Source organism: Lithobates pipiens, unplaced genomic scaffold (genome assembly GCF_037356315.1).
Source record: "Lithobates pipiens isolate NorthernLeopardFrog02 unplaced genomic scaffold, aLitPip1_a1.2 Scaffold_25, whole genome shotgun sequence".
Classification (NCBI taxonomy): domain Eukaryota; kingdom Metazoa; phylum Chordata; class Amphibia; order Anura; family Ranidae; genus Lithobates; species Lithobates pipiens.
In genome coordinates, this window is record NW_027507787.1 from 57,103,529 (window position 1) to 57,391,886 (window position 288,358).

The 288,358-nt window shown below is 41.5% G+C and overlaps 2 protein-coding genes and 1 pseudogene across 2 annotated transcripts; 1 reads left to right on the forward strand and 2 right to left on the reverse strand.

The window, feature by feature from the left end:
* The first annotated feature begins 1,241 nt into the window (after nucleotides 1–1,241).
* PITX3 (paired like homeodomain 3) lies at nucleotides 1,242–160,382 on the forward strand. Its single transcript, XM_077454499.1, has 4 exons — nucleotides 1,242–1,446; nucleotides 124,212–124,340; nucleotides 156,676–156,881; nucleotides 159,007–160,382. Exons 2-4 carry the CDS (start codon nucleotides 124,232–124,234, stop codon nucleotides 159,568–159,570), a joined length of 879 nt encoding a protein of 292 aa, XP_077310625.1. The 5' UTR covers nucleotides 1,242–1,446; nucleotides 124,212–124,231; the 3' UTR covers nucleotides 159,571–160,382.
* On the reverse strand, nucleotides 92,155–92,965 carry LOC143929878 (CD63 antigen pseudogene; annotated as a pseudogene).
* Nucleotides 160,383–227,945: 67,563 nt separating the features above from the next.
* ELOVL3 (ELOVL fatty acid elongase 3) lies at nucleotides 227,946–262,412 on the reverse strand. The gene is made up of 5 exons (XM_077454500.1): nucleotides 262,363–262,412; nucleotides 259,598–259,735; nucleotides 244,963–245,094; nucleotides 237,162–237,313; nucleotides 227,946–231,932 (listed from the first exon to the last, which is right to left on the reverse strand). The coding sequence occupies exons 1-5, from the start codon at nucleotides 262,386–262,388 to the stop codon at nucleotides 231,511–231,513; spliced, it is 870 nt and encodes a 289-aa protein (XP_077310626.1). The 5' UTR covers nucleotides 262,389–262,412; the 3' UTR covers nucleotides 227,946–231,510.
* Nucleotides 262,413–288,358: the final 25,946 nt, after the last annotated feature.

Below are 288,358 nucleotides of genomic sequence, written 5' to 3' on the forward strand. Positions count from 1 at the left end.
TCTTTTTGTGATGTGATCTCTCTATGATAAACGTTTTGGACTGCAATTGAAGATCTATGGTGTGCTGGCGAACAAGTTTATTGATTGGTGATATGTCCAGTGTCCAGCTGGTAATCACTACAGAACCTGCTACAGATGAGCCTTTTATCCAGGAATGTGTGCGATGGGAATATAGACATGGCTGTAACAGCAGTCACATGATCAGAGGCTCTGGACTGTAAACTATGATCGGAAGCTGTGACAGCTTAAGGCCCGTACACAGGCTTTGATTTTCGGACGTCAATTGTGTTACGACTAATGATCTTCCACAAATCTTACTGTTAGTACGGTGCATTCGACAGCTGATTTCACTTTTTCGTTGGTGATTCTTCACAAAAAATAAAAATGTTATATCTTTATGTTTGAAGCCTGAAATGTGGCAAAAGGTTGAAAAGTTCAAGGGGGCCGAATACTTTCGCAAGGCACTGTATGACATTAAAGTTCACCTGGCAAGCCCCCTCATATACAGGTCAAGGAGGAGGGGGTGTTTTGTAGTCCCACACGCTTCCTGTTCTAGGGTGACAACGTGTATCCCTCATACAGAGATATATACATGCATATATAGATATGAAGTTAGGGTTGTCATCCTAGTACAGGAAGTGTGTTTTTGGCAGGATCGCCAGGGTAAAACAAGAAGGTTCAAATAAGAAAATGAATGCAGCCATCTCATCTGAGGACAGCTAAATTGCACTTTTCTTCTTGCTCTTAGATATTCTCTAATAATTCATATACTGTAAGCCTGCCAAAGAAATGCCCCAAAATCCCATATCCCTGATCCATATCCTCCTGTGTACAAATTTCCACCTATAATCGGAGTGCAGTAAATCAGTGCAGGCTTCTCCAGCTTGCTAGGGATCATTTGACCAGAGATGAGTGTCAGGATCACTGATCTGGGTGAATATATTATTAGATGTAATTGGTGGATCCTTATTCTGCACCCATAGCCATAGCTGGTAGACTGGGAGTGACTTGGCTCAGTCTTTTCATTTACATCGCTTCTTCCTCCAAGCCATGTGCCTGCAGTTGACTGTACAGTGGGGGCGTGGCCGCCGAGAGCAACCCTGTCAAGAGCTGCTCGTCGGGATTGGCCCTTACCTGGGTGGGCGTGGCAGCAGCTGGACAGGCTGTGCAGCGCTCTGGGGCTGAGCATCTGGAAAGGGGCTGGCTGAGTGCGCGCCGTTCATTGGCTGTGGATGGGGGCGCCCGCTGCCTACAATAAAGTGAATGGGAAGCGGTCCGCCTGGAATCTCCTCCACTCTCTGTGCATGTCATAAAGCACACTAACCAGGATCACAGGAGGACTAAACTATTACAGCAGCAGATACACACAGCCTATCTATTCTCACCCAGCACAGGACACACTCTTCTCCAGGCAGGATTAGTCCAGGGAACCTCTGAACCCCAACGGTAAGTGCACCTTTCTGTATGGGGGGGATTATACTAGTGCCTACAATCCGGAGCATCACATACATGGAGCGATCTATACTCCTGCAGAGACAGTACCGTGTGACGATGAGAAGACTGAAGGGAAAAAGTTTGCGTTTTCAGTGATTGTCAATGATCCTTCTACCATAAGCGCATGGAAGTCAGCCAATATCTCATCTGATCGAGGGGATTGCTTATGGTGGACAGACACTTCCATAAATGATCGATTTCTTTTCTGATCTCTCCCCATAGGAATAATCGATAAGAATTTCTGATTGATCTCTCACCATAGGAATAATCAATAAGAATTTATTTTCTGATCGATCTTTCCCCATGGGAATAATCAATAGGAATTTCTTTCCTGATCGATCTTTCCCCATGGGAATAATCAAAAGGAATTAATTTTCTGATCGATATTTCCCCATAATCTATAGTCCACAACCTATTCATTGATCCCTAGTCACTTATAGTGGTCATACACGCTTCAATAAATGATTTATTTATTTTCTGGTTGATCTCTCTCCATAGGAATAATTGATAGGAATTTATTTTCTGATCTATCTTTCCCCATAGTAATAATCGATCTACAGTCGACAACCTATTTCGATGATCCCTAGTCACTTATGGCGGCCATACATGCTTCCATAAATGATTGATTTCTTTTTTTGATTGATCTCTCCCCATAGGAATAATCGATAGGAATGTATTTTCTGATTGATCTCGTCCCATCGAAATAATCAATCTATAGTCGACAACCTATTTGATGATCCCTGGCCACCTATGGTGGCCATACAGGCTTCAAGAAATGATTGATTTCTTTTCTGCTTGATCTCTCTGGTTTAATTTCTGGTTTAAATCACACCATAGGAATAATCAATAGGAATTTCTGATTGATCTCTCCCCATAGGAGTAATCGATAGGAATTTCTGGTTGCTCTCTCACCATAGGAATGTATTTTCTGATTGATCTCTCCCCGTAGGAATAATCTATAGTCGACAACCTATTCGATGATCCCTAGTCACTTATGGTGGCCATGAACACTTTCAGAAATTAATTTATTTTCTGATAATCTCTTCCCATAGGAATAATCGATCTATATTCAACAATCTATTTGATGATCCCTAGTCACCTATAGTGGCCATGTACACTTCTATAAATGATCGATTTCTTATATGATCGATCTCTCTCTCTCTATATGGATAATCAATAGGCATTCCTTTTCTGATCAATCTCTTCCCATAGGATTAATTGATAGGAATTTATTTTCTGATCAATCTCTCCCTTAGAGGAATAATCATTAGGAATTTATTTCTTGATATTTTTCTCCCCTCAGGAATAATCGACCTGTAGTGGGCAGCTCTAATAACTTATGGGGGCCATAAATGCTTAATAAATTACCTTGTTTTTTTTCTGATCAATCTCCCCGATAAGAATAATCGATCTTTAGTCCACAACCTAATCAATGATTCCTAGTCACTCATGGTGGCCATATACGTTTTCATAAGTGATCGGGTTATTTTCTGATCATTCTCTTCTGATAGGAATAATCAATCTATAGTAGACAAGCAATTCAATTGATATGGAAGTGGATTTCGATCAATCGCTGGGAGATATTATAATGAGTGATTGATTATATCTCTAATTTCACTGCAACCTTATAATCTGATGACTCGAAATACCTTCAGATTCTGTTCAAATATCGTCTAAATCAAAGGGAAGTTATGTCTATTCCATGGTTTGCCGATTCAATACTTTTGATGTAATCACACATGGATTGGATAATAAAAATCGAAGCACCTATGGCTACCATTAGGATCACCATGCACATTACAGTCTGATTGTACAATCGCCTTGGATCTGTTTTATACAAGGACCTGCCTGATTGGATACAGATTGATTGGATAGTTTAGGTAGGTCCCCATAGCGTTAGTAGATCTAAAGTTGATTGTACTGTAATGATATGGTCAGATTGTAACATATATTGTGAGCCTAAAGCTGACTACACACTTTACAATTTATATACAATTTTTTTGTACAACTTTCCTTGAGAAATAATAACCAAAGGCTTTCCACTTGTATGCAATCAGGCAGGCCCTTGCACTATGTAGTTGAAAGTAGAAGATAGGAAAGTGAACAACAAAAATTGTATGTGTTTCCAGCTTTAGGCTGACCATACACTATACAATCTGATTGTCCTTTAGATCTAAATTTAACAAGACAGTGTAAGGGCATGTCTTATTTAATACAAAATCCGGTGGATTGTTTAGGTTTGTCCTTAAATGACATCGTTTTGGTAGATCCAAATGAGATTGTACAATCAGATTGTAATGAGTGGGGATGAGGAGACGAGGAAGAGTTCTGTCTGTGGCTGAGATCAGCAGCTAACATAGAAACACTGTGTAGACAGCTGCTGGAGAAATGATATTTATACAAAGATCGGACTCCTGTTTATAGTAGAAGTGAGCAATTCTTGGACGCCGCAGAAAACTATTTATCTGGGGGTCATATCCTCTGCTACGAACACAAACATCAGCAATCTGGGTGACACCGATCTGTGCAATCCGAACTCTTCCTGTGCGCAGTGACACGCAGAGCCCATACACTTCATCCGACAAATACATTGTCATAAAAATTCCGTACAGAAATAAATAAGTCTCCTCTCTCTCCAGGACAAGCAGTGTCGCCGGCATGGCTACGCTTAGTACATTAGGCCGGGCTTTATGGACTGGTGTAGCACTTCCAGCACATTTTATAGTCATCCCAATTGCAGATTTGTTTACAATCCTTTAGTATAACAGCTGCAGTATTGAAAGATCTCCCAGCGGAGCAGCTGCTGCAGCCTGACATGCCAGGAGAAAGCCAGGAGCAGAGCCATAAACTTCCTATACATGTGTGCATGTGCAGAGAGATGTATATACAGACACATTCTTCTAGGGGACACTATACATCACATACAGGTCTCTACAAAATACAAATTCAATCTGATTAGAATATCAGATAAAACAGTAGAGACATTGGATGGCATTGCTTTAATTGCCAGCAATATAAGCAATGCATATATATATATATGTATGTATATGTATATATATATATATATATATATATATATATATATATATATATATATAATTATTAGGATTATTATTATTATCATTCTATATATAATATAATAATTATCATGCTATATATAATATAATAATTATCATACTATATATAATATAATAATTATCATACCATATATAATATAATAATTATCATACTATATATAATATTTGCCAGCATTGGTGTCCGTTTAGTATATTTTGATATTTTGTATCTCTTGAGTTCTCTGCTGTTCTCGGAGATATTTGTTCTCCCCCATGTGGCAGCTTAATATATCATGTAGATCACTTCTCCCATTGAGAATAGATGTGATCTACAAACGCTCTGAGAATCCTGAACGGCTTCTTTTTCTGTAATCTCACGATAGCTCATGAGATTTCAGTATCAGAACCCCAAAGTTAAATACGAAGCATTCCACATACACTGCACATATTAATAAAATATTAAAGATATAATCTCCCTAACCAATAAAGAGACACCCCATAACTGTAAAACATTACAATGATTAATACATAAGCATAACACATGTGCACATTTATGTGAATGGTGTAATCTGAAATGATTGTACTTTATTTATCATGCAGACATGTACCATTCATATAAAAACAATAAATATATATATATTAAATAGTTCTAAATAATTTTAAAAAGCATAACAATAAAAATATTGTTAAATTATAAATTAAATTAAATATTAAATATTAAAAATTAAATATTAAATAAATTAAATAAATTAAATAAATTAAAAATATAAATTAAAAATAAAAATACAGTCACTGCCCTATGCGAACTGCTGGGAGTGTCAGTGAAACGTTAATGACACTCCCAGATCAGTTCGCATATTGCAGTGCGATCTGCAAACTCGGACAGGAATCAGATCGCATGGTGTGAACACCCATGCGATCCGATTCTGCTGCGGACCAAAAAAAGGGTCCTGTGCGAGTTTGGGGCGGGTGCGATGCAAATTCAGCCATACTATTTAGGCCGGGTTCACACTGCTGCGGGGGGAGATCCGGATGTGATTCGCACCGCACTGCAGTGCAAATCACATCCGATCTCCGTAGCGATGCGAGTTCAGCCATACAGATAGTATGGCTGAATTCGCATCGCTCCCGCAGCAAACTCGCACGGGACCCTTTTTTTGGTCCGCAACAGAATCGGATCGCATGGGTGTTCACACCATGCGATCCGATTCCTGTGCGAGTCTGCAGATCGCACTGCGATATGCGGACGGAACTGGGGGTGTCATTAACATATCATTGACACTCCCAGCCGTCCGCATAGGGCAGTGTGAACTGCCGGCGGGAGGTGTGTGATGCGGTAAAACGCCGCGGATTCGCGGCATTCCCGCATCGCTATAGTGTGAACCTGGCCTAAGGCTGAACTCGCATCGCACAGAGATCGGATGTGATTTGCACTACAGTGCGGTGTGAATCACATCCGGTTCTCGTAACCGCAGCAGTGTGAACCCAGCCTTAGGCCGGGTTCACACCGCTGCGATGCGGGAACGCCGCGAATCCGCGGCGTTTTCCCGCATCGCATTACTCCCACTGCCCTATGCGAACGGCTGGGAGTGTCAATGATATGTTAATGACACCCCCAGTTCCATCCGCATATCGCAGTGCGATCTGCCGACTCGCACAGGAATCGGATCGCATGGTGTGAACCCCCATACGATCCGATTCTGTTGCGGACCAAAAAAAGGGTCCCGTGCGAGTTTGCTGCGGGAGCGATGCGAATTCCGCCATACTATCTGTATGGCTGCACTCGCATCGCTACGGAGATCGGATGTGATTTGCGGTGCGAATCACATCCGGATCTCCCCCCGCAGCAGTGTGAACCCAGCCTTATAAACAAATGTGAAGGACTCGGAGGATATATATATATATATATATATATATATATATATATATATATATATACACACATACAGATATATATATATATATATATATATATATATATACATACACATACGGACACAACAGATATAAATATATACACACACAGATATAAAAAATTGTATAGATATATATATATATATATATATATATATATATATATATATATATATATATGTGTGTGTAATTGGTAATTGTATAGTTAATGTAAATCTAACCTGCTCTTGATGGATGTTCCACTGCAGTAGAGAAATTTTTTACTTTCAGTATTGACCATGCAGGCAGATGGACGAAGGAAGAATCTATTCTCTCTCAGAGATCTCCTGATATCTCCACCTCTGGGCTGGAGAAGCCAGAAAGGAGAACTTGAAAGAGAATCACAGAGATAAAGTGGCATCTCTGTATACTAAACATGCCGTTTCTATTGCAGTCAATGCAGCCGTTCTGTGGACTGAGATGAGAAGAGAAAAATAGTTCTCCATCTTCTGATCTCAGTATATTAAACCTGCAATGCTCTGAGATGAGCAGAGATCATCCTGATCTCAGCTTATCTCAGTTTACTAAACGGACACCATTGATAGGTGTGTGATAGACTCAGAATTGTAATGTCACCAGACATTGAATTTATTATTAATACTGATAAACAAGTGTAGAACCCTAAGAATAAATATATGTAAATATACAAGACATTTAATAGATGTATAGAAGGAGCAGAACTGTAAGAATAAATGTATGAAAATATACATCACATTTGATATCAGAAATGATAGATGTAGAGGGGACAGAACTCCAGGAATAAATGGATGAACATTTATATTAACATTAGCAGCAATAATACATGTACAGAAGGGGCGAAACTGTAAGAATAAATACAGTATGTGTAAATATTCATTGCATTTATTATTAGCTTTCATTGACATACTGTATATTAGGTGTATACGTGTAAGAATACATGTTTATTACATTTAATATTACAGAAGGGTCAAAACTAAGAATACATATATGAAAATATACATTACATTTTATATCATCATTAATAGAGGTACAGAAGAGACAGAACTGTGAACATTAATCTATGTAAATGTCTTTTACATCAATATCAGCATTAAAATATGTATAGTAGGTGTACAATTGTAAGAATAAATATTAGTGCATGAAAAACGTAATAAAAATATTTTTTCAAAAAAAGAATAAATATTAGTAACTGTGTATTACATTTAATAACAGCATTGATAGAGGCATAATAGGTGCAGAACTGCAAGAACAAATATACATAATCATGTTTTACATTATATCGGCATCAGCAGATATATAAGTGCAGACCTGTAAAATGACATATATGTAACTATGTATTATGTTTAATATAAGCATCAAGAAATACATAATAGGGGCAGAACTCAAATTAAATACGTTACATATATCTACTATAAAAATGCCAGCGTGCCAGCTGTTTATTAAGTGTATTAGTAGGTGTACCACAGCTGCAGAACTGTAACTATATACATACATATTTATATATACAAAAATAAATAAATAAATAAAATAATAATTATTATAAAAATAATAATAATAATAATAATAATAAATATATATATATATATATATATATATATATATATATATATATATATATATATTAATGCAGAACTGCAGAAATGCATGCATATAAATATACATATTGCATTTATTACCAGAATTCCTAATGGGTGTATAAATGTAGAACTCTAAAACTACATTACATGTGTTTCTCAAAAAAATAAATAAATACACACATATATATATATATATATATATATATGTAGTGTCAGATGTTTTTCCTACCATTGATTTGCCAATTACATGTCTCAGGAATATGTATGGATGGTATGGAGAGTAATGATGCCACTAAACTTATTTGTATATTTGCTGATCTGCAGATGAATTGTATGGGCGATGTGACTGGTGTGTGGGCAGCTTTGGCTGGATGCTGTCAGATTGATAGACAGATGGGTGAAATCTATCAGAAGAGGAGAGATCTGACTTTCCCTGGTTGGATTGCAGCTGTGTGAGTGTGGGCTCCCATGAGACTGAAGTTTGCTATATTTCAGGAGTTTAGTAAATGCCTGTCCAATTGGGCACACCTGTCACCCCAGCAGTCCCCCAGCTACAATTTATGAATGTTACAGGAAGGAAATGATGGCTAAAATCTGTTCTTGAATTTTTCTTGATTTAACAGGAAGCAGATCTTGTGGTGGTCGGGGTGAGATTACCACCCACGGATAGCAGAGTCCCCAGTGGGGTACACAGTGCTGTACTGGCCCTCAGCGATCAGTCATTCTGGCAGTCCACAGAGCAGAGCTGTCACCTCACTGGGGGGCTAACATTGACCCTTTCCTTACCCTGACAGCCTGGGTCTAAGGGGGTCCTCATTAGCTGGGCCAGAAAGGAAAGTGTTAAACCCTCTATATACTTCTACTACAGGTCAGCCACAGGAGCTATAAATCTGCTCTGTTATTACACTTGTGATAGGTTTCCGCTTGTGTTATCATTTATGGGATCCCTTGTGTATATATGCAGTCTGTTGCCTGAAACATTTTCCATAAGGAACTATAAAATATTTTTTAAATATATATAAATATATACTTTATATATTTTGAAATAAATGTGTATTTATTATTAGTATTATTTTACATTCACGATTTTCCAGGAAATCAAACAAAAAAATATATTATTATACTATTATACAGGATTTATATAGCGCCAACCGTTTACGTAGCGCTTTACAACTTGAGGGTATCACATTTTTAATGCAGTCTATACCTAGATTAAAGAAAATGTATTTGCCATCAAAAAATGTGTTTATAAATCAATTAATTTTATTTTATAATGAGATGGCCGTTTATTTCACAAACTGCAACATGTTTCCTCGATTTGTTTTTCTTCTTCTTCTTCTTACAAAGTAATCTCATATGACAGCAGGGAAATCTATGGTCATAAAATAAATGTAATCATAAAAACAGATGAAGCTTGGGGAGTTTTTGTAGATTTTCACAATTAAAATGTATCCCGGGCAACAGATAGGAATATTCACATTATTCTATAGATGCTTTTATATGATCTAGGATTAATATAACAATCTATAATGAGCTGTTATATTTGGATGATTTAATCCTGAGTGTGATCTGATGGTAGATTTGTGATCTGATAGTAAATTGGCGATACATTTGTGATCAGATTTTGGAATTGTATTTATTTTCGGTAGAAATGTTTTTACTATTTCTCATAGATCGGGTGTTATAGGCATTCTGCTCTTATTAGGGAATACACTTTAATAATCATAGTGACATTTCATAATAATCATGCATTCTGCAGAATAAACCGTTTATTGTCCATTGCACGTCATTAACTGTCATTTCTTAGTCGGCTATTCTCTGTTATTTAGGACATGTGAAAGACTTGCAGAGCTCACTCAGTTTAAGCCGTGATCTACTTAAGAAATGATAGATGCCTGGTGTATATCCATCTATCTAGTTGGGAGATGAGAGATGAGGGTGTGGATCCCAATTAATAATCTGATCCTCAGAGATAATGACAATCGGAGCACTGCTATGGGGCAGTGAAAAGAAACAATGACACTCACTTGGCCTTATGTACTTTTGAAAGATCAAGAGGCTTGGAAAATTATAATTTTTATTTTTAATGATATTTATGCATGGATGTATCATGTACATGTGTTTTTGGCTTTATGCTAAGATATGTGTACGATTGTTTAATATATATAGATATATCTATATACAGGCATACCCAACTTTTAAGTACACAATGGTGTTTATTTACTAAAGCTGGAAAGTGAAAAATCAGGCTCACTTTTGCTTAGAAACCAATGAGCTTCCAGGTTTTATTACCAAAGCTTAATTGAACAAGCTGGGGTTAGAAGATCATTGGTTTCTATGCAGAAGTGACCTGATTTTGCACTTTCCAGCTTTAGTAAATAAACCCCATTGTGTACTGAAAAGTGGGGTATGCCTGTATCTATATAGATCTATATATCTATCTATATCTATCTATCTATGTATCTATGTATCTATCTATCTATCTATATATATCTATCTATCTATATATATATATATATATATATATATATATATATATATATATATATATATATATATATATATATATATATATATATATCACTCTCTCTCTCTATATATAGATCTATTCATAAATATGTGTGTATATATAGATAGATAGATAGATAGATAGATCTAGATATATAGATATCTAGAGCTATAGATCTAGATATCTATATATATTCATAGCTAGCATATGAAATAATCCTAGTATATTGAACAAATTTTTATACAATAATAATCATTTTTATAGAGCTACAAAATACATGTTGTGCACACCTCTGCAAAGGATCAGGCCGCCTTGTAAATGTCCAGTGATGGTAAAAATGCAGTTTCTATGAGCTGACATCCCAAGTTATATGTGCTGCATACTTTGGCCCTTTATCTAAGAGCAGATCTCAGCAGCAGGCACAATAGAAAGTTTTCTGCTGGGAACAAAAGCTGCGATGTGATCTGGGTTCAGCTCTGGTCATCAAGAGAACTGACAGCTGCAGGTGCTGGGCACTCTCACACAGGATCCAGGGGCCCCATGGGCTGGTGGAAGGGCTGCCTGAGACACAGCTTCATCTACTCACTGCTGCAGGCACCATGGAAAGCATTTATCACACATACAACTGTTTGCTACAGATCATTCCCCAACAGTTATGTGCTTTATAGTTATAGTTATGACATCCAGCTTCTTATTCATTTCAGCAATGAATGTTAAACATTGAAGAACTGGTAACTACAGTATATAATAATAATAATAATAATAATAATAAGTACATAGTTACAAAGTTAATCATAGCTGAAAAAAGACACAAGTCCATCCAGTTCAACCAACAGAAGAAAAAAACAAAACCAAAATAACATACACACAAATAGAAAACCTCCATATACACAATACTATATCCACAGTTGATCCAGAGGACGTCAGAAAACCCAAATGATCCAATTTGCTCCAGCTAGTTAGAAAATTCCCTCCTGATACCCAAGAAGCAATCGGATATTACCGGGTCACATTTACCTATAAATATTAGTATCCAGTTATAGTATGTTCATAATAATAAGAACAATAATATTATATATATACATTTACTAATGATTATTATTATTAATATATAGTTATTTATTTTATATATATATATATATATATATATATATATCTTAAACAGTATTATCTATGTGTATATGTATGATGCGTTTATACCAGTGATGAGTTCCATTAAGCATATAGGGCTTGATTTGCTAAGGCTGCATTCACACCTGAGCGTTTCAAAGTTGTGCAGTTTTATATCGGTTTTACAGCAATTTTGCTGTGGTTTTTATCGCAATGTTGCCACATGTTTGCCGCGATTTTGTTCAGGTCATTGTAAAAGGCAGAAAAACGCCTGTAATCTGCCCCAAAGAAGCTCATGTTCTTTTTTGAGCTTAGGGAGTTTTTCAGGCATTTTGCTTCAGGTGACAAAACGCTCAGATGTGAACATGTGCCACTGAAATGAATAGGATTTTGCTTGTTGGGCATTTTTCAGGCATGTTTTCTGGCATTTTACAAGCGTTTTATGAGCTTAAATCTCCACAGGTGTGAATGCAGCCTAAAACTGGAGAGTGCAAAGTCTGGCGCCGCTCTGCATAGAAACCAATCGGCTTCCAGTTTTTTTTTTTTTTTTAAAGCTTAGCTGAACAAGCTGAAGTTAGAAGCTGATTGGCTACTATGCACAGTAGCACCAGATTTTTAACTCTCTAGTTTTAGTAAATCAACCCCTACAATCATTTCCCACTCCATCCATACACCCCATGTATACCAATTGGACGGCTGTACCCAAGGACTTGAAAATCTTCACTTTAAAAAATTGTTTGAATATTCTCATCAATTATCCAAACAGCATCTGCACATGACTGAATATTCAAAGGGACAGTAGATAGGGAAAAATTACAGAATGATTGAATAAAACCCCTCGACTTGTTTAGTAAATCAGCCTCATATGTACATATTGTAAAGTTAAGTTTACATAGGCATTAAAAGAAAAACTTTTGAGACACCTATAGCATTTTTGATGTGTTTTGGATGCATGTAGGGGGTAAAGACTCGCCTGAGCACCTGTTTATACCGCATGCATTGGGCTGTGCTGGGCAGCCTTGGTTGTGCAGTCCTAATACACAGAGAAGACAATTTGCGTTATGTCCTATTAGTTCAGTTTACAACACTGCAGAAAAAAAGTAGAACACACTGTATTTTTTTTCAGCACAGCATATTGTGACCCAGTTCACTGCTTTGCACGCAGTTCATGTCTACTCACCTGTGTGAATGTGTCCATTGAAAACAATGCATCTGTGTTTGGCTCTGTAAATAAAATATGGTTGTAAAGGTGTTTTTTTTTCTAGCCGTGAGAATGAGGCCTTGTATTGTACATCCAATGGCGGTTGTTTACATCGGTGTGAACAAGGCCTAATTTTGATCGTACATCTAATAGCGCTTCTTTACATCGGTGTGAACAAGGCCTAATTTTAATTGTACATCCAATGCCGGTTGTTTACACCAACTGAGGTAAATAAAGATGAATAAAATGTAACTTTGAGGGATATTTACTAAAGGAAAATTCACTTTGCGCTGCAAGTGCACTTGAAAGTAAAGTCTCTGTAGATCCGAGGGGGACATGCAAGAAAAAAAAAAAAACAGCATTTTAGCTTGTGCATGATTGGATGATAAAACCAGCAGAGTTTCCCCTCATTTCAGATCTACCCCTTAGATTTAGAGCGACTGCACTTCCAAGTGCGCTTGCAGCCCAAAGTGGATTTACCTTTCGTAAATAACCCCCTTTGCAACAATTTAGTAAAGATGAAAAAAAGAGAAAAGTACAGTGTAGTGTGACATTTACGACACATCAGCACTGCTCCTTCCACAGTGTTCACCGGCGGCTCTGGTTTGCCTTGCAATGCCTTTGAAAAAGTTTTTTTTTTGGAAGAAAAGCCATTTAAACCAGAGGCTGCTCTAAGCACTGAGCAAATGTTTGACTTTCAAGCGTCTAGAGTGCGTTTGTGGCGTGCTGCGATTGATGTGAATTGAGGCATTTGGCAAGCTTTGCAAGTTTCCATGGCATGCCAAACGCTTCAAGCCAGATCAAAAACAATACAAAAAAGCAATTTATGCGTGTAGTAGAGCCTTCATGTCTATGTTACAAAGTGTGCACTGACTTTGAAAAACATTTATAAAACTTTGAGCCCTTATTAATATGATCATAAAATGTTATTGATCATTAGGGAAGGAACAAAAGTTCCTGCGTAAATGATCAGTAAATAGATCTGTTTTTTATTGCATAAAAAATTGTGCTGTTATTGGTATATACGTGTATACTCTTGTCTTCACACAGATTTTTGGATTCTGTTTTACGGATCTGAAGGTCGTACATGTTTACTCACCTATGTGAATATCTCAATTGAAAACAATATATCTGTGTTTAGTGAATAAAAAATGGTTGTAAGTGCATTTTTTCCCACCCGTGAGAATGGGGCCTTGTAATGTACATCCAATGCCGGTTCTTTACACCGGTGTGAACAAGGCCTAGTTTTAATGCAGAGCAAATGAAGCAGCAATATAGGATGCAACGCACAATAAATATGGAGATTTATGAATACAGGAAAACATTACACAGACACACAGTGGAATTACGTTAATCACACAGAGCTGAGCAGGGTGTGAAAGGAGAGAGGATTTGATAGCTGATCCCAAAAGATATTAACAGGATCTTGTTACAGAAAGTGGTAGTAAGGTTATGTATTTAGAAACAGATACAGCTGCATATTTTAAAAGAGGCACCAGAACACAGATCTCATTTAGTGTGTTTGTACAGTTGCATCGCACATTCATTAGTCCATTATTTGCTTCACCAGTTTATATACTCATTTAAGTGAGCTTATCATCAGAATGCAATGCTGGCTCTGTCTTTATCGGCCTCTCTCTATCAAGCTGTATACCCATCTTCTAAGATGGGAAAGGGGGGGCATATTTTAGTAGTACGGAGGCAAAGGACGCACCCTTATCATATCCCCAGTTGCACAGAACCATAAAAATATTTACTCAAAAAATGAGCACTTTCTTCCCCACTATTTATTTTTCTTTATACAGGCGTTTATTAAAAAAAAAAAAAAAAAAAAAAAAAATAGGGGTTGGATGAAAATATTAGGATTACCGTACACATTAGAATATTAATGTACAATCTTTTTTTAGGTATACCAACAAATTTGTAATGCAAAGGCCTGCATCTAAAGATCTAAAGATGATTGTGCAGAGATTGTAAGATACAATTATAAATGTATGGTGGCCCTTAGTGTGTTTTGGAGTTTTAGTAGTTAACATTTTTGTTTAATATATGTCTATACATTCCAACTAAAAGACATATAACTCAGGAATATGGATGGACATAGGGATTTGAGATTTGAAGAACAGTACCTTAAAATATCAGGGACATTTGTAAGCTATGTATATATACTGTATAAGTATATATATATATATATATCTATGTCTGTATCTATCTATCTATCTATCTATCTATCTATCTATCTATCTATCTATCTATCTATCTATCTATCTATCTATCTATCTATCTATATATATATATATATATATATATATATATATATATATATAAACAAAGTACAGTTAAATTAAAATAAAACAAAATCAAGCACATATCACAGGTAAATACAGGGGTTGATTTACTATTACTGGAGAGTGCAAAATCTGGTGCAGCTTTGCATGGTAGCTAATCAGCTTCTAACTTCAGTTTGTTTAATTAAGCTTTGACAAAAAAAATAATAATAAAATACTGGAAGCTGATTGGTTTCTATGCAGAGCTGCATCTGATTTTTCACTCCGTGGTTTTAATATATCAACCCCACTGTATGATTGGCGGCCAAAAAACTGTTATCGAACCAAACAGGAGAATGATGAAAAAAATTATGCGGAAACGTGGACCTGAATAAACTAAATTTTTGATTGCTATGTTTGCTGTCAACCTGCCTATTTAGAGATTCTTTTTCTGCATGTTTTATATGTACGTACGTATGTGCCCAGGCCATCACCCTTGTTGGAGCCTGTGGTGGCCTCCTCTCCACAATTTTTATCTATATCTTGCGTTTACACCCTTTTAGTGCACCACTACCGACCAGCGAACCGATTCAAAGGCAGCGCTGTATCAAAATTATGTAATGTTTATTTATGTGTGCAATCTATAATCACTGTCTGTGTCCGTGCCATCTAGTGTTACTTCCAGCAGCCCAGACCGTTTTCTCCGCACCCTGTAAATGGAGCTGTATATTAGTGGGGAATATTGTATAACATATATATATAAGTTGTCAGCACAAGTCAATCTGCATGAGCTGATGGAAGTTTCTGTCACCCCTCTGAAAATGGAGAGGTTCATCTCATCACGTGACCTCCTAATAGAGGGAAGGTTATGTGACCTGTCTGTGCATGAACATGTACATTGATTGAGCTGCCTGGAAATGGGGAGGTGACTCGATGGCTGTTTTCTGTTACCAGGATACACAGACATTTACATCAGGCCGTAGGCATCCTATAATCAGTCTGCATGCAAGATCAGGCTTCATTAGGCCATCAAGGGGTTTCCTTTCCGTCTAGGAGTACAAATCCCAGCTTATACTTTATATACCTCCAGCACAGCCGAAGAGGCAGTATATTAGAATTATATACACTCTATGTGGGTGGAGGCCTGTAATAACATGAAATATCTATACATGTTGACATGACATCATTAATACACATCATGCTTAATGTATTGTGTATCTACTTGTCTCTTGCTAACTGTTTTTGCTTTTTTTTGGGGGGAAAAAAAGTGGGGAAATATTAGACTCTCATTCAGGTTTTAAAGGCCAACTTCAGGAATCCGAAAAAAATCTACTTTTGCAGTGCAGCTCCCCCCTCCCTCCCTCCCCAACCACCTTCTCTACTGCAAGAGTTAAATGCTTGCTGTGTTTTAGGGGTGCTGGAAAAAAAGAAACACTTACCTTTTTCCGCACAACCACTCCCCCAATAGATTCCTCGCTAAGCCGCTCACAGCTGTGGATGCATGCTTATCCCCTCCATGTACAGTGCAGGGTTGCTAGCCCTGCATTGTACATGATGATGCAGAGAGCCTGCCCACAGCCTTTTTGGGGGTAGAAGGAAGCAGTGAGACCGGTCAGAATGGGGGATAGGATAAGTAATAATGCCTGTTTCTGTACCCTCTACCATACCTCCCAACTTTGTGAGATGGGAATGAGGGACACCTATCAGCAAACGTATGCAGGTATAGGACACACCCCTTGCCACGCCCCCTTAAAGGAGAATTGTACAGAAAAACAAGATTGTTTAAACCCACAAGTGCTTTTTTACCATTACTATTCCTTTATATTGGCTTTTGGAATTTACAAATGCAAATTTAGAAATCATATGAAAGGTTTAGTGCTGGAAAACACTTTTTGATGGATAAAAAGTGCATTTTATATACAATTTTATAGATCAGACCAAAATGAGGGAAAAATTAGGAAGAATGAGGGACAGAGGGACATTACTCCAAAACAGGGAGAGTCCCTCGAAATCAGGGACAGTTGGGAGCTATGCCCTCTACCCTAAGGGTCTCCAAACTTTTTTAACAAATGGCCAGATTACTGTCCTTTGGACTTTAGGGGGGCTGGATTGTGGCCAGTGAAAGTAATATCCTGACATCAGTGGGAGTAAACAATGCCTCGGCCTTGGTGGTTGGTGGGTGTAAAAATGTTACACAGAGCCTGTGGTCAGTAGGAGGAGGAATAGTGCCCCATCATTGGTATCAGTGGGAGGAATAGTGCCCCAAGGGCCAGATAAGGCCTCTTGCACACGATACTCCTGTTTGAGCATCTACTTTTTCGCATTTTTGCGCATATGCTTTTGTGCAAACCTATTCTCGCATTTTTGTTATGCATAATATATAAATGGACATTTGTACACATTTGTGCACAATCGGGGGTGTCTGTGCGCATGAGGTGTAAATTACTGTTCAAAAATTCTGATCTTTCTATTTTTTTTTTTACTGAATGCATGGCTCTTGTTTACACGTCTGTATGCATAGGCACATTACAAATAATGGTCTGTATTTTAGCTGAGTAAAAAAAGCTGTACAGAGCTTTTTCAAGCTGTAGTGTGCAAGAGGCCTAAAGGCAAGCATCTGACCCACTGGGGGCGGTTTGGAGACTGTTGCAATATTTTATTTATTTTTTCTCTCCATCAATGCAATCTGTGTAGTTGAATAAAGAAAAAGGTTTTGATGAAAAGTTTAGTTTCAATAGATGCTACAAAGTTCAGTTATCCAACAGCTTCCTACGTCAGGGACTCTGTTGGTGACACTTGATTTTCTAGGTTGGAACAGGTGACTTAAACTTTAGAACTCGCTGCTACTCTTCATGATAGCGATTGGATCAGCATGACAGCCAGAAGGAGAGGTCAGAAATGGCAGGCTCCATATTTTCTCATCACAGGCTTCATTACAGTTTAAATCCAGGAAAACAGCTGAATACACAGATCAAATACACACGAGGGTTGATTTACTAAAACTGAAGAGTGCAAACTCTGGTGCAGCTCTGCATGATAGCCAATTAGCTTCTAACTTCAGCTTGTTCATTTAACCTCCCTGGCGGTATTCCCGAGTCTGGCTCGGGGTGGAATTTCAGTACCACTAGCGGTAACTCCGAGCCAGACTCGGGTTCGCATTGCAGGATACAGGGAGAGTTACTTACCTTGTCCCCTGGATCCTGCGATGTCTCCCCGCTGTGTGTGAGAGCCGTCCTCCGCTTGATTCACACAGTGTCCGAGTGCCGCTGAGCTCTGTTCCCTGCGACGTTACGACGCACAGGAGCGGAGATCAGTGCCAAATTCAAAAAAGTAAAAACACAAAACTCATACAGTATACTGTAATCTTACAGATTACAGTACTGTATAAAAATCCCCTTTGTCCCTAGTGCCCTGCATGCACTTTTATATTATAAAACATTTTTTCTGCTTGGAATTTGGAGATTGTCCATAGCAACCAATAAGTGTCCCTTTACATCAAAAGTGATTTTAGACAAGTTAGAAAACAGCAATAATAAATTAGAATCACTTGCAGAATTGAGCGATAGCGATTTGTGGGGAAATTCGTCATCAAACACTAAATCTAATGACAGCGACAATTCTGCAACTGAGCAAATTTCTGTGTTTTTGGATTTGATTACATTCTTGAATAATTTTTATTATTATTTGTTATAATTATTTTCGTTATTTATTATATTATAAATTTTATCATACCCGGGATGTCTACTAGACTCTGGTTTGAACAGATTTAAATGAGTTATTCCTAAGAATTGCAGGCCTACAATATAAAACACCAAATTTCCATGCAAAATAATTGTACCGCTTTCAGCACCTAAAATCAGAAATAATCATAACGCCAGGGAGGTTAAGCTTTGACAAAAAAAATAAAAAATAAAAAAAAACAGAAGCTGGTTGGTTTCTATGCAGAGCGCACCAGATTTTGCACTCTTCAGTTTTAGTAAATCGACTTAAGAGAGCTGTTTTGGCTGCCAAAGTATTTGTATTTACACACCTCTGCCACACAGCACAACCCTGTCTTTTCTCTGCTTCAGCAGTTGGTCTTGTCCTTCCCTCAGCCTGTGACTGGACAGTGAAAGAAGAAGCAGCACAATGATTTGCTCATCCCTTTGTCACTCTGCTTTTTTTATTCCTATTAATATGCTGTTTGTTAGACACTGCACCACCACTGACTAGCTTCATGTGCTGCTTTTCCCTCTCCTGGTTTGATCACTGCTGTGCCGAGGTTGCAAAAGGCTGTAATTATTTTGAATTCTGGCACTTACACTTCTTGCATTTAAAAATACATTTAATGGTGTAGAGATGCATAAATTTGTGTCTTTTATATCTACACAGAGTTCAGCTTTAATCCAAGAGAAACTGGCACCGACAAAAGTATGAAAATGAGAGTAGTTTAATAATTAAGTAACAGATTGTGTATTTCTTAAAGCTGGGATTAATGTTAAAATGTACTTATATACTGTATATACTGTATATAAAATGCAGTCTACGTGCATGTTAGAGTTGTCTGCAATGATTGCCCACATACCTAATAACACATCAAAAAGGCAACAAAACCCTCTAACGGGACTTTATAAGGCAATGACTCCAAAAATAGTGTATGCAAACAATGAAATATAAAAAATATAGTTTAATACAAAGCTAAAAAACATCAATACAGAAAGATTTTTTTATCAAAATTGCATATTCGGTTTTTTAGATTTTGTATTAAACTATAATTATTATATTTCATTGTTTGCATACACTATTTTTGGAGTCATTGCCCTATAAAGTCCCGTTAGAGGGTTTTGTTGCCTTTTTGATGTTCAAGCCAAGAGCAGTGTCACAACTACTGACTACTTTCCCAAAATTGCTTACAATTTTCTTGTTCCAGATTGCTTCCCAGGATTGTTCTTCCAATGTTTCACATATGGGAAGAGATTAGGGGGTCTATCCTTCTAACAGAAAATTATCATAGAAATGATACCCCCAGCTGAGGGACCAGGATAGCAAATATGTTCAAATGTCATCAGGGTTTGTAAGTAGGAGAAATGCTTAATAGTACAAGCATACCCCACTTTTAAGTACACAATGGGGTTTATTTACTAAAGCTAGAAAGTGCAAAATCAGGCTCACTTCTTCATAGAAACCAATGATCTGCTAACCCCAGCTTGTTCAATTAATCTTTGGTAACAAAACCTGGAAGCTCATTGGTTTCTATGCAGAAGGGAGCCTGATTTCGCACTTTATAGCTTTAGTAAATAAACCCCATTGTGTACGTAAAAGTGGGGTATACCTGTATAGCTAACAAAGTTTCTAATTTGTAAGTATTGGAATATTAAAAGGGCCTTAGCCCTTGTACACACGGTCGGAGATTCCGACAACCAAATCCGTCGGATTTTGTCCGATGGATTTTGTCCGAAACTGTTGCATACACACGGTCAGACAAAGTTGTCGGAAAATCCGACATAATGACGTTATTTCGTTACGACGGGACTACGTTCACGCTAGTAGCCAATAGCTTTGGTGTAGGAATTTGATCTGAGCATGCGTGGCACTTTGTCCGATCGGAATTCTCTACACATGATCGGAGTATGTCTGATCAGAGCATTTTGTCGGAAAATTTTACCAACAAGTTGGAAAACTTGGTCCGTCGGATACTCAGACGGAAACAGTCCAATGTAGACCACACACAGTCGGAATATCCGACAAAACGGTCCGATCGGACACATTCCGTCGGAATCTCTGACCGTGTGTACAAGGGCTTAGAGAGGAGGCTTCGGAGGAGATGTCATATGGATTGAAGGGGCCTACATGAGCGAGGAGTAAGGGAAGTATTACTCTTTATTCTTGCACCCCTAAGCTTAAAGTAGAACTTCACTCTCTCACTCAACATTGATTATTTTTAACCCTTATGCTGCTAGCATTAGTAAATAGATAGGAAAGTATAACATATTTACTTGCTTTGAACTTTTTTTTTCTTTTTTTTACAATTCCTCAGTTACTTCCTGGTTTCTGGCCTAGGCAAATTAGGTTATACATCCCAGGAGTCTTCAGGAGGAGAGGAGGGGTTTTCTAAGCTAGGCACACTCTCCTGCATGCATGCTTGAGCTAAGGGCAGATGGATTTCAGGAAGTAAATGCTATGAATAATTTGTCCTTACCCAAGATGACTATGGCCAGAAATGCTAGGTGGTGTTTTTCAAAGTGATTTCTCAACAAAAAAAATGCATGGAAACATGGATGGAAGGAGGAGTTTGATTTGAATATTAAAAATGAATGAAATAGCGTTTTTGGTTTGCAGTGCTCAGACGCGATTTGGATCCGTTTTAACAAGCCGTTAACCCTTACAGTGTAAGGATGCCCCACTGCAAGGGTAGATTTTGTCTAACTCTTGGAATTGGGTTTGAAAATTCACTCTGTTGCTACAACAAATAAATAACCCTGTACAAGAGGAGATTTAAAGTGGTTGTAAACCTCAGACATGAAATATGAACAAAGCATATCCCTCTATACTGATGTATTAAAGGCAAATAGAAGGTGCACTTTGCAAAGTGCATGTGCACTCTGCAAGTTCAGTTGCTTCAGAGCTTAATAAATGAGGTAAATCTTCACTTTACAAAGAATACCCAATCATGCAAGGAAAACTAAAAAAAATGCATTTTTACTTGCACATGATTGGATGATGGAACACAGAAGAGCTTCTGCTCATTTACTAATCTCTGGAGCAACTGCAAAGTGCCCTGTCTATTTACCTTTAGTAAATCCACTCCTAAATGTAATTTCTGTCTGCTCCCCCATTCCTCTGCTATCTGCATGAGTCACTTTTGACAAGTTTTCCTAACACCAAGAGAAAAAAGGTGACAGGGGATGGACCTCTAGCCCCAAACCTGTCATTTACAGCTTCAGCTCTGTTCCTGAGTGCTATGTGAAGGGGATTGGGTTGTCTTCCCTCCAATCAGCTGTCAGAGCTCTCCTCACTGAGCTCAGCAGTGTGTAATTTCAGCTCTCTGACACCTGTTTTCTGACAGCTCAGATAAACTTGATAAATTCTAGACTTTGAAGGGACATAGAGAAGAAAAGACTGCAGATAAAGAGGTGCAACTTATGCACTTATCTCTGTATATCACCTGAGGCCAGTCACTTCACTGGTTATATGTAAGGGTTTACAACCATTTTAAAGCTCATTTATAGCTTTGTATTTTTTACTTGCTATATAGTCAGGTTGCATAACAAGTAAAGAATTTGTCATAATTTTTTGTACTATTTTTAGTATTTGTATATGCTTAGAACTTTAAAGGCTGGCCTGTACTGACAGCAGAATGAAGAGCCCGACTAACGCTCTCACACAGATTATAGCAGTTTGGTTCTCCATCCGTCCAACATTCTTCCTGCACAATACTTAAAGTGTTACAAAACCCACAACAGTAAAATAAGTCTGTATATGTAGTAAAGCATTCTTGTTATACTCACTGTTGAATCTAAGGGGTTAATCCTCTGCATTGTATAAAAAAGCTGTTTGATCCTGTCTCCTCTGATTCTCCCCTTCTTTCAGAGTACCGAAACCACCGACTAGTACAGGGGCTTGGGGACAAGCTGCACATGCTCAGTTTGGTGTGTATTGCAAGAGAGTTGTTTTTGTTTTTTTTTGGGAGCAGCACTGTCCAGGCAGAGGGTCAGGGGTCCTGCAGCCTGATAGAACAATCATGGGAGAATGAAAAATCCTCCTACAACTTTAACCAGACAAGACTGCTAAAGAGAAAAGGTATTTAGCAGTTTACAGGCATACCCCACTTTTAAGTACACAATGGGGTTTATTTACTAAAGATGGAAAGTGCAAAATCAGACTCACTTCTGCATAGAAACCAATGAGCTTCTAACCCCAGCTTGTTCAATTAAGCTTTGATAATAAAACCTGTAAGCTCATTGGTTTCTATGCAGAAGTGAGGCGGATTTTGCACTTTCCAGCCTTAGTAAATAAACCCCATTGTGTACCGTATATGCCGGTGTATAAGACGACCGGGCATATAAGACGACCCCCTAATCTTACTGTTAATATTACATTTTTTCTTGTACTTACCGTATAAGACGACCCCCTTCCAAGGCTTCCGACGCTTGATATTCCGTCCTTCTTGCTGGAGCAGGAGCTGGCGCCATATCCTTCTTCCTGCTTTTGCTGGAACCAATCACAGCGAGCGATGTATTCTATTAATGAATACAAAGCCTGCTTGGATTGGCAGAGGCTGTATCATCATCAGCCCGCGCCTCTCTGACTCTCAAAGCCAATCCGAGCAGGCTACAGAGTAGCCTGCTCGGATTGGCAGAGGTTGTTGCTCCAATCCGAGCAGGCTCTGTATTCATTTGAATACATCGCTCGCTGGGATTGGCTCAGCGGTATATACTGTATGTAGCCGAAGCTACATACAGTATTACCGAACCCTCAGCAGGCATCGGAGGGGCTGATCCGGCGTATAAGACGACCCCCGATTTTCGGCCAGTTTTTTTAAGTGTAAAAGGTCGTCTTATACGCCGGCAAATACAGTACTTAAAAGTGGGGTATGCCTGTGTATTTACTAAAACTATTGAATTTCCATGTTCTGTAGGAGACCAGATATAGCGAATTCAGGGTGCTGGGTTTAGTGACACTTTAATTCAGCAACACTGATCCTGGACCATGAGTGTTATTTGTTGGAGCACTTTGCAGGGGGAGTGTTGGAGCAATGGAGAACCAAACGACTATGTGTGAGAGTATCAGTCCCCCACTGCAATGTGCTGCTGGTAGGTAGCCTTTACAGTTATAGGTAAATGCATACTGTAAAAATAAAAATAATGGCTGACTGCATAACAAGTAATAAGTGTGAGACGGTCTCACTGTATCTACCTCCAATCTTATTGCTCTTGCACAGCCATTGTAAATAGTGAATAAACTTTGCGCCTCGTAATCTATATATGGTGCTCTAAATAGAAAAGCTGCTACCCCCATTAAAGTGACAATGTGCTTTGATCAAGTGAATTATAAACAAAAGGGAGCGCTCCTTGAAAATATATTACTAATTAAAAAATATATAATATTTTGCATGGGTTTCCTCCGAGTACTCCGGTTTCCTCCCACACTCCAAAGACATGCTGGTAGGTTACTTGGCTTTGGTCTAAATTGGCCCTAATAAATATATCTATATGAGTTAGGGACCTTAGATTGTCAGCTCTTTAAGGGTAGGGACTGATGAATGTACAATGTATATGTAAAGTGCTGTGTAAATTGACAGAGCTATATAAGTACCTTAAATAATAATAATAATAATAACATGCCAACCAAAGGATTTTCAGCATCTGACACACTTTTGAAAGCATTACATGTCTGATTACCTCCTAAGAGCTATGGTTCGCCCACATACTGTAGAAATTAGGAATCACAGTGTGGGCCTGGCATCTGACACTCCCAGAAGTGTTATTTTTTTTGAGTTTGAGAGCAGGATCTAAAATTTTTCCGACAGCAAAATCCGATCGTTTAAATTCCGATTGTGTGTAGACAATTCTGACGGACGAAGTGCCACGCATGCTCAGAATAAATTACGAGACAAAAGCTATTGGCTACTGGCCTCTTTATAGTCCTGTCCTACGTGGTTTACGTCACTGCGTTCTGAACCATTGATTTTCCGACAACTTTGTGTGACCGCGTGTATGCAAGACAAGTTCGGGCCAAAATCCGTCTGAAAAAATCAGACGGGTTTTGTCGTCGGAATGTCCGACCTTGTGTACAGAGCATAAAAGTGTAGCTTCAATCTTTCAGTCAACATTGAATATTTGTAATCCTTAGCCCCTGTACACACGGTCGGAGATTTCGACAACCAAATCCGTCGAAATTTCTCCGTCGGATTTTGTCCGTCGGATCTTGTCCGAAACTGTTGCATACACACGGTCTGACTAAATTGTCGAAAAATCCAATCTTTCAGAACGTGATGACGTAATTTCGTTACGATGGAACTAGATTCAGGCTAGTAGCCAATAGCTTTGATGTAGGAATTTGATCTGAGCATGCGTGGCACTTGGTCCGATCAAAATTCTCTACACATGATCGGATTACGTCCGACCGGCCCAGTTGGTCGGGAAATATTTCCAACATGTTGGAAAATTGGGTCCGATGGAGATTCGGACGGAATCAGTCCGATGCATACCACACACAGTCGGATTATCTGACGACACGGTCCGATAAGGCGCATTCCGACGGATTCTCCGACCGTGTGTACGCGCCATTACACTGCTAATAGATTGGATAGTATATTATTTTTACTTTTTTAAAACTTTTATGCTTCTTCAGTTACTTCCTGGTTTCCAGGCCTAGGCAAATGATATCATACATCCCAGGAGTTTTAAGGAGGGGAGGAGGGGTTTTCTCAGCTAAGCACACCCTCCTGTCTGCATGCCTCAGCTAAGGGCAGATGGATCCCTGGAAGTACAGTGGAACCTTGGTTAACGAGTAACGCGGTTAATGAGTGCTTTGAAAGACGAGCAACTTTTTTTTTTTAAATTCTGTCTCGGTTTGCGAGTGTTGTCTCACAAAACTAGCAGAATTCAAGCTAATGGGGTGTGCAGTACTGCATTTGGCCAGAGGTGCGGGGACGCCAGTGACACTCGGAAAGGTTTAGAGCCCTTTGGAAATACTCAAAGCACTCGGAAATACTCAGAAACACTCTTAAAGAGGAGCTGCACCTTTAAAAAAAATATTAAAAGCCAGCAGCTACAAATATTGCAGCTGCTGACTTTTAATAAATTGACACTTACCTGTCCCAGGGTCCAGCAATGTCGGTGGCAATTACTCGTCTCTCTGCTGCCCCCACCGCCATCCTCTGTCAGGGAATCGGGAAGTGAAGCATTGCGGCTTCACTGCCCGGTTCCCTACCGCGCATGCGAGAGTTGCGCTGCGCGTCTCCACTGGTCTCCCCGCTGTGTGTTTCCCAGAAACAACAGGGGGGGGCATCTGCGGCTAGCTGCGGCTAGCTTGTCCCGGAAGTGGATGCTGATACCTGGATTATCCAGGTATCTGCACCCCCCTCCCCCCTGAAAGGTGCCATTGTGGCACCGGAGGGGGGGAGGGATCAGATGAGCGGAACTTCCACTTCAGGGTGGAGGTCCGCTTTAAATACTCCGTTCCTGAGTGTTTCTGAGGCTTTCCAAGTTCAGCCGAGTGGTTTTCGAGTATTTTCGAGGCTCTCCGGCACCCCCCCACCTCTGAACACATGCGGTATTGCATGCAATAGAAGTCAATGCGGAACAAATTATCTTAGTTTCCATTGACTTCTATGGGAAACCTTGATATGCAAGTGCTTTGGATTACAAGCATTCTCCTGGAACGGATTATGCTCGTAATCCAAGGTTCCACTGTAAATAGTACACGAATCATCAAAATAAAGCAGAGAGTTATGAATGGATGGGTAGTTTGCTAAAATGTTTGGGCATCTAGGAAGAGTGACATAAAATATGACATTTGTAAGAGAATTCACATAATGTAGTTATGAAAATCCTGGTTTCCAGGCTGTATCTTTAAAGTTTTATTGTTCATAGATGGAACAAATATGCAGATCAGGAGTTACTCTGACTTTACTTGCTTAATCCTTGTTCCATGTTAGCGACTCAAGAAGTATCAATACAAGTAGCTAGCATGTTCAGAAGGAGGTCAGCAAGGGTTTGCTTAGATATCTCATACTCATTGTGGGTTGGTAGTATTTTTGTACCCACTCATGTGCTGTCGCCTTGGCACGTTTTGTATGTTTTGGCAGCTGGTCTCATATCGCATTGCAAGTTGCCCAAAAATGAACCATCTACAATCAACCCCATTCCTGTTATGCATCTGTTGACAGCAATTATAGGTCATAGGGTAGTTATTACTGAACAAGCAGAGGAACAGTCACTATAACTAATCTGGTTATTGCTTCTACCGCTTGCCTAGGAGCAGGACTAGCCTATTTCTAGACATATTAAATGACACAATTACGAGATCTGCCTCCGCAGACAGCCCTACTGTCATACACAATTGTGTGACCTGTTTGCACAGGTAGCGCATTTGCTTATATTAGGTAGACAAACAGGTCAGCAACAAGGATGTAAAAATGCAAATACCTAAAAAGTGAGTAACTAAAGATATTTACAAATGTTTGTCAAGGATGATTCCTTATTTGTGGGCTGAGAAAGCACTTGCCCTGTATGTCTCAATATTTCTAGTACATAAAATAATCCTGAAATACAAGAACTAATGAGGTCATGTGTAATAAAGGTGGAATGTCGAGAAAGAATGTTAATTCAACATTGTATCGGTATACAGCAAGTAGTCTCTTGTGAATCTAAAGCTTCCAAGAGGATATGAAGAACGCAACACAACTATCCAAACCCAAGCTAAGATAAACAAATCTGTATTTTGTCTAAAAAATAATATTTTTGTCTTAAAGCAGTACTGAACCAAAGAACAAACATTTATTATATTCTTGGATGTGGTGGCTGCATTCGTTTTATTTTTTTTGTGCTTTTTTTCCCCTTTATTTTCACTCTCGCTATTTATCCTGGTGGTCGTTATAACCTAGAGTGAATCTCAAATTTTGAGTTGTCACCAGAAGAGGAATAAAGAGTACCTTTTCCAATAGGGACACTAGTTATGTTGATCCTGGTAACAACAAGGGATTTCTCTCGCTTTGGAAGGATATACTCTCACTTTATGTTGTGGAAATGGGACATAATTTAACAGGCAGTATCCCAATGGTGCACAGATGGCAAAACAAATGATGGGGGTTATAACCCCCCTGTACTCTATCAATAATAGAGCAAGGGAGGGTTTTGGCTTTAGTTCTATTTTAATGCAGCAAAAAGTGGAAGAAGACTAATTTGTTTTTTTTTTCTGAAAAAAAACAACATAAACTGGCACATAATTGTGAAGTGGAAGGAAAATGATAAATGGTTTTCAAATTGTTTTACAAATAAATATGTGAAAAGTGTAGCGTGCATTTGTATTCAACCCTTTTTACTCCGATGCCCCTAACTAAAATCTAGTGAAACCAATTGCCTTCAGAAGTCACCTAATTAGTAAATAGAGTCCATCTGTGTGTAATTTAATCTCAGTATCAATACAGCTGTTCTGTGAAGCCCTTAAAGGTCTCTTAGAGAACCTTAGTGAACAAACAGCATCATGAAGGCCAAGGAACACTGCAGACAGGTCAGGGATAAAGTTGTGGAGACGATTAAAGCAGGGTTAGGTTATAAATAAATATCCCAAGCTTTGAACATTTCATGGAGCACTGTTCAATCCACCATCTGAAAATAAACGCATTATGGCACAACTGCAAACCTACCAGGACATGGCCATCCATCTAAACTGACAGGCCCGGCAAGGAGATCATTAATCAGAGAAGAAGTGGCCCATGGTAACTCTGGAGGAGCTGCAGAGATCCACAGCTCAGGTGGGAGAATTTGTCCACAGGACAACTATTAGTCACGCACTCCACAAATCTGGCCTTTATGGAAGAGTGGCAATAAGAAAGCCATTGTTGAAAGCAAGCCATAAGAAGTCCTGTTTGCAGTTTGTGAGAAACCATGTGGGGGACTCAGTAAACATGTGGAAGAAGGTGCTCTGGTCAGATGAGACCAAAATTGAACTTTTTGGCCTAAAAGCAAAACGCTATGTGTGGGGGAAAACTAACACTGCACATCACCCTGAACACACCATGCCCACCGTGAAACATAGTGGTGGCAATATCATGTTGTGGGGATGCTTTTCTTCAGCAAGGACAGGGAAGCTGGTCAGAGTTGATGGAAAGATGGATGGAGCCAAATACAGGGCAATCTTAGAAGAAAACATGTTAGAGTCTGAAAAAGACTTGAGATGGAGGTTCATCTTCCAGCCGGACAAGAACCCTAAACATACAGCAAGAGCTACAATGGAATGGTTTAGATCAAAGCATATTCATGTCTTAGAATGGCCCAGTCAAAGTCCAGACCTAAATCCAATTTAGAATCTATGGCAAGATTTGAAAATTGCTGTTTACAGATGCTCTCCATCCAATTTTACAGAGTTTGACCTATTTTGCAAAGAATGGGCAAAAATGTCACCCTTTAGATATGCAAAGCTGGTAGCGACATACTCAAAAAGACTAACAGCTGTAATTTCAGTGTAAGGTGGTTCTACAAAGTATTGACTCAGGGGGGTTGAATACAAATGCACGCCACACTTTTCACATATTTATTTATAAACAATTTTGAAAACCATTTATCATTTTTCTTCCACTTCACAATTATGTGCCACTTTATGTTGGTCTATCACATAAAATCCCAATAAAATACATTTATATTTTTGGTTGTAACATGACAAAGTGTGGGAAATTTTAAGGGGTGTGAATACTTTTTCAAGGCACTGTATTTGGATCGAAATTTGTCTGGTTCAGCAGGGACCGGTCAAAATTTGATCCATGTATGAGAACAAAGTAGACGTTCCTAGCCTTTTTCTTGGACCTTTGATTGTATTTGATCTAATTTTATTATACTTCAAGTTTTTCTTATTATGCCTTTAGTTTATGTTGAAACACCCTATGAAACATCTACCCACTGACTTAACTTTATCATCCTGAATTGAAGAAGTGTCAGTTTAAAGCCATAAAAAATGTTTTATCTGGTGAAGTAAAGAAAGTTCATGTTTCATTACAGCAGACAACGTCTGATAATTCTAAGGCCGCGTACACACGGGCGGACTGTATGGCCTACTTAGCCCATCATACAATCCGACGGACAGTCCGTCATACTTTCGAATGAACGGACTTGACCACACACGGATGCACAAACAGTCCGTAGAAAGCTTGCGCGATGATGTGTACAGCACGTACGACGGGACTAGAAATAGGAAGTCCAATACACAGCAATGCACCCTTCCGCCGTGTAAATCCTTTCTGAGCATGCGCCATTCTTAGTCCGTCGAACTAGCCTACTCACGAGCGGATTGTCCGCTGAAACCAAAGTATGACGGACAGAATTTCGAAAAATCCGAAATACTTAGTACGCCAGACTGCACGCTGCAAAAGTCTGCTGAAGCCCACACACGAGCGGACTGTCCGCTGAAATGTGTTTCGACGGACTAAGTAGGCCATACAGTCCGCCCGTGTGTACGCGGCCTTAGACAAACCACTTTATGTGCCTCTGCCGATTGAACCACCAATTTTTTTTTTGCCATACTCTTCTTACTTATTCATTATACCCACCTGAGAACCCCATAGAGGACCCAGGATGGTATGGGCTGAGGCATAGAGAGCAATCACTCAGAACCTAAGTGGAGACAGGTTTTCTCCTAATTGCACTTAGAAGGTTGCATGTTTCCCACCTGTATGGGTGACAACAGCGTCAACAGACATAAGTCTACTTTTAACATTCCTCTTCCCACTGTGGAACTTCTCTCCTTAGTTCTTACTTCCCTTTGTATTCAGTTTATCCTGTTTTTGGATTAATCTACTACACTATAAGGGTTCTTCTGCCTCCCTAGTTTCTTTTTTTGGTGGGCACCCGGAGCTAAATCCAGGACGCCTGGCCAGCCCTTTAGGATCCTGTGGGCCATGTTTGACCTTATTGTTAGAATGCAGTTTTGGTAGTCCTCCTAGGCTGGAAAAACCATGATCAATGATGGTTCAACATGCTGTTGCTACACCCTGAAAGACCTTGCTTTAAGGAGAAAAAAAATCAACGTGATCCCACGTCTGGCTTGGGGTTACCGCTCGTGGTACTGAAATTCCACCCCAAGCCAGACTCGGGATTACCGCCAGGGAGGTTAAGGCTCAGTTCACACTACTGGGACTTGGAATCTGAGGTTATAAAACAGATCCAATAAAAAAAATATAAAAATATAATTTCTTCATACATTTAGGCCAAAATTTATTCTGCTACATGGCATTAGTAACAAAAAAAATCCCAATAAGTGTATACAAATTGGTTTGCATGAAAGTTATAGCATCTACAAACTATGGTATATATATAGATCTGGCTTTTTTTAGAAGGGTGAAGAAACAACCAGATTGCTGATCTTTGTACAGAGCTCTCTGTGTATCTAAACACAGGACATTGTGCTATGATTGGCTTCAGCTGATCAGCAGGTCTCAGCCATAAATCATTGGCCAAGATCTGTTGACAAAATCCCACTGTAGCCAGTGACAGTGTGGATTAGCAGGGGGCATGCAGAACAGGCTGGATGATGTGTACTTGTACGTGATTCAGCCTGCCCGTGCTGCCCGTGCTGCCCGCCCGCAGTAAATATACTGTGGGCGGGCGGTAAGCAGTTAAATAACAAAACATTTCTACATTGTTTCTGTTCAGTTTTGCTTCACATGTAAAGAGAAACTTTAAGGGCTGGCTTCACACTGCTGCGATGCCAGACATTGCATGCGATTTCCGCAGCATTGCTGTGCTGATCACATGCAATGTCTGTGTGAAGCAAAATCAGCCGTACAGTGAATTTGCACTGCATTCGCACCAAACTCGTGCAGGACCCTTTTTTTTATCCGCATCAGAATCCGACCGATTCCTGTCCGTTTTTACAATCCGCACTGCAATCTGTGAACCAATCTGGGGGTGTCATTGACTTTGTATTGACATTCCCAATGGTTCGCATTGAGCAGTGAGAACCGCCGGCGATTTAGGTGCGATGCGGAAACCCACACTGATTTCGCAGGATTTACACATCGCACCAGTGTGAACTGAGCCTTAGAAGCAATAATCATGAGTTTACGTACTTTTATTTTGTTTATAAGCTTTTGAATTGTTTTTTTTATGATTATAAAGTCTTTACTTTATAAATAATTTAACTAGCCCCCCTTTACACTGCTGTCAAACAGGGTTTTCTAAAGAAAGAACACAGCAGTACATTTTCAACTTCAGACTCTCTCTCTCTAGTTAAAACCTAGGCCGTCAATAGACAGTTTGAATTTCGGCTAGTTCAGCAGTGACTGCCTGAGATTTGAACCATGTATGGGCAGGCTGATTGTATCCAATTCGATCAATCAATCGACTTGGGAACAACCAGCATGTCGGATTTTTACATGAGAATATTGCCAGTGGGTGGCTATAGCTGCTAGCAACAATCACTGTGTTCTCCCGGCAGAGACGGCCCCCCACGCCCCCCCCCACCAAAAGCCTGGAGAACACAATAGCTCCTTGGGAGGGATTCAGAGTCATTGTTGATGGGGGAATCGAGAAATTTTCCTCCCTGCAACCCATGGTTACCGGAAACAATCATATTATCTATGGCTTATCTTAGGGTGCATCAAATAAAAGAAGGGAGACACAAGTATCAGTCACTCCACTGTGTGCTTTTAGCTTTGTGTGTATTTTTTTACTTAAACTACTGATTTCTCCATGTGTAAATATGAACTATTCATGTGCAGTTTTTCGAAACATCCCAAGCCCCATACACACTATCAGATTTTCTGCTGATTTTTTCCTTTGGATTTACCAAAACCATAGAATATGAGGTCAAACCTTAGGAGTTTCAATGTGTATGCATGGTTTTGGTTTTGGTAAATCTGAAGGAACAAATCAGCAGAAAATCTGCGTATGGGGCTTCAATTGCATCAGTTCAAACATATTAAATATAAAAAATACAAAAATCTTGAAAACTATATCAATCTTGGGAGAAATGTTTGTGAATCTTGTGTGAAAACATTTATATATAGACAGTATGAGTTTCTGTTTAAATGTATTTAAAGCCAAAACGTTGTTTTTGTTTTTAATAGGGGTTTAGAACCCCTGTCATGCTTTTTTCCAGAATGCATCCCCATTGGGGATAGTTGTTGTTTTCATTTGCCTTGGTGACCATTGTTGCCTGGACTGAAAGCTTGGGATTGTCAACGGGGAAGAAATAAATGTGAATTCTTCTAACAGAGACATTTGTTTCAGTGACAGCTGTCTAGAGGGGGTTTTCCTTACTTTCAACAGATTTCCTTTCACTTTCTGTTATGTTTACAGGACAGGAAGTGAAGGGAAATTTACACAAATGCTCTAGAGCAGATGATAGGCAGAAATGACTTTCACTTAAACTAGTTCAGCCTTTGCACCTGTGCACATCGTTTGGACCAGAGAAGTTGAAACCACTGTCAGGTTTTCAATCTGAATCCTTCTAATGCCGCGTACACACAAGCAGAATTTCCATCGGAAAAATCTTAGATGGTTTTTCCGACTGAATTCCACTCAAGCTTGGCTTGCATACACACAGTCACATAAAGTTCGCCGATCTTCCGACCGTCAAGAACACGGTTACATACAACACTACGACAAGCCAAGAAAATTAAGTTCAATGCTTCCGAACATGCGTAGAATTGTTTCCAAGCATATGTAGCAATTTTGAGTGTCGGAATTTGTACAGATGATCGGAATTCCAATGGGAACTTTTTCCAACCGAAAAATTGAGAACATGCTCTCAATCTTTTGCTGGCTGGAATTCCAGCATTTTTGGACCAAAAGCTCTCATTGGTCTTTTGCTGGCCATTCGTGTACGCGGCATTAGGGAGATTTTCTTTCTCTAATTGCCCTTATCACCAGTTTCATAGTGAGTAAAAATAAGGGTAAATCCAAAATTGTGAGTTGTCACCTGTACAGTAACGGTGGAGAAATCTTCCATTGGGGACAACTGTTCCCTTGACAGCTGTTTAGGAGGGGATTTGTTTAGATATTTTTAATTCTTTATTTAAAGTTTTTAACAGAATATAAAATATGATATGATAATACAGACAAAGCAAAACAGTAAAACGGCAGGTGGAAAACCCTGTTCAATAATGGAACCAGTAGAAAAAACAGAACAAAAACAATGTTACTCCAAAATTATGACTGTAGAGCTCCGGGAAACTTATATTGACTTATATACTTATATATCCAGCTTATATTTACCTACTACAAAAGTGTTCCCAATCCCCAAAAAAGCAGGGTCACCCCCTCCCCCATTATGGTTCGCCTTACACTTACATACTGAGCTATAATTCTGGGTCACCGAAATGCAGAAAAAAAATAAAATAAAATAAAAGGGGTCGGGGGAGAAGGAGTGGGGAATGTGCAATCAGAGACCCAACATCAGTGGCAGTACAAAACAGCCCTCAAGGGCAGAAGCCCCCAGGGGCGTGGGAGGTGATTTCCCACCATGTACACTTCAAGACCATAGACTGACCAGTTTAAGGTGGCAAATAGCTGAAGGAAAAGGTCTAATCTGCCCAGTAGAGCCAGGTTTTGTGAAACTTCTATTCTCTATGATTTGCAGAGGCAAGGATAGCTTGCCTCTTCAATTCTCTTTAATTTGCAGAGGCAAGAAAATCTTTGACACGCTGTACCAGGGGGAGGGGATTTCTCCAACAGCTCTTCCTGCTGATTGGACAGTCTTCCCCACATGGAATGCAAAGGGGGGGGGGGGGGTGGCAAGTGTAATTATTGGTTTGTAATATTAATACTGTACCTAAAAGGTGGGTCTAAGGTGTTTTGGGTGAACATGTTCTCAAATAAATTAGAAAAGTGTTACTGAAGTATACGCATGTAGTATAAGGGTACCTTGACTGGTAAACCCCCACAGAAGTGTCAGTAAAGTACAGGACTTTAGAAAGGAGTATAATTTTGACTGCTGTAATTTTGACAATCCACAGGATATGCAGTGACTGCCACTGAGCCATCAAAGAGGTGAATTTAGTTATCATCAATACAACAAGTCATAGATACCTGCAAGGTTAATACTTAAATATAATATGGAATCAGTAGACGATGAGAAAGTGAAGGAGGTTTGTAAAGAGGTGAGGTCTAGCAAAGTGGGAATCAAATTAAGGGCCATTTCCTAAACTCAAGATAGTGGCAAACTTGCCAGGATTTTCAATAGGAGGTGATAACTTGAGGGGGTGTGATGAAAAGAAGGACATTATCGGCGAACAAGCTGAGCTTATGGTGATATCCCGCAACATCAATGTTTTTGATGCCTTGGGAAAAGCATGTTTATTGGGCTAGAGGCTCAATGGATAAGGCAAAAAAAGGGGGAGGGCGGGGACAGCCCTGTCTAATGCTGCATGCTATTTGAAATAAACTGGACGTATATAAAGGAAAGAAATCCAAGAGAGAAAATGGGAACCAAACCCCACTGTCACAGTGGCTCGTTTTCATGGTTTTATATGTGGTCAAATGACTACAAAGATCTGCTCTGTGTAAATATATGACTTATGCAAGGGAACTTTTTTCCCTGCCAACAACTATTATGGCAGTGGACTGAGACAGGTGCCACCACTGCTCTCTGTGATTCAGTTCTGTGGTTGAACCTCTACATTACACAAAGGAGACTGAACTTTACAGCCACATGAAAACATGAAAAATAGGTATTTTCTTTGCAATCTCTTCAAAATATATGAAGGGTAATAGGGAATGCCAAGAAGGCAGCATTTAAAAGGTAGGGTATTGGATAGCCTAAATGTCTACTTTAACAGCCTGTTGAGATAAGGAAAGACATTTCTCACTGATAGGATTGACTTACTTTGTGAGAGAGAGTAGTAAATCAGAAACATTGTGTAGAACTACAAATCTGAATGCTGAGTTTAAAGAAGAATTACAGGTATGGATATTTTGATATATTTACACGACCAATATAACTATACATATTCCATACTTGTGGAATCCCTCTAAAAGCTGGAAATCCCTGTAGTGCACACTGCTACTGCAATGATCTCCTCTATCTGCTGGGTTTCATGCAGAGCAACTGTCCTGGTGCATTCTGAACATAGGAGGTGGCATCACTACCCTACCACGCCACCTTGTCTAATCAGAGAACGCTTTGCATTCACTGAGAGGATGCAAGTGATCCCTGAATGGTGCCCATGTGAGCGGCTGACCTTCTGTGTTCGTAATGCAGCAGGGTAGCCATATGGCATAGGACCAGGATGCTAGTGGAGATCACTGTAGTAGCGGTGTCTTCTACAGTGATTTCCAGCTTTTATTGGGATCCCACAGGTATTGTATATGTATAGTTGCATTGGCCTAAGCTGGACCAATGTAACTTTGTAAAGAGCACTCCTGTACTCTGGATAAATAGATAGATAGATAGATAGATAGAATCAAAGAGTAACAATTTTAATACTCTAAAGTGGTAGTCTAACAAGCAATTGAAGTCAGACAGTAAACACTGCCTTTATCCCAGCACCTACTTCGTCCACTTATACTTTAAAATTGTCCCTGGCTCCCAGAGGGATCTTGTGCAGCTAGACAGTCTGCACACAGGGTATGTCCATCCCTGGATGAGATCATGTATATGAAGTATATCAGCTTTACGTGTAAAAAAAAATTGTAATAGCAATACATTCACAGTAATGTAAAAGAAATAACCATTCAAGAGAAACAGAGACATCTTAAATAACGATTTCATGCAAAAACAAATCAATTGCAGATCTATGCAACATTTAAGTTGATGAATTGCATTTTTTGAATGGCTTCTAACTAAATGTATGCAAAATAAGTGGAAAACAAATGGACAAGTCAAGTAGTATGTGGCCTACAATGATATGACAGTAGTGGTGTTGATGTTTCCCATAATGTTACCTATTAAGGTGTTATGTGGACAGCTGCTTAAAGCCTCTTCATCTGTCAGTCAAATGTTCTGTTGTATCTGCAGGAACACTGTTGAGATGCTGCTGTTCTGTCTTTTGTGCTATTTTCAAAGAGTGCAAATGAAGTCTAAGAAAGGACGTCATCCTCTGTAATCTGCATGCACAGGATTCACTTCATTTTAATGTTTATTTGCATGGCATGGGCAGTCTGTTTAAGAGCTACTTTGATGCCATTGTTTAAATGTATGAAATTTTCATCCGTTTTTGCCAAGATATCTAACTATGCATTTCACTCATCTGTTTTCATTGATTTACTGCGAGCAGTGTCTATTCTAAGTAGTGATGAGAGAATCAGTTTGCCGGAGCCAGGATCAGGCTGATTTGCAGCAGTCAGTTGTATGTACTATACACACAGTAAATTGTTGGTTGTTTACAGTTTATTTATTAAAAGATTAGAGCACTGTGACTTTGCAATCTGAATTTGTACTTAATTTAATAGATGAGGTGAAGTTTAGTGAAAATTGACTTTGCACAGCACACCCAATCATGTTAAAGGAATGCTCACACATGATTGGTTCATTGAAGTAACCTCACTCCCTAAGAGGCTATATAAAAGAGAGTGGATCTCACCTTGTGCTGTTGTGGCCAACCCAATAAAGCAAGTGGTCCACAGTGTGTATCTGGCAAAGCAAAATAGAGTTTTCTCTGCTTAATATGGTGGAGAGCCGGTCATGTGATTTTGACAGGTTACAATACTGGGTCCTCCTATTGCAGTGATCGTGAACCTTGGCACCCCAGATGTTTTGGAACTACATTTCCCATGATGCTCATGCACTCTACAGTGTAGTTGAGCATCATGGGAAATGTAGTTCCCAAACATCTGGGGTGCCAAGGTTTGCCATCACTGTCCTATTGGCTTTTTAAAAAAAAATATTTTGAACACTCATTAATTGTTAATATGCTCTGTCAGCTCCAGAGCCCTGAAACCAGCAAGCGTAGAACACTTTGTAAAGTACATTGCAATGCTTTATGAATGCATGGAGCTGTCGTACTGCTGCATTTTGAACTGGCCTGTAAGTTACAGTAAGTGAAACTTTAAAGTGATCATGCTCTGCTGCTTTAGTAAATTAACCGCATTGCTTGGCAAACCTTATCCCTCATTGAACTGGTAAAGGAATCCTTTGGATTCCTTACCAGTTTATTTCTGTGTTGGAGAACTGTTGGAGAGATCTGAAAATGTGCAAAGGATTTATTTAACTGGCGTCCTGCTGAATCTGAAGCTTTCATCTATTTTAAAGGGCAAGGATTCCTAATGCATTGGTATTGAAGTGAATTGGTCAATGGAGTCCTTTGCATCCCACACTCTAGCAAATTTATGGGTACATGGCTTCATCATGAAAAAAATGACCATATTGGACTATGTGAAGAATGAAACAGAAAAGTGATATATAGGTTATTTGGAAAGGGATCACAGGAACCTCATTAACTGTTCAGTTTAATGATGGTGGATTGGAGGATAATTTGACATGCCAAATGGATTGCTGGGCTGGATTGGCAGTGAAGCAAATACTTAGAGAACTGCTTACTGCTGGTGCTGACATATTGGGGGGTAACAGAATTCCCTAGCATTGAAGTGTATGTAAAGCCCAAACTTTTTGTTTTACTTTTGATTGCTGTCTTTGTTCCCGCTAGGTATATTCACCCCTCTAAGTGTCCTGGTGACTATTGTCTCCAACACAGAAAGTAATAAATATCCAGAATTGTACAGTTGACCCCAGAATAATAGGTGAGGATAAATCTTTCAATGGATACATGTGTTCCAATGAAAACTGTCTAGACAAATTACTTTCACTATATAAAGGTTTCCTTGCAGTTCTTGTTGTGGCTCAGGGACAGAAAGTGCAGGGAAATCTTACAGTGAGACACAAGTAGCAAAAAGTAACCTGGCATAGGTTTCCCCCATTCCCTACTCTTCAAAACTGGAAAAAAAGTTTGGGATATTTACACAGTTTAACATTACTAGATGAAGTCAAAATGGCCAGTACAGTGGCTAAGTGATTAGCAGTTCTGCCTAGCAGCACTAGGTTTCCTGGTTTGAATCCCAACCATGGCTCTACCTGCAAGGAGATGGCATGTTCTCCCTGTGCCTGTGTGGGTTTGCTGTGGGTACTCCACATGCTGCTATGTTAATTGGATGCTGTCTAAATTGGCCCTAGTATGTGTATGAATGTGATTTATGGACCTTAGATTCTAAGCTCCTTTAGGGCAGGAACTGATCTGAACATACTGTAAATGTAAAGCCCTGTGTAAATATATTTTAAAATATATAATTATATTAAAATATAATTACTTGTAATAATTAAATAAATGTTCTAAACAGTTCTGGGTTGCAATTTAGAATTTTAGTGCTTATTAAGAGTTGGAGCTCCTAAGTTTGTACAACCCATTCTTAGGGAATAATGAAGGAAACACTAAACCTGGAACCCCATGCCAGTGGCTCAGAGGATGGTGAAAGAGACAGATTAAGAGGGTACACAGAGGTTTGTGACAGTGAGTCCTGTCACTTAGTGCTATGGAGTGTTGTCAGCAGGAACAGGTTTTGCCAAGCTCTTTTAAGTTGAGAAAGTCTGCTTCCGTGGAAAGGAGTAACCAAGATATGGTCATGATATTTTATAGCTACCTGTGCCAAGATGTATTGCTGGATATGTGCCCATGGCGAAATGCTCCTGTTAGGAAGTGCTTCCAATGTGAGTATTGACATTGTCTCATTACTCTTGAATAGAGTTAGTGGTAGTCTGGCAGTGAACTCTTCCTTTTCCAAATCTTTGGTGATCAACGGCACTAAACATCCCCTACTCAAGTAATTTATGGTCAGGTGAAGTGAATCCCTGCAAATCACCGCTGTTCAGTGGTAGTAAAACACCCCTCCAATCATTGATGGTTAGTGGCAGTGAATCATTGGCAGTCAGTGGCAATTCGCTAAGCTCAGTGGGCACTTAACTGGCAGATTTCTGTGTCATAGGCTGCTACCTCAGTCTGTTTCCTTCTGATATGAAGACCACTGGAACTATGCAGATACTGTCAGGCTAGAGATCGCTCCATCCGACAGCACTGTTATAGTTCTCCCTGACCTCCCTGAGGTTTTGTTTAACCACTTTGCCTCTCACACCTGTTCACCCCATATGGACCAGAGCAATTTTCACATATCTGTTATGGCCCTGTTTTTTCTGCAATTACTTTTTCATTATTTAAGATAACAATGTAATACCTCAATTACATTTCCTAAACCTCTATGGGATTTTGAAGGCAACTAAACCAAATAACAATCATCATAATTCATTTAAATCTACATCTTTATTGTTCAAAAATGTCTTAAAAGGTTACAACAACCATTGTTTGTAAAATCACAAAACAACCATAAACAGCCATAAAATTACTTATCGGTTGACATCGCAAAGATGCATGCTGAGTGGTGCTCCCCAACACCATTAGTCTTGCATACAGTAGCTATAGTCTTCCCATATGAAGCTTGCTCAATGGAGTCAGATATCCAAAGAGTTTCAAATTTTAAGATCAATCTCTTCTTCAGCGATATCTAGGATATCACCCTCAAAAGTAAGAGACTGCTTTTAAGAGTTTTTTTGAACATTAAAGATGTAAATGTTCATGAATTATGATGAGCGTTATTTGGGTTGGTTGCCTTCAAAATCCCATAGAGGTTTAACAAAATATAATATTTACAAATAGATGGTGGCAACCTTTTCCCATAGAGAGAATATGCAATGCAAGGTAATACTTAAATTGCTTTTTAAGGACAAACAAGGCTTTCTCTTCAAGATTATTTTGCAACAAGCCTTAGACAAAAAAATGCAACAAAACTAAACAAAATACACGTTTTCTTTTTTATGAGCAGTGTTATTTTAAAAATAAATAGTGTTACTGCACATAAAATGTGTGCATTGTATTCTGTAATTTGTCCTCTTTAAAATGACTCTAAAATTATGATTCTGGTACAAAGCATTGCACAGTTGTTTACAAATGTTGCCATTTTCAAAATGAGAAATGTTTAAATTTATGTTAAATGTGTAAATTATCAACAAACAAAAGCAAACAAAAGTTTAAATATTAATAGTTATTAAAATAGAAAAAATAAAAATAAATCTGCATGAAAATATTAGTTGAAGGAAAAGGGACACTAGGGTTAATTAGGGCTGATTAGAGTAAACTAGGGGTTAATAAGGGGTTAAACAGAAGAACATTTTACTTGTCAGTTTACCTTTACTGACATTATCTGCAGATCAAAGTTCATACTTAGATCTGCAGATGAATGACCAGAATGATACAAAAGTAACAATATATTACATTGTATCTTTTTATAATCACATCCAGAGCAGTTTTTTTTTTATAAACACTAATTCAGACTGCTTATTTGACAGCTACAGCCGCACCACCTTCTCTGCGTATATAGTAATGCCAGCTTTGATTCATCAAAGCTGACAATTACTATAACTAGGAGGGGGGTCCCAGAAGCAGGGCAGAGAGACTGAACATGTTACACATGTCCTGTATACAATGATGAAGCTTTTTTGGGTATGAGGTCTACAACTAGTTAAATCCTAGGAGAGTTCTGCAGGATCCGGGACAGTTGGGGGTGGGGGCACTCTGCCTATTTTTTTTCTCATAACAGTGTAACCTTAGACACTTGTTGGCCATCAAATTAGGGGCACTGTAGGTAGTGCGTGCACTGGCATTGTGTTTTGCTTCTGCCATGGGTTTATGAACCATTTTTGGAATGCACTGATTGAATTTTGTCAATGCATTTCTTTTATTCCTATTTACATACAAATGTTGAATGAACTGTGATCTCATGGTGAACACATGGCAAAAGAATCTTAAACGCAAGCTACTTTTCCCTGAAAGAATGCACCATTTGAATTGTTTCTGATTGTCTGATGCTAATGTACAATTAACTCACCTAGATGGTCTTACTGATGGGGCGCTATTTCACTGTGATAATAGGTCTCTGCACTTTGGTTACAGTTATAAAGGGCCCTTTTCGCTTGGGCTTTACAATCATTTCTGACAGGAAGTTCTATGCATCTCTGTGGACAGGCATATAGAAACATACTTGTGTCTGTTTATACCTGCCCACCTCTGAGTCTGTCCAGATTTGAAAAATAAAACTGAAAAGGACTATGTCCTTTGCCATTTTTCTGGGCCTCAACATAAAAGATTAGAGGTAATCCGATGTAAACAGGCATCATAGTCCGTTTACATCTGGCCTCACATAGAGCTAGCACAGGTCCACCTGTGTCTGCCGGACACAAACTGAATTGGCACGGATGTAAAAAAACATCCATCTTGTTCAGCTCAGATTCAGCAGGGAATCTGCTCATGGAATTGTGTCCTAGACCTTATCTTAAACAATGTCTAAAGCTGGTTACACTCGTACTGAAAATTGGCTGGTTCAGCAGGAATCCACAAACTTTCAGTACATGTGTACCATTATCAGTTTAACAGAAGCTGGTCCAATCACTGGCTTTTGTAGGATTGTTCAACTAGAAAACCAGCATTCGATCAGCACTCACAGCCAATGGCTGCAAGCAATGACCAGTGTATTCTGGCGGTAGGGGGGGGGGGGGTTGTGTCCCTTTGTCAGAATACAATAGAACAGCAGGGGAGAGTCGGCATTACACATTGTTGGGCTAATTCAGGGATCTATCAGTTTTTTTTCATTCAACTCGCTGGTGTGTGTGTTCCCAGCTTAACACTGCAGCACACTTCTATCTACTGATAACATTTCCTGAACTATAATATTAACATTTGTGATTCACTTGGGTAAGTTGTATTTTTCTGTTGTATTTGCTGACAGTTGTGGTGGCAGTTGTGTACACAGATAAAGCGAACAGCTATGACCTCAGTTCATAGGCCAGTCTAAAGTAGTGAGTGTTGAAAGTCTGTTTAAAGGCTGCGTTGGAGGTTATATGAGTGTCTTGTGTCACAAGGGAGGACATTTCACAGCAAGGGCGCAACACAGAAAAGATTCTGGATTCTTGAGTGAGATGAGCTGATCAAAGGGGCCAAGATAAGTAGTTCCTCTGAAGAACAAAGATTCCATATGGAGTAGTATTAAAAATAAAAGGAGAGAGAAAAAAAAAACATTTTATATATTGCAGCTTATTGGTCCTTAAATGAAGAACCTGCATTCATTTTTTTCTGATTTTTTTTCTTTAGTTTTACCTGGTAATCCTACAAATAACACACTTCCTGTCCTATGGTGACTACATTCACTCACCGTATGTATGAAGGGAACTGTGGTTGTCACTCAAGCTGCACATAGCCATCTCTGTTACATGGGGGTGAGGGATTGGTAGTTTACAGAAGAAAGATAACATTGTTTCTTGCTTCCAATTCAGCTCACAGGAATTAATGTGGACACTGGATTTCTGGCAAGATCAAAAGGTATCTTCTGCATTTTCTGAAAATGTTCTCATCCTGAAAAATTCAAATAAAAGCAGCCACCACACCTAAATACCGATAAGCCACAATCTATTATATTTTTTCTTGGACCTGCTGGTTGTTTGTAACAAATGCTGTGTAATCACTTCAAAATTGTAAGTGTGATTTTATAATTATATTAAAATCCTGGTGAAATACTACGCTATGTGGATTTTCCTTTGTACTTTAACTTCTTCTATGGAGTCTTGGCTTAGGAGATCATGGAACCTTTGCATGCGAGATCATGGTATATACGGCTGCTATGCAGCAAGGTGTCTGATGGTCTCCTTGTGGGATCAGCTGGTAAGGAGCTCATTTAATCACTTGTGGTCCTTTTAGGAGCACTTTTTATTCGGTGGTGCACGTTGTCATCATTTCTTCACGGGAAAAGAAAGAGGAAATATTGATGTTTAGAAAATCTGAGCACCTTTTTTTTTTATTTATTTTTTTCCACAGTGTTTGCAATGTTTAATTAACTTTTATTGTGTCTCTTATGTGATTTATTAACTTATATGTAGCACAAAGATAGCACACTTTTAATTATTGTTTGGTTGGAGGGTATTATATTTTTTGTTCTGGAAATTCTATATCCCTTAAGATTCGAGCTAATACCACATTGGACTAGATCTAGATCACTAAATTGGATTCTGTATAGAAAATTCAGGTATGATATTGCTAGGAAAAGCAGGGAGGCACAAATAGGAAGAAAGATGTAAGCGACTACTTGTAGCTTTTATGACAGACTGTAGTGAGACTAATGTGTTAAGATGAAGGCTAATGATTAGTGTTCTACAACAATGTAGCTTTGAATTGCTGGAGCGTGAGCAAATATGTTAGTTGTCTCTTGTGTGAGAAACAGACTTGAAAGTGTATGTAAACCCTAACAATTAAAGGAGTTCTATGGTCACAGCATTCACTTTTATTTTATAACATCAGCATTGTAATAGCAATACAAACAATAGTTATTTTTGATTATCCAACGTAAGATTACTTAAACAATCTCTTTTCATGCTGTGAGTTCTGCTTGTCAGTTGGGCACCACTTTCCACAACTTCCTGGATTCCCTACAAGCTTTGCTGCACCTCCTCAATTGTTTACAATTTCTAAGGACTACATATCCCATGGAACCTTGTTGCCTGCAAGCTGTAATTTCTGTATTGACTCCGCCTCCACCTCCTTTCAACACCTCTGTAGTTCAGGAGGCAAGCTCTGGAAAATATGTGACATGACAGTGCTTACTCATAGGGCATAGTGAATATGTATCACAGAATTCAGGGACATATATATATATATATATATATATATATATATATGTGTGTGGGATTCTTCACAAAGTAAGTTTACAAACTTCAATGTCATTCATGTTAATGGGAGTATGATAGAAATAACAGAAAAACTATTTGAAATTAAATATGTTTACAATTTGACTGCAGATATGCTTTAAAATGGTAGTAAACCACCTAAAAAATAGACAGATTTACATTCAAACGGAGCCCTCCAGCACAGCGCAGTGCTGGTACAGCTTCCCCAGTGCTTCCATCTTCACCCAGTCTTCCTTCTGGGTTTGTAGGCTCTGGCTGTTTGAATGGCTAGGTCCACGATGATGTCACTCCTTCACATGTGCATGGGTGCCACAGCTGTGGCACAGCACTTTCTATTGCACGGCACATTATATACCCTGAATGCAGAGCGTTGCTGGTATTAAAGTCTGTATTTAAGCTTGTACCTACAGGTAAGCTTACAATACAGCTTACCTATATGTACAATGAATATCTTCTGCACCGTTTACATTGGCAATAGTTTGTTTCTTGGGCTGGGCAAGGGAAGGAGAGCATTTCCATAGAAGGAGAGGACTAGTTCAGGCATAGAAATGTGCTCAAAATGTGCATATAGCACATTTACAGGCATTCTTATTGAAGTCTATGGAGCTGAAAAGGCTTGAGTATGCTTGACTATGCATTTTAACGAGCCTAGTTAGCTGTTTTTGGATTCATAGACTTCAGTGGGAATGTCTATAACCGTGTGATAAGCATAGAGCAACTTAGCATACAAGTTGAACAGGGACAATTAGAAAGAATGGGATCCTGCATAGTCAGGCATAGTTAGATGTAGTGATCGGGCAGAAAATTGAGTAAATGGAGTCATAAGGGTTGATTTACTTAAGGCAAATAGACTGTGCAGTTTGCACAGTGCAGTTGCACTCTGCAAGAGCAGTTGCTCCAGAGCTTAGTAAATGAGCTAAAGATTTACTTTGCAAAGAATACGTGCAAGGAAATAAAAGAAACAGCCTTTTTCCTTGTACATGGTTGGATGAAGGAGCTTTGGAGCAACTGCTCTTGCAGAGTGCAACTGTACTTTTCAAAATGCACAGTCTATTTGCTTTTAATGTTTGCTTTTTCCAAACCAAAAAAATTCACTGTTAGAAATTAATTTGTTTGAGAAAAAATTTCCATCCTCCTTTAAATTTTCTTATCACTGCAGTTAAAAATGAATTTTGATTCAACCTCACTTTCGAATTAGAAAATTGAACGATCATTCTTAAAAACAAAAAGAATTCTACTATTGTATGGCCAGCTTAGGTTTAAAACAGTGCCGAGTACATCCAGAAAGATATGGCTGCAAGGAATTCATTGATGCCAGACATGTACCAGGAGGCCAGGACCTTCTTCACTGCAGGTAGTTAAGTTCTGCTGTTATATTTCCCACATAAGAAGAACAATGAACAAGTCAGCCAACAGTGTTCTAATACTATGAGCAGCAACCGAGGTAATAAACATATGTGTATGTAAAGCACTCTGGAAGCACTCTGTCAGGCAAAGTATTTCACACACATTAGGATAGAAGATTCATGTAAGAGAACAGCCCAGTCACAGCATAAGTTGAACTGCAGATGGCTCAGCTTGTTTTTTTGAGCCTCTTATGATTTTGTTAGTGGGCGGTATGTCAAATTGCGCATTGATGCGGTTTTTAGTCCCTAATAACAAGTCGTCATATGAACAGCTCCATTCTCAACTGGTAAAACAGTGTAACACAGAGCTGGAAAGCAGCACAGAGGGAGAACAACATATTACTACTGGACACAGATCACAACCAAAACACTGACCAAATAAAACATTTACCGGTACCAGGAGAACCTCTTTAATAACCGACACTGAATGGGATGATCCACAGTTCATCTGCAAGGTCGAACAAAGGACGCACTACTTTGTGAAGGAAGCTTTCCAGTGTAATGTAGATCATAAAGTGACTCTGTTAAAATAAAGTAATCAAACCGATTTCCTCTAAAGAGATTAAATTCTTACGTCTTCTTCTTGTAGCCATGCCATTGATGAAGATGAATAGTCAAGTGAAGCTCCTTGAGATGCTGATTCCTCTGTGACTGTGACTGTGGAGCTCCTGTGCCCCTTGTTGTCCCTTGTTGTCCATGTCAGCATGAAAGCGGTACTTTAAAGTCAACATATACAGTACAGACCAAAAGTTTGGACACACCTTCTCATTCAAAGAGTTTTCTTTATTTTCATGACTATGAAAATTGTAGATTCACACTGAAGGCATGAAAACTATGAATTAACACATGTGCAATTATAACAAAAAAGTGTGAAACAACAGAAAATATGTCTTATATTCTAGGGTCTTCAAAGTAGCCACCTTTTGCTTTGATTACTGCTCTGCACACTCTTGGCATTTTGTTGATGAGCTTCAAGAGGTAGTCACCTGAAATGGTTTTCACTTCACAGGTGTGCCCTGTCAGGTTTAATAAGTGGGATTTCAAGCCTTAGACCCCTTTCACACCAGGGCGTTTTGCAGGCGCTATAGCGTTAGAAATAGCGCCTGCAAAACGCCCTAAAGAAGCTGCACCATTGTGTGTAGTGTGAAAGCCCAGAGCGTTGCGCTGGCAGGACGTCAGAAAAAATTCCTGCCAGCAGCTTCTTTGGAGCGGTGAAGGAGTGGTGTGTTTACCGCTCCTCCACCGCTGCTGCCCATTGAAATCAATGGGGCAGCGCTGTAATGGCGCCGGCAAAACGCCGCTATTGCGGCGTATTGCCAGCGGTTTTAACCCTTTCGCGGCCGCTAGCGGGGGTAAAAGCGCCCCGCTAGCGGCCGAAATGCGCCGCAAATCCGCAAATCCGCAAATAGCGGCGTTTTACTGCCGACGCAAGGTGCGGTGTGGTGTGAAAGGGGTCTTATAAATGGGGTTGGGACCATCAGTTGTGTTGTGCAGGATGTGGATACAGTACACAGCTGATCCTGAGTCCTACTGAATAGACTGTTAGAATTTGTATTATGGCAAGAAAAAAGCAGCTAAGTAAAGAAAAATGAGTGGCCATCATTACTTTAAGAAATGAAGGTCAATCAGTCCGAACAATTGGGAAAACATTGAAAGTGTCCCCAAGTGCAGTGGCAAAAACCATCAAGCGCTACAAAGAAACTGGCTCACATGAGGACCGCCCCAGCAAAGGAAGACCAAAGCCCCGTACACACGAGAGGACTTATGTCCGACAGACTTCCGAAGGAGTTCCGTCTGAGTTCTGCCGGAGTTCCGACAGAGTTCTGACGGACTTTTTGGCTGAGCGGACTTGGCCACACACAATCACACTAAACTCCGACGGATTCGAACGTGATGACATACGACTGGATTCGAATAAGGAAGTTCATAGCCAGTAGCCAATAGCTGCCCTAGCATCGGTTTTAGTCCGTCAGAATAGCATACACACGAGCGAATTTTTCGAAGGGACCGGGTCCGGCGGAGTTCCTTCGGAAAAATTTGAAGCATGTTCCATATTCTAAAGTCCTTCGGACTTTGGCGAGTCAAAAGTTCGTTGCAGCCCACACACGATCGAATAGTCTGACGGAATCAGTCCGTCGGACTTTGGATGTTGAAAAGTCCGCTCGTGTGTACGGGGCTCAAGAGTCACCTCTGCTGCGGACGATAAGTTCATCCGAGTCACCAGCCTCAGAAATCGCAGGTTAACAGCAGCTCAGATTAGAGAACAGGTCAATGCCACACCAGGGGCGGATCCAGGGGGGGCAACGGGGCAATTGCACCCCCCGAGACAATAATGAGCGGGTGAGCCGGCAGGTGACTGAACAGGCCAGCGGGTGAGCGAGCGTATGGGCAATCATGCCGGCAGGCTGGCGTGTGACTGAGCAAGCAGGCAGGTGTTGTCAGGAAGCCGCTGCTCATCTGAATATGTGACTGAAGGGACGTTGCATCGCGGCCATCTTGGTACTCCCGCACTCGTCGACAGTAACATCTTTATACACCCACCGGAGTATTGCTTTTCCCAGGTATTTTTAAAAGTAAACTCAACTTATATTTCACTAGATAAACTGAGTTTACTGTTAAAAATAACTGTGAAAAGCTTGCTGACTTCTAACTCTAGGCTTACTGCAGACAAGTGGGGGTGTACCCAGATGGCCACAATGCAACATTGTGACAATCTGCATATTGTGGCAGGGGAAGTTGGCAAGTGACAAATCACATCTGGTGGCAGGGGATGTGGCAAGTGACATGGCAAGTGACAATCTGCATTTGGTGGTAGCCAATGGTGGCAAGTGACCAGGGGCGGATCCAGAGTCTAGTCTCGGGAGGGGCACTGCCAGAAAATAAGTTTGTTTTTTTGCGGGCAATTTATGAGGGAAATGGCTGGTGTTGGCGCTTCAATCATCATGGCACCATAGTTGTTATGGTGTCAGGATGATTGAAGAGCATTATTTATATTATTACACTGCAATATAAAATGAAATGGTTCAACTCACCTTAATGCAGAATCAGTGGGAGCCTTGAGCGTGTCACTTGCCATGTCATCTGCCACACGTTGAGGATTGTCCACCTGCCACGTCACGTGTCACACGTTGCGGATTGTCACTTGCCACATGTTGCAAATTGTCTTTTGCCACGTCACCTGCCACGTGTTGTGGATTGTCCACTTGCCACGTCACCTGCCAAACATTGCGGATTGTCCCTTGCCACGTCACCTGCCACACGTTGCGGATTGTCCACCTGCCACGTCACCTGCCACACGTTGCGGATTGTCCACCTGCCACGTCACCTGCTACATGTTGCGGATTGTCCACCTGCCACATGTTGTGAATTGTCACTTGCCACGTCACCTGCCACGCGTTGCGGATTGTCCCTTGCCACGTCACCTGCCACACGTTGCGGATTGTCCACCTGCCACGTCATCTGCCACATGTTGTGAATTGTCACTTGCCACGTCACCTGACACACTTTGCAGATTGTCACTTGCCACAAGTTGGGGGCGGAGAAGGAAGAATACTGGCGCTCAGCCACTTACAGTGGACGCTGGACATTTTAACAGTCTGTCTAAACTGTAAACTGCAGCAACAACTGTTCCCCTATTTGAGGCTTCAGCTCCTGTCATATCGGCTCTGAGACTTGAGTCCGACGTGACTCACTGACGTCACTCGTCTGAGACTCAAGTCTCAGTGTAACTGCGAGTGCGACTGTTCTCTCCCTGGCCGCTGTTACAGTGAGTCGCGTCGGCTCAGAGTGAGACTGGAGTCCGACGTGACTCACTGACGTCACTCGTTGCTAGACGCCAGGCGGCCTAGGCGTTAGCAACGAGTGCAGGGAAGAGGCTCCACCCACCTGTTCCTCCTGCTCCTGGTATTAGTCGAGTCTCTCTCTCTGCACCGCTGATCGTCTGATGTGAGAGAGACTCGGCAGAGGCAGCGACAGAGAATGGGAGACATGTAATATCAGTGCAGACAGTGCTACTATCCCGGGGGGGGGCAATTGTCCCGTTGCCCCCCCCCCCCTGGATCTGCCCCTGCAAGTGACATGCTGCATCTGGTGGCAGGCGATGGTAGAAAGTGACACACTTCATCTAGTGGCAGGAGACATGGCAAGTGACACGCTGCATCTGGTGGCAGGCAACGTAGCAAGTGACACGCTGCATCTGGTGGCAGGCAACGTAGCATGTGACACGCTGCATCTGGTGGCAAGCAACGTAGCAAGTGACACGCTGCATCTGGTGGCAGGCAACGTAGCAAGTATCACGCTGCATCTGGTGGCAGGTGACTTGGCAAGAGACACGCTGCATCTGGTGGCAGGCGACGTAGCAAGTGAAACACTGCATCTGGTGGCAGGCAATGTAGCAAGTGACACGCTGCATCTGGTGGCAGGCGATGTGAAAAGTTACACGCTCAGGGCTCCCACTGATTCTACATTATGGTGAGCTAAACTATTTAATTTTATATTACAATGTAATAATAGAAATAATGCGCTTAAATCATCCTGACACTATATTAATCATAGCGGTGTGATGATTGAAGAGCTAACACCAGCCATTGCCCCAACAAATTGCCGCAAAATTTTCTGGCAGTGCCCCGCCCGAGACTAGGCTCTGGATCCGCCCCTGTGCCACACAGAGTTCTAGCAGCAGACACATCTCTAGAACAACTGTTAAGAGGAGACTGTGTGAATCAGGCCTTCATGGTAAAATAGCTGCTAGGCAACCACTGCTGAGGACAGACAACAAGCAGAAGAGACTTGTTTGGGCTAAAGAACACAAGGAATGGACATTAGACCAGTGGAAATCTGTGCTTTGGTCTGATAAGTCCAAGTTTGAGATCTTTGGTTCCAACCACCGTGTCTTTGTGCGACGCAGAAGAGGTGAACGGATGGACTCTACATGCCTAGTTCCCACCGTAAAGCATGGAGGAGGAGGTGTGATGGTGTGGGGGTGCTTTGCTGGTCACACTGTTGGGTATTTATTCAAAATTGAAGGCATACTGAACCAGCATGGCTACCACAGCATCTTGCAGTGGCAGGCTATTCCATCCGGTTTGCGTTTAGTTGGACCATCATTTATTTTTCAACAGGAAAATGACCCCAAACACACCTCCAGGCTGCGTAAGGGCTATTTGACCAAGAAGGAGAGTGATGGGGTGCTGCGCCAGATGACCTGGCCTCCACAGTCACTGGACCTGAACCCAATCGAGATGGTTTGGGGTGAGCTGGACCGCAGAGTGAAGGCAAAAGGGCCAACAAGTGCCAAGCATCTCTGGGAACTCCTTCAAGACTGTTGGAAAGCCATTTCAGGTGACTACCTCTTGAAGCTCATCAACAGAATGCCAAGAGTGTGCGGAGCAGTAATCAAAGCAAAATGTGGCTACTTTGAAGAACCTAACATATAAGACATATTTTCAGTTGTTTAACACTTTTTTGTTCAGTATATAATTCCACATGTGTTAATTCATAGTTTTGATGCCTTCAGTGTGAATCTACAATTTTCATAGTCATGAAAATAAAGAAAACTCTTTGAATGAGAAAGTGTGTCCAAACTTTTGGTCTGTACTGTATACCCAATGTGCGGTGCTAAAAAATATATACAATATACTAAAACTCTAAAAATAACAATATGTAATAAATAAACAGATAAGATATTATGTAAAATATCCCCAATTATAGTGCAAGTGCTCAGTAATAGATGAAAAAAGTGCAAGTGCTCAGTGTGTATATACACAGTCCTCAATATTGACAAGCAAGAAAAGTCCATAAACATATCAAAGAAAAAAAGTGAAACAAATAGTGGCTTCATGCAATGTGCACTCTCCCCCTTCAGGTGTGCCCTCACCTTAAGGGCTTTAAAAACAAGCCTGTAGTAAATGGTAACAGCTTAGATGGTCATCATCCACATAATGGCTGGTTAATGGTAAGCACAGATCCCATATTCACTCCACCTCTGGGTAAGAACACTGATCAATAAAGCCACAACTTCCAACTGGTATTCTCAAAGATCACCTTGCTCTGCTGCTGCTGCATGTTCTCCAAGCAGGGCACTTTAAAGTGGACCTCTCAGTAAGTCTACCTGAATAAATTCTTAACGTGTTATAGTATATTTACTTAAAGTGTTTCTAAACCCACAAAAGTAAAATCAGTCTGTATATGCAGTAAAGCATGCCTGTTACTGTATACTCACTGTGGAACCTAAATGGTTAATCCTCTGCATTATGTTAAAAGACTGTTTGATCCTGTCTGCTCTGATCCTACCCCTTTTCCACAATCCCCAATCAATCTCCTGATAAGACAGAGCCATTGGAGTCACTCTGCACATACTCAGTTTGGTGTTTATTACTAGAGTTTTTTTCTCTTGGGAGGGTGTATGTGATTGGCACAGGGCCAATCGACACTATCCAGAGAGAGCGTTGGGGTCCTCTAGCCTTATAAGATGGTCAGAGTGGAATGAAAACTCCTTCTACAAGCTTTAACCAGACATTGATAGAAGTCACAAGACTGCTATATACTGCTGATGAAAACGTTATTTAGCAGTTTATATTTACTAAACAATTGTATTTCCATGTTCTGTGTACTGTGGGAGACCAGGAATAGTGAATTTAACATGTATAGTATAATTTAAAAGAACCTGTACTTTTCATCAATAAAAAGCCATCCCTGAGCTCCAAGCAAATGTGCTGAAAAATGCAGTCCACTAGAATGATGTTATCAGTCTGCTGAAAGCAGAACACCTTTCCTTAATCTCTCACCCAGTAATCCACTGGCTTTTGGCATCTTTTCAACTAGGTTACTGGCTCTGAAGGCACCAGGCCCAGTTCTCTGGCTTACTGCTGATTGACTTGAGTGGCTACAGTACGGGATAAAGTAGGGGCCACGAAGTAGTGTAGAGGCCGTGATTGCTGCTGAAGTGAGCATTCTGCTCTCTCCTCCCTCCAATGACTATGAGTGGAAGAGAACCCGCTGAGAACAGACCTCCTTCTCAGTATAGGCACTCACGAGGGAAGATAAATGGGGACTGCCTTTTTCCTGTTTCCACTTGTCATGTGGCATATCATATGACCAGATATGGGAACAAGGAGAAGTTGCTTTCATTCCTGAGCAGGTTCTGGGCTGAGAAGGTCCAAAATGTAATTACATTAGGGTAAACAGAGCAACTCTCCAGAGCTTCCTTCACCCCCTTAAGGTTCCCTTAATGTTTTAACATGGTAGCTCCCTGAGTAAACTTTGTGTTGCATTGTAAATTAAAGCAGGCCTAAACTCAAGAAAGGTAAATATGTCCCCCCCCCCCCCCCCCATCCTTTCTTGCAATAGACTCCCTACTCCCTCCCAAACCCAGTAGCATACTGGTTCTCTGGTTCTTCTCTGTCTAGTTGCTTCTGGGGATAGATCATCTGTGGGCTAGAAGCCTAGATTGGGTGACCAGGCGGAGGTAGGCAATAATTCCCTTTAGTGCACACAAGACCTGGAGAGAAAAGTAATGGGGGGAGACATTTTTGATGGTGATAGGAAACCTAGACTGTAATAACCCTACAGAGGTTCTGATCCTTTTTCATCTTACCGAAAAAAAAAATTGGTTGTCTGTGCCTACAGTGGGAATAGCAGGCAACCCTTTCACATCTGTCCAAAACTAAAAAGAAAGTTTTGCTGTTAACAAGGCTTTAACCCTGATGCTGCCAAATGTATGATACTTTTTCTAATATGCATTTAACCAGACACTGATAGAAATCACAAGACTGCTATATACTGCTGATGAGAAAAGATATTTAGCAGTTTAAATTTGCTAAAATAATTGCATTTCCATGTTCTGTGTGAGACCAGATATAGTGAATGCAGGGTCCTGGGTTTAGTAACACTTTAAACAGTAGTTGCATATAAATAAGACCCTGTGCTACCTCCAATACTACATTCTACCTGTTTTTTTTACTAATACTTATGAGGGGAAAGGGGTGGGGCTTGTACAAAAGAGTGTCACCTTACCGGTTTGCCTAAGTAGCATGATACCCCTTAACTGGACCCGTTTAGTATCAGAATGAAAGGGTAGTAATGTTTAGTACGCTGTAGTAGTATGGCATTACCTTTTATTTAATCCACCCATGCTAAACTGCAAAAATCCATACAGTATTGGCTACCCTTAAATTGTGCTAACCATTCTGTATCCTATCCAAAACTAAAATTATAACTTTAAATGAGTTAGATTGAAGTATATTCCTAATACCTTCTTTGTATCCCTTTGTGGGCTTTTGTTCAGTGGGATAGTAATATATGACATATGCGCCTTACCCACAGAATGCATTACTGCAAAGAGAGACTGCTCTTTTACGAGGAAGGGATTATCCTTGTCCCAGACTAAAGGGAGAGGCTGCAATACTCAGCATTTTCGGCTCAGCACAATAGCAACGCCTGTCACTCCACAAATTGAAATGAATTGTTTATTTGACATTTATGGGCGTGTTTTTTGGTGAAAACTCAATTCTACCAAACAGGTGGTAGGTGAGTTCTTCTCAGTCTTTGTTCCATCCTATGCTAACCCTTTCAGTCCTGGAAGAATGTTTAGACTGCTGTATCCCTTGTTCTACATGTGTCACACATTTTGTTGTAACCATTCAGTAACTTTTGTAAAGGTGTGAGATGACTCAAGGGCCTGAAGTGGGCTGTGTCTACCCAAAATATAGCAAACTATAGCAAAGGGGGAACAATTGTTTTCAACACCAGTTAGGTTAGGTTTCATCTGTCAAATTCATCTGAAAATTTTACAATTTTTTATTTTGGTTTTAGTTGTTGTAAATAAGCCCAAATGTATTATTTTGTGTAGATGCTTACTAGACAAGACTTGGACAAGCATGTTACTTTGAAGTAAATCTGTGCTTACAGGCTTGCTTTGTATGCCCCCTCCCCACTCACCTTTCCTTCACACCCCCCCGGCCACTCTGTTAAAGGCTCGTGATCAGAAAATCGTACAAAAAATAAAAATTTTCAAAATGACCGTATGATAATCTGATCGTTAGTAGACAGCTGTCATCCAAAATTTTCTCGAAGGGACAAATACAAAAATCTTTCTTGAACAATACCAGATCATACGATTTTCATTTAATCGGTACAGTTTTTGTCCAAAAATACAATACAAATACAATACAATACATCACTTCTGAATTTTTATTCTGTCCTACGAGAATTTTTGTCTTTTAGTAACCGATTTGTAAATAAATACGGACGATCATTCATGCGATAATCTCATTGTGTGTACTAGGCTTTAGCCACTAGGAATTAAGAAATTACTTGATACTTTGGGATATGGAGGGCCATGTAGTCAACACCCCATGTTCTCATGTAACAGTCTTGATGATTTGATTATGGCTGACACATGTGGTGGGGATAGTCCTCAGCCCTGAGTCGAGCAACTCAGAACTTCCTTTCCTTGGCTGAATTAAGAAGCAGAAGATCAAAGGAAAGGTGGGTATGTGAGACTGGGGAGGGGGCATTAAAGTGAACCTGTATGTCCCTGAATAAGCAAAACACAGGTTTGCTTTTTTAAAAAGAATACTCATATGAAGTAAATTACTTGATCTAGAATAATAAAGATGGATACTGGACACACTGGAAAATTTGTGTCCTTGTGGTTTGGGGGTAAGTATTAAAGCACCTTTGGAAAATTTTGTTTGCGCCAGGTAGGTTGAGCTGCATTGATCTGCTTTGAACAACACAGGTGCAGTGCAAGGGCACACTGAAAAAAAATGTTCTCTATATGCCCTGTTAACACCATACATGTGTGTTTGTGTGTGCTGCTAGAAATGCAGTTGGTCTGCTTTTTTATGCAGCGCAATGTACAGTGCATCAACACAATTCAACAAAAAATTGGGCACTGCATAACTCGCACAGACCTGAATTGCACGTAGGCTGGTGTGAATTGGCTCTTAGAGTATAGCAAAAAAAAAATGCTAACTAAGTAGACTGTATAAGCACAAGTGGGAGCAGGGAAGTATTTCCCATGATGGGAATTAGTGTCCATAGTGCCAATGCTTAGGGCACTGGGATAAGGAAGCGGGCAGCACAAGCCTCAAAATGTACAAGTTGGGACACCTAATACCCAATTTTATCTCTGGACTTGCATGATGAATTCAGCTAAAGAACTGTTGGGAAAGGGAATGCAGGGGATGTTGGGAGGAGTTTGAATGCAAAAATTGAAATAATCTCCCTTGTTTGGTAATTTGCATAGTTAAAAAGTAGTTCTGCATAGAAATCAGACCCTATGATACCTCCAATAATGCAATCTACCAGATTAATATATATTTGTATTCTAATAATTATGTGACCCCTTAACTGGACTTGTAAAATATCACAGTGAAAAGGGCAGTGATGTTTAGTAACCTATAGCACAACAACATTTCCATTTATTTAACCCACGCATGCTGAGCTGCAAAAAATTAATAAGTTGTTCTAACGATTTTCTATTCAAAACTAAAATGATAACTTTAACTACATGGCCATGTACACAATGGATGGGACTAGTTTTTTCTACTCTATTTAAAAATATGTAATTACTGTTTTCTGATTCATCAGAATGTGAGGAGCCTCCAGATCGAGTGCTTTCTAAATTACTGAAAAGTACATATGGCGCAACATAAATATGGATGGTCTAAGAAAAATAGCTTTTTATCTTAGTTGAACTAGGATCTTTTGTTTATCTTTTCCTGTAAATTAGGACCTTCATGTAGAATTATTCCTATTAATAGAGTATTAATGGAAAAGGTAGGTCATTCCCTGGCTCAATGTTTTCTATACTCTTATCAGGTGATCAGTCAGTGTTATCTTTAAAACATGGCCTGCTCTTGGGTCTTAAGGACAGTTTTAAAAAGTCATTGAGTTAATGCAGAGCTAGGCAGTAACCCCAGGTCACCACTGAGATAATGATCTAAACCTGGTGTTTCCAAGATGTTCTCCTTACCAACCTTGCTGTAATGGAATAACAAGATGATTATCTCATCCCTTGACATCTAGAATAATATTTGCAATATCACATAGGGAGCTGCATTGTATAGGTTATAAAGATGTGTGCCATTTAGCTTTGCACATTAGATACAGCTCATCCCCCAGAGGGGAAAAAGAAGTCTCTTTAGTTCTCTTTCCAGGAAAAATGTAATTCTTGGTCCAAGATGGTTTAATCTTTTCTGTCATTGTATGATTTTTTTTAGGTAATGATCATATTCAGTAAAATTAATAAACTTTAAGTGTTTTGCTAATCCAATTTTGTAATACAACTACAAGATACATACATGGTCCTTAGGAAGCTATAATTTGAATGTTTCTGTACCTAAGCTATATCTAAACCCAATTTATAAAATGTCATATAAACTTTAACATCTAATGTCAAAAGTCATTTTTAAGTAATATTTTTTTTAAAATCTTCAGCTTTATGTTTAAAATACAGTTCCACATAATGATCTAAAACAAAAGTTGTACAAGCTAGGATTTAAAGTGGCTTTCCACCCAAAAGTGGAACTTTCACTCATTTGTCTCCTGTCCCCCTCCGGTGCCACAATTGGCACCTTTCGGGGGAGTGTGGGGACAGTATACCTGTCATAGACAGGTATCCTGCTTTCACTTACGGAGTCTGGGCAATGGCCCGTGGAATCACCGCGGGGCTCTCTTCTCCTTTCCCTGTCACTGGGCCAGTAGGAGAGAGGAGCGCGGTCAAGTGCATGTGCAGTAGGGTTCCTGACGGGAAGCCATAAGGCTACACTGCTGGGTACCCTTACCCTTGTGGTACTCCACTAGTGGGGTACCACAAGGCTCTGTACAAGGTCCTGTTCTATTTAATCTATATGCAAGTGATATAACTAAAGGTTTGTTGGACAAAATATGTATTTTTGCTGATGACAGGTGTGTAATAGGGTTGATATCCCAGGAGGTGTCTGTAACGAGGAACATGATTTGACATTGCTGGAAGATTGGTCAAAGCAGTGGAGACTGCAGTTCAATATTTCTAAATGTAAAATAATGCACCTAGGGAAAAAGAATCCCCCGAGAGAGTACACCATTGGGGTACAGTGTTAGCCAGCACTACAGAAAAAAAAATTGGGGTGCTTATTTCAGATGATTGCAAAATGAGCAAACAGTGTGACCATGCAGTGGGAAAAGTAATTAAAATACTAGGATGCATCACTACAGGGATCACCAGCAGGAGGAAGGAGGTCCTGATTCCCCTATATAGATCTTTAGTGAGACCTCATTTAGAAGACTGTGTCCAGTTCTGGAGACCTCACTTACAAAAAGATGTTGATAAGATAGAACGAGTTCAGAGACAGGTAACAAAAATGGTGAAAGGTCTGGGAGATAAAACATATTGAGAGTGACTTCAGGAACCTAATATGTACAGTCTGGAGGAAAGAAGGGAAAGGGGAGACATGATTGAAACCTTTAAATACATCAAGGGGATGAATAAGGTTCAGGAAGACAGTCTTTTCAATATAAAACCCAAATCAAGAACACGGGGAAATTACCTCAAACTAACCAGAGGAAAGTTCAAAACTAATCTTAGAAAGCATTATTTTACTGAAAGGGTGGTTGATGAGTGGAATAAACTACCAACAGAGGTAGTGAGACAGTCAACAGTAAATGGCTTCATACATGCTTGGGATAAACATAAATCTATAGTCAGACAACGAGGTTAATGAAAAAAGAAAATGGGCAGACTCGATGGACTACTCAGTCTTTTCTGCCATTACTTTTTTTTGTTTCTATTTTTCTAAATAATACATGTTGATCCTGCCATGACGTTCCTTGTTCAAGCACTTCCTGGTATTGGTTGCCAACTCTCTGTCCCTGTCTCCCGGTTGTGCTTTTGCATTGTCACCTTGTCACATGGGCTGCGGATGGAGACTGCAGCAGGACATTTCATCAAACATTATACAAGGTCCATTGTTTCCAAAACCAGCTTGAGAAATGGCATGCAGCCATCAATGGAGTGCATGTATGCATGCAGGCAAGAAGGGGATGCAATTCAGGGGATCAGCAGCACTAGGAAGCAATAAAGATTAAAACACATTATTTATGTTAAAAAAAGGTACGTTTTTATGATATGCAGTCCTTTAGCAAACTAAAAGTCACTTATTTAGGGTTTACATCTACTTTAATTATTTAAATTATATTTTATTATTATATTAGATAGTTCCTCTAATGATGGCCTTTCTTACAACTAGCTGTCTAATGTGTTTATCATATCTGTGTCATCAGTAATACTTAATTCTTGAAGAAATAATAATAATATATAATATTGCTATAATATATATTATATATATATATATATATATATATATATATATATATATATATATATATATATATATATATATATATTAATAATAATATTCTTGAAGAAAAAAAAAAAATAATAATAATAATTCTTGAAGAAAAAGGACAGCAGAAAGCATCTGAAATATTTTGGGTCAGTTTGATTACCTCAGGCGATCGCTATTGTGTCCTCAAAATAAGACCAGTGTTGGGGTGTCTGCATTCTCTTTTGTATTACATTGATACTGTATGTCCACTGGAGGCATTTTAGGCATAGATGTGTAATAATCACAGAAAAGTGTCCAACCACATCTAATGACTATGGCTAATGTTCGATAGGGAAAGCATATATTGCTTATCTTATTTAGAGAGAGAACAGGACTTGGAGACAAGTGGCTTCACTCTTTTTTTTTCTCAAAAGATTTTATTCAGTTTTTCATAATACAATGAGTAGGTGACAGTGGATATACATTCATGTTTAACCAAACGGTAGCACATGTGATAAGTCAAGTGGCTTCACTCTTAATGTTTAGGTTGTTTTACATTATGTGGCAATTATCAAATTGTATTTTGTAAAGAGGCCTATTGTGTAACATATTTTCTAATCAAGTAGTTAAATAAAATGAATTTGTATAGGTAGAATGTGGGTGAAGTTAAAGTAACAGCACATCTAGCTTACCCTGCGGTAGTCTTTATCCCATGGCTTCCACTTTCTCAAAACCGCAGATCTTCGAAGCAGGAGAGAACTGTAGTGTGTGTATACACTTAGGAGCGTATTTATAAAGCAGTAAATCTGATATTCACCAACATGTCAGATTGACTACGTGCAGCTGAATTTTCCTGGTGCATATGTTTTAAAGGGATAGTTCCAGTTAAAATACTTTTCTCAAAAACCTCCCTATGCATTACATTAGTAATACATTAACCACTTACAGACCGCACCATTTTACTGGTCAAAGACCAGACCACTTTTTGCGATTCGGCACTGCGTCGCTTTAACTGACAATTACGCGGTCATGCGACATGGCTCCCAAACAAAATTGACGTCCTTTTTTTCCCCACAAATAGAGCACTCTCTTGCAGCTCAGCAATCTGTGAGAGCAGACTGTGCATGCGTGGGCAGGGAATAAGGCTGAGAGTGCTTGTTCATGAGTTTCCAGGACCATACATCCAATGCCAGGCGCATCCCACCATCTGGAGGATGGAGAGGGGAGGTCAGTTATATGAGCATCTGGAAAAGTAAACATCAGCACAGCATGGTAATGTATTAAGGACAGTGATGGGTTGATTTACAACTGTGTATGGTAGCCAATCTATATAAAAGAAGAATGACCACGCTAATTAATATAACTATCTTGAATGGTATGTGTTCATGGAATATGTGTTCAAAAACAAAATACAAAAGATAACTCCAAATAAAAAATATGAATAATGTATAGGAAACTATACCTATCCTTACCAGTGGAGAAGGGCAATTAAAAAAAGTCCACATAAATTCATATAGTGCAAAAATTACCTGTGTATGAAACAATGTATATATGATTCCCAAAAATTATTACAGTGCAAATAATAAAACAATTAAGTGTATAGTTCAAGTATAGTGAATGCTGAGTCCATTTCCCAATTGTGAAAAGAAGGGCCAGGGAAGCAGGAGAGAAAAAGCTGAAAGATGGAGACTACAGGTTGATTCCACCACCACCGGGAGGACAAGGAATAAGCCTCTCCTTGGAGAATGCACCAAAAGAAGATGTGGTGCACCTCCTATCAGAAGCGAGGTCGTTATCACTTGCAGATACTACACTCTGCGGGATCTCTGATCAGTCCAAGATGCCCGAACTTCCAGACTCCTAGCATCCTTCTCCCTCCATACGTCTTTTTACTGTCCAGTATGTATAGGAGACTCTCCCTCTAGTGAGTGCCAATACACTCTCCCGGGTGGAATGGGCCGTATAAAAATAAAAAGGAACTCCAATAGTGCGTTATCCTTAAACACTAAAGGTTTATTAAAAAAGTTCAAGGTACAAATACAAAAACATAAAAAGATTTTTCCGGCAATCAAAATCTAAAGTGAATGCCCGTGCTTCCGAGGGTAACGTAAGACGTGGTGACGTCAATGCATAGCTCAGCCCTGACATGTTTTGTCACACGTTCTCAAAGGGCAATGGTAGCCAATCAGCTTCTAACTTCAGCTTGTCCAATTAAGCTTTTGCAAAAAAACTGGAAGCTGATTGGTTTCTATGCCCAGCTGCACCAAATTTTGCACACTCCATCTTTAGTAAATCAACCCCTATAATGCATAGGGAGGTTTTTGGCAAAAGTAAGTAAAGGTGAATTAACCATTTAAATGAAAGTGATAGAATCATCACCAGTGAAAGTACCATTTACTGCCTTCAAAATATCCACATTACTGTTGAAACTTCATTTTAAACTTGAGTGGCATGCTGTATGCTTGTGTTTGAAATACTATTGGTCACTACTGTTACTAATTGACAAGTATTGTCTAAAGCCTTGGTCTTAAGCAAGCAGCATAGGAGCTTTTCCATAATTTCTAGCAGATCTTTTGCTTTTTGCTTTTCTAGGATATGAATATATTTAGTATTGCACATGAGGCCTAGAGGCCTAAATAAATTAAAGTTTTGCTACTTGTTTTTCAATTATATATCCTCAGGGATACCCTATGTGGTGTACCTCTTTTATTGTATAAATATAGACATGATTAATTTCTATGTAGCGGATGACATTTGGGATTGTAAATTTAGTTTTTGGCCTCAGAACTGTAAAGGTTCTGAGGGTTAATTGTGTAGGTAGGCCTTAACACCAGTCTGGCCAGGCTATGTTTGCAAGTTTTGCCTGGTCATGTGGACGGTGAGGTGCCCATGACAGGCTAGAAACAAGTCTGGATGGATGTTTAGGTATCGGCCTTCTCGGAGCCAATCAGTGGGAGTGCCGGGGCCCGCTGAGGAGTCTGGGAAGGGGTACTTAAAGGGGTGTGGGTCACATGTTCGGGGTTCTGGAGTTGTTCGAGAGACCCGTGTGGTCTGGTCTGGTTCCAGGATCGGGGTAGCCCTGTGAGGGTTTTCGATACCCCGCAACATGTTCCTGTCAGTGGCCCCTGATATACCTGCCTGGTCTGGGGTAGGAATCCGTCTGTTCCCGAGTCTTGGAACCTGCTGGTCCGAGGTGCAGTAACTGAGGGAGGATTCAAAGTGTCCGGGTGTGCTCTTGGCTTGGAGGGACACCGAAGCTTGTGGAAGTGACCGGGGGAGGACTCTTAGGAGGAGGGCCGACAAGTGGCATCCTGAGAAGTGCCTGGTTACTGAGTTGAGAAGGACATTGACGAATTCACACTTTTCTGGTACCATAAAGGAGACGGAAATGTTCCAGGTACAGAGGAAAAAGGTTCCTGTTTACCCTTAGTTGATTGTTCAAGTTTGAGTCAACGTGCTGACTGCCATGATCTCTGGCTAGAGATCTGTTCAGCCTTGAATAGTGATGGACGAACTTCCGACGGGACGTTTCGCGAAAGCGAAATGCGAACGGACCCAAACGTTCGCGAAACCGAACGTTCGCCGCGGGCCCCATTGACTTCAATGGGAGGCGAACTTTGCAAACCTTCATGTCGAATTTGCGGCCACGTGGTAATTATTAGGGGGTAAAACGTAGTCCCACCATCTGGACAATGACATAATACATGTATGAGGTGAATTTGGGATCGATAACTACAAGCATTTTTATTTTATTTGGGAAATTGTTCTAACAATTCAGGACTATGGAGCTAATGAAGGCAATGGAGGAGAGGGAAGGTCAGGGACCAGGGTAGGCAAAGAAGAGGGTGCAGGAGATGATCACCAGCAGCGTGACATACCGGAATGACACATGCACCGTGATAGAGGCATCTGACAGCAGCACCGTAATACAGAGCACTGACAGCAGCACCGTGACATACAGCGCTGACAGCAGCACCGTGACATACAGCGCTGACAGCAGCACCGTGACATACAGCGCTGACAGCAGCACCGTGACATACAGCGCTGACAGCAGCACCGTGACATACAGCGCTGACAGCAGCACCGTGACATACAGCGCTGACAGCAGCACCGTGACATACAGCGCTGACAGCAGCACCGTGACATACAGCGCTGACAGCAGCACCGTGACATACAGCACTGACAGCAGCACCGTAAGCAGCCCCAGGAGGAAGTCAGCACAGCACAGGGATGGTGTGATCCCCTCATAATAAGAACCCCCAGGAGGAAGTCAGCACAGCACAGGGATAGTGTGATCCCTTCATAATAAGAACCCCCAGGAGGAAGTCAGCACAGCACAGGGATATCATAAGCAGCCCCAGTAGAAATATGACACCGCTCAACCTCTTCAAAGAGGAGGGTAGGGGCATATAGTACGGTGTGCTTTTTTGGGTCAAGGAAGTGAGCCAAATGAATTAAGAAGGTCTGTGTGCTTGATTAAAAAAATAGTTTATAGACATATACATGGTCTACTGGTCACATGTGTTGAATTCCTCCGAGATCCATGCCTCATTCATTTTTAGAAATGTGAGGTAGTTAACACTGTGGTGAGCTAGGCGAGTACGCTTATCGGTCACAATCCCCCCTGCTGCGCTGAACGTCCTTTCGGACAGGACACTGGATGAGGGGCAAGCCAACAGTTCGATTGCAAATTGGGCAAGCTCTGGCCAGAGGTCAAGCCTGCCCACCCAGTAGTCTAGGGGTTCATCACTCCTCAGAGCGTCCACATCGGCCGTTAACCCAATGTAGTCGGACACCTGACGGTCTAGGCGTTCCCTGATGCTGGATCCGGATGACACCTGTCGATGGGTCGGCTGAAAGAATGACCTCATATCCGAAGTCACCAACACATCTTCAAACCGGCCTCTTCTTGCAGGCGCTGTTGGATTGGTACCCGCAAATCCTTCTCTGGGAGTGGGAATTGCTCCTCTGCCAGCGCACGCAAAAGCAGAATGCAGCATTTCTCGAAGCAAGGCCTGGAAGTGCTGCATTCTGACAGCCCTCTGCGACGGCGGTAACATTTCCGCCATTTTGTGTTTGTACCGGGGGTCTAAGTACGTTGCCACCCAGTACTGGTCCTTGACCCTCATGCTTTTTATACGGGGGTCCCTATTAAAACACTGGAGCATGAAGGCCCCCATTTGCACTAAAGTGGAAGCGGTGTGGTGGCCTGGCTCCTGCTCATCATCCAGGATAATGTCGTCCTCTTCATTCTCCTCTCCCCATCCTCGCACAACAGGGATCCCAGAAAGGTTTAAAGCATGCTCTTCTTGCTCCTGCTCATCCGCCCCGGCACCATCCTCCTCTGACTCCTCATCAGACTCCTGTTGTTGACTTGTCTCAGATAGAGTAGCCCCCCCTGGGAATTCATCCAGCATTGCGACTTCCTCATCTTCCCGCTCCTGCTCCTCCACAGCCTGATCAATGACACGACGCAATGCACGCTCCAGAAAGAAGGCATAAGGTACCATGTCACTGATGGCGCCATGGCTGCGACTGACCAGTTTGGTGATCTCCTCAAATGGCCGCAGAAGTCTGCATGTGTCGCGCATGAGCAGCCACTGGCGCGGTGAAAAAAAACCCAGCTCCCCAGAACCGTTTCTTTCGCAGAGTTCATACAGGTAGACGTTAACTGCACGTTTCTGCTGGAGCAGCCTATCAAGCATATAGAAGGTTGAGTTCCATCGCGTCGGGCAATCGCAAATAAGACGTCTGACCGGCAGATGGTGTCGCCGCTGAATGTCAGCAAGGCGAGCCATGGCCGTGTAAGATCTTCTGAAATGGGCCGAGATTTTCCTTGCCTGCCGCAAGATGTCCTGGACCCCAGGGTATTTGACAAGGAATCGCTGCACGACCAAGTTTAAGACGTGTGCCATGCACGGCACGTGCGTGATTTTGCCCTGTTTCAATGCGCTAAGCAGATTGGCACCGTTGTCACACACCACTTTACCAACTGTCAAATTGAGCGGTGTTAGCCACTCATCTGCCTGTGAACGCAAAGCTGAAAGGAGTGCCGGGCCAGTGTGGCTCTTTGCTTCCAGGCACAACAGACGCAGCACGGCATGGCAACGTCTCACCTGGCATGTGGAATAGGTTCTGGGGAGCTTGGGCGGTGCAGTGGAAGAGACGCTAGCAGCGGAAAAGGAGGAGGCAGCTGAGGAGGAGAGGGAGGAGGATGGAGTAGGAGGAGGAGAAGAAGAGTCAGGCCTGCATGCAATCCGTGGCGGTAAAACCAAATCTACACGGGTGCCACGGGTTACATGCTTGACGGCCGTCAGAAGGTTCACCCAGTGGGCAGTAAAACTGATATACCTTCCCTGCCCGTGTTTGCTAGACCACGTGTCTGTGGTCAGATGTATCTTGGCACCGACACTGTGTGCCAGAGATACATTCACTTGCCGCTGAACATGGCCATATAGCTCTGGGATGCCCTTCTCTGAGAAATACTTCCTTCCTGGGACCTTCCATTGTGGTGTTCCAATGGCCACAAATTTGCGAAAGGCCTCCGAGTCCACCAGTTTATATGGCAGTAGTTGGCGGGCTATGAGTTCTGACAAGCCAGCCGCCAACCGTTGGGCAAGAGGGTTATCCGGCATCATCATTTTTTTACGCTCAAACATTAGGCCCACGGAAGCCTGCCTTTTTGCAGAAAAATGTGAGCTTGGCGTGATGGAAGGTGGAGTGGAGGACAATTGTGAGGAGAGAGGAGAAGGAGAAGTAGAAGACGAGGCTGGACGGTGAGAGCCTGCAGTGTGGCTTTGTGTGTTCCGTTGCTCCCACTGGGCTCGGTGATGGCTGCTCATGTGCCTTCTTAAGGCGGTCGTCCCTAGGTGAGTATTGGGCTTACCGCGACTAACGCGTTGACTGCAAAGATTGCAGATGGCAACGCTATTGTCAGCAGCGGACACGTTAAAAAAAGCCCACACTGCGGAGCCATGTGCCGGTGTCCTGGGAGCGCCAGATGTGACCGTACATGGTCGATGACTCGCTCCTGATACATTTGCAGTCTGCTTTGTCCCTGCTGTGCAATGTAAGTCATTGCTGCTTCTCCTCCCTATCTGCTGGTCCATATCTCCCTCTGAACTCCCCTCCTCTTCCTCTCTTGTGGGCACCCACGTGACATCACTAGACACGTCATCATCAACGTCACCTTCCCCACCGCTATAAGTAGAGATCTCGGAGTAGGCAGCAACACCGGGGACCAACCTCCTCCTTGGGCTGATCTGGGTACTGGCGTCAGACTGCTGAGTAGCGCTTGTTGCTACCTCCTCTTCCTGATCCAATACCAAGAGTGGCTGCGCATCAGAAATGTCCTCTTGATATGGATCGGAAAATAATTCCAGTGACTCAAGCGGAAGGTATGTGGTGGTGGTGGTGGTGGTCGTGTTGTTGGTGGTAGTGTCTTTGGGGGTGCACATAGCAGAGAGTGAAGAAGAGGGTGCAGATCGAGAGGATGAGGAGGGTGCAGAAGAGTAAGGCTGAGCGAGCCACTCAACCAAGTCTGGTGCATCCTTTAAAGTAATTGAACGCACCTTCTGCAACTTCCCACTTTGGCTCAAGCCTGTTGCTCCTGCCCTACCCCTACCACCCCTGCGGAAGGGCCTGCCTCTTCCTCTGCCTGTCATTTTTTAAATGACCCTGTGACAAAACTCTTAGTCCCTATACCGATGAAGGACTGCTGCAGTATAGGGCAGCGGTCAGCAGTGGTGCACGTCAACCCTATCTATTGTGGACCGATAGCGGTCCTTACAGAACAGCAGACTGTACCGCACTCAAGCCTATGTACCGTAGCACCCTATACCAAGTTACCAGTCCTTATAAGAACTTTTGTGGACCAAGCAGGTTGTGTATTAGTGTTTAGCAGACTGTACGTCAGTCCCTATACCGCTGAAGGACTGCTGCAGTATAGGGCAGCGGTCAGCAGTGGTGCACGTCAACCCTATCTATTGTGGACCGATAGCGGTCCTTACAGAACAGCAGACTGTACCGCACTCAAGCCTATGTACCGTAGCACCCTATACCAAGTTACCAGTCCTTATAAGAACTTTTGTGGAACAAGCAGGTTGTGTGTTAGTGATTAGCAGACTGTACGTCAGTCCCTATACCGCTGAAGGACTGCTGCAGTATAGGTGAGCGGTCAGCAGTGGTGCACGTCAACCCTATCTATTGTGGACCTATAGCGGTCCTTACAGAACAGCAGACTGTACCGCACTCAAGCCTATGTACCGTAGCACCCTATACCAAGTTACCAGTCCTTATAAGAACTTTTGTGGACCAAGCAGGTTGTGTATTAGTGTTTAGCAGACTGTACGTCAGTCCCTATACCGCTGAAGGACTGCTGCAGTATAGGGCAGCGGTCAGCAGTGGTGCACGTCAACCCTATCTATTGTGGACCGATAGCGGTCCTTACAGAACAGCAGACTGTACCGCACTCAAGCCTATGTACCGTAGCACCCTATACCAAGTTACCAGTCCTTATAAGAACTTTTGTGGAACAAGCAGGTTGTGTGTTAGTGATTAGCAGACTGTACGTCAGTCCCTATACCGCTGAAGGACTGCTGCAGTATAGGTGAGCGGTCAGCAGTGGTGCACGTCAACCCTATCTATTGTGGACCTATAGCGGTCCTTACAGAACAGCAGACTGTACCGCACTCAAGCCTATGTACCGTAGCACCCTATACCAAGTTACCAGTCCTTATAAGAACTTTTGTGGACCAAGCAGGTTGTGTATTAGTGTTTAGCAGACTGTACGTCAGTCCCTATACCGCTGAAGGACTGCTGCAGTATAGGGCAGCGGTCAGCAGTGGTGCACGTCAACCCTATCTATTGTGGACCGATAGCGGTCCTTACAGAACAGCAGACTGTACCGCACTCAAGCCTATGTACCGTAGCACCCTATACCAAGTTACCAGTCCTTATAAGAACTTTTGTGGAACAAGCAGGTTGTGTGTTAGTGATTAGCAGACTGTACGTCAGTCCCTATACCGCTGAAGGACTGCTGCAGTATAGGTGAGCGGTCAGCAGTGGTGCACGTCAACCCTATCTATTGTGGACCTATAGCGGTCCTTACAGAACAGCAGACTGTACCGCACTCAAGCCTATGTACCGTAGCACCCTATACCAAGTTACCAGTCCTTATAAGAACTTTTGTGGACCAAGCAGGTTGTGTATTAGTGTTTAGCAGACTGTACGTCAGTCCCTATACCGCTGAAGGACTGCTGCAGTATAGGGCAGCGGTCAGCAGTGGTGCACGTCAACCCTATCTATTGTGGACCGATAGCGGTCCTTACAGAACAGCAGACTGTACCGCACTCAAGCCTATGTACCGTAGCACCCTATACCAAGTTACCAGTCCTTATAAGAACTTTTGTGGAACAAGCAGGTTGTGTGTTAGTGATTAGCAGACTGTACGTCAGTCCCTATACCGCTGAAGGACTGCTGCAGTATAGGTGAGCGGTCAGCAGTGGTGCACGTCAACCCTATCTATTGTGGACCTATAGCGGTCCTTACAGAACAGCAGACTGTACCGCACTCAAGCCTATGTACCGTAGCACCCTATACCAAGTTACCAGTCCTTATAAGAACTTTTGTGGACCAAGCAGGTTGTGTATTAGTGTTTAGCAGACTGTACGTCAGTCCCTATACCGCTGAAGGACTGCTGCAGTATAGGGCAGCGGTCAGCAGTGGTGCACGTCAACCCTATCTATTGTGGACCGATAGCGGTCCTTACAGAACAGCAGACTGTACCGCACTCAAGCCTATGTACCGTAGCACCCTATACCAAGTTACCAGTCCTTATAAGAACTTTTGTGGAACAAGCAGGTTGTGTGTTAGTGATTAGCAGACTGTACGTCAGTCCCTATACCGCTGAAGGACTGCTGCAGTATAGGTGAGCGGTCAGCAGTGGTGCACGTCAACCCTATCTATTGTGGACCTATAGCGGTCCTTACAGAACAGCAGACTGTACCGCACTCAAGCCTATGTACCGTAGCACCCTATACCAAGTTACCAGTCCTTATAAGAACTTTTGTGGAACAAGCAGGTTGTGTATTAGTGTTTAGCAGACTGTACGTCAGTCCCTATACCGCTGAAGGACTGCTGCAGTATAGGGCAGCGGTCAGCAGTGGTGCACGTCAACCCTATCTATTGTGGACCGATAGCGGTCCTTACAGAACAGCAGACTGTACCGCACTCAAGCCTATGTACCGTAGCACCCTATACCAAGTTACCAGTCCTTATAAGAACTTTTGTGGAACAAGCAGGTTGTGTGTTAGTGATTAGCAGACTGTACGTCAGTCCCTATACCGCTGAAGGACTGCTGCAGTATAGGTGAGCGGTCAGCAGTGGTGCACGTCAACCCTATCTATTGTGGACCTATAGCGGTCCTTACAGAACAGCAGACTGTACCGCACTCAAGCCTATGTACCGTAGCACCCTATACCAAGTTACCAGTCCTTATAAGAACTTTTGTGGAACAAGCAGGTTGTGTATTAGTGTTTAGCAGACTGTACGTCAGTCCCTATACCGCTGAAGGACTGCTGCAGTATAGGGCAGCGGTCAGCAGTGGTGCACGTCAACCCTATCTATTGTGGACCGATAGCGGTCCTTACAGAACAGCAGACTGTACCGCACTCAAGCCTATGTACCGTAGCACCCTATACCAAGTTACCAGTCCTTATAAGAACTTTTGTGGAACAAGCAGGTTGTGTGTTAGTGATTAGCAGACTGTACGTCAGTCCCTATACCGCTGAAGGACTGCTGCAGTATAGGTGAGCGGTCAGCAGTGGTGCACGTCAACCCTATCTATTGTGGACCTATAGCGGTCCTTACAGAACAGCAGACTGTACCGCACTCAAGCCTATGTACCGTAGCACCCTATACCAAGTTACCAGTCCTTATAAGAACTTTTGTGGACCAAGCAGGTTGTGTATTAGTGTTTAGCAGACTGTACGTCAGTCCCTATACCGCTGAAGGACTGCTGCAGTATAGGTCAGCGGTCAGCAGTGGTGCACGTCAACCCTATCTATTGTGGACCTATAGCGGTCCTTACAGAACAGCAGACTGTACCGCACTCAAGCCTATGTACCGTAGCACCCTATACCAAGTTACCAGTCCTTATAAGAACTTTTGTGGACCAAGCAGGTTGTGTATTAGTGTTTAGCAGACTGTACGTCAGTCCCTATACCGCTGAAGGACTGCTGCAGTATAGGGCAGCGGTCAGCAGTGGTGCACGTCAACCCTATCTATTGTGGACCGATAGCGGTCCTTACAGAACAGCAGACTGTACCGCACTCAAGCCTATGTACCGTAGCACCCTATACCAAGTTACCAGTCCTTATAAGAACTTTTGTGGAACAAGCAGGTTGTGTGTTAGTGATTAGCAGACTGTACGTCAGTCCCTATACCGCTGAAGGACTGCTGCAGTATAGGGCAGCGGTCAGCAGTGGTGCACGTCAACCCTATCTATTGTGGACCGATAGCGGTCCTTACAGAACAGCAGACTGTACCGCACTCAAGCCTATGTACCGTAGCACCCTATACCAAGTTACCAGTCCTTATAAGAACTTTTGTGGAACAAGTGAGTTGTGAATGTTTAGCAGACTGCAGCAGAAGGGCAGCAGTCAAGTATAATATCCTTTCTATATTTGGAAGAAAGAATATTATACATGTACAAGCCTATTACTGTACCACTGATACCAGTCCTGAAAAGAACCTTTGTGGAACTAATAATAACAGCAAGTCTTTAAAATTACCCTCACTGCCTGACAACACTGCTTCCTTCCTGTCCCTATACAAATTGGCAAAAAAAGAGAACGATTAGTGGTTACTGGAACAGCTCTTTTGTGGACCTTGATAGTAACAGCTAATGATGATGATGATGATGATGATGATGAAAGACTAATCTGGCTGTCCCTGTAGCATACACCGTCCTTTCCCTTTCTCTAAACTAACAAAAGACACTCAGGCTGCTGCAAGAATCAGCAGCACAGCAAACCTATCAACACCTAACACCTATACCAGTCCTGAAAAGAACTTTTGTGTACCAAATAGCTAGTGGTTTATCTCTCCCTACTCCACACAGGAACCTGTCCCTATCGTAACAGAAGAAAGAATGTAAAATGGCCACCGGATCGGGTGTATTTATAGGTTAGGGGGAATGTCCAAGTGTCCATGTGCTGTCATGTCTCAATTGGCTGTCCTGTATCACATGATAAACGTGTCACCAAAGGTTAAAGTTCTTGTATACATTAAACACGTAAGTCCGCCGCGGCGAACGACGGAAAAAGGCGTTCGAACGTGCGGACCGCGAATGTCGGAAATTCGCCGCGAAACGACCGCCGGGCGAAACGTTCGTCCATCACTAGCCTTGAAGTGCCCAGCTGCAAGTGGCTACTCTCTGAGTGAAAATAGAGACTTTGCTAGACCTGCAGTTCAAGGTGCCTAAGTTCTTCACGTGTGCCCTCTGTTCCCTAAGAGACTGTGTTAATAGAAAGTTGTACTGCAAAATAAAACCTTTTTGAAAGGACTTCATCTGTGTCAGAGTACAAGTCGTTGGGTATCAACCCTGGGAACCCCTAGGCGTGGAAGAGCAGGCCAAGAGAAGGTAACCGGTAAGCCCATTAAGTCAAGGCCGCCCTGCAATGGGCTATGGCCGCTACATCTAATATAACATTTGGCAGTTTGTCTATTTATCATTTTTTTTTACATAATATTCACACAGCCTTCACCCAAGATTTACATATTTTTCTAATTTAATTTGATTACTAAAACTACAATAAAAGGGAAACTATACTGGTTTTAGGCCAATGTTAATTTTTTTTTTTTTAAGCTTATACTGTATGATTTCATATGATAACCATATGATTTTGTTTTATATATATTTTAAAATGTGTGCGCATATATATATATATATATATATATATATATATATATATATATATGGATCATAGATAGATTGATAGATATCGATCTATATATATATATAGCTATATATATATATATATATATATATATATATATATATATATATATATATATATATATATATATAGCTATATATATATATATATATATATATATATATATAGCTATATATCTATATATATCGATATATATCTATATAGCTATAATTACAAAATTGTCAGAAAAAAAAATATATATTTACAGTAAATAATATGAAGCAGGCAATAGATGCACTCAGCAGGGCTTACAACAGGAGAAATTTTTCAATGTAGTTTAAAAAATGTTGACCCACTGCCTGCTTCATATTTTACATATTCTTTATATGGATTGCACCCGTCCAGTATCTCTAAAAGCATGTGTGGTGGCTCATGTCTACACTATATATATATATATACTGTATATATATATAAACATTTAATACATGTAAAAGGTTCCCAGAGAGAGAATTATGGATCAGCTGAAGAGACCGCACAGCAGAAGCTTTTTCTTTGCAGGCTCTGGTTGTCTGATTGAAACTTTGAACTGAGTTTTTCCATAAGAGATGACTCACTGCTAGGAGTCGTCACTTGTGCGTAAATGTCAGTCTGAGCTTTCAACATATGTAAGCTTTTTTTTTTTTTTAACAGGCTGTGAAAAGAAAGATGCAAACACATAAAAAAGAAATTGAGAGCTCTACCTGCTGGCAAAAAAATAGAAAATTTTAATATGAAATATTTCATAATTACAGACTATACACATTTTGATTTTTTTTTATTCCCGATTAGGGCCGCCGATAAAGGGGTACCATTAGTGTTTACTGTGCTTCAGTTTGTAAATTAACAGGAGCCTCTGTACAGAGCACTTCCTGTTCATGAAACTTTACTACAGCTGAGGCTGTAGAGAAAGAGGGAATGAGGAATGTATGTACTCAGTCCCTTTTTCTGTCTCAAAATTGAAACATCAGGGGCCTGTTTAGTTTGTGCTGTTTGAGGACAGAGCGGCTATACAAACACATATACAGGTCTTAATTTGACAGGTGTGCTGGTGTGGGTGAGCGGCCCTGAATGCATACTGTATGTGTTCAGGACCGAACACCTGTAGCCACACACCTGTCAAATTAGGACCTGCAGCTATGTTAATACAACTGCTGCGCCCCCATAGCATAACATAGGTTGTCTACACACAGCCTGAGCCTCCTAAGATCCCTTTCACACTGCCAGTGTTTTTTAGGCGAATCAGCGCTAAAAATAGGGCCTGAAAAAAACGGCTCCTTTCAGCCCGGGGGCTTTCACACTGGAGCATTGCGCTGGCAGGGCATCACAAAAAATCCTGCCAGCAGCTTCTTTGGAGAAGTGAACTCACCGCTTCTCCACCGCTGCTCCCCACTGAAATCAATGGGGCAACACTGCAATACTGCCAGCAAAATTCCGCTCATTTTCAGCCGCTAGCGGGGGATATAACTGCCCGCTAGCGGCCGAATAGCGCTGCTAAAACAACAGTAAAGCACAGCTTTACTGCCGACGCCCTAGGTGGCTCGGTGTGAAAGCCGTCAAAAAAAAAACCAATACAGTGCCCATGTGAATGAACTTCAAAACCTTATTCATCTTATTCACAAACAAAGCTTTTTTTTTTTATATATATATATATATATATATATATATATATATATATATATATATATATATATTTTACCTCAATACAGCTTTATCTTTTAGATTTAGCAGGAATTTTGTGAATGAATGAATCAATGTATAATTTGTATAGCGCTACAATGCGAACTGAATCGCCTCAAGGCAATGTATTCGTGCTTTGTTGTCAAGCTTCTTAGAAGAGGTAGGTCTTGAGTTTTTTCCTGAAGGCCTGATGGTTTTCTTCCATGTGGATGTAGGTCAGTAGAGCGTTCCAAGTTGTGCTTTTGTCCGCTAATAATGATTTTAGTGAATTTTTTATGAAAATATAGTTTTAATATTTTTGGGGTAGGGCCGTGTCAGGAAGGCTGTATGGCGCCCCATGATTTCTAACAGCAGTCCTGTTAATGACCATATTAACCACTAGCCGACCACCCACTGTGAATTATACTGGTTGGCTCTCCTGAGCAAATCGCCGTATCTGTACGTCGGTCCTTTAAATAGCCCCAGCTGCATGACGTAGGAGCTGATGCACATGCCCGGCACCTGTGATCGTTACTGAGAGAGAAAGAATGGGGGATCTGTCAATGTAAACAGACAGATCCCCCATTCTGTCAGGGAGAGGAGAGAGATCTGTAGTTTCTAGTGATTAGAAATAGCGATGTCTCCCCAATCCCAGTCACTACACTGCCCCCAGAGTTAGAAACACCTCCCTAGGACACACTTAACCTCTTGAGCGCCCCCCAGTGTTAATCCCTTCCCTGCCAGTGACATTTATACAGTAATTAGTAGACATGTGCATTTACCAAATGATAACGAACGTGCAGAATCCAAAAATCGAAAGATCTGACATAAACAAATGCTTTATTTTCATTTTCGTTGCAACAGTTCAATATAGATAGGAGATTCGACATGACGCTGATAATAGCAATCTGTGTCCATCGAACCTGTGGTCGAATGTGCCTAACCTAACTCTATTAGTTCAAGATTATTCTACATAGAGAGAAAAGATTCAACATAGAGAGAAAATATTTGACATAGAGAGAAAAGATTTGACATTATAGAGACAATAGCAAAAAAGGTCGAATGTGTCTGACTTAACTCTATTAGCCCAAGATTATTCGACACAGGAAAGATTTGACACGAAGATTCGACAAAGCAGTCAGCGAGAGTGGATATTTATGATCAAATGCTCCACCCATAGGCTATAGAAGACTTCTAATGTTGGTTGACTAGTAATAATAATTAATAAATATAATTATTAAAAATGTCATACAACATTAGAATTCTACTATAGCTTGTAGACGGAACATTCGACCGGAAATGTACGATTGCAGCGTCGTACAGTTTAGCTGCTCCGTCAAATCTTCTTAGAACATTCAACAGACACCATAAGCCTTCTGACAGATTCAACCTTAAAAATTAATTTCGGAAGTAACTAAATAAGTGTATTTTTCAGATGAAAACGAAATTCCAAAACAAAATATTTCAGTGTGCACATGTCTAGTAATCAGTGACTATTTTTAGCTCTGATCGCTGTATAAATGTCAATGGTCCCAAAAAAAGTCTTAAAAGTGCCTGATCTGTCCGCCGCAATGTCACAGTCCCACTAAAAATGGCAGATCACTGCCATTACTAGTAAAAAAAAAAAAAATAATAATAAAAATGCCATAAATCTATCCCCTATTTTGTAGACGCAATAACTTTTGTGCAAACCAATCAATATACGCCTATTGCTTTTTCATTAAAAATATGAGTATTAAGTAAATATTAAATAATAATAATTAAATAGAAATAAGAATACATATGGGCCTAAACTGATGAATAAATTATTTTTTTTAAATATTATTTTGGGGTATTTATTATAGCAATAAGGAAAATATAGGTTTTTTTTTTCAAAATTGTCGCTCTTTTTTTTGTTTATAGCACAAAAAATAAAAACCACAGAGGTGATCAAATATCACCAAAAGAAAGCTGTATTTGTGGAATAAAAAGGATGTCAATTTTGTTTGGGTACAACGTCGCACGACCGTGCAATTGTCAGTTAAAACTATGCAGTGCTGTATCGCAAAAAATGGCCTGGTCATTAAGGGGAGAAATTCTTCTGGGGCTGAAGTGTTTAAAGAAACACATGTATAAATAAATATCTTTATCCCAGCTACCCTTTAGTGCCAAGCTGCATGTGTTAAGGCGGCCATACATGGATCGAAATTCAGCTGGTTCAGCAGGGACCAGCTGAATTTCGATCCATGTATGGGCACTGCAGTTGTACAGAAGTTCATCTACCAATTGATTTATGTATTACTTATCCATGTCAGATATTTAGCTATACTGGTTGAACAAACAAAAAAAGGAATCCTCTATGAGATGCATTACTGCATACATTTTTCTCATCAAAATGTTAATTTTACAAACTTAAATATTGTTTGGGTGTGGCATCAACATTGAAATAAAGGTATTTAAAGAGGAGCTCCAGGCTCTGTCACTAAAAATTAAAAGTCACCAGCTACTAATACTGTACTTTAATAATACTACTTTAATATTAGGATACTTACCTATCCACAAATCCAGTGGTGTCTTCACCCAAGCCTATTTTTCAATCAGCTCTTGGGTGCTGCTTTTCGCAATTTCGAGAAAGGGAAACGGGAGTGAAGCCTTGCGGCTTCACAGCCAGTTCCCTACTGTGCATGCATGAAGCGCGCTGCACTTTGTGTATGGCCCCCTCCCCCCTGAAAGGTGCCAAAGGTGGCTGTGGAGGGGAGAGGAGGAGGCGAAAAAGGGAACTTCTGCTTTTGGGGGAAGCTCTGGTTTACCCACTGAAAGACTTTATTTTTCATGAATTAACATTAAATCTCACAAAGCATTATTTTATTTCCTCCAAAAAGGGCTCCCATTTTTGTTGTACTTAATAGACGTTTCATAGAACATCACAAAATACTGCAAAAAAAAAAATCATGCTCATGCAGTGATTTCTCTTGTTCTGTACGACAAAAACATTTTGGCTTATTCAGATCCCCCTGAGGAAGACACGTGATTAGCCCTGTGTCCTCACATGTAGGGGAGGGGCCAGGACGGTGGAGGAGCTCGGATACATGCTTGTTTGCTGACACATACAAGTTTGGAAGTCGTTTGGAGAGGAATCCCATGCTTATTAATTTTATAGTTTGGTGCGCTAGAAACACCTAAAATGTATGAGTACTAGACATGTGCATTCGTTTTCGTCCGAATGCATTTTCGTCCGAATTTCAGCTATTTTCGTTTTCGTTTTGACAAACGATAACGAAAGCACAAATTCCAAAAAACGAAAGATCCGACATAAATAAATGCTTTATTTTCGTTTTCATTGTTACAATAGTTCGATATAGAATAGGAGATTCGACATGACTCTGACAACAATCTGTGTCTATAGAACCTGTGGTCGAATGTGCTTAACCTTACCTCTATTAGTCCAAGATTATATAGAGAAAATATTCGACAGAGAAAAAAGATTTGACAGAGAGAAAAGATTCTGCAAGTTACTGTCCTAAAAAGTGTTTGGGGACCGGGGTCCTGCCCCAGGGGACATGTATCAATGCAAAAAAAAGTTTTAAAAACGGCTGTTTTTTCGGGAGCAGTGATTTTAATAATGATTAAAGTGAAACAATAAAAGTGTAATATTCCTTTAAATTTCGTAGGGGGGGTTGTCTATAGTATGCCTGTGAAGGGGCGCATGTTTCCCGTGCTTAGAATTGTCCCTGCACAAAGTGTCATTTATGCAGGAAAAAAAGTCCTTTAAAATCACTCGCAGCTATTATGAATTGTCGGCTCCGTAATACAGAGAACACTCATTGAAAGTCATTGATAAAAAAAAAAATAAATAAATAAAAAAAAAAGCGTGGGGGTCCCCCAAATTCAATTACCAGGCCCTTCAGGTCTGGTATGGATATTAAGGGGAACCCTGCCTCAAATGTAAGAAAAAATTTGACGTGGGGTTCCCCCTAAATATCCATAACCAGACCCTTCAGGTCTGGTATGGATATTAAGGGGAACCCCACATCAAATTTAAAAAAAAATTGACGTGGGGTTCCCCCTAAAAATCCATACCAGACCCTTTATCCGAGCACGCAACCTGGCAGGCCGCAGGAAAAGAGGGGGGGACGAGAGAGCGGCCCCCCCTCCCTCCTGAACCGTACCAGGCCACATGCCCTCAACATTGGGAGGATGCTTTGGGGGTCTGTGACCCCTCAAAGCACCTTGTCCCCATGTTGATGAGGACAAGGGCCTCATCCCCACAACCCTGGCCGGTGGTTGTGGAGGTCTGCGGGCGGGGGGCTTATCAGAATCTGGAAGCCCCCTTTAACAAGGGGACCCCCAGATCCCGCCCCCCCCTGTTTGAAATGGTAAGGGGGTACAAAAGTACCCCTACCATTTCACAAAGAAAGTGTAAAAAATGGTTAAATAAAACAAACACACTTTTGAAAAATTCCTTTATTAAAAATAAAAAAATAAAAAAAAGATTCCAGCGGCGGTAATCCACTCTTGTTATCCAGCGACGGACGATCATCTCTCCAGCGATGTCTCATGTCATCCAGCGCAGCGAATACATCCTTCTTCTGTCTCCTCCACGGAGACACTGCAGGCATTCCGGCGGCTGACGTTTCTTATATACGGAGGGCGGGGCCACCCGTCACCTGACCCCGCCCACCTCTGACGCAAGGGGAAACCCGGGGTTCCCTGTGACGTAGGGGTGACCCGCACCCCTCTGATGTAACACAGGCAGGTTTCCGTTACATCAGAGGGGGGCAGGGTCACCCATACGTCACGGGGAACCCCCGGGTTTCCCCTTGCGTCAGAGGAGGGCGGGGTCAGGTGACGGATGGCCCCGCCCTCCGTATATAAGAAACGTCAGCCACCGGAATGCCTGCAGTGTCTCCGTGGAGGAGACAGAAGAAGGATGGAGGATCGCTGCGCTGGATGAGATGAGACATCGCTGGAGAGATGATCGTCCGTCGCTGGATAGCAAGAGTGGATTACCGCCGCTGGAATCTTTTTTTTATTTTTTTATTTTTAATAAAGGAATTTTTCAAAAGTGTGTTTATTTTATTTAACCATTTTTTACACTTTCTTTGTGAAATGGTAGGGGTACTTTTGTACCCCCTTACCATTTCAAACAGGGGGGGGCGGGATCTGGGGGTCCCCTTGTTAAAGGGGGCTTCCAGATTCTGATAAGCCCCCCGCCCGCAGACCTCCACAACCACCGGCCAGGGTTGTGGGGATGAGGCCCTTGTCCTCATCAACATGGGGACAAGGTGCTTTGAGGGGTCACGGACCCCCAAAGCATCCTCCCAATGTTGAGGGCATGTGGCCTGGTACGGTTCAGGAGGGAGGGGGGGCCGCTCTCTCGTCCCCCCCTCTTTTCCTGCGGCCTGCCAGGTTGCGTGCTCGGATAAAGGGTCTGGTATGGATTTTTAGGGGGAACCCCACGTCAATTTTTTTTAAAATTTGACGCGGGGTTCCCCTTAATATCCATACCAGACCTGAAGGGCCTGGTAATTGAATTTGGGGGACCCCCACGCTTTTTTTTAAATTAATTTATTTATTTTTTTATCAATGACTTTCAATGAGTGTTCTCTGTATTACGGAGCCGACAATTCATAATAGCTGCGAGTGATTTTAAAGGACTTTTTTTCCTGCATAAATGACACTTTGTGCTGGGACAGTTCTAAGCACGGGAAACATGCACCCCTTCACAGGCACACTATAGACAACCCCCCCCCCCCTACGAAATTTAAAGGAATATTACACTTTTATTGTTTCACTTTAATCATTATTAAAATCACTGCTCCCGAAAAAACGGCTGTTTTTAAAACTTTTTTTTGCATTGATACATGTCCCCTGGGGCAGGACCCGGGTCCCCAAACACTTTTTAGGACAGTAACTTGCAAATTAGCCTTTAAAATTAGCACTTTAGATTTTGAGCGTTGGAGTCCCATAGACTTTAATAGGGTTCTAAAGTATGCTATATAGTTAGCTCCGTCGAATCTTCTTTATACATTCGACAGACACCATAAGCCTTCCAAGACAGATTCGACCGTAATTCATGTGGATTTTCAGACGAATGCAATTTTTGAACGAAAAACGAAATAAATAAAAACGAATTTCGGGAGTAACTAAATAAATTAAGTTTTCGGACGAAAACGAAATTCCGAAACGAAATATTTTACTCTGCACATGTCTAATGAGTACCCTGATGTTATGTTTTCTAAATACATTTTTAAACTAGCGATAATGCACTATCCAGCCTCTTTCTTGTTCTAAAATTAAGGACAACTTCTCTGGATTTTCCTGTGGGATCCTGCTGAGACAGTTTCACTGCTTATGTGGACCAAACTTAAATGTGCGGTCACACTGTTGGAGGTGAGCACATCCACATGGGGGGGGGGGGCTCTCTGTGTGAAGTCACCCTCTTCTGATCAGGATTACCATCATTAGAGTCACTTTTTAATTCAAATTACTTTTTATTAATTTTTTCAAAACATACATCCCATTACAACAATCAAACATACATTTCCATTCCCAGCAACTACAACATCACAACAAGAGAGAAAATTTTTTTTTACTTATATTCCCTTTCCCTTTCCTCCCCCTCCCCTCCATTTCTCCCGCCCCTCTTTAAGTCCTCCATTCAAACTCCTTGAGGTCCGAAATTCCTCCCATTTTTTCCATAGCCTTGATAATTGATTTTTTTATATCCTTCCTCTCTTATCTGTTTTTCAATATAGTATATTTTGTTAATTTCACACACCCAATCCATCATCATTGGACTGTTTTCTTCTCTCCATTTAAGTGCTATCACTACCTTTGCTGCCGTAGTCATATGGTGTAATAGCTCTAACTCCACTTGTTTTATTGAATTTGGTGTAAGAGAGAATAAAACAATGCTTATATCCATATTTATTTCGGTTCCTACCACTTTCTGATATATTTCCATTATCCTATTCCAAAACACTCTTACCTTATCACAACTATACCATATATGTTCTAAAGTCCCTCTTTCTACCTTACATCTCCAACATTTTTCAGTATTCTCTTTATTTATCATATTCATTATCACTGGACTCCTATACCATCTTAATACTATCTTATAATTATTTTCTTGATATTTAATTGCTGTTGACAGTTTATGTATTTGTCCAAATATTTTTTCCCATTCTTTCTCCGTTAGTGTGTTCCCCATTTCTTCCTCCCACTTTTTTATTCCCTTTATTTCCTTAATGTCTCCTGAGGGAAGTCATAAATTATATATTTTAGATAATTTCTTTGACGCTTTATTTTTATCTATAACTATTTGTTTGAATTTAGTTATTTGTCTATTTATTTCTACCTCCATTGGTTCTATAAATGTCCTAAGCTGAAGATATTGTATCCATTTATTTTAAAATTCCTGCCCCAGATTTTGAAAACTTGGCAGTTTTCCATCCTCTAAAATCTATATTACCCGTTCATGCTCCCATTTATTCCATTTCCAAACTTTGTATCTTTCAATGTAGCACATTCTGGATTGGAAAACAATGGGGTCATAGGTCCTATCATAGTGGACAGTTTTCCTTTTTTTAATATATCATCCCATACTTTTAATGTGGCCTTTACAAAAATTGGTAATTCATTTTCCTTTGGTCTTATATTAGGTTTTATCCATGGTAGAAATTTTATTTTTATCCCTACGATATCTTTATCTAGGCTAACCCATTGTTTATTGTCCTCATTATGCTGCCAGTCTATTATTCTAATCAGTGATGCTGCTTGTAAATGATTAGTAAAGACCGGTAATGCTAATCCTCCATTTTTTTTTATCTAATTAATGTTTCTCTACTTACTCTCGGGATTTTATGAGACCAAATAAAGCTTCCCACCACTTTTCTCAATTCCCTCTTGAGTTTTTTTGGAGGTATTATTGGTATAGTTTGAAAAATATACAACAATATTGGCAATATTTCCATCTTTACTATGTTTATTTTTCCTAACCATGAATAAGTTGTTTTATCATGTTTTTGCAATATCTTCTTTATCCTGTGAACTGTTGTGTTATAATTCAATTCTTGTAATTTCTTTAGATCTTTTGGGATACATATTCCCAAATATTTAACCTAATCTTGTTTCCACTTAAATGGAAAATCCTTTTGTAATAATTTTTGTGTTCTTTCTTCAAGCGTGATATTCATCAGCTCGGATTTGTCATAATTTACCTTAAAATTCCTCAATTACCCAAATCTATCAAATTCTTTCATTAAATTCGGAATTGTTATTATTGGATTTGTTATATATAATAGTAAGTCAACTGCATACGCAGCCATTTTATATTCCTTGTCCTTAATCTTTATCCCTTTGATATCCTCATTTTCTCTTATGGCTTTCATGAGATGTTCCATCACTATTATATATAACAATGGGGATAAAGGACATCCCTGTCAGGTTCCATTTGATATTTTTATATACTCTGATAGTATTCCATTTGATCTAACTTTAGCTGTTGAATTAGTATATAGAGCTACATTTTTGGTCCCATTCCTATCTGCTTTAATGCTTCTTCCAAGAACCGCCATCCCACCCTATTAAATGCCTTCTCAGCATCTATGGTTAGAAGGCATGCTGGGATGACATTTCTCTGAGCATATTCCATCAACGTACAGGTTTTAATAATATTGTCCCTTGTTTCTCTCCCTTTTGTAAATCCTGTCTGCTCCAAATGTATGTATTTTGGTATAATAGATGTTAATCTTTTAGATATGATCTTTGAGTATATTCTTATATCTATATTTGTCAGAGATATAGGTATATAGTTCTTACATAGTGTATAATCCTTCTCGGGTTTTGGTATTAATATAATATGAGCTTCTGTACTTTGTGGTACGAATATTTGTGTTTTGGATATAGAGTTATATGTCTTTTTTAGAATGGGTATTATTAAGTTTTGAAATACTTTATAAAATCTAGCAGTGTATCCATCTGGACCTGGGCTTTTCCCTAAAGCCAACTCTGTAATAGTTTGTTGAATCTCTTCCAATGATATTTCTTCCTCCAACTCTTCTACTATTTCTTTAGGGAAATTAGATAGGGCTGTTTCTCTTACATATTTACGTATCTTTTCTATCTTTCCATTTTTTTTCTTATACTCTTGTTGTTCTTCTATGTTATATCATTTAGAATAATACGTATGAAAGGTTTTAGATATTTCTACTGGATCATAAGTCTTCTTCCCCATTTGGTTTCAAGATTTTTGCTATTGAACTCAAGGGTTGTTGTTCTTTTAGTGATCTAGCCAGTATTTTCCCAGAATTTTTTCCATATTGATACCAATGTGTTCTATTTTTATCTCTGATCCGAAGGGACTCTTCGTCAAGCACCGATTGTAATTCCATTTGCTTATCTTTTAGTTTTATTCGATCCACTGAGTCCAAATTCTGCTTATGTATCCTTTCCAATTTTTCAATCTCTGACAATAGTTGAGATTTTCTTTGCTCCTTTTCTTTTTTTAATATTGATCCGTGCTTGACAAATATTCCCCTCAGTACACACTTTAGCGTTTCCCATTGAGTTGGGGGTGCAGTCTCATCTTTCTTATGAGTTATTAAAAACTCTTTTATTGTTTGCTGAATATCTATTTCGCATCGTTTATCTTTGATTAAGTTATCATTCAATCTCCATACTCCATTTGTTTTTTTATACTCTATTATTCTAAGTTCTAAAAATATCGGAGCATGATCTGACCACAAAAGTCCCCCTATCTCTGTTTTGGCTTCTGCCATCTTTCCCTTTATATTCTTGTAATATTTGATACGGTAGGTCCCTGTGGAACGCAATCGATACTCCTTTTGATTTAGAATATGAAAAAGTATTGTGTATCCAGTAACTATAATTCCTATTATTTATTTTTGGTATGTGATCTGAACGAAAATGAGTTTCTTGAAATAACACAATATCTATCTTTTGTTTATGGAGATAATTTAATATTTGATTTCTTTTAGAGGGGGAATCAAGGCCTCTTACGTTGAAGGAACAAAATTTTACCCCTCCCATATCTAAATAGAGGGATAAATAAACCACGAAAATATTCAAATTCCAAAGGGGAAGATCCGGGAGATTAGAGCAGAACGGGGAGCAAAGGAGGAAGGGAAGAGAGAAAAGAAAAGAAAAGAAAACAAATCAACACCCACAAAACTCCCCACCCAACCCCCCCTAACCCCCAATCCCTCAATCTATCACACCCTTTAAACCCAACCCTTACCCCCTCTCTCTGTTACTTTCACACTCAACACACACTACTCTTTCCTTTCCACACCACTTAACCTCTATCTAATGACTTCAATAAGTCTACCTTACTAAAAAGTAAGATCCCTATTGAGGGGGATCTGAAGCTGCTGATGCAGATCTACTACCTCTTGGCTTTCTCCTGCTACTTTATCGATTTAATTTTTTTTCTTTTCTTTCTCTTCCTTCCCTTAAACTTCCCTTCCTTCTACCTTCCCTTTTCCTATTACTTTTATACTAATACCGGATTTCCTCATTCTTCAACCATAGAGGAAAAAAAAAAAAGGAAGAAGGGGGGTGGGGGGGGGGGCTTTGGGGGGTGTTGAGGAAGAGAGAGGGGAGAAAAAGAGAGAGAAAAAAAAACCACACCCAAACCCATCTATATTAATGCTATAGTGACAAAAAAAAGGAGACATGCCTTTATATCCTCCATTTAAATAGTTAAGTGTTTTACTTATTTATAAAATTAGTGTAACTAGTGAAATACCATTAAATTTACCCTCAATTTGCTTATATATTGCCTGCCATGCCATCCCACCTATCAGTCACATATGTGAATTTCATCCTTAATATCTCTCCATGTCAAGTGATTATCATTCCACATATTTTACGTAAAGTTTTACAATTTTTTCCCCCTCCCCCTCTTCCCCCCTCTCTGTGACCACCACATCATATATTTTAAGATTATATGAAGGGATTGGGGGGGGGGGGGGGGGTCACTTTTTGTACAGTAATATGTATAATATCCAAATTTGCACTTTTGTCTCTGTGGATTGATGTAAATTGAGAGAAAAAAATCTCTCTATATTTTTTTTTTAGGACACTTGCTATTAAGGAATAATACTATTGTTTTTCACTGTGAGCTTGCTAGTTACACAAAAAAATATTTTTTTATGTTCATAGTTACATTTTTTTAGCAATATTAATTTTCATTGTTTATGGCACTATGCATTGTAAGGTTCAGTATCACACAGCGCTGCATTTTTTGTTTTTTTGTATATATGTTTTCACAGATTATGGGATTGTGATCAATGCTTAGCAGCTCTGCACTTTGTTTCACAGGAATTGTTATACCACACCTGACGCTGGGTTGTATATTTTTCAACATTATTATGTTATCGTGCGGTATGGTGCACTGTGTTAAGGCAGCCCATTCAAAGATAATGTACAGTTGTTTTTCATTTTTTTTATAATCTTTAAAACAAAGTAGCTAAATAGTCAATAATATTATCAATATATAATTTTTTAACCCTGTAAAATATGTAATAATATATATGCATGGAGCAGCCATTCGATATGCAATAGACATGTGCGCCATCAATAAATTTGTTTTGTTTCATTACGTTCCATTTCGTATTAGCCGTTAATTCGGATTTTGTTATTTGTGTCCGAAATTGAATTTGGATTCGTACGAAATTAGAATTGTTGTTAGGTTCGTTAACTTTTTGTAACAATTGCGAACGTTCGTTATGATAAATTTAAAAAACAAAAAATACCTTTCTCAATATGGCAGTCATTGACTCATTATGCTCATTATGAGGGGCTCCCACCATCCCTGTGCTGTGCTAACATTCTCCTGGGTCTGTACCCCTGCTGTTCTCATTATGAGGGGCTTCCACCATCCATGTGCTGACTTCCTCCTGGGTCTGCACCCCTGCTGTGCTCATTATGCGGGGGTCCCACCATCCCTGTGCTGACTTCCTGGGTTTTTAACTTCATTATAACAAATAATCTTAATTATTATGACAATAATAAAACGATATTAACGAACATTCTTATTTTGTCCGATTCTGAACCTTCCATCGACTACCAGTACCAGTCTCCCACTCCTATATTTAAAAAGGACATTTTTTCAACCCTCACTCAGCAGCAGAAGAAAATCTCTGATTGGTCAACAAAACACCAGTCACATTTCCATTGTAATGGAATTTGGATCCAAAATTCATCAATTAAATTTCGTATTTCGTATACAATTCGGAAGCATAGAAATTTGTATTTTGGATGCTTCCAAATGTACGAATTTTCGATTCATACAAAACTAACCGCACATGTCTAATATGCAAGACTTTGCATCATGTTTAGCAGTTCTACGCAGTGGTTGTACACTATTGCCCCTTCTTACGAGCCTTTTGAAAACAATGCACACCTTGGCTGATACCTTATCTAGAGATAAGAGAGAGATAACAGAGAGGGACAGTTATTGGAATGATCTGATTGAAGCTCCCTCTGTTGGCTAATCTACTAATTTCTATTTTTAATACAATAAAAAAATATATATATATATATATATACTTTAAGCTAAACAATGCAATATTTACTTCCAAAATGCACTCACTGTATATACAACGCACTTTTCCTTTAAAATAAATGACAGAACGGAAAATCCCCATGTCTGACTTAAGCCTTTAGAATTGTGTCTTTTGGGATCCATCTGCTGAAAAAGAAATACGATAATCAGTTTAATTGTGGCGTTATTTAATAAACTTCCTAGAACTGGCACTGCAAATAATTGCTAATTTGTATGCTCATGAGACAATTAAACATCTCATAACAAAGTGAAAAGGGCTATTATTTAAATAAGTAAATAAAAAAGAAACAGGTAACATAGTAGATAGGAAATATTCTATTACTATAACAGACACTCTACATTTTTTTTTTCTGTTAAGTGTTTTAACGGTATACACACACTAAACTTAAGTCTGAAATCCAATGTACATGCCTTTATCTCCCCATTATGTACGTTTTTAGCACTCTTGCCTCTGTTCTAATATACGACCTTATGCCCTAACTATGCTTTGTACTTCAAACAGGGAACATTATAAATATGCTGGAGTGATGTACATGATGCCAGGTTCCTGCTAAAGGATTTGCAGTGACAGCGGAGTAGATGGAAGGTGCCAATAGCAGCGAATGTCCCTTTACCCCCCTTGCCTCATCTTTCTGAATATTAATGTCTCTTGGCAGATCAGATAATTATGTGACTAGGAGTTGAATGAAGATGGTTATTAGCTTCTACCTCTCTTGTCTGTCTAAGATGTCAAAGTAGAATAGAATCAGGATTTTTGCTGTGGCTAACTTTCTATGATAAAATTAACCTGTCTATTATTATAGCGGGCTATGTAAAAAAAAAAAAAATTTAGTATTGTCTTAGCAGTTAAGTATGTTATAGCATATTTTTTATAATTATCTTTAACAATGTAAGGAATTGTTTACATCAAAACACATGTATTAGTGGATGTTGATGTGATGGGTGTTGGAAATCACTGCAAAAATGACAGATCAATGCACCAAAATCTAGCATTCGGACATTTTTTTTCCAATGCATGACAATGCACTATGCTGGTACAAACAAAACCTTGTTGGAAGCAATGTATTGCATTTGCCTGCATTGAAAAAATGTAGCAAAAGGCATGACAACAGATCCAGAATCAAACAAACCATAACATACTTAGTAGCGCACTTGTGTGTGTTCTTTTTTAGAATGCTACAATCAGAGCAGATAATTAAATATTAGTTTAAGCTAAAACGTGTCAAATCTCCTTTGTGTAAGGACTCATTCACACCACAGGCACAGAACTGCGTTGGCCAACATAGTCCCAACACAACGTTTTATATTGCAGTGGTTCTCAACCTCAGTAGTGCTCAAGTACCCCCAACAGGCCATGTTTGGGGAACTTCCTTTAGATAAAATAGCTCTTATCAATACCATGTCATTGATATTGATTTAGAGCAGTTGTGCAAGGTAAAGGTAAACCTGAAAACATGGCCCATTGGGGGTACTTGAGGACTGAGGTTGAGAACCACTGTTCTATTGTATAAGATCACACCAATACATTGAAAAGAAATTAACCAGACAGCATTTTATAGCAACACAATGGGATAGATTTACTAAAGCTGGTCCACACAGAATCTGGTGCAGCTGTGCATGGTGGCCAATTAGCTTCTATTTCAGCTTGTTCAATGAAGCTTTGGCAATAAAACCTGGAAGCTGATTGGTTACTATGTAGAGTTGCACCAGATTTTACGCTTCCCAGTTTTAGTAAATAACCTCCATTGTTTGTTAGGTTAAAAAGTAACTAATGTGTTTTAAAGTGTCATTAAACCCACATCATTAAATATTATCAATAAATGCTGTATTACACTCAGTCACTATATGTATCCTGCAGAAAAATCTGGTTGATCCTGCAGTTCTCTGTCTCCCCTTCTTGTCCATGTCCCCACTGCAGATGGGGTTTTTTGCAGAGCAGTGTTGGCAGCTAGTGCATATGCTCAGTTTTCTCTTTCAATATTTGTATTCATTTTGTAAAGATAAAGTTTAACAGATATAAGACAGGTCAGTAATTTACCATAGCAAGAGATTAATAAAAACAGAATTCAAAACAATTTAAAAGAACACAGCAGGATATATAATTAAGCTAATAAAGGAAGAAAAATTAAATCTTAAAGCTTCCGTGGAAGCCCACGTCCCAAGACTAAGAACAGCATACTATGTAGCCGTACAAAGGCTTGCATATAGCAGAGACCAACCTGGATAATTATCAGATAACAAAAACATCAAGTCAGTGCAAAAGGAAAGAAGGAAAAAAAGAAAGAAGAGAAAGAACAAAAGAAAGAAGAGATCTGGAGAAAGCGCTCCCACTCTATAGCTTTTTTAAAGAGACTTCAGGTTGCAAATGGCACGTGCATGTAAGAGACCCACGGCTCCCAGGTTTTCTCAAATTTCTTGACCTTATCATTCAAAACACTAGCAAAATTCTCATGGAACATGATCCAAGTAACTTTTTTCTTTGCCTGGGCCAGGGAGACGGAGGTCAGCTTCCAGGAATTAGCCACTGTCATCTTAGTTCCAAGAAGGATGAAAAATATCAAGCAATGAAGGTGACTATGTAGAAGAAAGATAGTGGCGCACACTGGAACAAGCAGTTTGCTTGAGGGGAATCTTTATTTTCACATGCCAGGCAGATGAAGGTGACTAGTGGCCCCTCACCTGGAACATTAAGGAAAGCAATGTGAGGGGTTTGGGGTATCGACACCTCGTGACCCTGCGTATCAAAGTGAAGACACCATTCCAAAAACTATGGATTTATGGACATTCCCACCAAATACAATACATGGATCCCTGTAGCTTACACCCTCGGAAGCAAAGCAGAGAGATAGAAGGGTACATTTTAGTTAAACGTGTCAAGAACAAGTACCAACAAGTGAGCACTTTCAGACTAGCCTCACATGCTCAGTTTTCAGTGTATTTCTACCCTGAGCATTTCCTCCCTATCACATCAGAGCAGCCCATGTGACTATAGGGTCACACATATAGGCCTATACACAATGTTAAATGACAGCCCACTCCCTCCCTCCTCCTTCATGCCCACTAACCAGCTAAACACAATGGCATAGTATATAACATCTTGATTGATGGTGGCTTCTGCAGGTGACTGGCAAACATCTGCCCACACCATGTTAATGCCAAAATAAAACATTTTTTTTCAAAGATACAGTATCTCACAAAAATGAGTACATCCCCCACATCTTTGTAAATATTTTATTATATCTTTTCATGTGACAACACTGAAGAAATTACACTTTGCTACAATGTAAAATAGTGAGTGTACAGCTTGTATAACGATATAAATTTGGGCCCAAAGTGTCAATATTTTGTGTGTCCACCATTATTTTCCAGCACTGCCTTAACCATCTTGGGCATGGAGTTAACCAGAGCTTCACAGGTTGACACTGGAGTCCTCTTCCACTCCTCCATGAAGACACCATGGAGCTGGTGGATGTTAGAGACCTTGCGCTCCTCCACCTTCCGTTTCCCACAGATGCTCAATAGGTTTAGGTCTGGAGACATGCTTGGCTAGTCAATCGCATTTACCCTCAGCTTATTTAGCAAGGCAGTGGTCATCTTGGAGGTGTGTTTGGGGTCGTTATCATGTTGGAATACTGCCCTGCAGCCCACTCTCCAAAGGGAGAAGATCATGCTCTACTTCAGTATGTCACAGTACATGTTGGCATTCGTGGTTCCCTCAATGAACTGTAGCTCCCCAGTGCTGCAGCCCTCGTGCAGCCCCAGACAATGACACTCCCACCACCATGCTTAACTGTAGGCAAGACACACTTGTCTTTGTACTCCTTATCTGGTTGCCGCCCCAGACTTACATAGTCCAGCATAGGATCAAAAAACAATCCGCTCAAGGGAAAGCAGAAGCCAGTCGGATGCCGCTAGGTGACTCACGCTCTAGCGTGAAATGCATAGAGGCTAGGTCTGACACTTACAACAATAGGAGCATGCTGCGAGTCATCTAGTGGCATCTGACTGGCTTCTGCTTTCCCTTGAGCGGATTGTTTTTTGACCCTATACTTATGTAAGTGCTAACTTTAAGCAATAAATTTTAAGCGCTATCACACTATATCCTGCTTTCTGTGGCTCTTTGTGGTGGAGTCATTTCACAGACATAGTTGACGCAAGTTGATTATATGCAGTGGAGAATATATAAAGTGAAGATACCTACGTTTATATCTGCATATTGGATTGGGATACAGCTTCCTCTACACATGATTCCTCTACACATGATTGTTTGATTGGAATTAGATACTGGAAGGAGATATACCATTGAAACAATTATTTCTCTCTATATATTACATGTTTTCTGGTCACTTTGTGGCCGAGGCCATCTGGTAAACGCATTTCATTATCACTTTGGGTAAAGCAGTTTTAGGAGCAAGATTTTTGAAGCACTTTTGCACTTTATTATTCACGGTGTTGGAGTATATATAAGAAGACTTGAATATTCATGTTTATTATGGACATTTTTGGACATTTTTGATGGTTATATAATTGTGCACTTTATCAATTAAGTTTACACTGTTTATTTGTTAATTAGTCATTTGCCCCTTTGCGCCCTTTTTATAAATTTTCTCCTACATAAAAAAAAAGAGACATAAAATATGTACAAAGCCATTACGCCATTACATTACATCTCTCTTTTATTGTTTATACATGCTACAGGAAGTGTATGTTTTCCCAGGAAATTATTTTAAGACCCTGGCAACCATATGATCTATTGTCCTACTTTTGGATATACTGTTATATGAATAGTATTTTAGCATGGCAACTATATTATCTATTTTCTACTTTTGAATATGCATTATATGAATATGTTTTAGCAGGATCAATGTGCAATGTAATTGTTTAAAGTCAAGAGAAGAATATTCTTTTGACAAATAGGCTATAATTTGTTATCTAACATTATTTTGATTATTAGTTAATTCTTTTGTAAACATAGAATTCAGCAGCTCCTAAACTCTGCTAAAAGCCTTTTGTGTACATGGACACATTAGGGTTAATTTACTTTTTTTCTTTTTTGCCCATTATATCACTTTATTCTTGGCATTTACATTTTGTGCTTTGTAGAAAATGGAAATTGTAATGGAAAAAAAGGGACTATAGGGTACTTGCCAACTTTGAATAAAATATATATAATTTTCCCTAGGCATTGCTTATGGCACATAGGCTACAAATACATTTTATACAGATTTTCTGGACCAGAAACCCACATTTTTTGTAGTGCAGGCTGGTACAGAATATAAAGGCACTGAAGGAATGTAGCAATCTGCTTCCAAAGTTTCCTAAAGCCAAGCTCAAGTTTTATTTTATAAATTATTTTCAAATACCACCTTAAAGTTTTAAAACAAGAAGTTCATATGACGAGTGTTTGCCCTTTAAGCATACCAGCAAAAATATTAACTCTTGTAAAACATTTAGACTAAAGTACAGCAACAAAATAATATAAAAAAAAAAAAGCAGAGTAAAGCAACAGCTGCAATAATTCAATGACAAATACATATAAAAACAACTTTTTTTGTAACCAAATTCACACAGAAGTGACATGCTGTGCCATTTCAGATCATAGCATGGCTTGTGCAAATGTGTTCACAATAGGGGAGGAGAGCAAACACTAGTTTGTCTTTACATGGCAATATGGGGAAGTGACATCACAGTATAATCTTGTGCACGGCGCCAGGTCACATCACTTCATATCCACTGCGAATTTCCTTCGTCAAGCAGCAAGCAAAGAATATACCCAAGATCTCAAACAAAGCAATCCCCAGGGCGACTCCAGCAATGATGCCTACATACTTTTTGATCTAATTATCGATACCCTGAATACATCCAGTTGTATTAATGTTGGTTGAATTCTTGCCACAGCCAGTTACAATGACTTTACAGCATGTGTCGGGAACTGTGCCGCTGCCTTTAAAAGGAGGCTAGTTATTCCAGTCACTGGAGCTATTGGCACCACAACAACCAAAAGTTTCCTGAATGCCATCTATTCCATCCCTGGCTTCTTTTGAAGTGTTGTATTTGCTAACACTTTCATTTAAGGAAACTCTGAAGACATCTTGAACCTTATTGCGGAAAACATATCCAGCAATTGCAGAAGCTATTTCAACCAGGAAGATTATACCCAGCAAAACAGCAAACGTGGTCACCATGCAGTAGTTGTCCTTTGCAGCTCCACCGCATTCAAAGAATGAAATGAAGACGATGATGACCCCAACCACAATAAAAACGATAGGTGGTCCTGATGCTGAAGCACTGATCATGGTCAGCTTTGTGTTAAGGTAAATCTGCACATAGATGCCCATTCCTATGAGAGCGATCCCACAGATCCAGAATATCAAGTTGAAGAAAAAGAGAAGATACTTGACACACTTCATTCCTCCCTCCACCGCCATCCTGACGCTCTGTCACCCCGGCTGCTCCTACAACAAGCTCTCTTAGTAAACTGTTGCTCCTCAGCACCTGGGGGTTAATTTACTAAAGACAAATAGACTGCACACTCTGCAAAGTGCAGTTGCATTCTGCTAAGGGCAGTTGCTCCAAATCTTAGTAAATGGGGTAAAGATACACATTGCATTTTTGCTTGTAGATGATTGGATCATGGAAGTCAGCAGAGCTTCTCCTCATTTACTAAGCTCTGGAGCAACTGCACTTCCAGAGTGCAATTGCACTTTGCAAAGTGCACAATCTATTTGTCTTTAGTAAATCAAGCCCATTGGCTTTTATGGAGTTGAGTTTATGAAAATGGCACAAGCTCCTAAACTCATGTTTTGGAGCTGCTAGTGTACATGAAGCCTTAAATAACTTCTGATTAAATGTTAATGAGTTCCAAATGTGTATTTCATGTCTATAATTAGATATGATAAATTGGTTACACATGTTGCATGTTATTTTACATGTTTTGAAGATTATTTACTAAAGCAGTATTTTTACTCAAGTGTGCAGTTCAAAATGGCAGCTAAGGTCAAGAGGAATTTTTTAGTACCAACGTTTACTTCCAGTATTTAAATTGAACACAGACTAGCATTATGGGAATTCTTATCTCAGTGTTACTAAAATATGAAAAGGGGTTTAGCAACCTCCACTGCTTATTTGAAGAATAAATCTTATAGTGATTTATCTTATAGTGCGGTGCGATTCCTGTCTGAATAACATGCCATTACCCCCACTGCTCCTGTGTGAACCCAGGCTTGTCATATTGACTTAAACCTGGTTTCACACAGAAGCAGTGTGGGAAACTGCAGGCAGTTCGGACAGGAATCCCACCGCATTCCTGTTCATATTGCATGCGATTCCTTGCAGTGCAATTTAAGTCCATTCATTTTATATCGGCAAAGGTATCGGTACTTGGTATTGCCGAGTACTTGACCAATAGTAATGGTACTCATGCTTGCCGATAAAAAAACACTATAAAACTTTCCAATAAAAACATCACACTATTCAAATACAACAAAAAAAATTGAATAGTTACTTGGTTTTAAGACTTCCATTAAAAAGCTATATCTTCCAAGTTTCCTCTTCTTCTCTTGAATACAAGCTTTGACAACTACAAACATTCTGTCTGTGTGAGCTGCTACAGTCTTTGGTGCAGCACATAAAAAAGTTTGATGTAATGAGAAAGTCAAAGAAATATGGTAGTGAACTAACTTAGCTTAACCACTTGCCTACCAGACCAGTTCTGACATTTCTCTCCTACATGTGAAAATCATAATTTTTTTGCTAGAAAATTATACAGAACCCCCAAACATTATATGGTTTCTTTTAGCAGAGACCCTAGAGAATAAAACGGCAGTCGTTGCAAATTTTTTATCTCGCATGGTATTTGCGCAAAATGCTTTAAAAAAAACAAAAAATAGTTTCATGCATTAAAAAAAAAAGTTAGCCAAATTTTTTTGCATAATGTGAAAGATGATGTTACACCGAGTAAATAGATGCCTAACATGTCAAGCTTAAAAATTGTACACACTGGTGGAATGGTGCCAAACTACGGTACTTAAAAATTCCCATAGGCAAATTATTGCGCTTACTCTAACATTTGTGACGGTACCTCCCATGTGTGGTTTGAACACTGTTTACAAATGTGGGCGTGACTTGCGTATGTGGTCGCTTCTGCAAGCAAGCATGCAGGGACCAGGGGCATTTTACATTTTTTTTATTGTTAATTTTACTTTTATTTTTCTAGTTTGATGCTTTCTTTTTAATAATTTTTTTAAACATCCCTTGTAATAGGAATAGGGCATGACAGGTCCTCTTTACAGTGAGATCTGGGGTCAGCAAGTCCCCAGATCTCACCTCTAGGCTGGGAAGCCTGAAATAAAAAAAATTAAAAAAGATCCTGGATTCCCACCCGAGGCGGCGGCATTGTTTCAGATGCAGAGCCGGGCGTGACGTCATAACATCTACATCAGCACTGGTTGGTTCCTTCTCTGATTCGCCAATCACAGCGGCGAGCTGGGAGAAGCATCGGAGGTGGCAGGAGGGGGGGGGGGAGTCCCTTCCCGCAGACTGTAAGAGCCGCTATGATTGGTCTTATGGTAAAGGGAATTGCTGGCTGTAAAAGACGATATCTGAATGATTCCTGTAGCTGCAGGCATCATTCAGATATCACCACTCAAAGTCCATGACGTCATATGATGGGCAGAGAAGCGGTAAAACGTTTCATTGAATGGTTTCATAGGCCATGACTGTGAGTTTAAAGTGGTTGTAAAGGTAATTACAGAGAACAGAGAACATTTTTGAGAGATGCTAGCATGCATTATAAAAACACTTGCTTAAGTCTAAAAAAAAGTGCCTGTAGCTCTAGATTATTCTGTTGATGTGCAGGTCACATGCCTCTTCACAAATCTGCAATTTACAGACCTGGGCAGACGTCATTGCAGGAAGTGATGTAATGCTGCTGGGCATCAGGGTTTCCAAGGTGATGAAACGCAATCATACCCAGCGGCATTGTGTCACTTCCCCCTTTCCCCAGAAAAGCCCAGTGACGTCGCTGGCAGTCAATGGAGAAGGGATAGCCAGGGGGCGTGGCTTTAACCAGACCAAGGAAGATACAAGCATGCTGTGCAAGCATAGAGCGTGCATGTATCTAATTGCGTGATGACAGAGGATGTAAACTGACAACGCTAGCATGGATCGGCTTCCATGCTAGCGTGGTCAGTTTGTTAACAGGGTGACAGGAACCGGCAGGATAAACCAGGTAATCAGGAATCACTGCTAGCACAATTAATATAATGTCATTATTAAACAAATAGCAATAAGGAGACAGATTCAGGATTTTATTTTATTTTAATTGTTACAAACACTTTAATGTTTCCTGTAATAGTCAGTAAATGGAAAGCCTGACATGATCAGGGTTATAAAGTAGACAGCCATGTAAAAAGGTAAGTACACTCCATTGAAATAGTTGACTTTTTAAATACATTTCAACAGGCAAATATTAGATGTTGTTTCAAAATTATCGTTTGCAGAGTATGATAAACCAAATTTGGTATGTTATCCCACACATTACAATTTGATTGGACAGGGGTCAAATAAATTCAGATAATATGAGAAGCTAGCTGCTGGGTGTTACAAAAGATAAAATATAATTAAAGAGAAACTATGACTGGAGAAAGAGGGATATTTTTTGTCAGTTATTGATTTCCAAGATGTATTTTTACACCTTATATTAATATGGAATGCTATCAAGTTCTGAGCATGCATGCTGTACAAGAAAAAAGATGAATGGAGCTCAAATTACAGTTCGCTGTACACTGTGAAGTTAACCTGCACTTCTTTGGGTCCAATGATGCTTTGTAATCCTTCAATTACATCTTCTGTTGTACATGCAAATTGTTGTTAGCAGTGAAAAAAATGGACTCATACCGATCTACCTGAATATATAATGCTATTGCATAAGCTGTATGGTCAGACTTTATTTTGACAAGCAATCTCTGTATTTTATACTGTACATAAGCCTGGTCAATCAATATATATCTACAAATTTATAATTGCTTTTCAGGGTGTTTCATTTTCCTTTCATTGGCCAAAGCACATCATTAGATCATATACAGTATAATACAGCTAAAGGTGATTATTCATATTTAGACAGTAGATCACTGTTAGGAAACAGATGCTTAGGTAGGGGCAACAGCAGAGGAAACCTACCATTGGGGTTGTTTCTTTACTGAATTTGAGATTCCAGTTTCTTGTTAAGCATGGAAAGCTCTTCAGGGGAAATGTATATTATTTTTTTATATTTTCTTTATTTATCACAGGTATTTATATAGTGTCAACAATTCATGCAGCATTTTAAATATACAGTATATTGCACGTGTCACTCAAGGACCTTACAATCTAATTCCCCATACTAGTAAAATGACATAAGAGCCAGGTCAGTTGATAGATCTTCTTACCAATTTACATAACGTCTTTACCTGGCCAATCTCTGCCTTTTAATAAGTACTCCTAATTTAAAAACTGGTTACAAAAAAGGATTTTTTTTTTTATAATAACTCCATTGGGTAGCCGCAGTTGTGCCGGAATAAAATGTTCTCTATAATGTTAATTAAGATCTTTAATAATGAGGATGTACGCTTGTCTCATTGTTTGGTTAACTTGAAAGGTGAAATATCATAGAATTCAGGTTTCTAGGGATAAGAAATGTAGCAAGATGTGAATGAAATAGCAGGCAGATCTAAAGATTATCACTGCGACTGTGAAAATGTCTACCCCCTTTTTTCTGCATGTACAACCCCTGTGCCCTTTTGAAAGTCCTGTCCTAGTTCACTAATACAGGAGGCTTACGCAGGGCAATATTAGACTTTTTAAAATATAAGGCTGACACGATTCATCTATACTTAGAACACATAAAGCGTACTGTTTAATTGTTAAATTGTTTAGGCATCATTTTATTTTCAATTAGTAAATGATAGCTCTACAATGGTCCTAAAGGAATATTTTATCTCAGATGCTGTTGTAAGTGTTTAAACATCTTACAAATTTACTAAAGGAAATAAATCTAAATTCCTTTTAAAATCTGGACCACAGCTCACTTGTGAAGCATAGGAAATTGTGCTTGACAGATGCAATCATATGCAAATAGCTGTAGAAGAGGTGAAATTATCATCTGCAAACATTGGGCCAAAATTCCATCTGCCACCTCCTGAGGAAGGGCTCTTAATAAATTCTAAGACAGCAAAGTGACACACATCTTAATCAAGACTTAATCCCAGGAATTAATTCTATGTGAGTTTATGCATAATTCCGGTGGCGATGCTTAAAAAAACCATGGCAGTTTCAGCGGCAGATGGACTCTCCGGACTTCATGCAAAGGCATTAAACAGAGACAGAGAGTGGGAAGACCCCTGAAATGTCAGTCCTTGTACACAAATGCTGGGCACTGCACAACCCACAGCGTCTATGGCTGACTTCAAAGGTTGGACTTCCAATTATTACGACATGGGAACTGCATACAAATCAATGCAAATACATCTGCTATTAGACTGTCTCTTGAAAAAAAGTCAGTTCTATAAAAAAATAAAGACAGAAAAAAAAGGAAATGCAATCTGGATTTATACAGTGTCTGTAAAACACTTTTATGATGGGCTGGAGTACAACTTTGCGATGTGAAAAGATCATTTTGTAAGAAATCTGTTAATGACCTAGAACCATTTTTTATCGCTTTCCACAAGATGACATCACTTTAAATATACATCGACCAATAAGAAATTTCTGAACATTAAAGAAAACTTATGACGAAAATATCGACACTGCCTGAACTATTTCTCAAAATGCTAGTTCCTTGGCTGTCTCTCACCTTCTAAGTCACTGACCATAGGGACACATGCAGCAGTTTAGATCTCTCGATTTTTTTACTTCTTCTGGATCAGTGGCTCAAAGTGTTGAAGACAAAAGGCATGATGCCCAACAACAGTGATGACCTTGCTGAAACGAATATTGTTACTGGATTAAAAAGCCTCCTTTGCATGTAATTTTTCAATTTATCATCAGAACAGGTGTGTTTTTCCATACTTAGTATGAGAAACACAGGGTTCTTAAAGTATATCTAAACTCAAGAACAGAAAATACAATGCAGTGCAGCTCCTCAGTCCTTAGATATTGGGGCTGCATTAGCTTTCTTTTTTTTAGGCTAAGTACTTTTTCTTTAAGTACAGAGACATTTCTGTTGATCCTGATAAAAGAACTTCTACAACCTCTTCCCTATGTAATGGAGATGTGGACAGGGGAAGGTATTTGTAATCTAAATCAAAGATCAGGCTAGGGTGACAATGCTACTCCTTCTTAGAAAAAGTATGGTGAGTAAGCGTTGTCACCCTAGAGAAGGAAGTGTGTTATTGGCCGAATCACCATGGAAAAAAAAGGGGAAAAAGGTTTAAAAGAGAATAGTAAACTGCAATATATTACATTTTTGTTTTTGGGTTTATATATGCTTTTTGGGTATATATATGCTTTAACCACTTCCTGGACCTATGCACACCGATGTACATCCCTACTTTGGGGACGGATATCGTTGTTATGGCAGCAGCTAGCTGCCATAACCCCGGTATCCCCGTGTTCGGCCGGCAGTCCTGTAAAAGATAAAAGTGGTCTCTGCGGCGGACTCAAAGCGAGATCACTTTTTTTTTTTTAAAGAAAATTTTTATTGAAGTTTATTGCAATACAGGGGAAAAACTGTAAGTACAAACAAACAGATCTCTTCCGAGTTTGTTCAGATAACAAATATTGGTAATACAACGTAGCAAAATGTAGAAAATAAGAGGATAAAAAACAGAATCATCACCAACTCAAACGATTTTGCAATACTTTTCACACGCAAATGTGATTTGCACTGTTCGGACCCAGTGTAAGTCGAATGTCTAGGAAGCTAGACTCTATTCCCAGAGCTGTGTCCAGAGAGGTTAATAGGCTTAGTTCGCATACCATTATAAGTCTAAAGTAGAGTCAAGGAGTCTACGATCAAACACACTCTCAGACACACCTAAGATATCCCCTAGACTCTGTGCATATTGAAAAATGGGGATTGCGGTATCTGTGTCAATCAGAAAGCTAATGGTCTTGTTCAGCCAAGGTTAGTGTGAGCCTAGTCCTTAATTGCTAAGTAGTTCTTCGTGGAGTTTGGGGTCTTATGGAAGGTAATGGCTGGTAAGGATTATGAATGCGTATAATGAAGAAGTCATATGCTCAGAAGAGAGGGATCTGGAGTGGGGGTGTGGAGAAGGGGAAGGTAAGGGAGGGTAGCTAGGGGACCTAGTAAGAGTGAGAGAGAATTAGCACAAGTAGGAGAAATGGAGGTAAAGCAGAAGAGTTTTGTGGGTTTGCCCCCCGGAGTTGTTTCAAGTAGCCATTTGGTTTGTGAAGGGGGAGTTTTAAGCCTAACTATCACAGGAAGGGCAGAACGTCTTTTATGTCTATTAAGCTAGCAGGATTCAGGGGCGACCATTCAAAAGATTAGAATAAGTAGGGGTGGTTTTGAAGTGGATCCAGCAGGCCCATTTCGAACTAAATTTTGAAGGCGTGTCACGAGCAGTGTGTATCAGCTCTTCCATTTTTGCCGAATGATTGATCTTGCTGAACCATTCTGTAAAGCGAGATCACTTTTATCTATGGCGGGAGAGGGACCCCCCTTCCACTGCAATCCAGTGCCCTCCGCCGCTTACCGGAGCCGTCGGCAGCGGCGGAGGCAATTGTGTCTGTCCCCTGGGCTGACATGGAGATGAGTGAGGGGAAGATGGCCCCACCCATCTCCATGACACTGCAGGGCGGAAGTGACATCAAAACGTCACTTCTGCCCATAGTTCTTAAAGGGGCATTTTATTTTTTTACGTTTTTTAAAAGACAACATTTTCTTATTTTTTTTTTTGCGTTTTAGTGTAAATATGAGATATGACCCCAGATTTTGACCCCCGATCTTATATTTAAGAGGTCCTGTCATGCATTTTTCTATTACAAGGGATGTTTACATTCCTTGTAATAGGAATAAAGTGATTTTTTTTTTTAAAACAAAGTAAAAATAAAAAGTAAAAGGTAAAATAAATAAGAAAACAAAAATAAAAATGTTAAGCCCTGTCCCGCCGAGCTTGCGTGCAGAAGCGAACGCATACAAGAGTAGCGCCTGCATATAAAAACGGTGTTCAAACCACACATGTGAGGTATCACCGCAATCTGTAGAACGAGAGCAATAATTCTAGCCCTAGAGCTCCTCTGTAACACAAAGCATGCAACCGGTAGAATTTTTTACTTTTCGTCTATGGAGATTTTTAAGGGTAAAAGTTTGTCGCCATTCCACAAGCGTGCGCAATTTTGAAGCGCGACATGTGGGGTATCAATTTACTCAGCATAACAATATAAAAAAATTGGGCTAACTTTACTGTTGTCTTATTTTTTTATTTAAAAAAGTGTATTTTTAAAAGAAAAAGTGTGCTTGTAAGACTGCTGCGCAAATACTATGTGACAGAAAGTATTGCAACGACCGCTATTTTATTCTCTAGGATGTTAGAAAAAAAATTATAATATTTGGGAGTTCTAAGTAATTTTCTAGCAAAAAAAAATGTTTTTAACCACCACATCTAATAAAGAGGCACGGTCTTAAAGTGGTTAAGGACCCTTCACTGTTACATATGAAGTAAAGTTAAAGTGGAACCAAAGTCCACACATACTCCCCTTTCCTCCAGCTATTCCTGGCGCCAACAACTTCTCCTGGTCTTTTTCTGGATTCAGCATCTCCAGGCTTTTGATTGGCCAGCCTGGGATTTTGTAACTCTCACGCATGCACACAGAATTGTAAGCACCTAGGCTTGCTTAGAATATACACAGAGCTGTACAGTGTATTACAAAAGTTTAAAAACAAGAAGGTAAAAATCCTCTATTGCAAAAAAAGATAGTACCGTATTTTTCGGACTATAAGGCGCACCGGATTATAAGGCGCACTAGCAACGACCGGCTGATAAAATGGATATTTCCATATATAAGGCGCATCGGACTATAAGGAGCACGGTCGATTTTGTGAGAAAATTTAGGCTTTTACGTGCGCCTTATAGTCCGAAGGTTTACGTCAAGAGACCGGGTGGCTTTTTCCACGAATCTCCATCCCTATTGATCTGTGACTCCATGCGCGCCCATCTGACAGATACTGTTAAAGCCCAAGTGAGTGCTTGCCATCATTCCGGGTGCATTAACCAAAGAACTCCAGCGATGTCAACAGGTCATATATAAGGCGCACCGGATTATAAGGCGCACGGTCGTTTTTGTGAGAAAATTTAGGCTTTTACGTGCGCCTTATAGTCCGAAAAATACGGTATGTCTCTTTTGCAATAAAAAAAAACCTACCTGTTTACAATTTATTTATTTTTTCTGGACAAAATTTCAAGTTGCCTCCCCCTCCACCCCATTTACTGTCCCTACTTATTTTGGAGCATTCCCTACCACCTTTATTTAAAAAAAAAAAAAAACTATTGTATAGACACATTTTTGGCAGGAATCTTTGGTCTGGCCACATAATGTCATGGGTTCTCTCCATCCTCTCCTTCTTTTAATGTTGGTCAAGTTCCAAATGCTGCAAAGAGCAGGGCAACATAATGATAAACTGATTTTTCTGCAGCAGTGTCTTGTGAGCCCTAGGTGCCTTTATTGTGAACCCCCAGTGGGTAGGGGTTCCTGGTACACGAAATTAGCCTTCCTGGTACATAAAATTAGTTGAATGGTGCTGGCCACTGAATCACAAAGTGGTAAGTCTGTGGGACAAAGAGCCAAAGCAAGGGTGGCTTTTATTTGGGAAAAGTCATGAGCAATTGATTTGTTAGATTGAGTTATTATTGCAGTGTTTTCCTCAACCTCAATTTCATGTGACTTTCCAATTTTTACAAGCTTAATATGTCATAGCTGTATTTTGATATTACATTTAGAGATGTGTAGACTAGCCTCTAGATGCAGATTTAGGATTAAGGGTTAGGGTTAAAATCAATTGCCCCCCCCCCCCCTTCACTCTGTTGTGGCTGGGAGCTAAAGAAAATACCAAGTACTCGAGGTTAAGCAGGAGAATGGTACTCGCTCCGTGTGATAGCACATACTGTATATTAAGCTATAACACATATGACTGGTAGTTTACACAGGACTTTCTGCACCAAATTGAACCTGTTGCTTTTCCGTGCATGGGCTTGTGTAGATGAGCAAATGAGCAACTGCAGAATGTATTCCCCTTCTACTGTTCCAAGGTTCCTAGGTTTAACCCATGCATTTCCATGGTCTTTTATGGGGAGTAAAGCAGGTGGAGGGCAGCAACACTCAGGGCAAGTACAAGCACTGGAGGCTATCTGCGGAGCATCTGATTTTATTTTTCACAGGTACTTACCGTATTTATTGGCATATAACACGCACCTTCATTTTAGGAGGGAAGTTTCAGGAAAAAAACTCAAATTTTAAATAAAGAACTTTGAAGCAAAATAAGGGTCAGTGCCCATCAATGCAGCCTCCCTATTGCCCATCTGCAGCCTGATCAATGCCATCTGCAGCCTTACAATTGCCCATCAATGCAGCTTAATCAATGACCATCTGCAGCCTGATCAATACCTATATGCATCCTCACCATTGCCATGAATGCAGCCTAATCAATCCCCATCTGCAGCCTCACCTCGGATTACTGCTGCCTCAAAGGGGACGAGCGCCGTCAGATTACATACAGCGAGAATCTCCTGTTTACTCAGCGGCCTCTTTAATACAAAGTCCCGCCTCCTGGACCGGCTTCTAGATAGACAGAACACTGGTCCAATGCCGGCCCAGGAGACGGGACTTCCTATTACAGAGGCTGCTGAGTAAACAGGAGATTCTCGCTGCATGTAATCTGAGGGCGCTTGTCCCTCACCCCCTCACCGTTCCCTCCTAGGCAGTCCAAATTGCAGTATCAGTGTATAACACGCACACAATATTTGCACCCGATTTTCAGGGTGAAAAAGTGTGTGTTATACGCCAATAAATACAGTATATAGCACAGTCAACTTATGCAGAGCTTTACGCACACATATATATGCATCAGTCCCTGCCCTCAAGCAGCTTACAAGGTCCATAACTCACATTAATATATACACATACTAGGGCCAACTTAGACAGGAGCCGATTAACCTACCAGCATGTCTTTGGAGTCTGGGAGGAAACCCGGAGGAAACCCACGTAGGCACAGGGAGAACATGTAAACTCCAGGCAGGTAGTGAGTCAAACCAGCGACCCTAGTGCTATTAGGCGGAAATGCTTACCACTTAGCTGCTGTGCTCTTATTTTCACAACGGGACCCAAATGATGCTTGTTTTTGACTTGATTTCTAAGTAGCACAATATGATAAAATCCATATGATTTTCTTTCATCTGTTCTGTTCCTAGTTATCCATATGTAAACTAAAACCAAGCTATTCACATCTGTTGAATGATGATGGTAATGATGATTTCGCTATTCAGAAGACATAATGGGCAATCATTTGGGGAGTCACAAAAACATTACAAAACTCATACTTTGTGCCATAATGCATTGCTAGTTGTATTGCCTTGATCTGTAATAAAGTAAAGCAATTTCTAATCTCTGTGCCTCGTAAGGCCTTGGAAAAAAAACATGCAATTTAAAAAAATAAATAAAAAACAATGAATATTCTTTACAAATTTAAAATTTCCTTCTAATAAAATACATTTTCATCAGCACCAAAATCAAGATATTATATAAAAAATTCTCAGTGTTTGTAGAAGGCGTTTCTTTAGGTATTTTATCCTGGCCCTTCACAATCGGTCCTGGCTTCCCATGTAGATTAGCTTTGTTGTGGCGAAGGTGGAAAAGTCAGAGCTTGACAAGAAGGATGGGTAAGTAATGAGATCCCAGTGCTTCTGAGAGGTGTTAACTGCCCTTGGATAAAGACATAGCCACATCTTCAGATCTCCATTACGTATTTTGCTCATAATGTTGCTATTTCAGTCTGAATGTCACCTATAAAAGAAGAGGTCTCGCTCTCCCGGGGAGCTCTAAATAGAAGCCTTGCTAGATAATCTTTGATTTATAGGCTAACGAGACCCAGGGTTTAGAGTGAGTCTGCAAACTGCCAGGGGGGTTTCCAAGCCAAGAAACCACGCACTGGTTTGGCAGTACATTGGGGAATTTGTGTGTCCATTTGCTGGGTGGGGACTGGGACTTAACCCCTTAACCACGCTGTGTATGTAGACACCAGACAGTTCCTGTCCCTAATAGCAACGACGTGAGCAACAAACCAGCATTACTCAACTTTATTATATTGTGTCCCCTTCTTTGACAATAATTATAGGCCATATATACTTTAGTATGTGTCAGTTTACAGCAGGGATCCTATAAAGTATTTATACTCAAGAACCTATGATTTCTAGATGTGTTTTAAATCCACGCCTCATGCTATTCTATGATACAGTAAGCTAATACAATAGGTTCTGTAAAAAAAATGGCATACTGTTATAATGTGTATAATCTGACAAGCAGGAATATCGTACCTTGAACCTGTTAGGGAGTAAATTACAGGAACACATTTACAAGTGGTTGAAATCCCGTGCTAGTTTAAAAAAAAAGAAGAAAATTTAAATTAAAAGTAAAATTTAAATGGTGGCCGAGTTTGCAATATTTCTGTTGTCCATATTATGCCTATATTGCAGATGTGTGTGGCTCATACAGTGAATGCACAGAATTACAAATTTCTGAGCAGGTAGTAGATGTGAATACAGAAGAATGGCTTTATTACATCTTCAGCATCAAATAAACACAGATAGCATTTTCACAGAAAAAAAAATAGACCTTGCATTTAGCTCCACAAAATAATAGCTTGTACTTACATGCCTGCCATCATGCAGTCTCTCTCTGAAGATCAACATAGTCTACTTTACCCAAGGTTTGGGAGAAAGTGTGAGAACAGCTAAAAAGCAGCTATCACTTTAGCATAAGTAGGTTATTTTTCAGGAAATATATTAACTTGGTGAGCTGCACCAAGATTTTCAGTAGGCGTATACACACCATATCCGCCACCATATATCTAATGAATGGGATGCAACACTCTCCGTGTGAAAAAAAATTATTTACTATATATTCCAACAGGCACAAAAGAATTCCAACTTCGATCAGTGCTCACCAGTCAGCGATAGAGTGATCAAAGGAACCGTAACTGATTTAATAAATCATTTTCAGTTTTACTCTACCGGCCGTGTGTACTTATGTACATGCCTTTGAGACAAGCATATACTACTGGCGGGATCAACCAGCTATTGTATCGTTTGGAACATACAGAAAGTTGATTTTGCATAGGAAAATTGTTTCATCTCTTTGATTGGATATATACAGTATATATACAGTCTTTTATAGGTGACATTCAGAGTGAAATAGCAACATTATGAGCAAAATACATAATGGAGATCTGAAGATGTGGCTATGTTTTTATATCTTGAATATAAAAATGTGAAGTTCTGAGCTACTAGCCAGGTCTTAAGAGTTACTTGTCACCAGTTGCCCCACCCAACCCCTACCTTGCTCCGGCCCTAATTCCACCCCTTAACACGTCATTGTAAATGATCTCATGAAATTACACTGTTAACGCTTGCACACTGCAGCTTGAAAAAGCTCAGTACAGCTTTTTTTTTTTTTTTACTGAGCTAAAATACAGCCCATTAATGTGCCTATGCACTCAGGTGCGTAAACGAGCACCGTGCATTCTTCAGTAAAAAAAAAAAAAAAGAAGAATCTGCTTTTTTTCGTCAGTAATTTACGCCTAATGCACACAAATATGCACGAATGTGCACAGGCGTGCACAGATGCCCATTTATATATTGTGCAGAATGAGAACGTGAGAATACGTTTTTGCAAATGCATATATATGCAAAAATTTGTGTAAATACACGCAAATACATACAAAAAAAGTCTGAAAAAGTAGATGCTCAAACAGGAGTATCATGTGCAAAAGGTCAGATGTTTTATGCAGAATTAAGTTATAAAAATAAATATTAACATCAACTTTAACAATATGAACATGGAGCATATTTCATTGATCTGACTGTGATAAATAAAATAAGGATAAAATATGATTGGCTACTATAAGCACTGTACACATCATTACTGCCTTGTTAAGTAAATATTTTAATGCTATATTAAATATAGCAATTAAAAAATCAAAAGCAATTAACTACACTTTCTGTGTAGTGACTGTCAATCACAGCCAGTACATCAATAAGGAGAGAGCAGAGGGCAGGGCATATCCATGGCTCTTTGTGTCTTATGGACGCATAGAGCAGAGCTTGGGAGTGAGCAAGCACCAGTGCCCCCAGAGCAAGTGGCTAGCTATTGGGGGCACTGGCTGAAGAGGAGGAGCCAGGAGCGCTTGCCAGAGGACTGAAAAGAGGAGGATCTGGCTGCTCTGAGCAAAACCACTGCACAGAGCAGGTAAGTATGGCATGTTTGTTATTTATTTAATTTTATAAATGAAACCTTTAATGTCACTTTAAATGGGTGAATTCTTCCTCTCTAACTTTCTTTTTACTACAAGTACTTTTGGATGGCTCTGCACACTGATTGAATGATATTGCAGTCAATCACAGGACATAAGGGCTGAGAGTAAAGGTGCTATTTGTTTTCTCAGGGAGAGGAACGAAAAGGTGTGGTAGACACGGGTGTTGGTGGTGATGGGGTGATATGATGAAGAGCTGTGCTCTCCGCACCCTGCATTCAAACAGCTTGGGCATCTCCTAATTGTCTTTACATGAACTTCCCGAGCCTGCAGGACTCTCTCCTCTCCTCCCCCTCCTTCTCTTTTACCTCTATCCCCCCTCCTTTAATTTCTTCTTTTCTCTTTACACATTTCTGTGAAAATTGAGATTGGGCATAGGATTGCCCTCAGTGTTGCCTTTCAGCCCTTTGTCTGCAGACCTAGGGCATTTTTGTGGACCTGCGGTCAATGCCACTAGGTCATAATTTCTGCATTTACCCCACTGAGATATTAAACCGTGAATAATCCTAGTCATCTTCTTATTTTTAGTTACTCATATCGACCCCCTGGCGGGGATATCCAGTAGAGCTGCACATGTCATATTTCTAGTTGCTTACCAGTGCACCTGAACCATAGGCTCCCTTAGTAAGCTCTCCAGACCTAGACTAAATATGTAGACCTAAGCCTTATACCCCTAGGTCGCTCAGGGGATGTCTTGTATTTCTAAAATACCTAATTGATCACATCCTTGCCTATGTAATTATGATATGTTTAATATGATGTACCCCTGCGTGAATGATTGACTGTTTTGTTATTGAGCTTTTTTTACAAATAAAATTATTGTACCACAAGAAGGGACCTCATCAACATTCTGCTATAGGGGTGTGATTTGAATAATTACAATAGCAACCATTCAGGTGTTAATATAAATTTTTTAACCCACACTGGAAAAATTACAGCCACTTTTCTTAAGTTGTCAATTGTTCCTTACATAGGATATCCCCATTATAGCACACACATGAATAGGTCAGTTCTGCTACCAACTGTCCACTGTCTACACTCATAGCAATGTTATGTTACACCTTATGACACAATACATCTATCAATGTGTGTTAACCAATTAACCCGATCATTTTACAAATGCATATACTCATATGAAAACACATCAATCATACAAGTATTAATGGCACAAATAAAGGTAATTAGCACAGAGCAGTTGATACATTTTAAAATTGATGGAAATTAGAGACTGTTGGAAGAAAGTTCATTGGGAAATGATCTAAGAACCAAGTCATAGATCAAATTCCACACCACGCAGGTTTTTAGTTAAGTATGACCACTTCAAATATTTGTGGCTTATTCCATAGCTCAGTCACAAGGTTCACATATACTAATGTCCTGTGGATGCATTGTAGGTTCCTTGAAGATATATTTTGTGTGTGTGCACAGTCAGAAAATATTTAGATCACTTTAAATGGGTTTGACCAGCCCTGGTGTTAAATGATAAACACTTGAAAGAAGCAGGGTGTTCCTGACCCATCACACATGACTTGTAGCTAAAAAAAAACTGGTGCTATCCTATTAGGCCCAAAATATTTGCTAAACAGTTTTCAAGCATCTCCCTTTGGACCATTATTACTTCAGTTAACAAATACAGTGACTAAATCATCTGAATAGTTATTATTATACTATTAATATAGTATTTACATGATTTTCCAAACTCTGGTATCTCTCAAGTTTGGTTCTGGACCTGCATAGTTGCAGCAGTGAGTTATTTGGTAACATTGTAGAAGAGTTTTATTACTCAATACAGGGCACTTTCGCCCCCTTCCTTCCCAGCCCAATTTTCAGCTTTCATCGCTCTCGCACTTTCAGGCTGGGTTCACACTGCTGCGGGGGGAGATCCGGATGTGATTCGCACCGAAAATCACATCCGATCTCCGTAGCGATGCGAGTACAGCCATACAGATAGTATGGCTGAATTTGCATCGGTCCCGCAGCAAACTCGCATGGGACCCTTTTTTTGGTCCGCAACAGAATCGGATCGCATGGGGGTTCACACCATGCGATCCGATTCCTGTGCGAGTCGGCAGATCGCACTGCGATATGCGGACGGATCTGGGGGTGTCATTAACATATCATTGACACTCCCAGCCGTCCGCATAGGGCAGTGTGAACTGTCGGCGGGAGGCATGCGGTGCGGGAAAACGCCGCGGATTCGCGGCGTTCCCGCTTTGCAGCGGTGTGAACCCGGCCTCAATGACAATTGCGCGGTCATGCTACACTGTACCCAAATGAAATTTTTATCATTTTGTTCGCACAAATAGAACTTTATTTTGGTGGTATTTATTCACGACTCCGTTTTTTATTTTTTGCGATATAAGCGCAAAAAAAGCGGAAATTTGGAAAAAAAACAATATTTTCTTTTTTCTATTTTAAAAGAAATCCAATAAAATCAAATTTTGTCATAAATTTAAGCCAAAATGTATTCTGCTATATGTTTTTGGTAAAAAAAATTCCGTTAAGTGTATAATAATTGGTTTGTGTGATCACGGACATATGTACGCAAATGATCATGTACAGATGTGTGCAGGTGATCACGTACATATGTGTGCAGATAATCATTGGAGCATGTGATTTTAGTGGGGGACATGTGTTTTTTTTATTTGGGGACATGTCTTTTTATTATTTGGGGACATGTGTGTTTTGGGGACATGTGTGGTGACATGTGTATTGTGGTGACATGTGTGTTTACACTGTGTGGTGAATTGTGTTTACACTAGACTGGGGATCAGTGAGTAAAAAGCTGTAAAAACAGCTCATACTCACTGATCACCAGCCGGCTACAGCGATCTGCTCTCCTCTCCTCAGCGATGACTTCTGTGTGAGGAGAGGAGGAGCCGATTGCCTAGCAACTGGCTGTTTGTTTACATCACATGACGGCCGTGATTGGACACGGCCGTCATGTGATCAGGAGGGCCGATCACAGAGCCCTCATGCCGATCCGAGATGCGCCGTGTCCGGGTGACACGAGCACATCGGGATCGCGCCGCTGCGCGGGCACGCGCGATCCCCCTCCTTCTGAAGGACGTTCCTGAATGTCCTACCAGAAGTAGACGGCTCCCACCCGGCCGTATATGTGCATTGGCCGGGTGGGAAGTGGTTAACATGTAAAGTTACCATCATATGCAATGGCTGACCACGTATTAGCCATTAGTGTATGTAAAGTCAAAACTTTTACTTAAAGTGGTATTAAACCTTAATTTTTTTTCTTAACCACTTGCTGACCAGCCGCCATCGTTATATGGCGGCAGGTCGGTTCTCCGGCGAAAGGGCTCTTTCCCATGCCGGCAGCATGTTGCAGGAGTGATTCCTGTGATGCCTGACAGTCTCTGTCATATCCCTGGTAGCCCATTCCCCCTACATTTAGAGCACACCTAGGGAACATGGTTAACCCCTTGATCGCCCCCTAGTGTTAACCTCTTCCCTGACAGTGACATTTATACAGTAATCTTTGGCTATTTAAGCTCTGATCGCTGTATACATGTCAATGGTCCTACAAAAGTGTCAAAAGTGTCCGATCTGTCCACTGCAATATCGCAGTCCCACTAAAAATCACAGATCCTTGACATTACTAGTAAAAAAATGCAAAAATCTATCCCCTATTTTGTAGATGCTATAACTTTTGTGCAAACCAATCAATATACGCCTATTGCAATTTTTTTACCAAAAATATGTAGAAGAATACATATCGGGCTAAACTGAGTTAGACATTTTTTTTTTTACTTTTTTTGGAATGTGTATGATAGCAAAATGTAAAAAAAAAAATAGGATTTTTATAACAGCTTACCTGTAAAATCATTTTCTTGGAAGTACATCACTGTACACAGAACACCACAGTAATAACTGTAAAGCTTATACGCCACCTTCAGGTAATGGACACTGGCATAATTACAGACAGGAAGTCCCTCTCCCTATATAATCCCTTCCACACAGGGAGTACCTCAGTTTTTGTAGCAAAGCAATATATACATATCCCAAAAAAGAGGGACACCTCTGTGTCCCGTGATGTACTTCCAAGAAAAAGATTTTACATGTAAGCTGTTATAAAAATCCTATTTTCTTTTTTGTACATCACGGGACACAGAGGACCACAGTAATAACTGTATGGGATGTCCCAAAGCAATGCCATCTGAGGGGAGGGACACACAAAATAACAATGCAGACCGCTGTCAGATGTGAGGACCTATACTGCTGCCTGCAGAAAATTGTGCCCTAAGGCGGCATCCTCTTCTCTTGTTGACTTACATCCACCTGGTAGAATTTTGTGAATGTATGTACTAATGACCATGTTACAGCCTTGCAAACCTGAGCCATGGAGGCTTGGTGATGGACTGCCCAAGAAGCACTAACTGCCCTGGTAGAGTGTGCCCTAGGATGAAAAGGCGGACTTTTCCCATTTAAATCATAGACCTGAATAATGACCTGACGGATGCACCTCGAAATAGTTGATTTTGACGCTGCTTGCCCCTTTCTGGGACCTTCTGGTAGCACAAACAAAGCGTTAGTTTTCCGTATCTGAGCTGTTGGTTCCAGATAGAATTTAACTGCTCTTACTATGTCAAGGGAGTGTAGTAAATTTTCCTCTGCAGAACGTGGTTCTGGAAAAAATTAAGGTAGAGAAATATCCTGGTTCACATGAAAACTGGATACTACCTTAGGTAAAAAGGATGGGCGAGGACATAAGACCACCTTATCTTTATGAAAGATGAAGTAGTGCTCTTTACAAGAGATGACTGCTAACTCAGAAATTCCCCTTAGGGGGGTTATTGCCACTAAAAATACTAATTTCTTTGTCACAAGGACCAATGGAGTATCACACATTGGTTCAAAAGGAGGTTCCTGAAGGACCGACAAGGCCAGGTTCAAATCCCATGGACACAGAGGTGATCTGACCGGAGGATTTATATGCGATACTCCCTGAATAAAGGCCTGAACTAAAGCATGAGAAGCAAGAGGTTTTTCGAAAAAAACTGGCAAAGCCGAGACTTGACTCTTGATAGTACTTGTGGCTAGTTTCATCTCTACTCCTGATTGCAGGAATAATAGAATTCTACTTATGACTTACTTGCGAGGGTGCCAACCTTTACTCTTGCACCAGGAGATGTAGGCCTTCCAGACCCTATAGTAGATAGCTGTAGGGCCTGGTTTTCTTGCAATAATCAGGGTAGTTATTACTGGACTTGAAAGCCCACGACGTTCTAGCACCTTTGGCACTGTAAAGAGGTTTGAATAAAACCCCAACCCCTGTTCTCTTAAGGGAGTCTCTATGATCACCCCCTGAGATAGCAGCCGGTCTAATGCCTGAAATAAGGACTTTCTTTTTATTGGGTCCTTGGGAATGCTCAATCTTACAAAGTGAGACTGTGGAAACTCCCAAAACTCTAGTTTGTACCCCAGAGACACTATGGAGATGACCCATTTGTCCTGGATTTCCTCCCGCCAGACTCCTGATAACTGTCGGAGCCTTCCCTCCACTCGATCGAGCGGGGGTGCCTCTTCATAAGGAGGCCTTGGGACTCTACTTTGTAGACTTCTGTCCCCAGGGCTTTTTCTGGCCCTGCGTTTAGTTCTGAGGCCTTCCTCTTGGAACTGTCTGGAGGCCGTTACTCCTGACGATGGAGATCCAGAACATTTGAAAGAGAAACGCTTACTCTTCCTTTTTACTGGAAGAAGGGTACTTTTTCCCCCTTTTAATGGGGTCCCCTTTTAATGTAGGGTCCCAGGGAGCTACTTTAGCAGAGATCTTAACCGTGACCAACACCTTAGACACTGGCGAAAAAACTGAGGTACTGCTTGTGTGGGAGGGGTTATATAGGGAGGGGAACTTCCTGTCTGTAATTATTCCAGTGTCCATCACCTGAAGGTGGCGTATAACCCATACAGTTGTTACTGTGGTGCTCTGTGTCCCATGATTTTTTTTTTTAATTGTCAGTTTTTGTTTGTTTATAGTGCAAAAAATAAAAACCACAGAGGTGATCAAATACCACCACAAAAAGTTCTATTTGTGGGAAAAAAAGGACGTAAATTTTGTTTGGGTACAGCATTGCATGACCACGCATTTGTCAGTGAAAGCAACACAGTGCTATATCACAAAAAATGGCCTGGTCATTAAGGGGGCAAATCCTTCACAAATACTGTGACATGTTTGTTAAAATAACAAACATGTTATACTTACCTGCTCTATGCAATGCTTTTGTACAGACCAGCCTTAATCTTCTTCTTCTGTGGTCCCCTTCCGGCACTCCAGGCCCCTTCTTTTTGGTGGGTGCCCCCACGGAAAGCCACTTGCATGCATGCTCCCGGGCCCCACTGCTGCGTCCATTGTCACAGACAGCAGGACTCATTCCCGCCTCCTGCACTCATGTCACAGTATTGACAGTAGCGGGAGCCAATGGCTATCAATCTGCCCAATGAGGAGCGAAACAGCAGCAGGATCAGGCTCAGGTAAAAAAAAGGTGTGGGAAGTGGATGTAAACCTGATTCAGGAAATTTGATCAGGACACATATATCTGCAGTGTTTTCTTATCTCTCTCCAAAGCCCTAAGTCCCCTGTCTTTCTGCTGTCCTGTTCTTCTGTTATCAGCATGATAACTTCTGACAAGTTCTCCGACAACTGAGATTTATCCAGCCTGAAATTTGTGTTGGGGCGGGTTGGTGTATTCACAGCACAGCTCTGCAAATTACTTTGTTCCTCTGCCTACGTGGAAGGGGGTGTGTGCCTTTCCTCCAATCAGCTGTCTTGGCTGTATGCCCAGACTTCACTACCACTGCTGAACAGAAAGAGAAAATCTCTAACATGATGTGCACTTTCTAAAAAATCTAGCAAGCTGAAGACAGCAGATATACATGTAAAACTTAGATTTGTTTAATCTCTGTGTTTCATCTGAGGCTGTACACTTCACTGGGTATAGGAGAGGGTTTACATGCACTTTAAGGCTTTGGAACCACTTTAACCAGTTGCCGACCGCCGCACGCCGATGTACGTCGGTACAATGGCACGGGCAGGCATAAGGACATACATGTACGTCCCTTGCCTCCCGCGGGTCGGGGGCCCGATCGGGCCCCCGCCCGGTGCCTGCGGCGGTCGGTATTCGTTCGGGAGCGATCCCGGACGAGGGGACGGCCATTCATTCATGGCCACCCCCTCGCGATCGCTCCCGACGAATAGAAATCCCCGGTGACATCACTTCCTCTCCTGTAATGTAAACACAGGAGAGGAAGTGATGTATTCTCTCCTCCGTGTCGGTATTTTTCGTTCCGACACGGAGGAGAGCGGATCAGTAAGTTGCACCAACACTCTACACACACAGTAGAACATGCCAGGCACACTCACACCCCCCCTTTACCCCCCGATCACCCCCCCAATTACCCCTGCCCCCCAGTCACAGTGACACCAATGTAATTTTTTTTTTTTTTTTTTTTTTTTTTTTGCATTGGTGTCATTTGTGACTGTAATAACTGTTAGGGCAGTTAGAGTTAGCCCCCTTTAGTTCTAATGTACCCCCCTAACCCCCCCAATAAAGGTTTAACCCCGTGATCACCCCCCGTCGCCAGTGTCACTAAGGCTGGGTTCACATTGCAGCGGTTTATGAGAACGAATGTGATTCGCACCGCACTGCAGTGCAAATCACATCCGATCTCTGTGCGATTCGAGTTCAGCCATTCGCCGCACCCGCCGCACCCGCCACACCCGCCGCACCCGCCGCAAATTCGCACGGGACCCTTTTTTTGGCCTGCAGCAGAATCGGATCGCATGGGTGTTCACACCATGCGATCCGAGTTTGCAGATCGCACTGCGATATGCGAACTGATCTGGGGGTGTCAGTAACATTTCACTGACACTCCCAGCAGTTCGCATAGGGCAGTGTGAACTGCCGCCGGGAGGCATGCGATGCGGGAACCCGCCGCGGATTCGCGGCGTTTCCGCATCGCTCCAGTGTGAACCCAGCCTAATAAGCGATCATTTTTCTGATCGCCGTATTAGTGTCACAGGTGACGCTAGTTAGGCAGGTAGGTATTTAGGTTCGCCGCAGCTTTTTATAGCGCCAGGGACCCCCATATACTACCGCATAAAGCCCCCTGATTGCCCCCTAGTTAACCCTTTCACCAGTGATCACCATATAACTGTTACAGGTGACGCTGGTTGGTTAGTTATTTTTTTATAGTTTCAGGGCACCCGCCATTTATTTCCTAATAAAGGTTTAACCCCCTGATCACCCGGCGGGTGTCATTTGTGACTAATAACTGTTAGGGCAGTTAGGGTTAGCCCCCTTTAGTTCTAAGGTACCCCCCTAACCCCCCCAATAAAGGTTTAACCCCGTGATCACCCCCCGTCGCCAGTGTCACTAAGGCTGGGTTCACATTGCAGCGGTTTATGAGAACGAATGTGATTCGCACCGCACTGCAGTGCAAATCACATCCGATCTCTGTGCGATTCGAGTTCAGCCATTCGCCGCACCCGCCGCACCCGCCACACCCGCCGCACCCGCCGCAAATTCGCACGGGACCCTTTTTTTGGCCCGCAGCAGAATCGGATCGCATGGGTGTTCACACCATGCGATCCGAGTTTGCAGATCGCACTGCGATATGCGAACTGATCTGGGGGTGTCAGTAACATTTCACTGACACTCCCAGCAGTTCGCATAGGGCAGTGTGAACTGCCGCCGGGAGGCATGCGATGCGGGAACCCGCCGCGCATTCGTGGCGTTCCCGCATCGCTCCAGTGTGAACCCAGCCTAATAAGCGATCGTTTTTCTGATCGCTGTATTAGTGTCACAGGTGACGCTAGTTAGGCAGGTAGGTATTTAGGTTCGCTGCAGCTTTTTATAGCGCCAGGGACCCCCATATACTACCGCATAAAGCCCCCTAATTGCCCCCTAGTTAACCCTTTCACCAGTGATCACCATATAACTGTTACAGGTGACGCTGGTTGGTTAGTTATTTTTTTATAGTTTCAGGGCACCCGCCATTTATTACCTAGTCTCACTAGTGTACCCCTAAATTTAGGGGTGTCTACTTTCCAAAATGGGGTCATTTGGGGGGGGTTTGTGCCATCTTGGCATTTTATGGCCTTCAAAACTGTAACGCCCTTAGAAAGCCTGAAGGCGGTGCTTGGTTTTCGGGGCCCCGTACGCGGCTAGGCTCCCAAAAAGTCCCACATATGTGGTATCCCCGTACTCAGGAGAAGCAGCAGAATTTATTTTGGGGTGTCATTTCACATATGCCCATGGCATGCGTGAGCAATATATCATTTAGTGACAACTTTGTGAAAAAAAAAAAAAAAAAAAAAAAAAAAAAAAAGTTTGTAATTTTCCCGCAACTTGTGGCAAAATATAAAATATTCCATGGACTCAACATGCCTCTCAGCAAATAGCTTGGGGTGTCTACTTTCTAAAATGGGGTCATTTGTGGGGGTTTTGTGCCATCTTGGCATTTTATGGCCTTCAAAACTGTAATAGGTAGTGAGAAGTGAACTCAAAAATTTACGCCCTTAGAAAGCCTGAAGGCGGTGCTTAGTTTTCGGGGCCCCGTACGCGGCTAGGCTCCCAAAAAGTCCCACATATGTGGTATCCCCGTACTCAGGAGAAGCAGCAGAATTTATTTTGGGGTGTCATTTCACATATGCCCATGGCATGCATGAGCAATATATCATTTAGTGACAACTTTGTTAAAAAAAAAAAAAAAAAAAAAAAAGTTTGTAATTTTCCCGCAACTTGTGGCAAAATATAAAATATTCCATGAACTCAACATGCCTCTCAGCAAATAGCTTGGGGTGTCTACTTTCTAAAATGGGGTCATTTGTGGGGGTTTTGTGCCATCTTGGCATTTTATGGCCTTCAAAACTGTAATAGGTAGTGAGAAGTGAACTCAAAAATTTACGCCCTTAGAAAGCCTGAAGGCGGTGCTTGGTTTTCGGGGCCCCGTACGCAGCTAGGCTCCCAAAAAGTCCCACATATGTGGTATCCCCGTACTCAGGAGAAGCAGCAGAATTTATTTTGGGGTGTCATTTCACATACGCCCATAGCATGTGTGAGCAATATATCATTTAGTGACAACTTTGTGTAAAAAAAAAAAAAAATTTTTTTTTTGTCATTATTTAATCGCTTGAGGCAAAAAAATAAAATATTCAATGGGCTCAACATGCCTCTTATCAATTTCCTTAGGGGGTCTACTTTCCAAAATGGGGTAATTTGGGGGGGTTTTGTACTGCCCTGCCATTTTAGCACCTCAAGAAATGAGATAGGCAGTCGTAAACTAAAAGCTGCGTAAATTCCAGAAAACGTACCTTAGTTTGTAGATGTGACAACTTTTGCGCAAACCAATAAATATACAATTATTGACTTTTTTTTTACCAAAGACATGTGGCTGAATACATTTTGGCCTAAATGTATGACTAAAATTGAGTTTATTGGATTTTTCCAATAACAAAAAGTAGAAAATATCATTTTTTTTCAAAATTTGCGGTCTTTTTACGTTTATATCGCAAAAAATAAAAATCGCAGAGGCAATCAAATACCATCAAAAGAAAGCTCTATTTGTGGGAAGAAAAGGACGCAAATTTTGTTTGGGTACAACATTGCATGACCGCGCAATTACCAGTTAAAGCAGCGCAGTGCCAAAGTGTAAAAAGACCTCTGGTCATTTACCAGCAAAATGGTCCGGTCTGAAAGTGGTTAAGTTTTAGATAAATTAGTGCAGGGTTAGAATCCCTGTCAGGTTTTCATTGCTGTCAGTTTGCTCGCCACAGAGATTCACCCTCTATTTTTGTCCTGGGGACTACTGTCACTAGGGCTGAAAGTGAGAGAAAATCCCAAATTTTCAGTTGTCACCAGAGCAGGAAAAGAGACAAACTGTTGTTTCTTTAATGACTGTCTAAAAGGGTGTTTGCGTTACTTTGGAGAGATGCCATTTTATTTCCTGTTGTGTCTACAGCAGAGAGCATAAAAAGGAAATCCCCCAATGGGATACAGATGGCAAAAAAAAACTAAAAACTGACAGGGGTTTTAACCATTAATCTAAAATAGAAAAAGTTTTTGGCTTGAAATATGCTTTAAAGTGAAAGTATGGGCAAATATTATATTGATCGTATTAGCACAACCATTTAGAGTCGCCTATGAAACATAGCTTGGTAATCCTTTCAGTAGATATTTTTTTCCAAGTTGACAACACAGTTCATTTTGTAGATAAACAATTTAAATGGAGTATAGCCAGAGCTTTTTTTTTTAAAACTGGTTTAGAAAAAATAAAATTCTATTCAAGTATGTATTCTTATATCAAAAGTACTTTCCATTGCTCTCCGCCTCCAAATCTCCAAATTATTTTTATTTATTTGCTGCTATTTATTTGCTGTTGTGATTCTACTTTCTGTTAAAGAGAAAGTAAACCCTGATGGGTTTTACTTCCTCTTTGTTTCCCGGCAATGTAAAGCATAATGGGCTACTATGCATCGCATAGTAGCCCATTATGTGTCACTTACCTGACATAGGAGCCAGCGGTGTCACCGCTTTCCCCTCTTCCACGAAGCGTCCATCTTCCTTCCGGGTATCATGATGATGTCACTTCCGCTAATGCATGCGGGAACCGTTGCTAACAGCATGATCGGCGTTAGCAACGGCATGCTCAGTGCGCATGTGCGCCGCTGTTGACGGCGCGCTCAGTGCGCATGCGCGCCGCTGTCTACGGTGCATGCGCCGTAGACAGCGGTGCCTGTCTTTTGCAAATATCTCCTAAACTGTGTAGGTTTAAGAGATTATTCTTGCACCTACAGGTAAGCCTTAATGTAAGCTTACATGTAGGTCAACGTGATCTGTAAGGGTTTACAACCACTTTAAAGGTTGGCTACATTCATTCCCCATGGTCCCCCTACATAGTAGAATAGCCACCCTCTCTTGCTCTTACTAAAGGCCTAGGACCTATGGGCTGTGGACTATGAGATTTGTAGTGCATATGACTGCCATTAACATGCACCACTTGCAAACATACAAAAGTTAGGGTTAATGGAGAGGTTCAGGAATTTACAGAGAACATTACAAGAAGGCACAAAAACAGTAAGAAATTATTTCATGAAAAATTTGATTATTGTGCAGCTTTGGCCGAAGTTAAATAATGTCCTTGCCATAGGTGTAGACCCTTTATGTACCTCATGAAGCCTGAATGGCAACCTTCCAGGACGCTGTTAAGGATGTTGATAATAGAAACCTACTGCTACCATTCCCCTGCACCATCACAGGAGTGAGTTCTCTGATTCAAACCCCCTCACATGGGCTTTTTTTCCCAATGCAGTAGGTCAGGGTTTGAGAACTCCCATGTTATGGTGCATCATATGCTTTTTATTTTGTCCATAGTTGCCCCCCTCCCTGCCTCTTGGTACACGTCACATGTCCCATGAGGCTGCTGGGCATTCACACAATGCAGCATGGTTCACTCATGCACAGTAAAACCCGGCTTCCTACACTGAACATTCCAGTGTCGGGGACCCAAAGACCAGCGAAGAACCAGCCCAGGTGTGGACAGAGCTGGATCCTTGGACAGGTAAGTGTCCTTTTATTAAAAGTCAGATGCTACAGGATTTGTTTAGCTTTATGGAAGGTTAGCTTTAAGAAGTCATCCCCTGCTTCTCTCGAAGAATTGGCACTTCTGAGGAGCGGTGGGCAGCGACTATCTGATTTTGACAGCTACCTGCTCCCACCCACTTCCGCTCTGACTGCCTAGGCGATCAGAAGTGGAAGTTCTCCTCCCTCCCTACCCCTCCTCGCTGCAGTCTTCTGGAACAAGTGACAGGTCTCAGAAGACTGCGGGACCACTCACAATGCTCAGTGCAAACCAGCAAGCATATGAAATCACTCATAGTAACTCAAACGGAAGAAGCCTAATTAAAGGAAAAAAATGATGGGCAAAATAATTAAATAATCTTTAGAATTGTTCAATCCATTATCCAAAATACGTGTTTGCAATGACATTTGGCCTTCTATCTAACCTTGCTTTTAGAACAGAATACAACTGTTCCCAGCATCCTTTTTATAAATAGGTTAACTATAACTTTATAACTATAACTTGCTGAGTTTTTTTTCTTATCTTTTGTATGTTTACCCAGTCCTTTCTTGGACACACGTCGTACATTAATGAAAGTATACAGAAATAATAGAGACCCAATCTGACACATGACCAGATTCTATGACAAAGACTGTCACTGTCAAGGTCTATCCTTTGAAACAACTATTCCAGTTTTCCGAGGCATGAGACCAGCAAAAAAAAACTGCTTATGGATTGTGTAGCACAATCCCCAAAGAAGCCCCTTGGTAATTTGGGTCCTCTGCTAGTTGACTGGAAGTCAACCCATGTAATCATAAAAAGTATGGATACCTTTAGCTTGACTATGAATTAGTATTAGGAAATAGATACAAGGCAATTTAGTGGTAAATTAACTCAATGTGTTGGAAGAGAAAACGATGGTAGGCACATAAATGAGCATACAGTAGGTAGATACAGACACAGTCTGCTAGGCAACGTGATCGCTATGCTAAAGTAACTTAGAACTTCGTTCTGTACCACCAGACTGGGATTAACTCATGACTAAACAATGGCTCCCAACCCTTTAAGGGGTTTTAAATGCTGGGAGGCAGAGGCGGGCATTCCCATCATGTTACCATTCTGATTGGCTGTCACAGTGGTCACATGATCAGAAAGCTCCTGATTGCAAGTAGGCATCAGGAGCTTATAAGTACCCACCGGTAACTGTGCTGGAAGTATGCAGGGTGCACGCTGTTGGCACAGAAATGTTTATATTCTCCTAGATTGTAAGCTCTAATGAGCAAGGCCCTCTGATTCCTCCTGTATTGAATTGTATTATAACTGTACGGTCTGCCCTCATGTTGTAAAGCGCTGCGCAAACTGTTGGCGCTATATAAATCCTGTATAATAATATTTGGGATGCATTTATGCATTAAAGCCCCCTGCCAAAAGCCTCATATATATGCGTATGGCCGGCGGGAAGAGGTTAAATGTGTTCTCAAATAAAGAAAAAATATTGTTCTTTTAAATCTGATCGGGGCATTGGCATACAGATCGATAGCTGATCAAGTAGGCATTGTTCCTTGTTTACTAAGTATCAATTATTATTTATGCAAAATAGTAGTAATCTATTTCCAGTGAAATGTAACAGGTGAAAGAAACAGTGAAAGATATCTTTATTACTGACCTGAGAATTCTGGCTCACTTGTAGCTATGTGGACAGAGACTAGTAGTACATGCTAAAAATTCCAAGTGCATTTGGGAAATATCCTTATATGGAATTTGCATTAAATGTCCAACCTTCTAGATCAGAGATATGCAATTAACGGACCTCCAGCTGTTACAGAACTACAAATTCCATGAGGCATAGCAAGACTCTGACAGCCACAAGCATGACACACAGAAGCAGAGGCATGATGGGACTTGTAGTTTTGCAACAGCTGGAGGTCCGCTAATTGCATATCCCTGTTCTAGATGATCATACTTCCAGTAACATTGGGGGGTCCCTGGCCCTTTGCCTTTCTGCTGTTTACATGTCTTGAAAGTCCATCGAGAACATAAATTATGACACAGCCCACTATTATATCGGAAAAGGCGTCATTACAGGTGAATCCCATGGTTTCCAAAAAATTCAAAAACTATACCAGATGTAGATGCTTTCATGTCAATACACATAAGGGACTAAATCCTATTTGCAGCTATGTTATTAAAAGACACAGAGGGTTATTCACTAAAGGCAAATCCACTTTGCACTACAAGTGCAAACTACAAAAGCAAAGTGCACTTGAAATTGCACTGAAAGTGCACTTGGAAGTAAAGTCGCTGTAGATCCGAGGGGAACATGCAAGGATAATAAAAAACAGCATTTTAGCTTGCACATGATTGGATGATAAAATCAGCAGAGCTTCCCCTCGTTTCAGATCTACCCCTCAGATTTACAGCGACTGCACTTCAAAGTGCACTTTCAGTGCAATTTCAAGTGTACTTTGCACTTGTAGTTTGCACTTGTAATGCAAAGTGGATTTTCCTTTCGTAAATAACCCCCAGAGTGACCCAATTTACTAAAGGAATTGAGAATGTTAACTATGCAAGGCAATTTTCACTAAGCTTAGTGAATGTCAACTGTGCTGACTTCATTCTTCCAATCATGTGCAGCTAAATAGCCTGTTTTTAACCACTTGACCTCCAGAAGGTTTACCCCCCTTCATGACCAGACCATTTTTTGCCATACGCAGTCATGTAACGCTGTACCCAAGCAAAGTTTATGTCCCTTTTTTACCACCACTAGAGCTTTCTTTTGGTGGCATTTGATCACCTCTGCGTTTTTTTTTACCTTACAAAAAAGTCAGACAATTTTGAAAAAAAATATATATGTTTACTTTCTGCTATAAAACATATCAATAACATTTTTAAAAAAATTTCAAATTTCTTCATAAATTTTGGTTAATATATATTCTGCTACATAGTTTTGGTAAAACAAATCCCAATAAGCATATATTGATTGGTTTGTGCAGAAGTTATAAAGTCTACAAACTATGGTATTTTTAAATGTATTTATTTATTTATTTTTACTAGTAATGTCGGCGATCAGCGACTTATAGCGGGTTTGCGATATTGCAGCGGACATTCTGACACTAAGGGTCTTTACTAAAGCTAGAGAGGGCAACATTTGTCACCATCTGCAGAGAAACCAATCAGCTTCTAGGTTTTATTGCTAAAGCTTAATTAAACAAGCTGAGGTTAGAAGCTGATTGGTTTCTCTGCTGAATTGTGACTAAATTTGCCCTCTCTAGCTTTAGTAAATAAACCCCTAACTGACACTTTGTGGGAACTAGAGATACTAATACAGTGATCAGTGCTAAAAATGTGAACTGTCACTGTACTAATGACACTGGCTGGGAAGCTGTTAAACATCAGGGGTGATAAAAGGGTTAACAGTGTGCCTAGCCTGTGTTTATGTGTACTGTGTGAGGTGTGTTTACTAGGGGAAGAGATAAAATGTATTCCCTGCTGTGCAGGGACACGAGTTCCATCCCTTCCAGCAATCTGCCTTGTTTATATAGACAGATCACAGTTCTGTCTTTCTCCCTGACAATCAGCTTCCACTGTGTATAATAATAACGAAAGCAAGCCTCCGCTGGCACGCATGCGCTCCCCCTACCCAGAGGTGTCGGATCACGTATAAATAAGTGATCCGGTGCATAGCTGCTGCCCTATAGTAGTATAACTACTATAGGTTGGTCCGGAAGGGGTTACAATTTTCCTTGCACATAATTGGGTATTCGTTACAAAGTGAACTTTCACCGCATTCACTAAGCTAAGTGAAAACCCCCTTTGCAATGTGCGCATGTTCTATTCTTTTAGTAAAGTGGCAAGTTTAGTAAATTCTTCTGACAGGACATGGATATACGTAAATAATTGTGATATTGGCATCACCAGACAGCTGTGGTCCTCTAATAACAGTTTCCTGGTTATGTGATCACTGATCACTATGACAGCTAGTCCAGGCAATTAAAATGAAAAAGCTCTTACAATGGGGGTGTGGGGTTAATTTCCTAAAGGCAAAAAATGCATCCTTTGAAAGTGAAGCTGTATTTTGCAAGCGAAGTTGCGCTTTGAAATAGTATTTTTCCCAGAGTTTTGCTGACTTTTATCATCCAATCATGTGCAAACAAAAATGCTTTTTTTTTAGATTTCCCTGTACGTGATAGGGTATTCTTTGCAAAGTGAAATCCCACCTCATTCACCTCACCTAAGCTCTGGGGGAAATTACCTTTGCGAAGTGCAAATCCCTATTGCAGTGATGGCGAACCTTGGCACCTCAGATGTTTTGGAACTACATTTCCCATGATGCTCATGCTCTCTGCAGTGTAGTGGAGCATCATGGGAAATGTAGTTCCAAAACATCTGGGGTGCCAAGGTTCGCCATCACTGCCCTATTGCATAGAAACCGAAAATGATGACATTAATAAATGAGACCACCGCTTGTTTCTGTTTTTGGCCCCATTTTAATATATAAATAAAAAGAAATGAAGTCTGTTTATGATTGTACTGTTAGTACTAAAGTCCTGGTAAAAGAAATGTCCAGATACTAGCACTGAATAATTAGGAGGAGTAGGTAATCTCATTTATTCTCCACTTATACTATTGTTCTGTTTCCTTTCAGTTGTCACTTTGTACCGCCTGATGGATTTCAACCTTCTAACAGACTCGGAGGCTCGCAGTCCTGCCCTCTCTCTGTCTGACTCTGGAACACCTCAACATGATCACAGCTGCAAGGGGCAGGATCACAGCGGTAAGTGAAGACAAAGAACAGGGAGGCATTAAAGACATTCTGGTAATGCTATAAATGTGTGACTTGATACAATATTTGCCCTTACATTTTAAAGCCCTTGCCCATAACCACAGAGACCTGTCCATGGCATTGGGTAGAGCTGGCATCCTTACAGCTAGAGGAACAGAGAGAGTGCTATATTTCTATATGGATTAAGTTTTGCCTATATATCTATCTATCTATATCTATCTATCTGTCTATCTGTCTATCTGTCTATCTATCTATCTATCTATCTATCTATCTATCTATCTATCTATCTATCTATCTATCTATCTATCTATCTATCTACTGTATCTATGTATCTATCTCTCTATCTATCTAAGTAAAAAAATATATTATTTTTTTCACGATTGTCGGCCTTTCTTTGTTTATAGCGCAACAAAGAAAAAACACTGGGGTGATTAAATACCACCAAAAGAAATCTCTATTTGAGGGAAAATAAGGACATCAATTTTATTTGGGTACAGCGTCACACGACAACGCAATCGTCAGTTAACTGCAGTGCTGTATTGCAAAAAATGGCCTGGTCAGGAAGTGGGTAAAACCTTCCGGGGCTGAAGTGGTTAAACAGAAGCCTGTGGTGAGACCAGCTTCTGTAGAAAAAGAAAGCTGTACACACAGGCTGAAAGTCGCGCGGTTCCTGCTGAACTGACTGATTTCAGCTGATTCTTGGCCCGTGTGTGCAAGGCTTAATCATTCAAAGAGAGCATGCTGAGTTCCCAGTACTGCTAGAAAACTGACCATGCTCTGCTCTCCTACCTAGTGTGGTCAGTTTTTAATAGGAAACCAGAGGGACTGGCAGGAACAACTGGGATTTCACATAAAGGAAGCAATACAAAGAGAACAGAATACTTTGGCATATAAGTGCAGGGTACAGCAGGGACATATCAGGAATATAAAATGTTGGGTTTACCTATTCTTTAAACACATAAAAACATAATGACTGCATGCCTTTAAATCAAATATTGCCATTCTTTGATTGTTGAAGTTGTATTTTGCTGTTCACAAAAAAAAGACAGTTGAATTCTACAAAGTAATGGACAGAATGTATAAAAACACTGAAACAAACATGCAGCACACATCAATTCATATAATGGAACAGACTGAAGCCTCATTCTCTTCAGAACTACTATGGCATTAAATGTTTGGAATATGACATGGTTTTAAAGTCTTACTGTAGAAAAAGATTTAGGTAAAACTGACTTTAAGTGCTTCTACAACATCAGCATGGACAACATAAACTGACAGTACATAGAAATAATATTACAACATTGCCACCTAGTGGACAGAGGACTGCATGTATGGATTTAGAGACTCTTGGTGATTCTATGGGACCATGCCTAACACACTAGAGCAGTGTTCATCAACCCTGTCCTCAGGGCCCACTAACAGGCCAGGTTTTAAGTATCTCCTTGGGGAGATGCAGACTAGAATACTGCAATCACTGAGCAGCAAATGATATCACCTGTGATGTATTTCAGTTATCTTGCAAACCTGGCCTGTTAGTGGGCCCTGAGGACAGGGTTGATGAACACTGCTCTAGTGTGTTAGGCATGGTCCCATAGAATTGCCAAGGACAGGGTTGATGACCACTGCACTAGAGGATTTCACGTGTGTATCTATCTGTACAGTTGTATCTGACTTTCAGCGATTTTATGGGCAGCTCATTACTGATACACTAGAGCAGTGGTTCTCAACTCTGTCCTCGAGTACCCCCAACAAGCCATGTTTGCAGATTTCCCTTTATTTTGCACAGGTGCTTTAAATCAGAGTCAATGGCTTTGTATTTTGGACAGCTATTTTATCTAAGAGAAATTCCCAAAACATGGCCTGTTGGGGATACTTAAAGCGGTTGTATAGTCATATTTTAAACTTTGACCTACAATTAAGCCTATAATAAGGCTTACCTGTAGGTAAAAAGAATATCTCCTAAGCCTGTATGGTTTAGGAGATATTCCCCTCGCAATGAGCTCCGGGGATTCTCTTCTGAAAGTCCAGAAGACGCCAGACCCTGCTGGGAATAAAACTCCCGCGCGCACGTGCGGGAGTGACGACATCTCGGCTCCGGACACTCACAGTGTTCCGAGCCGCGATACCTGAACGACACGCCAAGAGAATATGTCAGCTCCCTCGGCGTGGACCGAATGAGATGCCATTCTTAGATAAGTATTTCATAAAGAAATACTAGTTCATGCATATTGCATATGTATACTAGCTCATTATGCCTTTTCCCTTACAGGTGTAGAAAAAAAAAGTCAGCGGGTTTACTCCCGCTTTAAGGACAGGGTTGGGTTGAGAACCACGGCACTAGAGGACCTTGTGTATGTACAGTACTGTGCGGAAGCTTTAGGCAGGTGTGAAAAAAATGCTGTAAATTAAGAATGCCTTCAGAAATAGAAATGTTAATAGTTTATTTTACCAATTAACAAAATGGAAAGTAAATGAACAAAGGGAAATCTAAATCAAATCAATATTTGATGTGACTACCCTTTGCCTTCAAAACAGTATTAATTCTTCTAGGTACACTTGCACACAGTTCTTGAAGGAACTCGGCAGGTAGGTTGTTCTAAACATCTTGGAGAGCTAACCACAAATCTTCTGTGGATGTAGATTGCCTCAGATCCTTCTGTCTCCTCATGTAATCTCAGACAGAATCAATTATGTTGAGATCAGGGCTCTCTGGGGGTCAAACCATCACTTCCAGGAGTCCTTCGTGTTCTATATGCTGAAGATAGATCTTAATGACATTGGCTGTATGTTTGTCCTCATTGTCCTGCTTCAGAATACATGTTGGGTCAATCATGTGCCTCCCTGATGGTATGGCATGATGGCTAAGTATCTGCCTGTATTTCTGCATGTATCTCAGCACTGGCGACACAATAGATCCTGACCAAATCTCCAACTCTATGTGCAGAAATGCATCCCCAAACATGCTGTTGCCTGCAGACACTCAATATTCACATACAACAAATAAAAATGTGCAACCAAAAAACAAAAAAATAAAGTACGCACATTTGTCGCACCTCCAAACTGTGATAGTACTTTATTTTCAAAATATTTTTCTGGGGTTTAGTGCAGATATTCTGCTATATCGACACTCATTATTGTACCACTCTCCAGCCCTTCGCTAACAAACTGCCTCCTGCTACAGACATATATTTCCCATTTTGACTCAGTCCTGAGCACCTGCTGCCATTTTTTCTGCAACCTAGTTCCTGTGCTTATATATATATATATGTATATAGTGCATATATATATGTATATAGTGCATATATATATATGTATGCATATATATATGTATATATCCGTACAGTCATATCTGATTTGTGTCTGACTCCCAGTGACTTAAAATGATATACATATCTATATATACACAGTATATATATATATATATATATATATATATATATATATATATATATATATATATATATATATATATATATATATATATATATATATATATATATATATATATATATATAGATAGATAGATAGAGATATATATATATATATATATATATATACAGACACACACTATATTACCAAATGTATTGGGACGTCTGCCTTTACACGCATATGAACTTTAATGCCATCCCAGTCTTAGTCTGTAGGGTTCAATATTGAGTTGGCCCACCCTTTGCATCTTAACCTCAATCTGATAGAATACCTTTGGGATTAATTCGAGTGGAGACTGTGAGTCAGGCCTTCTTGTCCACATCAGTGCCTGACCTCACAAATGTGCTTCTGGAATAATGGTCAAACATTCACATAGACACACTCCTAAACCTTGTGGACAGCCTTCCCAGAAGAGTTGAAGCTGCTATAGCTGCAAAGGGTGGGCCAACTCAATACTGAACCCTATGGACTAAGACTCGGATTCTATTAAAGTTCATGTGCGTATAAAGGCAGGCGTTTTTTTTTTTAAAGTATCGGTCATTTATCCCAAGCATGTTTGAATCCACTTACAGCTGACTGACTCACTACCTCTGCTGTAAGTCTATTGCAAGCATCAACTACTCTCTCAGTAAATTAATACTTTGTAAGATTAGTTTTGAACTTTTCTCCTGCTATTTTGAGGTCATAGACAGCAGTATAAAATTTAGAGAAGTTGCAATGCTTTCCCTCATCGTTCATAACTAAAAAAGTAATAGCTAGAGTTATACATTCATAGCTACCTTTATTTATTTGTCCTATGAGCATATGTGACCTGCATTGGTACCCCTTTTATCTTTCCTGTATCCTACAGAGTGACCAGAAAACTAAAAACCACTGATTTAACCTTCGGTGTCAAGGAAATTAGCATTTTTTAATTAACTGCCTCTATTTTGATGACCTCAGAAACCTGAAGCCTGAGACATATTATAGGCAAATCCACTGCAAGTAAGACAAGTGACCTGGGACCTTACTAAACACAACCTCTGACCTAGTCCTTTCATAACAATTCCTAATATCTTCTAGTATGGACCTCCATTGTGTCTGCGTGTTTTACTACATGGTACAGGTTTTCTTCAATTATGGCTTGTATACTTTATTTATTGCTGTTTGTAAAGTATATATTACTAAACAGGAAGTGAATAATAAATTAGATTTGTACAAAATAATAATGTATTAATTAGGAGATATGTTGGTAGTATTATTGGGCTTACAAAGGGACATAAGGGCAGTAACAAAAATGTACAATCGATATGGTGTGATCAAATCAGCTATAAAAGCCAGTTTTGATTTATGAAAACATTTTACACTTACAAATTGCATTCTCTGTTTTTTGAAAATTTTTTATCTTTCTTTTGCAGAAAACAAATGCCAACTCTAGTGCTCTAGTACATGCAGAATATGTCAATCTATAGGGCTCATGCACTCTGGATGTTTGGCTATCTCTCCTAGATGTCTTTCCTCCTGGCAGCATCATTTTGGCAAAAAAACACTTGACGCTCGTAAACAAGTGTAACAAGTTTAGGCGCATCAAGCGCTTGGGCTTCATTTGGGAATTCATTTCATTTGGATTCATTTAATTGGCCAGAATAATAATTTATTCTGGCCATTGAAATTAATCGACGCTCAAGCGCTAGACTCACCCAGCATTAACGCATATTAAGATGCATTTACACGCATCAAGCACTTTTTCTACCAAAGTGATGCAGCTCCTGGAAGTGCTGGCAATTTTTTATTTCTGCCTCTAAATGCCCCTGACTCTAAACATCGACAGTGCCTTGAAATAGTATTTATACCCCTTGAAATTTTCCACATTTTGACATATTACAACCAAAAACGGAAATGTATTTTATTGGGACCAACACAAAGTGGCACATAATTGTGAAGTGGAAGGAAAATGATAAGTGGTTTTCAATAAAAAAAAAAAAATATCTGAAAAGTGCCCCTAACTAAAATCTAGTGGAACCAATTGCCTTCAGAAGTCACCTAATTAGTAGAGTCCACCTGTGTGTAATTTAATCTTAGTCTAAATACAGCTGTTCTGTGAAGCCCTCTGAGGTTTTGTTAGAGAACCTTAGTGAACGAACAGCATCATGAAGGCCAAGGAACACACCAGACACCTCAAGGATAAAGTTGTGGAAAAGTTTAAAAAAAGGTTAGGGTATAAAAAAAATATCCCAAGCTTTAAACATCTCATGGAGCACTGTTTAATCCATAATCCAAAATTGGAAAGAGTATGGCACAACTGCAAACCTACCAAGACATGGCCGTCCACCTAAACTGACAGGCCGGGCAAGGAGAGCATTAATCATAGAATCAGCCAAGAGGCCCATGGTAACTCTGGAGGTGCTGCAGAGATCCACAGCTCAGGTGGAAGAATCTAGCCACAGGACAATTATTAGTCATGCACTCCACAAATCTGGCCTTTATGGAAGACTGGCAAGAAGAAAGCCATTGTTGAAAGAAAGCCATAAGAAGTTCTGCTTGCAGTTTGTGAGAAGCCATGTGGGGGACACAGCAAACATGTGGAAGAAGGTGCTCTGGTCAGATGAGACCAAAATTGGATCTAAACTGGATCTAAAATTTTCCAACAACAAAATCTAATTGTTTAAATTCCGATTGTGTGTAGACAATTCTGATTAGCAAAGTGCCACACATGCTCAGAATAAATTACGAGATGAAAGCTATTGGCTACTGCCCTCTTTATAGTCCCATTGTACGTGGTTTACGTCACCTCATTCTTAACGATTGGATTTTCCGACAACTTTGTGTGACCGCGTGTATGCAAGACAAGTTTGGGCCAAAATCCGTCTGAAAAAATCTGACGGATTTTGTCAGATTTAATGTCAGCGAATGGCGAATGTAATTTCAGCAAAAGGTGGTTCTACAAAGGTTTGACTAAGGGGGACTGAATACAAATCCACACCACAATTTTCACATATTTATTTGTAAAAAATGTTGAAAACCATTTATCATTTATCAATATTTATCATTTTCCTTCCAATTCACAGTTATATGGCACTTTGTGTTGCTTTATCACATAAAATTCCAATAAAATACATTTATGTTTTTGGTTGTAACATGACAAAATGTGAAAAATTGTAATGGGTATGAATACTTTTTCAAGGCACTGCATGTGTGCATGGACACATAGGATAATATGCAAGGGTGTTTAGAGGCAGAAAAAAAAAAACAATAGTGTGTTATTCGCTGAAACACGCATTACACTGCCACCTACCGCTAGCTCACTGCAGCTGGAAAACAGAGCTGCCCACACAATAAAAAGCAATGCCAACGGGCACGTCATGATTACTTGAATGTCACTGAAATGTAAACTCTTTTTGTGATTTTCAAAATGTTTATATTTAAGTTTGGATCCATTGCACGATGTATAGTGTTCACACAACATCAGCTCCATATTTGCTCAGATAAACTCTAGTTTTTGCTCAAGTAAACACATGTAGCAGAAATACAAAACAATTCATTTTTATCCACTCTCCCAAACCTCACCTATCAATATATATTGTTTCTATTTTTTTTATTAAAATATTAATTAAAGTTCATCTTTTCAAAAATATCACTGACTGCTCGGTGTAGTTAATATACTAAAGGCAAATAGGTTATTAAATTTGCAGAGGTATTTTCCCCAGAGCTTAGTGAATGAGGTAAAGCTCTCCTGACTTCTGTCATATGCATGTTTGTGTATATATGTTTTTTTTCCTTGCACGATTGGGTTTTCTTACAATTTCATCACATTTACTAAACTCCGGGGCAAATTCTCTTGCAAAGTGCAGATTCCCTTGCAATGTGAACAACCTATTTGCCCTTACGCTTGGTTCACATTGATGTGGTTTGCCACATCACATGTCATTTGTACAGGAATCGTGGCATTATGTATTTCGCACACAAAAAACGTGCAGGACCCTTTTTTTTTTTGTCCGCACTAGAATCAGATCGCATGGGTGTTCAGACCCAAGAAATCTGATTCCATCCAATTCCGCAGTTCACATTGGGATCTGCGTACTGATTTGGGGGTGTCCTTAAAGTGATTGTAAAGTCTCATTTTTTTCCTTAACTAAATAAGAAACACGTTATACTTACCTGCTCTGTTGCAGTTGATTTTTACAAAGCAGCCCTGATCCTCTGCTTCTCGGGTCACTCTTCTGAGCTCCTAGCTTCTCCCTCCTGTTCAGTGCCCCTACAGCAAGCAGCCTGCTATGGGGACACATGAGTTGAGTCACAGACCCCTGTGTCCATTCAGACATGAAGCCCCGCCCACTCTCTCCCCTGATTGGCTAGCTGATTTTGATTGACAGCAACAGGAGCCAATGGCACCGCTTCTGTGTCTCAGCCAATCAGGACAGAGAATCCCGGACAACACTCGTGGGGGCTGAGGGGGGCTTTTTATCATAGAATGCATTAAGACAAAAAACCTTCTGACTTTACAAACCCTTTAACTTTATATTGACAGCTGCAGGGGTTCACAGAGCAAAGTGTGAACTTCCTGCGATTCTGATGCGATGCGGGATCCGAATCAATGTGATCTGGGCCGTAGTAAATCAGCCACAGTGGGGAAAAGTTACTAAAACTGGTGGATGCAGAATCTGGTTCAACTGTGCATAGTAACCAATCAGCATCTACCTTCAGCTTTTCAACTAAGCTTTGACAAAAAAAAACTGGAATCTGATTGGTTACTAGGCACAGCTGAACCAGATTCTACGTGTACCAGCTTTCGTAAATCTCCCCGAGTGTGTCCTGTGTGGTAGGTGAAATAAGTACTTTTGTTTTTTAACTAAAGTAGCCAACAGCATCTGTGTTCACTTCAAATACCTCATGTACAATGAAAATAAAAAAAGGGATGTTCTTTGTACACGATTGGATGATTGAAGTGAACACAGTTTCACGGGGCTCAGTGAACATTCTATTCCTTTAGTAAAATAACCTCTATAACTGAAAAGCATTTCTTCCCACAATCTATAAGACTGCTGGGTAAAGCCTCATACACGCGGTAAGATGATCAGACGAATGATCATTTGTTATTTCTTGCATGCTAGTTTCATATAGAAAATGAAGATGTTATTAAAGTTACAAAAATTCCTGTACGACAGAATACAACTTCAGAAATGATGTGATGTGTTGTATTGTACTGGAAAGTGTTCTTTTTCATTTCCAAGAATGCGCGGTCTTGGTCTTCTGATTTTTTTTCAGACAAATACTATACTGATTAAACGAAAATCGTTCATTCTGTTATCATATGGGAACAATTTTTGTGCTTGTCCCTTCGGATAATTTTACATAAACCGTTGCGATCGGCTCTCGAAAGCTGTGTACTAATGATCAGATTATTGTTCGATCGCTTAGAAAAAGGAAAATTTATATCAAATACTTACCGTAATTTTCCTTTCCTGATGGACTCCATGGCAGCCTACGTATGGGTTAATCCCGCCTCTCATACCTCATAGGACCCCACTCCCATAAATCTTTGCTTCTGAACAGAGACTGTGTTCCGTAACTTAGCCTACTCCAGCAAATGGGAGGGAACTCCTGCTGCCATGGAGTCCATCAGGAAAGGAAAATTACGGTAAGTATTTGATATAAATTTTCCTTTTTCCTGACAGACTCCATGGCAGCCTACGTATGGGAAATAACTAGCCATACACACCCGGGTGGGAAATTGCTGGTTAACAGAAAAAAGGTTTAATTGGCACCGTCAACAGATAAGACATGCAAACCAAAATTAACCGACGATAAAGAAGCCGGCTCAACACAATAATGTGTCATAAAAGGTATTAATTGATGACCATGAGGCCGCTTTACAGATTACTTCTGGAGAAACATGACAAACAGTCGCCCATGATGTTGAAACGCTCCTGGTAGAATGAGCTGTCACCGCCTCTGGAGGAGCCAAACCCTTAGCTTTAAAAGCCCCTTGAATAGCCTGAACAATCCAAGCTGCGATGGTTCTTGAAGAAGCACGCAATCCCTTATTCTTTCCATGGAAGTAAACAAAGATGGTCAGAAGTCCGAAAAGGAGCTGTGGATTCTAAGTACTGTTTTAGAACTTCTCCAACATCTAAAGGATGAATGTTAGAATCTCCGGAAGTCCGAAAAGTAGGAAGAACAATCTCCTGGTTCTCATGAAATACATATGTGGCCTTAGGATTTGACCCTAACATGGGAACCAAGACCACACGATCCGGGAAAAACGTCAGAAAGGGTTCTTTGCAACCCAGAGAGCTGATCCCTGAGACTCTCTTGGCCGATGTTATAGCCACCAGAAAGGCGGCTTTGAGAGAAAGAGCCTTGATAGATGATTGAACCATATGCTCAGGTCTTTCCTCTGAAAAGGAATCCTGGACAAAAAGGAAGATCCTATTTGGAGAATCTTGTTTTTTTCTGGGGTCTGAGTCTTATTGCTCCCCTGAAAAACTGTCTGACAAGACGGTGTTTGGCCCAGGAAACGCCAGTAAATGCTGAAATTGCTGAAATTTGAACTCGTAAGGAACTCACTGATAGTGACAGGACTAGTCCCGTCTGTAGGAAACCCAAAATGTCTTGAATCTTCAGATCACTACAGGAACTGCCAACGGAAGAAGTATAGTCAGCAAACTTCGCCCAAATTCTTTGATAGACTTTATTAGTACCTGGCCTTCTAGCATTCAGTAGAGTAGCGATGGCAGTACTTGGACACCCTAATGCATCCAACCTTCCCCTTTCAAGAACCAAACCATCAGATGAAGATGGGCCGGGCATGGGAGAGATGTTCCCTGTAGCAGGAGATCTGCCCTGGAAGGGAGAGGAACTGGATCCCGAAAACTCAGCTGCATTAGGAGCGGAAACCACGGCCTGTTGGGCCAAAATGGAGCAACCGTCACCACAATAACTTTCTCCCACCTGAGTCTTGAAAGGAATCGCAGGATGACCGGGACTGGGGGAAAGGCATAAGCCATGCGAAACCTCCACTGATCCGTCAGTGCATCCATACCGAAGGCCTGAGGACAATGACACCTCGTATAATATTTCTCCGGCTTGAAATTGCACGGGGAGGCAAATAGGTCCACTTCTGGCAGGATCCCCAGAGACAGAATCCATGTGAATATCTCGGGATGGAGAGACCACTCGTTGTTGTCCAGGGAGAACCTTAATAGGAGGTCCGCCTGGACATTCTGAATTCCGGGGAGATAAACCGCCGTCAGATTTGACAAGTTCATCTGAGCCCAAGACATGATCGGGCTCACTTCCCTCAGCAGAGAGAGACCGCGGGTGCCTCCTTGTCTCTTGATATAAGACTCTGCTGTCGTGTTGTCCATCCTTAGGAGAACCGAGGTCCCCGAAATCAGGTGAGAAAAGGCTTGAAGAGCACGGAGAGCAGCACGAAGCTCTAGAACATTGGATACTACCTCTTGGGCTGGAAATTCCCACACGCCCTGGGCTATTTCTGACAGACACAGGGCGCCCCAGCCCTTGTTGCTGGCGTCCGTCGTTACTGTGATCTAAGAGACGGGAGCTATGGAATGGCAATTGAGGAGGTTCTTTCGTTGGAGCCACCAGAAGAGACTCTCCCGCATGGAGGGGGTTATCCTGACCAGATGGTCTCGAGACCCCTGGTCCCATTGTAGAAGAAAACCCTTCTGAAAGGGACGCAACCTCCATTGTGCCCACTTTATCATGGGAGCTGTGAATACCATAGTGCCAATTATCTTGAGGCACTGCGAGGCCCTGAGAAGAAGAGAATGCAATGCAGGCCGAATCCTGTCTCGGATCACTGGAATTTTCTCCACCGGAAGGGAGATGGTACTTTCGACCGTGTTGAACTGGGCTCCGAGAAAAATCAAAGACTGAGTAGGGACCAGATGACTTTTTTCCCGGTTCAACAGTCAACCGAATTCCGTGAGTGTCGAGATGACTTGAGTTCGATGTAACAGTAGCTGTTCTCTGTTTTGGGAAAGCAATAGTAGATCGTCTAGGTAATGGTGTAATCGAATACCTTTGATCCTGATTAGTGCTACCACAGCCAGTAAGAGCTTCAAAAACACTCGAGGCGATGTTGTAAGCCCGAACGGGAGACATACAAATTGAAGATGTAATTCGCCCACTGCAAACCGAAGGTACCTCTGAAACTTTTGCGATCGGAACATGGAAATAAGCATCCTTCAAGTCTATGGAAATCAACCAGTCACCTGGTTGTATTGACTGACGTATTGTTAGTAATGTCTCCATCTTGAATTTTTCCTTCTTGATGAAGGAATTCAGATGCGTTAGGTCGATAACTGGTCTCCAGGAGCCATTCTTTTTGAGGACCATAAAGAGGGGGGAGTAGACCCCTTGAAATCTCTCTTTGGTTGGGACCGGAATGGCAGCGCCTTGAGCCAACAGGGAATCTGTGTAAGACAGGAGTACCTTTCTTTTTTTTTCTTCCACAAGTGGTAGGATTGTACCTTGATGTAGTTGACTTAGAGGATTTTTGGCTTGAAGACTGAGTCCTTCTCCAATTCTTCCTAAATTCCCGACCAGGCCTGTAACGGCGAGCATCTCTAGCACGCTCTTGTTCTTGTCTGGGCTGAACTTTCCTCTGACTCAAGAGGCGACGATCCTGGGGTAAGAACCCTGATTTACCCCCAGTAGCACTGGAAATGGCAGAATCAAGTTTGTTCCCGAAGAGGGAGGGTCCCTCAAAGGGAATCTTACACCATGCCTGTTTAGGGGCAGGATCTGCAACCCGCGGACGAAGCCACAGAGCGTGCTTCGCAGTAACTGAGGAGAGCATGACACGTGCCACTAGGCGGATAATATCAAGGGATGCTTCCCCCAAAATACTGATGCTAACTTCAGTTCATGTACTGGTGAATTCCGGATAAGTTCTTCCGAAACGCTTCCCAAAGCCGCACCAACATCATCCGTCCAAGACTCCATGGCTTTAGATAATGCTGCAAGAGCCAGAGCTGGCTTACAAGCCATGCCTGCGGTGATATAAATGCGCTTCAGGTCGGTGTCAATCTTCCTCTCTAAACCATCCTTGAACGAAACGGTATCTTCAAGAGGGAGTGTAACATGTCTGACTAGACGCATTAGGGCCGCATCAATAAGAGGGGCTGAATCCAGATATTTAACGTCCTCGCTTTTAAACGGGTACATTTTGGCAATCTTGGAAATTAAGGAGTTCTTCCTCTCCACTTTTCCCCATTCGTCTGAAATAATCTCACCGGGCTCACCCAAGAAGGGGAAATTCGGGCGATCCTTCTTAAGGGGTTTAAAGTACTTCCTCTGTTTAGAGGGTGCTTCAACTGGCTCTTCCCATTTTAGAGCGTCCTTGACTGCTCTGACTAACTGCGGGACAAGAGAAAAATCAAAACCTGCAGTTGAATCATCAATCTTACTGTCTGAAGATTCACTTGGAGAGACACTGGGTCTGGAGGGACCCGGAATTACAGGGTCTGCATCTACATCGACAGGAGCTGTAACGGATGGAGGGTTAAACATTCGATCAGACTCTGCTTTGTTCAGAGATTCTTGAACCACCTTCCTGACCAATGCTTCCACTTGCTGGTCTCCGGCTCCCCTTTCCTTCATAGCTCTGGAATAACAAGACTCACAGAGAGATTTACCGTCTGGAACGTGAGATTTACAACCCCAGCAGGCTTTCTCCGAGCGGCTGGAAAGGTGGGTTGAATGACGACCAGATCCAGATCTTGATCTATGGTGTCTGGAGGGTGATCTAGAGCGTCTAGAACTTGACGTAGAATGACGATGTTGTAACCTAGACTGGTCAGTATCTTTGCGTGCCGATAAATGACGTTCAGACCTAGAAGGGCTAAATAGAAAAGAAAAAACTACAGCAAGAAAACCAAAAGTAATTACCCAAAACAAACCCAGCAGAAGGAAATAATATTCCTACCTGCAGTGTAAGGGTTGGCCACTGGGGGGCGATGATACGTCCATAATGAGAAAGTCTGTATGCTGGAGAGATTCAAAACACCATAAGCACCTGACAGGAATCAAATAGTAGAGCTTACTGGCGAACAGAACATACCTCCAAGCAAGACACACAGCACACCAGGAAGCTGCCTTTCTCTCGCAGAGCGATCCCAACCATAGCTGTATCTGACAGCTATTTAAATGCTGGCGCCGATGGTGACGTCACCATGCCCCCCTGGCGTCGGTCAGCGGAGTTCATGCGCATGCACGATCACCGCCGTCTTCCGAAAACTGCGCAAGCCTCGATCCGAACGAGGCACGCGCCTGCGCAGAACGAACGGAAGAGGCGGCGGATTGGAACGCAAATGCGCTCCAGCCGCCATACATACCAGGAAATGGAAAGAAGGAGATGACAAACAACACACACAAACAGGCTGCCATAATGATAATGATTAAAATCAATACGATACCGCCACGGCACGATCCCGATCCATCCTGACTGGGGGTACTCCACCCACTGCACGAACGGGACATCAAAATAGAGGCCTCCTGCTAATAGCAAAGGATGTATGGCCAAATTGCCGCTTGCCTGCCAATGGCAGGTTAGTAAGCTCTTCATGGCATCGCATATATATCGCCCGTTTCCACCCGGCTAATAGCTGGGACTGCTGGAATCCATAATCACCCTCAGGATCTTCGTGCAAACAGGACTGGACCGGAACTCTTCGTAAGGTAAGCAAACACCTTGGTCCTAGGAGGAGGACAAAAAAGGAACACAGTCTCTGTTCAGAAGCAAAGATTTATGGGAGTGGGGTCCTATGAGGTATGAGAGGCGGGATTAACCCATACGTAGGCTGCCATGGAGTCTGTCAGGAAAGCAATATTTTTCATCCGAGTTTCTCATCATGTGTACTAGGCTTTAGAATAAAAGCTGCTAGATACAACACTCTTTACATAGGCCTAAAAATTAGCAAAATCAGGAAATCATATTGTGTGTTTTCTTATTGTCATAAGCTAATGGCACTGTATTTTGGACACAGAGGGAGATTGTTCTAAGAATGAAGGCACACAGAAATATTGTGAGGCTCCATGCACACTAGCTTAATAAAATGCTCCTAGCTACAGATTTTGAGATTATTTTTCTCTGCTTCTTGAAATAGTGTTATCCTACAGTATGTGACAATGCACATTATTTTAGTCTAGAGAAATTTTTGAAGCTTCAGCTTCTAAGGAGCAGAAAAAAATCCTTTTTTTTTTTTGCATTTTTGGGATTGATTTGCGAGCAGAAAAAAACGCTCACAGCTCCTACAAGCTCCTAAACGCTGCTAAGCACCAGTTTCCAACAGTTATTTTTCTTCCCAGCTGGCATTCCTAACAACCAGTGAATAGCTGGTTGTTAAGGAGCGGGTCGGAAAGCCGCCTGCCATGTCCGTAACAATGGATGACTAATCAGCTGTTGGTTGAATGTAAACAAAAGAATTGCCGGGAATTAAAACTTGAAAAAAGAAATGCGCCCCCCCCAATCCATACTGGGCCCTCATACTAGTACCTCATACTAATTTACATGGGGAGCAGTGATCCGGGGGCCCCCTTGTTAAGGGGGCTTCCAGCTTCCAATAAGGGCCCCACCTGCAGACCCCCACATCCACCAGCCAGGGTTATGGAGAAGAGGCCCTTGTCCCCATCAACATGGAACAAGATGTTTTGGGGGAGCTCTCCCTGCCCCAAAGCACATCCCCCATGTTGAAAATTTGAAATGCGTTGGGTAATCTCTGTTTGCCACCAACATATGGCTTGACAGAGAAAGATGGTTATCTTTGACCAAATTGTTGTAACCGCTTTAATTGTTTTAACATTGTATATGGGTCATAATTTTAACTTGTACCAATAAAGTTTATTATTTTTTCATACTTGAAGTTGTTGATGCCCTTTAACCTCCCTGGCGGTACGATTATTTCGGATTTTAGGTGCTAAAAGCGGTACCATTATTTTGCATGAAAATTTGGCGTTTTATATTGTAGTCCTGCAATTCTTAGGAATAACTCTCTTAAATCTGTCCAAACCAGAGTCTAGCAGACATCCCGGGTATAATAAAGTTTGAAAAATGAAATCATAAATTATAATATAATAAATAACTATAAATAATTGTACCAAATAATAATATAACAATAATAAAAATTATTCAATAATGTAAGCAAATCAAAAACACAGAAATTTGCTCAGTTGCAGAATTGTCACTGTCATTACTTTTCAGTATTTGATGACGGATCTCCCCACAAATCGCTATCCCTCAATTCTGCGAGTGATTCCAATTTATTATCGCTGTTTTCTAGCTGGTCTAAAACCATTTTTGATGTAAAGTGACAGTTTTGGTTGCTATGGACAATCTCCAGTTTCCAGGCATAAAGAACAGTTTTTATTATATAAAACTGCATGCAGGACACTGGGCAGACCACTAGGGACAAAGGGGATGTGAAATATTTACATACAGCAATGTAATCTGTAAGATTACATTATACTGTATGTTTACTGTTTGTTTCCCTTTTTGAATTTGGCGCCGATCTCCGTCCCCGTGCGTCGCAACGTTCGCAGGGAACGGAGATCGGCGATGTGATGCATCGAGCGAGACACGGCTCGCTCGTACAGCGGGGAGACAACGCTGGATCTGAGGGAGAAGGTAAGTAAACCTCCTCCTGGATCCAGCGATGCAGTCCCGAGTCTGGCTCAGGGATACCGCTTTTGGTATGAAAATTCCACCCCGAGCCAGACTCGGGAATACCGTCAGGGGGGTTAATATCCCATTGAGAAGTTTTGGTCTTTTAGTGTTCTGTATTAAGGGCACTTTCACACTTTCACATCAGCGCTGTTTTTAGCGGCACATGATCATCGTTTTTGCAGAGCATTTTGGCCGCTAACGGGGAGCTTTTAAACCCTGCTAGAGGCTAAAAAAGGGTTAAAACTGCCCGTAAAGCGCCACTTTTCAGGCACTTTACATGCACTATTTTTAGAGCTAAAGTGCCTGAAAAATTCCTTCAGTGTGAAAGGGGTCTTAGGGATGTGGGCACTCTACTTCCCCCTATAATCAACAATTTACTCATATGGTATATGGTTTGGTATGGTTCAGGAGGGGGAGGGGGGGGGGGGTGAGGGTCTGGTATAGATTTTAGGGGGAGACCCCACACCATTTTTTAAATTTTGCCCTTAAAACCCTCACACAAGTTTTTTTTTTTTTTTTTTTTTATTTATGTCGGTATTCTTTTGTTTACAAGCAGGGAATCCCGGTGACAGCTGATGATTCATGAGTTGTTAAGAATGTGGCGGCGACCGGCTCCTTTACAACCCACTAGTCACTGCTAACACACCTGCACAAAAAGTGCTAAATGCTGGACCAAAAATGCTAAATATGAGTGTTTTTGTCTCGGAATTCTTCTGCCATTTTTTACAGTAGCTAGTGTGCATGGAGCCTGAAACTGTGAAAACATATTAGTGTGCCTTCATTCACAGAGGGATCTATACCTTGTGAAATGTTACAATTGAGTTACAGTACTTTCCTTAGCTCAGGGCAGAACATATTCACACAGACAGATACAGTGTAAATTAACTTACTGGCCAGTGCAGAGTTCCCCACATAGTTATTTTATACATCCCTACAATATCAACTGCATGTATCACTAAATAAATATAAAAGTGTGCATTTTTTTTTGTAAATTGACTTTAAAAATGTATCAAATTTTATCAATTTTTTTATGGTATTTACCTCACAGTATTAATGAATTTATGGTGTTTACCTTAAATTCAATATTCACCAGTGCTAAATTGTGGTCATATATGACTGTGAAGAAAATCACATGAGGTTCAGTGGGAACTGAACCCAGTGCAGCTGGAAACCAACCATAACTGGAAGATATGGATACCAAAATTTACACCAAAAGATACCAGCGCTCAATAGGTTAAAATGAACAGTTTATTCGATAAGGATCATGTAGACACGGTAATCCAAATGTCAAAGCACTTATAATATTGAGAAGGATAGCTTGTGGGTCACTCTGGTCCCCAAGCCTGACTACCCACCACAGCCTGCACCAGCATGGAGCTTCCGTGGACCGCTGCCTTCTCCTCATCCATCACCAGCACGCCTAGCTGCCTACAGTTCGCCGGTGAGTGAGTCCCTAGTTCGGCTCAGAAAAGTGGGTACATTGGCACCACCCCCACTGCCAGGTTCTTTCCATCCGTGGATGCCATCAGCTCCTCCTTTATCTGGGGACCTTCCAGCGTCACTGTAAGCTTTTATCTCCTATCCTTCTCAATATTATAAGTGCTTTGACATTTGGATTACTGTTTCTAAATGATCATTATTGAATAAATTGTTCATATTATTGCATATCTGCAATTGAAAAACGTTTTAACCTATTGAGCACTGGTATCTTTTGTTGTCAATATTTTACTGCAATAATTGTTAGTGAGCACACTGCTGCTTATTATTTGGTGACCAACTCCTTTCATTGATAATCCTACAAGTATATAAAAATGCCTCATGCAGGACCTTCCTGGGAACTCCAAATTGCCATCTGACTACCATTCGGACCATTCCATGACTCCCATCGACTTTGATACCCTCAAACATAAAGAAGAAAAATCATTATAATGTTTTTTACACTGTCTGACCCATCATTTGGATAAAGTGGAGATAGATTTTCTCTCCTGTCAGGGTGTTATTGCTGTCTGTGCCCCCGTTAGGGAGATTTACCTTCTCTATTTGTCCTGTTTACTGTTATTATTGAAAGTGATCTCCCAGCAGGGGGGTGGCTATCCCCGCCTACCCTCAGGAGAACACAGTGGCTCCCCAGTGACTGTGTTGATGAGGAAATCAAGGTACTTTCTTTCCTGCAACCAGTTTGCTCCATCTATGGCCACTTGGACAGGCTTGTCTAGGTTTTGTGAACTAGCAAACTTGACCAACTTGTAGTTTTTGTTCAGGGACAATGGTGAAAGTTGTTTCTTTGTCTGTGTAACATTTCTTAAGATTTGCATTCATTCTTGTCCTGGAAGCAGGGAGTGAGAGGAAATCTCAAATAGTGGGTATGTCCCCTCTTAGGCTGGCCATACATTACATCATATGTATGTATATTATCAGGGCTTTTTTCAGGTTGAACTTGGTGGAACTCAGTTCCACCAACTCTATCTCAGACGCTTTGGTGCTTGCTCACCACAATCACTTGTAAACACAGAAGTCTGGTTTCTGTGTTTACAAGTGACAGTTCTGCAGTCTGTGTGTAACCCCCCTGAATTCTGCACTATGTAATGCAATACTGGTATTTAATGCCTTTAAGACCCTCCTACTGTTTGTGAAATCTGACCACACCCACTATTTGATGTGATTTGGAGGGTGTTTGTGGGGGAGGAGTTTAGGGGGGTTGTGGTTGAGTTCCAGCACCTATTGTTTGAGAAAAAAAAGCCCTGTATATTATACATACATACATGCATTATATTATGTATATTATACATTACCAAAACCATATAATATGAGGTCAAGCCTAAACACTTTCAATTTGTATGGAATCAGCCCCTTGCACTACATAGTTGAAGGCAAATCTAAAGGAAATTGAATAAGAAAATTGTATAATGTATGGCCAGCCTAAAGCTTCAGACACACAGTACGATTGTTGGCCAACCGAGCGTCTGATTTTTGTCAAAAGGATCTTGTCATGCATACAAACGGTACACAATTGTCGTGCCACAAACACAAACGTAGTTACATACTACAAGGAATTTCAGCTCCTGAGCGCCACCCTTTGGGCCCCTTCTGCTAATTTCGTGTTTGGTGAGCAATGATTCCGAGCATGCATGTTTGTACTTTTGACTTTTGTGTGATGGATTTGTGTACTGACCATACAAAAATCTGACGACAAACCGCTGTCCACCGAAAGTTTACTGGCCTTTCATCAGACATTTGTTGGCGGAAAATTGGACAACAATTGTTAAAATGAGCATACTAATGGTAAGATTTTAGGACAACAGTCTGTCAACAGACAATCCCCTGCCAACAATCGTACCATGTGTACGAAGCTTTAGACATGGCAGAAAATATAAACTGTGCCAAGGCTTTGGGGTTGATTTACTATAACTGGAGAGTGCAAAGTTGATGCAGCTGTGCATGGTAACCAATTAGCTTATAACTTCAGCCTGTTCAATTAAAGTGTTCGTAAAGCTTTCCTTTTTTTAATAAAAAAAACAAACATGTTATACTAATGCTGGCCATACACTATATGAAAAATCGGCCCAAAATTCTGTCATTTAGACAGTTTGTTTGTTTTCCGGCAAGTTAATGGGCACAAAATTGATAATCGTCGGGATGTTTTTGAGCCGAAAAAACGAAGGACAAGTTTGGAAATTTTCTGCCGAACGAATGATAAATTGAAAGGTTAATGTGTTTCCCATCTGAACTGCACTAGGTATATGTAAAAAAACAAACAAAAAATGCATTCATTTATGTCCACTGAACGATTTATTACATGATGGCACTATCGTTTGCGCTCACGGCCGAATGTCTTTCGAAAATGGGTTCAGTTGATTTTTTGTTTAGTGTATGGCCAGTGGCCCCTATCCTCCTCTTCTGGGGTGCCCCGTTTTCACTCCTGGCTCCTCCTCATCATCTGGTGCCCACGCGGAGAGACGATTTCCATGGGGGCACCTGTGCGGGCGCGCCCCGCCCCCTTCTCCCGTGTTACTGGATTTGATTGACAACAGTGGAAGCCAATGTCTCCTGCTGCTATCAATCTATCCAATGAAGACAGAGAAAGTGGCTGGTGCAGCTGGGCTCATGCACACTGCTGAAATGGATGGGTTCAGGTAAGAAAAAGGTGGGCTCTGGGGGCAGCAAAGACGGTTTTTCACCTCAATGCATAGAATGCATTAAGGTGAAAAATCATGGGACTTTACAACCCCTTTAATGCCCTGTACACACGGTCGGACATTCTGACCACAAAATCCGTCAGATTTTTTCCGACGGATTTTAGCGAAAACATGTGTTGCATACACACGGTCAGACAAAGTTGTCGGAAAATCCGATTGTTCTGAAGGAGGTGACATCAAACACGTACGTCGGGACTATAAACAGGCCAGTAGCCAATAGCTTTCGTCTCTTAGTTTATTCTGAGCATGCGTGGCACTTTGTTCGTCGGAATTGTCTATTGTCTATTTTGTTGTCGGAAAATTTTAAATCCTGCTCTCAAACTTCGGATTTCGACAACATACACACGGTCCGTTTTCCGTTGGAAAATCCGACCGTGTGTATGGGGCATTAGATTTGATTTAAAAAAAAAACTGGAAGCTGATTGTTTTCTATGCAGAGCTGTGCCAGATTTGGCACTCTCCAGTTTTAGTAAATCAACCCCTGTGTCTTAAAGAAGAAAGATGTAATAGGTAGTAGCTGTGTTCTTATAACTATAAATATATCTCTGTGCTGGTCTGGTTTGAAACTGCTGCAACTGAAATCTTGGAAGAGATAAAATAAACAAAAATTACTAATGGTGTGCTGTTCCTTTAAATTAGTGAACTCATGTGATGATATACAACAACAAGCAATGTAGGTGAATAGATTGATAGAATCACTTCTATAACGAGTGCTCAAACAAATAATATATATAAATCTACTCTAATTCTTCACTAGTAAAAAAAAAATCCAGTAAATAATGCATTGTGCAAAAAAAAAATATTCAGAATGTGCTAAAAAATATGTACAGTATATTAAACTCAAGTCCATAAAGTTCACACATAAAATGTATATAACGAATGATGTGTAAATATATTCCACTCCATCTTTGCCAGTTCTCAAAGGGAATGATAAAGTGCTCCGTCCACAAGAAAAAAGGATGGCCTCTTACCAGATCAGATGGATGCCTATTAGACCCCTTTCACACTGAGGTGCTTTTCAGCATTTTAGAGCTACACAGTGCCTGTAAATCACCTGAAAAGCACCGGAAAAAAAAGTCCTGCAGGCAGCATCTTTCAGGCACTGCCCCTGCCCATTGAAATTAATGGGTAACGCTTTCGAAGTGCCTGAAAAACGCTTTGGAAGCACTGCAGCATGGGCTCTTTTAACCCTTTCTTCAGCCTCTAGTCCGGGTTAAAAGCCTTACTGCTGGTGGGCGAAAAGCACCACTAAAACTACGGTAACGTGCTGCTAAAACTAGCAATGCTTTACTGATAATGGACCCCGCCCCAGTGTGAAAGTAGCCTTACAGAGATCAGACGAGCTTGTGCAGGAGTAATCACAGGGGTGGAGATTTCAAACAGCATGTCTTGCTATGCTTGCAGGGATGAACTTCATGTATTCAGGGATCATAAATGGAAAGGGAGAAGCCTGATAGTGCAAATCAGCCAACTTTTTATTAAAAGATACATATGTAGCACTAACCCCCGAAAGAGCTGCTGGTTATTTTTGGGCTTACAGTTCCCTTCCGTTCTCCTTGTGACACGTCTAGAGGTTGTCCCGTGGTAGATGGCCCAGTAACTTGAGACTGACAATAGATCCAGTTGAATGGATTTTATTTGCAAATGTCAACCATTGAACAGTCTTTTAACTTGGGATCAGAGGATTGGAAAGGAAAACTCAGGTACTCTCAATGTCAAAGTCTATAAACGTTAAGGAACTTGCTTACTTTGACTGCATCCAGAGAATAGCCATTTGCAGCTGGATGAACACTCAGGTTGGACAGTCCCTCTCTCACAAGGCCTAGCAGCCAACAAGGTGCTTACTCAGGAACAAAGTCTTTATCACCGACATTGTTGCAGAACACGTAGGAAACTAAGCTGTAGAACACTTGTAGGATACCTGGATCTTTCAGCCCACTTGGCGATATCCCCTCGGTTACTTCAGCCCTTCCAGGCTCTTGTTAAGAAACCAACCTCACGCGTGGTATTCTTCTAAAGAGTCCTCCCCTGGAATGCTCGAAGTATACTGGGTCTCTCCCGGACCAGAGGCAGCACCCATCCACCTCAGAATCCTTCCTCAGTTCCCTTGCCTTAGGCTAGCCAGCCCCGAGGCATCAAAGTCGGGTGGAACCGCACCCCAGGCCATAGCCTTCCTCGGGGCTGGTCAGGAGGACCAGGACCATATACTCAGCACAGCATACTGGACCAAAACCCAGAACCACGTGACGTCCATGTCTTAAATACCCTCTCCCAGAGGGCACAGCAGGAGGAACACTCCCACTGGCCTGACTCCGAGAGGGAATAATTCAAGCGCCTAACCAGACCATAGTTCCACACCTGACACCAGACACAGTGCCCCCTGTGGCCAGGCTGAACATCTCACGGTCCAGTCAGACTGACACAGAGCCAAATATAGTCAAATAGGCCCAAACCAAACTATAGTTTGTGTAAAGCTTTAACTTTGAAAAACATAGCGCATGCTCTTCAGGAGCCCGCCGCTACACACAAGATACACTTACATTGAGGTTAAAAAATTCAAGCATGATTTGTTTCCCTAGCGGTGGTGTTAACCTGCCAGCTAGCTCAGATAGCATTGCAAATACTCTCCGATGTATTCTGTGATGGTAAATTAGGAGGGGTAAGATGGTGTCAACCATTATGTCACTACAGCACCCTTCACTACTTATGTGTCTATTAGTGTCTACTTATGTCAACTATTAGGTGTGTGACTGGCTTATACATTTCCTTTAAGGGGAGTATGAGACATACAGCAGGAGCACAGTAGATGTCCAGCTTTCTCTTTTGTTACATGACAATTATGAGACACTTGATGACTGGCCCTCACCAACAGCTTATTTTGTACTGTTTTCTTTTCCAGGCAGCTTAATTGTGTTATTTTGTAATCTCCCCTCAGATAAAAATATCTTTTAGTTCTGCCTGAGCTTTCCTCATTAAATGAAGCCAAATGCTAATAACACCACAGTGAATCTATAACAGAGCCAGGCACATGGGCCAAGTATTTTTATTTTATCCCCAGTGCTTAAAGAGGATATTTCACCAAAATTATTTCCACTGAGTTTTTTTAAAAGGTCATGCAATGAAAGACTGACGACTCTGAAATACATTTCTAATACGTAGGTGACCATTGCATTCTTTCCTGGTGGTTAGCTGAAAGCAGTGTAGCAACCCTGGGATATGTATTATCTATCCCCTTTACACATAGAATATTCCCAGTGAGAAGATCTCTGAATAACTTTTATGTTATCTTTTAATATGAAGAAAAAAGTTTGGCGACACACAAGATGATCTGATTATGAATCCTTTGTCCTATTTAGCAGAGACAGTGGTAAAATGAGTGCTATGAAGGCGAATATAACTGAGTCAAGTGGTGGGCTTTAATCCCTTGGCACCGGCTGTACGCAGATATACATCCTCTGGGTGCATGGTCCTTAGTGCAGAGGGGCTGCATATCTGCGTGAATTGCTGCCTATACACCTGTGCTGAGAGTGTGAGCGCTGCGCACTCCCAGTACAGTCACCATCGACTAACCAACAGCAACGAGCAATCAGGAGTTTTCAGACCGCGTGACCGCTGTGACAGCCAATCACGTGCTCTTAAGCCGCGCCCCCTCTCCCAGCATCATAAACCTCTTGAAGAGGTTAAAGAAGCCCTGTCATTTTGCCCTTAAAGGAGGAGCAGAGCCAAAGCTCTTTTGGCCCTACTTGTGCTGTAGCTCACAGGAGACCACTTAGTTTTGGAATATGCAGTTCAGTTTTGGGCACCAGTTCTCAAAAAGGATATCGGTGAACTGGAGAAAGTGCAGAGAAGGGCAACCAAACTGATAAGAGGCATGGAGGAACTCAGCTATGAGCAAAGATTACAGGAACTGAATTTATTCACTCTTGATAAGAGGAGATTAAGGGGGGATATGATCAACATGTACAAATATATAAGGGGTCCATATAGGGAACTTGGTGTCGAGTTATTCACCTTACAGTCAACAAAGAGGACAAGGGGGCACTCTTTACGTCTAGAGGAAAAGAGATTTCATCTCCAAATACGGAAAGGTTTCTTCACAGTAAGAGCTATGAAAATGTGAAATAGACTCCCTGCAGAGGTGGTTCTGGCCAGCTCAGTGGATTGCTTTAAGAAAGGCCTGTATTATTTCCTAAGTGTACATAATATAACTGGGTACTAACATTTATAGGTAAAGTTGATCTGGGGAAAATCCGATTGCCTCTCGGGGGATCAGGAAGGAATTTTTTCCCCTGCTTTAGCAAATTGGATCATGCTCTGCTGGGGTTTTTTGCCTTCCTCTGGATCAACTATGGGTATAGAATTGGCAATATGGGCTGGTATGATATTTATTATATAATTTTATTTTTATTTTTTATTTATATATTTTTTATTTTTTTTGTGGTTGAACTGGATGGACTTGTGTCTTTTTTTAACCTGACTAACTATGTAACTATGTAACCATGTTTTGCACTCCTGTGACTGTCCTGTGCCACTGACATTGATTGCTCAGCCGGTCCAGACTCTGGAGGCATAGGGGCTCAATTCACTAAAGAATATCTCATGAGATAATTGAATCACAAGACACATTTCCCCAATTATCTATGAGATGCTGAAAATGTCAGTTCACTATCACCTCATGAGTTATTTACCTCACAAACCAAAAACATGAGGTAAATAACTCTTAAAACAGCGTTAAAGTCAATTCACTAAGGAAATAAATAAAATCATGAATTAAGTAGTGGTCCAGGCATGAGGTATTTAAGGAATGTAAAAAAATAATAGCCAGTTTGGAGGAGTCTCTAGCTTTGTTGGATCAGTTTCTCAACAGTAATGCATAGAAACCTAAATGTAGAAAAAACACAAAATCATTGGGGCTAATTTACCTAAAGTATAACTAAAGGCAAAACTTTTGGATAAAGTGGAGATAGATTAGCACCTCTGTCAGGTTTTTATTTCTTACTGCGCCCCCGGGAGATTTACCCTCTCTATTTGAGCTGTTTACCATTATCATTGAAAGTGAAAGAAAATCCCAAATTTTGGGTTGTCCCCAGGAAAGTAATAGAGGGGAAATCTTCCAATGGCGACCTGGGGTCCCCAAGGGATTCTTTAACATTTTAGGGATTTCCTCTCACTTCCTGTTTTGGCTATGTGACAGAAGTGAAAGCAAATCTCCCCAATGACAAAACTTTTTTATTGGTGGAAAAACTGTATACTATATATACTGTATGAGTGTGAATTTTAAAACTATTTTCATTCAATATTTTACATTTATAAAGATATTTTGTATTTACTTAATGCAACTTTGGTTGTTTTTGATAAGCCACCCGTGTCCTGTGAAAGCAGCTTACATTTGACTGCTATTCCAGTCACCTTTTTTCTTTTGTATTAATACCTATGCTGCAGGTACCGCACTGACTTGAGTGAGTTGCCATATTTTTTGCAGTTTGAACCATTTTACCTCTTTATTAGCACTAAAAACGAGAGGGGGTTAAAATTCTGATTCTGAATATCACGTCATGATGAGATAAAAAAACACATGGTTTCATGAGTAAAATACCTCACATTTTGATGAAATAAACTCATGATTTATGCTAGTAGTGTTTTCTTTTTTGTGAATTGCAAAAAAAATGTGTGAAAAAATCTATGAGTTGTTTTATCTCAGATTTTAAGAGTAAAAAAACTCTTTGTAAATTGAGCCCCCTGTCTTTAATGCTCGGCACTCCAGTAAGTGCTGGAGGGGCAAAGCACAGAGCGGTGACTGTCAGTCATAGGCTCTCTGCCCACTGAAGACCGAAAACTGAACGATCAGCGGTCTTTGATCACTCAGTTCTCAGTGTAGAGGCGGTGGGGGATCAGATCGATGCAGCATCCTCCTAGGCTAAGGTGAGTACATACATTCGTTTTTTTCAAAACCTGCACTTCTTTTTTAACACCTCATTTACCATTACCAAATCTGCATAATAGTCAGGAGATTTGTACATGCTAAATAGCCTGTGTAGTTTGATCTCCTGCTATGCAGATCTATTTGAAAGACACACATATCTAAATAAGTAAAGCTGGTCATACACTAGCAGAATTTAGATACGTTTAGGCACCTCAAGTACTTGGCTGTTCATTCATTTAATTGGCTTGAATATTAATTTACTCTGGCCATTGAAAAGAATGAACGCTGAAGCGATTGATACACCTAGCGCTTTTAGATGCATGGGGCAGTGCCATGCACTCCATGGCCACCGACACACATTCATGCAGTCTAGGACTAGGCGCTGCCCCCAATTGGATGGGAGTTCAGCACCCGGGCCGACACCGCATTACCAAGGGCCATCGCAGGGGTCCCTGGACGCACCAGGTGCTAGGGTAGACAGGACCCACCCAGGATTATACATCTAAGGTGGTAGATAATTTGATTGTCTACCTGTATCTCATTATATATGCGTTTATGGTATATGTCATTATAATATCACAATATATATATTTTTTTGTAGAAATAGATAAATGTAGATATCTCCTTCATAAATATCCCTGAGGAAAGGTTACATAGCTGAAATGCATTGGGTTGAATGGAGAAAACCATCTAACAATTTATCACACACCTTGACGTCTGTATCAATAGCCATGTTTTTTATCTTTATGTAATTATGATTGTCTTGTATCATGTTTTCTTACATGATTTGAATACTTTTTAATAAACTGTTATATTTTTAAACAAATTGGCCTGCCATTAAAATCGCAGTTTCCTATGGGGGTGTAAACCTTTTTTTCACAATTGGTACTAAGGGGCCCACAGTGTGCCAAGAAAATATTCCCCACACCATTACGCCACCACCAGCCTGAACTGTTGATACAGGGCAGGATGGATCCATGTTTTCATGTTGTTTACACCAATTTCCGACCCTACCATCTGAATGGTGCAGCTGAAATCGAGACTCATCAGACCGGGAAATGTTTTTCCAATCTTCTATTTTCCAATTTTGGTGAACTTGTGCGAATTGTAGCCTCAGTTTCATGTTCATAGCTGACAGGCATGGCACCCTGTGTGGTCTTCTGCTGCTGTAACCCATTTGCTTCAAGGTTAAATATGTTGTGCATTCAGAGATGGTATTCTGCATACCTTGGTTGTAACGAGTGGTTATTTTAGTTACTGTTGCCTTTCTATTATCGCAAACAGTCTGCCCATTCTCCTCTAACCTCTGACATCAACAAGGCATTTTTCGTCTACACAACTGCTGATCACTAGATATTTTCTCTTTTTCGGACCATTCTCTGTAGACCCTAGAGATGGTTGTGTGTGTAAATCCCAGTAGATCAGCAGTTTTTAAAATACTCAGACCAGCCTGTCTGACACCAACAACCATGCCGTGTTCAAAGTCACTAATATCCCCTTTATTCCCCATTCTGATGCTCGGTTTGAACTTCAGCAAGTCATCTTCAACAGGTCTAGATGTCTATAGGCATCAAAATGCCACCATATGATTAGCTGATTAGCAATTTGTGTTACTAAGCAATTGAACAGGTGTACCTAATAAAGTGGCCAGTGCGTGTATATACTAATTGTGCCACAGACGTTAGATATCACCACAAATGGCAGAGTGAGATCACTTCTAGGGCCATCAGCCATCAGCCACAGGTAACTGAAAATTAATAGCTTATAAAGGCTTTTAAATTGTTGCCTATGGACAATTTTGGGTACTGTTGTTTTTCGCCATTTCACATGTTCATAATTTTAACTAAGGCTTGTCATGTTTGTCACCCACTTTAGCCCCTAGGCACCAACGGTATGCAAATATGTGGCCTCTCGGCTGGTGGGCCTTGGTGCAGAGAAGCCACATATTTGTGTAACAATTTGCAGACAAAGCTATGCTTGGTACGCACGCCCTGCGTGCTCTCAGCCTAGTTACCATCGGTTAACGGAAAGCTCCCGGTCGCTTTTTCCGATCATGTGACTGCCGTGACATTTGGCTCGCATGAGGGTCACATGATCATAATCTGCCTCCTGGCATCTGAAACCCCTTAAAGGGCCGGGAGGCACCAGCATAAAGGGGTTAAATTATAATGAAGTCAAAGGGAAACACAGAATAGTGATCCTCTGTGACAGTGGTCATCAACCCTGTCCTCAGGGCCCACTAACAGGCCAGGTTTGCAAGATAACTGAACTCATTTGCTGCTCAGTGATTGCAGTATTCTAGTCTGCATCTGCCCAAGGTAATACATAAAACCTGGCCTGTTAGTGGGCCCTGAGGACAGGGTTGATGACCACTGATCTATGTTGCATCTAAAAGATACACAAATCTGAAAAACAAATGTGTGTTCTTTAATTGATTCTTTCAATAGACTTGCTTACAGTGTATATGCATCTTTTACTATGGTAAAAATACAATTAGGCTACTTTCACACTGAGACGTTTTACAGACATTTTAGCACTAAAAACAGCGACTGCAAAGTGCTTCTAAAGCGACTCTCCTGTCACTCCAGTGTGAGAGCCTGAGTGCTTGTGAGAACATTAAAAAAAGTCCTGCTAGCAGTTTCTTTAGGGGTTTGGAATGCATAGGCGGCGCTGCTGAATCGCCTGCAAATTGCGTTGGCAGTGTCGCTTTGCAGGCGCTATTAACCCCTTTTTCGACCGCTAGCGGGGGTTAAAAGCTCTCAGCTAGGGGCCGATTAGGGCAGCTAAAATGATGGTAAAACTCAGCTAAAAGTGTGAAAGTGGCCTTAATTGCAATGCATGCATGTAAAGCATTCATATAGGAATGAATGGGATTTAACTTGGCATGCATTTTCCTGCAGTAAAATGCATGCGTTAAACTGCAGGAAACTGGATGAGTTTGGGGATACAGAATCATTAATGGGAAATTTTTCTAGTGCTGCATAGATCACTAAAAGAAGCATGATCATTTAAAATATTGTTAGAATATACTCAGAATATACACATAATATGCATATATTTATATCATAGTAGTTGTTCAATGGGTTTTGTCAAAGAGAAGGATAATGCATGTTTGATTTTAAATAATAATAAAAAAAAACATTAATTTCATTCTTTTTCTATTAGGTTACATATCTAAAAAAAAAAAGGGCAATAGTGTTTGCAAATGACTGCAGATATAATTCTCTAAAGAACACAGCATTAAATATTTAGAACCTAAGAAGTGTCTGTGTATAAGAGGCAGATCAAGCATATTAACATTTGCTGGCTTTTAAACTACTTGCTGATGCTCCAGTGTGACATAGAATTTGGTCTCGGGGTGTTAGCAATAAAAAATACTTACTATTTTTTTTATAAATCAATATATAGATATCCTATCTATAAAACTAAGTTAAAATAAATATACTCTGCTTATGTTCAAAAATTACTTACAAGCTTAGCAGCTCAGTCCAGCACTGTGCATGTCTGCAGCAGCTCTTCTTACAAGTCCCCACTCTCAGAAGTTTGGCTGAGAGCCATTGGCTCCTGCTGCTGTCAAAACCTATGAGTCAAAACCTATGAGTAGAGAGCAGGTGGCAGGGCTGAGTCGGGGTGTATGCCTCAATAGACGCAGACAAGCTGAGAAGAAAAGCCAGCATGAGCGCCCCCCATAGGAAAATACTTTCTTTAGGGGCACTCAGCCAAAGGGAGGAGCCAGGAGTGCTGGCGGGGGAACCAAAAAGAGGAGAATCAGGCTACTCTGTGCAAAACCATTTAACAGGGCAAGTAAGCATAACATGTTTACTATTTTCCTAATCTTCCTTTCCTAATGTATCTAAACATACATGTTTATTCTTTCACTTTCATTGCCTTCATATTTCCAAAATCTCCAACACACATCTTTAAAAAATCTAAATCAAACTCTTATTAAAATTATTATATTAATATTAATTATTATAAACATTGGGAACGCAGACATGCAGCTACCTAAGATTATGAGACTATTATAGTTTCTGGTGCTAAAAGCCCACTAATATTCATTTCATTTTAGGAGTTTGGGGCACTGGAAAGAGCTATGAGTAGCAGTACTAGAGAATGGAGTTACTGATTTGACTTACTCCAAGCCAGGGATGTTCAACCCACAGCCCAAGAGAGTTAAACATGTGGCCTGGGTATGTCTGGAGGGATGCTGTGCATGGCATAGCAGCCTTGGCGGTAGCCAGTGCCGACATGTCAGGCCCATGCACATCTGGAGGGATGTCATGTTTGGCCTAGCAGTCGCGGTGGTGGCTGGTACAGACAAGCCGGGTACAGGCATGACTTTAGGGATGCTGAAGATGCCATGTTAGGCATAGTACCAGCTGCAGTTAATGCAGAATTTAAACACTGCATGGCCAGATCTAGGGAGGTGCTGGGTTAGGCTGTGCCCCCCCCCAGATTTCAGTTGCTTCCCCCTCCCCAAAGCCCCTGCCTAAACTCCCCTCTACCTCCCCTTACAGCACACAACTTTTTCTACTCATCAGCTATTCTTAAGCTAGGTAGACACACTCAGTTTTCCTTCATTCAACCCAGTGGGCTGAATGGAAAAAAACAAACTGACAGATCGCTGCTGGCTGCTTGACGGATAATGGTAACCGTAAAGTATTTTATGTGTGGTCAAGACAATTCCCCTTCTTCCAATTTGGGCCAGAAAGGTCAAAAGGTTGGATGCCCGACTTACTTATTTGTGTGTCTAAATTTCAGCTTGAACTTTTGAGCTCTGTGAACTGCAGGCTTTTTTACAACAGGCAGTAAGAAAAACTATTTTGCCACGTACACACGATCGGACTTTCCGACGGGATATGTTGGATGTGAGCTTGTTGGCTGAAAGTCCGACCGTGTGTATGCTCCATCGAACATTTGTTGTCTGACTGTCTGCCAACAAATGTTGGCTAGCAGGTTCTCAAATTTTCCTACAACAAAGCTTTCCGATCATGTGTACAAAAGATCGTTGCACAAAAGTTCACGCATGCTCAGAATCAATTACGAGCCGAAAGCGATCGGTCTTCTAAAACTAGCGTTTGTAATGGAGATATCACATGACTATAGAACTTCCTTTTTATCGGCTCGCCGTACATCTTGTATGTCACTACATTCGTAATTGTTGGCCAACATTTATGTGACCGTGTGTATGCAAGACAAGTTGGAGCCAACAACCTTCGAACAAAATTCCATGGTTTTGTTGTCGGAAAGTCTGATTGTGTGTATGGGGCATTACACTTAATCCCTAACACCAATTCACTAACCCTTTTTCATATTCATGTCTCTTGTCTTTAGATTATGTCCATACCTGAGAAATCATTAGGTTTGTAGACCAAACCTAAAAGGTAAAACACAAGTCACCTTTATTGCAAGTACAGAAAGTGAGATTAACTTTTCTTTTAAAGCCTGTCAGCAGTCATGAAAAAGTAAAGTCGGCTGATCCCTGCTGAAATTTAAGCTGTGAGTGGCATTGCTGACACCACCCGCCTCAACAAAAGTTGATTTTTATATTGCTTTTTATCAAAGCAGCTGAGTGCAAAATTGCCAGTCAAACAGTAACTGAATCCAATCAAATGCAGTCACTGTTCACATATTCAGCAGCTGGCTGCAGAATACAATAGCCAGCACGTGAGATACATTCCTCCATATTGTTTAGTGTGTATGAGGGAATCAACTGATTTCCCTCGTTCAGCCCGATGTATGGACAGCCTTAGAATGATTGTCAGTCATGTAGTAGTTAAGGGTGTATACCCTGTTTCCCCGAAAATAAGACCTAGCGTGATTGTTGGTGATGGCTGCAATATAAGCCCTACCCCACAAATTAGCTCTAGTTAAAGTCCTTGTAGGTCTTATTTTCAGGGTAAGGCTTATTTTTGGGGAAACAGGGTAGGGCTTATTTGGGGGGTAGGGCTTAAATTGCAGCCATCACTGACAATCACGCTAGGTCCTATTTTCGGGGAAATAGGGTAGGAGCCCTACATATATATATGAGCAAGTCTAATATAGCTGTGAAACATTCATGTCTGTGTCATGTTGTTTAACAGAAGTCTTAATAAATTATTATTTTTATAGACACAGAAAAGTCTCAACAAAACCAAACAGATGACTCCAATCCTGAAGATGGATCACTTAAGAAGAAACAAAGGAGGCAGAGGACACATTTTACTAGTCAACAACTCCAAGAGCTTGAGGCAACCTTCCAGAGGAACCGTTACCCAGACATGAGCACCAGGGAGGAAATCGCAGTTTGGACCAATCTCACAGAGGCCAGAGTTAGGGTGAGATGCAAAATTATTACTAATGTTAGTAGTACAAATGTGGTAACTTAACCACTTCAATACCAGGCACTTTCTCCCCTTCCTGCCCAGGACAATTTTCAGCTTTCTGCACTGTAACATTTTGAATGCCAATTGCGTGGTCATGTAACACTATACCCAAACTACATTTTTTAAAATTTTCTTCCCACAAATAGAGCTTTCTTTTGGTGGTATTTGATCACCTCTGTGGTTTTACATTTTTGCACTATAAACAAAAAAAGAACAACAATTTTGAAAAAAAAAAAACTGATGGGCACTGATAGGCAACACTGAGAGGCGACACTGATAGGCCGGCACTGATGGGCACAGATAGGTGGCACTGGATAGGTGGCACTGATGAGGAGCTACTGACAGGCATGATTGACTGGCATCTGAAGGGCACTGACAGGCATTACTGATGGGGCATTGATTGGCACTTTTATTGGCAATGATTGGCACTGTTGTGGGCACTGTTTGCCACTTTTATGGGCACTGGCAGGCGTTTATCATGGGGCACAGGCTGGCAGGTGATGGGCACCTATTGGCAGCTGGATGGGCACATCTGATGGGGGCTGCACTGATAATCAATGTGCTGATTATCAGCACCCACCCCCCCTCCCCCCCCAACAGGGAGACCCGCCAATTGGCTCTCCCATTCAGCATGAACCAAGGAATTTACAGGCACTTCCTGGTTCACGCGATGAACAGCTGTGATTGGCCACAGCTGATCACATGGTAAGAAGCCTCTGTCAGAGGCTCCATACCATGATCGGAGTTGCGGTGTGTCAGACTGACACACAGCACCCCCAATCGCCTCACTGTTCGCCCCCGCATTCACATTCCGGTTATCCTCATCATCATATGATGTCCGATCAGGATAACGAAACCACTTTGCTGCTGTCATATTACTATATGGCGGGCAGTACATGGTTGAAGAGGAACTGCAGTCTGCTCACATCATTTGTAGTAAAACGTATTCTTATATGCCATTCTGAAGCTTCCCTCCAACAACTTTGCATATCTATTTTATATATACTGTGATTCTGTACTTGATAGATATGCTGCAGAAATCTCCCTCCACTTAGTATGGCTGCAATTATTTTAACTGTGGGTAGCTGAAACTGCTGCCTGTTCACTTTCTGGATTTACACAGACACACACCTCCAGCTCTGCAGCTCACATTGGCTCTCTTATGATTCATCCCTCCTCCCTTCCTGGCAAACTCTCACGAGAGTGAGAGAGAGAGAGAGAGCTGTGCATGATGTCATAAGCCTAGGTTTTTACCAGAAAAGAAACAAGAAGTGGGCTATATAAAGTATTTACTGGCAGAAAAAAATGTTTTACCATCCAAAGTTAAAACAACAAGGGCAGAAGATGTAATAGATGGAAAGTTTAAAAAACGACTAAAGGTCCGCTTTAAACAATTTCTACATCATTTCTACTAAAATTTAGGCAGGGTATTATAGAAAAAATTTACAGTAATGCAGGACAAAATGTTGCTTTTGGTTCATGTATTTCTTTTCTGATAGCAAAGAGGAAAAAACTTACATTAGCTGAACAGTGTTGTACACTTTGCATGTTTTAATTTATTCAGTAGTTTTAGATTTCTATGCATTTGTGCAATAAACATAAAAAAAAGTTCAATGCCTAATTAGAATCTATGTAATTATCTGGCTTCGGTAAAGTCAAACCAGATGGATGCAACCACCTGCACTGTTTATTGAATAAGTCCATAAGGCTAGTGCTGTGAATCACAGGCAATGTAAAAATTGCCCAACATACACAAAGCATAGTACTAAGGGCTAAATTTAGTAGAAAACAAAGCTGACATTCAGAATAAATGTTTACATTTGCATAACTCCTTAAACCTTCAGATTACACATAACAGTGAAAATGGTACTATACTAAATTGGCTGTATGATATTTAGATCTGATCAGTAGGATACAATGCACTATATAATTACTTTATAGAGTGATAATGGCCACATCTGTACACGTTCCTAAATATCCTAAAACATCTTACCTAATAGTAAGTGCATATTAATTTATAATAGTGTCACCAATATTTTCTTCATTATGATGAAACAATAAATTATTTTCATTTTAGGTATGGTTCAAGAACCGGAGAGCCAAGTGGAGAAAACGAGAACGAAATCAGCAAGCTGAACTTTGCAAGAATAGCTTTGGAGCCCAGTTTAATGGACTTATGCAGCCCTATGATGACATGTACTCTGGATACTCTTATAACAACTGGGCTACCAAAAGTCTTGCAACTAGTCCCCTCTCTGCTAAAAGCTTTCCATTTTTTAACTCCATGAATGTAAGTCCTTTGTCATCCCAACCAATGTTCTCTCCACCCAACTCAATAGCCTCTATGACCATGCCTTCTTCTATGGTTCCATCAGCAGTGACTGGAGTTCCAGGCTCTAGCCTTAATAATTTGGGGAATATCAACAACCTTAACAGCCCCAGTCTCAATTCTGCTGTCTCAGCCAGTGCCTGCCCCTATGCCTCTTCAGCGAGTCCCTACATGTACAGGGACACATGCAACTCAAGCCTTGCAAGTTTAAGGCTGAAAGCTAAACAACATGCTAACTTCACGTACCCAGCAGTACAGACTCCGGCTTCAAATCTAAGCCCATGTCAGTATGCTGTGGACCGGCCAGTATGAACGACCACATACCAAAGACTCAATGGTAGCCATAATACAGAAGACCTTATTGTCCTGCAGTGGATGCCTTTTTAAAAGTCAAAAACAAAGGGCATAACATTTTTCTGAGGAACCATTTCCATTTTGAAAATGACAAAACTGCAGACTTTATTATAATTTGGTTTCAAGAGGACATTCTTTATGAATTGCTCAGAGGAAGACAGTGTTTCCAATCCAAAGAAAAACTGAATTCCAAGATCTTGAGTACTCTTGGTTCACAAGGCAAGCTGTTTAATTGTTGTGCAGTTTTGATTGAACAGGAATTTGTCAGGCTCCCCTTATTTTGTACAGTTTACCTAAACTAGAGTCGTAAAATATGTAATAGAATATTTCAATGCAAAAAAGTCACCAAGTCTACTTATTTATCACAAGGATAATCCAAACAGCCAACAGTACAGAGCAACAAATGCTGCAAATATATGCAAATATATGCATGACTGTGGCAATTGTCCAGTGGGGAGCCACAAATGTAATCTAAGAAAATAGGATGTATATATATTATATAAAGTATAAGATGAACCATTTTTCTTGTTTTTGTATGTGAATTTATCTATAAAATAGAATTTAAACATAAGGCGATGCATGTCCCAGTTGAAGCAGACTCCCACAGCATTTTTGGCAATGATGTTTTGCAAGCCTGCTTCAGATACTTTGAAAGTGTAACTTTTAATAATGGTCATTTTTCTTTCAACAAGCTTCAGTGCCGCTCTCTGTCTTTTCTCCCCAAGTTCCATTTGAAACACACAAAAAAAATAAAATAAATGTTGCAGAAATCGGTTTCTGATTTGTAATTTTTATAAATATGTTTATTGGGTTTCATGTTCATATTATTTTAGCACTTTCTGTTTATGCAATAAAGGCATATTTGAAAGAAGTATAACAGTTAGGACTCCCGTTTGTACACTCCCTTTTCTTAGTATGTCATAGCTGAGCAGGTCTGAACGAAGAAAAAACTTCTAGCTGCTCTGTAATGTAAGGCAAACAAGGTGTTAATTTGTTCTATTTATCTCAAAATCTTTATATTTGTAATTCTATCTATCTATCTATCTATCTATCTATCTATCTATCTATCTATCTATCTATCCATCTATCTATCTATATATATTAACATTATATGTAGATTGTGCATTCTCATGGCTCTAGGGTAGAACTCTGCAAATGGCTTCCCATTTGATATGGGAATATCCATTATATGATGTGGTGCCAGAACAGGCAAGTAAATATACTTCTCTTTTACCATTTCTAAAAATTATTGCATGAGGGTCAAATTATACGAGTGTCCTTAAATTTCTGTGCTGATTTGGCAGCTGTTTTTCATAAGAAAATTAATAATCAAATTAGCATATGTGCATTGAAACAAACAGGTCTACTTTAAAACAGTGCTATTTGGACATGTAACATTAAAATGAGCCCTAGTCACAGAGTAAAACTTTATCAAATAGCAGATTTATCTATTATTAGAGATTATTAGGCTCTTTTCAGTTGTTTGCCAAGCTAACATTAGCTGCTTTTCCAAAAATAGACTGACCCTACAGTGCTCAGTTGATGAAGAACAAATAGAACCCACTAAAATACAGAAAGTAGAAAAAAGGTGTAGGGTGCTGGATCACAGTCATGTCTTAAAGCGGATATATATATATATATATATATATATATATATATATATATATATATATCTCAAAAATGAGGGGTGGTCTTTACTTTAAGGCCACCTTGTAAAAGTGGCTGGAACTCCACTTTAAACAGTGCAGGGAGACTGATACTCCATTTGAAGTTATCTCAAACGTGGGTGTGCAAGGAGGAAAGTGCCAAAAGCAGAACATATACATTCCAGATTAAATTATCTTCCAATTCTTATGTCCTGAAATTCCAACAAATTTCAGGGGTTCAAAGGATTCCCTTTCATTTGGGGCTTGTTACTGCCGAACAAGGGTGTACTGCACTGATAAAACTGAATCCAGAAGGATAATTAGTATAATTACTCCAGATGCCAGCTAAGCAAGTAGTACTAGTACCAAATGATGAGTGTAAAATAGTGGATTTGGTATTTACTCCCTTTTTAAGCTCTACATACCGTACTTTTTGTTAGTCTAACTCTTCAGAAAGTTAAGGGTCAGAGATGATTTGAGGTTTCATTGCCTGACCTCTTGGTTTTGTTAGAGAGCATTACAATGTCAAAGAACTGAGTCGCAGAGGTGTGTGAACAGCTATAATGCTTTACTATTTTATACTGTTATGACCTCTCAGAAAACCTGGAGACAACGGGGTTGATTTACTATAGGAGTACAGGCTGTTCGTGAAAGTGGAGATTTGAATACCCAATCATTTATCAGAAAAAAAGTTATTTTTTTAATGCATTTTCCTTGCACATAATAGGGTATTCAAAGTCAATACCCGATTCACTAATATATATTTTGCAAAGTGATCAGGCTCTACTCCTGTAGTAAATCAACACTCTTGTGTAAGGTCAGGTGGTTAACTGAGTAAGTTAAAGTTGAATAAGGGCTTAAATAATGAATACCCTTGCACAATTATAATAACTTAAAACTGAATATTTAAATTCTTTCATTAACCTAAATCATGATTGTTTTTCTTTAACGTCAACCGACATGTAAATGTAAAAGACCTGTCCAAAAGTGTATGTCACAAGATGACTGCCATCACCTTCAACAAGAAAAATTCTATGTGCCCATGTTTGATTAAGTTTCACATTGATATTGATGGTCAACTTTCCCTGACTTCATTGCTAAACTCCATCCTCTGTCCAATGAGAGTTCCCTTACAGGCTACCTAGGTTATTGCACTCTGGACAACAGAATGGCATTCGCAGAACTTAGCTATGAAGTCAGGCAAAGTCGGGCACCAGTAACAAAGTACATAAAGCTCCTGCTTGTATGCATTCTTGGTGCCTAATGGTTATATCTGTGATGCATTTACCATTTAAAGCTTATGCAGATTAAACACCTATTTAATATTTTGTTCATCTAGAACAGGGGTCTCCAAACTTTCCAAAAAAAGTACCAGTTTACTGTGCTTCAGACTTTAGGGGGGCCAGACTGTAGTAAGCAGGAGTAGAAAATGTCCTGATGTCAGTGGCAGTAAACAATGGCACATTGTTGGTGTCAGTGGGAGGAATAGTGCACCATCATTGGTATCAGTGGGAGTAATAATGCCCTATTGTTGGTGTCAGTGGAATAGTGCCCCATCATTGGTATCAGTAGAAGGAATTGTGCCCCACTGTTGGTGTCAACGAAGGACTTATTGCCCCATTGTTGGTGTCAGTGGGAGGCATAGTGCCTTGTATCAGTGGGAGGAATAGCCCCCCAAGGGCCAAATAAAGATACACAAAGCGTTTCATTTGGCCTCCGGAAGCAGTTTGGATACCACTGGTCTAGGAGAAAGGCTGTTTATGTGTAATGTTGTTTGCTACTGTCATCATGGTGAGAAATGTGAAGAATATTTTTTCTTCACGGGAAGGCTTTCCCGTTTAAGTGTTTTTTTTCCCGGCTGATTACCATGTTGCACCCAATCACCATTCTACTATAATATACGTTAAATACTGCAGGGCAAGTACAGCATAGTGTCCTTATCAAGCATAGTCTAGTTTTCCACTGTAACTGATTGCCACCATATTATTAAAGAGTGTGTTTTGTATAAATGTAAAAGATATATTCAGTCAGATAACGTTGTCAAATTTTATTTATTTATTAATGATTGTTATTAATAAAATGTATTTAGTGGTCCTTAATCACTGTCACATTTTCCCTACATCATACTATTTTGTACAATTACTCACTCTAAACTGCCTAAAGATAGCAGCAACTGCAAACCATATTGAGATATTAAACCATACTGTTCAAAGTGTACCTAAACAAGTTAATAGAGAATAATTATGCTAAAAAATACAGCTTTTATTTTATTAACTTTTAACCTTTTTCTTTTAATATGGCAATGCTACATGTCAGTGTAAAGGTGCGATAGGTGTTTTGGCACATTGGGGTTTATTTATTAAAACTGGAGAATGCAAAATCGGATGCAGCTGTGCATCATAGCCAATAAGCTTTTAACTTCAGCTTGTTCAATTAAGCTTTGTCAAAACAACCTCAAAGCTGATTGGTTTCCATGCAGAGCTGCACCAGAGTTTGCACTCTCCAAGTTTAGTAAATCAACCACATTGGGGTTGATTACTAAAGGCAAATAGGCTGTTCACTTTTCAAGTGAAGTTGCATTTTGTATGTACATTTTTCTCAGCATAAAGAATACCCAATCATATGTAAGTTAAAAAAAAACAAAAAACAGTATTTTGCTTGAACATGATTGGATAATGGAAGTCAGCAGAGCTTCACTTCATTCACTAAGCTCTAGGGAAAATTCCCTTACAAAATGCTATTTCCCTTGCAAGGTGAACAGTCGAATTTCCTTTAGTAATCAACCCCATTATGTTTGTAAGATTCTATATTTAAATTTTATTCATGTGGGGGAATACAAGCAAGAACCTCAAGATTAAATACAATTTCCTGCACTGATATCAGCAGCTGACATGGATTGATTCATAAATACCTTTGTGCTGTATAATAAAATGACAAAACTTCTATGACAAGTATTGTTATCATAGGAGGTAATTAGGACTTCATAGCTACAGCTTCAAAGTCATGTAAGAAGCTATTTTCTGTTCTAATCTAATATTTGTTATAATTCACTTCAGCTAAATGGTGGGACAAAACCAATACTAAAGTGCTGCAATATTGTGTATCCCCCACGGTCCTGCCACCGCCCCCCTCCCGCGCTTGTATCTCCTTCACATTACGCCTGTGGGGCGAAGCATGAAGGATGTCACACAGCATTAAAGTTTGAGCTGTGCTGAACTGCCACATTACAGTGTGTAATGAGGGGGTAGAGTTATGCATTCCCCGCTATCTCTCACTGGCTATGGGCAGCTGACAGGTGGGACAAACTAAAACTTCAATGCTGCTCCCGGATGGAGGGTGCAGTGTTAGGGAAAGGTAATGGTATTAGGGAACGGAACTGTATTTTTACCCCTTTGTGACAGAGGGTAAAACAAATCTTAATGTCTGAACAAAATTTTGCAACTTTGATATGTGTTAGTAAATCTGTACATATCACTACAACTACTTTGTGTACCCAGGTGGATTATAACTTGTTTTTTTTTTCAGCACAAATTAGGCTTTCTGCAGTAAATGATAATAGATATCTTCTGATTTTTCTTTATATCAAAGAAAAACAAAGTGATGAAAATAATAGTTTTTTTTTCAATTTAGCTGTATATTACTTCTACTGTATATTTTCTATTACAATAACTTACCACCAAAGAACAACCCAAAATACAATCTCCTGCTCCTGATGATCACAGCAATACCACATATGGGTATGTTTTTTTTTTCTTTGTACCTGAAGTAGGGCCGGAAACAATAGTGTGCATGTTGTTTTTTAATCCTACCTTAGACACTCTAAGCCCTTGTACACACGGTCGGACATTCTGACAACCAAATCCGTTGGATTTTGTCCGACGGATTTTGTCCGATGGATTTTGTCCGATGGATTTTGTCCAAAACTGTTGCATACACACGGTTGGACAAAGTTGTCGGAAAATCTGATTGTACATAACGTTATGACGTTATTTCGTTACAACGGGACTACGTTCAGGCTAGTAGCCAATAGCTTTGGTCTAGGAATTTGATCTGAGCATGCGTGGCACTTTGTCAGTCGGAGTAGGCTACACATGATCGGAGTATGTCCGATTGGAGCATTTTGTCTGAAAATTTTACCGGCAAGTTGGAAAAGTTGGTCCGTCGGATATTCCGACGGAAACAGTCCGATCACACACAGTCGGAATATCCGACAAAACGGTCCAATAGGACACATTCCGTCGGAATCTCCGACCGTGTGTACAAGGGCTAACACTGACATTAACTGACTCTGATACAAATTAAAAAAAAATGTCTTTGTTTTTTTTATTTTACCCAAAATATACTGACTCTGACCTTTGACCCCTATATTGACCCTAACACTAACCCTGACATTGACCTAAATCAAACCTTGATCTAGCTATTTTTTTCTTTCATTTTTTTACACACTTTTGTTTGTTTACATCTTTTTCCCCTGGCAGTGGGAGAGATTTACTAAAACTGGTGCACACAGAATCTGGTGTAGCCTTGCATAGTTTCAAAAACCATGAATAAGACTGAGACAGAAGTGCAGTTAAATCACACTTGTTTAATAATCAAAGTAAATAGAACAAACGTAGTCAAAACATAGCCAAAGTTTGGTAACCAGAATGGATAGTCAGACAAGCCAGAAAGTCAGGAAGCCAAGAATCAGTGTAGTGGAACAGCAAGCAGGATCTGGAGCCAGAAGGAACGTCAGCCAAGCATGTTTTTAACAGGCACGCAGGAGAGAATCTCTGTGATGTTGACCAGGCGAAGGCAGAGATCATCTAAGCAGGACTGATGAGCAGGATATCATCAACAGGTGAGTCACTGTGGAGAGATAGGAGCTGGCAATTAACGGACAGCTGAGCGGCCAGCTTAGAGAAGGAAGGGCTGAGCCCGGCCCTGACACATAGTAACCAATCTAGGTTGTATTGTCAAAGCTTAATTAAACAAGCTTAAGTTTGAAGTTGATTGGCTAGTTTGTACAGCTGCATCAGATTCTGTGTGAACTAGTTTTAGTAAATCTTCCCCAATGCATCTTTCTCTCCATTCAGATGAGGACATGTGGACATGGGCTTGGTTCACAGTGACTGATAACTGTGATAGCCAATCAGAGGCTATTACAGAGATCAGGTGACTGGGAAGCAGGAGTTCAGGTTCCAAATCATTAGTACAAGACCCAGGCTTTTGTTGAGATCCTGGTTTATGTGCTGAGAGCACGTTGCGCAGCGTGCTCCCAGCAAAACACTGGTGTGTACAGGCAGCGGGAAGGGGTTAGAATTCTAAATTCCCAGCAAGTTCTAATACTTCCTATGCCATTCAGAACTTACAAACATATATTTTGACACTGCATGTTAATACATATGTAACTCTTTATTAAGACAAGGTATCCTGGTTCACACATATTGCAATATGCAAGCCTGTTAAAATGAATAAAATCAAAGTGATCTCCCCACTTATTGGTCCCTGCTCCCTACAGTCCCTACTCCCTAGTTTTCAACATAAAATATTTACAAGACATACTGTGTGTCTATGTCCTAAGCCTCTGTGCAGTAAAACTTTCCAGGGATCTGGGAAGAACTAAATGGCACATGCCTTAACAGGCATAGACTTACACAGCCTATTTTAGGTAATCCATGACAATACTCATCATGAATACCTCTGGCATCAGGATGTCTATAGCATTTTGTCCTATAAACCTTTTTTTGCACATTCCTTGAACATTCAGTAAGCCTTTTTTGACTGGTAGAGGGATGTGACTCACATCATTTTTCTTTTTTTTTCTTTCAGTAATTCCTCATAGCACAGATGATATGAAATGCCTGTATACTGTACCAATACATCTATGACTACTTAAATAATTTCACTCTGTACCTTTCCTAAAAGTACTACAACAAGAGTACAGAACTAGAATACATTAGTAACTGAATAATGATTATAATGCTTTTTCAACATGATTAGGAATTACTACAATTTCTACTTATCTAGAAATATTTGAGCTGAAGTTTAAGGCTAGGATTACATACAGTAAGTGCGGCGGCGGTTCCCAGCATAAGGTCCAGTGCCCTCCTGTTTACAGGTCCCAATTTTTTTTTAAGCCACGTAAGAAAAAAAATAAGTCCCACCAAGATTGCATTTTTATAGAAGTAAAAGGGGTGATCTCGCGGCCATAGGAGACTAAAGGCCAAGGTTTTTTTTTTTTTTTAGCATATGTTAAATATAAACATTTGATGAACTTCCCATTTGCCTAAGGAGAATGCGGGACTTTATCTTATGTTCTTTGCACTTAAAGGATTCTACTTTTAAAGAGTAAGTAAACCCTGATGAGTTTACTTCCTCTTTGATTCCCTGCAAAGGTAAAGCAGAATGGACTACTATGCATCGCATAGTAGTCCATTATGTGTCACTTACCTGACACAGGAGCCAGCGATGTCACCGCTGTCCCCTGTAGTCCGATGCCTGTTTTTTGGCACCATGTAGGTTTAGGAGATATTTCTTGGACCTATAGGTAAGCCTTAATCTAGGCTTACCTGTAGGTCAAAGTGGTTTGTAAGGGTTTACAACCACTTTAATATCTTTAAAACAGGATTGTTATCCTAACTTATATAAAGTAATGTAAGGAGCTTTTTTTTTCTCTGTATTTTAGATGCTGAGGTTAGTATTTATGGTAGAATTAGTGTAATACAGACAGTTATATCCTACTTGAAGGTGAACATGTACTTTCTGCCCCTGCTAGATAGGTCAGAAACCCCAGACTGGAGGGTTGTAATATTCTGATTCGTGATGGTTTCTGAGAAGTGCAGACGGAATTGGACTACATGATCTTACACAAGGTGGGGTGCTGCTGTTGTGCTGTGTATTGTGTTTCATCCAGATCAGAAGCAGAGACTTTTTAAGCCTAGTACACATTATTATTATTATTATTATTATTATTATGAGAGCTGATCAGATACTGATCGGCAGAGTTTTTCGGTCACGCCCCTTTGACAGAAGCCGGATGTTTGGCCAGTCTCTGTCGGACCGGCTGCCGTACACACAGGTTGAATGTTGGCCCATGTGTACAACCCTTTAGGCCACTGGTTCTCTTACCTACCTACAGGTTTAGTGCCATAGCCTGTTCGAAGAGGGCCATATTCCATAACTGAACCCCCCCCCCCCGACAAAAAAACAAGGCTACAGTACCAAATGGTACCAAATGGTAAGCAGGCAATAATCCTACAGTCCAGATGAGTAGGTGCTTTGTTTAAGGTAATTAGTGAAGGAAATTGGAAATGTTAGATAAACTTCTGCTGTCGATTACACCATTGTTCAGAGAGGGCTGGAAGTGGACAAACAAGCTGAAGGATTTTAATCTTCAGTGGTGGCCTGATCATGCAGGCTGTCTAGACATAAAGTATTCTTCCTGAGGAAGGTATAGTGTCAAACATACAATACTGATGAATGTCATTCAGAACAGAGGGTTGTCGCTCAGCTCAGAGATCATTGGCATGTTTAATCCCCAGTACATCAGGGGTAAGAACAATATGGGTGAAAATGTGACATATAAGGAAACTTGGAAATCCAGTTCAGAGGAACAAGTTTCAAGCAAATAACTTAAGGCAATTTTAAAGGACCTAAAAGTGGTGCTACACTGCATTTCTTCAGCTCCAAAATGCCTGTTCGTAGACATGCATTATTTGAGGTGGCTATGAAGATTTGATTTGAGAACAATTGGACCTGTGGAGGATCTCTAATTCAACCTACCTGTACCCTTTCAATGCAACACAAAGTATACAGTATATGTATACATTAAATAACAATGCTTCATAATTTTAAACATGACAGGTTATTAGCAATAGCTATTTTAAACTAAAGTCATTTGTGCATCGACACAGTAGCATTGTTGCATGATACCCTCATCATGCTTATCAAAGCCCACTTTAATCTATGCTTTGAAGTATATCTTCACTTCTACTAACCATTATATATTTGTACTTGTCCCTGCAGCCTATGAAAATGGTAATATGATGGGTTGCCTTTTCTGAAACTAATCCAGCTACATGACCTGGGCTCTGTGTTCACACATATCTTTAGCTGTTCATGGCCACCAATACTTCAGACAGGAGATCTGCTCTGCATTGAGCTGAATGAGCAAGGAGCATCTAGAATGTACTCAATGGCCGTAAGCTGCTGGCAGTATTGCTGGAAACAGGAATTATCTTCTGTAAAGCTAATATATTTTGCATTGTTTTCAAAAGCTCTGAAACATGTAGCATTTATATTTTTTAGTCATACTGTAGAAAATTAAAAGAAGAGGATTTTTGAGACTTTAAATGAAGCACATTGTGCAATGGGCTCAGTGCCTCCATCCATAATTAAATTAAAGAGGAGAAAGGAGGTTGGGACTTTAAAATGAGGTGCGTGCAAAACAGTTGCTAAATAATGTGGGCAGTCTCATCAGCAGAATGTAGAAAAATACATAGTTACAATAATTCATACATGTGATAAAAACATTGCTTCAATAATTCAATAAGATTATAACACACTATAACATGTGGATGTTGGATTAGGAGCTGATAGTGTGGATGGATTTAAATAAAACCATACAATGAGATTCATGATTAGCAAAAAATTGTGTGATATGATTAACACCATAAATATATAGTATTCAACTGTTTGCAGTTAAATGATTGATATTCCCAATTTTGTTCTCCCTTAGATCATCATTTATATGGCTACCTCGAATAGGAATAGTGCATATCCAAACAAATAGATAAATGCACATTTTGAACACAAATATAAGAAATGATCTACATCATGTGTCAAACATAAGGCCCATTTCATGTGACCCTCGCACCCAGAGCTTTTTTTTCAGCCATAACGTAGCAGAACTCTGCTCCACCATCTCTGATTCTTGCCCTCCACTCCCTGCTAACCACTGTCACTTGTAAACACAGAAGCCTTCTTCTGAGGGCTGTGGAAGGAGATGAGTGCAAAGGAGGGGGGTGGGGGAGAGTGGTGCAGAGGTCAGAGCCTAGAAGGGGTGGAAGTGAGATGTGGACAGCCTGTGAAAGAGAGCTGAACCCTGTACCCTGGGCATAGCACACCTCTAAATCCTGCACTCTGTATACAACGCACTCCACAACCCTGCACTTGGTACATAGCACGCCCCTGAACCCTGTACTCGGTACATAACACACTCCTGAAGCTGAACTCTGTGCATAGGACCCCTCTGAATTCCATATTCAATTTTTAACAGGTATTTATTGCTTCTTTTAAGATTCTCCCCTGTGCAGTTTGGCTACACCTACCATTCAATGTGGTTCGACGTGGGAGGGGATTTGGTTTCCTGCATCTATTCTCTGAGAAAGAAAGCCCTGGATACACCTATATAGCCAGGGGCAATGCTTCAATGTGCTTTATTTATTTTTTATTGATATTAAAATGTATTTAGTTTACTGTAACTCCATGTGATCGTAGGAACCCCAGGCAAAGGTAGTAAACTTTCTTCAATGATGTCAGCAGGTCATGTCACAGGTTACCGCTTAGCTTCACCCACCAAACTACCATACAGTGCGGGGTAAACTGGGGAATATCACCTGACTACAATATAGAATAGCTCAAAAAAGGTATTTTACAATATTATAACAATGCATTATAAAGACAGTAATTCCAACGGTTTGTTTGTTTCTAATGTAACCAAACTGGTAAAAATTAGTTAACATGCAATTTAAAGTGGAAGTTTACAATCTGAATCAACAATAAAGCAATATTAAACTCAAAAACAAAAATGTATTTAATTGCAGCTTACCAATTCTTAGAAGTTTTAGCTGCTTTAGTTTTCTTTAAAAAAATTCCTTTATTTTAACCTGGTGATCCAGCCAGTAAATCTTTTATTTTTCAACTTCCTTTAACAGACCAGGTTGTGCAGATAAAGTTGCAGTTAGAGGGTTGAGACAACCCATTTAATCCTAGTAAGGGTGCTTACAATGGTCAGCTTTTATTTATTTATGTTAAATCTTTATTCCAAAAGAATAAAACGATTTGCTGTAACTGCTTATAAATTGTTGGCTGGAGTTCAGCTTCAATTTGTTCCTCTAATTTTGCTACTCACACTACCTGACCCACAGACTAAAAATGCTGCTGTTCAAAGATGTCTGCTTTACTATGAATTCATCCAGTATCCAGACACTTTAATATGGGAAGTGTGCTACTGGCTGGATAAAGTGAAATAAAGGAAAAATATGTTGTAAAAAAAATATTTCATAACTTTTAAAGACTACACAATAACTTGAAATGAATGTATAGCCATTTTTTTTTAATCTTGGCTAGGGCAAATGTCAAATTATCATTATTATTGCTGTCTAGAACAAGAGGTGAGTCGAAGTCTTTAAATGGAGACATCCATTTTGGTGAAAACTGTCCAAAAAGGGAATCTCCATTTCTTGTAGAGATTTCCTTTTACTTTCTGTTGCATGTCTGGAAAATAAAGTGAAGAGAAATCTACCCAGACAGAAAAAAATAAACTCACAGGGTTTAACCTTTGCCTACTTTACCCAAAACAAAAAAATATTAGTTATACCTACATATTAAAGCGGAGTTCCAGCCTGGGTGAAAAAAATAAATAAACATCAGCAGCTACACATACTGTAGCTGCTGACTTTTAATATAAGGACACTTACCTGTCCAGGGAGCCTGCAATGTCAGCACCCCAAGCCGACCCGTCCATTGGCTCTGGGTGCAGGCCCTGGCATCCTTACTAAGGGAAACAGGAAGTGAAGCCTTGCGGCTTCAAGCCGGTTTCCTACTGTGCTTTCTGAATGATCCCACTGTCTTCTGGGACCTGTGTGTCTCCCAGAAGGCAATGGGGGGAAGGAGGAGGGGCCAGAAGTTTCATAGATTAGCGCACAACGATCTTACATGGAAGTGGGATTGGATTCCTGGTTTTACAGGTATCGGCTCCCCCCTCCCCCCTAAAGGTGCCTAATGGGGCAGCAGAGTGGGGGGGAGGGGTGCGAACAAGCGGAGTTTCCATTTTTTGTATGTAAAGACAATTTTTTTTTTAGCTTTTTGATGCCTGGGTCCTGCTGGGGATATTTCCCTTTACCTTCCTTTCCTGAAGAAGGAAATGAAAGACAATCTCCCAAAAGTGAGAGGAATTCCCATCTCTAAAATGTAGGTTTTCCTCTCACTTTAGGCCTTGGTGACAATGGTCAGCGTGACAAACAGAGGGGTGAATCCCCCAAGTGGAGACACCAGCAGCAATTCATTGATTTTTTATTTTTATTTTAATACATTATCTTTTCATTATTGAGAACTGAACATAGAGTCATAATATACATCAAATGCTGGGATAGATAATTATAAATTAAATTCCGAAAATATTAACTTCTATTCTTTGCTTCCGCTAAGGCCCTGGTTCTGATTACCCTCTGAAGAACCTCACAGCAGTATGAATTTATTTGTAACTGTTTTTAAAGCTTCGGTAAGATTCAATCTTTAATCTTTGTGAAGCTTTGAAAACAGTGATAAATTCATGCAGATGTAAGGCTGCTGATCCTACTAGCAGGAGCTGGAACTCTGAAACTGACAGCTGACACCAGGTTCTACATGATGAGTGAATTACAGGGAGACAGGAAAAGACTACAGTCAGCAAAAATTCAGACTCCGCAGCAAAGCTATTTATAAGTTATAACTGGACATAAACCCAAAAACATTCATGTTTATTTTACAGTTGGAGTCATAATGATCAATTTATTCATGCCTGTAAAAGGCTTTAAAGTGAAGTGTGATATCAACTGTATGTGCTATAGGCCAGGATCATTTCTTTCAAGCTGATGTCCCTACAAACATTTCTTCCTCCCATGCATAGCTAACTGTACATTGACATGTTTATTAGAATATAAAACAATAGAACCCTGAGCTATGGTGCAGTATATACTCTTTATAGCTGCCTGCACTGAGATTGAGATAAAAGGTTAATCTGAATGTCAATATCACCAATTATGTGCCGTGCTATTTACATTTGTGTATTTAAAGTGCTAAAAGTGCTCCAATAAAATCACTATACAACTCAATAAACTTATAAGCTATAAATCACATAATACAGTGCTGCATGCTTCAAATTAATACATATACAGTATCTCACAAAAGTGAGTACACTCCTCACATTTTTGAAAAGTGAAAATGTCCAGATTGGGCCAAAAGTGTCAATACTTTGTGTGGCCACCTTTATTTTGCAGCACTGCCTTAACCCTCATAGGCATGGAGTTCACCAGAGCTTCACAGGTTGCCACGGGAGTCCTCTTCCACTCCTTCATGACGACATCACGGAGCTGAGGGATGTTAGAGACCTTGCGCTCCTCTACCTTCCGTTTGAGGATACCCCACAGATGCTCAATAGGGTTTAGGTCTGGAGACATGCTTGGCCAGTCCATTACCTTTACCCTCAGCTTCTTTACCAAGGCAGTGGTAATTTTGGAAGTGTGTTTAGGGTCGTTATGATGTTGGAATACTGCCCTACAGCCCAGTCTCTGAAGGGAGGGGATAATTCTCTGCTTCACTATGTCACAGTACATGGTGGCATTCAGGGTTTCCTCAATGAACTGAAGATCCCCAGTGCCGACAGCACTCATGCAGCCCCAGACCATGACACTCCCACCACCATACTTGACTGTCTTTGTACTCCTCACCTGGTTGCCACCACACATGCTTGACACCATCTGAACCAAATAAGTTTATCTCAGTCTCATCAGACCATAGGACATGGTTCCAGTAATCCCTGTTCTTTTGTCTACACATCTTCAGCAAACTGTTTGAGGGCTTTCTTGTGCATCCTCTTTAGAAGAGGCTTCCTTCTGGGACAACAGCCATGCAGACCAATTTGATGATTTTTGATGCAGCGTGCAGCTTATGGTCTGAGCACTGACAGGCTGATCCCCCACCCCTTCAACTGCTGCAGCAATGCTGGCAGCACTCATCCCTTTTTTTCCCCACAGACAAACTCTGGATATGGCGTTGCACGCGTGCACGTAACTTCTTTGGTCCACCATGGCGAGGGCTGTTCTGAGTGGAACCTGTCCTGTTAAACCGCTGTATAGTCTTATGAGCTGCAGCTCAGTTTCAGGGTCTTTGCAATTATCTTATGGCTTAGGCCCTAGATCATCTTTATGTAGAGCAACAATTCTTTTTTTCAGATCCTCAGAGAGTTCTTTGCCATGAGGTGCCATGTTGAACTTCCAGTAACCAGAGAATGATAGCGAGAAAAAAGCAAATGTAACACACTTGCTTCCCATTCACACCTTAGACCTTGTAACACTAATGCCGCGTACACACGAGCGGATTGTATGGCGTACTTAATCCGTCATACAATCTGACGGACAATCCGTCGTAGTTTCCACTGAACGGACTTGACCACACACGGATACACAAACAGTCTGTCGAAAGCTTGCGCGATGACGTGTACAGCACGTACGACGGGACTAGAAATAGGAAGTCCAAGACACAGCAAAGCACCCTTCCGCCGTGTAAATCCTTTCTGGGCATGCGCCATTCTTAGTCCGTCGAACTAGCATACTGACGACCGTATTGTCCGCTGAAACCAAAGTACGACGGACAGATTTTTGGAAAATCCGAAATTCTTAGTACTCCGGACTGCACGCTGAAAAAGTCTGCTGAAGCCCACACACGAGCGGATTGTCCGCTGAAATGTGTTTCAACGGACTAAGTACGTCAAACAGTTCGACCGTGTGTACGCGGCATAAGGAGTCACATGACAATGAGGAGAGAAAATGGCTAATTGAGCCCAATTTAGACATTTTCACTTAAGGGTGGACTCACTTTTGTTGGAAGCGGTTAGAAATTAATAGCTGTGTGTTGAGTTATTTTGAGGGGACAGCAAATTTACATTGTTATACAAGCTGTATACTCACTACTTTACATTGTAGCAAAGTGTAATTTCTTCAGTGTTGACACATGAAAAGATATAATAAAATATTTACAAAAATGTGAGGGGTGTACTCACTTTTGTGAGATACTGTACATTCAATAAAGTTCATGGGTTTCAAAAAAGTGCTTAGTGCTTCAAAAATTAATTGGTTTTGTGCTTTAAAGTGCAACACTCCGCGTTCCCCTCCTTTGTGTCCCCACTCACCAGAAAAGTTTTCAGCGCTTTGTTTATACAAACTTAAGCAGCTCCTCATTTGGCTGTGTCCATATATTGTTGGTATTGGATGGGATACCTCCTTTGTCAGCAATGATCAATCAGCGTTCCATCATATACATGCATGCAGAGGGAAAATATAAGCCAAACGACATCCCATATTATCATTCCATTTATTAAAAAGTAGTTTAAAAACATACAATTTGCTACTCACATATTCAATATGTGCATGTACTCATTTTGTGTTCCACAGTCTGGAACCAAACAGACAGAAGTGATGCCAGCAAGCCCCGTCCAACACATTTCGTCACTCTGATGTAATCAGGAGCGTCCCCATGATGGTGCATGCCGTCCGTTATATACCCTGGTCTTCGTTAACTCTCGCTTAGGGTTCTGTGAGACAGTCTTTAATACAATATACATAAAATTTATCTCTTGCTTAACATTCCTTGTAAAAATTATCCTATGCATACACGATTATATTAGGGACTATTATATAACAGCAGATTAGGGACTAAATCTGCTGTTAAAAAGGAGATTCCAGCATTCAAAGAATTCAAGGTATGTTTATATGGGAGGACTCCAGTGGTGAGAAGATATAGATTAGCTTCTAAGCAGGGATCCATATTCTCCTTTAAAGAGGGACTCCAACTTCTTACATGTCACTTTCTTAAAGTAAAATTCAAAACTATATACCAGAACAAAGTGATTAATATTAGAGCATACATCAATCTCCTTAGAGGGAAACCCCATGTTTCTAAATGATAAAATATTCAGATCAGAGGGGATGTTAACCCCATATTATGGGCAGAACTAATGTTATATTTAAAGGGAAGATACCAATGACTATAAAGGAGAACTATGATGGTAAGGAAGATAAAATATTAAAATCAGAGGGGATTCTAACCCCATATTATGGGTGGAGCTAATGTTATATGTCAAGGGAAAATGCCAATGACTATAAAGGAGACTAGGTTTACAGATGATATTTTTGCAGATGACTCAGATGGTCAGAAGGTTTTAGTTACAGGTGTTAAAGTTATAAAATGCAATGTTCTAATTCTATACAATTTTAAAGGGAAACCCCAACCACATTGTCTCATAGAGACCCCAACTCCAGTTCTTTTAATAATCTTATATAAAGCAATTTAGATCTATATCACCATTGAGTCCTCCTGGGACCATTTTTTTGAAACACATGAACATTATTGAATGTATACATATGCACTTGAAGCACGGAGCACTTTATTATGTGATTTATAGTTTATGAAATTATATAGCGCCGCGCGTAACTGGTGATATGTTTATTAGAATGCATGTTGCAAATGAGAAATACAATTTCTTAAGGTAAGGACATGCATATCGCTAAAAAAATGTATACATAGAAAACACCTTTGACCAATGCCAAAGCTTGACACACCAGGGCACTTTGCAAGGTATGTACCAGGACCCCCGAGCTTCAATGCTCATCCATATTACAATCTGACTATACAATCTTGGTAAATTTAGCTTTAAATCTACCAAAATTATAATTTCAGCACCTGCCTAAACTATCTGGTAAGTCTGTATGGAATTAGGCATGACCATTACACTATAATCAGACTGTATCAGGGGTGGATAGCACAATTCCACACCTACTGCTCCAGATGCAACATCCCTAACACAAATAACATATTCTACAACAGAGGTGAGCAAGACTTTGACAGCCACATACATGTTTCCCAGAGACAGAAGCAAGATGGGACTTGTAGTTCTGCAACAGATAGAGGGCCAATGTTTGTTTACCCCACCCTGCATTTAACCTGCCAACCCTATTACCTCCTGCACCTAAATCACCTAACCATCATAACTCCCTCTGCAGAAAACCACCTACCTCCTTTAACAGTATGTCCCCTCTTCTCCAGAAGAAGTGATTTAACTTGTTTATGGTGATAGTCACAGATAGGACATTTGTATAGGGCTAGGTACAATGGAGTTTAACCACTTAAAGACCACCGCATGTCAATGTACACAATGGCACCGACAGGCACAAAAACGTACATGTACGTGCTTGCCTTCCAGTGGGTGGGGGGTCCGATCGGACCGCCTGCCGCTGGCTGCGGCGGTACATTTCGCTCCAGGAGCGATTCGGGATGAGGGGATGGCCGTTGGTTTCTGGCCATCCCCTCTCAATTGCTCCTGGCGAATGAGAAGCTTCCCCTGCCTGTGTAGTGTAAACACAGGCAGGGAGGAAGTGATGTCATTCTCCTCTGGGCGGTCTTTTTGACCGGACTGCGAGGAGAACACATAGTAAGTGCACCAACACTACACTGACATGTAGGTACACATAGGCACACAAATCACCCCCCCAATCGCCCCCCCCCCTCCCAGTCACAGTGTCACTGATTGCAGTGATCATTTATTTACTGATCACTGCATTTAGTGTCAGTTGTGACAGTAAAAACTGTCAGGGCAGTTAGTGTTAGGTCTAGGGTAGCCCCCTACCCCCCTAATAAAGGTTTAACCCCCTGATTTCCCCTAGAGTTAACCCTTTCACCCCCTTTTGCCAGTGTCACTAAGCGATCGTTTTTATGATCGCTGCATTAGTGTCACTGGTGCCGCTAGGTAGCTAGTTATTTTTTTAGGTTCACCGCCAGGTTTTTATAGCATTAGGTACCCCCATATACTACCCAATAAAGGTTTTAACCCCCTGATTGCCCCTAGAGTTAACCCTTTCACCAGTGATCACCGTATAAGTGTCACTGGTGATGCTGGATAGCCAGTTAGTTATTTCGTTATTTAGGTTCGCCGTCAGGTTTTTATATAGCGTCCGTGACCCCCATATACTACCTAATAAAGGTTTTAACCCCCTGATTGCCCCCAGGTAACCCTTTCACCCCCTTTTGCCAGTGTCACTAAGCGATCATTTTTCTGATTGCTGCATTAGTGTCACTGGTGCCGCTAGGTAGCTAGTTATTTTTTATGTTCACCGCAAGGTTTTTATAGCGTTAGGTACCCCCATATACTACCTAATAAAGATTTTAACCCCCTAATTGCCCCTAGAGTTAACCCTTTCACCAGCGATCACTGTATAAGTGTCACTGGTGACGCTGGTTAGCCAGTTAGTTATTCAGGTTCCCCGTCAGGTTTTTATATAGCGTAAGGAACCCCCATATACTACCTAATAAAGATTTTAATCCCCTGATTTCCCCTAGTTAACCCTTTCACCAGTGATCACCTTATAAGTGTTATGGGTGACTCTGGTTAGTTAGTTTGCTTTTTATAGCATCAGGGCACCCACCATTTATTACCCAATAAAGGTTTAACCCCCTGATCACCCGGCGGGTGATATCAATTAGGTTTTAGGGTCAGGGTCTGCATGGCTCCAGGCAGCGCTAGGTTAGTGCCAGTACCGCTAACACCCACACGCAAAGCATACACCTCCCGTAGTGGTATAGTATATTTTTTTTGTGTCATTATTCAATCACCTGGGACAAAAAAAAATATTCAATGGGCTCAACATGCCCCTCAGCAATTTCCTTGGGGTGTCTACTTTCCAAATTGGGGTCATTTGGGGGGGGGGGGGGTTTGTGCTATTTTGCCATTTTATGGCCTTCGAAACTGTGATAGGTAGTGAGGAGTGAAATCAAAAATTGGCACCCTTAGAAATCCTGAAGGCAGTGATTGGATTTCGGGGTGCCGTACGCGGCTAGACTCCCAAAAAGTCCCACATATGTGGTATCCTCGTACAATTCCACATATAACTATGGCATGTGTGAGCAATATATCATTTAGTGACAGCTTTTTGTAAACTTTTTTTTTTTTTGTGTCATTATTCAATCACTTGGGACAAAAAAAACTATTCAATGGGCTCAACATGCGACTCAGCAATTTTCTTGGGGTGTCTACTTTCCAAAATGGGGTCATTTGGGGGGGGGTTGTACTGCCCTGCCATTTTAGCACCTCAAGTCATAAATTAAAAGCTGTGTAAATTCCAGAAAATGTACTCTAGTTTGTAGACGCTATAACTTTTGCGCAAACCAATAAATATACGCTTATTGACATTTTTTTTTACTAAAGATATGTGGCTGAATACATTTTGGCCTAAATGTATGACTAAAACTTAGTTTATTCGATTTTTCTTATAACAAAAAGTAGAAAATATCTTTTTTTTTCAAAATTTTCAGTCTTTTTCCGTTTATATCGTAAAAAATAAAAATCGCAGAGGCAATCAAATACCATCCAAAGAAAGCTCTATTTGTGGGAAGAAAAGGACGCAAATTTCGTTTGGGTACAACATTGCATGACCGTGCAATTACCAGTTAAAGCAGTGCAGTGCGAAATTGTAAAAAGACCTCTGGTCCTTAGGCTGACAATTGGTCCGGGGCTTAAGTGGTTAAGCTGCAACAGGAACATCTACTACTTGCCTTCCTACAGCACTTCCATTGTGGCTGAATTTATATAGTCAAGCAGAGTTTGATACAGAACAGGAAGCCTCAAGTCATCACTGAACCCTCTGAAGGCACATTGGAGAGAAACCCTCTTGTAATAAGCCTTCAGTGTAATACAATGGTGAGAGGGTACTGGGACTTGATTGCTGGCTCCAATGCATCATCTTTGCCATGAATCATAGATAGAAGGGAAGTGGGAAAGCTGTGTAGTCATTCTAAAAGCCAGTTTGGCTGATTTTTTTTTTTTTATTATGGTAATGTATTCCTTTAATGAAGGGGGCTAATCATGCCAAGATTGACTCCCTGACAAATTATTTGTTAAAAAAATGTTGGGAAAGTTTAACGCTAATTCCATATAATGTTAACCATGTATCATTAAATCTGTTTGCCAAAGAAACTGGAAAACTCGAAAATTTAAGAACAAAGCTCTGCTAGCTGTAACTTGACATAATCATATGGCTCAATAGTCGATTCAAATGAATCTTTAATTATGAATTATGAATATGGATATAGTCTGTAGATTTCAATAAGTATGTCTCTAATATACATATATATACAAATATGTATAGCAGAATATATTCTTATAATAATAAATAATGCTAAAATGAAATGTTTGCCCCTTTAAAACTTGTTTCCCGATACTTTTAGATTTGTAATCCACTTAAATCTCTTGTGCTGGCCCCTGCAATTGGTGAACCATTTTTAACATGGCTGATTGTCCTTAACTGCCCATTGATACAGATAAAGGTCAGGAGGTGTTATTTACCTAAGAAATAATATTTCTTATAACCATTGACAGTCAAACAATGCATGGACCCCATCTGCCATCAATATTACAAATTTAGTTTAGGCAGACTGATATGCACAGAGAAGAGGTTGTTTCTCTTTCTCAGTGATTTATGGATTATGTAATGGAAACATAATGCACATTCATCTCTTCATTTTCCTTAACATGTATTTTTCCTAAAATTGAAAACAGAGGTACACGTAAGACTTACCTCTGGGAGAACCTCTATTCATTGTTTGGCCTGATGTCCTCTACTCATACACTGCGTGCTGTCCACAATAGCAACTGCTTTCATTAGCCTTTCTTCTGAACCTTGGGGCTAAAGCAAAACCTTATGATGTGAAACTTTTATTAAAGGATTTGGAGTCAAATCACCATGATTTAAATCAGATGGGCTGCCACCAAAATATTTTCCCTGTGAATGCCTGCAAAAGAAAACACAATAAGATTCTTGGTCTGACTTCTCTTTTGGCAAGAATTTTCACTTGAGCATTAGACAGCCAGAACAACACTGTACTTTTCCGCTTGGTGCCTACAATGGGGAATTTAAATAATTTGCTTCTTTCAACACGGACTATACATGTCAAATCTGTAATGTAATATTATCTACACATGGGACAGATACTCTTGTGTTCTATTTATCTTTTAGATGAATTTTGATGATGAACACCTTCCATTGTCACAAACACACAGCAATAACTGTTGGGCCAGTAAAAGAATAGTTTAGACGCCAGCAGCCTTCAATCTAGATTATAACCATGTTCCTATGTGATGTAAAACCTTTCTGCAGATGGTGTTCTAAAACAAACGTGTCAATGGAGATACTGTGTATTAAAGAACTGACAATGCTCATTTTCAATGCTGCGCTTTTGACTGCGGCTGCTGGTAAAGAGTTTTTCCAAAGCTCTATTTTGTTGGCCTTTTAGCCATCCAATTCCAAAACCATTCTATTGGCATTAATATGGAAACCGTATTGTGACTATACTGGCCCCCACTCTTCTCAGAAGGCTTTCTACAAGATGTTGGAGTTTTTCTGTGGGCATTTATGCCCATTCAGACATAAAATAGATCTGTTACTAATGTTGGACAAGACTTGACTCACAATTAGCCCTTCAAATATGTCCAAAAGTGTTTATTAGGCTGAAGGTCTAGGCCAGGGATCCTCAAACTATGGCCCTCCAGCTGTTGTGAAACGACACATCCATAAGGCATTGTAAAACTCTGACATTCACAGACATGACTAGGCATTATGGAAATTGTAGTTCCTGAACAACTCGATGGCCATAGTTTAAAAAGCCATGGTCTAGGCTATATGCAGACTACTAGAGTTCCTCCACACCAAACTCATCAAACCATATCTTCATGTACCTGGATTTGTACATAGTGGCAAAGTGACGCTTGAATAGATAAGGGACTTTCACAAACTGTTGCTACAAGATTGGAAGCTTGCATATGTCTACTAACATGTCTATGCACTGTATACTGTACCATTCACTGAAAACATCCAAACTCAATAATTTGTAAGGAGGTCCACGTAGTTTGGCCATTTAGCATGGATACGATGGACAGGTGTCAACAAATATTTACCCATAGGGTATAGATGACCTCAGTTTGTATACCTATGTCTGTATTTTATTTTTGATTTAGTATTTTTAGGAAAAATCAATCTTTCAAACTCTTTTGGGTCAGTGACATGAACTGTTCCAGCAAATGTCCTTTTACTATAGATTCCAGGCAACACAAAAGACATTGATCATGGGACAGACCAATCCAGACTGATATCAGGGCCTGGATTCAAATCAGGAACCTCTGCTGTTTCAGGTAATGTCTCTTCTTGCTGAGCTACCTGGAATGTTGAACAATTCCTGGAATGATCCTGCCCTGAACCCTGATTGTCTTGAACCTTGAACTTTTTGCTCTTCCCATGAACTTCCTGATTTAAAGGATTTAAAGTTCACCTTTACAAAAAAAAAAAGAAAATAAATGCACATTTTTTTGCATTTAAAAAAATATGCATTTATTATTTTTTGTAATAAACCTATAAAGCATTGCACCCACAATCAGCAGATCATAGGTGCAATGCCACGGTCCTGCAGGCTGTCTGTGTATCTGTCTGACTGTATCCCTGTGGTAGTTCATTGAGAACTACAAGCAGACAGCCCCAAAGGCTGTCAGACCTTGTAGTTTTCCCATTTATAGAATACTGTGAATGGATGACATGGCTCGGCCACCTTTATTGTAGATTATGACAGCTAGCAAGGGGGGGAAGAAGATCCGAAGAGAGGATCGGTGGGAGTGGGAGCCAGTGCATCTGTACCGGCATGTTACATGTTACACCGAAGTGCAAAACACTTTCTCCAACTTGTTCATTCCCCGACTTAGTTGAGGTAGGCATAACACTTTGGTGGGGGTGGGTCGGCCACACTTCTTGACCTTTGACCTCTGGGGACATGAATGCTGACTTTTAACCTTTAGAGGAGGTCCCTATTCCAAACCCTGAGTCCTAACATTGTTCTTCAATGGGAAACCCTAACCCCTAACCCCGAGCATGTAACATGTTACAAAAGGTGAGCTTATTCTTTAAGCCATGTCCCTGTACTTCCTGTTTGCCATATTATTGTGCTCTCTCCAGCCAGTATCTTGCTTTTGTCTTTCCTGCTACCGTCTGTATCTTTACTACCACTTGTTACTGACCCTTGGCTTGTTCCTCAACTACACTTCAGCTTGATCCCAACTGGCAACTACTTGTTACTGACCTTTGGTTTGTTTACTGACTACACTTCTTTTTGATCCTTACCTGCTATATCTGCTACTGGCCCCAGCTTGCTCACCTCCTGGTGGGGCAATCCTGAGGACCACAACCTGGTACTAAAATGCCACTAATCTCCGCCATCAGAAGCTCCAGTGAACAACGGTTAGTACTTAGACTTGGCACCACAGGTGAGCCTGTATTATTTGCCAGGGTGACCTGCTCATATACAAATCCAGCTGGTCACTGGTACTGATTTTTTTTAGAGCATCTGAGTCTGTAAAACTGAATATTATGAATGCAAGAACAATCGAATGCTGGTTTGTAAAGAAAAGTAAAATGTTATACTGATAATTTAAAAAAAATTAAATAAAAAATTCCACAAAATGTCAAAACAATGTTTATAAACTTAATCTTGTAGAAAAAATTAAACATAAAATAAATTTAGAATGAATATACCGTATATACTCGAGTATAGGCCGACCCGAATATAAGCCGAGCCCCCCAATTTACCCCAAAAAAACTGGGAAACTTATTGACTCGTGTATAAGCCGAGGGTGAGACATGCCTGTCCATCCCTGTGTGTCCGTCCATCCCTGTGTGTCCGTCCATCCCTGTGTGTGTGTCCGTCCATCCCTGTGTGTGTGTCCGTCCATCCCTGTGTGTGTGTCCGTCCATCCATCCATGTGTGTGTGTCCGTCCATCCATCCCTGTGTGTGTGTCCATCCATCCATCCCTGTGTGTGTGTCCATCCATCCATCCCTGTGTGTGTGTCCATCCATCCATCCCTGTGTGTGTATCCATCCATCCATCCCTGTGTGTGTGTCCATCCATCCATCCCTGTGTGTGTGTCCATCCATCCATCCCTGTGTGTGTGTCCATCCATCCATCCCTGTGTGTGTGTCCATCCATCCCTGTGTGTGTGTCCATCCATCCCTGTGTGTGTGTCCATGCAGCCTTGTGTGTCCAGCCTACCTGTGTCCCGAGCCTCCGTCCCGTGCCTCCGTCGTCCCGTGCCTCCGTCGTCCCGTGCCTCCGTCGTCCCGTGCCTCCGTCCCGTGCCGAGCCTCCGTCCTTCTGCCATGCCAGGATCGCCGCTCTTCGTCGGCGCCTCGGCGGCCATTCCTCTGTTCAAAAGATGCGCCTCCGTCTGTGATAGGCGGAACACTCAATTTCCCAGCAGTCTGTGTTCCGCCTATCACGGACATCCTCTCATCCTCGTCCGTAGTATGAGGATGAGCGGATGTCCGTGATAGGCGGACCACTGACTGCTGGGAAATTGAGTGTTCCGCCTATCACAGACAGGGAGGCGCGGCTTTTGAATAGTAGAATGTCCGCCGTCTGTCTGCTCGACACGCTGATCGGGCAGGCAGACGGCGATGACTCGAGTATAAGCCGAGGGGGGCACTTTCAGCCTCAAAAAAGAGGCTGAAAATCTCGGCTTATACTCGAGTATATACGGTACTTTCCCTCTAAAAGGGTATTGTACTGTCACCTTGAGTATGGGGCAGCGTAAGGGAAGGTTAAAAATGAGAGCTTGACAGGTATGGGGTAGCTTAAGGTAAATAAAAAAATAATAGATTGGTGATATTTATTTAACATACATGATGCAAGAAGTCAGTAAAAAAGGGAACGCCACCAATGTTCAGTAGATCCAGTAAGGAAATGGCTCAAAAAGTAGCCAGCATATTTTGGGGGATCACTTTTCCTCCTTCAAGTCCCACAAGTGAAAGTAAACTAATGGGAGGTCACAAGAAATAGGGAAAAAAATAGCATGAAAATTTTAATTTATAAAGGCACATGAAAACACAGAGGGGAATTCAATAAAGCAGCTGTACCAGTTTTCTGATGTTACTCCCTCTTGTATTACTTTGAATTTTTGAAGCATATGTGACACTTTTGGTTCTCTTTTGTACAGTGACTCGTGCACCAAATTCACAATGTTAAAAAAAATTTTGGCGTACAGAGAGAGACCCTGGCACAGGCAGATTTTGTGAAAGTGTCTTGTGTGCATTCTAAAAGTGACACAGAATGCGTCAAAGTCAAGTATAAGTACTAGTACATAAATGTTGTGTACGCTGCACCACTTTTAGAATGCAGACGAGACACTTTTGTCAAATCTGTTTGCGTCAGTCTTTATGAATTCCAGAAATACACATAAAAAGGCATTGAAACGATGCATTTTTTCTTGAGTAAAAACTCATGCAAGTTATGATGTGACTGAGCCCAAAATTGGAAAATTGGAAAGCACACAAATAGGCAATCTTTAATGTAATTTTTATTCACAGTGTTTGTGTACATTTCAACCTTATTTAATATCTACATCTATTTCTGTTAGTTACCACTGACCATTCAGATATTAGGACTCCGCTTTCTTGTTCATATCCAGTACATTCTGGATATATACACTATATTACCAAAAGTATTATGACACCTATCTTTACATGCGCATGAACTTTAATGGCATCCCAATTTTAGTCTGTAGGGTTCAATATTGAATTAGCCCACCCTTTGCAGCTATAACAGCTTCAAATCTTCTGGGAAGGTTGTCCACAAGGTTTGGGAGTGTGTCTATGGGAATGTTTGACCATTCTTCCAGAAGCGCATTTGTGAGGTCAGGTACTGATGTTGGATGAGAAGGCCTGGCTTGCAGTCTCCGCTCTAATTCATCCCAAAGGTGTACTTTCGGGTTGAGGTCAGGACTATGTGCATACAAGTCAAGTTCCCCCACCCCAAACTTGCTCATCCATGTCTTTATGGACCTTGTTTGTGCACATAGACACACTCCTAAACCTTGTGGACAGACTTTCCATTAGAGTTGAAGCTGCTATAGCTTAAAAGGGTGGGCCAAGTCAATATTGAACCCTATGGACTAAGACTGGGATGCCATTAAAGTTCATGTGCATGTAAAGGCAAGTGTCCCAATACTTTTGGTAATATAGTGTATTATATACCATCTTAGATTCAGTGCTGGAAACTTGCAGCCTAAAGATATCAGGTTCACTTGGATAACCTGCTGTATCTGCAATATATTTATTAGAGGTCTTTAAATGTATCACATTGTTAGCTTAATTAAGAATGTGGTTGTATGTCCAGTCATCTTTGTATTTCAGGGGTGGCATGGTGGTATGGAATACTCTTTTATTGTGTCCATTAAACAATTTTCTCTTGGCATTTTATTCTCTCAAGAGTATCCTCTAATGAAAGAAGCACAAATGTCTACAAAACAGTAAAACCCACCGCCTGACTTGCTAATGGAACTGCAAACCTGATCCTACCTTCCAAGTAATTGTGTTTAGTGTAACTGAAGTTTATTTGTACAGATTAGGCAGGCAGACTGAGAAGCAAAATTGCCTTGAATGAATTTGTCACTATGGGTGGTCCTCTTAAACCTCCCTCCTCCCCATCCTGTCAGTAAGGGTGAGGCAAGGATTAGGGTGCAATTACTTGCAACGCACACACTCTGCCTCAGGGAGAAGTCAAAGCATCACAAATCTACATCAAACACATTTCCAGGAATCAAACAGAAAGAATTCCGTTCTATCATTGGCAAGATGTGCCATCTAACAAAACTGTGGATTTCTGCTCCTTTCAATGGTACCCAAGGCTAGCTCAGCCATAGACAGATGTGGCATCCATTTAATTAAAAGGAATAACATTTGTCTGTCCTATTTTGTATTGTTGTACACCTGAACTCAACTAACTACCCCTTTTTGCTAAGTTCCATGGACAGTGAAAGACCACATTAGGTCATTAGGATCCCTATGACAGCCATCATAGCTAATTTCTTACTATCCCTATTTAGATAGAACTATTACATGCCATTGACTCTACTCAAGTTGTATTCCATTAGTTATTTTTTTTTTTTAATCCACTGTGAGTATAGATTAGCAACTACTGTACATAGTGAGATCCTGTTTGTCAAGTAATAGTTCTTGTGGGGGCTGTGTTATCCACTGAAAAGAAAGAACAAAAGAGGAGAGATGGGAGAGTGCCTATATTGTAGTAAATATGAAATAATGTTGGATATAGGATTGCCTGATAGAGATAGAAAAACACTTACATTTAGTTAGATTGCGAGTTTAGGCTAAACACAATCTTTTAGTTGAGCATGTGGAGAATGCCCATCAACACACAGGAAACAAATGGTCACGCTTGATGCCTCGGGGGAACCCAGCCCTAGGTCTTCCAAGGGAGATGTTGGGAGGGTTAGTAGAACTCGTTTTTGGAAAGCAAAAAACCTGTCCAAAGACTTGTTTGGCAGAGGAACCCTTGATGGTTTAGAGTAAAGATCATGGGGAGGTCAAAGTCATCATTAGTACAAAGCAGGTGTTTATAAGTTATAAGATGTGTTTTGCAAAAACTGATGAAGTGGCGTACACGCCACAAAACACATCTTCGGTGTACGTTGCAAATAATAAATGCTTGTTTTTTACTTACAGTATGATGACATTGACCCCTTTATGATATTTCCTTCAAACCATTCAGACCGCCTCTGCCACACAAACTGGTTCACGTGTTTGTCTCTTTCCAAAAGTACTGAGATCCTGGTTGACCTTCTTATGGATAAATACCAATACAATGGAAAATCTTTCTAGGCCAAGCTAGATTAACTTTTGCCTGCCAATTTGTACTACAGAAAACCAGGTAAAATACATACAGTATATACATATCTCACAGTGTCTTTGTCCCCACATAGACACTTTAACATAGAATTTTCAACAGACGGTTTCTAAATTTTTAACCCTATGATAGGACAGCCAGTGTTCAAATCTAGTTCACAGATTACAATGAAGAACAGTACAAACAGTACAGACAGGGTAAATTATGTTAAACATTACCCACAGCCCCCTCCTAAACATTACAAAGCTGCAAGAGCAAGTATAAAAAAAACATTTAAAATGGTAACTAGCAAGTTTAAAATATATTTTTTATGCTGATGATGTAGGTGTTATTCCAATTTGAGTGGAAATACAGTATAAGCTTGGACAGTTAAGAAGAAGAAGAAAATAATGAGAAACACAGCACTACTCATGCCTAAATGACTTTTTCTTGTCCCAAAAAGACCTACCTTTACTCCATAAGGCATCCATCGACCCCATGTACTTATTGGATCATCATTCAATTTCAATGACACTTTCGCTTCCTGGGATCTGGCATCTAGCTCTCTCCCTCTTGACAGATTCCGTGGTTGTAGCTAATATTCTCAAATGGATTTTTATGTACTTTTGATTATTTGCCCAACATCTCCTCCCTTATGCATTGGGAAGAGCACAAGTGTGTCATTAGAGGAGAACTGATCACATTAGGCGGGTACTCCGGTTTCCTCCCACACTCTAAAGACATGCTGATAGGTTAATCAGATCCTGTCTAAATTGGAACTAGTATGTATGAATGTTTGTTGGGAACCTTAAATTGTAAGCTCCTTGAGGGCAGGGAGGGCAGGGATTGATGTGAATGTACAATGTATATGTGAAGCGCTGCATAAATTGACAGCACTATATAAGTACCTGAAATAAATAAAATAAATAAAATTAGCAGCACAGAAGTGTAGGTAGAAACAGGCACCCTTGAAGAAACTCCTTGAACAGGTCCAATCCCTTGAGCTGGCGCATAAACAGTCTTGCGCTACTCTTACCCTACAAAAGCTGCTGTTGGCAAACTTGGCAAAGTGCCAAAAAGTATAGTAAGAGTATGATAATAAATGCGGCTAGCATTTAACCAGAGCCCTTCAAACCAAGCGCGTGGCCATGAAGGGGAACAATATTTGCTGCGCAAACGGTCATTCACCCGTATCCAATGAAGACATAGCGAACCAATTGGTACAGTACTATTTTAATCTATACAACCTACCAACCCAAACGAGGTGCCCTAAGATGCAGGTGGCAGGACCCAGCTGATTGATGAATTACTTTGACGCTACAGCCCTAAACCTATAGCGCAGCAAGATTGCCAGGAAAGTCTCCCTTGGCGCCAAACGGCCTACTTAAACTGGAAATGCACACAGGATTGGTGCTGTCTGAGACCCCTGCTCCTGTTTATTTGCCTTGTGTGTTGATCTCCGGCTTGACCATTGGACCCTCCCTGATCTCTGCCTGCACCTGACTTTGGCCTGCCTCTGACTTTGAACATGCCTGCTCCTCTAATACCTCGCTGCCCGCTGTTGTTGAACTGCCTTATGACCTGACCTGTCTGCCCTGCTCCTGCTCAGCATTTCCTGTCTGTGCATTTACAAGCCTGCCTGCTTCATCTGGAATCCACTAAACCCCTGAACTCTGTAGGGACTGTTTGATCCAACTTCTGGGTGTGGATATCGGGTGCTTCTGCTTCCAGCCTGTCTGCCTGTCTGGTTGGTGGTCACCTCTACAGCATCCACCCTTCCAGCAACTAACCCGCCAGGCTCTCATACCACTATGCACTCCCGTGCCTCCTGTCTGCTCTACCAGGGGCCGTGAATCAGATACGCAAGGGGCGTATCAGTCAGGTACGGGAAAATCTGACAGAGATGCTTTAAATGTGGATCACCCGCTTTCCCTGGAGGAGGTTAAACTGGCCCCAAACAATTGAAGGTGGACAAGAGTCAGGGCCCTAACGACCTAATGACAGCCTATTATAAAATGTTTTTGGACAAGCTTATACCTCCTTTTCTCGCAGTCTTTAATTCCCTGTCTTGTCTTACTCTTGGCTTGGGGAATCTTCTTGAGGTCCACATTACAGTTATCCCCAAGCCAGGCAAAGATGCTTTTCTAGTGACCAATTATAGCCCATCTCCCTTCTAAACATGGACCCCAACCTTTTTGCAAAAACTATAGCTAATTGCCTGTTTTCGTTAATCCCCACATTGATCTCCTGGAATCAGGTGGGCTTCATCCCGGGCAGAAAGTCCAGGGATAATACTCTGAAGGCAATCAACCAACAAAACTGTCTTACTTCCTTGAGTCAATCGGTTTTCTTCTTATCACTGGATGCGGAGAAGGAATTTGACAGGGTGGCCTGGGACTATATGACCATTGCACTCCAGCAGTTGGTATACGTGAACGTATATGCTTCTGTTTATTTTATCCTGTACTTCACCCCAATGGTAAAAGTCTGGGTCAATGGCCACCACTCGGATGCCTTCTCCATATGCAACAGGACAGGGATGTCCATTGTCCCCCCTCATTTTCATGCCGAGCCTGGAGCCCTTAATGCAAAGCTTACGGGCAAACGCAGAAATAAAGTGTATTCAGGCACCACTTATAAATTGGTGACCTTCACAGACGACATCCTCCTCTTCCTATCATGGTCCCAATCCCTTACCCCTTTTAATAGATATATGAAATTTCACTTTACTTTGACCTAGCTTTTTTGTGAAATTTATAAAATAGAGAAGCAGAAGACATTGAAGTAAAATTTCAGGTATTGTAAGAACAATATTTGGTTTTATAAATAAATAAACATAAACAAAATCCTTTTAGTGACAGAAATCATAATTTAAACAATCACTCTGATTTTAACTTCACTTTCTTATAAATAGGCCCCTAACAACCCCCACAGAAAATATAACATAACATTCAGAGAACTCTAAAATAGTGTTCAAAATCCTCACTTTAATATTATTTCCTATTGCTTCAAAAGTTGTTCCTAGCTACCGCAATTACCTCGTACACACAGTCGTTTTTTTTCTGACGGGAAATGTTCGATGTGGGCTTCTTGTCGGAAATTCCGACCGTGTGTATGCTCCATCGAACATTTGCTGTCGGAATTTCCGACAACAAATGTTTGAGAGCAGGTTCTCAAATTTTCCGCCAAAAAACGTTGTTTTCGGAAATTCCAAGCATGTGTACACAAGTCTGAGGCACAAAATTCAACGCATGCTCAGAATCAAGTACGAGACGGAAGCGTTCAATCTGGTATAACTAGCGTTCGCAATGGAGATATCACATTTGTCATGCTGCAAATTTTTAAATCTTTCAATGCAGCACATTCTCTTCTTCTTTATAATGCTAGAATAATGAAGTTGCATTGCTGCTGATATTCACACACAGTTCTGACAAACGTATTTCTTTATTATTTCTCATAATCTCCTGAATAATCTTTTTTTTTTTTTTGCCAGATTTCCAGAATAATGTTTATTATTTTTTTTATAGTGATCTACTTTTTTGTTCTATTTTTTATCAAGATTTCCTGAATTTTTTTCTTGTTTTTTTACAGTGATCTTTATAGTATTTTTTGTCGGTTTGTGTGTCAAGTTAGCACGACACCATTATTATCTTGTTTTTTTTAACCTCAAAGAGGTTGGTTGGTGTTGGTGTTAATTTGAGATTATATTTTTGAAATGTACCTGCCTACTCACAAACAAACTGTCATTTTTGAACTAAAAAACATAGCCATGTATTTTTAAAATAAAATAAACTGTTGAAATTGGCGAAGCCTTTGTACCCCAGGGCAGACATCAATTATTTGACAGGCAAAATTGGTAGCCTGAGGAGTCCATTTAATAGGGAACACAATCCAGTCCAGGACTCCAAAAGATCAGGAGCAGCAGCATATAACATATATATCCCCAGGCTGTGGTCTTACAACAGCCTGCATTTTTTGCCAGACCAGACTGAACCCAGGCCATCATTCTCTTGACTTCCACACTTCCTTCCAGGCTGTGGCTGTGGTGTTGGAGTTGTTGCAGGAGGTAAAGTGTGGTCCAACTCACATACATGACTTTTATTGGGGAATTGGCCCCTCACCCCATATTTAGGCCCATATTTAGGGCCTGAAATATGACCTCCTCACAGATAAGATGTTTTCCCTCCTGCATTTCTTGCATCTTACTGGCCGTCATACAGTTAAAGGCCTCCTAGACATTAGGGGTGGTTGTGAGGACCGCAGTAATGTAGTAGTAGTGTCAAATCAAACCAAATTCCTCCCCTTCCTGGGCTTTTTTGTTGGAAGGTAGAAGGGAGGAACCTGCGATTCGGTCAGGCTATTGGGCACAGCCACCTTCTGGCTGCCACTTTCCATGGCCACCTCCTGGTTGCCACTTTCCACGGCCTCCTCCTGGCTGAGACGTTCCTGTGTATGAAAATGGGACATAGTTTTAGTTTTTTGGTCATCAATCATACACAATTTAGAGCTTATGACTGTTGCAAATTGAATGTTAAAAAATAGAAAAGACTATCATTCTGACCCCAGCATTTTTCATTCTTGTCCCAATCAATTTTGGCTACTACTGTCTATTGATATGTAAACCACTTTGTTAAATCAGAAATTTGTGATCAATAATAGCATCTAGTTAACATCATTAAAATTTTGACCAGAAATATGTTGAACAATGATATACCTGGCTCAAGCTGGGCTCCTCCACATCTTCTTCCTGGGTGGAAGGCCCAGGTTGTACGTTGGAAGCCTCATCTGAGGTGGAAGGAAGGTTATATGTGAAAAAACGTGATATCAGTAAGGTCACGTAACAAGAAATTCAAACAATTAATGGTGTATCGATCTGTGCAAGAGTCCTCATATACTATTTAGGCAAAGTCAACCAATTCTCTCTTGGGGACCCAGGGTTAAGGCTACAGGAAAACCACCGACAGAGATCAGCTTGTCTGTAGTAATGTCTGAAGGCACAGCAGTCAATAGAGATAAGTTGAATACCCTTACCGGAAAGTGTTGGACCCACCTGTCGTGCGACAGTGGGTCAGAAGTGCGTGTCAAATCCACTTTGCACTACAAGTGCACTTTCAGTGCACTTTCAGTGCACTTGTAGTGCAAAATATATTTGCCTTTAGTAAATAACCCACACAGTGTTCTAAAATTTGCCCCAATCATGTCAGTTTAGGGACTCAAATAAATTAATTCATGGAGCTGAAAAGGATGATTATTTTTTATCATTAATGCATTTCATACATTAACAACAAAAACAAGGTGTGTGTGTAGCAGACCCACAACATAATAGTTAGCTGAAGAATTGATTGTCACCTCATGTATCAAATAAATTACGTTTGCACTATCGAAGAAAATGGACAAAAAAAAGGCCATTGGGGAACCTAGGAAACAGAAAAAGAAACACAAGCAGTAAATCAAATGAAATATGAGTTCAGTTTATACCAAAAAAAAATGAAAAAATGTTTCACACATTGACTGGCATATCAGTGGCCCGCCTACCCGCAAAGTACTCGACATACTTCTGTCTAACTTTGCGGGCGCTTTGGGGGGGGGGGGAGCCAAGACCACCAGGTTCAAGTATTGTCAGATTTGTAATGGTAATTGTGGAGAATGCAGCAGGCAAGTGCTGTCAGAAATAGGTGGAACCAGCTGGCCATTATTCCGAACGCATTCTCCACCCGTCGCCAAGTACCGGAAGGTGGCGAAGAGCCTTTGTTCTGGAGTGATGGCTTACAGTATGCAGGTGTCCTGTTTCGTAATATAAGGGGACAGCAAAGCCAAAAAACGGGGTCCTTCATCCGGAGATAATTACTGAAATCATCATGATTGTTCTCCCAGATCTCCCGCAACAAAGGCATGTGACAGAATTGGTCCCGCTGGAGCAACCAATTCTTCGTCCATGAACTCCTTCTCATCCTGTTCATGGACCTGACTTGGGTCAAAGAAAGAACTCCAACACCAAGCCCCTGCACAGCATGAACTCTACGATGAGTACGTACCCGCAACTAACAGAACGCACTGAAAATCAGAAAGGCCTGAGAAAAATTATCTGAAAACCAGAAACGAGCAGACAAGAACGCACTGAAAAACAAATACGAACTGACAACACGCACTGAATAACAGATACTAACCCACAAGCACAAACTGAAGAGCAGTAACAAAGTGAAAAGTACAAGGCTGAAAAGCGCGAATCGTCTGTCACCAAACTTCTACTAACACAAGATTAGCAGGAGCCCAAAGGGTGGCGCACTTGGTATTGAGCTTCCTTTTTATAGTGCCGTCATATGTGTTGTACTACAGCGCATTCTTGGCGATCGGAATTTCCGACAACATTTGTGTGACCGTGTGTCGAGCCAACATCTGTCGGGAAAAAATCCACGGTTTTGTTGTGAGTACAGGGCATAAGGATTACAAAATTCTCCCTCCAAGTAATGGAGAAGTCGGGTGCGTGTTTGTAGTGCTGTCCTAGGGTGACAACACTGCGTTTGCATAGATACAGTTTGGTGAGTGGGAATTGTCACACTTGGACAGGGGGTTAATGGCAAGATCACTAGGGGCAGAAATAGAACAAAAAGGCTAAAAAAAAGAAAATAATGCAGCCACCCCACATGAGGACTGATAAGCTGCAATATGTTACATGTTGGATGTAAATATGCTTTAAGAACACCTATACGTCTTGGATCACACTGCTTAGATCAGACACATCGCTGGAGTAAATCACATGAAGGACATAAATGGTTATATTGTATATGGTAAGCCTAGAATGTCAAATCTGCTTTGAAATTCAAAAATGATTTTCATTCAGTGGATGAAGATCTTGCTGTAAATTTATTGTCCTATTGGGTCACTAAATGAGAAACCACTCTTATTCTACATTGTTGTCATCCCTGAATGCTGACCCTAAACAAATGCTGAAGTTTGTACGAAGTTTATACGCTCCGAAATTTTTATCCTGCCCATGATGACATTATAATACATTTTTGGTGTGCAATCAAACCATCTTGAATTGCTGAAATCATCTTTGCACATTATTTGAAACTTAAGACAAATGGCATAAAATAAATGAGGTGCAAACTTTTGTGTACACTGCATATAAAAATATATACAGCATTCATAGTTACACCTAAAATGGCACAGAAAAAACAAAATTAATTATGAAGAAAGTACAATAAAAAGCAGCAGTTTGTCTCTTGAAATCTAGGGCACTTCTTTTTTTTATCAATTGAGCAGTTTATCATAGGCATACATTACTACTAGTGTGAAAGGAATGGGGAATTTACAATTCCAAGTTTAGCATCAGTATTTACAATGTGGTGTATTAGCGCCTCCTTGTGATAGATTTCAATGATTACAATGTACTAGTTGCAGGATTTTTTGATCACTGCTTGGACCAGAAGAAGGGGGAGGCCTTGTCCTGAAAAATGAACTGTAACCCCTTGTTCACACCAATGCGATTTGTCATGTGATTTCACAGTACAAAATCACATAACAAGTCGCACCCTATTTTCTGCAATCGAACCGTTCAAATCGTTGCAACTCAAGTTGCAGCGACTTTGAAAAAGGTTCCTGCACTACTTTTCTGCAATTTCATTGCGACTTGCATTGACTTCTGTTAGCCACTTGACTTCTGGAAGATTTACTCCCCTTGTTTTAACCTGGCCATGACCAGGCCATTTTTTTGCGATACGACACTGCATTACTTTAACTGACACTGTACCCAAATAAAATGTATGTGCTTTTAGTGGTATTTGATCACCTCTGTGGTTTTTATATTTTGCCCTATAACCAAAAAAAGACCAACAATTTTGAAAAAAAAATCTATATTTTTTACTCTCTGCTAGAAAAACAAATCCAATAAAAAAAATAGAAAAAAAATAATCACATTTCTTCATCAATTTCTGCTACATATTTTTGATTTAAAAAATCCCAATAAGCATATATTGATTGGTTTGCACAAAAGTTATAGCATTTATAAACTGTGGGATATTTCTTTCTTTTGAAAAAAAATTGTTTTATCTATTATAGGCGGCGATCAGCGACTTATAGCGGGACTGCAGACAAATCGGAGACCTAACTGACACTTTTGACAGTTTTTGGGGTCCAGTGACCCTAATACAGTGATCAGTGCTAAAAATATGCACTGTTACTGTACTGGCTGGAAAGGGGTTAACATCAGGGGTGATCAAAGATGTGCCGAGACTGTGCTTTCTCACTGTGGCGAAGGTGCTTTTACTATGGGAAGGCATTGATCCATGTTTCTGATTCTTTGCATAAACACAGAGTCAGTAACTTCCCTTCTGACAGAAGGGCAATCTGCCTTGTTTACATTGGCAGATCGCCATTCTACCTGTGTACTGTACAATCGGTGGGTGCTAGCAGACATCAAGTCCGTGGTACCCGCCGCTGGGCTCGCTGTGATCACATCGGGAGTGGGTCACCAGCAACGCGTGCATGCCCCAGACCAGTAAGTGTCAGATCACATACTAGGTATGTGATCTGACACTGAGCGACCACCCTGCCACAGTATACTGTATCTGTGGTGGGTGGTCGGGAAGTGGTTAAATGTAGTAGCAAGCCGCAATGAAAACGTCAATCCAAATCACACTGATCTACGGCTTTGAAATTGTGCTGAAGTAGCTCACTGAGCTCAAAGCTGCACTGATGTGAACCAGGGCTAAGTGTATTCAAAAAAAAAGATCACTTACAGTACTCATCTGTGGTACAATATGCAGTTACAATCACCTTACATAGGGTTAATTCAATTTTATTGTAATGTTCACATGCATACTCTTTCATGTCTCAAAAAAGCAAACATTTCAGTTATTACACATATTATGCAAACATAAACTTTTCATATACTGAAACATATATCTGATAATGTTGTAACTATTTTCAAAAAGTTAAAGGTTCTGTAGAGAGAATGTAAACCTTATAAACCCCACATATGTATGCACCAAAGCTGAACTCCAGAATAAGTAAATATTGTCTAAATACAAGTGGCATGTGTATTTTGATTTGGAGCTTGGTGTGATTTATGAATTCCTTCCAGATCTGTGCAGTAATCCAGTGTGAAACTTTGTGCCTGTAATAAAGACCGGTCACTGCTGCTGTCTCTCCTGGTGCAGTGTGACTGGTCTTGTCTCCGCCCCCTCCTGTAGTTTTCTGCAGGCAGGCTGTAGTGGGTGGAGCCTGCTTGGCCCCTCTCAGAGCTCTGCTCTCTGCACAGGCTATGTATAGAACACTGATGATGTCCCTGCTACTTTACAAGGTAATATGTGGGTTTACAAAGACATTTGGTGAACAAAAAGTGGATTTATATTCTTGCTATTGAGGATTATAGTTGAACTAAAGTGTTTAAATACATAATTCAACTTTAATGGTCTTAGTAAAAAAAACTACTGTTTACCACCTCAGTAAGTGATAAATACTACAGAATTCCATAATAGGGATGATCTTGATGTTCGAGGCGAATGTAAGTTCGACTTGAACATCAGGGATTCGTTTGCTCGCACCTGACCTACATGCTTTGGCCAATCACAGTGCGATTGGGTGTGAGAGACATGATTGGCCAAAGGCAGGGTGTCTTTAGCCAATCATGGCTCAGGGGGCTACATCCACGCCCCACACTATATAAGGCTGCTTACACAGCGACAGTGTATAGTGCAATAATAACATTAAGAAGCTTTAGCTAGATTAGGCAGATTAGTTAGTGGCGTGCAGGCAGTTTAATATATATATATATATATATATATATATATATATATAAAATATATATATATATATATACAGGACCTGACTGGCCTACCGGGATACCAGGACATTTCCCGGTAGGCTGCCTGCCCTGGGGCTGCTTTGAGTTACACTGTGGCTGCAGCGATCCCCTCCCTCCTCCTCTTGTCGCACAGCGGGAGTCGGGAGACCGCTGTGTCACTGAGCTGAGTGTGAAATGTTATGCCACGCTGTGATTAAAGTCCCGTCCTCCTCCTAGACCAGCTTGCGTGATAGATGCAGTGTTCTGTCTATCACACAAGCTAGTCTAGGAGGAGGGCGGGACTTTTGTCACAGTGCGGCATAACATTTCACACTCAGCTCCATGACACAGTGGGAGATGCCCGCTGTACGTAATCCACTGGCACTGACTGGTGAGGCTACATTGATTGGCACATTAAGACTGCAATGATAGGCACCGTTAGGCTGCAATGATGATGGGCACAGTAAGGCTGCAATGATGGGCATGGTGAAGCAGCAATGATGGTCATGGTGAGGCGGCAATGATGGGCACAGTAAGGTGGCAATTATTAACACAGTGAGGCTGCAATGATGGGCATGTTGAGGCAGCAATGATGGGCACAGCAAGGCTGCAATGATGGACACAGTGAGGCTGCAATGATGGGCATGGTAAGGCTGCAATGATTGGCATGGTGAGGTGGCAAAATGGTCATGGTAAGGCTGTAATGATGGGCACGATGAGGTGGCAATGATGGGGACAGTAAGGCTGCAATGATGGGCACGGTGAGGCTGCAATGATGGGCACGGTGAGGCTGCAATGATGGGCACAGTAAGTCTGCAATGATGGGCACTGTTAGGCTGTAATGAGGGGCACAGTAAGGTTGCAATGATGGGTACAGTGAGGCTGCAATGATGGGCAGTGAGGCTGCATTGATGAGCACAGTAAGGCTGCATTGGTGGGCACAGTGAGGCTGCATTGATGGGTACAGTGAGGCTGCATGGACTGGCACAGAGACTGCATTGATGGGCACAGTAAGGCTGCATTGATGGGCACAGTGAGGCTGCATTGATGGGCACAGTGAGGCTGCATTTGTTGGGCACTGGTGAGGCTGCATTGATCTCTTATATCACGTCCTCAGTCTCTAACCATCTCCTGTACCATGCCTGCAGCCTCTGACATCTCCTATACCATGCCCACAGTCTAACCATCTCTTGTATCATGTCTGCAACCTCTGACCATCCCACGTCTTATATCATGTCTGCAGTCTCTGAGGGAGTCTGGAGAGGGGTCAAGAATAGTAGCACCGCCGGGATGGAGGTCATGGGAAAAGTTTAGACATGTGTGGACTATGGAGCTGGAGCCAACTGACTGATCCCTGAAAGGTGCACCTGGGAGGAGGTCAGTGACAGTCTGGGGGGGGGGGGAATCACTGATGTAAGGGGGAGTGAATACAATAATGTAAGGGGACACTGATATAAAGGTATCAGTAACCCTACCCCCTTACCTTAGTGTATTCTTTCTGCGGAAGGTGGTCTCTGGTCCCCAGAGTCCCCCCCCTCCACATTTCCAGAGTCCCAGGGGTCCCCCTTAATGATTGCTCCACTTTTACTACTTTTAGTTGACATTAGCTGTTTTTTAAATTCTTTTATATATATCTATATATATATATATATAGATATATATATATATACATATATATATATATATACATGCATGTTTTCCCTTTTATGAACGAGAAAATAACAAGGTAATGCTGTTGGGCTGGTATAATAATGCTATGGGGCTATGGTATGAAATTATTTCCAGGGCTGGTTTTAATTTTTCAGTCCGGCTCTGTGTGTGTGTGTATATATATATATATATATATATATATATATATACACACACAGTCTAGTCAGTGTAGATAATATATACAGTGTATTAATATATATATATATACCGTGTAGTATTTATATCTATACAGTGCTTTCAGTGTAGACTATATATACAGTGCAGGCAGTCTAGTATGCAGTCAGTGTAGAATATATAATCCCCCTCTAGCAAGCCCCCCCCGTACCATACCAGGCCACTTGCCCTCACCATGGGGAGGGTGCTTTGGGGTCCTCCCCAAAGCACCTTGCCCCCATGTCGATGGGGACAAGGGCATCCTCCCAGATCCTGGCCACCCCTATCTGAATGGGTACGGGGTACATTTTGCCCATACCCATTCTCCAAAAAAGGGTCAAAAAGTAAAAAAAAACACAATAGACTGCGATGTCCATCCATCTTCAATGGCGCCGCTTGATGGACCCGAAAAATAGAAAAAATAAATATTCACCTCGATGGAAGGCCTCCCGCAGACTGCTGTCTCTTGGCTGTGACAGCTGTCATATAGGCAAGGACCGGGCCACCCAGTAATGTAACAGAGTAACCCCACCCCTATTGACATCATGTGAACCCTTAGAACTGTCGCAGAGAAGCTTATTTTTTTTCCTCTCCCTCTGGAAGGGCGAGAGGAGAAGACTGTATCCTGTGATAGGCTGCTGCTGCAGCTGAAGAGAGCCTGCCCCTAGCTATGGTACAAATTCTGTCCTGTTTGTAGTTTCAACCTCATAGCCTGAAGATAGCGTTATACATTTTCTAACCACTTCAATAACAGGCACTTATACACTTTCCCGCCCAAGCCAATTTTCAGCTTTCAGTGCTGTCGCAATTTGAATGACAATTGCGTGGTCATGCTACACTGTACCCGAACAAATTTATAATCATTTTGTTCCCATAAATAGAGCTGAAAATTTTTGAAAAGAAAAAAACGTTTTTCTTTGTTTCTCTTAAATTTTTTTGTAAATAAGTATGTTTTTTTTCTTCATCAATGATGGGCACTGATATGGCTGCACTGACGGACACTGATAAGGCTGCACCAATGGGCAACGATGGGGTGGCACTGATGAGGTGGCACTAGTGGGCTCTGATAGGTGGCACTGATGGGCACTGATAGGCGGCACTGATAGGTGGCACTGGTATATGGCACTGTTGGGCACTCATTGGTGGCACTGTTGGGCACTCATAGGCGGCACTGATGGGTATTTATGGGTGGCACTGATGGGTACTTATGGGTGGCACTGATAGGTGGCACAGATGGTCACTGATGTTCACTGATCTCATAGTCCAGTCAGATTAGACAATTGTAACCAAACCAAACTGCAGTTCAGGTGTAATTTGAAAAACACATAGCGCATGCTCTTCAGGAGCCGGTGATACAGATGACATCATCCAGAAACCAGGAAGAAATGGAAGAAATGTAAAAAATAAGTGAATATAATAGACTTTCCTATCCAGGCCCGGATTGGCCCTAGGGCAAACTGGGCACTTGTCCGGTGGGCCACCAGGCTGCAAGGCCTAGCGGGGCACAAGGCTCTTTGAGCCCGTGCCATTAATGCAGCCTCTCCGCGGCCGCCTGGCTGCCAGTTAAAGTCAGCCCATCAGCCCCGGGGGGCGTAAACATAGAGGGGTCGAGCTAGATGAGAAGACTTCGGCCTCTCCCCAGCCGCCCGTATAGGTCAGCCATCGGTGGCAGGAAGCGTGACTGCAAAGGGGGAGGAGTCAGAGCAGACACCTGTTGCTGACAACTTGAAGCCGGATAACAGAAAACGTGAGTGCAGCCCCGTGCTCTCCGCTCACCCCCTGTGACCTGGATAGGAGGAGCGGTGGGGGCGGCTGTATATAGAAGAATCATTCTCTCCTTCTTCTTCCTGCAGTATCAGAATGCCCGTGAGAGGTAGAAGAGAAGCAGGAGACTGCAGGAGGAAGATGGCGCCACTGCTCCTCCTATCCTGCTTATTGCTGCTGCCCCCCCGGGCTCTCCACACCACCCATACTCTTTGCCTCCTCATGCTCTCTGCCATCCCCAGTGCTCTCCACCTCCCCCATGCTTACTGCCACCCCCCCCCCCCCCCCAGTGCTCTCCACCTCCCCCATGCTCTCTGCCACCCCCATGCTCTGTGCTCAGAAAAGAATAAAGTCAAGTTCTACATATTCTAAAAATACCACAATGAGGGCACCGTGGCAGAGCAAACACGGCAAACACCCAAAGCGTTTTAGAAGTTCATTCTTTCCTCAGGGGTGTGTACAATAGTAGAAATAGTACAATTTGTAGTAGATCACTACTACAAATTTGTAATAGATCACTACTACAAATTCAGCAATTATAAACATCATATGGAAAATTATTCCTTTTGTTTGGAGAAATAGATTAACACTCACATGTTGTCAGCAAATAGAACTTTTGCACATCAGCCAAAGAAATTATAAGACAATCAGTGTTATCCTACCCATTGCCAGGGAAGAAAGTGGCCTAGTAATATATCATACCCCATGGGAAGTCCAACAGGACCTGCTAGGGTGCACGCCAGAAGGAGGGGAACTCAAGTATCAATGATTTGGTCTAATAAGAAAAATAAAATAAAAAGGACATAATACTAATACAAAAAAGTCTAGATTGATTTAGGGAGGGAGGACTCTGGATACCCTGATGTAAGGGAGGGGGCCTCTGGGGGACCCTGGTGTAAGGAGGGGTTATGGGGACCTTGATGTAAGGGGGACTTTGGGATCCTAATGTAAGGGCAGACTTTGGTGGCCCTAATGAAATGGGGACTCTAATGTAAGGGCGAACTCTGGGGGCCCTGATTTAAGGAGAGGGAATTCTGGGCACCCTGGTTTAAGGAGAGGGGACTCTTGGGACCCTGATATAAGGGGGGGTGAATCTGGGGACACTGATGAAAGAAGGGGGGACTCTGAGGACCCTAATGAAAGGGATAAACTCCACTGTAAGGGGTTCAGGCCTGGGGGGGGGGGTCAGGCCTAAAGCTGTGTAAGGGGCCCCAAAATTTCTGATGGCTGCCCTGTTCCCCACACCCTGCACCAATGTTCGGCATACCCCTGCAGGATTGGATGATGTTAGCTAAAAAAAATAATCTAGCACTGACCCTGCCTGCAACCCAAACTAATATCTTCCTCTTTTTTTTGGAGACATAACAGAAGTGAAATAAACATCTTTCCCACTTGACTGAAGAATTACTTTTGTGTACAAATACTGCATAGGGGGTTGTCTCATTTTTAGTGTCAGTTGCCCTGACCACTTTATATCACTAAGAGTGCTGGTCATTCAAATTGCCCATCATCTGCACACCCGGAGGATGATGTAAATGTTGGTGAAAACCGACAGTTGAGGTAAGAGCATCATTTCTATCACTCCCAAGATAGAAGGAATGTCCTAAAGGAAGAATATTCACAGTTTTTACTGATATCCAACAGAAATATAAGCAGCCCTCAGCAACAGGAGTTTGTGCAATTTGTATTTTCATTCCTTTGGAATTTCCTTCTGACATAAGGGACACAAGGACTTTGCTCAGGTTTGCTGCAGGCAATATGCCAGAATTTAGGGCACACCTGAGTGCACACCCACTGCTTTCCATTCAAAGAAAAGACATATCAAATTCTCTTGTCACACTCATCAGTTGTTAGGATCTGAATACGTAATATAAAGGAGTTGCCCAATATTTACATGTCTAATCTTTTGAAGCTGTAAAAAGATTAGGGTGAAGCCTTTTAGCTTCCACAAACACTTAAAGAAATTTTTAATTTGATATGTATAATCTCTTTTCCATTGTTCTATTAAGATAGATAAATTAAGAGAAATCATTTGCTATATGCTTTAAATTCACTGTATACAGTATATATATATATATATATATATATATATATATATATATATCACTTTCCCCCAAAGGAGCTGCTGGTAATTAATTGGGTCTGTACTCTGCTTTTGCTCCCCTTGAGAAATTTCTCAACCCTCTTGACACAGCTGTGTAATGGTGTTGGTGTAATACCCAATAACAAGGAACAACCCAATAAGAGCAATATACATGTAGCACTAACCCCCGAAGGAGCTGCTGGTTATTTTTCTGGGTTTACCGTTACCTTTAGTTCTCCTTGTGACATGTCTACGGGATGTGCTGTGGTAGATGACCCAGTAACTTGAGACTGACAATAGATCCAGTTGAATGGATTTTATTTGCAAACGTCAACCATTGAACAGTCTTTGAACAGTCTTTTAACTTGGGATCAGAGAGTTGGAAAGGAAAACTCAGGCACTCTCAAAGTCAAAGTCTAGAAACGTTAAGGAACTTGCTTACTTTGACTGCATCCAGAGAATAGCCATTCGCAGCTGGATGAGCGCTCAGGTTGGACAGTCCCTCTCTCACGAGGCCTAGCAGCCAACAAAGTGCTTACTCAGGAACAAAGTCTTTATCACCGACGTTGTAGCAGAACACGTAGGGAAAATAAATGGTAGAACACTTGTAGGATACCTGGATCTTTTAGCCCACTTGGCGATATTCCCAAGACCGGATTCTCTCGGTTACTTCAGCCCTTCCAGGCTCTTGTTAAGAAACCAACCTCACGCGTGGTATTCTTCTACACAGTCCTCCCCTGGAATGCTCGAAGTATACTGGGTCTCCCCGGGACCGGAGAAAGCACCCATCCACCTCAGAATCCTTCCTCAGTTCCTTCCTAGCCAGCCCAGAGGCATCAAAGTCAGGTGGAACCGCACCCCAGGCCATAGCCTTCTTGAGGGCTGGTCACGACGACCAGGACCATATACTCAGCACAGCATACTGGACCAGAACCCAGAACCATGTGACATCCGTGTCTTAAATACCCTCTCCAGAGGGTACAGCGGGAGGGCCACTCCCACTGACCTGACTCCGAGAGGGAATAATTCAAGCGCCTAACCAGACCATAGCTCCACACCTGCCACCAGAGACAGCGCCACCTGTGGCCAGGCTGAACATCCCACAGTCCAGTTAGACTGACACAGAGCCAAATGTAGTCAAATAGGCCCAAACCAAACTGTAGTTTGGGTAAAGCTTTTAATTTTGAAAACATAGCGCGTGCTCTTCAGGAGCTCGCTGCTACATACATATATTGTACCTTTATCGTTACCTGGGTATCCGTTGCTCCACCTGCTAGGAGAATGAACAAATCTCACACCAATTGTACTTTAACCAGACTGTAGTTTACTGAAACTGGTCTAAAACAGTAATCACAATAACTATATTGGTACACAAACTTAGCATGATAATGAAATGAGTATATATATAAAAAGTTTTTACTCAAGGATTATTTAAATGACCCCTGCAGGCGCGTCCCCAAGTGGGACTAATTCTCAGAGTAATAAGGCCTTGTCTCTGAGCACCTTCCCACATCCAGAACTGCTGTCTAAACACACTATAAAGGATTATTAAACAATACAACACAGTATAGTTGAACCAGAGCTCCCCTGCAATGTAGTGCAGTCTTTTGTAAGCAGCAGGAACACAAAGCCTTACAATGATGGTACAGTCTCTGATCTTCTTTCTTCTGCTAGCTATTATACTGCAGTGTTTTTGTAATCCGAAGGTTTAACAGATGGTAAAGTGACATAAAGTGATGGATAACAGCAACTCCAGTTGTTTAACACACTTATAACTTCCTCCTGTGCAAGTACACAAAAACTGCCAGTCAATACCTAATGGAGTATAGGCTTTAAGGCACATGAGACCGCTACTGTGGAACTGTAGGTCCCAGCAAACTGTGAAAGTAGTCTACAGCGTGTCAAGTGTTTTATATAAATTCCGGGCAACAGCCCTCTCACCACACCAGACCTGTAAACTGGATGACTCCGCTATGATCTTCTCAGTTCTGTTGTCAGTCAGAACCGTCACGCTGCACCACTCCGCAAGAAAACAACTGGGACCCTCCGGTAGTTCCGTCAGGTGTTCTGGGTCCTCCGACCTGATCACACTGCTTATCCAGCATGCTGTGGTAAGACCCTCTCTATTGGCATCCAACTCTTCCGCACCGTACAGGCCACACTCTTCAGGAAAATCTCACACAGGTCCCTGCAGGCAGGCCACGCGTCCCAGCCAAAAGAGACCGAAGATGGCCGCGCTGTGCCTTTTATCTCCGACCCAGCATGCAGTTCAGTCACTCAGTCTTTACGGGTAGGTGAGTGAGCACTCTGGGTGAGTCCTTCCAGTAAACCATTAAGTCACTTCATCCTTAGGCTTTCCTTCTTCTCTTATGTGAAATATAAACAAGTCTTACCCACATTATATACCACTAGAGGGAGCCAAGTACCAATCTAACAACATTAACATTACCTAACTTTAGATGGCAAAAATCCCAGCGCTAAAAATATATATATATGTGTATATATATATATATATATATATATATATATATATATATAGGATAAATTAGCTACTACCATATATATATATAACATAAAGGACAAAAACAATAATACATTCATCTTCCTTTGGAAGCAAGATGCTGGAACCATCTTTATTCAGCTATCACCAAAGGTTGCTATGTGATTGCATTTCCAAGATATGTAAATGCAGTTATGTAAATCCTAATGCAAGCACGACAATCTTTAAACTTTGACTAAAGTTGCAACATACAGTATGAATGCGTGATCTCTGGGAGAGCAAATATTGAAGACATACATTTTCCTGCCTGCTGCAGATTCAAATGATATTCTATTAGATATTGCTCACAGGAAGGCCCTGAGAGAATGGAACATAAGCACTGTGTTTTCCATGTAAAAGGTACCATTTTTAAAAATAGTTATTGTTACTGTATTTTATCACTTGCTAGGAACAGCAACATACACTCTTATGCCCTGTATACACGATTGGACATTCTGACAACAAAATCCATGGATTTTTTCCGACGGATGTTGGCTCAAACTTGTCTTGCATACACATGGTCACACAAATCTTGTCGGAAATTCCGATCGCCAAAAACGCGGTGACGTACAACACGTACGACGAGCCAAAAAAAAGTTCAATAGTCAGTGCGGCTATTCTGCTTGATTTCGAGCACGCGTGGAACTTTGTGCGTCGGAATTGTGTACACGCGATCGGAATTACCAACAACGTATTTTGTTGTCGGAAAATTTGAGAGCCAGATCTCAAAATCTGTGTATCGGAAATTCCGCTGGAAAATTTCCGATGGAGCCTACACATGGTCGGGATTTCTGTCAAAAAGCTCCCATCGAACATTTTCCATCAGAAAATCTGACCGTGCATTAGACTTGTGGGGTAACATTATGGTGATATGTAGGCAGGCGGGGCGCAGGCCCGCCTGAATTTGTAGGAGGAGCCTTGCCTTTAAAGGCATGCCCCTGATCCTCCTTTCCTGTCGGCATTTCTTCTTGTGTTCTTGTTAGCCATTTTTCATCTTTAGGGGGCGTGTCCGTTTTCTTCAGAGATTCTTCCTGTTCTTGTTGGACACTCAATTGCGCCATTTTCAGCATGACCGCTGACAGCATTTCGCGGTTTCCCATCGAGGAGACATGTGGCTGCTGGGGGCTATTCTACTGTCCGTGCCGTTGGAAACAGGCAGAGGTATCGTTTACGGTGGGGGGGGGGGGGGCGAGGTCATGCTGGCTTACCATTTCTATTTCTGTAAGTCTCTGCTAGATTGCTTGATGGCAATACAGGCGTCTGCTGTGAGTAAGAGGTGATTGGGCATTGCACTACAGCATGGGTCCCTATAGTGCTGTACAGACAGAAATCTTGTCACACTATTTGGTTAAGTCACCGTGTTAAGCATAGCCATTCCAAAAGCAGGGGTCAGTGATGCTGTTTTTTTTTTTTTAATATATCTAAGGCCCGTGTTCTCTTTTTCTTAGACCATAACTATGCATACAGCAATATATTGTAAAGTGCTTCACCATAGGGGTTATATTTATCACATACTGTCACTTACATTGTTATTTCAATAAGCCAAAACAGATCAGGATCCTAGGTTTCTGTGAACCCATAGCTGCTGTCATTAGGCTGGATCCCTTGCTAATCCAACCAGCAGCAAGCTCATACTCCCCCTACAGGACATGATAGGCACATCAGACACCACTGAACATGTTACACTCCTGAAAAGGGGCGTATATATCCCTCCATGACATTTCTTGAAGTAGGAATCTAGCCTTCGGTGGTGCATCTGGCTGGCTCTATTAGCATTACTAAAAAATTTCTTGTGGATTATTCTTCTTCATAAGAGGTTGTTCTACCATCTTTTGTTTGTTGAATGTTTTGCTCCCATTTTCTGTTTTCTGCGATATAGCAATAACTATGAGACGGTTACAAATCATCAACTCATTTATCAGATTAGCCTTGGCGGTGTTTGTCGTGGATAGTTACTTTTCCTCAATTTCGCATACCTGTCCATTTTCTATGACACAACGTGGTTTTGGGTATAAATGTTTGCCATCTTACTGATATATCGCATTTCTTGCATGTTCTTTACCCCTAGGAGCTGGTTGGAGTGTGTATTTGTGATCAGCCAATTTCTTTTTGCCAATTATCAGTAACACAGTAAGTGCCTGCACTTTTTTTTTTTTTCAAACGCTGGTATGATGTCACTCACATGTGTTAGCCACGGTCCAGCTACTAGGTTCCACATGCCATAGTTTCACTTAGGAAACATGTTTTTCTCACATTTCCAGCACCTGGGCAGGTTGGGAGAGTAGGGACATGGGGCAGGGTGCAGCAGGGGTAATCAGGGGCTGTAGGGGTTGGTGCCTTGTGAGACATTTTTGGGGTCTCATAAGGGTCCAGGGATGGGTGGGTTGGCATGGTTGTTGTCGGTAGCTGTTTCAGCTGCTGGGTCTCATTCTTGGTTACAGCAGTCATGAGGCAGAGCCTCTCACCACCGTTGTGTCTACCATCAGCCAGCATGCTTTTCACCGCATCCCTGGGGGGGTCAAGGGTACCTATCAGGTTGCACCTTGGCACCCCACGGTCAGCTGGGTAAGGGTCTTACTGTGCACAATGTCCAGACCACCTCCACCAGGAGGTCTCTCATGGTATCCACTTTACACGAGTCTGTTTAACCTCAGCCATGTTGCATTTCATTTCTTAAAAGTGTGTTGTACATATTCTTGCATTTGGTCCAAAGGGTAGCATTGGTATGTTCATGTTCCTTTTGTTCCATCATTTCTACATACCCGCAAAGGTTTCACTGTGTGTATATCAGGACCCAGGGGTTTTTAATTTTTTCTTTAAGTTCCAGTGTGTTCAGGTAGGTATTATATTGTTGACCTTAGCTACATTTCATCACTACATGGCTAATTTAGGTTTCACAGCGTTTTCACCATGGCCTTGTTGCCTATGACGTTTATAGTTATGAACGGGTTGAGATGATCATTTTTAATTGATTTGTGCGGTGGCAAGTTCGCTCATCCGTTTCACATACGTCATACGTTTCACATTTCACTACTCTGATATTTTACCTGACATGTTTTCAGGTTTTTGGGGCCTGAGTGTATGTTTTTAATTACCTGCTATGCCTCAGGTGACTTGGCTTCTTTCCATTTCACTTACTGACACATTTTCAGTCCATTGTTTAACACGTATGTTACTGGCTAACCCACTTGCTAACCCACTTGCACCATGGGGGGGGTTATAATTTCATGAGTTAATCACGCACTCATCATTTCAATGTCACAAGCTGACACGATTTCAGTCCGGACGTTTAATTTACTAATTCACTATCACCTTATGTCAATATTTGATATGAGATACAAATCACTTGCCAGATGTGGACTGTCACTTGCCAGGTGGGGACTGTCACTTGCCAGATGAGGACTGTCACTTGCCAAATGTGGATTGTCACTTGCCAGATGGGGACTGTCACTTGCCAGTGCGGACTGTCACTTACCAATTGAGGGTGAAACATGCGGCGATGTGGATCGAGCAGTTAGAGATTTAATCTCTTGTCTACCACACCTCAGTGTAGTGTTTGCGCCAGCTGTGAGGATTGGACGGTGGTGGGGCGGGGTGGGCGGTGAGAGATGACCTCATCTCTCTGCTCTCACACAACCTCTCAGACAGTGTTGTGTTCGCGGCCGGTTGTGTCGGCAGAACAGCTGTGATGTGGGGTGGGCTACAAGAGGTGATGTCATCTCTCTACTCTCCCGCTCCTGCCAAACCTCTAAAAGTTCAGCCATTGCGGCCCAGCTGCAAACAGGCTATGGCCCGGCAGTGGACCGCGTCACGGGGGTTGGAGACCCATGCTCTAGGGTCTTTGCTAAAAAAAACATATATCATTTTTGGGGGTTCTATGTAATGTTCGAACAAAAAAAATATGAATTGTATGGGAAGTGGTTAATCATGGCTCTTGGCTTTTTGATGTCTTTGCTGAAGCACTCAGTTGGATGCATAGGGAACTCTGTCAGGAAGTTATCCACTATTTGGATGATTTCCTCCTGATCGAGAGTTTGAGCCGTGCACTCACTGATCTGCAGAAGCTCGTGGCCGTGTTTTCTGCACTTGACATACCATTGGCAAGTAAAAAAATGGAAGGCCCAGCTACCACTCTCAACCTTTTGGGGATTGTGTTAGATTCTTAGTCCATGCAGGCATTCTGCCAGCAGATAAGTTGGCATGGATCAGGGATAGGATCTATGGTTTTACAGTTTCGCAAGCCATTTCCAGGAAAGGTTTGCAGTCACTGTTGGGCATGTTAAACTTTGCCATGAGGATCATTCCCCAACGCAGGTCTTTAATTTCCCGGTTGCTGGCTTTGTTACCCTCAACCCCTGACTCCGATTCCAGGATCAGGTTAGATGCAGCGGCCTTGTCTGGCCTGTGCATGTGGGATGAGTTCCTCCAGCACTGGAACGGCATTTTCATGTTCATTTCTGCTGTTTCGGTGTCTTATTTTCAGGTCATCACTGATGCTGCAGCCATTAGAGGCTATGTGGCTATTTTTGACGAGTTTCAGGCAATTCCCGGGTTCACACAGATGTCTGCCTTGTTCGAGGTCTACCCCATAGTGGCTGCAGCTCAGGTGTGGTGTCACTTGTGGACTGGCAACACTGTGGTGTTCTGCACCGACAATAAGGCTATTTCTGAGATCATTACCAAGGGTAGGTTGTGTTCCCTGCAGATCATGTCTTTTTTATACGCAGGCTTATTTGGTTATCTCTTCAGTTTACTTTTCATATTCATTGCAGGTTTATCAGTAGTGTACAGAATACAGCAGAAGACGCTCTATATCGGTTTAATGTTCCGTAATTTTTCAGCAGGTTCCAGATTCAAACAGCTGTCTCACAATACTATCAAAGGATACTTGACAGGTATCCAGCATTTAATTTCCCTACAACATTCCAGTAGGCCTTCAGTGTTTGCAACTCATTCCATTAAAGCCATCCTTAAAGATATTCAGAAATGCAACCCCCTAGACCTACTATCAGGCTTGCAGTCACGGGGCACGTTTTTCGGGGCATGTCAGATATGTTGTCTAGGTCCCCTTTGAGCAGCTGTCTATTCTTGTGCTCAAGGCAGCTATATATTCAACCTTTTATGGGTTTCTTAGACTGGGTGAATTCACTAGTTCTGGAGCTAAGTCCCGTACGCTTTCCATTAGTCAGTTAGTCGGGTACCCCGACCACTACCTGTTACACCTGGATGCGTGTAAAACGCAGTAAACAGGAGCAACTACTGATATTAGGTACTTCAGGATCAGTACTGGTTGGTGCCTGGTTTCGGTCTTGGATGTACTCATGACCCAGTTGACAGATAAACCCAGGCATAGTCCACTTTTGCCATTTCACGGGGCCCCTCTCATCTCAGAGCTTTACGTCAAACATTGCCGCACACTCTTAGGAAATCTTGGGTTGGACTCCAAGTCTTACTCAGGCCGCTTCTGCTGCCTCTTGCCAGGGGGATCCTGTCCACATCATTAAAAGGTTAGGCAGGTGGTGGTCTTCGTGCTATGCCAGGTACATTCTGGAGCCACTCATTGAGATGTCTCAGGCATTCATACATTTGGCTGACTAAACTGTAATGTTTTTGTTTCAATAAAACCTCCTTTGTATACTCATCCCACTGTCTTTTTGACCCCTTTTTGGCATATTGACCTCGTGATCACGGTACACCCCAGTTCACTTTACAGCTCTCCTTCTATTTCCTTTCCCTAGTTTTCCACAAGAGTCTCTCAATAGAAGTAGGAGGATCCTTGCTTTTAAAGGCATGCCCCTGGTCCTCCCTTCCTGTCGGCATTTCTTATTGTGGTATTACACCCACCCATTCCCTTTATTTTCCTTCTTTCTTATTTCTTACTTCTTGGGTATGCCCCCTTTTAGGCATACTGACCTTGTGACCACGGCACACCCCAGGTCACTTTCCAGCTCTCCTTCTATTTCCTTTCCCTAGTTATCCACAAGAGTCTCTGAGTACAATTATATATATATATATATATATATATATATATATATATATATACACACACAATTTTGATATAAATATACATTAATATGGGCCCTTTAGTCATAATTAGTTGTCTGACATACAGTGCCTTAAAAAAGTATTCACACCCCTTGAAATGTTCAACATTTTGTCATGTTACAACCAAAAACTTGAATGTATTTTATTGGGATTTTATATGATAGACCGACACAAAGTGGCACATAATTGTGAAGTGGAAGGGAAATGATAAATGTTTTTCAAAAATGTTTACAAATAAATATCTGAAAAGTGTGGCATGCATTTGTATTCAATACTTTGTAGAACTACCTTTCGTTGTAATTACAGCTGCAAGTCTTTTTGGGTATGTCTCTACCAACTTTGCACATCTAGAGAGTGACATTTTTGCCCATTCTTCTTTGCAAAATAGTTCAAGCTCTGTCAGATTGGATGGAAAGCGTCTGTGACAGCAATTTTCAAGTCTTGTCACAGATTCTCAATTGGATTTAGGTCTGGACCTTGACTGGGCCATTCTAACACAGGAATATGCTTGACCTACAGTAAACCATTCCATTTTAGCTCTGACTGTATGTTTAGGGTCGTTATCCTGCTGAAAGGTGAACCTCCACCCTAGTCTCAAGTCTTTTGCAGGTTTCTAACAGGTTTTCTTCTAAGATTGCCCTGTATTTGGCCCCATCTATCTTCCCATCAATTCTGACCAGCATTCTTGTCACTGCTGAAAAAAGCATCCCCACAACATGATGCTGCAACCACCATGTTTCATGATGGGGATGGTGTGTTCAGGGTGATGTGCAGTGTTAGTTTTCTGCCACACATAGCATTTTGCTTTTAGGCCAAAAGGTAAAATTTAGGTCTCATCTGACCAAAGCATTTTCTTCCACATGTTTGCTGTGTCCTGCCACATGGCTTCTTGCAAACTACAAACAGGACTTCTTATGGCTTTATTTTTGACACTCTTCCATGAAGTCCAGATTTGTGGAGTGCATGACTAATAGTTGTCCTGTAGACAGATTCTCCCACCTCAGCTGTGGATCCCTGCAGCTCCTCCAGAGTTACCATGGGCCTCCTGGCTGCTTCTCTGATTAACCACTTAAGGATCGCCGCATGGCAATGTACATCGGTGCAATGGCACCGACAGGCACAAGCACGTACATGTACGTGCTCGCCTTCCAGCGGGTGGGGGGTCCGATCGGACCCCCTCCCGCTGGATGCGGCGGTCCGTTTCGCTGCAGGAGCAAACCGGGATGAGGGGATGGCCGTTGGTTTCTGGCCATCCCCTCTCGATCGCTCCTGGCCAATGAGAAGCTTCCCCTGCTGTGTATAGTAAACACAGGCAGGGAGGAAGTGATGTCATTCTCCTCAGGGCGGTCTTTTTGACCGGACTACGAGGAGAACAGTGAAATTAAGTGTGCACCAACACTACACTGACATGTAGGCACACATAGGCACACAAACCCCCCCCCCCCCCGATCGCCCCCCGTCCCCCTCCCCCTCCCAGTCACAGTGTCACTGATTGCTGTGATCATTTATTTTCTGATCACTGCATTTAGTGTCAGTTGTGACAGTAAAAACTGTCAGGGCAGTTAGTGTTAGGTCCAGGGTAGCCCCCTACCCCCCAATAAAGGTTTAACCCCCTGATTGCCCCTAGAGTTAACCCTTTCACCCCCCTTTGCCAGTGTCACTAAGCGATCGTTTTTCTGATCGCTGCATTAGTGTCACTGGTGCCGCTAAGTAGCTAGTTATTTTTTCAGGTTCACCGCCAGGTTTTTATAGCGCTAGGTACCCCGATATACTACCCAATAATGGTTTTAACCCCCTGATTGCCCCTAGTTAACCCTTTCACCCCCTTTTGCCAGTGTCACTAAGCGATAATTTTTCTGATCGCTGCATTAGTGTCGCTAGTGTCGCTAGGTAGCTAGTTTTTTTTAGGTTCACCGCCAGGTTTTTATAGCGCTAGGTACCCCCATATACTACCCAATAATGGTTTTAGCCTCCTGATTGCCCCTAGTTAACCCTTTTACCAGCGATCACCGTATAAGTGTCACTGGTGACGCTGGTTAGCCAGTTAGTTATTTAGGTTCCCCGTCAGGTTTTTATATAGCGTCAGGGACCCCCATATACTACCTAATAAAAATTTGAACCCCCTGATTGCCCCTAGTTAACCCTTTCACCAGTGATCACCATATAAGTGTTACGGGTGACTCTGGTTAGTTAGTTTGCTTTTTATAGCATCAGGGCACCCGCCATTTATTACCCAATAAAGGTTTAACCCCTGATCACCCAGCGGGTGATATCAATTGGGTTTTAGGGTCATGGTCTGCGTCGCCCCAGGCAGCGCTAGGTTAGTGCCAGTACCGCTAACACCCACGCGCAAAGCATACACCTCCCGTAGTGGTATAGAATCTGAACAGATCAATATCTGATCAGATCTATACTAGCGTCCCCAGCAGTTTAGGGTTCCAAAAAAACGCACTGTTAGCGGGAGAAGCCCAGATACCTGCTAGCACCTGCGTTTTGCCCCTCCGCCCAGCCCACCCAAGTGCAGTATCGATCGATCACTGTCACTTACAAAACACTAAACATATAACTGCAGCGTTCGCAGAGTCAGGCCTGATCCCTGCGATCGCTAACAGTTTTTTTTGGTAGCGTTTTATATTTAAATCCAGAAGGCAGCGCTTGGTTTTCGGGGTCTCGTACGTGGCTAGGCTCCCAAAAAGTCCCCCATATGTGGTATCCCCATACTCGGGAGAAGCAGCAGAATTTATTTTGGAGTGTATTTTCACTTATGCCCATAGCATGTGTGAGCAATATATCATTTAGTGACAATTTTGTGCAAAAAAAAAAAAAATTTAATATTTCTGCAACTTGTGGCAAAATATAAAATATTCCATGGACTCAACATGCCTCTCAGTAAATAGCTTGGGGTGTCTACTTTACAAAATGGGGTAATTTGGGGGGGGGGGGTTTGTGCTATTTTGGCATTTTATGGCCTTTGAAACTGTGATAGGTAGTGAGGAGTGAAATCAAAAATTTGCACCCTTAGAAATCCTGAAGGCAGTGATTGGTTTTCGGGGTGCCGTACGCGGCTAGACTCCCAAAAAGTCCCACATATGTAGTATCCTCGTACTCAGGAGAAGCAGCAGAATATATTTTGGGGTGCAATTCCACATATAACTATGGCATGTGTGAGCAATATATCATTTAGTGACAACTTTTTGTAAACTTCTTTTTTTGTTTTTTTGTGTCATTAGTCAATCACTTGGGACAAAAAAAAATATTCAATGGGCTCCACATGCCCCTCAGCAATTTCCTTGGGGTGCCTACTTTCCAAAATGGGGTCATTTGGGGGGGGGGGGGGTTTGTGTTATTTTGGCATTTTATGGCCTTCGAAACTGTGAGGCCGCGTACACACGGGCGGACTGTTCGCCCAACCTTGTTCGGCAAACAGTTTCATCAAACAGTCCGCTCAAAATTTGCATGAGCGGACTTGCCCACACACGAGCGGACTGTTTGACGAACAAGGTTGGGCAAACAGTTCGCTCAACTTTTGAAATAAACGGACTCGCCCACGTAAGGCGGAGGCAAGTCCGCCCATTTCGAGCGCGTGTACAGGTAGGCGGGGCCCGCGAAGGAGACGTCGCGGGCTCCGCCGCCTGGAATGGGCTTAAAGGGGAACCCCAACGCCGAAAAAAATCGGCGTGGGGGTTCCCCCCAAGTCCACACCAGACCCTTGTTCGAGCACGCTACCCGGCCGGCCAGGAAAGGGGGGCGAGCGAGCGCGCCCCCCCTCCTGAGCCGTACCAGGCCGCGTGCCCTCAACATGGGGGGGTGCCTTGGGGAAGGGGGGGGCCGCGCGGCCCCCCCACCCCAAAGCACCTTGTCCCCATGTTGATGAGGACAAGGGCCTCTTCCCGACAACCCTGGCCGTTGGTTGTCGGGGTCTGCGGGCGGGGGGCTTATCGGAATCCGGGAGCCCCCTTTAATAAGGGGGCCCCCGGATACCAGCCCCCCACCCTATGTGAATGAGTATGGGGTACAATGTACCCCTACCCATTCACCTGTGAAATAAAGTACAAATAAAAACACAACACAGGGGGAAAAAATATTTTATTGCACAGCCGGGGGTCTTCCGTCTTCGGGGGTCTTCTCGCCGGACTCCTCCGCTATGTGTGTGTAGCTCTTTTGCCAGCGGAGGAGTCCGGCTTTCTTCCTCCCCGCCGCCGGCCTCTTCTCCCGACTTCGGGGGTCTTGTCCCCCTCTTCGGTTCTTCTGCCGGGCCACCGCGCCTGGTCCGGTGGCCCGGTCTTCTGTCGCCGTCTTCCGTTCTTCTGTCGCCGCCTTCGGTTCTTCTGCCGGGCCACCGCGCCTTCTTGTAGCTCTTTTACAGGCGGTGGCCCGGTCTTCTGTCGCCGTCGCCGCCTTCCGTTCGTGTTCTTCTTCTTGTTCTTCTTGTTCTTCTCCTGGAGATGTTGACTCGACGAGCTCTCCGGCCGGAATGCCGGGGACGCGCTGTGCGGTCACTTATATAGTGACAATGGGGCGGGGTCACATGGTATATGTCACATGGGTTGGTCACATGGGTTGATGTCACATGGGGACTATGACATCGTAAGGGGGCGGGGTCACCATGTGACATCAACCCATGTGACATATACCATGTGACCCCGCCCCATTGTCACTATATAAGTCACAGCGCAGGGCGGCTCTGGCATTCCGGCCGGAGGGAGCGACGTGTCAACATCACCTGGAGAAGAACAAGAAGAACAAGAACGGAAGGCGGCGACGGCGACAGAAGACCGGGCCACCGCCTGTAAAAGAGCTACAAGAAGGCGCGGTGGCCCGGCAGAAGAACCGAAGGCGGCGACAGAAGAACGGAAGACGGCGACAGAAGACCGGGCCACCGGACCAGGCGCGGTGGCCCGGCAGAAGAACCGAAGAGGGGGACAAGACCCCCGAAGTCGGGAGAAGAGGCCGGCGGCGGGGAGGAAGAAAGCCGGACTCCTCCGCTGGCAAAAGAGCTACACACACATAGCGGAGGAGTCCGGCGAGAAGACCCCCGAAGACGGAAGACCCCCGGCTGTGCAATAAAATATTTTTTCCCCCTGTGTTGTGTTTTTATTTGTACTTTATTTCACAGGTGAATGGGTAGGGGTACATTGTACCCCATACTCATTCACATAGGGTGGGGGGCCGGTATCCGGGGGCCCCCTTATTAAAGGGGGCTCCCGGATTCCGATAAGCCCCCCGCCCGCAGACCCCGACAACCAACGGCCAGGGTTGTCGGGAAGAGGCCCTTGTCCTCATCAACATGGGGACAAGGTGCTTTGGGGTGGGGGGGCCGCGCGGCCCCCCCCTTCCCCAAGGCACCCCCCCATGTTGAGGGCACGCGGCCTGGTACGGCTCAGGAGGGGGGGCGCGCTCGCTCGCCCCCCTTTCCTGGCCGGCCGGGTAGCGTGCTCGGACAAGGGTCTGGTGTGGACTTGGGGGGAACCCCCACGCCGATTTTTTTCGGCGTTGGGGTTCCCCTTTAAGCCCATTCCAGGCGGCGGAGCCAGCGACGTCTCCTTCGCGGGCCCCGCCTACCTGTACACGCGCTCGAAATGGGCGGACTTTCCGAGCGGGAACAGTCCGCTCATTTCGAAAGTACAGCGGACAAGCCCACACACGGGCGGACTGTTCGCTCAAACACAGTTTCAGCGGACAGTTTTTCGGAATTTCCGAAAGACTTTGTCCGTCCAACTGTCCGCTGAAACTGTCCGCTGAAAGCCCACACACGAGCGGACTGTCCGCCCAAACACTGTTCAGCGGACAAGGTTGGGCGAACAGTCCGCCCGTGTGTACGCGGCCTGATAGGTAGTGAGGAGTGAAATCAAAAATTTGCACCCTTAGAAATCCTGAAGGCAGTGATTGGATTTCGGGGTGCCGTACGCGGCTAGACTCCCAAAAAGTCCCACATATGTGGTATCCCCGTACTCAGGAGAAGCAGCAGAATATATTTTGGGGTGCAATTCCACATATAACTATGGCATGTGTGAGCAATATATCATTTAGTGACAACTTTTTGTAAAATTGTTTTTTTTGTGTCATTATTCAATCACAAAAAAAAAATATTCAATGGGCTCAACATGCCCCTCAGCAATTTCCTTGGGGTGTCTACTTTCCAAAATGGGGTCATTTGGGGGGGGGGGGTTTGTACTGCCCTGCCATTTTAGCACCTCAAGAAATGAGATAGGCAGTCATAAATTAAAAACTGTGTAAATTCCAGAAAATGTACTCTAGTTTGTAGACGCTATAACTTTTGCGCAAACCAATAAATATACGCTTATTGACATTTTTTTTACTAAAGACATGTGGCTGAATACATTTTGCCCTAAATGTATGACTAAAATTGAGTTTATTCAATTTTTCTTATAACAAAAAGTAGAAAATATCTTTTTTTCTCAAAATTTTCGGTCTTTTTCCATTTATATCGCAAAAAATAAAAATCGCAGAGGCAATCAAATACCATCAAAAGAAAGCTCTATTTGTGGGAAGAAAAGGACACAAATTTAATTTGGGTAGAACATTGCATGACCGCGCAATTACCAGTTAAAGCAGTGCAGTGCAAAATTGTAAAAAGACCTCTGGTCCTTAGGCTGATAATTGGTCCGGGGCTGAAGTGGTTAATGTTCTCTGTCAGTTTAGGTGGATGGCCATGTCATGGTAGTAGGGATGAGCCGAACACCCTGCCCCAGGGGACATGTATCAATGCAAAACATTTTTTTTTTAAACGGATGTTTTTTCAGAAGCAGTGATTTTTTTAATACTTAATGTGAAACAATAAAAGTAAAATATTCCTTTAAATATCGTGCCTAAGGGTGTCTATAGTATTCCTGTAAGGTGGTGCATTTTTTACCAGTGTTTAGAACAGTACCACAGCAAAATTACATTTCTAAAATTGTCATGTAAAAATGATCGCTGCTGTAATGAATTGTCGGGTCTCGGCAATATAGATAAAACTAATTGAAAAAAGGAGCATGGGTTCCCCCCCCAGTCCATTGCCAGGCCCTTTGGCCCTGGTATCAATATTAAGGGGAACATTTTTGTTTTGAAGGCACTGTATACAGTGCCTTGAAAAAGTATTCATACCCCTTGAATTTTTCCACATTTTGTGATGTTACAACCAAAAATGTAAATGTGTTTTATTGAGATTTTATGTGATAGACCAACACAAAGTGGCACATAATTGTGAAGTGGAAGGAAAATGATAAATGGATTTCCAATTTTTTTTTACACAAAAATATATCTGAAAAGTGTGACTTGTATTTGTATTCAGCCCCTTTACTCTGATATCCCTAACTAAAATCTAATGGAACCAATTGCCTTCAGAAGTCACCTAATTAGTAAATAGAGTCCATCTGTGTGTAATTTAATCTCAGTAGAAATACAGCTGTTCTGTGAAGCCCTCATAGGTTTGTTAGAGACATCTGCAACGTCATCTGCAAAGGCTGAAATTATACTTTTAATCTTTGACCCAATATAATTTTATAAATATATTAAAAAGTAAGAGTTCCAACACTGAACTTTGTGGTACACCACTAAGAACCCTAGACCATTCAGGGTAAGAGTCATTAACCATTACTCTCTGAATTCAGTCTTTTAGCCAATTTTTTATACATTTACAAACTGATTTTTCCAGGCCAGTAGACTTTACAAATTAGCCATTATGTTATGTGTTGGGAACTGTGTCAAAAGCTTTTGCAAAATCCAGGTATACTACGTATACAGCCACCCCTCTGTCCAAGGTTTTACTTACTGTTTCTCTTCATAAAAAGAAATCAGATTTGTCTGACAACTTCTGTCTATCATGAATCCATGATCTCTATTGCTTAAAGTATTATTTTTCTAGCAAAAACTCATCTATGTAGTCCTTTATTAAACTCTCCAGTATCTTCCCAACTATAGATGTTAAACTAACAGGTCTGTACTTACTTGGTAAAGACTGTGATCCCTTTTTAAATATAGGCACCACATTGGCCTTTTGCCAATCCAGTGGTACTATTCCAGTTATTAAAGAGTCTCTAAAAATAAGAAACAATGGCTTTGAAATGACAGAGCTCAGTTCTTTTAGGATCCATGGGTATATGCCATCTGGTCTAAGGTGCTTTATTCTTTTTTATTTTTTTTTGGACCATATTAACTTTGAGCCATAGTGGTTTATTTGGGATGTTAATATCATCCCCATTATGGACATGAGCTCCCCTATGCTCCTTTGTAAACACAGAGCCGAAGAAGGTGTTTAATAAATTTGTCTTCTCTTTGACCCCCAGTCACCTGCTCCAGATTATTTTGTAAAGGGCCTACATGTTCAGACCTTTTCTATTATTAATACATTTGAAAACATTTTGGGGTTTGTCCTACTCTCTTTGGCAATGTCATTTGTTTTGAAATTTTGCAGCCTTGATTTCATTTTTACATATTCTTTTATATTCTTTGTAATCTTTATATGATGACAGTGTTACTTAATTTTCTAAAGCTCTTTTCTTATTATCATAGCTTTTTCAAATTTGTCTGTGAGCTACATAGGTTTTATTTTTAGCCTTTTAAACTTATTGCCTATTGGAATATATTTTGTAGTATGTTTGTATACAGTCTTTTTGAAGAACTCCCATTTCTGTTCTGTGTTCTAAAGCCAATATTCCCTCCCAGTCTAGGTCTTGGAGAGCAGCCTTGGAAAAAAATTGCTCTCTTAGACCCCTTTCACACCAGGGCGTTTTGCAGGCGCTATAGCGTTAGAAATAGCGCCTGCAATCCGCCCTAAAGAAGCTGCACCATTGTGTGTAGTGTGAAAGCCCAGAGGGCTTTCACACTACAGTGGTGCGTTGGCAGGACGTCAGAAAAAAGTCCTGCCAGCAGCTTCTTTGGAGCGGTGAAGGAGCGGTGTGTTTACCGCTCCTCCACCGCTGCTCCCCATTGAAATAAATGGGGCAGTGCTGTAATGCCGCCGGCAAAACACCGCTATTGCGGCGTATTGCCGGCGGTTTTAACCCTTTCGCGGCCACTAGCGGGGGGGTAAAAGTGCCCTGCTAGCAGCCGAAATGCGCCGCAAATCCGGCGGTAAAACGCCGCTAAAAATAGCGGCGTTTTACCGCCAACGCTATCAGCGGTGTGGTGTGAAAGGGGTCTTAAAGAGATTGCAAACATATCATACTTACCTCCACTGTGCAGCTAGTTTTGCACAGAGTGGCCCTGAACACCGTCTTCTGGGGTCCCTCGTGGCTCTCGCGGCTCCTCCCCATATCAGATAACCCCCTAGGAGAAGTACTCTTCCGGGGGGGTTTACCTTGCGGGCGTGCTCCCGAGTCCAGCATTTGGTGTCCATAGCCTCCAAATGTATGACTCTGCCAAACCCCCCGTCACCCCCGTCATTGGATTTGATTGACAGCAGCAGGAGCCAACGACTGCGCTGCTATCAATCTATCCAATCAAGAGCCGAGAACCCGGGGCAGAGGGATGGCGAGTGGAAATTCCAGGTAAGTAAAACGGGGGGGGGGGGGTGACTGGGGGCTGGTCACTTCCAGATGTTTTTTCACCTTAAGGGCCGGTTCACACAGCGAGGCGATGCGAGGCGACACGGCTCGCCTCGCCTCGCTCCCGCAAGTCGCCCCCGTTCTGTACAATGGAACCGTTCTGAGAGGAGCGACTCGAGTCGCTCCGACTCAGAAAAAAGGTTCCTGTACTACTTCTGGGCGACTTCGGGGGCGACTTGCATTGACTTCTATACAGAAGTCCTCTGCAAGTCGCCACTGAGGTCCCCGCAGGTCGCGGCGAGGCAAGTCGGAGACGCCTCGCCGCGCCTCGCTGTGTGAACCGGCCCTAATGCATAAGATGCATTAAGGTGAAAAAACACAAGGGTTTACAACCCCATTAAAGTTAAAGTGCTTTTAAAGGCTCAATGTTTTTTACCTTTTTGCATTCTATACATAAAGGTAAAAAAACCTTCTGTGTGCAGTAGTCTCGGTTCTCCGGGGACTCTCCCTCCTCATTGGCTGAGACCATTACATAGAGTAGGTAAGTATAACATGTTTGTTATTAAAAAAAACAAAAATAATTGTGCCTTTAATATCACTTTAAGGGTCTTTATCATTTCAGTAAGTGCTGGTTGTTTACAGCTAACATTAACCACTTTCAGACCGGACCAATTTGCTGGTCAAAGACCAGACCACTTTTTGCGATTCGGCACTGCGTCGCTTTAACTGACAATTGCGCGGTCGTGCGACGTGGCTCCCAAACAAAATTGACGTCCTTTTTTTCCCACAAATAGAGCTTTCTTTTGGTGGTATTTGATCACCCCTGCGGTTTTTATTTTTTGCGCTATAAACAAAAATAGAGCGACAATTTTGAAAAAAACGCATTATTTTTTACTTTTTGTTATAATAAATATCCCCCAAAAATATATAAAAAAACATTTTTTTCCCTCAATTTAGGCCGATACGTATTCTTCTACATATTTTTGGTAAAAAAAATTGCAATAAGCGATTATTGATTGGTTTGCGCAAAAGTTATAGCGTTTACAAAATAGGGATAGTTTTATAGCATTTTTATTAATAATTTTTTATTATTTTTTTTTTTACTAGTAATGGCGGCGATCTGCGATTTTTATTGTGACTGCGACATTGTCGGGGACCCATCGGACATTTTTGACACATTTTTGGGACCATTGTCATTTATACAGTAATCACTGCTATATAAATGCAGTGATTCCTGTGTAAATGACACTGGCAGTGAAAGGGTTAACCAGTGGGTGGCAGTGTAGGGGTTAAGTGTTCCTAGGGGTGTGTTACTAACTGTGGGGGGGTTGGGCTTTCATTTAGTGTACACTGATCTCTGCTCCAATCACATGGAGCAGAGATCAGCGTCACTAGTTGCTAGGCAGAATGGAAAAATGTTGTTTATACAGCATTTCCTCCATTCGGCCGCTCCGTGAGACGATCGCAGGGATGCCCGCGGCGATCGAGTCCGCGGGTCCTGCAACCGGACTCACGGGGGTCCCGACCAGTGCGGGAGCGCGCCGCCGGCGGCGCGCTCCCGATGGCAGGGCGGCATCGAATATTGGACGTACATGTACGCCAATATGCCTGCCCGTGCCATTCTGTCGACGTACATCGTCGTGCGCTGGTCGGGAAGTGGTTAAATGAAATCATGTTATGGTCACTGCTACCCATATGTTCTTTTATATGCATATTAGTAATAAGCTCTCCATGGTTTAAGATTACCAGGTCCAGAGGAGCATCATTTCTAGCCGGGGCCTCTATAAAGTGGACCATAAAATTGTCTTGTAATAGGTTTATAAATGTTTGCCCTTTAACTGTTCCAGCAGTGCTATTACTTACAGTCAATTTCAGGGTAGTTAAAATCTCCCATCATCACTGTGCCAGCACTTGCAGCCCTTTCCATCTGTGCAAGGAGCTGAGTGTTCACCTTCTCACACTGGGTGACCTAATAAACTCCAATGATTACCTTAGTAGTATGCACACCCATATGCAGTTTCACCCTAATGCTTCAGCCTCATCACACTCTCCATCAGCTGGGTCCTCTTTCACATTTTCTTTGAAATCACTTCTTACATAGAGACAGACGCCCCCACCGTCCATTTTACCCTGTCTCTCCATAAGGGAGCATAGCCAGGAATATTAATAGTAATAGCCCAGTCACGTGAAGAATGAAGCCAAGATTCAGCAATACTTATTAAATCATAGTTCTCTTCATGCACCAAAGCTTCCAACTCATCTATTTTGCTTGGCAGACTTCTGGCATCGGTGAACAAACACTCTAATTCCAAGTATGCAAGTTGGTATCCTCAGTGCTTTTGCTGTCAGTGGTGCAAGTGCTTATCTCAGTTAAACTGGTTATAACCCTAAAAAAAAAAACATGCTCCTGTCCCTTTAAGCCATGAGATTTAGCCCAGTGCTTTTGCCATGTCAGTTGTCCCTTTCTATGCTGTACAATATCTGGTTGATCCTGCCTGTTCCTGTCTTTCCCTCGGAAAACTGACCACGTTTATCATGGCTGCTGATCTCTGATTGCATGGTCAGTTTATGTGCCTCTGTCATCCAGCTACCTCCCCAGCATCTCTGCATCTCCATCTCCTCCCCCTCTCCCTGTCTCTTATGTAGTCTGTGTGAGAGCCAATCTCCTCCGCTCTCCTCCTGCCCAAGCCAAATCTGATATTTCTCCTCTACATGTTAAAGTCTGTATTTTTTTGCTAGAAAATTACTTAGAACCCCAAAACATTATATATATATATATTTAGCAGAGGCCCTAGAGAACAAAATAGTGGTTGTTGCAATTTTTTATGTCACCCGATATTTGCGCATCGGTTTTTCAAACGCAGTTTAATGACTTTTTAAGCACACAAACACAATCTAATATCCAATTTTAAAATTGCATACGCTTTTACAGGTTACCAGTTTACAGTTACACAGGAAGTCTGGTGCTAGAATTTTCTGCTCTCACTCTGACGTTTGTAGCGATACCTCACGTGTGGTGCGATCACAGTTTACATATGCGTACGTGACTTTACGTATGTGTTTGCGTTTACACGTAAGCACAGGGGGAACTTTAACATTTTTTTACAATTTTTATTATTTACTTTAGTCAAAACTTTTTTTTTTACACTCTTTTTATTTTATCAACTTTTTGCTTTTACAAGGAATATACAATCAACCGAACGATCCTTCCTACAGTCGACCGGCCAATCCTTCGTTCAACAAATCCTTCCATTGATCGATCGACCAACCGATCCTTCCTTACTTTGATCCTACCTGTGATTGACAGTCCGATCCTTCCTGCGATCGACCAACCGATTCTTCCTTTGATCAATTCTTCCATTGATCGATCAACCGATCCTTCCTTACTTTGATACTTCCTGTGATTGACAGACTGATCCTTCCTGCGATCAACCGACTGATCCTTCCTTTGACCAATTCTTCCATCAATCGATCAACCGCTCCTTCCTTACTTACTGATCCTTGCTTCATTATTTTTGTGCTAATACTTTTTTTGCAATGTTATTTATCCTATTCCATACCACCCCCCATCTACAGTACACCTCTGTTTCCCTCATCCATGTTCACCAATGTACTCCCAAATCCACAGGTCACTTCTGTATACCCTGCCTACCTCTGTATCACCCCCCCCCCCCATTCAAAGTTTACCTCTGTTTCCCCTGTCCACGTTCACCTCTGTATCCCCCCCATCCACAGCTCATCTCTGAACCCCTCCATCCACAGTTCACCTCTGTATCTCCCGTCCACCTTTGTATCCCAAATCCACATCTCACGTTCCACATTCCCCTTACCTCCAATTCTCTGCACATGTGAATTCCCGTTCCCCTTCTCTCCATGGTTCTTTCTCACCTGATGACAGAACTTAAGCTTCACAGCAGTGCAATACAGTGCAGTCTCCGCCTCTCAGACCTGTAGCACACAGTCAGCACACTTTACTCATCTGTATGCTACACAGGTCTGTCAGGTAGGGGTGGGGTAGGAGGAACATGGAGCGCTACTCTGCTTAATCCCTTGTCACTCCAGTCCAGAGCTCCAGACAGCGAGAGAAGCGGGACAGGCGGGTTTAAGCACATGAAGCCCGAGGCTGTCCCGCTCTCATTTCATAATGTGGCCGCCGCTTGGGAGAGCAGTGGGGGATTGGCTGCACCCCATACTCTGTGAAAACTGCAGGCAGCGCAGGGCTTAAGTGGCAGCTGCTTTGGGCCCCACAGAGATGACAGGGCCCAGGGCAGCTGCCCCGTTTGCCCTGTGTTAAAGACGGCCCTGCCTGTCAGTACACTGACTTTCCATCATCCTGCTCTCTGCAGCATCTGTATCTCCCTCTCCTTTCCTGTCATTTATGTGATCTGTGTGAAGCTGATCCTCTCCCCTCATCCCCTCCTGAATCTGAAAGTAACAGAGGAATGTGAGACCCTCCCACTGGAGTCTCTCTGCTTGGGAGTAAGACCAGAGAAAACCATCTGACTGCACAGAAGCACTGAAGGGAAAAGGTATTTAGAGATTATATTGCTGAAAAAACACACACTGCCATTACTATTGCCACATAAGGGAACCTATCATGGGAGATTATTGTGGAGACTTTACAACCACTTTAATATGTATGGTTGCCATAAGGGCTCAGATTTATTAGCCCTTGACAGCATAAGGGTCCCGGTCAGGGGGTGTTCGACATCCCGCAACATGCTTCTATGGCTTACCCCCAATAGACCCAACTGGTCTGGGGCAGGGATCCGTCTGTTCCCGAGTCTTGGAACTGGCTGGTCCAAGGCACAGTAACTGAGGGAGGATTCAAGGTGTCCGGGTGTGCTCTCAGCTTGGAGGGGCACCACGGCTCATGAAAGTGACCGGGGGAGGATTCTTCGGAGGAGGGCCGACAAGTGGCATCCTGGGAAGTGCCTGGTAACTGAGTTGGGAAGGACATTGACGAATCCATGCTTTTTCCAGTACTATCAAGGAGACCGAGAACGCTCCGGGTACTGAGTATTACGATACCACATGTGTGGGACTTTTCCCAGCCTAGCCCAACATGCAAGGAGCACCATCACGTGTTCTAGGAGCATAAATTACACATCTAACTTGTTGACTACCTATTACACTTTTGAAGGCCCTGGAGCACCAGGACAATGACACGTGGCACTGATGACAGATGGCACTGATAAATGGCACTGATGACACATGGCACTGTTGACAGATGGCACTAATATGTGTCACTAATGACACGTGACACTGGTGACAAATGGCACTAATATGTGGCACTGATGACACGTGGCAATGATGACAGATGACACTGATACATGGCACTGATGACACGTGGCATTGATAACAGATGCCACTGATGACAGATGGAGCTGATACGTGGCACTGATGACAGATGGCATTAATATGTGGCACTGATAACACGTGACACTGATGTGGCACTGATGACAGATGACAGTAATATGTGGCACTGATGGCACTGATGACAGATGGCACTTATACGTGGCACTGGGGACAGATGGCACTGACAGGTGGCACTAGGGACAGATGGCACTGGGGACAGGTGGCACCGACAGGTGGCACTGGGGACAGGTGACACTGACAGGTGGCACTTGGGACAGATGGCACTGACAGGTGGCAGTGGGGACAGATGGCACTGACATGTACTGTAGGCACTTTATTTTCCACTTTTTTTTTCAATCACCGCTGCAGCCGTTCGTCTCTCCCTCCTCACACGCTGTCTCTGTGTGAGGAGGGAGAGCCGGTGATGAGAGGGTGATTGCTGGACTAACCTGGCATGGTTAGAACTGTGGCTCCTGACCGGAGCTGTGTTGCATTAAAAAAAAATGTAGTGTGTACCCAGCTTTAATTATGGCAAAGCACTGTCTAGGCTTCACACAAAGAGAAACTAATAGGATTTCACAATTACAGAATTTCCATAGCAAAGCAAATGAAAAAATAAGCTGCAATTTAATTTTTTTTTTAAAGTTATGCTATATGAAGGAGAACAATTTTAGCCAAAGCGCAGGCTGGCTTTATGGAAGCAGAGAATAAAGTGTCAGAAATACATGTCCATCTTGCTGCCACAACTATACATTTCAAGCCAGTATGCTTACAGATAGTACATATTATAGACTTTGTGAATATCACGTACTGTACATTTTTTGCGTTTGCATCCTTGTTACTCTTGGTACAACATTCCACAGACAAGCAAGAAAAACCTGTTTGGCAATGAGGTGACATGAGTTGAAACTGGCAGAGAGGTGTGGCAGCTATTAGCGTAGGATGGGTTTGTGTGCTGTGCAAATGAGGAGAGGTAGGCACAGACAGGCACAATGATATAAATCAGAGACAAAAGACATGGTGCAAAGGTGTAATTACAAATTAAAAACTACTTTAATTTAATGCCACAAATATAAACACCACCTTTCATAGGACAAATGTACAAATATTTGAGCATTGCTTTTTAATGAAAAATATATGTCTGTAAGTGTATATAATATACATGAAAGTACAATTTACAGTTTAAGGAACAAACTTTAATGAAGTTGCATGTTTTATCTCTCCATTATCAGATCATGGGAAATTTCACAGCATACAGTATAAGCAAACAAGCTGATCATGAGAGTATCCCCTTTCTTCATCTAGGAGTCACCATACACAAAGACATCAAGCTCTTATATTGCAGATATATATTGCTTTTTTTTAAGCCTGCAGTCCACCCGCCTCTGTTATTACGTTTTTTTGCAATATAACAGCAATATGACTAAACTGTAACTAAATGTTCTACTTGCAGGATAATGGTTAATACATTTACCAATACATGCACCATTTCACGTTTAAATCTAGAGATTATAAACTGTTATAACATGGTTATTAAAGGACACATTCTGACTTCTCTAATAAGTGAAGAAGCAACTAAAAAAGCAATGTTACAAATGGCAACCAATCATAAATGATCTTTACCTAATCTGACTTCATTTAAAAGTCTTTTGATTGGTTGTAATGAAACTGTACTTCATACATCATTACTGCCCGTTGGTTTGTGTATTAAAAAAAAACAATTATGTTACACAAGCAGAAATTCCATCAAAATATAAAATAGTCAAATATCCAGCAGCTTTGCTTTGTAAAAGACCCATTTTTGAACACAAAAAATAGAAAGAAAAAGATAAAATACAAGCGGTACTTATTTCAGATTCAACAGTGTTTTTCATTAAATAAAGTGAAGATTGTCTTGATTGAAGCCAATCAGAATACAGGCTGATGTCTGGTATATTCCTATTTTCTTTAGGCCCAGCTTGCAGACTTCACTTAGGCTCCATGTACACTAGCATTTTTTAAAGCTCAAAAAATGCTAATAATAAAATTTTTGTGCAAGCTTCTAGTAGCGTTTTAGTCGATTTTAGAAGGTTTTAGGAGCATTAATATTTTATTAGAGCTTTTACAATACATGAAGAAAAAAGGAAAAAAAAGCTAAAAAAAAACTGTTAGGAGCATTTTAGAAGCTTTTAACGTTTTTTTCTGCTGGAAAAACGCTCCAAAAAACTCTACAAAAACATTTTTATTTCTGCTCCTGGACGCTGAAGCTCAAAACACGCTAATAGCTTAATGTAGTGTGCATGGACACATAGTATAACACTAATTCTTATGCTTCTAGGAGCAGAAAAAAATGCGTATTATGCCCCCATACACACGGTTGGACATTCCGACCACAAAATCCATCAGATTTTTTCCAAAACTTGTGTTGCATACACACAGGCGCACAAAGTTGTCGGAAAATCCAAATGTTCGGAACAAGGTGATGTACAAAACATATGACAGGACTACGTAGAGGCCAGTAGCCAATAGAATTTTTTTCTGAGCATGAGTGGCACTTTGTGCGTCGGAATTCTGTACACACGATCAAAAAATGTCCGATCGGAGTTTGTTGTAGGAAAATTTTAGATCCAGTTCTCAAACTTTGTCCGATAGAGCCCACACATGATCGGATTTTTCAATCAGACTTTTTCCGTCGGAATTTCCGACCATGTGTATGGGCCATAACAGTTTCTAGGAGCTTACAAACGCTAGTGTGCATGAAGCCTAAAAGACTAACCAAAAGTCGACTTTAGTAAAGGATATACCAAATAAGTAGTTTACCATAGGGATTCTATGTGACTTCAAGCATCAAAAGGAAGGGGAGTTTTCATTTTTTTTTTTTTTTTCTGCACAATTGGTTGTTGGAAGGTTCACTGCAAAGATCCCTTTGTAAATTCCCTTTGTAAATCACATCTTCAATGTATACTACACATACAGAGGTGCAGATAATTCCTAATGCATTGATTTATAGCGCATTCTTTTTCTCACTAATTCATAGACACATACAGTATATATTGACTTAAACTCTTGATCATGGATCTTGTCATCAAAGTGTATCAGGTCTAACACTGCAAAAAATACTTTTACTAGTAAATATAATTGGTATTCTAATGCCAAGAGATTAGAACTACCTAGTAACAGTAACCTGTGTTTAAGGAAGCTAATGGAGGAGCCCCTGCTTTGGCCTTTAACTATCTCAATTACTGGTAGATACCTTGCTAACCCTCTGGTTACAACACTTTCTTATTAAAAAATCTAGAAAGCCTGGAAAATAAGTCAGTATTTCAGCACTTTTTCCAGGTCATTGACAATGTATTATAGACAGAAAGTTAACATGATAGCCAGGTAATCAACATTTTAAAAAGGACAGGTCAGCAATTGAACTATTTGTGTTTCTTCATGGCAGGTTTACTTTAAAGTCCAGCCAATATATTAAATCACAAATGAATGCAACTATGTATTTATTACAAAACCATTAAATGTATTTTAAATTTTCATTTTGACGTGATTTCAGTCTCTTGTAATCCCCTGTACAGCATTCTGAGAACGTGAATGGCAGCACTCTAAGCCAATTGGGAGTACTGGATACATATCATCTGACTTGGAACATGTTGACAGGAGGAGAGAGATTCTCTCAATAGGATGTTGCTGCTCCATCACTGTCCAATCAAATGTTAGGGGCGGGAAGGTTACCTAAATGTGTTGCTGAAATGCAGCAGAGAAATGTAAGGCCATCAGGCTGGCTGTGCTGTCTATGCTTGGTATATTACACGAGTGGATAGACAGAAATACAAATACTTTGCCAGATAAGATAAATCTGATATATGTTTTTCAACTGTGTATTTCGTTGTTTGCCTGAAGTTTGGCTTTAAGCCACGTGTTGCTGTAATGGATGGACTTTTTGCTGCGGATGTTGAAAAATAATTGCCTATAAAACTAGTTTTGCAGTAATGCAGCATTGTAATAATAAATAAATAGCCAATTCACTTCATAAATGCATGTCAACATGTAAAAAAAAAAAACATATCTAGCCTTTGGCAAAGTTAACACCACAGTCCATAATGCCTTTTAGACTTGCCATTATGTCATTACACTGAATATACACAATGTAGTGCCAAATAACATTGAAGATTCCTTGTAAAGTAAGGCATTCTTTTAAGTAGTATAAGTTGTTTTGCACATGTGTCGTCAAACTTTAATAATTAAAGCAAGGTTCATTAGTACTTATAATTTGGAATTTAGAATACATGGCCCATTAAAATGCCCTTTACATATCAATATTGTGCAGTATTGCACAGGTAACACATGTGTGAATAGTATACCTGCTAATCGTCCTTGGGTCTGGAGCTCCAGAAAATCCTATTTGTAGGACATTTAATGGAGAATTGTTAAAATGGAGTTGTAGGTTGGGAATATGGCATACATTTTTTCAGCATTTCAAAACTAATTTCAATATTGGTGATACAAAATTTTTAGATATAAAAATATTCATTCTTTCAGGCATATTTATAAAATATAGTACTTGGTAACAGTTGGAAATGTATGATGGCAAGTTCACAGTCTATACCTAAATAAAGGTTATTCTGCCTTACTCTTGGCTGAAGTTTTCATATAAGCGTTATAAAAGAAGCTGCAGAAAAGCACCAGATAGCTTGAATACATCACTGTTGACCAGAATATGTTCTCCGGTGTGCTTGAACATGTCCCATCCTGCATCCACCGGTACACCAAGACATTGACAAAGGTGCCCATGATCATTTGCAGGATCTGTGTCATCGTGATGAACATGGCACATAATCGTGGCACCTGGATCCCTGCTGCTCTCAGTGTGTAATAAGAGTACATGAAAGCATGAACAGTGTAATTCATTGTCATGAACCATCCTCCTCCAGCCACGGTGTCCTTATATGTGTACCAGGTGTAGAGCAGTACAGTAATGTGATGATACCAGTGTAGGAATATCAGCTTTTGTTTGCGAAGAACAATGAACAACGTGTCTCCTGTAGAGCAATAGAAAAATAATTAGTGCAGTCTCTCTCTCTCTCTCTCTCTCCATATATATATATAGTATACTAGTATATACAGTGCCTTGCGAAAGTATTCGCCCCCTTGAACTTTTCAACCTTTAGCCACATTTCAGGCTTCAAACATAAAGATATAAAAATTTTATTTTTTGTGAAGAATCATCAACAAGTGGGACACAATTGTGAAGTGGAACGAAATCTATTGGATATTTTAAACTTTTTTAGCAAATAAAAAAACTGAAAAGTGGTGCGTGCAAAATTATTCGGCCCCTTTACTTTCAGTGCAGCAAACTTACTCCAGAAGTTCAGCGAGGATCTCTGAATGATCCAATGTTGTCCTAAATGACTGATGGTGATAAATAGAATCCACCTGTGTGTAATCAAGTCTCTGTATAAATGCACCTGCTCTGTGATAGTCTCAGGATTCTGTTGAAAGCGCAGAGAGCATCATGAAGACCAAGGAACACACCAGGCAGGTCCGTAATACTGTTGTGGAGAAGTTTAAAGCCGGATTTGGATACAAAAAGATTTCCCAGGCTTTAAACATCCCAAGGAGCACTGTGCAAGCAAACATTTTGTAATGGAAGGAGTATCAGACCACTGCAAATCTACCAAGACCTGGCCGTCCCTCTAAACTTTCAGCTCAGACAAGGAGAAGACTGATCAGAGATGCAGCCAAGAGGCCCATGATCACTCTGGATGAACTGCAGAGAACTACAGCTGAGGTGAGAGAGTTTGTCCATAGGACAACAATCAGTCGTACACTGCACAAATCTGGCCTTTATGGAAGAGTGGCAAGGAGAAAGCCATTTCTCAAAGATATACATAAAAAGTCTCGTCTAAAGTTTGCCACAAGCCACCTGGGAGACACATCAAACATGTGGAAGAAGGTGCTCTGGTCAGATGAAACCAAAATCGAACTTTTTGCCCACAATGCAAAACAATATGCAACACAGCTCATCACCCTCAACACACCATCCCCACTGTCAAACATGGTGGTGGCAGCATCATGGTTTGGGCCTGCTTTTCTTCAGCAGGGACAGGGAATATGGTTAAAATTGATGGGAAGATGGATGCAGCCAAATACAGGACCATTCTGGATGAAAACCTGTTGGAGTCTGCAAAAGACCTGAAACTGGGACGGAGATTTATCTTCCAACAAACAAATCTACAAAGGAATGGTTCACAAATAAACGTATCCAGGTGTTAGAATGGCCAAGTCAAAGTCCAGACCTGAATCCAATCGAGAATCTGTGGAAAGAGCTGAAAACTGCTGTTCACAAACACTCTCCATCCAACCTCACTGAGGTTCAGCTGTTTTGCAAGGAAGAATTAGCAAGAGTTTCAGTCTCTCGATGTGCAAAACTGATAGAGACATACCCCAAGTGACTTGCAGCTGTAATCGCAGAAAAAGGTGGCTCTACAAAGTATTAATGCAAGGGGGCCGAATAATTTTGCACGCCCTACTTTTCATTTTTTTATTAGTTAAAAAAGTTTCAAAAATCCAATAGATTTCGTTCCACTTCACAATTGTGTCCCACTTGTTGGTGATTCTTCACAAAAAATACAAACTTTATATCTTTATGTTTGAAGCCTGAAATGTGGCAAAAGGTTGAAAAGTTCAAGGGGGCTGAATACTTTCGCAAGGCACTGTAGTATATTAGCAGTGGTGTCTATCTGTGTCTAGTAGTGTGCACATTTTGCTCATTCAGTAGTAAACCCAAATCTGTCAGACAGATCAGTATGAAAAGTGTATTCTCCCTAGTCAGCATAACCTTCATACTTTGTTTACTGCATTTATTTTTAACTTTACTATGCACACCATTGTAAAAGGTATAATTAGTATGCTATATACATGAATGATAATAGTAATTGTTCTTGGTTCATTTGATAAAGATTTTTTTTCATATTTACAGTAGAGGTTTGTGTGTGCTGCAATGCTATTTATATTCTAACACAAACGGTTCTGGCCAATACACACAATCAGAAACTTGTACAAAAATATACGGCTTTCGAAGCGATTGTACAATAATCTGATCATTAGCACACAGCTTTCGAGAGCCGATCATGACAGTTCATCCGATATTATCTGATGGGAAAAGCATAACATTTTTTACCAGATCGTACGATTTTCCTTTAACCACTGGGCACTTTTACCCCCTTCCTGCCCAGGCCAATTTGCAGCTTTCAGCACTGTCAAACTTTTTTTTTCTTATAACTCTTTTTATTAAATTTCATTTCACAAACCAAACCAAACCAAAACACAAGACGTCATACACTCCGAACCAAAGATATAATAATACAATTTCAAAATCCAGTATATCAATTATTAATTCACAAAGGAAAGAAAAAAAAAAACAAGATAAATCTAGGGTCACGCCCTACACGCCGTACCCGGAAGTGACGATTACACTCCACCGGCAACCAGGTCCAGGAAGTGTTTGTTAGTGTCTACATGGAGACACGGGCTGACGCGCTGGACGCCGGAAACGGTGACAGAGCATTACTATAATACTTTTAAATGCTGGATTATTACTTGATTTGTGTACATAGAATATCATAGGGGGGTGTTTGGCTTATGTGAGAAACGTTTAATATAATAGGATTACGCTATGTGCAATTTTTCTCTGTATTCTATGAAGTTTTTTTGGAGCACATATGTCAGCTGGACCCCTGTGGATGATGATGGCACAATGGTAACCTATTGAGTGAATACTTCCTTAAAGGCTTGTTTATCAGCTTTGTCTGGTGAGTTTAACCCCCTGAGGGGATATGCTATACGTGGTGAAATCCCTGAAATTCTGGTGGATGGTGCTGTAACAACACTTTAAATAATCACCAATATCACCCTTCAACGCTGATTGAACTGTTATCATCACAAATACTGCACAAAGGACTTTCTTATACTTTTATATGGTTTTATTCACAGGATCATATTTCATCTAAGCGCTGTTTTAGTATTTAAATTTACAGGAACTGGACTGATTTATTTTTATACTATTGTCTATATAATTGTTGATATGATGACAGTGGCTGCAATACATTTCAGAAATTCAATCCCTAGAGCAGATGACAAAATGCAATGCATCCAATATGTCTTATGCCGCGTACACACGCCCGGTTTTTCCATCAGAATAAACTCTGACGGTTTTTCCGACAGAGTCCCGTTGAAACGGTCTTACCTACACACAATCTCATCAAAGTTTGATCGTCTAGAACGTGGTGATGTACAAAACGTAAGACGGGACTAGAAAAGGGAAGTTCAATAGCCAGTAGCCAATAGCTGCCCATGCGTCGTTTTTGGTCCATCAGAACAGCATACAGATGAACAGTTTTCCCGATCGGAAAATATTCCATCGGAAAGGTTTAAAACATGTTCTATTTCTAGGTCCGTCAGAATTTTTGAAAAAAAAAGTCAGATGAGGCCCACACATGATCGGAATATCCGATCAAAAGATTCCATCGAACTTTTTCTGCCGGAAAGTCACACCGGGTGTACACGGCATTAGCTTCACTCAAAGATACCTTGTGATTAAGCTATGGTGTGTCCACTCCATTGCCACAAATGAAGCCAAACTTGTCTGATACATATAAGGTGCACATAGTCTAAAGCTAGCCACAAAAAACTAAAATTTTGGCTGAGCCAACAGGAGTCAAAATGTATTTAAAAATATGGCATCGCTGTTCAGTTATTCAGACAGTCATGGGTGCAGTGGCAGTCTAATTACAATAGCCAGCAGTGCAGATTCCTCTGTCCATGCTGTTCAGCGTGGATGGGGAAACATACAGATTTTCTTTTGTTCCAGCCATAGGCTGAACCAGAGCAAACAAAGTGTGTATTGACTACCTTTATTAAGTTTTCCAAATGTAAACATGTTAAGTTGACTTTTGGGGAAAGCCTATTACTTTGTAATGAAGTTCTTTCGTAATGCACAGTATAAATTACCAAAGATGTCCAATTAAGCTGAAACTATAATAAAAAGTATTTTAAAGCTTGGAGATGAGGTTGACTTAAAAGGAAAATTCTTTTGGTTTTGTTAGACCTCAAAAATTGAGTTTTGATAGCAGTGGCAGGTCATGGTTTTTTGTTTGAGGAGGGGTGGCAAACACCCCCCCCCCCCAGCGGCACCTCAAAGCCACCCCCGCTCGCTGTCTACCGGTAAGTCCACTTACCCCATATAGGCAGCGAATGGGATCAGGCTGCGGCGGACATCAAGGAACAGCGGGGATCGGGGCATCAGCGGACATCAGGCTGCGGCAGGTATCTGGTAGTGGCTCCTGTGTCTTCTCCTCCTTCCTCCTCCTTGCTTCCACCGTGCGTCTCCTCCCCTCCTCCTAGGCATCCAATAGGATTGCCTGTCCTTTCAGCCAATCAGGTGACGGGTATCAGACCCACTTCACGATTGGCCAGGAAGAGGATCAGTGTTACAACAGCGAGTATTAATTCACTGTTGTAACACCTAGGTGGGCTCATAGCGAGATGATCTGCTTTACGAGCCCACCCTATTTTGAAGCCTATTAGATCAAAAAAACACCCATGCTGCTGTAATTCAAGCGCCCAGCATCCTTAAAGAAGCCGAAAGCATGAATGTGGGGGGGGGGGCTGCGGTGATGGATAGAGCACTGCATCGCAGCGTCGCTAGGAGGTGGAGGGGGGCGGACGTGGATTGGGGGGACGGCGCTCAAGCACCCCTCATGGGCGGGCTGCCACTGTTTGATAGTAGAGATATATAATAGTCAGTTTGTCTGCATTCCAGACAAGTTGGTTCTATTAAATGTAAAGGACATGCGTGGGAATACCTACCAATTCATTGTAATAGAACACATCCAGGGGTCTATTAAAATAACTATAATTGTATTTCTGTGTGTGCCAGGTGGCACACATCCATAGTACCATACTTGAAAGACATTTACAAAAGGGGCCAGCTGCATCATGGTAATACCTTTATATCATATTTACTCAATTTTTTTTGTCATCTGTGTAACTGTGGAGAGATTGTATCATCACCAGCATAAATAACTTCGCTCTAGGATTGTAGGTTGAAAGAGTTCAAAGTGACGTGGCTCTAGAAGTCATCCACTTTACCTTAGACATACTTTAGATAATTTCTTTGTGACTGTGTTTATCTTTGAAATGAGAAAAATATGATTTAGAGGTTCACAAGTCGAGATTTGAATACCAGAAAGTAAAGGCATTTTACTTACCAAGCTCTGGGACCTTGCTCAAGACAAAGGCATATGCCCAGAACTTGCTGACTGGCCCGTTATAAAATCCACGGTCACATATTGATTGCTTGAAGCCACTAGATAGGAGCAAGGTGCTCATGTAATAGCCAGTGCGGACTGCTCCGATGATACTGCAAGCCAAAAAGAAATATCAGGAGTCAACATATTATACGCAGTTGATCTGCATTTTTACTGCCTATCTACAAGCAGATATGGTAGATGCTCAGGTATGATCACATTGTCATGGCCAAAATCTTTCACTTCCAAGTTGTAACAAGTTAAACTTGTCATGTTGCATTTGGCAGGAACTCTGCTTACCAAACGTGTCCATTGAGGTCAATGAGACCACACCAAAACTGAGTGGGAAGCACTTGACATGCAGTTGCTGCATGGTATTTTAGTATACCTTGCAACCTTGGAACCTTGGATTATGAACATAATCTGTTCCAGGAGAATGCTTAAAATCCAAAGCACTTCCCCATAGAAGTCAATGGAAATGAAGATAATTTGCTCTGCATTGACTTCTATTACATGTAATACCGAATGAGCGGGGGGGGGGGGGGCGGGGGGCGCCAGAGAGCCTCAGAAATACTCAAGGACAGCTCGGCTGAACTTGGAAAGCCTCGGAAAGGCTCAGAAACATTCGGGAACTGAGTATTTCCGAGTCATTCTGGGTATTTCCGAACGGCTCTGAACAGTTCCAAGTGTCCCCGGTGGCCCCGCACCTCTGGCCAAATGTGGTACTGCACCGCCTATTAACTTGAATTCTACTCGTTTTGCGAGTCACCGAGTCAGAATAAAAAAGTTGCTCGTCTTTCAAAAAGCTTGTTAACCACGTTACTCGTAAACCAAGGTTCTACTGTATAATCCCTTTGCAAAAAAAAAAAAAAACAGGCATTCAAGAGGAGGCAGTATCATCTCTGTCATACTTACAAACTGCCACTTGGTTGCCTCTGAAGAGTGAGCCACTGCTGTTTGCTTTTCAGGCACCCATATAAAAGTAGCCCTACATACAGTGGGTATAGAAAATAATTCCCCCCTTTAAAATAAGCACATTTTGTTGCTTTGTAGCCTTAAATCAAGACTGACACAGTTTTTGTTTTATCCAGCTGTATTTACTGGTGCAACTTCTAACATCCAAGTGAAAGATATAACACCAACATGTTAGAATAAAAATTCAAAAATTCAAAAAAAGAATCACTGAGTTGGAAAAAGAATCACCCCCCTTATGTCATTATTTGGTTGAACCACCTTTTGCTTTAATTACAGAATTTGGTCTGTTGGGATATGTTTCTACTAACTTTGCACATCTAGGCTTTGCAATATTTGCCCACTCTTCATTGCAGAACTGCTCGAGTTCAGTTAAATTTAATGCTGGCCATTTGTGGACTGCAGTCTTCAAGTCATACCACAGATTTTCAATGGGGTTTAGGTCGGGGCTCTGACTAGGCCATGCAAGGACAATCACCTTTTTCTCCTTCAACCACTGCGTGGTCATTTTTGCTGTGTGCTTTGGGGTCATTGTCATGTTGGAAGGTAAACCTTCTTCCCATTGACAACTTTCTGGCAGAGGGCATCAGATTTTCTTCAAGAATTTGATGATATTTTTCCCCATCCAATTTTCTTCTATCCTGACAAGTCCCTGCTGCAGAGAAACACCCCCATAACAGGATATTACCCCCTCCATGCTTTACTGTAGGAATGGCGTTATTTGGATGGTGAGCTGTATTGGATTTTGGCCAGACACATTGTTTGGTGTTGAAGCCAAATAATTCGATTTTAGTCTCATCTGACCATAACATCTTTTTTTCCATGTGGCCTCAGAATCTTCAAGGTGCATTTAATAAGGTGGTCAGATGAGTCTAAAATTGAATTTGGCCTCAACACCAAATGTCTGGCGAAAAACCAATACAGCTCACCATTCAAATAACTACATTCCTACAGACCAGTATGGAGGGGGTAATATCCTGTTATTGGGGGTTTTCTCTGCAGCAGGGACTGGAGCACTCGTCAGGATAGAAGGAAAAATGGATGAGGCAAAACTCATCACATTCTTGAGGAAAATTTGCTGCTCTCTGCCAGAAGGTTATCAATGGGATGAAGGTTTACCTTCCAACAAGACAATGACCCAAAGCACACAGTAAAAACGACCACACAGTGGTTGAAGGAAAAAAAGTTAAATGTCCTTGCATGGCTCAGTCAGACTAAGACCCCATTGAAAATCTGTAGAATGACTTGAAGACGGCAGTCCATAAACGATCATGATCAAATTTAACTCAACATGAGCAGTTCTGCAAAGACGAGTGGGCACATATTGTCAAGTCTAGATGTGCAAAGTTAGTAGAGAAATAGCCCAACAGATTAAAGGCTGTAATTAAAGCAAATTGTGGTCAAACAAAATAATGACATAAGGGGGTGATCATTTTTCCATTTTTGTTTATGACATGGTGTTATATCTTTTACTTGGATGTATAAGTTGCACTAGTAAAAATAGCTGGATAAAACAAAAACTGTGTCTGTCTTCATTTCAGGCTGCATTATTTTTAATGGGGGTGATTATTTTCTATACCCACTTTATCTCCTCCCCACCCTTCCATGACTAGACAATTTAAGGAGGAGCAGCAGGCTCATGACCTTATCTCTCTGCCAATTTGCTCTATTTCCTTGAAAACATCTTCTGTGCTCAGCAGTACAGCTGCCTGGCTCCTTGGGTTGCTTCTCCCTCCCTCAGACTGAGCTCTGCTTTACAGGGATTGCAAAAGACTGATACCAAGTCAAATTCAGGTATTTACACTACTTGCATTAAAAACATACATTTAAGGGTATATTAAGAATACAAAGCTACATTCATATACTGTATATCTTTAAATTGGTCCTTCTTTCTCCTTTCACTAGAAATCACATCGGTATGCATGCTCATATAAAATCACCTCACATTCAATAGTTAAACATTTAATGTTTTTTTTTTTTTACTTTGTTGAGTGAGGCACTGGTGATGTAACTAGGGACTCACAGATGCATCCTGGGAAGGCTACATCATCAGTGCCCTCCCCCTCAGATGATGTCCACTGTCACATGTTTCAGGAGGCAGACCAAGAGCTCCAGAAAATAAAGGAACATGGATTAGGGAGAAAGGATGGGGGGGGGATATAAATAAGGTATGCAAAGCATAAAAATCTTTAAATGATCTATATGTACCTGTTTGTACAATGTAGATTGCCATTACTAAACAGTTCTAAAGGCACATTTGTTGTATTTCTTATAAGAGTGAAGCAAACCAGAGACCAAGCTCATAAGCAAATAAGATGATATTGGAAATGAAACACAAGTATAATCTGCAGTCATGGGAACTGACTAAAACCCAACAGTCCAAGTTGGGCTGAACTGATAGGCTGACCATACAGAGGACATTGAGGTTGTCACTCCATAAATGTGCCAAGGATCAGCTGTGCAACGCCACATTGGAAACCATAGCTCTAATAAGTCTGCACTATGTCCTCCATGTTATTCAAGAAGTTCTCTCATCATTATATATGTATCATCTATATACAGCACATATATAGCACATAGTGTGCTTTTACTAGGATACTTACAACTACCTCTCTCACTGTAAATAACATCAAAACCACTCGAGGGCAGACTGATCCATTCAATTATTTACTAGCAACCTTTATCTTGAGTAGTAGAATTATCTGGGCTTCCCTCAACAACAGCAAACAGAACATGTTACATATAAAGAATAGGCTCTCAGGTAACACGGAAAACTAGTTTTGGCTTGTAAATTACACACGCAAGCAAGAAACAACATGTGCCATGTGTTACGGTAATAGATACTCAGAAGGTGGAATGAATAAAGTTTAAGCCTCATAAATAATATGGTTATGAAGAATGAAAGGTACCATCATCCAAAATGATTGAGAAAATTGGGACAAGAAAACCTGTCCCCAACATGTCACCAAGAAGTGGAAGGGAAAGAGAAGGATGAACTTTTGCGGTACCAACTTGAACAGAGTACACATCAGGTTATAAAAAAAGTATATTTTCTTATTTTGAATTTTTTTAGGATACATATCCCAAAATAACAGAAAAAGTAATTCCCCGTACACACAAGCGGAATTTCCTTTGGAAAAATCTTGGATGTTTTTTCCGCCGGAATTCCGCTGAAGCTTGGCTTGCATACACACGGTCACACAAAAGTTTGCTGAACTTTCGACTGTCAAGAACGCGGTGACGCACAACACTACAACGAGCTGAGAAAATGAAGTTCAATGCTTCCGAGCATACATCTAATTGTTTCCGAGCATGTGTAGGAATTTTGCGTGTCGGAATTGGTACAGACGATCGGAATTTCCGATCGTAACTTTTTCCGACTGAAAAATTGAGAACCTGCTCTCAATCTTTTGCTGGCAGGAATTCGGCCAGCAAAAGTCCGATGGAACATACACACGGTCGCATTTTCTGACCAAAAACTCTCATCGGTCTTTTGCTGGCCGAATTTCCGATCGTGTATGCAGGACTTAATACATTACATGTTCTAAAGTCACTGGAAAATAACTGCATTACATGTGTGTCACTATTACTGAATGTGCTCCATAGAGGAGAACAGAGGTATAGTGGATCTTCACTAATCATGCATTACTCTTGCTCAACATGTTTTGTGTTGTTTCCTCTTCATCAGGAGAGTATTGTCAATGCATCTGCATCAAAACCACACCCGAAAATTCTCCTACGGCGGATGTGGGGCACATTGAGCATGGACGACAATTAGAAATGAAATGACCGATAATAATCTTGGATGTCCAGGGGGAATAAGACGATTGCAGAGGAGAAAATTGAGAGTTTGCATATAAATCCCAGCAGAGTTCTCTGCAGGCGATTTAGTGCAGCTGTGGACTTTGGATAGGAGCCAGACACCATCCGCACAATCCAACTCTCCTCTGAGCGACGTATATTCTCTCCTGGAACAGGCATCCAATGATTGGATGCCTGTTCCAAGAGGGAATATACATTGCTCAGAGGAGTTGGAGGCCTGTTCCAGGAGGGAATATACGTCACTTTTTAATAAAATCATTTTAAAGTGACACTAAACAATTTATTCTTTATTTTAAAGGCAATGGCAATATAAATATTCAAATGTTTCTATACCCAAGAACAAAAATGCAACATATTGCAGCCTACCAGTTCTTAGATGTGGAGGCTGCATCAGTTTTCATTTTTTGGGCATTTTTTTTGAAGGTGTGGTTAAGGATGGCCATTCTTAAAGTGGAGGTCCACCCTAAAGTGGACCTTCTACTCATTGGAATCCTCCCCCCCTCCGGCGCCACAATTGGCACCTTTCAGGGGGGAGGGGGGTGCAGGTACCTGTACAGTACAGGTATCTGCACCCACTTCCGGGATAGCTCTCTGCGGAAAGGGGCGTAGATTACGCCCCTTTCCAAAAGTCCCCCGCTGCCTGCTGGGAAACACACAGATCCCAGAGGCAGCGGGTCCATCCTTATTGCGCAGCGCGACTCGCGCATGCGCAGTAGGGAACCGGGAAATGAAGCCGAAAGGCTTCACTTCCTGATTCCCATACCCAAGATGGCGGCGGCAGCACCCGAGAGACGATCGATAGATCGGCTTCGGGTGCCGACATCGTGGGCGCGCTAGACAGGTGTCACTATTTTAAAAGTCAGCAGCTGCAGTATTTGTAGCTGCTGGCTTTTTTTTTTTTTTTTAAACGCGGAATCCCGGCGGACTCCCTCTTTAACTCAAAAAAGTACCTTAAATAGCTTTACGTTCATTCTTCATGGTCCCACTGCATGTAGGAACATAGCTACCTTCTGTGCTTGCTTCTGAGATGGACTAGGGACTAGGGAGCAGTGCACAAGATTGCAACTAATCTGCACTGCACCTTCTACACTAAAAGTGAAAGTAAGGAGGAAAATGAGAGGGACAGGAGCTCATGGAGAACATGACAGGGAGGCAGAAAAACAAAGTAAGAAACAATTGCATGGAAAACAGATTAAATAGTGTATGGATTATTTTTGGAGAATAAGGATGTCGTTTATTGTCACTTTACATTTTTTAATTAGTGTACTGACCAGTAACACACTTGTAACATGTCTGATTGGGTGGCTATGCTCATTCCTCCACTATATCTATGGGGGAGCAATGTAGCCAGCCTTGAACAGCAACATTGTCAACCTACAGCAAGGGTAGTGTTAACCTAGCCATACACTGTAAGATTTATCTTATCACTTGATTCCCCCAGTAATGCTAAACAGCCTGGATGGACAACTCTCCCCTGCTGGCTATTGTGTTCTGACAGTCAGCACCCGTGGCTGTCAGAATTCCTGCACAGTGGCTGCATCTGATAGGATGCAGCTGCTGTTCGGCCAACAATTTTTTGGCCTACAATTCTCAGTTTGAAGGACTTTACAAAGCTAATAAAGGGACTGGTGGATCTAAGCCAGGGATATGCAATTAGCGGACCTCCAGCTGTTGCAAAACTACAAGTCCCATCATGCCTCTGCCTTTGGGTGTCATGCTTGTGGCTGTCAGAGTCTTGCTATGCCTTATGGGACTTGTAGTTCTGCAACAGCTGGAGGTTCCGCTAATTGCATATTCCTGATCTAAGCTATTGGGAAAGACTGCAAGCACTGAAGTGATCCTCTCTGGAGAAGAGACGCTTGAGAGGGGATATGATTTCAATGTACAAATACCATACTGGTGACCCCACAATAAGGATAAAACTTTTCCGTGCAAGGGAATATAAAAAGACATGCGGCCATTCACTAAAATGAGAAGAGAAGCGGTTTAACCTTGAATTGTGTAGAATAGGGTTCTTTACTGTAAGGATGTGGAATTCTCTTCCACAATCAGTGGTTTCAGCGTGGAGCCTCGATGATTTAAAAAAATTATTAGATAGGCACCTAAACGACTACAACATACAGGGATATACAATGCACTATTAGTATAAAAGCACACACATAGGTTGGACTTGATTGACTTGTGTCTTTTTTCAACCTTACCAACTATGCAACTATGAAACTAAGGAGGCTACTGAACCCGATGACAGGTTCTACGATTGTTTGCTGATCTCCTGCAGATCTCTATCATGACGCCTGCCATGGAGGTTACAAGAAGGGACCAGTATGCTTGGGAACATGGTGGGGGGAAAGGAGTCTCAGGCAGGGGTGGTGTCTGTATCACTTCTGGCACAAAGCTGGCAGTCTGGACTAGGCTGCTGTAGTGGCTGCTGATATGCTTTTTCAACTTGTTTCACCAGCATAACTATTATGTGGGTGGCAAACTGGCAGTATAAAGGTTAAAGGAAGTTGAAAAATAACAGACTCAGCAACAAGATCAACTGGAAATACAACTATGTTACAGGAAAACTCCTAAAGGCAAAGACTGCATTGTTAATTCTACTGACTGCATCATATAAAATATTTTTGGTTTTGCCCATAGTTCCACTTTCAACTCTGATACTATAATTGCTTTCATAGTAATTTGGTGGAGGTCATTGAAAAGAAAATGGATTCAAATGATTGTAAATGACTTCACAAGGGCAGTTCCTCCATGTATGAATCATGATGAAGACAAACAGTACTGAACACTGCTGTGTCGTGGACCTTGTACTAGCAGTTTCCTCTGCTACTGTTGTAGTTACTCCTAAGTACTACCTACTACAAGTATTACAGAGTGTCTATTTCTGTAGAGCCTAGTGATTTAAAACATTTCATACCACAGAGATTGAGATTGTAGAGATTGTACATACACGAGATCGGCTACTCACCTGAAGACAGCAAGGGCCAATGACCACAGGACTAGAGGCCTTCGCAGTTCAAATCTTTTCCTTTCTTTCATAACACGCTGGGCCCAAAATATTATTGCAGCATATAGAACAGAGAAAAAGAAGGACTTGCCCCTGTACAAGAGAAAAATAATATATTACTGAGAAGACCTAAACTCAGGCAAGACAATAACAGTCCAACTCTAGCCAAAGGTGTATTTTTTTTGTGATAAATTAAAGCACGGGGTACACTTCAGTAATTTTAAAGAGACAAACATCCACACAAACATAATGCCTGACTTCAGACAAACCATTGTCCCACAGAACCTGGTTTTCAGTGTTGTCTGTTTCCTTCTTAGACACCTTAACCTTCCTCTGCCAATCAATTTCTGTTCAACCACCCTGCCAGATAAAAGCCGCTCGATCAGCGGCTGCAGCCAATGTCTGCAGCGCTGGGCTGTGAGAGCAGGGGAGTCCATTCCCTACTTTATTCAAAAACTAGAAAAAATGTATATGACTTCAAAAACACTTTATGATATGAAAACTTGTAGGGACCATATGGGTTAACCTTATTTGTTATATTAAGCCTGCTAACAGTGTTCCTGGAGTCCCCACAGATAGATCTCTTATCCAGCATTCAGTGTGTGAGCACCTCTTGACAGGCCAAATCCGGCCATAGATGGTTCAAATCTCGGCCAGTTCAGCAGGAACCAGATGAGATTTGAACCATGTATGGGCATTCTGAATGTACCCAAGTTGATTGATTGATCAACTTGGCTACAACCAGCCTGCCGGATGTTTCATCTGATTATTGCTAGCAGCTGTTACATTCAATTGCTCAATGGCGGAGTTCAGGCATATGCTATGACACAATGAAGTTTCAGGGGTACCCTATGCACAGAGTGAAATTTCCGGGGCGCCGGGGTGCAGAGTCTTTTTTTTTAACAGAAGGAATGTTTATTGAAAGGTAATACCAAGTTACATGTGTACATTTACACAGGGAAAAAATATCCAAAAAATACTGAGTATATAATAAAACATAATCAGAAAGATGACTGTATGATCCATACATCTATTACTGTATACAACTGAGGAAAGGTGACTCAGAATATAACAGGTCTACTTCTATCAATCAGTAGGGAACTCCATAGTTTCTCCCCTCATAGCGGTCCACCAAGCAAGGAGGCTTCCCAATACCTCCCTCCAAGTCAACGCCCAGTGGGGAGAACTCAGGATATCAAAGGAGAGGAGGTGGGGGGAGGAAATTAACCTAAAAGGTCAGGAGTAGGGATGAGCCCGATGTTTGAGTGTGAGTCGGACGCTATGATCGAAGATGAATGGACATTGCGGGACACTTTTTTTTTTTTTTTTAATAAAAGACTTTTTCCCAAATTGTCTACTGTCATTTTGACACTTTTTTGGTGAATGTGCAGGGGTTCAATTTACCTGATGCCCATTCACATGGGGGGGGTCGGGATCTGGGAGTCCCCTTGTTAGAGGGGGGTTCCAGATTCCCCTGCCCGCAGACCCCCACAAGCACCGGGCAAGGGTTGTGGGGATAAGTGGAGGACCCCAAAACCCCAAAACACCCTCCCCATGTTGAGGGCATGTGGCCTGGTTTGGTTCAGGAGGGGGGGCACTCTCGTCCCCCCTTTTCCTGCAGCCTACCAGGTTGCGTGCTTGAATAAGGGTCTGGTATGGATTTTGGGGGGGAACCTTACGCCATTTTTTATTTCATTTTGGCTTGGGGTTCCTCTTAAAATCCACACCAGCCCTGAAGGGCTTGGTAGAGATTTGGGGGGGACCCCACGCCATTTTTTTTACTTTTGACGCAGGGTTCACCTTAATATCCATACCAGACCTGAGGGGCCTGGTATGGATTTTGTGGGGACCCCCACGCATATTTTTAAAAATATTTTGGTGCAGGGTTCCCCTTAATATTCATACCAGACCCAAAGGGCCTGGTAATGGACTGGGGGGGGGGGGGTCCATGCAGTTTTGTTCAATGATTTTTATCTGTATTGCCGGGATCCAATTCATGAAAACTGCAAGCAGTTTTAAATGGCAAAATGTTCTACTTTACAGGCATACTAAGGATACCCCCCAGGCACGATATTTAAAGGAATATTTCATTTTTTTATTGTTTCACTTTAAGCATTATTAAAATCACTGCTCCTGAAAAACATCTGTTTTAAAACTTTTTTTGCATTGATACATGTCCCCTGGGGCAGGACCCAGGTCCCCAAACACTTTTTGTGGCAATAACTTGCATATAAGCGTGTTCCGGGGGGTGTTTGGCTCATCCCTTGTCAGTAGCATACAGTGCAGAGTTTAGAGTTGTGCTATGCCCAGGATGCAGGGTTCATAGGCTGTTCACATTTCACTTACACCACTCCTCGGCTCTGACCTCGGCACCACTCTCCCCCCATCCCCCACTTCTGCACACATCTCCCTTCGCAGTCCTCATTCCCCTCCCCACCCAAAGTTTCCTCACATCTCACCTACTGGCTTTAGTACCACCCGGCAGTGTAGGCATCTCTGCCTCTCTCTCTCACTTGCAGGGAGATCATTGGTCAGCATCTGTGTCCTCAGGCAGCTTACTACATGACACGTGATGCCCCATCCCATACTGTATCTGCCTTGTCCCCACTGTGAGTGCAGGGCAGGCGGGGATCTGTGAGTGCCCCTAAAAGGAAAGACATCCTTGTAAACACAGAAGGCTTCTGTGATAACAAATTACATTGGTGAGGGGGGAGAAGAGGGAGAGAACCAGGGGTGGCGGAACAGAGTTTCTCCATGTTCCAGCTGAAAAAAGCCCTGTGTGCGAGGGTCACTTGAAATGGTTGTGTGTTTGACACATGTGCTCTATATAAATCAAACTATAGCAGTTGATAGTTGATTGCATCAATTATTGGGATGTTTCATCTCTGACTTTTGAGTCTTCTTTTTTATTTTCATTCTCTTTCTTTACATGTCTAGCACAAAGACCCTACTTCTGGTGGTTTTTTTTCCAGCCTTATTTTGGATGGATAGAAAATAACTTATAAAAATATTTTTTTCACAAATGACTGTGGATTTTCAGTTTCAGATTTATGTATTACAATTAAGTCTCAATGCTTTAAAGTGGTTCTCTGCATTAAGGTAAAAAACCTTCCATGATTAGTCCCCCCAGTCCAGGGGCTTCCCAACCGCTAAGGGCACATGGGTATAATCCCCCCCCCCCCCGTCCATCGCCGCCACCCCTACCCATCAGTTTGGCCAGTTTCAGGACACCGGTGAATGGATTCCAATGAGGAGGGGCTTTTTTTTTGAAGCACTGATTAGAGCCAGAGGATCTAATAGGCTTCAATATAGGGTGGTCTCAGGTTGCAGAGAGTGTGCTCCGAGCCCACCCAGGTGTGTTACAACATCGAATCAATATTCGCTGTTGTAACACTGATCCTCCTCCCAGCCAATCAGGAAGCGGGTTACCCGATTGGCTAAAAGCACAGGTGATCCTATTGGATGCCTAACAGGAGGAGGGGAGGAGCTGGAATCCACCATGGTGGAAAGAACTTGGAGCCGAGCCACTGCACCATGCTGCCTGCCACCCGCCACAATGGGGTAAGCGCTGGATCGACCAGAAAACCGCTGGGGGAGGGGGTGGTGCTGCTCAGGGGGAAGGGTGGTTGTGTGCTGCCCCCCCCCCAAAAAAAAAACACCAGCTGCCACTGAACCAGTCCACAGTACATACTTAGATTGAGCCGATCCCGATCCAGTGCTGTGCCTTAGAACAGCATCTCTCTCTGGCCTCACTGGCTCAACAGGCAACAGTGGGAGCTATTGGCTCCTGCTGCTGTCAATCAAATCCAGTGGGGAGGGAGCAGGGGGCAGGGCTGAACTACACTAAGTGTGCCTATAAACACACAAAACCCAACTTGGGAGTGAGCCTGGATTTCTGCTCCATAGCAAGCGCTTGCTATAGGGGCAAACACAGAAGAGGAGGAATAGAGAGCCGGCAGGGGGACCCTAGAAGAGTATATTCAGGGCCACTCTCTCCAATACCATTGCACAGAGCAGGTAAGTATAACATGTTTGTTTTTTTAATTTAAAAAAAATAGCCTTTAGTAATGCTTTAACACAAAGATAAAGATCTTTATTTTCAGTTATGTGACTGTAATGTTTTAAATGCTATTTAGCTAAAAATAATTGTATTTATTTTCATAATAGGAATCCTTATCTTGGTGTCTTAATGTGTTTATTACCTCAACACTTCATATTCCTGATATGTGCCTGCTGTACCATGTACTTGAATGAGAAAGTATTCTGTTCTCTTTGTATTGCTTCCTTTATGTGAAATCCCTGGTGTTCCTGACAGTCCCTCTGCTTTCCTATTTAAAACTGACGACACTAAGCAGGATGGTCGGTTCTCTAGCTATGCTGGAAACTCAGTGTGCTCTCCTCCAATGACCAGACTTGTCCTGACACGCTATCACTGCACAGCCTTTTCGCTGGGAAGCTCAGTGTGCTGCTGCTTCTCTTCCCCCCAGCTCTTATGCAGCTGAGAATAAAGGGAATACGATCACTTATAAAAAAGGAAAAAAAGGGTCATTATAATTTTTTTTATATCTTTACAAAAATGTTTTGCCTTTCATTTCTATATTAAACTGAATAGGTTGTTTTACAAGGTGATCGTTTACAATCACTTTAAACTTTGTGGACTGAGCCTTCTGAGGTTGGTGAATTTTTTAAGGCTTTGTTCAGATACAGGGGCCTATTTATCAATGTTTGGAGCCAAGATCAACACAACATTCTCGCAAGATCCACACATTTTTCACATAAGATTTATTTGGAAAATGTAGGGTGAAAACAGTAGTAAACAGACCCTATAGTAAACATGTATTCAGATATTTTTTACTACGTTTCCTGATTTGTTTTCTGGTTGATAAATACACGAAAAGAAAAATATAAGGTGCATATTGCAGTCACAACATGACAAAAACAACAAAATCCGCTGTACCTATGATATGTTTTTCAAAAAGATAGATATGATTATACAGACATTTGATACAAATCCATGAATTGCATCCAAATATGATGGGATTCATGGATTTCAAACTTTGGATCTTTGTCATACTATTGTTTTTGGAGTTAAAAGATATATATCTCAAACTCAAACCAGATTCTTTGCAAAAAAAAGACTATGTATGGTAAAGCACAGATTTAGGCCTGATTCATACCTATGCATGTTTAGTGCTTTTTGCATTTTGCAGATTTGCACTAAAGTCCATCTAACATGGTTTACTATGGAACACGTTCTGTAGTGCAAAATCTGCAAAATGCAAAAAGCACTAAAAATTCATAGGTGTGAATCAGCCCTTAAAGTGGTTGTAAACCCTTACAAACCACTTTGACCTACAGGTAAGCCTAGATTAAGGCTTACCTGTAGGTCCAAGAAATATCTCCTAAACCTACACGGTTTAGGAGATATTTGCCGAAAGACAGTCACCGCTGTGACTCAACAGACAACAGTGGGAGCTATTGGCTCCTGCTGCTGTCAATCAAATCCAGTGGGGAGGGAGCAGGGGACAGGGCTGACACATAATGGATTACTATGCGATGCATAGTAGCCCATTATGCTTTACCTTTGCAGGGAATCAAAGAGGAAGTAAACCCATCAGGGTTTACTTCCTCTTTAAATCTTGGTTTCTTATCTGGGAGTGTTCTTCATCTGGATTATGTTTGCGTGTTATTGCCCAATTATAGGACCATGGCACAGGTTCTTAAAATTGGATTTGCAGACATTAACCTGTTTATTTGGGTTGATTATATTAGATGAAACATGACCAGGTGGAAGCAGGTGTTTTATAGTGATGTAAATTAATTTGTCTTCTGTTTGTGCCAATATGAAAACCTTGCCAGCGCTCTCACACATAGTGTCCATATATTCACATGTGATGCAAAGTAGGTATTTGGTTTCTGCAAGTCTATTTTGTACTTGCCAACCTGATCCTTCAGACAGTGAGATAACATTGCACTTCTACTCTTTAAAGTGGAGGGCCACCCAAAAAAAAAAATGCAATAAAAAAAAAAAATTATTAAAAACGTAAAAACTTACCTGAAACGCTGTTGCTAGGCTGTCTTCCTAATCTGCCTCTTCCTATTCCGCGGCGCTTCCTCCTCTTCGGTGAGCGGCCCCGTTGCCTTCTGGGATATGTTTGTGTCCCAGAAAACAATATGCCCATTCACAAAGTGCACGCCTCTGGCTCTAATCACGTGCTTAAAAAAAAAAAACCCTTCCATTGAAATCCATGGTCAGGCGTCCCTGTATGTGGACCAGGGGGCCAGACGCATGGAAAGAGGAGGTGGCGCCTGTGCGCCCCTAGTGGATGGGCCGCTACTGCTGTACATACACAAATGTTTTGCCTTGCATTTCTTTTTTAAACTGAATGTGTTGCTTACAAGGTGAAGGTTCATATACTGTATACTTTATTCAAATAGCCCTAATAATACATGGTAATAGAAGGACAGATCTTTAAAGCGGTTCTGCACTGATGGGTTTTTTTTGTTTTTTTTTTGTTTTTTGTACTGTTAAAAAATAATTTCATTCTAATGTCAGGCTTACTTGTACTGCTGATGCCCAGTATCCAGGTCCGTTTTTTGGTATAATCGACACTTTATAAAATCGAGCACAGCAGATGTCATCTTGCTTGTGGGCATTTGAAGCCCACAAGCAATCACTTCTGTGTTCCGTTGTAGTGTCATATTTTGCACCCCATCGTAGAATGCTCCGGAAGTGACGTTGCGGACAGAAATTTCGCAGTGCGCATGCGCGATGCATTCCAGACACTTGCGCAATGCATTCCAAAGGATTTGCAGCAATGCAGACCACTGAAACTGTCAGATAATTCCCTCCCGAATCCACATAGGGGAGGTAATCCCCCCCGAGCCACGGTTACCCGCTCTTTCTCCGCCGCTCTCCGCTCCGTCTAAAGTTTAATTTCACTTCGGTTTCACTGCATTGCCGCAAATCCTTTGGAACGCATGGTGCAAGGGGTTGGAACGCAACGCGCAGTGCGAAATTTCTGGCCGCAACGTCACTTCCAGAGCATTCTACGATGTGACACTACAGCGGCTTAATCCCAGGAGACAGTGCGGAGTTCACCGGACATGATGAGGATACCTGCACAAACACCGCCCACAGCCGCAGGGTATGGAAAAAAAGATTACATACATGAACAGGTACGACAAAAAATAAAAAAATAAAAAATAAAAAAGCCATTGTGCACTCTTTGCTGCATTTCCTAACAAATAAGCCTATCTTTTGAAAATGAGTGCAGAACCGCTTTAAAGTGGTTCTAAAGCCTTTTTTTCACCTTAATGTACTCTATGCATTCTATGCATTAAGATGAAAAACCTTCTGTGCTGCAGCTCCCCCCAGACCCCCCCCCCTTTTTTTCTTACCTGAGCCTGATCCAATTCAGTCATGTGCTAAGCACAGCGGCTCCAGCCATTGTCTCTCTCCTCATTGGACCGATTAGTAGCAGCAGGAGCCAATAGCTCCCGCTGCTGTCAATCAAATCCTGTGACACGGGAGCAGGAGAGTCCCGATGTTTGTGTCAATGGACGCAGCGGGACTCGGGAGCGAGAACACACAGGTGTCCCAGGAAAAGCAGCTTTTCATGGGGGCACCCAGTGAAGAGAATGGGCCTGGAGTACAGGCGTAGCATCCCAGATGCAAAGGATCGGGGCTGCTGTGTGCAAAAGCATTGCACAGAGCAGGTAGGTATAGGCATGCTTGTTATTGTTATACAAAAAAATAGGCTTTACAACTAGAGGCAGCTCTCTAATTAGGCAAATTAGGCGGTCACCTTAGGCCTCGCCCCCCGCAGGGGCCTCGCAAGTTGCGACCGCCTAATTTGCCCATACCGCAAGCTCCATGATTTGCCGGGACCGCCTTGCATTCTTGCCCCGAAGTCCCAGCAAATCAGATTCCCGCGGCTTGTGCGGGGTGTCTCTGTTCCCGCACGCCGCAAGCTCCAGTCCACTCTGCTGTGCATTGCAGCCGGGATCTCTCCCCAGCTGCCTGACACACAGTGCACTGCAGAGCGGAGCAAACTGAACCCGCCCCCAACGATTCACAGCATTCCCCGAGAGCCCCGCTGGTCTGAGGTCTGTGTAATCTAAACATTAGCCTTGGAGGGGAAGGGGGCATAAAGAAGAAGCAGAGTGAACTTGGAGCTATTTGGGGAGAGGATATCCATCCATCCCCCCATACCATCCCAGCTCCATTCACCCCATCCCAATCCCAGCTCCATCCATCCCCCTGATCCAATCCCAACTCCATCCATCCCCAGCTCCTTCCACCCCACCCCAATCCCATCCCGGCTCCACCCCCCGATCCAATCCCGGCTCCATCGACCCCCCCCCGATCCAATCCCAGCTCCATCCATCCCCCCATATTATCCCAGCTCCATCCACCCCACCCCAATCCCATCCCAGCTCCATCCATCCCCCCATATCATACCGGCTCCATCCACCCCACCCCAATCCCAACCCGGCTCCATCCATCCCATCACAGCTCCATCCATCCCCGTAATATCCCAGATCATCCACCGCACTCCAATCCCATCCCGGTTCCATCCACCCCCCCGATCCAATCCAATTTCCATCCCATCCCAGCTCCATCCACCCCACCCCAATCCCGACTCCATCGATTTCCCCCCGATCTCATCCTGGCTCCATCCATTCCCTGATCCCATCCCGGCTCCATGCATCCCCCCGATCCCATCCAGGCTCCATGCATCCCCCCAATCCCATCTCTGCTCCCTCCATCCCCCTGATCCCATCTCAGCTCCCTCCATCCCCTCCAATCCTATCCTGGCTCCCTCCATCCCCCTGATCCCCTCCTGGCTCCACCTACCACCCCAATCCCATCCTAGCTCTATCCATCCCCCATTCCCATTCTGGCTCCATCCATTCCCCCGATCCCATTCCAGCTCTATCCCCCCCATCCCATCCCTGCTCCATCCATTGTGACAGGTTAAGGAGGGAGAGCCACACCAGCACACTAGCCTGCTAAGTTCAGGGGGGTGACACCATGTTCTACCACACCAGATGACACCAACCCTAGTGGCCCCACTGTGTGCTGGGGGGACTTTAGGACTTGTGCTACCAGCCGCCACTGATCTCTTGTATCATGCCTGAAGCCTCTGACCATCTCCTTTATCACGCCTGCAGTCTCTGATCATCTCTTGTACTATGTCTGCAGTCTCTGATCATCTCCTGTACTATGTCTGCAGTTTCTGAGCATCTCCTGTACTATGTCAGCACAGTCTCTGACCATCTCTTGTGCCATGTCTGCAGTCTCTGGCCATCACTTGTACCATATCTGTAGTCTCTGACCATCTCCTGTATCACGTCTGCAGTCTCTGACCATCTCCTGTATCACGTCTGCAGTCTCTGATCATCTCCTGTACTATGTCTGCAGTCTCTGATCATCTCCTGTACTATGTCTACAGTCTCTGATCATCTCCTGTACTATGTCTGCAGTCTCCGATCATCTCCTGTATCATGTCTGCAGTCTCTGATCATCTCTTGCATCATGTCTGTGACTCTCTCACTCTGCGGAAGGAGCTCTAGAGCCCCCTCCACATAAGAGTTTGCAATTTAAATGCAAGTTTGAACTCTGAGATTTGCCTAAGGCCTCGCAAAGCCTAGAGCCGTCTCTGTTTACAACTCCTTGAACTTGAATTGAACATGGCATTTCTTCAAAAGTTGTCTGTACCTCGCCCAAGAGTTTTGCTTAGTCACTTCTAGTAAATGTAACTGCAAACATAGCCATTTCTATATGCACCTCATTGTCAAACTGCTGAAATCACATGTACCATTGTGAGAAGTAAGAAAGAACTCTGACCCTTGTTCCAGGAAGCTGCCTCATACATTCTCTGTAGAATACTCTAGGACTTTCTCGTCTTTATGGGTGTGTATGGAATGTATGATCGTGAAACCATTTTTATGTCATATTTCATTGCACACAGGAAATGTCAACCATGTGTTAGTTTACAAGATCAAATCATTCTAATGGCACCATATGGCAAGGGGGGAGGTTAAAAGCTATTAGGGCAGGCTGAAGAACAGCTAGACCAGTCAGTTGTCCAGTTGTTATCTCTTGTCTATGCTTAGACATTGGGAGGACATGCCTCTTTGTCACTATGGAGGGTAAGTACTCTCCAGACATTCCTAGAAAATCGGATCCGTCTGATTGATCCTTCCATCATCACAGGTCAACCACAAGATGTGGGTTAATGAAATTATGTCCAGATACAATAATCAGATTCAAATCCAACCTTTGAAAAACTTTAATTTAGTCATTTAGTAAAAAATGCTTATATAATTTGTATGTGGGTTTGGTTATTTTGCAGTCTAAAATTAATCTATCCATCCAATTACAATGTTTTCACACCCTACTCCCAACACCCACAGTTTCTTTAGGTGATCTAAAATATGCAATTATTTTGATAAAGCTGGATTCATGTTCAGTTAGTTGGATGAACGTCTTTTGTTTCATGTGTTGTGTGGTTTCCTTCTGCATCACTGATGGGAACTTTGAAATATTCTAGGAAGCAAATCTATAATTCAGCCTTTCTCAACCTTTTCACTCCAGAGGAACCGCTGAAATAATTTTAAGGTCTTGGGGAACCATAGCTAAAATCAATTAATTAAGGGTCAGTGGAAGAATGCCCCCTTTTCAGTGGTGAACAGAATGTCCCCTTACAGACAGGCCTGGACTTGGATAAAAAATAGGCTCCTGTATGATAGACTGAGCAGCACATACCAAGGGCAGACTGACAACTCATGGGGCCCCCAGTGAATAGAAGATCACGGGGCCCCCTGTCCCCACCCACACTCAAGCCCCACCTACATATTACAGCTAAGCTGCATAGAGGGGGTTATTAAATATCAACTGCAGCATAGCCTGCTGGAAGTTCCCGGTTTTTTCAATAGAAGCTGCTGGGCACTTTCAGGTTTAAAGATGCAGCCATCTTTATGATGCAACCAGGGGAGTTTTATGAAAGCAGTGGGCTTGTGTGCAAGATCATAAGTTTGGCTCTAAGCCTGGAGAAAAAAGCAACTGCAGCAAATATCGAGTGTGGTTTTTTGGGGGCTGTAGGTAGTGCCTGCTGGTTACATATTATGGTAACGATGCCCGAGGATTGAGGGCTTGCCTTGTGTGGCCATTCTACTCCAAATCAGCTCCTTCCTGACAGGGTTGCCAACCCCCCACAACTTTTTTTGTAACGTGGAAAATGTTTTTGACGGAATGCATTTTTTATAGAGAACCTGAAATATTACAGAAACTCCTATTAGAAACTAAGAGGGCAAGACGGAGTGGAGGGAGGAGAGATAGGAATAGAAGGGAGAAAGAGATGGGGAGATGGGAAAGTAGAAGAGAGATGTAGAGGAAAAAGGGGTGAGAGAGGGAGTGACAGAGAGGGGGTGAGAAAGAGATAGAGAGAGGGGTAGACAGAGAGAGGGGGTGACAGAGAGAGGGAGATAGAGGGGTTTAGAGAGAGAGGGGGAGAGCGAGAGAGTGGGGAGAGGGTGAGCGAGAGGGGGGTTAGAGAAAGAGGATGAGCGAGAGGGGGGGTGAGAGAGAGAAAAAGTGTGTGGGAGAGAGGGGGTGAGAGAGAGGAGAGAAGGAGTGAGAGAGAGGGGGTTGAGAGAGCATGGTGAGAGAGGGAGTGAGAGGGAGAGGGGGTGAGAGGGAGGGAGAGGGAGGGAGGGAGAAAGTGGGGATAAGAGAGAAGGGGAGTGAGATAGAGAGGGGGAGAGAGTTGAGAAGAGAAAGGGGGTGAGAGAAAAGAGGAGTGAGAGAGCAGGGGTGAGGGTTAGGGAGAGAGGGGGTAACAAGGCGGGTCAAGAGAGGGGGGCAAGAGGGGAGGGTAGAGAGAGAGGGGGAGGGAGAGAGAGGATGGGGTGATCAGTATGTCTGTTCCACCATTATATGAAGTACAATGCATCCCTCACCCAAACACAGGTCTCCCCCCAGTCCGTGTAGAAGAAGGCACAGTCCCTCTCCCTATACTCCTCCTACCATTACAGCTAGTAACACTTACTAGTCCAGGAAGTGTCCTCCTCCTCACCGGGCACTCTCTGTGCCTCTCTCTACTCTTAGGACCGGGCCCGGAGCTTGCTGACACCATCCATCCCGCGGCTGAATCCATCCTGCCCCATCTACCCAGGAGTCTCTCATAGGTCCCCCTACTGGCCCTGGCCCCGGCCACTCAGCCCGAATGCCTGAGTGGCCAGTCTGCCTCTGGGAACAGGTCTTACAGTTGACCCCGCAACCACAGTCAGCACTGATTGGCCGACAATGACTTAAGGGAGAGGGGTGAGGGCATGGTTTAAACATCATATTTGATTTAGATAGGACATAAGGCCCAGCAGTCAACTGGGAAAATTCCCAGTGTGCCCTTTGGCCAGTCCAGGCCTGCTTAAAGACAGCAAAAAGATAATTAGTGGAATGATACTGAGTCTGTCAAGAAGCATTGGACCCAGAATTATGCAGGTGCCATCAAGTAGAAGGTCAATCAGCCAAAGCTCAAGGAACCCCTAGCAACTTTTAGAGGAACCCTGGGGTTCCACAGAACCAAGGTTGAGACTGGCTCTAGTTGATGCATTGTAAACTGAGGGGTAGTATGTTTTCACAAGAAATCAGGAAATCTCTGCTTCCTTTATGATAAAAAAACAGACTGTACGCTAATGATATCCTCACTACAACTTATACAAGTATTTCCGTTTTTGTTTTTTTCAGATGCACCAGACTGGAAAAGCTATTCAATTTTCACAAATGAGTTATATTTTCCTTTTTTGCACAGGTGTAGGACTTTATAGACCTACCATCTAATTCTAATTGGAAAAACTATTAGCTTTAAGTGGCCTTGTTGGCCAGAATTTGTCTGGAAATAAATGAATTGCTTCATTGGTTGCCAAGGGCACATCACATTATCTTCCCAACACAATGAGGTTGATTTACTAAAATTGGAGAGTGCAAAATCTGGTGCAGCTCTGCAGAGAAACCGATTAGCTTCCAGTATTTTTTTTTTTTATCAAAGCTTAAGTGAGCAAGTTGAAGTTAGAAGCTGATTGGCTACCATGCACAGCTGCACCAGATTTTGCAGTTTTAGTAAATCGACCCAAATGAGCATGGGTTAAACTCCTGTACCAAATGCAGGTGTTAAAGAAACTGTTGCTTGTGGCTGTCCATATGCTGGTGAGCACATGACAGCAATATATGACATCATTCATTTACTTCTAATGGCTATTTAACAATGTGGCCATATCAAGATGACACACATTCAATGACACTGTAATTTGATGTAATAGAAAATCTAGTATTTCTCAGACAGATCAGAAGGTATGCACAAGCATGCAGTGGATGAACACTTCCAGAAATTTCAGTGTGAACATACCTTCTACTAAGTAAGTACTTTTACTAATTTTCCAATATTGGAGAACATGTACATAGCATAAGGGTGTGATTACTACATGTCAATTCAAAGGATAATTATTGCATATGCCTGTAAATATTCTAGGAGAATCTGTACCCATGTTGGTCCTAGTACTGAAAGGATTGCTTGTCTTAACTAAGTTAAAATTAAAACTTTACACAATCAATTGATTTGGGAGACAACAGTCTATCAGAGCTGCAGAATTTAAAAGTACCTCCACTTTTGTTGAGAAAAAAGCAAAAAGCATCCCCTGCTGGGTAATCTTTGTACATATTTTAACAAACTTTGTTGCAGATTCCTACCATTTGTTATTCTGAAGAAATCCCTGTGTATTAGTCTGTGTCCATGTGGAATGTGAATGTAATGGGAGTGGTTTCATAATTATCAATCAGCTGCTGCACTTGCAAGGCTCTAATGAGGAAAATTGCAGGATCTGCAGCCCTTTAGACATAATTTCCTATTGGGAGTAGCTCACCAAAAATAAAAATTTTGTTGCATGGGATGCCTGGAAATCTGACTTTTATCTTAGTACAAACTTTTTGGAAAATCAGTGAGCCAATCACACAAGCAGGAAATTATGTTTCTGGGGGGGCGTTCTCTACACATTCTGTGTAGAGAACGCCTCCAGGTAGCCATATTGCTTTGCACTTTATAGAAAATTACAGAGCTGCAGATTGAAAAGGAAAGGTCATTTTTAATAACATTCGATTACAATATGACTTGTGTAGCAATTGTATGCTTTATATATATTTTTTTTAATTTGCTAGTTTTTTTGTTTTTTTTCATGAAAGCGTTGTTACCCTTTAAATAAAACAGTATATCATTTTTTCAAATATTATAGACTTGATAACAAATAGGCAAACGTTGCTCCAGGTTGGCCCACACATCAGACAGACCACAGGTTCAGCTCTAGCACATCTATAGCCAATTCAGTTAAATATACAAATTGAGATGACTGTTCACTATGATACTATTTATCCAAAAATGACACAGAATAAAAGCTCTTTTTTGCATGCAATGCTGCTCTAAGCGCTTGATCAAAGAGTCCGTAATTGTATAAAAGACTTGATGATATAAAAGTTTGGTACCAGTGTGTTTTAATTTAATTACGCATACATGTTCCTACCCTGGTTTTTAGAACTCACCAGTTCTCTTGCATCCATTGGATGGCTTCTTGGTCATTAAATCGCTTCTCGAAATCATATTCCTGCAGCAGAACCACTGAGAGGTTGCGCTCCTCCATTTTCCTGTGTGCATCTGAGCCTGTTCTTCTGCTATGCTGTCTGTTGAATGAGACAGGACCAGTAAAAGAAAAGCCAGCTAAACCGGTATTACAGTACTGACACCCCGCCCTTATACACTACAGCCTACACCTGCCTATGACATGTCAGGTGTCCAGCCCATAAAGAGATAAGCTGTGTGAGCAATCTGCAACATAGATTCAAATCCTAGCTGAGAAGTATATATTTATATACAAGGGCAACACTGTTACATTATGAAGTTGGATGCAAACATTTTAATACTCCACAAAAAGTGGACACTGCGAACATTTAAATACGCTGAACAGGACTACTATATACAGTTTTTAGATAATGTATACAGTATAATGTGATTGAGAGTACATGGAGGGAGATGCTAGTCTTTAGTTCAAACACACAAGATCTAATTGGTAGTTGGTAACACTGCCAACTCAAGTCATATTTAAGTCATATTTATATTTCAGTATGCTGATCAAGATTACTATGTACAGTTAATAGATAATGTCTAGTTGTATGGCTGAACGCACACTGGGCAATGATAGGTGGCACGGCTAGGCGGCACTGATGAGCCGGCACTGAAAGTCAGCACTGAAATGCATCACTGATGGGCACAGAATGGCCTCACTGATGGTCACAGATTGGCATCGCTGATGGGCACAAATTGGCATCACTGATGGGCACAGAATGGCATCACTGATGGGCACTGCTGGGGCTGAACTGATGATCAGTGTCCTGATTATCTTTACAGGTTTCCCCTGTGAGGAGATGACACTGATCGGCTCTCCGCTCCTCACACTCTGTCAGTGTGAGAGAGGAAAAGCCAAAAACCGTCATGACCGCGGCATGTCATATGACATTGCCCCAGAACAACAGAGCATCCCAATTTGTCTATACGGCAGGCGGAACGTAGTTAAAAAAGCTGAAGTTGTAAGCTGATTGGCACGCTCCAATTTTAGTAAATCAACCCCAATATCTACAGTATAATGCGAATACAAAAGAGTACACAAAATCCAATATTTATCCAGTCTAAAAAAAATCCATTGATGCCAATTCAAGTCATATTCTTGTATGCTGATTACTGATTTACATTTTTACAGTGCAACTGACTCCCATCTGGGTGGAATTTTCCTGACAAGTGGAGTTTTCTAGGGAACGTACACTTCAGTGTCCCAACATATGTTAGCTGTATCCAGGGCCGCCATCAGAAATTTTGGGGCCCCTTACACAGCTCCAGGCATGGACCCCCTGGAGCAGAGAAAAATTCAAAGTGACATCTCACCTCCTCTTCCTTCTCCTGCAGTGAGTTGAGAAACAGGGGGCTGCTGCCTTTACCCCCCTGATGGTGGCCCTGGAAGTCTATGACGGGGGGGGTCAGTAATTAGGGGGCAGGTCAGTGACTAGGGGGAAGTCTATGATGGGGGGTCAGTGAATAGGGGCCAGTCTATGACGGGGGGGTCAGTAAATAGGGGTCAGTCTATGATGGGGGGGTCAGTGAATAGGGTCAGTCTATGATGGGGGGGTCAGTGAATAGGTCAATAGGGGGGTCAGTGAATAAGACCCAGACTATGCCAGGGGGATGAATGGATGGGAAGTAGTGTATGCCATGGGGAGTATCTATACACACAATGATGAGCTCACCACTCTGCCTTAACTTTCTATCAGTAAGCGTCTTGTCAATGCATGAATGGATTGGCTCCTTGAAAGGCTTCTACCACTTCCTGCTACAAAGAGAGAACAAAACACACCCTCCTCGCAGAGCCCCCCAGGCCCCACAGCCAGCACTATGCCCTGCACAGGCGCCAATCCATTCATCCATTCCCCCGCCACTCACCATCATTGCTGAGACGGTCACTGGCAGGCTGGGACAGACTCCACCGGGGGGGAGGAGAGATCATCGCAGAGTCAAGTGATAGGAAGAGGGGGGGGGGGGGGGCGGCTGAATGACAACTGGACTGAACTGCAAGTCTGCTGTGACCATTTTCTCTCCTGTCTCCAGCCGCGACATGAGAGCGGGGGGGAGGAACTGCCGAAATGAAAGTGTTTTCTCTCCTCTCAGCCATGAGCTGAGAATGGGAGGTGGTCGGGCCCCTGGGAACATTTGGGCCCCTTACAGGTGTAATGCCTGTACCCCCCTGATGGCGGCCCTGGCTGTATCATAGGGGTTGATTTACTAAAGGCAAATAGAATGTGCACTGCAAAGTGCATTTGCACTCTGCAAGTGCAATTGCTGAAGGGCTTAGTAAATGAGGTAAACCTTTACTTTGCAATAAATACCCAATCGTGTGCAAGGAAAAAAAATAAAAAATAAAAACAGCATTTTTGCTTACGCATGATTGGCTGATGGAAGTCAGCAGAGCTTCTGTTCATTTACTAAGCTCTGGAGCAATTGCTCTTGCAGAGTGCAACTATATTTGCCTTCAGTAAATCAACCCCATAGTGTGCCTAAAATAAAAATGTGATTTTCTTCAGTGTTTTTCGGTCAATCAAACTAACTGCTAGTAACATTTTTATATGTAGATACCATGTAGGAATAAAAAGGTACTATGTAAAAACCTCAGTGAACCATACTATAATCTAATGTGCTTATCCTTGTACCTTCATAAAATACTCCATATGCTATTGCTTGGAGTACAGATTCCAATAATAATTACCTGTACATAGGCTGACTGCATAGCATATTGGTTTATTTAAGTGCTGAGTGGCATCCATATTCTGCTGGGTATCCTATAGAAACAAATTTTGCAAAGGCATTATTATTTGAATGTTCAACATGCATTGTACTTATATGTTAATTTTTTAGGTTATCTGCATTATATTATATTACACTATAATCAATTTATTTTCAGTCCGGTAACTATATGTGGTTAAAACCTGTATTTTAATTCCTTTTTAATTTCATATGCTTTTATGTATATTTTTCTCTAGGTTTTAAGCTGGTATATAGATTTGGGAAAAATTATTATATGGATAGGGAGCTTATCCTGACCATCTTTTTTTCATATTTTTTAAACCTTTAAAAAGAAAATACTGTTGCTGTAACTGCATAAACAGTGTTAGCTTTCATTTGTTTGCTGCTTACCTAAAGCAGTATTAAACCCAACACCCCCCCCCCCCCCCCACACACACACACACGCACACACACAAAAAAAATAGCAAAAATGCAATACATTGCAACTAGCCAATCATTAGATAAGACATTCATTTCCTTTGTTTTTAGGCTTGCATCCTTATGTTTTCCCTGTGATCTGGCCAATTGTTTTTAGGCTTGCATCCTTATGGTTTCCCTGTGATCTGGCCAATAAAACACAGCCTTTATTAGAGTGCCCCCACTCTGGATGAAGGAGCACAGGGGCACCTTCGGACAGCAGCATTATCAGTCAGTGGGGGGAGGGGAATGTTAGATGTACTAGTAAAATTACATACACTACCAATTTGAGGCCAAACCCCAGCTCACACTGCAGTTACATAAGCAATTACAGCAACAGTTATGTTTCTTTTAAGATAAAGGTTTTACTTAAAGAAATAAAAGTTGATCATTATAAGCACCCCTGTCAGTGGTTAATGGTTTGTCTCAACACTCTAAACTGCTACATTTGCAGGAGAGCTTGTTCTGTTGAAATAAAAACAACAGCCTTGCTAACCAGGTGTAACTAAAGGAAACAAAAACAAAAAAACTGCAACCATTACATCTAAGAATTGGTAAGATGCAATATAATAAATGTTTGCTTTTGGGTTTAATAATGCTTTGGGCTGGAGATGCAGTGGCTCACAGCAGGAGTCCGGTGTGTCTCTATTCACCGTTTCAAGTCCAATTTCAGCCTGAATTCTTGGCTGAATTCGGACCTGAAATGGACCAAAAGACGCACAGGGCTCCTGTGCAATTTGCAGCGGAGCTGCTGCCGAGATGTGTGATCCATAGAGAGCCGATCACAGTCTCCTGCTATGCGAATTGGATGCAGGGAAATTCAGCCTAAAATACGGGACCTGAAACAGTGAATGGAGCCGCACCGGACTCCTGCTGTGAGCCGCTGTGTTCTCCAGTGTGAACCCAGCCTTAAAGTCCATCTAAAGGTACCCTGCCCGCAGGGTGACAATGCTGCAGTAATTATGACTGGATGTACTGGCAGGAATAACAAGTGATAAAAGTGTGTTACAAGGAAGGACTCAGTAATGCTGCGTACACACGATCAGATTGTCCGGCGTACTTAGTCCGCCGAAACGCATTTCAGCGGACAATTCGATCGTGTGTGGGCTTCAGCGGACTTTTCCAGCGTGAAGTCCGGCGGACCAAGAAAGTATTTTTGCACGCCAATCTTCCCGTCGGACTTGGGTTTCAGCGGACAATACGTTCGTCAGTATGCTAGTACGGCGGACTAAGAATGACGCATGCTCAGAAGCAAGTACGAAAAAGGAAGCTATTGGCTACTGGCTTTTGAACTTCCTTTTTCTAGTCCCGTCATACGTGCTGTACATCATCACGCAAGCGAACGTCGGACTTTCTGTGTGTCCGTGTGTGGCCAAGTCCGTTCGGTAGAAAGTCCGCCGGATTATCCGCCGGATTGTATGTCGGACTAAGTACGCCAGACAATTCGATCGTGTGTACGCGGCATAAGGCTAGGTTCACACTTCTGTTGTGGTTTCCTTGTGGCTGCTTTTGCACGAGCACAGCAGTCCATTCATTTGAAAAGAACTGCTGGACCCATTGAAGATGCAAGGAAAAGGTCCATGCACCTCTTTCAAAATTGCAAGCCAATGAGAAGCTGCAACTTTTCAGCAAATGTAATGCCGTGTCTGTCGGACTTTCCGGCAGAAAAAGTCAGACAGAATCATTTCATAGGCTATTCCGATAGTGTGTGGGCTTCAGTGGACTTTTTTTTTTTTTCGAAAATTCTGACGGACCTAGAAATAGAACATGTTTTAAATCTTTCCACTGGAATAAATTTCTATCGGGAAAACCATTCGTCTGTATGCTGTTCCGACGGACCAAAAAGGATGCAAGGGCAGCTATTGGCTACTGGCTATTGAACTTCCTTTTTCTAGTCCCGTCGTACGTGTTGTACGTGTTGTACGTCACCACGTTCTAAACGATCGGACTTTGGTGTGATCGTGTGAAGGCAAGACCATTTCAGCGGAACTCCGTCGGAAAAACCATCAGAGTTTATTCTGACGGAAAAACCGGTCGTGTGTGCGCGGCATAAGTAGAACAAGTGAGTAGCATGTGAGTGTCTTAAACAACATTCCTAATTCATTCTAGCTGGGGTGAGCAGTTACATTTATAACAAGCATCAACACACAAATGTGCTTGCCAATGAATGGGTTTTTATTAGTTCTTTTGTTGTTTAAACAAAACTGCAGCCCTGTAATTTATGGCTCTTTGTATGTAAAGTGCTTTGTTTAAATGTTTACTGCAATACAACTGATGGTGCAGTGATCATGGTGCTGCCTTTTAGTCCTCAGGGAATCCCAAGTAAACTTTGAGTATGCACTTGTACTCCTGCCTCAAGACATGTTTCACCTTTTTTAGTTACTATAGGGACAAATCATAAAAACACTCTATTAGGTATGTTGTAGAGACAGAAGCTTCCCGGTTACAACAGCCAGAGTAAATGAATATCAATAGTGGCTATTTGCAACTATTTAGCATTTCACACAGATTGATAGCTGCTGTACATGTCACATTCTTACCATATCTGAGGACGCTGGACATTTCAGGCTGTGATAGTTTGTAAGAACCATGCAGTTACCAAACCCAGGAATAAACTTTGATCTGTACAGGAAGTGTGCAAGTCATTCAGTTCAATCCAGTGGAGGCCCGTCCCCCCCCCCCCCATGTAGTAAAAAAAAAAATGTAAAAAAAAAACATGTCCCTTTAAAAAATATATAATTTTTTTTCTTAAATGTCCCTATGTGCACTGTATCCTGGCGCCGGGCAGAATGCAATATGTGGCGCTTCATTTGCCCCCAAAAAAAGCGCTCTGTGGTGCAGCCGATCGCAGCCGATCGCGCCATAGCTTCCGGTGTGATGGACTGGCCGAGCAAGTGCATAGACTTGCACTTTGAGTGACATGGGCGGTGCTTCGGCAGCATACCCAACCCCCCCCCGCGCTAAACAAGATTAAAAAGATATATTCTTTTTTAGTTTACAACCCACAACCCCCACCCCCCCCAGAATGCAGATATGTGCGATTTACAGGTTGCAGAATGCAGTTATGTGCGATTTACAGAATGCAGATATGTGCAATTTACAGGTTGCAGAATGCAGATATATGTGATTTACAGGTTGCAGAATGCAGATATATGTGATTTACAGGTTGCAGAATGCAGATATGTGCGATTTACAGGTTGCAGAATGCAGTTATGTGCGATTTATAGGTTGCTTTACTAGAGCCCTGTGTATAATGTGCAGCCTGGTATATGATGTGCAGAACCCCGTGTATAATGTGCAGCCTGGTATATGATGTGGATTCTATAAGAGGCGTGGCTTGTGAGAAGTGGGAGGGTCCAAATCTGGAGGGGCAGGGTCTTGTGCCCCCCCATCCTAAAACTTCACCAGCCGCCACTGAATGAGACACTTCCTATACAAGGGGAATAATAACCCTCAATAAAATCCCTTTTTATATATCTTGCGGACAGCACTTGTTTTCATAGTTATTTCAGGGACAATAAAATGAATGTCTGTGACCTTCCTATCTTTAAAATAAAGTTAAATGTGTTTCATATATATACTGTATATTCACTATATTGCCAAAAGTATTGGGACCTGCCTTTGCACGCACATAAACTTTAATGGCATCCCAGTCTAATGCCCCGTACACACGATCGGACATTCCAAAAACAACATCCATGGATTTTTTCCGAAGGATGTTGGCTCAAACTTGTCTTGTATACACACAGTCACACAAAATTGGTCGGAAATTGCGAACGTCAAGAACGCGGTGATGTACAACACCCAGCCGAGAAAATTGAAGTTCAATAGCCAGTGCGGCTCTTCTGCTTGATTCCGAGCACGCGTGGAACTTTGTGCATCAGGATTGTGTACACATGATCGGAATGTCCGACAACAGATTTTTTTGTTGGAAAATTTGAGAAACAGATCTCGAATTTTGTGCGATGGAAATTCCGATGGAAACTGTCCGATTGAGCCTACACAATTTCCGTCAACAAGCTCCGATCGAGCATTTTACATCGGAAAGTCTGACCGTGTGTATGGGGCATTAGTCTATAGGGTTCAATATTGAGCTGGCCCACCCTTTACAGCTATAACAGCTTCAACTCTTCTGAGAAGGCTGTCCACAGGGTTTAGGAGTGTGTCTGTGGGAATGTTTGCCCATTCTTCCAGAAGTGCATTTGTGAGGTTAGGCATTGATGTTGGACGAGAAGACCTGGCTTGCCATCTCTGCTCTAATTCATCCCAAAGGTGTTCTATCGGGTTGAGTGCAGGCCAGGCAAGTTCCTCCACCCCAAACTCACTCATCCATGTCTTTATGGACTTTGCTCTGTGCACTGGTGCACACATGTTGGAACAGGAAGGGGCCAACCCCAAACTGTTCCCACCAAGTTTGGAGCATGAAATTGTCTAAAATGTCTTGTACTGCTGACACCTTAAGACTTCCGTTCACTGGAACTAAGGGGCCAAGCCCAACCCCTGAAAAACAACCCCACACCATAATCCCCCCACCAAATGATTTGGACCATTGCACAAAGCAAGGTCCATTGAGACATGGATGAGCGAGTTTTGGGTGGAGGAACTTGACTTACCTGCACAGAGTCCTGATCTCAACTCAATAGAACACCTTTTGGATGAATTAGAGCAGAGACTGCGAGCCAGGTCTTCTCATCCACATCAGCGCTTGACTCATAGCTCCCAACTGTCCCTGATTTCAAACAAAGTCCCTCTGTCCCACCTTCCTCCTCATTTGTCCCTCATTTTGAAATGATCTATATAGTTGTAAATAAAATTAACTATTTATCTATCAAAAAGTGTTTTACAGTGCAAAACCTTTCATCCAATTTCTAAATTGCTGCATTTGCAAATTTCAAAAGAAAATATAAAGGAATAGTATTGGTAAAAAAGCACTTGTGGGTTTAACCAATCATTTTTTTGCATAACTCTCCTTTAAGGGAGGCATGGCAAGGGGTGTGTCCTATGCCTACATACTTTTGCTAATAGGTGTCCCGCGTTCCCATCTCAGAAAGTTGGGAGGTATGGCCGCAATGTTGAACCCTATGGACTAAGACAGGGCTGCCATTAAAGTTCATGTCTGTGTAAAGGCAGGTGGCCCAATACTTTTGACAATATTATATATATATATATATATATATATATATATATATATATATGACAATATTATATATATATATATATATATATATATATATATATATATATATATATATATATATATATATATATATATATATATATATATATATATATGTGTGTGTGTGTGTGTGTGTGAAATACATTTAACTTTATTTTAAAGATAGGAAGGTTGCATAACTAGACATTTCTTTTATTTATATATACAGCGGGTAAAATAGGTGTTGAACACGTCACCGTATGTCTAGGTAAATATATTTCTAAAGGTGGTATTGACATGAAATTTTCACCGCATATCAGCAACAACCCATGCAATCCATACATAAAAAGAAACCAAAAAAAAGTTCAGAAATGAAGTTATGTGTAATGAAATGGAATGATAAAAAGTATTTAACACATGAAGAAAGGGAAGTGCAAAAAGGAATGAAAAGCCAAGACACCAGCTGAAATCTTTCAGTAATTAGAAAGCAATCCTGACGCTTGTCAGGGCAAATTAATATCAGCTGGTTCAATCTCAACTGATAGCCTATAAAACTATAAAAAGGTGTCTCATTACCAAGGTGTCTCACAAGAAACCTCTCATTATGGGTAAAAGCAAAGAGCTCTCTCAATACCTTTGCAACCTTATTGTTCAGAATATACTAATGGCATTGGTTACAAAAGGATTTCTAAACTTCTGAATGTTCCAGTGAACACTGTTGGGGCCATAATCTGGAGGTGGAAAGAACATATAGTTTCACCATAAACCGGCCATCACCAGGTGCTCCTCACAAGATTTCTGACAGAGGATTGAAAAGAATTATCAGAAGAGTTGTGCAAGAGCCAAGGACCACTTGTGGAGAGCTTCAGAAAGACCTGGAATTAGCAGGTACAATCATTTCAAAGTAATGCACTCAACCGCCATGGCCTGTATGCATGCTCACCATGCCAAACTCCATTGCTGAAGAAAAATCATGTTGAAGCTTGGTAAAGCTTGTTGCACAACATTTAGACAAGCCTGTGAAATACTGGGAAATATAGTCTGGTCAGATGAGACTAAAGTGTAACTCTTTGGATGCCCTAATACACACCATGTTTGGAGGTCAAATGGCTCTGCACATCACCTCAAAAATACCATACCAACAGTTTAAAGGTGGGAACATCATGGAGTTGAGCTGTTTTTTCAGCATTCGGTACTGGCAAACTTCATATTATTGAAGGAAGGATGAATGAAAAAATGTACCACGACATTCTTGCTAAAAATCTGCTGTCATCTACCAGGGTGATGAAAATGAAACGAGGGTGGACATTTCAGAAAGACAATGATCCCAAACACAAAGCCAAGGAAACTCTCAATTGGTTTAAAGAAAGGAAATAAAGCTCCTAGAATGGCCCAGCCAATCACCTGACTTGAATCCAATAGAAAACCTACAGAAAGAACTAAAGATCAGCATTCTTAGCCCTTGTGCACACGGTCGGAGTTTCCGACAACCAAATTTTGTCCGACGGATTTTGTCTGAAACTGTTGCATACACACGGTCGGACAAAGTTGTCGGAAAATCCGACGTGATGGCGTTATTTCGTTACGACGGGACTACGTTCACGCTAGTAGCCAATAGCTTTGGTGTAGGAATTTGATCTGAGCATGCGTGGCACTTTGTCCAATCGGAATTCTCTACACATGATCAGAGTATGTCCGATCAGAGCATTTTGTCAGAAAATTTCACCAACAAGTTGGAAAACTTGGTCCGTCGGATACTCCGACGGAAACACTCCGATGTAGACCACACACAGTCGGAATATCCGACAAAACGGTCCGATCGGACACATTCCGTTGGAATCTCCGACCATGTGTACAAGGGCTTAGAAGAGGCTCATGGAATTTTCAAGATTTGAAGACGGTTTATGTGGAAGAATGTGCCAAAATCACAGCTGAGCAAAGCATGCGACTAGTTTCTCCATACAGGAGGCATCTTGAAGCTGTCATTACCAACAAAAACAGTTGTACAAATTAACAAATAAGTTTCAGTTAGGGCCGGTTCACACAGGGGGCGACACGAGGCGACACGACTTGCCGTGCCGCGACCTGACAAGTCGCCCCCGTTCTGTACTATGGAACCGTTCTAAGAGGAGCGACTCGAGTCGCTCCGACTTAGAAAAAAGGTTCCTGTACTACTTTTGGGCGACCTCGGGGCGACTTGCATTGACTTCTATACAGAAGTCATTTGCAAGTCGCCGCTGAGGTCGCGGCAGGTCGCGGCGAGGCAAGTCGTGTCGCCTCGCATCGCCCCCTGTGTGAACCGAGCCTTAGTGTGTTCAATACTTTTTCCATGTGTCATTCCATTTTACTACATATAACTTAATTTCTGAACTTATTTGTTTTGGTTTCTTTGTAGGTAAGGATTGCATGGGTTGTTACTGACATGTGGTGAACATTTCATGCCAATAGAGCCTTTAGAAATATATCTACCTAGAAAAATGGTGATGTGTTTAATACTATTTTACCCCCTGTATATATATAGAATTCCAGGGATGGGTCCTGGATGGGAAGTATGGTCCCCATTGTTTGTGTTGTTGTCCCTTTAAGTGGGACAAAAAGAAGCACTGTAGAGTCCTCAGGGATTTTCACACATATAGGATGAGGGGTTTTGGGGTGATTTGGTAGTGGGAAACCTGATTTACAGTATGCCCAGGATTGTTAAGTACGGTACTCATCTAGGTCCAAGAATTCAGAGACTCAGAGAGATTTTGGGTATTAAAGAGCCTCCAACCCTGACTACGGATACTGTGGTCCTAAAAGCATTAAGTCGCCTGTGAAAGAGGGCTGAAAATGGCAGGAAGAAGTCAGCAGGTGTCCATGAGATGTGGTGTGGAGCAGGTCACAGCTTGTGAGAAGGAGCTGTGTACAGGCATACCCCACTTTTAAGTACACAATGGGGTTTATTTACTAAAGCTGGAAAGTGCAAAATCAGGCTCACTTCTGCATAGAAACCAATGAGCTTCTAACCCCAGCTTGTTCAATTAAGCTTTGGTAATAAAACCTGGAAGCTCATTGGTTTCTATGCAGAAGTGAGGCGGATTTTGCACTTTCCAGCTTTAGTAAATAAACTCCATTGTGTACTTAAAAGTGGGGTATGCCTGTACTGTGTGGGCTACTGAGACACTAATAAACTGTACTGACCTTTTTTTTTTTTTTTAGGCCCCAGGAGCAAGCAGGAACTATAATCCATGGGACAAGATTTATGCCAACGTTTTGTTTTATACCTGAGGATGAGGCTGTTTTATTTGTTTTAATGTTGGAAGGAAGCTGTTATCATTTTCCCTTGGAAAATTAAAGAATGCATGTTTTTACCAACACGGCTGGCTGGTGATCCGGACTCCCCAAATATCACAGTATATACAGTACTGTACTGTGCAAAATTTCAGGGAGGTGTGAAAAAATACTGTAAATCAAAGGGTTTGTAAACCCTTATTAAATTTTTTTTTTTTATAACAAACATATCATACTTACCACCACTGTGGAGTTAGTTTTGCACAGTGTGGCCCAGATCACTGTCTTCTGGGGTTCCCCGGCGGCTCTCGCGGCTCCTCCCCACATTGGTTAACCCCCTGGGAGAAGCGTTCTCATGCATGGTTACCTTGCGGGCACGCTTCCGAGTCCAGCATTTGCGTCTATTGACACAGAATGTCGAGCTCGGCCCCGCCAGCGTCATTGGATTCGATTGACAGCAGCAGGAGCCAATGGCTGCGCTATTATGAATCTATCCAATCAAGAGCCAAGAACTCCGGGCAGAGAGGAAGAGCTCGTCTCTGCCGAGGGAATCGAAGGGCTCAGGTGAGTAAAATGGGAGGGCTGGGGGACGGTCGATGTCAGAAGTTTTTTCACCTTAATGCATAGGATGCACATGAAAAAAACATGAGGGTTTACAACCCCTTTAACCACTTGCCGACCAGCACACGACGATGTACGTCGACAGAATGGCACGGGCAGGCAAATGGGCGTACATGTACGTCCCTTTAAATTTGCCGCCCTGCCATCGGGAGCGCGCCGCTGGCAGGGCGCTCCCGCGCTGGTCAGGACCTCCGTGAGTCCGGTCGCGGGACCTGCGGACTCGATCGCCGCGGGCATCCCCGCGATCGTCTCACGGAGCGGCCGAATGAAGAAATGCCGTTGTAAACAACATTTCTCCATTCTGCCTAGCAACTAGTGACGCTGATCTCTGCTCCATGTGATTGGAGCAGAGATCAGTGTTCACTAAATGAAAGCCCAACCCCCCCACAGTTAGTAACACACCCCTAGGAACACTTAACCCCTACACTGCCACCCACTGGTTAACCCCTTCACTGCCAGTGTCATTTACACAGGAATCACTGCATTTATATAGCAGTGATTATTGTCCCAAAAATGTGTCAAAAATGTCCGATGGGTCCCCCACAATGTCGCAGTTACGGCTGATCGCCGCCATTACTAGTAAAAAAAAATAATAAAAAATGATTAATAAAAATGCTATAAAACTATCCCTATTTTGTAAACGCTATAACTTTTGCGCAAACCAATCAATAATCGCTTATTGCGATTTTTTTTACCAAAAATATGTAGAAGAATACGTATCGGCCTAAACTGAGGGAAAAAAAAGTTTTTTTTATATATTTTTGGGGGATATTTATTATAACAAAAAGTAAAAAATAATGTGTTTTTTTCAAAATTGTCGCTCTATTTTTGTTTATAGCGCAAAAAATAAAAACCGCAGGGGTGATCCAATACCACCAAAAGAAAGCTCTATTTGTGGGAAAAAAAGGACGTCAATTTTGTTTGGGAGCCACGTCGCACGACCGCGCAATTGTCAGTTAAAGCGCCGCAGTGCCGAATCGCAAAAAGTGGTCTGGTCTTTGACCAGCAAATTGGTCAGGTCTGAAAGTGGTTAAGAATGTTTGAGAAATGGAAGGATTAATAGTTTGTTTTTATCAATCAATTAAATGGAAATGACATGAACAGAAGAGAAATTCTAATCAAATCAATATTTAATGTGACCACCGTTTGCTTTCAAAACATCAATCAATTCTTCAATTCTTCTAGATACACTTGCCCACAGTTTTTGAAGGAACTCAGCAAATAGGTTGCTCCAAACATCTTGGAGAACTAACTAAAGATCTTCTGTGGATGTAGGCCATCTCAAATCTTTCTGTCACTTCATGTAATCCCAGACAGACTCGATGTTGAGATCAGGGCTCTGTGGTGGTCAAACCATCACTTCCATGACTCCTTGTACTTCTTTACTTTGTACTTCTTTACACTGAAAATAGTTCTTAACTACTTGCTGACCGCCGGCAGTCAAATGACGGCCAGGCGGCGCACCTATTGTGGCGGGAGGCCGTCATATGACGGCCTCCCGTTTAAACAGGAATGTGCGCGATCGTGCGCGCGCATCCCTGTTTCTTCAGTGGTGGCGTGTCACGGAGACACCCCTCGCCACCGAAGGGGGTGAACAGCCATTGGTTATGGCTTTTTACCACGTGATCACAGATGGTCACACCCCCACTGTGCACGGCGCATGCGTGTGATCTTGTTGCGCGTGCACGTCGGTGGCGGCGTGTTCCCCGGGAACACTGCTTGTCACCGACGCTGGTAAACAGCCATTGGCCGGCTGTTTACCCACGTGATCGGCTGTGATCCTTTCACAGCCAATCACTAAAATGTAAACAAACCGCGGTAACGAGATGTTACCGCGTTCTCCTTCTCACACACCGATCGTGTGTGAGGAGGAGATTGCAATAACATCTCGTTACTGTCTACAGTACACCCCAATCACACTGATTGCCCCCCAATAAAGGGGACCTGTCACCACCCATCAGAGTACCTGTCAATCACAGTCCATCAGAGTACCTGTCACAGTCCATCAGAGTATTTGAGTACCTGTCACAGCCCTTCAGAGTACCCGAGTACCTGTCACAGTTCATCTGAGTACCTGAGTACCCTTCCAAGCCCATCAGAGTACCCGAGTACCTGTCACGGCACATCAGAGTACCTGAGTACCTGTCACGGCACATCAGAGTACCCGAGTACCTGTCACGGCCCATCGGAGTACCCGAGTACCTGTCGCGGTCCATCAGAGTACCCGAGTACCTGTCACGGTCCATCAGAGTACCCGAGTACCTGTCACGGTCCATCAGGGTAACCGAGTACCTGTCACGGTCCACCAGAGTACCCGAGTACCTGTCACAGTCCATCAGAGTACCTGAGTAGCTGTCACAGCCCATCAAAGTACCCGAGTACCTGTCACGGTTCATCCGAGTATCCGGGTACCTGTCACCAGGCCATCAGAGTACCCGAGTACCTGTCACCAGGCCATCAGAGTACCCGAGTACCTGTCACCAGGCCATCAGAGTACCCGAGTACCTGTCACCAGGCCATCAGAGTACCTATCTCCAGCTGATCAGAGTACCCGAGTACCTATTTGCAGCCCATGTCTCATAGAATATACATTGGGGTGTTTGCTTTCCAAAATGGGGTCATTTTGTGGGTAATTTCATTACTAATTACTAATTAGAAAAAATTTATGACAGAAACAAAGAAAAAGGCATTTTTTTCTCAAAATTTACGTTTTATTTTATTTATAACACAAAAAATAAAAAACCCACTAGTGATTAAATACCACTAAAAGTAAGCTCTATTTGTGTGGAAAAAAGGACCCAAGTTTCATATGGGTACAGTGTTGCATGACATAATAATGATAATTGTCATTCAAACTGTGAGAGCGCTGAAAGCTGAAAATTGGTCTGGTCAGGAAGGGGGTGTAAGTGCACTGTATTGAGGTGGTTAATGACATTGGCTGTATGTTTGGGGTCTTTGTTCTGCTGCAGAATAAATTTGTAGCCAACCACACACCTCCCCGATGGTATGGCATGATGGATAAGTATCTGCCTGTATTTCTAAGCATTGAGGACACCATTGATCCTGATCAAATCTCCAATTCCATCTGCAGAAATGCAGCCCCAAGCTTGCAAGGAACCTCCACCATGCTTCACTGTCGCCTGCAGACACTCATTATTGTACAGCTCTCCAGCACTTCGGCAAACAAACTGTCCCGCTACAGCCAAATATTTAAAAATCGGACTCATCATTCCAGAGCACCTGCTGCCATTTTTCTGCACCCCAGTTCCTATGTTGTCATGCACAGGATGTGGAAAGAAGGCTAAGCGACGCAACTATGCACAAAAACATAGGAACTGGGGTGTAGAAAATGGCAACTCATCTGACTGATGAGTCAAAATACATTCCTAGTTTCCCCCCCTCTCCCCCTTTGTCCCCCTACCCCTTCTTTTTCCCTCCCTTCCCTCCCCCCCCCCCCCCTCCTTCTTTCCCCTCCCTTCCCCTCAATTGACCTCACAATGGCACTAGTTTGGTTTCCTCACCACTTTACCACACTACCCCTTGCAGTAACTTTATTATTTTTAACCTTTATCATTACCCTTTTACCATAGACGGTCATTTGCAACACCTCTTGTCTGCTGCAAGGGGGAATTTTTGTTGAGCCCTGTCGCCATTTGATTTCGTACAAATGGGTGAGCGTGTTTTAACTATTTTAACTCTTATTGTAATATGTTATCAAACTGCCAGTATGCTTTGAATAAATGTATTATTTGTTCCTTAGACTATTCTTCCTGAAGAAGCGTTTTTTACAGCAAAACCGGTAGAGGACAAATTTATACTCCACTCCAACATTAGCTCTACGGGGGAACCCATTAGTAGTCAGTGATTTGTGGTGTATCTTTTAATATGTTTGTATGCTTTTTCTGAATTGTATTAAAGCTTAATTTTTTTTTTTATTACTACCATTGGGTCAGTGTATCAGTACCATGATGGTCCATTAACCAGGCGCGGACTGACAACTCACGGGGCCCCTGGGCAATAGGAGATTATGGGGTCCCCAGGCAATCAGAGATTATGGGACCACACAGTATACACACAGTATACAATCACACAGTGTACACATACATGTACACACAGTATACACAGAGATGTTTCTATTGGCTGAGAAGGTACTGGAGAGGTGGGGCAGCTATTATCTCTGGATTTTTAGACCAAAAGGATGTCGGTAAGGGACACTTCAGAGACAGATGTAAAAAAAAACACAAATTTTTACATACTGTCCATGGTTTTACTGAGGCTGTCAACCCTGATGGGCCCCCTTAGTGGCCAGGGGCCCTCGGGCAGTGCCCGAGTGGTCAGTCCGTCCCTGCCATTAACCATTCTAGGTGGTCTTGTGTATTGGCTAGCATCAGCAACTGCCCTCCCACATCTCCACCTTCCCTATTTTCTGTGTATAATATATTGCACAGACCCTGTGATTATTTGCTAAAAGCAAATAGACTGTTCACTTTGCAAGGGAAGTTGCACTTTGCAAGTGAATTTTCCCCAGAGCTTAGTGAATGAGGTGAAGTTCTGCTGACTTATATCATCCAGTCATATGCAAGAAAAATTCTGTTTCTTTTATTTTCCTTGCACATGATTGGGTATTCTTTGCAAAGTAAAATGTCACCATGTTCATTAAGCTCTGAGGAAAATATCCTTGCAAAGTTAACAGCCTATTTGCCTTTAGTAAATCAACCACATTGTCTTTTCCATTCCTTTGACTGCGTATGTACAACAGAGGTACATGTCTGTCAGTATTGATTTTGTTATTTCATGCCCATTTCAGTACTAACTCTTTTGGATTAAGAATATGTGTACATAGGTTTTTACAGCACTGAATCTGTTCATTATTTATGTAATCTGTGAATGCTTAACAAAATCAAAATTCTTACAGAGGATGTAAACCCCCCTCTAATGTTTGTACCTATAGGGTTGAGGTGTCGTTTCCTATCATTCGGATGCGAGCACATGACTGTTACTGTGCCCTATTGCAATACACGCTGATTTTATTCTGCTGGCATGTAAGTGCATTACTCTTAACCTCCCTGGCGGTAATCCCGAGTCTGGCTCGGGATGGGATTTTAGTATCATAAACGGTAACCCCGAGCCAGACTGGGGATCGCATCGCTGGATACAGGGAGAGTTACTTACCTTGTCCCCTGGATCCAGCGATGTCCTCCGCGCTGTGTGATCGAGCTGTCCTCCACTTGATTCCCACAGTGCCTGAATGCCGCCGAGCTCCGTTCCCTGCGACGTTATGGCGCAGGGGAGCGGAGATCGGCGCCAAATTCAAAAAAGTAAAAACACACACAGTACTGTAATCTTACAGGTTACAGTACTGTATAAAAACATTACACATCCCTTTTGTCCCTAGTGGTCTGTGCAGTGCCCTGCATGCACTTTTATATTATAAATACTGTTTTTTCTGCCTGGAATTTGGAGATTGTCCATAGCAACCAAAAAGTGTCCCTTTATGTCAAAAGTGATTTTAGACCAACTAGAAAACAGCGATAATTAATTATAATCACTTGCAGAATTGAGCGATAGCGATTTGTGGGGAAATTCGTCATCAAACACTACATCTAATGACAGCGACAATTCTGCAAATGAGCAAATTTCTGTGTTTTTGGATTTGATTACATTATTGAATAATTTTTATTATTATTTATTATATTATAAACTTTATCATACCTGGGATGTTAGACTCTTAAATAATTAGAAGGTAAAAATAACCACACACCTACACTGTGTTAAATCACTATCACCTTGTGGCGCTAAATAGGTAAGATCAATCCCCCTGTAAAACCACCAAACCTAAATAATGGGAGTGTACAGAGTGGATTCTCCAACCCTTATTGCATACACCTAAAATAAAGTGTATATAAGCAAAATCAACAAATCAAGTGTATAGAAATTATCAAATGACCTAGTTCATTCAATAATTATAAGTGCAAGAGTAAACAGAAATTTTCATATCCATTAAAATATGTGCATATCCCTCAACAAAAAACAATATATTCACAAATAAACAAATAAATAAAAATATATATATACAATAGTGTATACCAATTCCACAAGTGTTTATATCAAGCAGAAAAGACAAGTCATTTTCTTAAGTGAGACAAAACAATTTCTTAGCACATAAACAAAAAGAGAACAAAGTGCTCAGTAGAAATGTCCCAAAGTAGAGCGACAGGTAGTGATAAAATAAAAAATCAGCAAAAACTTCTTATGTATGCTTTCTTATCAGTGTCCCCAATCGATGAAAAACTCCTTCACCACACCACCAGTGACCCCCTATGGATGGAGCACTCACCAGACAGGTTGCCTAGCACTCTCTGTCTGGTGAGTGCTCCATCCATAGGGGGTCACTGGTGGTGTGGTGAAGGAGTTTTTCATCGATTGGGGACACTGATAAGAAAGCATACATAAGAAGTTTTTGCTGATTTTTTATTTTATCACTACCTGTCGCTCTACTTTGGGACATTTCTACTGAGCACTTTGTTCTCTTTTTGTTTATGTGCTAAGAAATAGTTTTGTCTCACTTAAGAAAATGACTTGTCTTTTCTGCTTGATATAAACACTTGTGGAATTGGTATACACTATTGTATATATATATTTTTATTTATTTGTTTATTTGTGAATATATTGTTTTTTGTTGAGGGATATGCACATATTTTAATGGATATGAAAATTTCTGTTTACTCTTGCACTTATAATTATTGAATGAACTAGGTCATTTGATAATTTCTATACACTTGATTTGTTGATTTTGCTTATATACACTTTATTTTAGGTGTATGCAATAAGGGTTGGAGAATCCACTCTGTACACTCCCATTATTTAGGTTTGGTGGTTTTACAGGGGGATTGATCTTACCTATTTAGCGCCACAAGGTGATAGTGATTTAACACAGTGTAGGTGTGTGGTTATTTTTACCTTCTAATTATTTAATTTATATATATACAAGTGGCAGCTGGGGGGGGGGGAGGTTGATTACTGGCGCAGTGTTGACACACTGGGTGGCGGTGTTTGATGTGTGTAGTATTTATGTTAGACTCTTGTTTGAACAGATTTAAGAGAGTTATTCCTAAGAATTACAGGACTACAATATAAAACGCCAAATTTCCATGCAAAATAATTGTACGGCTTTCAGCACCTAAAACCAGAACTTATCATACCGCCAGGGAGGTTAATAAAGTGCAATTGTAATGATTTTACACTATTTGGGGTCTAATCTTTTTGTTGGAGTAGGCCATCTGGTACCATGGTGTGAGATTGCCGATTTACCTATTGGGTATTTGGAGTGATCTCCTTCGTCTTCCATATGATGGATATCGAATGGTGATGGAGTATTTGAGATACATGTGCCTTCTTTGACCCCCCCCCCCCCATTATAGGTGGTCAACGCTCTCTGGTAAGAGCACATTCATTGATTGGTGGTGGAATTCCCAAGGGGGAGGATTTTGTTGGTGGCTGCAATTTTCCAGACACCTGTACACTTTTATATTGCTAGAGTTTCACATTAGTGACCCATGGACTCACTGAACTTTATATAATTTTTTACTTTATTCGGATAGAAAAATGCAATTTAGCTCAGTTATGCATTTATTGAATACCAGCATTATAAATTCCGTCATTTGCATACAATTGTTCCAGTTCAAACTCCAGTACTCAAGACTTTTATTCTGGCCTAACCTTGCCAGTTTGATCAAATCCCTCTTCTTTTATTATCTCTTTTGTAAGGATTAGGTCATCAGTATAGAAGACACTGTGTACAGCATATGTGCAAATATCCACCTATGTAATGGGGCTATAAGACACCTTATCTTTAGATTAGCTTCAGAATTACACAGATAAACTTCCATCTACTAATATCTAATCTCATGTCTGAAAGCTCAGGTGCACTGATACAACAGCAGCAGAAAGTCCATAGTAAAAAACTGTAACTGCCATATATATTGCTGTCTGTTTCCACATGGATAAGTCGAAAGGGAAAAATATTTTATGCTGATTACACTAATTCTATTCAGGATGGGAGTAACAAATTTCTCATAAACACTATGAAAATTACCTTAATGTGAAATTATACAGACCAACCTTCATTACTATGATAATTTTAGAACACAAATGTCTTCAGTGATAGGTATAATTGGCACAGTCATGGATCCATAAAATACATTTATTACTACAGGCTACAATTCATTCATACTTTCTTCCATGAATTTAGGCCAATTCTACTTATTGAAGGACTTTTATTGAGGGCTGACAGGAAGCTTAATTTTGCATTGGGCAGAGGAGGTTGAGTGTCATTGTGCTTTGCCATACATATGTCCTCAGCACTCTCCCTATGTCTGCATGGGGACATCCGATTTCTTCCCACAGTGCAAAAACATATTGGTAGATTTAAAGCATTTTCATCATGGTCCATGTCTTCATTTTAGAGGTGTCCCCTGCCACCAAGACATTTCTCCAACAGGGAAAAAACAAAAACAAAAATAAAATAATCAACCTAAAATAATATTTGGCTGTATAAAAGAAAGTATGTGTCTTATCATATTTTTACGGTCAGGGATAAGAAACAGATTTTTTTTTTTATACAGTTAAATATGAAACATCGCATGTGAATATTTTGTATTTTGATTTGTAGCCAGCAGGTGGAGCCTCAGACTCCTTTTCACATGTTTGATTAATCTCCTCCTGGGGGAGCCTGAAGTTTTTGCTGTATTCTCTCGCTAAAAAAAGTAATAATTTGCTGTAAAGCTGACAATACATGCTTTGAATTTTTCTAGTTCAGTCCCAGTAGTTGGGGGAATCCATCAATTCCCCCATCCAAGCAAAACAGCATGGATAGAGAAATGTCAGCTGTCTGTTATATTCTCTTATATTCAGCAGGAGCTACTTCAGCAGATGCTGAATATCGGAACAGTGCTTGCGTCAGATTGGATGCAAGTGCTGTTCAGTCGAGAATTTGGACGCTGGTTCCTTCGACAAAAACTGAAAAAAAAACCCCCGTGCCAAGAGACCCACCTAGAGCTTGAATTTTAAGCTAAATTTCACCAGTCAATTGCTAGCTTTTTATATAAATAACACCAAAGTAAATAAATAAAACATCAGGGCAAAAGCTAATAAAACATAAAAAACAAAAAAATTCACCTAAAACATGACAAAAAGCTTGTCTTTAGGAAACTCACTGCACGTGTACACCACAGGATATAATCATGGCATATGTTAAAGATCCACATATAAAGCTGTGAGTAAAATAAAATAACAATTGTTGATAAGTAAAAAGGGAAGACACATAGATGTGCCTGCACATAATTGCAGCAGCCTCCAAGTCCCCACTATTGTACTTGAATGCCAGCCACTTTGTTTTGAAGCTTGCCTGCGCCTTTCCTTCATCTAACCATTCCCATTGGTCAGTGAGACAGTCCATCATACTGATCGGCCAATAGAAACCTGTGGGAGGGTAAAATTTGATGAAAAGACAAGCTTCAACACTAACAGGAAGTTCCAGAACCTTGACCATCAGAACAGCCCATAAGTTGGGCATAAGTGCAGGAACCTCTAAGTGCCTTCAGTGTATGTTATTACACATTGTGTTACACATTATCGTGTGTATTGACTTGGTGCATTGGAGTGGCATTCAAAATGAATGGCAATGAAATGCGCTAATGCATGTAACACCTCACAAAATTCCTAAACCTTGTTCAGTCCATATATGGTTCTCCAATGTGCATGATGTGCTATGAAATATGGAAACCTGATGGCATGCTCACCACTGTTAACTATACCATGAAAGAATAGAGGTGGTAGATGTTCAATAAATTAGATCTTTTTATGGTAAGAGAAGTTTTCTTTATAACTTTTGGTCCTTTTTGATGATTTGCATAGTCTCTATTAGTTTAGGGAAAAAAATACTACATTCACAAAACACGGGAACAAAATGTTGCACAGATTAACTTTGCCCTGGATATTGCAGTTAGAAAAATAGACTGGAAACCTTGAACTGAAATAAATAGGTAATGCTGAACGTTATTTTTATATATATATATATATATATATATATATATATATATATATATATATATATATATATATATATCGCCATACATTGTGCAACGAGGAATGGGTTCTATAACAGCTTTCCTTATCTTCTTCTCCATTGTGGCCTCACGATCACCTGTCAGTAGCAATTACTGATATGAAGTCATGCCAAAGTTCATACACAGGATCACTTCCAACCTGGCAATTCTTTCAACATCTGTACTAGATGAAATGAACTATATGATTACAAAACCGGCTGCAGTGCCGGGACAAGGTCGTCCAGTGCCCAGGGCAACGTTGGCAAACTGTGCCCCCCCACCCCCTGGGTGCAAAGAAAGAGTCAGTGTCATTTCAAAACAAGAACATACTTAAAACAATGCAAATTAAATTAGGTTTTTACTTTTTGCTATAAAACATATCTAATAAAATAATAATAATAATAATAATAAAAATCTTCATAGATTTTGACCAAAATGCATTCTGCTACATGTCTTTGTTAAAAAATAAAAGTGTATATTAATTAATACATTTATATTAATTGGTTTGTGTGAGAGCTATAGTGTCTATTAAATGATTTAGTGTACTGCCATTCTTTTTTTAAATATATATATATATATATATTAGTAATGGTGGCGATCAGTGACTTATAGTGGGACTGTAATGGTGACACTAACTGCCACTGACATCACCAGTGAGACTAATACAGTGATCTGTGCTAATAATATACACTGTCCCTCTATTAAAGACACTGGCTGGAAAGGGCGTAACATCTAGGGGGCAATCAAGGGGTTCATTGTGTGCCTAACAATATGTAATGTGTGTACTGTGTGCTGATTTTTACCACAGATTTATTTTCCCTGCTTTGCGGGGAGAAGTAACAAAGTGATCGTTCCCTCTGTACAGAGCCCTGTGTTGATTGTCAATACAGGGCTCTGGTCTCTGATTGGACACAGCTGAGCAGCAGGTCTCGGCCATGAATCATTGGCTGGGATCTGCTGACAGACTCCCGCTGTGTCAAATCACAGGGGAGTAGGTGGGTTGGGGCATGTGCCTGAAACAGGCAGCGATGTATGGGTATGTCACGGGTGCCTGTAGCTGCCTCCCCGTCGCAGTATATGTACTGCAGCCGGTCAGCAAGTAGTTAATTATGAATGGTATTTGTAATATGCAGCATGAAGGGGGTTAATGTACTGCCATTGGTCACTGATGCATTAGTTACCAGTGGCAGTTAATTAACTCCATTGTGCTGTATTAGTGGTGTTTATAAAGCCCTTCATGCAGCAGCATACACTATTGCAGCACAATGGGGTTAATTAACCCTGCATCTTCACACCTCAAATTATCTTAATTCTTGCATCTTCACACCTCAGATCACCCCAATTTCTGCATCTTCACATCTCAGATCACCCCAATTCTTGCATCCTCACACCTCAGATCACCCCAATTCTTGCATCTTCACACCTCAGATCACCCCAATTCTTGCATCTTCACAGCTCAGATCACCCCAATTTCTGCATTTCACACCTTCCGATCACCCCAATTCCTGCATAGTCACACCCTCCGATCACCCCAATTCCTGCATAGTCACACCTCAGATCACCCCAATTCCTACATTTCATACCTCAGATTACCCCAATTCCTGCATTTTCACACCTCTGATCACCCAATTCCTGCATTTTTACACATCAGCTCACCCCAATTCCTGTATTTCACATCTCAGATCACCCCAATTCCTGCATTTCACACATCGAATCACCCCAATTCCTGCACCTTCTCACACCTAGGATCATGGCAATTCCTGCATAGTCACACCTCAGATCACCCGATTCCTGCACCTTCACACCTCAGATCACCCCAGTTCCTGCATTTCACACCTCAGATCACCCCAATTCCTGCACCTTCACACCTCAGATTACCCCAATTCCTGCACCTTTTAGACCTCATATCTGCTCCAATTTCTGCACCATAAAACCACAGATCACCCCAATTCCTGCAATATCACACCTCAGATCACCCAAATTTCTGCACCTTTAGACCTCAGCTGCGATTCCTGTACCTTCACACCCCAGGTCACTGTACCTCCTTGCAAATCTGTCTCACATCTGTACCCCCTATTCATCTGTCTTACCACTATAAACCCCTGCTCTTTCCTGTCATCTGTTCCACCACTGTACCCTCTTATCATCTGTCCCATCACTGTACCCTTTGCCCATCTGTCCCATCACTACTGTACCCCCCTGCATACCTGCCCCACCACTGTACCCCCTTTCTTGTCTACCACCCTTTGCTGTACCTTTTGCACATATATCTCTACACTGTATCCCCTTTCTTATCTTCCCCACCACTGTACCCTTTTTCTTATCTGACCCACCACTGTACCCCTTTTCTTATCTGACCCACCACTGTACCCCTTTCTCATCTTCCCCACCACTGTAGCCCCCCTTCTCATCTGCCCTACCACTGTGCCTCACTTCTTATCTGCTTAATCACTGTTGTACTCCCTTTCCCATCTTCCCCATGATTGTACCCCCCTTCTCATCTGCCCCATCACTTTACCTCTTTTCTAATTTTTCTCACTGCTGTGCCCCCCTTATCTGCCCCACTACTGTGTGACCCCTTCTCATGTTCCCCACCACTATACCCTCTTTTCATCTGCCCCAATGATGTACCTCTTTTCACATCTGTATCACCACTGTACCTCCTTATCTGCTACACCGCTGTGCTCCCCCCCCCCTCACCTGCCCCACCACTGTCCTCTCCTTTTCATGTGCCCCATCACTGTAACTTTTTTCATCTGCCCCACTACTATACCCCCCTTATCATTTGCCCCATGCAAGGATATGGCAACGTTTTTCCATGTGTCCTCTTCACCAAATATGAAAAATGTGGTAGGAGAGCAGCAACAACAGCAAATGAAAACAAACTGACCTCTGACTATTCTAAGATAGAAGAAGCTCATTAATATTTTTTTCATAAACTTTCACCTGATTGCCATTTCAGTCACAGAGAGATCCCTCTATTGCAGGCAAGCGAGCCATCTTTCTTCTCACAGTGGGCGGAGCTAGCAGGACTGTGATTGGTGTTTTCAGTGGCCAATCACAGTCCTTTTCCCCTTAGCAGACCGACACCCGATCTCCTCCCCATCACAGAAGCTGGGAGGATTTTTTCTTGCAGCTGCTAGTAAAAATCGCAGCTGCAGCAAAGTGGTAGAAACAAAATAGCATTTCATGTGTTGTACAAGGTGTGGGGTACAGTGTCCCCCAAGTGCAGCTGCAGGTTGGGGAATTCGAAGATTGGCATGTGCTAGTGCGGCAGCAGCTGTGTCTTGACAAATTGACACTTCCCTGTCCAGCTCTACAGATGAAGAGGGAGTCGCGTGCCAACAAAAAATGGTTTGTAGCGCGGCCGGCGGTAGTCAATCACAATGTTCTTGTTGTCCAGCAAGGTTTTAACAGCACACTGCCGACACTTCACCTGCGCCCCCCCTTCCTCCAGGAAATTGTGCATCCGCCCCTTCCGCCCCCCTTGTATTGGCCCTGACTGCCTGTATAGTATTTTTCCTATATAGTATGAAAATATTCAATTTTTTTATAGGCTTCATCGGACATGGTGTTTTGGGGCTGTATGTGGCCCTCAGTAATTTAGGAGTTTAAGACCCCTTTCACACTGAAGCGCTTTGCGATCATTATAGAGTTAAAAATAGCGCCGGTACGGTAAAGTGGCGCTAAAAATAGCGCCGCTTTACCGCTGTTGCCCAGGGCGGCTCAGTGTGAAAGGGGTCTAAATTGAACGAGGCCCAACCTGGAGAAAAGCTAAATTTCTTACATCATTTTGCAGCTCAGTATTTCAATATATATTTTGGATCCTTTTTTCCAGGATTAAATGTTGTAAATTGCACATACCATAGTGTTAAAGGATATTTAAACTCAACAACAAATGTGCTATATATTGATGTTTACCAGTCCTTAGATATACAATAGTGAGTGGCTGCTTTTTTTTTCCCCAGTAATTCTGCCTTTATTTTTATATGGTGTTCCTGCCAGTACCACAGTTCATACCCTAGCGTGACAACACATATTCACTGTACTGTATTTATTGAAGAGCTTCATAATTACCCTAAGCTGCTCTGGGGTAAATTCTATCTAGTAGGTGGTAATTTGAGTAGTGAGGTGGTGGACCTCTTTCCAGAAATTTTGGATTGATGGACATGACCACCATATGTGAAGGAGTGATCTTTCTCCATCAGCGCATCTCCAACAATTGGGGGGTATAGTGGGGGAGATTTTGTGTAGTCTAAGGGGAGTCTTGTACCACCTAGAGAAGACTTTAACCTCCTGGCATCCGCGCTATGGCCGAATGACGGCCACAGAGCGGATGTGAATTTTCGGGAGGCCATCATACGACGGCCTCCCCTGTGCACACTCCCTGCACGCGCCCCACAGGGAGCGCGTGGAGCACGCTGTGATCACCGAGTCACTGAGACTCGAGTGATCACCGATCCTAATAAGGGGACGGTCCCGTTCCCTTACCATGTGATCAGCTGTCAGCCAATGACAGCTGATCACATGATGTAAACAAAAGCGGTGATGAGCTGATCACTGGCTTGTCTTAAAGGGACATAGGTCCCGAAAAGGAAGAGGCAATTAATACCTAATTTATAGAGTAATTATGCCCACAAGTGCCACCTATCAATGCCCACAAGTTCCACATATCGATGACCACAAGTGCCACCTATCAATGCCCACCAGTGCCACCTATCAATGCCCACTAGTGGTGCCAATCAGTGGCACCTAGAAGTGCTGCCTATCAGTGTAACCGATCAGTGCCCATCACTGCCACCCATCAGTGCCCATCACTGCCACCTATCGGTGCCGCCTCATCAGCGTACATCAATGATGGTCAAAAATTGCCCGTTATAAAATTTTAAAACAAAGCAAAAAAACGGATATCGGTATGGGGCCGGATGTCTGAAAGGAATAAGTCCGATAGGCCAGGTGGAAAATCCGGGTTGTTACGGATGGGATTCAGTAGACCCAGTGAGGAGGAAATGTGAAATTTACGGCACATTTCCTGAAAGATTTGTAATATGTTGTAGATTAAGGGGTGTTGTTTGCAGGCTGGAGAAACATTTATTGGGGTTATTCAGGATAAATGTAGTATTGGTATCGAGGAGAACTCATTTTCAATGTTTGTCCAAGCTTTCAAGTGGGTATGAACGTTCCAATCAACTATTCTCCTCAATTGACATGCCCAGTATCAGGAAAACCTATGCCACCTTTCAATTTGGGTAGAGTTAATCTTTTGAAGCTAAGTCTAGGGTGGTCTTTTTCCCACAGAAAGTCTGTACAGGCTCTGCGGTACGAGGCATAAAAGGCCTGTGGAAAGTATTCTCCGGAGGATGTTTAAAACCGCAAGCAGTTTTAAATTACTTTTTTTACTTTAAATGTCATTTTGTGCAGGGACTGTTCTAAACACGGGAAACATGTGGCACTTCACAGGCATACTAAAGACACCCCCCAGGCACGATATTTAAAGGAAAATTTCACTTTTTTTCATTTTAATCGTCATTAAAATCAGTGCTCCCGAAAAAACGGACGTTTTTCAAAACATTTTAGGCATTGACCCATGTCCCCTGGGGCAGGAGCCAGGTCCCCAAACCCTTTTTTTGGACAATATCTTGCATATTAGCCATTAAAATTAGCAATTTTTATTTCGAACGTTCGAGTCCCATAGACTTCAATGGGGTTCTAAAGTTAGCACAAATTTTCGGTCCGTTCGAAAGTTCTGGTGTGAACCGAACTGGGGGTGTTCAGCTCATCCCTACCTATCAGCATGTTTTTTTGTTTTTTGGGAGGAAACTCACATTAACATTGGGAGAACATACTGTACACACTGTATTCAGATAACATTGCGGGTGGGATTTACCTGCCAACAATAATGAATACATTACTCTACCCAAGCTGGACGAGTGTATGTCTTTGTTTTCATTGTATCAGTGGTTTTGTTGGGGACCAATGTATTATTATATTATTATTAAACATTATTATACAACATTATTACAACAGTTTGTGCAGCGCTTTACAAAATAGAGGGAGATGGTACAATTGCAGTCCAATCCAATACTATACCACAGATGAGTGATTTCAGGCAAATATAAAAAACACTGTTACTTGCACCTCGGATACACAGAACCAAAAAAACTAAAAGTTTTATATACAAAATATGTTGTCCTACAGGTAAGCTGATCTGAACAGGTGCCAATAAGCACATTGTACTATGTGACTAATGCCGCATACACACGTAGCAGACTATGTGGCGGACTCAGTCTGGCGGACTTTCCGCCGGACTGTCCGCCGGACTTTCCGAACGAGCTACTTGCCCACACATG

Coding starts and splice junctions, on each gene's coding strand:
- ELOVL3 (XM_077454500.1), bottom strand. CDS start 262,388: ATGCTATGCAGTCAGCCTATGTACAG. Junction 245,095..259,597: donor CAATGGATGCAAGAGAACTG/GTGAGTTCTAAA, acceptor TCTCTTGTACAG/GGGCAAGTCCTTCTTTTTCT. Junction 231,933..237,161: donor GAGCAAGGTCCCAGAGCTTG/GTAAGTAAAATG, acceptor ATTGCTCTACAG/GAGACACGTTGTTCATTGTT.
- PITX3 (XM_077454499.1), top strand. CDS start 124,232: ATGGATTTCAACCTTCTAACAGACTCGGAGGCTCGCAGTCCTGCCCTC. Junction 124,341..156,675: donor CAAGGGGCAGGATCACAGCG/GTAAGTGAAGAC, acceptor TTATTTTTATAG/ACACAGAAAAGTCTCAACAA. Junction 156,882..159,006: donor TCACAGAGGCCAGAGTTAGG/GTGAGATGCAAA, acceptor TTTTCATTTTAG/GTATGGTTCAAGAACCGGAG.